General features: G+C 38.6%; 3 protein-coding genes across 5 annotated transcripts; 2 read left to right on the top strand and 1 right to left on the bottom strand.

Moving 5' to 3' along the window:
- Positions 1-9,669: 9,669 nt before the first annotated feature.
- On the bottom strand, positions 9,670-36,095 carry DEPDC4 (DEP domain containing 4). Its single transcript, XM_057487855.1, is given in 14 exon segments — positions 9,670-9,923; positions 9,925-9,958; positions 9,960-10,114; positions 10,181-10,323; positions 10,856-11,079; positions 13,242-13,422; positions 16,921-17,040; positions 17,043-17,065; positions 17,506-17,528; positions 17,678-18,039; positions 20,838-20,957; positions 20,960-21,004; positions 21,055-21,669; positions 35,963-36,095. Coding segments are annotated over 14 exon segments (2,217 nt in total). The 3' UTR covers positions 9,670-9,884.
- SCYL2 (SCY1 like pseudokinase 2) lies at positions 21,059-108,425 on the top strand. 3 transcript variants are annotated; one of them, XM_036891202.2, is made up of 18 exons: positions 21,059-21,312; positions 47,919-48,123; positions 62,202-62,359; positions 66,397-66,541; positions 83,723-83,872; positions 85,015-85,236; positions 85,669-85,785; positions 86,386-86,511; positions 87,446-87,622; positions 89,261-89,383; positions 90,974-91,087; positions 93,720-93,852; positions 97,216-97,334; positions 101,191-101,291; positions 102,698-102,764; positions 102,899-102,991; positions 104,021-104,140; positions 105,149-108,425. In XM_036891202.2, exons 2-18 carry the CDS (start codon positions 47,947-47,949, stop codon positions 105,791-105,793), a joined length of 2,787 nt encoding a protein of 928 aa, XP_036747097.1. In that variant the 5' UTR covers positions 21,059-21,312; positions 47,919-47,946; the 3' UTR covers positions 105,794-108,425. The 3 variants fall into 3 exon arrangements, with proteins under 3 accessions (XP_036747097.1, XP_036747096.1, XP_057342462.1); XM_036891201.2 differs by having other exon boundaries at positions 102,896-102,991; XM_057486479.1 differs by lacking the exon at positions 21,059-21,312 and adding an exon at positions 21,492-21,703 and having other exon boundaries at positions 102,896-102,991.
- Positions 108,426-116,559: 8,134 nt separating this feature from the next.
- Positions 116,560-178,250, top strand: SLC17A8 (solute carrier family 17 member 8). The gene is made up of 12 exons (XM_036891504.2): positions 116,560-116,995; positions 148,917-149,169; positions 154,376-154,494; positions 156,330-156,444; positions 157,850-157,937; positions 161,883-161,969; positions 162,734-162,873; positions 163,006-163,155; positions 164,124-164,256; positions 170,756-170,866; positions 174,939-175,066; positions 176,434-178,250. The coding sequence occupies exons 1-12, from the start codon at positions 116,895-116,897 to the stop codon at positions 176,776-176,778; spliced, it is 1,770 nt and encodes a 589-aa protein (XP_036747399.1). The 5' UTR covers positions 116,560-116,894; the 3' UTR covers positions 176,779-178,250.
- The last annotated feature ends 36,500 nt before the right edge of the window (positions 178,251-214,750 follow it).

Here is a 214,750-nt window from a genome sequence, read left to right as displayed (position 1 = left end):
CTCCCTAACTTCAAACTCTACCTCAAAGCTACAGTAATCAAAACAATTTGGTACTGGCATAAGAACAGACTCATAATCAGTGGAGCAGAATAGAGCACCCAGATGTAAACCCACACATATATGGTCAATTAATATACAATAAAGGAGCCATGAATATACAATGGAGAAAAGACAGCTTCTTCAATAACTGGTATTGGCAAAACTGGACAGCTACATGTAAGAGAGTGTAACTGGATAACTGCCTAACTCCATACACAAAAGTAAACTTGAAATGGATCAAAGACCTGAATATAAGTCGTGAAACCATAAACCTCATAGAAGAAAATATAGGCAAAAATCTCTTGAATATAAGCATGAGCAACTTTTTCCTGAACACATCTCCATGGGCAGGGGAAACAAAAAATGAACAAGTGGAACTACATCAAACTAAAAAGCTTCTCTACAGCAAAGGGCACCAGCAGCAGAAAAGGCATCCTACAATATGGAAGAATATATTCATAAACAACTTACCTGACAAGGGGTTAACATCCAAAATATACAAAGAGCTCACATGCCTCAACACCCAAAATACAAATAACCCAATTAAAAAATGGGTGGAGGATATGAACAGACATTTTTCCAAAGAAGAAATACAGACAGCCATTAGGTACATGAAAAGATGCTCCATGTCACTAATCATCATGGAAATGCAAATTAAAAGCACAATGAGGTATCATCTCACACCAGTTAGGATGGCCAACATCCAAAAGTCAAGAAACAATAAATGACAAGGATGCAGAGGAAGGGGAACCCTCCTACACTGTTGGTGGGAATGTAAATTAGTTCAACCATTGTGGAAAGCAGTACGGAGGTTCCTCAGAAAACTAAAAACAGAAATATCATTTGATCCAGCTATTCCACTCCTAGGAATTTGCCTTAAGAAAACAAGATCCCTGATTTGAAAAGAAATGTGTACCCTTTGTTCATCGATGCACTATTTACAATAGCCAAGATATGGAAGTAACCTAAGTGTCCATCAATAGATGAATGGATAAAGAAGATGAGGTACATATACACAATGGAATATTATTCAGCCATTAAAAAAAGAAATCCTACCATTTGCAACAACATGGATAGAACTAGAGGATATTATGCTCAGTGAAATAAGCCAGGTGGAGAAAGACATATACCATATGATTTCACTTATTTGTGGAATATAAAACAAAGCAAAACAGAACAAAACAGTAGTAGACTCATAGACACTGAGAAGTGACTGGTAGTAACCATGGGGGAGGGGTTGGGGTGAGTGGTTGGGGAAGATGAAGAGGATAAAGGGGCACGAAAATCATAGAAGCTGGCCACAGGGACAGTAGTACAGCATGGAGAATATAACCAATGATTCTGCAACTGTTTATGTTGACAGATAGTAGTCACACTAGTTGGGGTAAGGATTTAATATTTTGGGTAACTGTTGAATCATTGTGTTGTATATTTGAAACAATATAAGATTGTATATTAATGATACTTCAATTAAAAAATGATTTAAAAAATCTCATACTGATTCTCCTCACCTGTTTGAGTGATTAAAATATATACAAAAATAAGAAAATAAAAGTTTAAAACAGTGTAAGAGGCTAGCGTGAAGAAGATGGGTATCTCCCTTAGGGAGGGTTTCTTTCTTTCTGAGAGGGTAACATTTTGAGCAGAGGCTTAAACAGAGTGAAGGAGTGAGCCATAAGATTTGGGAGAAAAATGTTCCAGATAGCAGACAGCCTAGACAGAGCCCTGTAACAGGAAAGAGTGTTTGAGAGCTCTATCTCAGCCTCCTGAACATCTCATCCCTTAATCTCCGGAACCCTCCTCCCCCTGCTTCCTGAATCCCACACCCCCACTTCCTTTGTCAAGTTCCTTTTCTCTGTGTTCTGTGGTCTGCTACAAAATTTGAACCGGTTTGTTTCTTTATGACACTATTACTTCTGACATGAGGGCAAAATAGAAAAAAGGGCCATATTTAGAAAAGGGGAGAATTCACTCACCTAAGGAGAAGGCAGGGTGAGGGAGAAGAAGGTAGAGAGGCTAAGCAGCAAGGAAGAGGAGGGGAGAGGAAATGTTCTTTCTGAAGTCCTAGTTTGGAATCTGGGACCCATTTTACAAGGAAACTATATATATGACTTTTGCTTTAGTGACTGTAGAATTAAACATTTATGTAACCTGGACCCTAACTTCCATTTATTATATTTTTTAATGAAAAACCTGGGTGTGAAATACATAACAGCTGACTTACAAATGAACTTTTAGAATATGTTTCATTCAAAATTCATAAATGGGGGACTGCCTGTATTGTATATACCTAAATCCACTTTATTCCCTGAAATAATGGAAAAGAAACTTCAGTTAAGGTTGACAGAACTGCTATAAAGTTTGAACACGTATGTTTCTTAGGACAGGAGACAAATTTTTTTAAGCAAAAAAATTGAAGAAGGGAACAATTCTTTATAGAGGCTTTGGAGAAATACTACCACTGAAAGTGCTGCTGTCTGGTACTAAAATATAGTAGCAAGGCTAAAAAACAATCTTTTTCTAAGACATTTCAAAATATATCAAGAATCTGACCATGTCTTATTAAATAAGTCTATTGCTACCTCTCTGTTTCAAGTCACCATATCTCTCACCCAGACTATTACAACAACTTCGTAAAAGATGTTCGCACTTCTGCCCTTGCCCCTCATCTCACATTCCTTTCTCCCCTTCACTCAGTGAGGCCCGGCCTCGCTGTTCTTCAGCACTTGGGCATGCATCTCCCCCAGGGCCTCTGCTCTAGGAACCATTCTCTGCCCGTTCTCGAGCCACTGCCCCACCCTTGCAGCCATTTGGTTGATTCTCTCCGCCTTCTGGTCTTTGCTCAAATCTCATCTCAATGTGTCCAACCTTGGCCACCGTTTTCTTTGTACAGTTTAGTTCTAGTTTTATACCTTTGTGGTCTGAAAAGTTGGTTGGTAGAATTTCAATCTTTTTGGATTTACTGAGGCTCTTTTTGTGGCCTAGTATGTGGTCTATTCTGGAGAATGTTCCATGTGCACTTGAGAAGAATGTGTATCCTGTTGCTTTTGGATGTAGAGTTCTATAGATGTCTATTAGGTCCATCTGTTCTAGTGTGTTGTTCAGTGCCTCTGTGTCCTTACTAATTTTCTGTCTGGTGGATCTATCCTTTGGAGTGAGTGGTATGTTGAAGTCTCCTAAAATGAGTGCGTTGCATTCTATTTCCTCCTTTAATTCTGTTAGTATTTGTTTCACATATGCTGGTGCTCCTGTGTTGGGTGCATATATATTTATAATGGTTATATTCTCTTGTTGGACTGAGCCCTTTATCATTATGTAATGTCCTTCTATATCTCTTGTTACTTTCTTTGTTTTGAAGTCTATTTTGTCTGATACTAGTACTGCAACACCTGCTTTTTTCTCCCTGTTGTTTGCATGAAATATCTTTTTCCATCCCTTGACTTTTAGTCTGTGCACGTCTTTGGGTTTCAGGTGAGTCACTTGTAAGCAGCATATAGATGGATCTTGTTACTTTTTTTTTTTTAATTTTTAAAAAAATTTTTATCATTAATCTACAAATACATGAAGAACATTATGTTTACTAGGCTCTCCCCTACCCCAAGTCCCCCCAACAAACCCCATTACAGTCACTGTCCATCAGCATAGTAAGATGTTGTAGAATCACTACTTGTCTTCTCTGTGTTGCAAAGCCCTCCCCTTTCCCCCACCCCCCACATTAAACATGCTAACCATAATACCCCCTTTCTTCTTCCCCGCCCTTATCCCTCCCTACCCTGCCATTCTTCCCAGTCTCTTTCCCTTTGGTAACTGTTAGTCCATTCTTGGGTTCTGTGATTCTGCTGCTGTTTTGTTTCTTCAGTATTTCTTTTGTTCTTATACTCCACAGATGAGTGAAATCATTTGGTATTTGTCTTTCTCTGCTTGGCTTATTTCACTGAGCATAATACCCTCTAGCTCCATCCATGTTACTGCAAATGGTAGGATTTGTTTTCTTCTTATGGCTGAATAATATTCCATTGTGTATATGTACCACATCTTCTTTATCCATTCATCTACCGATGGATACTTAGGTTGCTTCCATTTCTTGGCTATTGTAAATAGTGCTGTGATAAACATAGGGGTGCATCTGTCTTTTTCAAACTGGAGTGCTGCATCCTTAGGGTAAATTCCTAGAAGTGGAATTCCTGGGTCAAATGGTAAGTCTATTTTGAGCATTTTGAGGAACTTCCATATTGCTTTCCACAATGGTTGAACTAATTTACATTCCCACCAGCAGTGTAGGAGGGTTCCCCTTTCTCCACAACCTCGCCAACATTTGTTGTTGTTTGTCTTTTGGATGGTGGCGATCCTTACTGGTGTGAGGTGATATCTCATTGTGGTTTTAATTTGCATTTCTCTGATGACAAGCAATGTGGAGCATCTTTTCATGTGTCTGTTGGCCATCTGAATTTCTTCTTTAGAGAACTGTCTGTTCAGCTCCTCTGCCCATTTTTTAATTGGATTATTTGCTTTTTGTTTGTTGACATGTGTGAGCTCTTTATATATTTTGGATGTCAAGCCTTTATCAGATCTGTCATTTATGAATATATTCTCCCATACTGTAGGGTACCTTTTTGTTCCATTGATGGTGTCCTTTGCTGTACAGAAGGTTTTCAGCTTGATATAGTCCCACTTGTTCATTTTTGCTTTTGTTTTCCTTTCCTGGGGAGATATATTCATGAAGAAGTCACTCATGTTTATGTCCAAGAGATTTTTGCCTATGTTTTTTTCTAAGAGTTTTATGGTTTCATGACTTACATTCAGGTCTTTGATACATTTTGAATTTACTTTTCTGTAAGGGGTTAGACAGTGATCCAGTTTCATTCTCTTACATGTAGCTGTCCAGTTTTGCCAGCACCATCTGTTGAAGAGACTGTCATTTCCCCATTGTATGTCCATGCCTCCTTTATCAAATATTAATTGACCATATATGTTTGGGTTAATGTCTGGAGTCTCTCATCTGTTCCACTGGTCTGTGACTCTGTTCTTGTGCCAGTACCAAATTGTCTTGATTACTATGGCTTTATAGTAGAGCTTGAAGTTGGGGAGTGAGATCCCCACCACTTTATTCTTCTTTCTCAGGATTGCTTTGGCTTTTTGGGGTCTTTGGTGTTTCCATATGAATTTTTGAACTATTTGTTCCAGTTCGTTGAAGAATGTTGTTGGTAATTTGATAGGGATTGCAACAACTCTGTATATTCCTTTGAGCAGGATAGCCATTTTGACGATACTAATTCTTCCTAGCCAAGAGCATGGGATGAGTTTCCATCTGTTAGTGTCCCCTTTAATTTCTCTTAAGAGTGTCTTATAGTTTTCAGGGTATAGGTCTTTCACTTCTTTGGTTAGGTTTATTCCTAGGTATTTTATTCTTTTTGATGCAATTGTGAATGGAATTGTTTTCCTGATTTCTCTTTCTATTGGCTCATTGTTAGTGTATAGGAAAGCCACAGATTTCTATGTGTTAATTTTGTATCCTGCAACTTTACTGTATTCCGATATCAGTTCTAGTAGTTTTGGAGTCCTTAGGGTTTTTTATGTACAATATCATGTCATCTGCAAATACAGTTTAACGTCTTCTATACCAATCTGGATTCCTTGTATTTCTTTGTTTTGTCTAATTCCTGTGGCTAGGACCTCCAGTACTATGTTAAATAACAGTGGGGAGAGTGGGCATCCCTGTCTAGTTCCCGATCTCAGAAGAAAAGGTTTCAGCTTCTCGCTGTTCGGTATGATGTTTCCTGTGGGTTTATCGTATATGGCCTTTACTATGTTGAGGTACTTGCCCTCTATACCCATTTTGCTGAGAGTTTTTATCATGAATGGATGTTGAATTTTGTTGAATGCTTTTTCAGCATCTATGGAGATGATCATGTGGTTTTTGTCTTTATTTTTGTTTATGTGGTGGATGATGTTGATGGATTTTAGAATGTTGTACCATCATTGCATCCCTGGGATGAATCCCACTTGGTCGTGGTGTATGATCCTTTTGATGTATTTTTGAATTCGGTTTGCTAATTTTTTGTTGAGTATTTTTGCATCTATGTTCATCAGGGATATTGGTCTGTAATTTTCTTTTTTGGTGGGGTCTTTGCTTGGTTTTGGTATTAGGGTGATGTTGGCTTCATAGAATGAGTTTGGGAGTATTCCCTCCTCTTCTATTTTTTGGAAAACTTTAAGGAGAATGGGTATTATATCTTCTCTGTATGTCTGATAAAATTCCGAGGTAAATCTATCTGGCCCGGGTGTTTTTTTCTTGGGTAGTTTTTTTTATTACTGCTTCAATTTCTTTGCTGGTAATTGGTTTTTTTAGATTTTGTGTTTCTTCCTTGGTCAGTTTTGGAAGGTTGTATTTTTCTAGGAAGTTGTCCATTTCTTCTAGGTTTTCCAGCTTCTTAGCATATAGGTTTTCATAATAGTCTCTAATAATTCTTTGTATTTCTGTTGGGTCTGTCGTGATGTTTCCTTTCTCATTTCTGATTCTGTTGATGTGTGTTGATTCTCTTTTTCTCTTAATAAGTCTGGCTAGAGGCTTATCTATTTTGTTTGTTTTCTCAAAGAACCAGCTCTTGGGTTCATTGATTTTTTGCTATTGTTTTATTCTTCTCAATTTTGTTTATTTCTTCTCTGATCTTTATTATGTCCCTCCTTCTGCTGACTTTAGGCCTCATTTGTTCTTCTTTTTCCAATTTTGATAATTGTGACATTAGACTATTCATTTGGGTTTGTTCTTCCTTCTTTAAATATGCCTGGATTGCTATATACTTTCCTCTTAAGACTGTTTTTGCTGCGTCCCACAAAAGTTGGGGCTTTGTGTTGTTGTTGTCATTTATTTCCATATATTGCTGGATCTCCATTTTAATTTGGTCGTTGATCCATTGACTATTTAGAAGCGTGTTGTTAAGCCTCCATGTGTTTGTGAGCCTTTTTGCTTTCTTTGTACAATTTATTTCTAGTTTTATACCTTTGTGATCTGAAAAGTTGGTTGGTAGGATTTCAATCTTTTTGAATTTACTGAGGCTCTTTTTGTGGCCTAGTATGTGGTCTATTCCGGAGAATGTTCCATGTGCACTTGAGAAGAATGTGTATCCTGTTGCTTTTGGGTGTAGAGTTCTATAGATGTCTATTAGGTCCATCTGTTCTAGTGTGTTGTTCAGTGCCTCTGTGTCCTTACTTATTTTGTGTGGTGGATATGTCCTTTGGAGTGAATGGTGTGTTGAAGTCTCCAAGAATGAATGCATTGCAGTCTATTTCCTCCTTTAGTTCTGTTAGTATTTGTTTCACATATGCTGGTGCTCCTGTGTTGGGTGCATATATATTTATAATGGTTATATTCTCTTGTTTGATTGAGCCCTTTATGATTATGTAGTGTCCTTCTATATCTCTTGTTACTTTCTTTGTTTTGAAGTCTATTTTGTCTGATACTAGTACTGCAACACCTGCTTTTTTCTCACTGTTGTTTGCATGAAATATCTTTTTCTATCCCTTGACTTTTAGTCTGTGCATGTCTTTGGGTTTGAGGTGAGTCTATTGTAAGTAGCATATAGATGGGTCTTGTTTTTTTATCCATTCAGTGACTCTATGTCTTTTGATAGGTGCATTCAGTCCATTTACATTTACCGTGATTATCGATAGGTATGTACTTATTGCCATCTCAGGCTTTAGATTCGTGGTTACCAAAGATTCCAGATTACTTTCCTTACTGTCTAAGAGTCTAACTTAACTCACTTAGTATGCTGTTACAAACACAATCTAAAGGTTCTCCTCCTTTTTCTTCCTCCTTCATTCTGTATATATTAGGTATCAAATTGTGTACTTTTTGTCTATCCCTTGATTGACTTTGGGGATAGTCAATTTCATTTTGCATTTGCCTCTCAATCAGGTTCTCCACCCTCCCTACTGTGATTTTACTACCTCTGGTGACAGCTATCCAACCCTAGGAACACTTCCATCTATAGCAGTCCCTCCAAAATAGACTGCAGAGATGGTTTGTGGGAGGTAAACTCTCTCAGCTTTTGCTTATCTGGAAATTGTTTAATCCCTCCTTCAAATTTAAATGATAATCTTGCTGGATAAAGTAATCTTGGTTCCAGGCCCTTCTGCTTCATGACATTTAATACATCATGCCACTCCCTTCTGGCCTGTAAGCTTTCTGCTGAGAAGTCTGTTGTTAGTCTGATGGGCTTTCCTCTGTATGTGATCTTATTTCTGCCTCTGGCTGCTTTTAAGTCTGTCCTTATCCTTGATCTTTCCCATTTTAATTACTATGTGTCTTGCTGTTGTCTTCCTTGGGTCCCTTGTGTTGGGAGATCTGTGGATCTCCATGGCCTGAGAGACTATCTCCTTCCCCAGATTGGGGAAGTCTTCAGCAACTACCTCCTCAAAGACACTTTCTATCCCTTTCTCTCTCCTTCTTCTGGTATCCCTATAATATGAATATTGTTCCATTTGGATTGGTCACACAGTTCTCTCAATATCTTTTTATTCTTAGAGATCCTTTTTTCTCTCTGTGCCTCGGCCTCTTTGTATTCCTCTTCTCTAGTTTCTATTTCATTTATCGTCTCCTCCACCATATCCAACCTGCTTTTAATACCCTCCATCGTGCTCTTCAACAATTGGATCTCCAACCTGAATTCATTCCTGAGTTCTTGGATGTCTTTCCATACCTCCATTAGCATGTTGATGATTTTTACTTTGAAAATAAATAAGGATTTATTTATTTCAGGAAGAGTCATGAGGTCCATATCATGTAAATCTTTCTCTGGAGTTGTATTAATAATTTTACTCTGGACCAGGTTTCTTTGGCATTTCATATTTGTATATGGCGCCCTCTAGTGTCCAGAAACTCTATTCTGGAGCTGCTGAGCCCCTGAAGCAATGTCAGGGGTCACATGGGAGCGGTATTGGTGCCTGGGGGGAGGAAAGAGCTGTTCCCCCCTTCCTGGCTGCTGTGCCTGTCTCCACGGCCTGAACTAGTGGGCCGAGCACACAGATATAAGTTTTTGTCCCCGAGCAGCCAGATACGGATCCCTGCTTTCCACAAGCGGCTGGAATCCCAGTCTCCCCAGGAACTGCCTGTCCCAGCTTTCCAACCCCATAATCAGAACAGTATGATGAAAGCACCATGAGATGTAGGTTTGTGCTCCCAGCGCAGATCTCCGGAGCTAGGTATTCAGCAGTCCGAAGCCTTCCACTCCCTCCCTGCCGGTGAGCTGGGTTGGGGGAGGGGCTCAGGTCCCACGGAGCCACAGCTCTGGTACATTACCCCGTTCGGTGAGGTCTGCTCTTTTCTCCAGGTGTGTGCAGTCTGGTGCCATCTTCTTTCCTGTTGCTCTCTCAGGATTAGTTGCACCAACTATATTTTCTAATTGTATCCAGTTTTAGGAGGAAGCCTCTGTCCCTCCTCTTGTGCCGCCATCTTTAATCCTCCTGGCCACCCTGTTTTACACTGTAAGCTCCCACTTACCTCCACCATGGCACTCCTAAGTCCCCTGACCCTACTTATTTTTTTCTATTGCATTTATTACTTTCTATCTGTATAATTTGACTATACATTGTGTTTATTCTTTTATTCTCTGTCCTTCCTTCCTTGGATATAAGCTTCTCAAGAGCATGCATCTTTGTGTTTTGCTTGCTTATTCCAAGCACCTGGAACAGGGCCTGGCACATATAATACATCAGAAGTGGGTGAAGAAATTAATTACTATACTTGCAACTATCAACACTGTTTTAAGTCTGCTTCCTCCTCTTTAGTGGGTATGGGGAGGCAGCATTCCTTCAAACTTTGCATATTATAGGTACTCAGTAGATTACTTATAAAGTGAATGATTTGCCTTTTTTCTTGACACAAACAAGCTTAGTAATAAATGTACCCAGGCAAAATAACAGATACCTTGAAGAGTTCAGAATGATAATCCAGAAGAAACCAGACTAGTTGCTCTGCCTGTACTTTTAATAATGATTTGGTTGGCAAAACTGGTTTGGCAAGAGTTTTCAGGATCATGATTTTGTTATCACTGCAAAAAAAAGAGTAACATTACTTAAATGGTTTTTAAAAGAAAATAATGGCAGAAAATTGTAAAAGCGTTATTGCAATTTTTTTCACCTGTTTTTGTAACTTGCAGGCATTGGGTTCTGAGGCAATAGCCATAAAAGTAGGTAGCCATTGTAATTTTTCTCTGATGTTGGGCAACAAAAACTTCAGATATAGTTGTGTTGCTTCAAGTGCTTCTGTTCTTTTCTCATTTTCTGTTACATGGGTTGCAAAGAGGACAAAGCATGGGACAAAAAATGGAGATCAGAGTTTTTATTATGACATTGCAAACACACAGGCAATTATCCATATAATTCTATATAATATGCTAAACACCTGTGTAATTAGATCCAGCAGTATCAAACAGTATTTTACTTTTAACATGAAATTATATGGCCACTAACACAGATAAAAAAGTGAGATGATATTATGTCACTCAATTTGTATTTTGCTAAACCAAATTATTTCCAGATACCTCAGTTCTCCAATCCTCTACTATATTAAAATGTTTCTTAGAAGGTGCCTGTGATAGTAATTACCTTAGATCTAATGTCCTATATTACATTGGTTACATTTGATAGTACAATTTATGTGGTGGGCAACATTAGTGAATCAAAAAGACTCCATGAGGTACTTTGGCACCATAGAAAAAAATATTAAAATGTAACACTCATATAATATATAAAATGTCTGCAACGTGTATCTTTGAAATGTCTTATATGCAGAAAACTAAACATCCTTTCTTACCTAAGAGTTTGAGAATTCCTAAATGAATGTCAAAATACTCATCAGTTAATAGGCAACCTCTCTCTTGACTGTAATATTTTACAATGACATCAAAGAGTATCTTCTTTATATTCAATCTTGTCTCTTCATTTCTGTTTTGTTCTAACTGCTGACTAACTGTAACTATTAACTAGTCAGGGAAATATTCCAAGCATTCAGCTGCTACATTAGGCCAGTTATCAATCCTGATGGTAAAACAAAACAAAACAAAACAAATCAATAGTTAGCATTACCATTTAGCTACCTAAAGCCCTGTGTAATAAAACATAATAAAATCTAGCTTATATTGAACTAAATCTGAAGAAGAAGTTATTTTTGAGAGAAGCATTTCAATAGTTTTTGCTGGATATGACTGAGGGTATAAATGAGAAGGAATAGCTTTTTTCCTCACCAAATACTACCACACCTTCCTGTACCTTTAGTTTCAAAGAATTAAAAAAAATTTTTGGCCACATTTTCATAATTTATTTCTGAGTTTGTTTGATTGTTAAGTGGAGTTCACCTGTGCTGCTCCATTCCACTGGTGGTCCCCCCCACCCGACCCCTACTCCAGTAATTAAGTGAACATGGCTCTATTACTATTTGAAAATAACATGCCAAATAATTCCTCAATCAAGATGCATTTTTATCCCACCTCACACTTTTATATCTCTTCACCCCAATAAGATAAGAAATTTAGGATCCTTTCACTCCTCTTCCCTCCCTCCCTCCCTCCAGTGATGCCTTTGGAAGGCCTTTAATTCCCTGTTTCCATCTGCCACCTTCCCAACCGTCAGAATTCGCTGAGATAGGTTAGTACTGATTATAATATTCCTTAATACTACATCTCTTCTGTTTTGACTGCTTATTTGGCACTTAGACTTTATACACTCCCACAGTCTTTCCCTATCAACTGGGAATTAATGTGTGTGCGTGTGTTTGTACCTATGTTTGCGCACATGTGGCTAATAATTGCACAATTAGAGGAGAAAATAGTAAGAGAACAGATCAAAGGTCATTGCCTAGCAACGTTTCATTTCCTCTTCATCTGTCTCCATCTTGGGGTTCTGGTTATTTCTCTATAGTCTGATTAAAGTCTCTCCTCCAATATTTTCTTATGATGGGCCTCCTGAGTGATATACTCGGAACTCTTGATAATCCTCAAGTACCTTTCCTTTTCCATTCACTTTTCCCTTCCTCTTTCCTTCTCTTTTTGCCCCCATGACAGATGAGTGGTATATCTTGGTTAACATGTGTAACAAGTCTTCTAGATCCTAGCTGGATTGCTTTTCCCTTGCAGACAACCTAAGCTTTCTGCCTGGAAGCTTATAAAGGCCAACTGACTGCTGTTTCCTATAGAGGCATCTAAAGAAATACTCTTTTTGCTAGTGTCCCTACACTCTCCCTAACTCTAGGGCTGAGTAAGACTCAGCCATTTGGGTCTTTCTTGGCCTATTTTGAATTAAGGAATTAGGATTCTGCCATGTGCAAACCAGACCATGACTATCTAAGGGGGTCCACAGGTTTCTGGTCACCAAGCTCTTCCCAGGATTTGAAGCTTTCGGGTACTCAGTCTTGGAGTGTGATATTTTTTTCTTATTTGGGCAGGAAGTATCCTATTGGTTCTTTCTGCTGGAATCCCAACAGTACCCAAGGTCTTAGAGTTGATAGCAGCTGGTTTATTCAGGAGTGACAAATATCTTGGAGTTGAAAGTGAAAGAGAAGAGAGGCTCATTCAGGTTATAGGGTTCCCTGAGTATCTTCTCTACAAATGAGGCTGATTCCATGATAGGATTTACCTTGTTGCACTGTGAAGTTTTGTTTCATGAATGTCTCCCCTACTACACTGCAGATTCTTTTAGGGCAAGGGTAGTAAGCTGGTAGACCCTGTGATGGTTATGTTATTTTGGGGTTATAAAATGGAAATGATTTGGGGAAAATTTCCAAATTTTAGAATTTGGAAAACATTCAGGGCTAGTGCAGGGACAGGATGATTGACAAATTATGACTGAATTCATATGTATAAAACCACTCTGATTTCCAGTGAACTTCCTAAAGGGTATAAACAGTGACTTTCTATGTTAGCTCAAGTCAGTGATTAATTTATAAAACAGAGATGGTATCAGTTTATACATATGGATATGTTCTGACATCTTAAAGTTTGAAGGGCAAAATATGTGAAAGAACTTTTTAGTTATAAATTATTTGACAATAAAAATTATCACAATATCAGTTAAGATAGTGGTTATCTCTTGTAGTGTCGGTCCTATCTTTATTTAAATTTTTGATATTGTATTCATCATGGATTTTTTCATCACTTTAAAAAAAATAATGCAATAAAATATTGCAAAAAATTAAAAATGATCACTTAGGTAGACATAAGCCTGGAACAGTCTCTCTGTCTAGACAAGTGTTTGAGATGAGATCTTCCTCTTTACATAACTGAAGATTCTGTGTTTTAACTGGAGGCTCTAAAATATTTTCCAAGAATGGAAGGTGAATCACCTGCAGAATACATAACAACGTTTGTTGTTTCCAAACATTTTCCACTGCTTAGAAAGAAAAATAAAGTAACAGACTGATAAATAACATATGCACATTTAACCAATATTATAAAATTCTTCCATTTCTACAAATACAAAAGAAAAGCTACCTTAATATAATGCATTGATTTAATACTAGGATAATTTAAATTAGCTAAATAACAATTTTTCTTTTCAAGATTGACTTGTAAATAGACATCAAGGTTATAAGCCATATTGACTTTATTTTCTGGTTGTGTTAATTATAAATGATATTCTCTAACTTTTAAGGCCAATAATGGGTTAATTTCAAGTATAAAAAGCTATTGGTCATGTATATAAACTATTTTGCCCATCTGTGAGAATATGAGATTACCAATTCTAATTTTACTCAAAGCAGCACACATAGCTGTAGCTCATTGTTTTTAAAGTAAAACACAGTATTAGGTTAATCTTGGGTTTCTGGTCATTCCGGTTAAGAGTTAATTAAGCTTTTCATTAGCTCATCATCTGATCATAATTAATGTTTTGTTTTTCCTTTAAATCAAACAAAATTATAAAAGCAACAGCTATAGTAAATCTCTTGCTGAGTTCTCAAGTCAGTGGCCTATGTATTAAATTTGGACTACAGTCATGTTTTGTTTGGTTATAAATATTTTGAATAAAAATGGCATATTTCATGGAAAATTCTCGGTTTGAAGCCTCTCATTTTTCAAAAAATCTTAAGATCTCAAAACACTGGGCTTGAATTGATGCCCAACCAGTCAGCTGATCTGAGTTAGGCACTCACTTTGCATTGGTGTATTATTTCCAGTTCACACAACCCACCGCTCCTCCTTGAATTGCAAAACAGTGAAGATGAGTGTCAGCTACCATTTCCATGGTATTTCCCTTTTGGTTTTGCTAGAGTAAAAATCAATTTCCCTGTATTTATATCTCGGTGTTAAGTAGGAAAAGGAAAAATAGCCTGAGGGGGCTATACATTTCAAGCAGAATGAAAGTATGTATTTTTTCCTACCTATTTGATAATTAAGTATTTGTTGGCTCTCTGATCTACCTGACTCCTAAAAGGCGTCTGAATTTGCTACCTCTGAGTTATTGGCTAAAAATAAATCGAATTAACAATCTTTCAGTAAAAGTAAAGTAAAAACTTTGAGACCATAAATAGCCTCTAATCAATCAGACTACATTTGTCAACACCAATCTTTGGACATAGCACTGAACCAGGTGCTAGAAAAAGATACATAAAAAACAGCCAGCCTTCAGCAGCCACACCCTAAGTAAGGAGGCAAGGAAAACCACATATGAAATGGGTGAAGGCAAATTTTATCAAGTCATTAAGAAGTATAAGTAGATATTAGTAAGTCCAAAAATGGGAAAAGGAGTATTCTGCAAGAGCATCAAGACAGAATATCCATTTATTCAACAATTATTTGTTTAGACCTATTTGTCTAGGTACTCAAGCTAGGCATTTTTCTAGGTATCAGGGATATAGTGGTAACCAAAACAGGCAAAATGAGTGCCTTAATGGAGCTTATACTGTAGCAGGGGGAAGGGAGACAGGCAATAAAGAAACAAACAAACAAACAAAATGAAATCCATAGTGCATCAGTTACTGTTAAGTTCTACGGAGATAAAGTGGAAACGAGAGAGGTAGTGCTGGTGGGCGGGGATGCGGGATAGGGTAGTGTTGCAATTTTAAGTAAGATGTGTAGGGATTACCCTTGGGAAGAGGATACTTGAATACAGACCTGAAGGAGAGGGAGCAGAGAAATGTGCATATTTAGAACAGACTAACCAAATGCAGAGATGATAAACAGAATAACTCTGCAGAGGGAAATTAAACTTGAGAAGGATATTGTGGAAACACATACCACTACCACAGTCATCTTTATGGAGTACTTCATGCTCAGTGCTATCACTGTGCTGAATGATGGAGATATAAGGGAGACAGACTTTGTTTTTGAAGAGTGTACAATCTATCCAATGTTTAAGATAGCATATACATCCAAACACATACATATATGTATATGTATAGAATGCATACAAAGAAAATATTTACAAAACAAGAAGGCTATAGTTAAGCCAGTCATCCACAAAATGTTTATATACCTACCAACAGCTAGGTACTGTGCCATTCAATGACAACACAATGGTGAACAAAATAAGGACTGTCCCTGTTTAAGTACCTCACATTCTAGTGTGAAATAAGATGTATCTACTGTTAGATCATTTATGATAAATATATATGTTTAGCAGAGAAAGGCTGGAAACTGGAAATTATTTGCACTGGCATCTTTACTGACAAATTACATCCAGCTTTAGTTAGGAATTTCCAGAGGTACCCAACATTAACAGGAAGATGATGGGAAAAGTTATTTTTCCATTTGTAACAGATACAAACTGTACTTTTGTTGGCCTCTCTTCTTCTGCCTGTCCTCTGAATACTAGTCCTCCTCAGAGTTCTCCTCTAGACCCCATTCTTACTCTACACCCTTTCTTTTGGCACTCTGTATTTCCTTTATGGAACTTGCCCTAATTATTGTTGACAACCTTTGCTCCTCCAGTGTGCAAATCATGCTTGTTTTGCTTCTCTAATGGTTTCCAAATGTGGTAAAGGGTACAACCATTAATTAATTACATATACCTTCCTCCCAACTGCCCTGGGTATGGGACCCTTCTTTCTACCATTAGTGGCATTATAAAGAGAAAACTACAAGTGGATAAACTAAATAGTAAAAGGGAGTAGAGTAACACGTAGCCTAGCTAATCTGTTTAGACAGGCAAAGGCCAGTGAGATGTTTGGGAGGGTTTATACAATATACAGAGGATATGTTCACAGGAACATGATCTTGGACTATAAATAATAAGGACTGGTAATATCTGCATTTTTTTTTTCTGGTAGTATGGACTATAGCACCTCCACTTAATCTTATCAATGTCATTGTAAAAAATAAAGTAAATGTTATTTGATCTATGTTGCCTCACCAGTTTTTGTCTAATGTAATCAATCTATAGAAGGAAACTCTGAGGAAGAGGAATAGAGAGCCAATACACCAAACACACTTTTATTATCAAATCTTAAAAGTCAGTTCTGGGAGACAGTACAAAAAAAGATCAGTGGTTTCCAGGGGTTAGGGAGAAAGGGCAGGGTGAATAGGTGACACACAGATGATTTTAAGGCACTGAAACTCTTCCCTATACTATAATGGTGAGTATATATCATGACACGTTTGTCAAGACCCATCTAATATATACCACTAAAAGTGAACACTAATGTAAACTATAGGCTTTGGGTGATAATGATTTATCAATATAGGTTCATGAATTATAACAAGTGTACCACACCTGTTCAGGAGGCCCATGGGGGAAGATGTAAATGTGTGGAGGTAAGGGAGAAAGGGAACTCTGTTACTCTCTGCTCCACTTCCTGTAAACCTAAAACTGTTCTAAAAAATAAATTCTATTTAAAAAGTCAGTTCTTTCTTACAATGTTCTGAAAAAATTAATGAACACTGAAATTACCTTCTTTTGAAAGCAGGAGAACAGTTTTGTCAACTGTGATATTTGGAGGTAAAGCCAGATTCCCATTCATTATATGAACACATTCCTCAATTCTTTCCTCACCAATCTCTTGTGCTAGAGATTTGAAATCATTTTATCTTCTGGTCTGTTATGAAATAGTATGTGAATTTTTCCATTATACACAGGACCAAAACTTGAAATATACATCTAAATTTACTTATTAAAACTTGGACATTCCCTATTTCCATAAAGAATCTCTGGCAGTTTATAGTAAAAGACACAGTAATTAGTTTATTAGATAATAGACTATTACCAAAAGAGGACAAATTGGGATTGTAAATAAAAAGAAAGAATATATATGCTGATTCTAAGGTTAACATAGTTGCTATGATGGAGTAGAAAATTTTTTCCTCAAGTTTCCAGATAACCTTAACCTTTGCTTTTATAACTTTGTCATTTTTCAAAGTTAGGAAGCACACAATTCATCAGAGGAAATGAAGTTTTTCCTAGTATAAATCATGAAAAATTTATGTGATGCTTTCCACAACAGCTTTAGAGTAAAGGCAGAAATGAACTCATTTTTACATGGCTATTTCTTTTACTGACTTCTGAAGAAACATGAAAGCATAACATTTAAGTTTAGATCAATGAAGACTGTTCTGTCTGAGTCTAAACACAGTATATTACAATATTGTGGTTAACACTAACCTTAAAAATTCCTTTGCTTTCTTTTCATCAGTTAATCCATTCTCAGAACGTTTTTTCTTCTACAAAATATATATGATGATTTATTGCCTAGAAATCTGTAGAGACTATTGTTTGAATCTTCAAATTCTAATTCCTTTTGATTTTTTAATAGCTTCATTCCCACGGGTTCAAACACTTTATAGTTCATTAGATCTTGGCAAAGAAGAACTCCTTTAAGACGAGAGATGTCAGTACTACTTAGGCATGTATTTTGCATAAGATGACTTAAAACTACATCAACAGCATCAGAACCAGTAAAACAGTCTTTGTATGTTCTTAAATGATACCTCCTTCTTTTTATTTCCACTTGAGTCTGAAGGGAGTGAATAATACCATCCCATAACCTAGTAGCTTGAAAAGGACCAGAGCAACCTGAAAAAAAATTAAAAATTTTCTAATCTAAATGATACATAATATTTGAGTTTTCAGTTTTGACAATCTTATGTTTTATGATATATCTGCTGCCAAGGTTTAAAATTTTCCTCATCTTACATAAATTTACTAAGATTGCACCATGTTTGCCAATAAAACTTGCTTTACTGATATGAAGTAATAAGTTAATATGTGAATTTATATACACTTACCTAATATGATTAACAATTGGCTATACTTAATCTTGAAGAATACTATTTCAGGACACTTTTAAAAGGAAAACACAAACACAGTGGAGTCTTGACTATTATAGATCTGTGGTTTCACCAGGCTCTGCTTTTTCTTTCTTCTTTTTGCCTTTTTCACCAATGGCAAGCTCTTCATGAAAGATCTAAGGCAAGGAGCTCAATAAAACAATCAACTTATCTACCATCTCTTTATGTTGAAAAGTTTCTGAGGAATAATGAAAATCTGAAAACAATAACCATCACCTGGGGAATATTTTTTTTTTTTAAATAATTATTTTTTATTGAAGGGTAGTTGACGCACAGTATTACATTACATTAGTTTCAAGTGTACAACACAGTGGTAGAACATTTATATATATAATTCGAGGTTCCAGCTATCACCCTACCAAGCTGTTACAATATCTTGACTGTATTCCTTATGCTATACATTACATCCCGGTTACTTATTTATTTTACCATTGGAAGTGTGTACTTTTTTTTTTTTTTGAGGGCATCTCTCATATTTATTGATCAAATGGTTGTTAACGACAATAAAATTCTGTATAGGGGAGTCAATGCTCAATGCACAATCATTAATCCACCCCAAGCCTAATTTTCGTCAGTCTCCAATCTTCTGAGGCATAACAAACAAGTTCTTACATGGAGAACAAATTCTTACATAATGAATAAGTTACATAGTGAACAGTACAAGGGCAGTCATCACAGAAACTTTTGGTTTTGCTCATGCATTATGAACTCTAAACAGTCAGTTCAAATATGAATACTCATTTGGTTTTTATACTTGATTTATATGTGGATACCACATTTCTCTCTTTATTATTATTTTTTTTAATAAAATGCTGAAGTGGTAGGTAGATACAAGATAAAGGTAGAAAACATAGTTCAGTGTTGTAAGAGAGCAAATGTAGATGATCAGGTGTGTGCCTGTAGACTATGTGTTAATCCAAGCTAGACCAGGGCAATAAAACATCCACGTATGCAGAAGATTTCTCTCAGAACAGGGGGGGTGAGGTTCTAAGCCTCACCTCTGTTGATCCCCAATTTCTCACCTGATGGCCCCCCTGCGACTGTGCCTGTCTTAGGTTGTTCCTCCCTTGAGGAATCTTACCCGTCTCTGGCTAACCAGTCATCTTCCGGGGCCATACAGGGAAATGTGAAGTTGGTAAGTGAGAGGGAAGCCTTATTGTTTGAAAAGGTTAGCTTTTTACTTCTTTCTGGGGAATATTATATTACAGCATAGCCTTCCTATGGAGTATTAAGCAATCATTAGGAAGAATGAGGCTTATAGCATGGAAGGATCTCATTAGGAAAAACAAAAACAAAAAACTAGTTGAGCAGAACAATTTTTATAGTATTCTAATTATTTAAAAATGAATTCCCAACCTATACACAAATATACATAAAGATAAAGTTCTGGGAGGATAAATTTCAAACCATTAAACTTTAGGAAGTAGGATTGTAATGAACAATGTTCGTTTTTTATTGTTTTTCTGAATCTTTATAATGTACATATATACATTAAAAAAATTAATTGGAGATGTACACTTTAAAATTAATATGTAACTCACATACCATAAGCTTCATCCTTATAAAGTGTACATTCACAAAGTCGCGCAGCCATCATTATCTAACTCCAGATCACTTCATCACTTCAAGAAGAAACCCATACAATTATCAGAACTCCTCATTTCTCTCTACCTCAGTAAGTTCTTAATTAAAAATTTTCAGAATGATAAGAGATTAAGTTGAAACATTTAGAATGATGTTTCTAGGTTTTTTTTTTTTAGGCTCTAAAAACTTAAGCCCTCTCTTCCTTCGACTACAGGTAACTGGAAACACAACGTCCAACTTTACGCTATTCTGCTGTTTATGATAAACGGCAGAAATAAAAGCCCATCACCTTCACATGCTTTCTGTGATAGAAGGTGTTCTTCTGTCTATCCTTGAAATGTTAGTTAGCCCGAGAAACTGTGGACAGTGTAAAGACAGGAGTTGCAGTGTCATCAGAAGAGGTGTGGTGGGGAGCACTGACCCGTGGGGAGTGAAGGCGGAGAGGAGAGGTGGAGCGGAGATGGCTAACAGTGATGGAGACAAGGGTATTTTCTGTGGACTACTGCCTGTCTTTAGCCTTCGATAAGCAAGTAGGCTAGGTTAAAGAAATAATTCTCCAGCTCAAGTAGCCTGCCATATAGCACTTTAACCTCTTGTTCTAAGTGTAGTCTGTAACCAACAGCATTAGCGTCACTGATTAGAAGCGCGGAGTATCAGATATTACTCCTGAATTCGAACTGCATCTTAACAAAGTCCCCAGATGAGTTGTGTGCATATTACAGTTTGGTAAGCATTGCTTTGCTGGACTCCCCAAGGCGTCCTCGCGAAAGACAAAGCTGCCGTTTGCAGTCCGGCACCAGAGAGGGCAGGTGAGCCGGGAGAGGGGCGGGGCCGTGAAAGGGGCGGGGCCAAGGAGCCGGAGGGGCGAAGTTCAAACCACCTGCTCCTCTAAGCTGCCCTCCCCTTCTGTATATATTTGGATAGGATCTGCAGGGCTACCTGTCTTCCTTTTCCGGCAGAAGCCACCTCTAGAGTTCGCGAAACTCTGCCGGGTCCGCCGTGGGCCCGGAAGCTCACTCTGGCTGCCAAGGTTTCGGAACCGCGGAGTCAAAACCGTTATAACTCGCGCGCCAGCTCCTCCCCGGGCACGTGACCCCACACCGCGACTCAGGGGACAGGTCCCAGGAAGTTCAGGCCCCGCCCCGTCCAAGCCGACCGGAAGTGACGTTATGTCGCGGCTGGCCGGTGTTTCGGTCTTCTTCCCCCTCCCTTACTCTTCCCCCCCAGGCCCTCCCCTTCTCTCCCCCTTCCCTCCTCCGGCTCCAGTCTTTGAGGCCGCACGAATAGAGAAGGCTATGGAGTAAGCCGGCGGCAGTGGCCGGGAGCGGACGCTGACCAGGAGCAACCAGCAAGCTTTTGGGGGGGCGGGGGAAACGAGTCCCAGAACCGCCCTCCCGGGAGGAAAGAGGAAGAGGTGAGCGGCTGCCCACGGGCACGGTGCGACCCCCCCCCCCCACCCGCCGTGCTCCTGCCGGGACTCCGGAGGCCAGCACGGAGGGAATGGGGAAGGACTCGCGCCCGGGGTAGGCCTCCAAGGTTTCCGGGCCTGGCGACTGTTGCCTGGTGACGGGTTTGCCGGCTGCGGGCTGGGGCGCTGGGTGCTCGCGCGGAGCCGGGCTTGGGGAGCTTCTAGCTCCGGGGAGCTGGTCCGAAGGCTTCAGGTCCCTGAAGAGGCCCTGAAGCGACGAGAGCCCCGGGGACGAGTTCTGTGTCAGAGAGGGAGGCCCCCCACTCGGGCTCAGGAGCTCGGGTTTCCGTGGTGATCTTGGCGCTTTTGGGAAATTGGACGCTACTCTTGAGACTGGGTAAGACAGGTCCCTTCAGTTCTTAGGTCCGCCACTGATAACCTGGGTTACCAACCAGGGCCCTACCGTCCGGCGTCCTTTTCTGACCGTAGCTACAGTTCTGGAACGGAAGGTTATTGTTTGTGAGGTGGGTGGGGCAGGTGTTTCGTAAAGACTAAAAACCTTGGTGGCTCCTGCACCCTTGTTTTTCTAAGCGGGAGAGAAAGGATGGAGGTTTAGACCGATAAAGCTTGCAAAAACGTCTTGGGATCTGACTGAATAAATGCCTGTTATCAGTAATTAAGGAAACCAATATTGTCAAGACTGTAACAGTCTTTGTGAGACTCCAGACTCAAGCATCTTAACAGCTCTATTGCAGTAGTGACTTAAAATTCTAAGTTGCAGGCTAGCTTTTTGTAGATCAAGTTCAGGAATTATCTGTATGATGACTTCAGTTTACAGTGGGGTTTTATGAGTAATAAGTTATCTAAGTCGCATTCGCATGACTCTCCATTCTGAAAAATTAATAGAGTTTAACGAAGATGTCCTAAACCAGTCTGTCACTGTTAAACCCGATCATGTTCTGATAGTGGCTTGAAAGGCAGGTGCTTAAAGCTCCCTTTTGGCCTTTGCAGCCTTTTTTGTTTGGTTTTCTGTCTTAATTCGTTAGTATAAATAATTAAAGCTGAAAATGATTTATCAGTTGAGTGTGTAACTAGAATTCTTGAAACAGTATTAAACTGTAGTCAAATACACTTCTGTGTATTGTGTAAAAGAAAGGAACCTGATGCTAGGTAAGGACCTTCATTCTGTTCATATCTACTTTACACACATACAGAAACCTATTCTTTTGTCTTTGGGATCCATAAACACCCAATAAAATAAATATGAGCATATTATACTTCATACAGTGGAATATTTTTGTACAAATCAACCTTATTACTGGGAATAACTACTCATACTCATATGTTTGGAATTCATGATTTAACCCCTTTAGAAAAATAGGTCCTCTTATTTAACTCATGACTAGCTTTATCATCCATCCCTTTCTGTAGTACAAGTTTGACAACTTCTTCTCTCTCATGCCTCATATCACTTTCTCATGAAGTCCTGTTGATTTTGCCTCTTGAATATCTTAAGTCTGTGTACTCTTCATCTTTACCACTAGTACTCTAGTTCTAGCCACCATCATCTCTTATCTGAAGTATCACTAGTCTCCTAATTATGGTCGACTTGCATTTTCTGTGGCCCCCTCTGTAGTTTTCCACACTGTACAGAGTGACTTTTTCAAACTGCAGATATAATCACATTGTCTCCATATTTAAAACCCTTTGGTGACTTTCACCGTTTTTAAGGGAAACTAAAATCTTAACAGCCTGTTTGCCCCCTTCCCCGCTCCCACTCTATTACATTTCCAACCTTATCTCCACAGTATTTTCTGACATTCCTTTCTCTCCTAGTCACTTTGTTCTGTTTTGCTTCAGCTATGTGGCTTTTGTTTACAATGCTTCCTCTACCTGGAAATGTGCTTCCTTTACTTTTCTTTTAGCCAGTGCCTACTCATTCAGCTCACTTCAGGGAAGATTTTACTCATTAGGATAGATTCTCCTAATTACATGTTCTCATGACACCATTGCAGAGTTGCTTATTTATTAATACTGTGTAAGTGCTTAATAAATATTAGTTAAATGAATTCATTGAATGCTTACTAAATGTGCCAGGAATTGTACTAAGCATTTTATGTGCATTATCATCCTTACTCCTCACAACAATCACTTGAGGTATGGCCTTTCCCCCTTTTTAAAAATTAGAAATAGTGTTAGGCTAGTTGGTGGTCACAGCGCTAGTAAGTACTAGAACTGGCATCTTCACCTCGGTTTCCTTGCCTCTGAAAATTGTATACTTTAACACAACTGTGACATTTAATTCTTACACTGTAATCAGAATCACTGGGGAGCTGCTCAAAATAACAAATGCCCTGACTGCACATTTATAGATTCTCATTCCAGAGGTTTGAGATAGTACATGGGCATCTATATGGTTTAATAAGTTATCCAGTCATTTAGATGCTTTTAGATGTTACTAGATGTATTTAGATGTTCACCAGAGTTTGAAAACCTTTGCCTTAGAGTTTGAAATCATTGTCTTAGCACATCAGTGCTTTATTTATTTCAGTTTTCACATGTTGAACTACACTGTATTTCAGGTTTTATATGTTCTTAAATCAAGGAAGAACTGTCAACATAAGGAAATGACCTTAGTGGTCATTTAGTCTAATTTCCTATTCAGTTATTCCTCTTCCCCCTTTTCCAGCTGGAGGAGCTGAATTATGAGATGCTGCCAACTCAGTGCTGCTGCTCCTTTTTAAGAAAATTATAATAGTATCAAAAACCTGATTGTTTCCTGCAGTAAAAACTATGCCAAGTTCATGGGCTGGAAGTGCCTACAGAAAAACTGGATGTAAATTCTACTCAGTTCTTTCTTACTGTTCAGTTTACTAATTTGATATTAAACATGTTGCCTTATAATTGCTCGTGTTGCTTTTTTAATCTTATTGAACAGTAGTCTTAAATTTGTAAACAGTGAAGGGAACTGAATGTTTTGCTGCTTGTTTTTCCTGCTGCACCTAGCATGGTACTTTCCTCCTAGTAGATACCCAGTAATTTGATGAATGGATGTGTGCTTCATTGTACATTGCTAAGTCTCCTTAGTTTTTTGTTTGTTTTTAAATCAGGTTTGTCTCCTGTAAGTAATCTGTTCATGTTTAATCTATTCAGAAAACAAAAATTGTATCAGCTGAGTATAATCATTCTCTACAACTATAGGGAATATCTAACTTATCATTTGAGCCAAAACAGATTACTTACTTTGGATAAAAACAGATAAGCACTGCATATATGAGTGTAGGTACAAAATTTTCCCCCAAATTTTATAAAGCATTTTACCAAAAGTATTTATGTCATGTTAATGTAATTATTTGAAACTACAAAATTTCATTTTATGAATACCTAACTATATAAATAACTATGTAAGTGGTATTCCCTTCAGGCATTTACATAGAAATCTCAGGTCCTTGTGCCTTTTTAGGGAATAACACAAACTATTTTGAATTTATTTGTTTTTATTTGTATTATTGTTATTTGTAGTCAGTGTGTGTTTTTAGGCACATATTGAAAGTCTAGTTTCTGCTAGGTGCCCTGAGACTAACAGTTACTAAATATAATTTCATTGTCAGATATAATTACCATTTTATTTTCATTACAGTAGTTGCAACAAAAATGCAAGCTAATTCTGCTTTTTAATATTCTGGGGAAGTAAAGGGCTCTTTTTGCAGTTTCGTTACTTGAAAATTGAGACAATTTTTATCATAAATATAATTTTATCTATTATATTGTTGCTCTATCTAGAGTTTATGAGTAGGCAGAACTGAAAGAATTGCCAGTTCCTTTCATTTCCTTGCTATCAGGTGCTGTAACTCAACCCACCGTCTGACAGGTTCATGTGAAATCTAGTACTACAACACATTTACTTACTGACTCTACTTAAAGTCAAGTGATGGCTAAGCCAGATGGTAGAGAGAGATAATCTTGGAATCATAATGAAGTTGCCCCAAGTCATACTTCACTGAGATTTAGGAGGGGAAGATGGTTGAATATCAATATCAAGTACAGAGGGGAATGGCTTATGTGAATAAATATTTCTATTTATAACTTTGTCTTTGGAAAAAAATAGGCTTATTCATTAAGTGAAAATTTGAAGAGCTATCATTTTAAGAAAAGAGATTTGGATCCTAGTTTTTTGTCAAAAGGCTATTGTTAATAATACAAAATTTCATTTAAGTTGAGGTCTTACTTTAAAAGCTCATTCAGTTCATTCTGTCCTTAGCCTTCTGTTACACTCATATACTTCCTTACTCTTATTGGGTCTCCTTGGATAACCTTTTTAAGCCCATATTCTTAATCAGTGTATGGTGTATAAGCACATGGTGCCCTAGTTTTTTGTTTTTTGTTTTTTTAACCATGAAAAGTCTTTATTTAAGGCAAAATGTATACACTCAAAGAAAGGGGGAGGGAGTGCAGGCAACCTCAGAGAGGAGGTGAACATAAGGGCTTAGGATTCTGTCTTTTAAGGTTTTCAAGAACGGGGCAAAGAGCAGGAGGGTGGGGGATGGTGTTGGCTTCACATGTGGTCTCATTATGTCTCTCTCCAGTGAGAGACATTGTGTCACCATCCACAGTCAGCCCTCTAGATAATTCTCTTAAGATAAACTTAACACAAGGAACTTATTGATCCTGTTCTCCAAGACAGTGATTTCTTCAAGCACTGGGAACATGTCATACAGGACTGCTTGCTCTGCCATAAGATAGGTTGTTGGCTGATTACCAAAGAATATGTCAGGAATCTTACCTCCTAACTCCCTGATTTTCAAAATGGGATCTTTAATTAAGGTATTATTGATTTACACTCTTATGAAGGTTTCACATGAAAAACAATGTGGTTGCTACATTCACCCATAATATCAATTCTGTCCCCCCATACTGCATTGCAGTCACTGTCCATCAGTGTAGTAAGATTCCACAGTCACTATTTGCCTTCTCTGTGCTACACTGTCTTCCCCATGATCCCCCCATACCATGTGTGCCAATCATAATACCCCTCAACCCCCTTTTCCTTCCCTTCCCTCCCCATCCGCCCTCCCACTCCCCTTCCCTTTGTTAATCGCTAGTCTCTTGGAGTCTGCGAGTCTGCTGCTGTTTTGTTCCTTCAGTTTTGCTTCATGGTTATACTCTACAAATGAGGGAAATCGTTTGGTACTTGTCTTTCTCTGCTTGCTTATTTCACTGAGCATAATATCCTCCAGCTCCATCCATGTTGTTACATATGGTAGGATTTGTTTCTTTCTTATGGCTGAATAGTATTCCATTGTGTATATGTAACACATGTTCTTTATCCATTCATCTACTGATGAACACTTAGGTTGCTTCCATATCTTGGCTATTGTAAATAGAGCTGCAATAAACATATGAGTGCATATGTCTTTTTGATTCTGAGAACTTGTATTCTTTGGGTAAATTCCTAGGAGTGGGATTCCCAGGTCAAATAGTATTTCTATTTTTAGTTTTTTGAGGAACCTCCATGTTGCTTTCCATAATGGTTGAACTAGCTTACCTTCCCACCAGCAGTGTAGAAGGGTTCCCCTTTCTTCGCATCCTCACCAGCATTTGTTGTTCCTAGTCTTCGATGCTGGCCATCCTAACTGGTGTGAGGTGATATCTCATTGTGGTTTTTATTTGCATTTCCCTGATAATTAGTGATGTGGAGCATCTTTTCATGTGCCTGTTGGCCATCTGAATTTCTTCTTTGGAGAATTGTCTGTTCATATCTTCTGCCCATTTTTTAACTGGGTGATTTGCTTTTTGGGTGTTGAGGCATGTGAGTTCTTTATATATTTTGGATGTTAACCACTTGTCGGATATATCATTTACAAATATATTCTCTCATACTGTAGGATGCCTTTTTGTTCTGTTGATGGTGTCCTTTGCTGTACAGAAGCTTTTAAGTTTGATGTAGTCCCATGTGTTCATTTTTGCTTTTGTTTCCCTTGCTCGAGGAGATGCGTTCAGAAAAAAGTTGCTAATGTTTATATTCAAGAGATTTTTGCCTATGTTGTCTTCTCAGAGTTTTATGGTTTCATGACTTACATTCATGTCTTTAATCCATTTCAGGTTTACTTTTGTGTATGGGGTTAGACAATAATCCAGTTTCATTCTCTTGCCAACACCAGTTGTTGAGTTTTGCCAACACCAGTTGTTGAAGAGGCTGTCATTTCTCCTTGTATGTCCATGACTCCTTTATCATATATTAATTGACCATACATGCTTGGGTTTATATCTAGGCTCTGTATTCTGTTCCATTGGTCTATGGGTCTGTTCTTGTGCCAGTACCAAATTGTCTTGATTACTGTGGCTTTGTAGTAGAGCTTGAAGTTGGGGAGCATAATTCCCCCAGCTTTATTCTTCCTTCTCAGGATTGCTTTGGCTATCTTAGTTGTGGGTCCATATATGAATTTTAGAACTATTTGTTCCAGTTCATTGAAGAATGCTGTTGTTATTTTGATAGGGATTGAATTAAATCTGTAGATTGCTTTAGGCAGGATGGCCATTTTCACAATATTAATTCTTCCTATCCATGAGCATGGGATGTGTTTCCATTTATTGGTATCTTCTTTAATTTCTCTCATGAGTGTCTTGTAGTTTTCAGAGTATAGGTCATTTACTTGCAGTGCCCTAATTTTTTATCTTGTTTTTCTAAGTTTTTGTTCTGCATGTCTAAAAACCTACAAACCTACTAGATGTATCTCCATGTAAATGTCATTCGAGCAACTCAAATTCAACGTGCCCAAAATTGAATTCTTTCTCCCACAAAACATACAAACTCTCCTGTAAGTCCTGCCTTATTAAATGGGTAACCCTCCACCTGGACTCTAAAGTTGGAGACCTGATGGAGATTCCTTCCTCTAGTTGGTCACTAAGTTGTCTTAGTTACAATTAATACTTGTTTCTTGATTTTTTCTTTCTTCTACTTCCTTACTGCTATTTAATTCAGCAACCTCTCCCTCTTTTAAAATGTGTTAAAAAAAGATATATAATATATAAAAGTACATAACAAAAGTTTAATAGGTAATTATAAAGTAAACATACACATAATTGGCACCTTTGAAACATGCTGTCCACCTACCATGACTTCCCTACTATCTCTATTTCCAAGTGTCCTTTCCTTTGTTTTCTTGCTTTGTATTACATTCTAGATTTTATATATATATTATATCCCTGAACTACATATTGATGGTCTCTTCAGTTTTGCTTCCACCTTTCCTACTTCCAACTCTAATGTATTTTTCACTCTGCTCGATGGAGTGAGTGCTCATCTTACTCATGCCTGAAACCCTTCTGTGACTTATCATAGCTTAATTTCTTACTACTTAATGTCATGGTGATCTGGCCTTTGCTATACTTCTTTCCCTCTAACTTTTATCTGAACTGTTTTGTTTTCACTCTGTGTTTTTACTCCTACACTTGTTCCATTCTCTGTCTAGTTCACTCCCACTCACCTTTAAAGACATCTCTAGCATTATTGTTTTGGGAAAACTTTATTCTGTTCTCCTTTTTGCTCCTGTCACACTCTGTACACATATGTTCTGTAGCATTTTATCATGGTAGGTTAATGCTGTGTTGGTTTACTTCCCTGTCTCTTGCTCCTTTGATAAGATCTTTCATGTCTTCTTCTTCCTTCTTTCTTCCCCAGTTTCTTACATAGTATCAGGTACATAGTGGGTACTCAATAATTATTAAATGATTCACCAGATGAATTTCTAGGTCTTTTCCTACCTTTATACACTAATGTACTCTGGATGGTGGATAGGCATCTCAAATTTGAATATTCATCCGAAAATATTTGTTTTCACACTGAACTATTTGTAGTTTACAAATCACATCATATGCTTCCTGCCCTCTATGTCTTGGCACACTGTAATCTTTCTGGACTGTTCCTTCCCTTTTTTCCTATCTGAAAAAGGCTTTGTTTTTAAGCCCGTCTTTGTGTTCCCATAGCATAGTACTTTCATACCGCTAGTTAATTGCAAAAAATCTTTGCAGATCTGAGTCTGCCCCTGGACTGAGTCCCTAAAAAGCAGAAATGTTTCCAGTTATATCACTATTCCCAATGTATAGCAAGTGCATGGCAAATAATATGTAGCTATACAGGCAGTAAGAGAAATGGATATGTAGGTTTTAAATAGGGTGGTTGTGTACTTTCACCTTCCCATCAAAATCAACAGCAGATGTTCATAGAGAACAACTTGGCATAGCAATGCTTGTTTTCGTAATGCCAATTGCAACATTTTCTAACTGCTTACAGAAATGCAACATTCAATTAAAAAGGGAAAGTGAGTCTACTTCTATTTACAATTTAAATCTTTAATAGAAGAAAGTAGGTTATATTTACATAGATATAGTTTAATAGAGAAAACAGGATACAAACGTGCTACCTTAGTCCAATGGCCTTCCAAATATTTTTGCTTGTGTATTCACTAAATAATTTTGGAAAACGATGTACTCTTCTGCTTGTTTTTAAGTTGATGGCATTTGAAATTTTTTGTCAAGAGTTTGTAGTCACATAAGATCTAATTTCTAGATTTTGTATATCATGATTAAACTTTAGAAACTTGGAGTTTTTGCTTATTCATTGAAGTAAACTTATTCCTGTACATCCCTGTGACAACTATTTTATTTCTTGATTGTAATTCTGTGATAGATAAAGTGTGGGATGTTGCTATTAATGTCTGGCCTGGAATACGTAAAGCACAACCTCCTTCAGTATTTCTTACCAAACTTCTTTTTGTATTACTCCTAAGGGGACAATCTCTGAAGGTTAGTGCATTCTCTAATTTCATTCTTTGTACTCTTGCCCCTAAAGCTTTTTTTCTTTTATTATAGTTGCTCAACCGTCCCCATCTCCCTCCTCCCCACCCCTCCCGCTCCTCTCTCCCTTGGTAACCACTAGTCACTTCACAGTATCTGTAAGTCTGCTGCTGTTTTGTTCCTTCTGTTTTGCCTTATATTTATATCCTGCAAATAAGTGAAATCATATGGTATTTGTTTTTCTCCACCTGGTTTATTTCATGAAGTATACTTCTCTAGATCCATCCATGTTGTTGGAAATAGCAGAATTTCTTTTCTTTTTATGGCTGAATAATATTCATCCATTGATGGACACTTAAGTTGTTTCCTTATCTTGGCTATTGCAAACAGTGTGGCAACAAACATAGGGGTGCATATATCTTTTCTAATCAGGGATTTTGTTTTCTTCCTAGGAGTGGAATTACTGGGTCAGATGATTTCTATTATTAGTTTTCTGAGGAACCTCCATACTGCTTTCCACTGTAGTTTTACCAATTTGCAGTCCAACAGTGTAGAAGGGTTCCTATTTCTCTGCACCCTCGCCAGCATTTGTTCTTGTCTTTTGGATAGTGGCTGTTCTAACTGTTGTGAGATGATATTGTGGTTTTAGTTTGCATTTCCCTGATGATCAGCGATGTGGAGCATCTTTTCATGTGCCTGTTGGCCATCTGAATTTCTTCTTGGGAGAAGTGTCTGTTCAGATCCTCTGCCCATTTTTTGATCAGGTTATTTATTTATTTTTTGGGGTGTTGAAGCATATGAGTTCTTTACGTGGATTTTAACCCCTTTTCAGATGAGTCATTTACAAATACATTCTTGCATACTGTAGGATGCCCTTTTGTCCTGCTGATGGTGTCCTATGCTGTACAGAAGCTTTTTAGTTTGATGAAGCCCCATTTGTTTATTTTTGCTTTTGTTTCCCTTGCTCGAGGAGATGTGTTCAGGAAAAAGTTCATGTTTATATTCAAGAGATTTTTGCCCCTGTTTTCTTCTAAGAGTTTTATGGTTTCCTGACTTACATTCAGGTTTTTGCATTGATATTTAATAGGGCTTGCACTGAATCTAAATTTGCTTTAGGCAGAATGGCCATTTTGACAATATTAATTCTTCCTATCCATGAGCATAGGATAGATTTCCATTTTTTGGTGTCTTTAATTTCTCTCATGAGTGTCTTTCAGTTTTCAGAGTATAGGTCTTTCACCTCCTTTGTTAGATTTATTCCTAGGTATTTTATTCTTTCTGAGGCAATTGTAAATGGAGTTGTTTTCCTGATTTCTCTTTCTGATAGTTCATTGTTAGTATATAGGAATGCAACAGATTTCTGTGTATTAATTTTGTATCCTGAAATTTTGCTGAATTCAATTATTCTAGTAGATTTTTGGTGGATTCTTTAGGGTTTTCTATGTATAATATATCATCTGCTAACAGTGACAGTTTAAGTTCTTCCTTACCAATCTGGATGCCTTTTATTTATTTGTGTTAGATGTGATTGTCATGGCTAGGACCTCCAGCACTATGTTGAATGAAAGTGGTGAGAGTGAGCATCCTTGTCTTTTTGGGTGCATAGATATTTATGGTGGTTATATCCTCTTGTTGGACTGATCCCTTTTATCATTATGTAATGTCCTTCTTTGTCTCTTGTTACTTTCTTTGTTTTAAAATCAATTTTGTCTGGTATAAGTACTGCTATTTCTGCTTTTTTCTCCCTATTTGCATGTAATATCTTTTCCATCCCTTCACTTTCAGACTTTGTATGTCTTTGGGTCTGAAATGAGTCTCTTGTAGGCAGTGTATAGATGAGTTTTGTTTCCTTATCCATTCTGCCACTCTGTATCTTTTGATTGGTGCATTCAGTCCACTTATATTTAAGATGATTATTGATAGATATGTACTTACTGCCATTTTATTCATTGTTTTCTGATTTTTTAAAATCTCCTCTCTGTTCCTTTCTTCCTCTCTTACATTCTTTTGTTATTGATGGTTTTCTTTAGTATGTAATTGGACTTCCCTTTTAAAAATTTATTTTGTGTGTGTGTGTATTTATTGTAGGCTTTAGTTTTGTGATTACCAAAGGCTCAAGGATAGCTTCTTTACTATGTAATAGTCTGTCTTAAATTGCTGATTACTCTATTTCAAACACAATTTAAAGGTATTTTTTCCTTCTTCTTTCTCCTCCACATTTTTCCTATTAGATGTGATATTCTGCACTTTTTGTGTATCCCTTGACTGATTTTTTGTGTAGTTGATTTTTCTTCTTTTGTTTTAATTTCATACTTACTTGGTAATTAGTTTGTCTACTACCTTAACTGTGGGCTTATTTTCACTGGTGAAAGCTATTTAGCCTTGGGGCCATTTCCATCTGCAGCAATCTCTTTATCATATAATGCAAGACTTGGCTTATTGGTGGTGAATTCCTTCAACTTTTGTTATCTGATAATTATTCAATCCCTGCTTCAAATTTAAATGATAATCTCACCAAGTAGAGGAATCTTGGTTTGAGGTCCTTCTGTTTCAGTACATTAAATATATCATGCCACTCCCTTGTGACTTGAAGTGTTTCTGTTGAGAAGTCTGCTGCGGATAGCCTAATGGGATTTCCTTTGAAGTAATCTTTTTTCTCAGCCTGCTTTCAACACTCTCTCCTTATCTTTGATCTTTGCCGTTTTAATTATTGTATGTTTTGGTGTTGTCTTGCTAGGGTTCCTTTTGTTAGGGGATCTCAGCACTTCCATGACCTGAGTGTCTATTTCCTTTCCCAGATTGGGGAAGTTATCAGCAATTATTTCCTTGAAGAGACTTTCTATTCCTTTGTCTTTTTCTTCTCTTTTTGGTACCCATATTATGTGATTATTGTTTCATTTGGATTGGTCACATAGCTCTCCTAGCATTCTTTCATTCTTAGAAATCCTTTTTTCTCTCAGTTCCTCAGCTTGTTTTCCTGTTCTCTAATTTCTGTTTCATTTACCATCTCTTCTACTTGATCTAATCTACTTTTAAATCCCTCCATTGTATGTTTCTTTTCAGATACTGTATTCTTCAGCTCCAAGTGGCTCTTTTTCAGGTTTTCTCTTTATTGAAGTCTTCATTGAGATCTTGAATACTTCTCTGTACATCTGTGAGTGTGTATATTTCTTTATGTTGAAGTCTTTATCAAGAAGATTAGCCGTCTTTCTGGGGTTCTGTCTTGTAGTTTTGATTGGGTCAAAATCCTCTGCCTGCTCATTTTGTCAGGGATGCTGTGTCTTCCTTTGGATTAGATGTCTCTGCTATGCTTTCTTATCTAAAGAGTAATAGCTTTATAAAGAAGGTGTACTTTGGTGCCCAGAAGCTCAAGAGTCTTTACTCTCTAGTCTGGTTATATTTTGTGGGGTCCCAGTTGTTGGGGTGCCATGGGTAGGGTGCTTTCTGTCTGACTTCTGTAGTGGTCTGAGTCTGGGTTGGCAGTTTGCTTGAGCTGCTGCCTTTGTGATCAGCTCTGCAATCTCTGTTGAGCTCGCTGTGGGTGGGGCCACCCTTTTCCTGGCCTGCAGCAATGCTGTGGCTTTAGGTTCAATGGGGTAGGTTGACTGATGTGCCCCAGCCAGACTCAGCACCAGGTTTGGACACCCACAGGGAGGAAGGAGCTCTTGGGGCTGGCTCCTCCAGGTACCTCTCTGGTTGGGCAGAAGTGGAGCCAAGCAATCTGGGAGAGTCTCCCTCTACCTGCCAGGCAGCAAAGTCTAATACTGCTGCTTGGCCAGGTGGGTTGGTTCCCAGCAGCACACAGGGAGGTGCCTCAGGGCTGCATTGCCAGCAATGGGGGTGGAGCGTCTGGTACTCCCGAGAGTTCCCAATCTCTTGGGCCAAGGGAGGGCTGGGGTTTCTGTTGAGGAGAGAGTTCCATCCAACCCTCATCACCTCTCTGGTACCCCTCCCGCTGCTGACAAGTCTTTGAAACTGCCACCTCTGCTTTGGATCTCAGGGCTGGTGGAGCATGCCTGCCCTCCACACTGGCTGGAGTCTCAGCCTCCTAGAGTGTTCTGCCTGCCCCTGGTGTCCAGCCCCAGTAATCATCAGAACCCAATGTAATGTGGGCTCGTGCTCCCAGAGCAGATCTCCAGGGCCAGGTGTGCAGCTCTCCTGGGCTTCTACCCACTCCCTGCTCTGTTTCTCTTTATCCTGTCAGTAGGCTGGGGTGGGCGGAGGACTTGGGTCCCGCTCCATCTCGGCTTTGCCACCTCACCCTTTTCCATGTGGTCCTCTCTTCTCCCTCAGGTGTAGGGGGTCTGTTCTGTAGTCTTCAGGATATTTTCAGGTCTAGTTGGATTTGCTGTATTTTCCTCTCTCATGTGTTTTTGGGAGGAGGTTTCTGGCTTGCTTTCCTATTCTCTTATCTTTAATCTGAGAACTCACCCCTAAAGTGTTTTATATTTGGGGAAATGCCCTATCATAAGATGTGGTGGTCAAAACAAAACAAAAAACACTTTGGCTTTGGTCAAATGAGAGAAAATTGTGAAGAAAGAAGGAGTTGGATAAGGAAAATTTGCAGGATGCAGACTTGTTCTCAAGCAAATGAATTTTAGGAAAGATTACACATGGAAGTTGAAGATTTGAAGAGTACAAGACTTTAAACTCATTTTGGTGCAGTGGACCCTTTTGATAATCTACTGAGGCCTATGTGAGCCTTCTCAGAGTAAGGCTTTAGGATTAATTTGTCAGTTTCTACAAAAGCCTTTGGGATTCTTATTGGATAGTATTGAGTCTATAGATTGATGGGGAAAATTCATATCTTAACAATAATGAGCCTTACAATTCATGAACACATTATTTCCATTTGTCTTAAATTTTTCTCAGCAGTTTTTTTCATTGTACAAGTCTTGTATACCTTGTTAAATTTATCCATAGGTATTTCATGTCCTTGAAATGGTATTTTTTAAATTTAATTGTTCAGTTGTCTGTTTCTAGTATACAGAAATAGTCTTTATTCTTCCTTGAGTCAGTTGTGGTAGTTGTGGCTTTCAATAAATTTTTCCATTTTATCCAGGTTGTTGAATTAATTGGCATATATAATACCATATTCATTTAAAATCTATATGATTTAAATAGTATCTGTAGGATTTAAATACAATTTATATGATTTAAATAGGATCTGTAGGATTTCCTCTTTCTGATATTTGTCATTTGTGTCTTTAAAATTTTCTGTCACTAGAGGTTTATCTTTTTTAAAAAATTGTTTTTCGCTTCACTAATTCTATTTTTCATTTCTCTGTTAAGTAGAATATTAAATTACATTAAATTTAGTCCGTTTCATTGATTATTACTTTTTATTTCCTACTTTTACTTTTGATTTTAATCAAAAGTACCTTCCTGAGATGGAAGCTTAGACCATTGATTTTGGACTTTTTCTATGTTAATATAAACATTTAAAGCTGTAAGTTTCCCGCTAAGCCTGCTTTACCTATATCCTACAGCTTTTCATTTTCATTCACTTGAAAATACTTAAAAATTTTCTCTGTAATTTCTTTTTTAGCCCTTGGGTTATTTAGAAGTGTAGTTTAACTTCTAGGTGTTTGCATTTTTTCTCGTTATTTATTGCTGATTTCTAAGTCAATATCATTGTGATCAAAGGAAAAATTTTATATTACTTCAATAGTTTTAAATATGTTGAGACATGTTTTATGGCCAAGCATATAGACTGCCTTAGTGAATGTTCCACCTACATGTGAAAACAAAATGTGTTCTGCTGTTGTTGAGTGGAGTGTTTTAGGTCAGGATGTTTGATAGTATTTTTCAGGTTTTTATATCTTTACTGATTTTCTGACTACTTGGTCTGTCTGTCCACCTGTTACTGAGAGACGATCCTTGAAGTCTCCAACTTTAATTTCGGATTTGCTTATTTCTTCTTTCAGTTTTGTCAGTTTTTGCTGCACTGATTTTGAAACTCTCTTACTGAGTGTCACATTTAGGATTGTCATGTCTTCTTGATGAGTTGACAACTTTTGTCATTATGAAATGTCCCTCTTTGTCTTAAAGCCTATTTTGTTTGTTATTAATATAGGCACTCCAGCTTTGTGTATTTTCATATTCTTTTACTTTTAAATCTCCTTGTGAAGTGGGATTAAAGTAGGTTTTCTTGTAAGCAGCATATAGATAGGTCTTGCATTTTTTTCAATTTTTGACAGTATCTGCCTTTTAATTGGGATGTTAACTCATTCAAACTTAATGTATTTAATTATGTAGTGGATTTAAATCTATTATCTTACTATTTTCTCTTTATACACATTTGTTCTTCTTTCTTCCTGTTTTCTTCTTTTTGTATTCTGTTTACTTTAGGATTCCATCATATTTCCATTCTTGGCTTTTTATCTGTATTTCTCTATTATGTTAGTTATTACTCTAGGGTTTATAATAGGTCTTTCACATGCTACAATCTACCTTCAAGTGATGTTATACTACCTCATATATACTGTGAGAGTCTTTCAGAAGTGTAGACTTCCATTTCTTCTCTCTTGTCCTTGGTTTGTTTTGCCATATTTTTTACTTACACATATTTTACTAGGATAATACATTTTTGCTGCTTTTGCCTTAAATGATCAGCTGTATTTGAAAGATAACATGAGAAGTTTTTTTTTTTTTTTTTAGAGAGGGCATCTCTCATATTTATTGATCAAATGGTTGATAACAACAATAAAATTCTGTATGGGGGAGTCAATGTTCAATGCACAATCATTAATCCACCCCAAGCCTAATTCTCGTCAGTCTCCAATCTTGTGAAGCACAACGAACAAGTTCTTACATGGTGAACAAATTCTTACGTAGTGTATAAGTTCTTACATGGTGAACAGAACAAGGGCAGTCATCACAGAAACTTTTGGTTTTGATCACGCATTATGAACTATAAACAATCAGGTCAAATATGAATATTCATTTGATTTTTATACTTGATTTATATGTGGATCCCACATTTCTCCCTTTATTATTATTATTATTATTATTTTAAATAAAATGCTGAAGTGGTAGGTAGATGCAAGATAAAGGTCGAAAACAGTTTAGTGCTGTAAGAGAGCAAATGTAGATGATCAGGTGTGTGCCTGTAGACTAAGTGTTAATCCAAGCTAGACAAGGGCAATATAACATCCATGGATGCAGAAGATTTCTCTCAAAACGGGGGGAGAGGTTCTAAGCCTCACCTCTGTTGATCCCCAATTTCTCACCTGATGGCACCCTGCAACTGTGCCTGTCTTAGGTTGTTCCTCCCTTGAGGAATCTTACCCGTCTCTGGCTAACCAGTCATCTTCCGGGACCATACAGGGAAATGTAAGTTGGTAAGTGAGAGAGAAGCCATATTGTTCAAAAAGGTTAGCTTTTTACTTCTTTGCAGATTTATGCCCTGTGGCTTCTATGCCCAGCATTTGTCTTGAGTTATCTTTACCACTTGGAGGAATTATCATACTGGGTAAATTCGATATGAGGCACGAATTCTATTTAAGGGTTGTAATTAGGAAGGAAGAAGAAAAGCTATAGAAGTAGCAGGCGGAAGAAAACTTGGGAAGATTGATTATTTCTTTGACATATCTTCTTGTAGAGTAACTTCAGCATGTATAGGTTTTAAACTACTAATTAAATTGCGCACACACATTAACATAATAGGAATACAGTTACATCCAAAGCAGATCTATAATTACCAGCCATCTCCAGTGAGACCAAGAAAACCAGTTAGGCACCGTCGGCATTTGTGAAAATTTATCTGATATGATGGATATTGTCCAACTGTACTTGAACAGTCTGAGAGAAATCAGACAAGTTAAAACAACCCATTCCTGGGAACTGTTCACATGCCATATGTTCTTTTAACATTAGATAGTCTGTAGTTGTAAGATTTTGGAGTGCTACAACTTGCACTTCTCCTAATTCTTGGTTGAGTTCCAACAGTATAGTTCCAGTCAAATTTGTTGTTTTACTGTATGCACAGGCCAGCTTGGATATCTCCTTCTTCATTCCCATGGCAAGTCCAGGAACCGGTGGGATGAGTGCAGCTACAGCTGTAGCAGCGCCTGGATCTTTATTGAGGTTTTTTGATGATCATCTTCTGGTATGAGGCTTCCAGAGAGTGCTGATGTTGGAAGTTCTTCTTCATATCGTATCTTAGTTTATTTTCTGGGTAGCCAAATTAGGCTTTGATCCTCTGTATAAACACAAACTGACCCTTTGCCCACACTTTGATATGTCCTTTATACCATTGTGTAGAACTCATTGGAGGTCACCACACAGGAACTGCTTTTTTTTTAAGAGAAAGGAATATTATCAGAAAATGTACCTCCATAGCCGATCATCTGACACCCTTTAAGTGATCAAAATTAAGGATATTTAAAGCATGCATTAATCGTTGATTTGCAGTTAGATTTATCCTATCAGGGAGTAATCCCCCTTTTCTTTCTTTTTCTTTTTCTTTTTTTGTTATCATTAATCTACACTTACATGAAGAATATTATGTTTACTAGGCTCTCCCCTATACCAGGTCCCCCCTTTAAACCCCTTTACAGTCACTGTCCATCAGCATAGCAAAATGTTGTAGAATCACTACTTGTCTTCTCTGTGTTGTACAGCCCTCCCCTTTCTCCCACCCTCCCATTATGCATGCTAATCGTAATACCCCCCTTCTTCTCCCCCCCTTATCCCTCCCTACCCACAGATCCTCCCCAGTCCCTTTCCCTTTGGTACCTGTTAGTTCATTGTTGGGTTCTGTGATTCCGCTGCTGTTTTGTTCCTTCAGTTTTTCCTTTGCTCTTATACTCCATAGATGAGTGAAATCATTTGGTATTTCTCTTTCTCTGCTTGGCTTATTTCACTGAGCTTAATACCCTCTAGCTCCATCCATGTTGCTGCAAATGGTAGGATTTGCCCTCTTCTTATGGCTGAGTAGTATTCCATTGTGTATATGTACCACATCTTCTTTATCCATTCATCTACCGATGGACATTTAGGTTGCTTCCAATTCTTAGCTATTGTAAATAGTGCTGCGATAAACATAGGGGTGCATCTGTCTTTCTCAAACTTGATTGCTGCGTTCTTGGGGTAAATTCCTAGGAGTGGAATTCCTGGGTCAAATGGTAAGTCTGTTTTGACCATTTTGATGAACCTCCATACTGCTTTCCACAATGGTTGAACTAATTTACATTCCCACCAGCAGTGTAGGAGGGTTCCCCTTTCTCCACAGCCTCGCCAACATTTGTTGTTGTTTGTCTTTTGGATGGCAGCCATCCTTACTGGTGTGAGGTGATACCTTATTGTAGTGTTAATTTGCATTTCTCTGATAATTAGCGCTGTGGAGCATCTTTTCATGTGTCTGTTGGCCATCTGTATTTCTTTTTTGGAGAACTGTCTGTTCAGTTCCTCTGCCCATTTTTTAATTGGGTTATTTTTTTTTGTTTGTTGAGGCGTGTGAGCTCTTTATATATTTTGGACGTCAAGCCTTTATTGGATCTGTCATTTACAAATATATTCTCCCATACTGTAGGGTTCTTTTTTGTTCTATTGATGGTGTGTTTTGCTGTACAGAAGCTTTTCAGCTTAATATAGTCCCACTTGTTCATTTTTGCTGCTGTTTTCCTTGCCCAGGGAGATAGGTTCAAGAAGAGGTCACTCATGTTTATGTCTAAGAGGTTTTTGCCTATGTTTTCTTCCAAGAGGTTAATGGTTTCGTGACTTACATTCAGGTCTTTGATCCATTTTGAGTTTACTTTTGTATATGGGGTTAGACAATGGTCCAGTTTCATTCTCCTACATGTAGCTGTCCAGTTTTGCCAGCACCATCTGTTGAAGAGACTGTCATTTCGCCACTGTATGTCCATGTCTCCTTTATCAAATATTAATTGACCATATATGTTTGGGTTAATGTCTGGAGTCTCTAGTCTGTTCCACTGGTCTGTGGCTCTGTTCTTGTGCCAGTACCAAATTGTCTTGATTACTATGGCTTTATAGTAGAGCTTGAAGTTGGGGAGTGAGATCCCCCCTACTTTATTCTTCTTTCTCAGGATTGCTTTGGCTATTCGGGGTCTTTGGTGTTTCCATATGAATTTTTGAATTATTTGTTCCAGTTCATTGAAGAATGTTGCTGGTAGTTTGATAGGGATTGCATCAAATCTGTATATTGCTTTGGGCAGGATGGCCATTTTGACGATATTAATTCTTCCTAGCCACGAGCATGGGATGAGTTTCCATCTGTTAGTGTCCCCTTTAATTTCTCTTAAGAGTGACTTGTAGTTTTCAGAGTATAAGTCTCTCACTTCTTTGGTTAGGTTTATTCCTAGGTATTTTATTCTTTTTGATGCAATTGTGAATGGAGTTGATTTCTCTTTCTGTTGGTTCATTGTTAGTGTATAGGAAAGCCACAGATTTCTGTGTGTTGATTTTGTATACTGCAACTTTGCTGTATTCCGATATCAGTTCTAGTAGTTTAGGGGTGAAGTCTTTAGGGTTTTTTATGTACAATATCATGTAATCTGCAAATAGTGACAGTTTAACTTCTTCTTTACCAATCTGGATTCCTTGTATTTCTTTGTTTTGTCTGATTGCCGTGGCTAGAACCTCCGGTACTATGTTAAATAACAGTGGGGAGAGTGGGCATCCCTGTCTAGTTCCCGATCTCAGAGGAAAAGCTTTCAGCTTCTCGCTGTTCAGTGTAATGTTGGCTGTGGGTTTATCATAAATGGCCTTTATTATGTTGAGGTACTTGCCCTCTTTTCCCATTTTGCTGAGAGTTTTTATCATGAATGGATGTTGAATTTTGTCAAATGCTTTTTCAGCATCTATGGAGATGATCATGTGGTTTTTGTCTTTCTTTTTGTTGATATGGTGGATGATGTTGATGGATTTTCGAATGTTGTACCATCCTTGCATCCCTGGGATGAATCCCACTTGGTCATGTTGTACGATCCTTTTGATGTATTTTTGAATTCGGTTTGCTAAAATTTTGTTGAGTATTTTTGCATCTGTGTTCATCAGGGATATTGGTCTGTAGTTTTCTTTTTTGGTGGGGTCTTTGCCTGGTTTTGGTATTAGGGTGATGTTGGCTTCATAGAATGAGTTTGGGAATATTCCCTCCTCTTCTATTTTTTGGAAAACTTTAAGGAGAATGGGTATTATATCTTCTCTGTATGTCTGATAAAGTTCCAAGGTAAATCCATCTGGCCCGGGGGTTTTGTTCTTGGGTAGTTTTTTGATTACTGCTTCAATTTCATTGCTTGTAATTGATCTGTTTAGATTTTCTGTTTCTTTCTGGGTCAGTCTTGGAAGGTTGTATTTTTCTAGGAAGTTGTCCATTTCTCCTAGGTTTCCCAGCTTGTTAGCATATAGATTTTCATATTATTCTCTATTAATTCTTTGTATTTCTGTGGGGTCCGTCGTGATTTTTCCTTTCTCGTTTCTGATACTGTTGATTTGTGTTGACTCTCTTTTCCTCTTAATAAGTCTGGCTAGAGGCTTATCTATTTTGTTTATTTTCTCAAAGAACCAGCTCTTGGTTTCATTGATTTTTGCTATTGTTTTATTCTTCTCAATTTTATTTATTTCTTCTCTGATCTTTATTATGTCCCTCCTTCTGCTGACCTTAGGCCTCATTTGTTCTTCTTTTTCCAATTTCGATAATTGTGACATTTGACCATTCATTTGGGATTGTTCTTCCTTTTTTAAATATGCCTGGATTGCTATATACTTTCCTCTTAAGACTGCTTTTGCTGTATCCCACAGTAGTTGGGGCTTTGTGTTGTTGTTGTCATTTGTTTCCATATATTGCTGGATCTCCATTTTGATTTGGTCATTGATCCATTGATTATTTAGGAGTGTGTTGTTAAGCCTCCATGTGTTTGTGATCCTTTTTGCTTTCTTTGTACAGTTTATTTCTAGTTTTATGCCTTTGTGGTCTGAAAAGTTGGTTGGTAGGATTTTAATCTTTTGGAATTTACTGAGGCTCTTTTTGTGGTCTAGTATGTGGTCTGTTCTGGAGAATGTTCCATGTGCACTTGAGAAGAATGTGTATCCTGTTGCTTTTGGATGTAGAGTTCTGTAGATGTCTATTAGGTCCATCTGTTCTAGTGTGTTGTTCAGTGCCTCCGTGTCCTTACTTATTTTCTGTGTGGTGGATCTGTCCTTTGGAGTGAGTGGTGTGTTGAAGTCTCCCAGAATGAATGCATTGCATTCTTTTTCCTCCTTTATTTCTGTTAGTATTTGTTTCAGATATGTTGGTGCTCCTGTATTGGGTGCATATATATTTAGAATGGTTATATCCTCTTGTTTGACTGAGCCCTTTATCATTATGTAATGTCCTTCTTTATCTTTTGTTACTTTCTTTATTTTGATGTCTATTTTGTCTGATACTAGTATTGCAACACCTGCTTTTTTCTGTCTGTTGTTTGCATGAAATGTCTTTTTCCATCCTTTGACTTTTAGTCTGTGCATGTCTTTGGGTTTGAGGTGAGTCTGTTGTAAGCAGCATATGGATGGATCTTGCTTTTTTATCCATTCTATTACTCTGTGTCTTTTGATTGGTGCATTCAGTCCATTTACATTTAGGGTGATTATTGAAAGGTATGTACTTATTGCCATTGCAGGCTTTAAGTTTGTGGTTACCAAAGGTTCAGGGTTAGCTTCTTTACTATCTTACTGTCTAACTTAACTCGCTTGTTTAGCTATTATAAACACGGTCTGATGATTCTTTATTTTTCTCCCTTCTTCTTCCTCCTCCTCCCTTCTTCATATGTTGGGTGTTTTGTTTTGTGCTCTTTTTAGGAGTGCCTCCATCTAGAACAGTCCCTGTAAGATGCCCTGTAGAGGTGGTTTGTGGGAGGCAAATTCCCTCAACTTTTGCTCGTCTGGAAATTGTTTAATCCCTCTTTCATATTTAAATGATAATCGTGCTGGATACAGTATTCTTGGTTCGAGGCCCTTCTGTTTCATTGTATTAAGTATATCATGCCATTCTCCTCTGTCCTGTAGGGTTTCTGTTGAGAAGTCTGATGATAGCCTGATGGGTTTTCCTTTGTAGGTAACCTTTTTTTCCTCTCTGGCTGCCGTTAATACTTTGTCCTTGTCTTTGATCTTTGCCATTTTAATTATTATGTGTCTTGGTGTTGCCCTCCTTGGATCCCTTGTCATGGGAGTTCTGTGTACCTCTGTGGTCTGAGAGGCCATTTCTTCCCCTAGTTTGGGGAAGTTTTCAGCAATTATTTCTTCAAAGACACTTTCTATCCCTTTTTCTCTCTCTTCTTCTTCTGGTACCCCTATAATGCGGATATTGTTCCGTCTCAATTGGTCACTCAGCTCTCTTAGAATTCTTTCATTCCTGGAGATCCTTTTATCTCTCTCTGCATCAGCTTCTCTGCGTTCCTGTTCTCTGTTTTCTAGTCCATTAATGGTCTCTTGCATCTCGTCCATTCTGTTTTGAAGTCCTTCCAGATTTTTTTTTATTTCTGTATTCTCCCTCCTTTGTTCTTGCATATTTCTCTGCAAGTCAATCAGCATGGTTATGACTTTTGTTTTGAATTCTTTCTTAGGAAGACTGGTTAAATCTATCTCCCCAGGTTCCTTCTCAGGGGAAGATGTAGAAGATGTTGAAGCTGTCTGGGTTAGTCTTGTCTGGATCAAATTTTTTTGCCTTTTCATGTTGATAGGTGCAATGGTTAACTATTGACTCGTCTGTCAGCTGGGAGAGCCAAGACTTTCCACTTGCTCCTGGCCTTTCTTTACTGGGACAACTGCGACCCCTAGTGGCTTGTGTTGGGCAATTGCGTGTAGACTGGGTCTTTGTATCTTGCCGGGCCAGTATGGAGGAAGCTCCCTTGCTGTGAGCGTGGCCAGCCTCAGGCTGCTGCTCTGCTATGGCAGGGCCCTGGGTAGGTAATGGACGGGGGGCTGTTTGGCTGTTTACCTCTGTGAGGGGTCTCAGAGCTGTTGCCCAGGGGGTTAGTGCGCCCGCAGTTCTCTGGAATTTCCAGCTGCTGGACTGTGACCCGGGATGCTTCTGTCCAGGTGTGGGGTCCCTGTCCCTTTAAGACTTTCAAAAAGCACTCGCTTTTCTTTGTCACAGGGGCGCTGGCTTTGGGACCTGCTCAAAGTTCTTACTGTCCTGTTTCCCTAGTATCCAGTACCCCACACATACACTGTGTGCCCTCTGGTGCAGATGTCTGGGGCTGGGTGTTTAGCAGTCCTGGGCTCCCTCTCCCTCCCGCTCCGACTCCTCTCCTCCTTCCGGGAGCTGGGGTGAGGGTCCTCGGGTCCCACTGGGCTGCGGCTTGTATCTTACCCCTTTCACCAGGCACTGGGTTCTCGCAGGTGTGGATGTAGTCTGGCTGTTGTCCTGTGTCTTCTGGTCTCTCTTTTAGGATTAGTTGTATTTGTTGTATTTTCAAAAATATATATGTTTTTGGGAGGAGATTCCCACTGTCCTACTCACGCCGCCATCTTAGGTTTGTTTTCTTATCTCTTTCTACTAGTTTGTTAGTGTAAAGAAATAAAAAATTCTGTATATTGATTTTGCATCCTACAAATTTACTGGATTCATTTATTCTGATATTTTTTTGGTGGTGTCTTTAGGGTTTTCTACATGTAGTACATGTCATCTGCAAATAGTGACAGTTTTTCTTCTTCCTTATCAATCTGGATGTTTTTGATTACTTTTTTCTTATCTGATTGCTATGGCTGGGATTTCCAGTTCTATGTTGAATCAAAGTTGTGAGAGTAGGAATCCTTGTCTTGTTCCTGATCTTAGAGAAAACACTTTCAGCTCTTCAGTGTTGAGTATGTTAGTGCTGGGTTTGACATATGGTCTTTATTATGTTAAGGTATATTTTCTCTATATACACTTTGTTGAGAATTTTGGTAAGTAGAAGGTTGAATTTTGTCAAATGCTTTTTCTGCATCTGTTGAGATAATCATCTTTTTATCCTTTATTTTGTTACTGTAGTGTATTTTGTTGATTGATTTGCAGATACTACATTATGGAATAAATTCCACTTGGTCATGGAGAAGGGATCCTTTTAATGTATTGCCGAATTTGGTTTGCTAATATTTTCTTAACAATTTTTGCATCTATACTCATCAGGAATATTGGCCTGTAGTTTTTGTGTAGTTTTTGTTTTTGTGATGTCTTTGCCTCTTTTGGTATCATAGTAATGCTGGTCTCACAGAATGAATTTGGAACCATCCCTTCAGTTTCTTGGAATAGTTTGAGGATAGGTATTAACTCTTTTTTGAAGTTTGGTAGAATTCACCCATGAAGCCATCTGGTCTTGACTTTTGTTTGTTGGGAGGTTTTTTTTTAAATTACTGTTTAAATTTCATTAGTAGTAATTGGTGTGTTAAGATTTTCCATTCCTGATTCAGTCATGGTAGATTGCATGTTTCTAGGAATTATCATTTCTTCTAAGTTGTCCAATTTATTGGTGTATAACTTTTTATAGTAGTCTTTTATAACCCTTTGTATTTCTGTGCTGTTGGTTGTAAATTATTTTTCATTTCTGATTTTATTTGAGTAGTCTTTTACTTTTTGATAAGTCTGGCTGAAGGTTTATCAATCAAATTTGTTACATTTTCGAAGACTGACTCTTAGTGTTTGATCTTCTCTATTGTATTTTTAGTCTGTATTTCATTAATTTCTGCTCTGATCTTTATTATTTCCTTCCCTTTACTAATTTGGTGCTTTTTTTCCCCTAGTTTCTCCAGGTTTAAGGTTAGATTGAGAATTTTCCTGTTTCTTGAGGTAGGCCTGTATTGCTGTAAGCTGCCCTCTCAGAACTGCTTTTGCTTCATCTCAAAGATTTTTGAACATTGTGTTTCTTTTTCATTTGTCTCAGGATATCTTTTGATTATTTCTCTCTGTTGACTCATTGGTTGTTTAGTAACATGTTGTTTAGCCTCCATGTGTTTGTATTTTTCCTTGTAAGTAATTTTTAGTTTTATACTGTTGTGGTTGGAAAAGATCTTAATGATTTCAGTTTTCTTAAATTTGGTGAGACTTGTTTTGTGGCCCAACATGTGATATATCCTGGAGAATGTTCCATGTACACTTGAATGTGTATCCTGATGTTCTTGTCATGCAGTATTCTGTATATATCTTTTAAGTCCATCTGGTTTAGTGTGTTGTTTAAAGCCACTTGTTTCCTTATTGATTTTCTGTCTGGATGATTTGTCCATTGATGTAAGTGGGGTTTTTCATGTCCTTAACCATTATTGTAATACTGTCAATTTCTCTATGTGTTAATATTTGCTTTATATATTTAGGTACCTCCTATGTTGGATACATAGGTATTTACAAATGTTATATATTGTTTTTTGGGTTAATCCCTTTATCATTTTGAAATGTCCTTGTCTCCTGTTACAGTCTATTTAAAGTCTTTTGTCTGATATAACTGTTGAACCCTAGTTTTGTTTTGTTTTTTTTACATTTGTATTTGCATAGAATATCTTTTTCCATTCCGTTTGTCTGTAAGTGCCTTTAGGTCTCAAGTAAGTGTCTTGTACACAGTATGTAGGTGTGTCTTGTTTTCTAAAATCCATCAGTTACTTTGTGTCTTTTGATCAGGGCATTTAGTCCTTTTATACTTAAAGTAATTATTGATAGGTATGTATTTAACTGCCATTCTGTTGGTTTCTCATAGTTTTTGTAGTTCTTATCTGTTCCTTTCTTTTCTTGCTTTCTTGTGATTTGATGACTTTGTTTAGTTATTATTGGATTTCTTTCTCTTTACTTTCTGTATATCTATTACAGGTTTTTGGGTTTTTGTTACTATGAAGGTTCATATGTAACACCCTATGTATGTAACAGTCTATTTTAAGTTAATGGTCACATAAGTTCAAACACATTTTAAAAGCACTACATTTTTTACCCCATCCCCATGTTTTATGTATTTGATGCCATGTTTTACATCTTTATGTGTATCCTTTAACTAATTTTAGGTATAGTTGATTTTACTGTTTTTGTCTTTTAATCTTCATACTAACTTTATAAGGCGTACAAAGTTTCTGCTGAAAACCAGCCGATAGCCTAATTGAATATCCCTTGTATATTGTTCTTCCTACTTTCAAGATTTTCTCTTTATCTTTTATCTTTGCCATTTTAGTTATTATGTGTTTTGGTGTGGACCACTGAGGGTGGCTGAGCAGGAGCTACTTTGGAGAGGTGCCTGCTTGGGTGGGTTCAGTGGGGCCACTTAGCAGGGATATACAGCTAACAAGGCAGGTGAAGAGTATTAGAATTGGTGCCTGCCAGTGTTGGGTAAGCTGGGCTGAAAGAGGGCAAGAAAAATGATGCTTGCTAATGCTTCTGTTCTTGGAGAAATTTCCTGCAGATCCCTGCCCTTCTGGCACATACCCTAAAATTAATCAGTAAAGCTACTTCATGTATGGCTTTTCAAACTGCCGCCTCTGTGCTTGATCTTGTAGCAAGTGAGATTGTTTATGGGCCCTTTAAGAATAAAGTCTTTGTTCTAATAGCCACTTTAAGACTTAAAGGGTCCACGTTGTGTAGTTGAGCAACATTTATGTCAATATCAAGTGTGAATGTGTCTTTTCTATTCCTGGTCTGTGACATCTGGGGTTGAAAGGAACCATTGGTTCTTAGACTTAAATCTGTGCTCAGGTATGTTGAGCTCTCTGAAGACAAAACGGACATGTAGCTTTTATTGCTATAGGATTATTTTGGGGGTGTATTAAGCTTTTCAGACTAAATAATGATTAAACTTTATTAAGTACGTAAATAAATGGAAACAAATGATCAGTGCTTTCCTATTCCCCTGTGTTTCTAGGCAACTGTAACTACCCAGTATTGCAGCCATGGAGTCCATGCTTAATAAATTGAAGAGTACTGTTACAAAAGTAACAGCTGACGTCACTAGTGCTGTAATGGGAAATCCTGTCACTAGAGAATTCGATGTTGGCCGACACATTGCCAGTGGTGGCAATGGGTTAGTTTGGAAGATTTTTAATGGCACAAAAAAGTCAACAAAGCAGGTAAGTTTTAATTCAGAATCCAACTGGGAAAATGCATATGCTAATAAGTACCATAATGTATGTATGAGCATGTATATATTTTTATGTTAAGAAATGCCAAAAGTAGTTCTCATTCCATTTATATTAGGTCTTAGAAAAACATGCTTTGAAACATGCCCTGAATCTCTTGGTTGCAATTACATTGTTTGATACATCATCTCACCTTGTAATTTAATTTTGCTTACTTAATAAAATAAGCATATCAGTTGTGCAAATGAGTATATTAGATTTGAGTATCTAGCATATGTTTTAGAATAAAAATTGTTATGTTCCTTTTTGTATTTGTCAATAAGTTATCAGCAAAATACCCACTTAAATTTTTCCAACACTAAATGCATTCTTATTAAGTGCGTTCTTATTTTCTCTCTTATTCTATAGCCTTCTAAAAAATAGACTTTCATAATATTCCTTTGTGTTTAAACTAATAGTTTAAAGGAGTACATTTGTGAGATATAATCACTAACTTGTTCGGGAACATAGGATTTCAAAGGTCTTTAAAAACCAACTGTTCTTTTAGTGAAGAGTAGTTTGAATGAGTTGTATTTTTATTTCTTCTAATTTGACTTCTAATAAGACCAACAGATGGTTCTTAGAAATATGGAGGATTGTTACTGTTAGACTTTACTACCAACTTCTGCTGGAATTGTTAAAGCATTGAAAAATCTCCAGGTTTGAAACCTCTGTCCAAATATATTCTTTAAAAAGAACAATCGCTGTTTTCAAAAGTACTTTTACTTCCCTTTAAGTGACACATAAGGATTGTAAAGTGTATGAGCTTTATTACACATATTTTCCAATGACTATCACAATCATACAGTTGTGGGCGTGCATTATTTGTGACTTTTCCAAGGTTAGCTTATTTCCCAAACAAATACATTAAAGAATACATTGGCTTTGGTTATTCTTTCATGAATAGAACTCTTGGTCTTGTGTTAGATTTCTGGTATGTGGTTTGTACCTGATCTGTAAATCTTATTTTTATTGCCATTTGGTTGGAAGTCCAAAGTTGATCTGTATCTTAAATTCTGATTGATTTGTTACTTTTGAACATTGTTTTTTCTTTCAATTCACCAAGAGCTCATCCAAAAGTAAGTGGTTTCTTGAGTATTGACCTCTTAAAATGCTATTAATGAAGCCATGAATTTATGTAAATGACCAATCTCCAACACTAGCACAAATAGCTTTTACAGATCAATTATAAAAGGGGAAAATGAAAGAACAGTAAATTTACTAAGTTTTGCATTATTTTTATGGATGTTGCTTAACCAAGAGTTAAGCACAAACCAAGAGTTCTAGGTGTGTGTGTTTATCTGAAATCCTCTGGTAATGTTGGAGCTGCTCATAGAACATGAGAACCAGGCACAAATGATATTTAATTGATGAGATATTGTATAATATAATAAAGTAGTTCTCAACTGCTGGCTGCTGGAACTGGGTTCTCTGAGGAAACTTTACTATATTCCTTTTTTTTCCTTGAACTTATTGCTTTGAGGAAAAAGATGGTTTTGGAATATATTAGTTCTCTCTGTAGATATGGTTTTGAATTTTATTTATTTGCATCTTTCAGACTTCAGAGGTTAGAAGTGAGTATCCTGCCTGGACTACAGGCTACTGCCTTAAGGAATAGTGTGAAGTCTCTAACCACCTTGGCATTGAAGCCTTATTTTAATTTCTTTCTTAATTGAAAAGTTGTAATTTTTCAGTTGCTTCATTTTTATTAAAAGAGACTCATACAAAATAGATAATCTAGATCTGTGCTGCCCAGTATGGCAGCCACAAGCTACATATGGCTATTTCAATTAATTAAAAATTAAATTCAGTTTCTTAATTGCACTAGGCACATTTTAATTACCCCATGGCCACATGTGGCTAGTATGACCATATTGGACAATGCACATATAGAACTTTCTATCATCACAGGAAGTTTTATTGGACAATGCTAGTCTTAGAGAAATTGGGAAAACAATAATGGAAATGGATACACTTCTTAGAGTTCATATTTTTCCCTCATAAAGGGGCATTGAGACTGAGGGCCTTACTCTCTCAGCCTTTTTTGATCTAGCATATAGTATACCTGAGTGTAGTTGTATTTTACAGCAGAATATATTATCTTAAATTTGACTTTGACTTTGAGATAAACATCGGGTAGGGACATTGGGCTAAGAGATTCTCATACCTAGTTTTAATAGTTAAAAATGTGGAAGTGATTTCTATAGCTGCATGACAGTGAAATAAAAAAAGTAATATTTAAGCCATCATAGTTAAAGTTTACATCTTGTTCTCTTTCTCACCATTTTATTTTATTTTTTAATGGTCTGCAAGAAAAGTATCTGTAATATAACCTTGCTCCCAAAAACTACACCCGGAAACACAATATTTCCAAATTAAAAGAATACATGTATAAGTAGTTGTTTAGGGTTTGCACACACTTTTAAAGGTTATCTGTATATTTTTTCCGAGGGTATTTCAAATTCCTAGGGTTATTAGTACATGATGAATTAAAAATTTCAGATCATGTACAACTTTTAACTTTTTGACCGAAATGTTTGAAGTCCTCTGGGAAGAATAGTCAATAATAGCACCTACAGAAAACATGTGAAAAAAAGTACATATTTGTGAAACTTGGAATGCAGCAAGGTAAAGAAAAAGATTTGGTAAAATAAAAATTTACTTGTGTGCCTGGTAACTTCATTATACCTGATTGAACATTTCTGTTAATATTTTGGCTTTATGCTTGCAAAAGCCAATTTCTGTTGGTTTTTATTGTTTCTGGAGGACATTCACTAAAGAAACACTTGACAGTGAATCATTTGTGAAAGTGAAATTAAGAATTCCTAAGAGTCTTCAAGATAAGTGTACAGTTGATTTTTTGCAGTAAAGTAAAGTTCTTAGGCTGGTTTTGTATATAAAATAAGCCATTAAGATATTTTAAAGTTACTATTTGGATAAACTTAAGTACATGTAAACATGTTGAAATGGATAGATCTTTAATTATAGCTTATTAGCTTTTGAAGCTATTTGGGCTCTTGTACTATTTAGGTTTTTGTGATGGTTTACTTAGAAGCAGCTCTTAGTTCGTAATCATTATCTTTTGTAGAATCTCTAGAAATTTTATAAGACATTTCAAGACAACATTTAGGGAATAAAAGTTTTGTCCATTTAACTTTTTAAATATACACTTATTTTTAAGAACTTGTACAGAATAGTGTACAAATCATGGTTGTACAACTTGATGAATGTTCACAGTGAACACACTTGTGTAACTAACTTCCAGGTCAAAGAAACGCTGCTAAAATTCACGTCTCTTCTTAGTCATTACCTCCCTCCCCACCCACCCAGGAGTAACTAATATCTTGTCCTTTGAGACTTCAGAATGATTTCGCCTGTTTTTGAACTTTTTAAAGTGGAATCATGTTATGTACTCCAGTGTTTGGCTCCTTTTCCTTAAATGTATGTTGCTGAGATATATCTTTGTTGTTAAGCATAGCAGGTTTTCTTTGCAGTTAGGTATAGAGTACTACTATCAGCATTCTTTACACATGCTGTTGGCATGTGTGACACATTACCTAGATATGGAATTGCTAGGTAATAGTGTATGTGTGCTCAATGCGAGTTTTTCCAGAGTGATTGTATCAGTGTATACTTCCACCAGTAGTTACAGTTTCTTCACATCACTGCCAAACCTTTTTTATTGTTACTCTTTAATTTTAGACATTCTGAGCAGAGGGTCTTTCATTTTTTTTAATTGAAGTATACAATATTATATTGGTTTCAAGTATACAACACAGTGGTTCAGCAGTTACACACATTATTAAGTCCTTACCCCAACTAGTGCAGTTATTGTCTGTCAACACAGAATGATGTTTCAGAATTATTAGCTGTATTCTCCATTCTCCTACCATCCCTGTGAAAGCCTTTACTTTTTGAAATTCAGTGAGATATAACCCATTTCCCCCTACTCTCTGAACTTTTATAATGCCTGATAGTAATGGCTGGGTAGAGTTGATACTGCTGTGTTTCTGTTGTAGCTTTGTAACTGACTTAGTCTTTCTATATAGAGTAGCTATGTTTGGGATTAAAATGATTATCTAAACATACACACTATTTTCAAACATATTATTACTTCTTCTTTACAGAATATTTGAGAGATATTTCTGAGACAGATGTCCTTGATTGTATTTTGTTAGTTTTGTAATTTTTAAATTATACTTTGTTTAAGCAAGTCATTAATTTTTTTTGCCAAACTATATGGTGAGAAATGTTTGCTTCATGTGTATATGTCCTTTAAAAATTGAAATACCATCACTTTATCTGTTAGATAGGAATGTTGTAACTATCAAGGCTGCTAATATGTTGAATTTGTAATAAAGGAACTACATACATACGAGTTTGTTTCCCACTTGTTAACCTACTTTTTACTTCTGTTGAAGTAGAAGGCTAATGAAATTTCTTTTAACTCTCCTATGTCAAGTTAAGGGATTTATTTTGGGGAAAGATGTTTTTAAAAATTTGTGTGTTTATGTTTATATATAAACTTTGCCTCATTCTTGGGCTATTACATATTACTACTTAGCTCTCTATTTATTTCTGTTTATTTGACACAAGTTTTAATATTGTAACCACTCTCTTCAATAGATTTAACTTAACATCTATTAGTAGTATTCTAGTGTCTCACATTTATTATAATCTTATTTATCCAGTTTTGGAATAGGCCTTTTTTTGTTTTTGTAAATAGGACAGCTTCAGTATTATTTTGGCTTAAAAGTCATATTCATTGGCCTGTTTCTTGTGCCCTGACTATGTTACGAACTTAATGACACCTCTAGTTAAATGTCTGTACCTATGAGGAAAATGAACATTGATTTTTTAAATTACATAATAAATATTTAACTGTTCATGTTTTATCCATTCTACCAAATGTAGGCTTTGACACAGTCCCTTCCTTACTGCAAAATCTACATCATGTTAGTCAGATGCCAGTATGTAGGTGTGAGGCTTACTAATGTTGTTTAGACAAAGGCATATTTAAATTATTATTTTTATTTTTTAAATCTTTTTAAAGTGTCAACTTTTTTATTACAGAAAATTTCAAACATACACAGTAGAGAAAATAATTTGATGACTCCATTTAGCAGTGACCAACTCATGACCAATTTTGTTTCATCAATTACCTCCCACTCTCCTCCGCTTTTCCACTGTATTGCTTTTAAGCAAATCTCACACAATGTATTTCGTTGGTAAAAACTTAAGTATGAAAAATACTTTTTAAGAACTACAACGATTACATTGTAAAAGTCCACAACTCTTTTTTTTACTATTATTGGGTTCAACAGGCATACAAATAATTTTAATTTAATTAGAACAAACATTACATGGGGCAAACGAAGACTTAGAAAAATTATACACATTATTTGCTGAAAATCATCGCATAGACATTTAATGGAAAGAGAAGCTATCACACTCATGACTTTTTAATCTTTCCACAGCTGTACCTAAATAAAAAGTTATGCACAAAATAGCAATTCACTGTATTAAATGTCTAACTGCATACTCTCAACAAATGCCAAGTATATAAATATTTTAAGTTTTTAATGTGACAGATAATCTTGCTTCCTGCTTGTTGATTTATTTAGTCTAGGTTGGATGAGGGCACCACGACCCCCAGGGATAACATATTTAAATTATTAGAAATAAATTACAATAAAAGTTTTAAATAAAGGAAAGCAGAATGTCCTAGTCAAGTTGCTTAGATCAAAAATGATCATAGACTGTCTCTAGTAATTTTAAGGTTGCCTCAAAAATCACCTTAACACCTTTCAGTTTTCTTAAAAATCAACTTCTATTTAAATTGATCTAAAAAATTTAGATTTTTATCATTTTGAGCAGGAATATTATCCTTACATCATATGAAAAATGATGATTATGCTACTTGGCAGTCACCACTGGCCAGCTATGAAAGGCTTATAAAGTAGAGATCACGAGGAATGCCTGTGCTTCAAAAACCATGTCTCATGGCTCTGAGGGATAAGTTAGTGGATGCCATCATAGCTCTTAGGGAATCCTAGACACACTGGTATACATTAACTTAGATTTTATTACTCAAACTATCTTGTTTGAGTGAGACTTCAACTTTGTAGTAAGCAAAGTAGCTTTTAAAAATTACAAATTAGGTCTATATCAAAAAGTATAGCCTCTACCTTGACAAATAAAAGTTTTTAATGATTTTGTTGCCTTTTTGTTTTAAACATAAACCATTGAGAAAAAAATACCTTTTATTGGGGAATTTTTTTTACCAATGTATTTTAAAGAATATATAGTAAATAAACAGACAATAGAATGCCAAATACTGCTCTCTTTTAGTTTGAGTAATTTTTGTATTAAAAAAAGCCCCAAATTTTAATTAGAATTAGCAGTTGTTGAATCTTAAATTATTTGATTTGGATGATTTGTTTTGGATAATTGCACTCACTCGCTTTTCTGTATACTTGAACATTTTCCTGAAAATTTAACACATTTTAATTCGAGATGACAATGAAAAGCTTCTAGCTTATCTTTATTGACTACCAGCAGACAAATATACATCTGAGTGTCTTCTAGGTATAGATACTGTGGTGGATACAAAGACACAAGGCATGGTTTCTTCCTTTAAGAAGTTGTAATACGTGTGAAGTGACAGGATTTTTATGCAAGTGATGTGTTAACAGAGTGAGATAGTATAATGAAGTAGAAGGAAATAAATTAGAAACTAGATGATAGTCTATTCTGATGGTAAGTTTTGAAGTGCCAGATAAGAGTTTTCCCTTAGGAAGTCAGAATGAGACTGTAACAGGTTAATTAGTCACAACTTTATTGAAATGAGTTCATTTACTCATTGAAAAAAAATTTTTTTAAATTTTTTTATTAAGGTATCATTGATATAGACTCTTATGAAGAAAAACAATGTGGTTATTACATTCACTCTTATTATCGAGTCCACTCCCATACCCCATTGCAGTCACTGTCCATCAGTGTAGTAAGATGCCACAGAGTCCCTATTTGTCTTTTTTGAGTTACACTCTCTTCCCCATGACCCCACACACATCATGTGCACCAATTATGATACCCCACAATCCCCTTCTCCCTCCCTCCCCACCCACCCCTCCCACACCCATCCCTTTTGGTAACCATTAGTCCCTTCTTGGAGTCTGTGAGTCTGCTGCTGTATTGTTCCTTCAGTTTTGTTTCATTGTTATACTCCACAAATGAAGGAAATCATTTGGTATTTGTCTTTCTTTGCCTGACTTATTTCACTGAGCATAATACCCTCTAGCTCCATCCAAGTTGTTGCAAATGGTAGGATTTGTTTCTTTCTTATGACTGAATAGTATTCCATTGTGTATATGTACCACATCTTCTTTATCCATTCATCTACTGATGGACACTTAGGTTGCTTCCATATCTTGGCTATAGTAAATAGTGCTGCAATAAACATTGGAGTGCATATGTCTTTTTGAATCTGAGAAGTTGTTTTCTTTGGGTAAATTCCTAGGAGTGGAATTCCCAGGTCAAATGGTATTTCTATTATTAGTTTTTTGAGGAACCTCCATGTTGCTTTCCACAATGGTTGAACTAGCTTACCTTCCCACCAGCAGTGTAAGAGGGCTCCTCTTTCTCCCCATCCTTGCCAGCATTTGTTGTTCCGAGACTTTTCTGTTAGACAATAATCCAGTTTCATTCTCTTGCATGTAGCTGTCCAATTTTGCTAACACCGGTTGTTGAAAACGCTGTCATTTCCCTATTGTATATCCATGGCTCTTTTATCTTATCTTAATTGACCATATATCATTGGGTTTATATCTGGGCTCTCTAGTCTATTCCATTGGTCTATGGGTCTGTTCTTTTGCCAGTACCAAATTGTCCTGATTACTGTGGCTTTGTAGTAGAGCTTGAAGTCAGGGAGCGTAATCCCCCCAGTTTTATTATTCCTTCTCAGGATTGCTTTGGCTAATCAGGGTCTTTTGTGGTTCCATATGAATTTTAGAACTATTTGCTCAGTTTGTTGAAGAATGCTGTTGGTATTTTGATAGGGATTGCATTGATTCTCTAGATTGCTCTTGGCAGGATGACCATTTTCACAATATTAATTCTTCCTCTCCATGAGCACAGGATGTATTTCCATTTATTGGTATCTTCTTTAATTTCTCTCATGAATGTCTTCCAGTTTTCAGAGTATAGGTCTTTCACTTCCTTCGTTAGGTTTATTCCTAGGTGTTTTATTCTTTTTGATGCAATTTTGAATGGAATTGTTTTCCTGATTTCTCTTTTTCTGCTAGTTCATCTTTAGTGTATAGAAATGCAACAGATTTCTGTGTATTAATTTTGTATCCTGCAACTTTGCTGAATTCAGATATTAGTTCTAGTAGTTTTGGAGTGGATTCTTTAGGCTTTTTTATGTACAATATCATGTCATCTGCAAACAGGGACAGTTTAACTTCTTCCTTACCAATCTGGATGCCTTTTATTTCTTTGCGTATTCTGATTGCCGTGGCTAGGACCTCCAGAACTATATTGAAAAAAAGTGGAGAGAGTGAGCATCCTTGTCTTGTTCCTGATCTTAAAGGAAAAGCTTTCACCTTCTCGCTGTTAAGTATGATGTTGGCTATGGGTTTGTCATATAAGGCCTTTATTATGTTGAGGTTTTTGCCCTCTATACCCATTTTGTTGAGATTTTTATCATGAATGGATGTTGAATTTTGTTGGATGCTTTTTCAGCATTTATGGAGATGATCATGTGGTTTTTGTCCTTCTTTTTGATGTGGTGGATGATGTTGATGTATTTTTGAATATTGTACCATCCTTGCATCCCTGGAATAAATCCTACTTGGTCATGATGGATGATCTTTTTGGTGTATTTTTTAATTCTGTTTGCTAATATTTTGTTGAGTATTTCTATGTCTGTTCATCAGGGATATTGGTCTGTGATTTTCTTCTTTTGTGGTGTCTTTGCCTGGTTTTGGTATTAGAGTGATGCTGGCCTCATAGAATGAGTTTGGGAGTATGCCCTCCTCTTCTACTTTTTGGAAAACTTTATGGAGGATGGGTATTAGGTATTCACTAAATGTTTGATAAAATTCAGCAGTGAGACCATCTGGTACAGGAATTTTGTTCTTAGGTAGTTTTTTGATTACCAGTTTAATGTCCTTGCTGGTAATTGCTTTTCAGATACTCTGTTTCTTCCTGGGTCAGCCTTGGAAGATTGTGTTTTTCTAGAAAGTTGTCCATTTCTTCTAGGTTATTCCATTTGTCAGAATATAATTTGTCATAGTATTCTCTCATAATTCTTTGTATTTATGTGTGTCTGTAGTGATTTTTCCTTTCCATTTCTGATTCTGTTTATGTGTGTAGACTCTTTTTCTTGATAAGTCTGACTAGGGTTTTATCTATTTTGTTTATTTTCTCAAAGAACCAGATCCTGCTTTCATTGATTCTTTCTATTGTTTTATTCTCTCAATTTTATTTATTTCTGCTCTAATCTTTATTATATCCCTCCTTCTGCTGACCTTGGGCCTCCTTTGTTGTTCTTTTTCTAGTTTCTCTAATTGTGAATTTAGACTGCTCATATGGGATTTTTCTTCTTTCCTTAGGAGGGCCTGTATATACTTCTCTCTTAGCATGGCCTTTGCTGTGTCTCATGGATTTTTGTAGTATTGAATCTTTGTTGTCATTTGTCTCCGTATATTGCTTGATCTCTGTTTTTATTTAGTCATTGATCCATTGATTATTTAGGAGCATGTTAAGTCTCCATGTGTTTGTGAGCATTTTTGTTTACTTTGTGTAATTTATTTCTAGTTTCATACCTTTGTGGTCTGAGAAGCTGGTTGGTACAATTTCAATCTTTTTAAATTTACTGAGGTTCTTTTTGTGTCCTAGTATATGATTTATTCTTGAAAATGTTCCATGTGCATTTGAGAAGAATGTGTATCCTGCTGCTTTTGGGTGTAGAGTTCTGTAGATGTCTGTTAGGTCCTTCTGTTCTAGTGTGTTGTTCAGTGCTTCTGTGTCCTTACTTAAATTCTGTCTGGTTGATCTGTCCTTTGGAGTGGGTGGTGTGTTGAAGTCTCCTAAAATGAATGCGTTGCATTCTATTTCCCCCTTTAATTCTTAGTATTCATTTCACATATGTAGGTGATCCTATGTTGGGAGCATAGATATTTATAATAGTTATATCCTCTTGTTGGACTGACCCCTTTATCATTATGTAATGTCCTTCTTTATCTCTTGTGGCTTTCTTTGTTTTGAAGTCTATTTTGTCTGACACAAGTACTGCAACTCCTGCTTTTTTCTCCTTATTTGTTACATGAAATATCTGTTTCCATCCCTTTACTTTCAGTCTGTGTATGTCTTTTGAGTTTGAAGTGAGCCTCTTGTAGGCAGCATATAGATGGGTCTTTTTTTATTCTATTCAGTGACTCTATATCTTTTGATTCATGCATTCAGACCATTTACGTTTAGGGTGATTATTGATAGGTTTGTACTTATTACCATTGCAGGCTTTAGATTCATGGTTACCAAAGGTTCAAGGGTAATTCCCTTAATATCTAACAGTCTAATTTAACTCAGTTAGTGTGCTATTACAAACACAATGTAAAGGTTCTTTTTTTTCTCTCCTTTTTCTTCCTTCTTCATTCTTTATATAGTAGGTATCATATTCTGTATTCTTTGTCTATCTATCCCTTGATTGACTTTGGGGGTAGTTGATTTGATTTTATATCTGCTTAGTAATTAATTGTTCTAGTTTCTTTGCTGTGGTTTTATTTTCCCAGGTGACAGCTATTTAGCCTTAGGAATAGTTCCATCTATAGCAGTCCCTCCAAAATGCACTGTAGAGGTAGTTTGTGGGAGGTAAATTCTCTCTCGGCTTTTGCTTAACTGAAAATTGTTTAACCCCTCCTTCATATTTAAATGATAATCTTGCTGGTTAGAGTATTCTCGGTTTGAAGCCATTCTGTTCCATTGCAGTAAATATATCAGGCTACTCCCTTCTGGCCTGTAAGGTTTCTGCTGAGAATTCTGGTGATGGCCTGATGGGTTTCCCTTTGTATGTGATCTTTTTCTCTCTCTAGCTGCTTTTAACAGTCTCTCCTTATCCTTGATCTTTGCCGTTTTAATTACTATATGTGTTGGTGTTGTCTTCCTTGGGTCCCTTGTGTTGGGAGATCTGTGGATCTTTATGGTCTGAGAGATTATCTCCTTCCCTAGATTGGGGAATTTTTCAGCAATTACCTTCTCAAAGACACTTTCTATCCCTTTTTCTCTCTCTTCTTCTTCTGGTACCCCTATAATGTGAATAGTGTTCCATTTGGATTGTTTACACAGTTCTCTCAATATTCTTTAATTCCTAGAGATCCTTTCTTCTCTCTGTGCTCAGCTTCTTTGTATTCCTCTCCTCTAATTTCTGTTCCATTTACCGTGTCTTCTACTACATCTAATCTGCTTTTAAATCCCTCCATTGTATGTTTCATTTCAGATATAGAATTTCTTAATGATTGAATCTATGTCCTAAATTCTACCCTGAGTTCTTGAATATTTTTCTGTCATTCCATGAGCATGTTTATGATTTTTATTTTGAACTCTCTTTCAGATTGGTGAGTTCAGTTTCATTTGGCCCTTTTTCCAGTGTTTCTGAGATTTTGGCTTGAACCAGGTTCCTTTGATGTTTCATATTTGTATGTGGCGCCCTCTAGTGCCAGAAGCTCTAGTCTCTGTAGCTGCTCAGCCCCTGGAGTGATGTTAGGGTTCATAGGGGAGCGGCACTGGTGCCCTGCTTCGTGAGGTCTGCTCTGTTCTTCAGGTGTATGCAGTCTGGTGCAGCCTTCTTTCCTGTTGCTCTTTTAGGATTAATTGTATTAACTCTATTTTCATATTATATGTGGTTTTGGAGGAGTTCTCTGTCTCATCTCTCATGCCACCATCTTTTCAAAACAATATATTTTTTAAATGGTTGATAACTACTTAATGATGGGGGGAGTCTAGTAAGCATAATGTTCCTCATGTAATTGTAGATTAGTGATAACAACAAAAAAAATGGTTGATAACTATTCTGGCTTATGTCAGAATCTTTTTCCTTGACCTAAATAAATGATTGTCTAAAAAAGAATTTTGTGGTTTTTTTAAATTTATGAACTTCAGTATTCCTTTTTTAAAGAATGGTGAAACTGAGAGGTCAGGAGCCATTTCACATGATCTGTTTTTACAGACTTAAACCATCTTGAAGAAATGAACACATTTAAACTAGATGCATTTATAAAATGTGTTATAGCAGAACACTTACTAAAATAAGATTGTGTGCATGAATAGTGAGAAAGGAACCTCACATTTGATAAGATGAAGAGTCAAATTCAAATGCTGTCAGTCTAACTTTAGGGGTCACATTTGCAGCCACATTCCAGGTTGTTTTTAGTTCAGATTAATATTACCTAATGCTGTTATCTCCTGGTTGTCCTGTATGTCATAGTGATCAAAAGAACTAAGATTATGTGTGTCTGTGTATATATAGATATATGTGTGTTAATGTGTGTGTGTGTGTATATGTATATTGTTTCCTAAAGGCATAAGTCATGTTTTACTGGGTTCCTCCATATTTATTGGCCCTCTGTTATTTCAGGGGAGACAGGATGGTGTAGTGGCTGCAAATGTGACCCCTAAAGTTAGACTGACAGGATTTGAATTTGACTTTTCATCTTATCAAATGTGAAGTCTTCCGTAAGACATTTATCTCTCCACAATGTCCTCATCTGTGAGGTGAGGATGATAACTTGTCTCATAGGGTTGCTGTGAGGAATGGAATAATTTCTAAAAGTATATAAATATTTGGGGAGTGAGATGTTCAAATTGAGCACTAAATAGTCCCTTATATTACCACTTTTCAGAGAGACAGACCTCTAAAATCCTTGACTCATTTTTACACATATAAAGAGTCCCCAACTTAAAACTAAGTTGTGTGTCAAAAATTTATTGATTTGAAATTCTGCAGTGAATCTCTATTAGGTGATTAGGTTGCCAGGCTTATTGTAAAGCCAGTAATCATAGCAAAAATAATTAGAGAACAGGAATAAAATGGAAAGAAACTGTCTTAGATATTGATGGTTGAGTAGTGGCTTAATTAGAGGTTTTTGAAAGAGACTTTTTATAGAAATTCTGAGAATCATTGAGAATCTTTCAAAGAATTTTGGAAGGCTAGCATTTATTCTTTGCTAATTTTGCTTCCAGCTTTATGAAATTTCTTTGCGTTTATGATAGAGGTCTAGCATCACTGATGTTTTACACCATGGTTATGTATCAGCTGTCTGTATGGCTATGTTTTGACTGATTTGTTAAGATTAGTAAACTGGATGGGAACTATTTTCCTTTGGATACATACAGAGAGTGAAAGGAAGAAGATAGTTCAGGAGGATGTATGCATTTAGTAGTATAAAAGAAGCTGAGTGATCTCAAAGAGAGAGGCGGTGGGGAGCAGCTTCCTATACTGGTAACCATGCCCAGTTAATTGCCCTTAACAAGTTGGAATAGAGTGGAAGGATAGAAAGTATAGGTTATTCACATGTAAAAGATGCTTACAAATTGGATTTTAAAACAACCACTCCCTGACAACTTTTCTTTCAAAAAGCATTTCAAGGTATTGTTGTATACTGTAGGTTGTCGTTATCAATAGCATTCTGAATTTTTAAACATTTTAACTTTTATTTGAATTCTGGTTAAAAGATTACTACCTAAGGGACAACACATTACACATAGTTTATGTGTACCTCTGATACCAGAGTTCAAAGATGAAGATTTTCCTGTATTCTCCTTAGATGAAGGGTGAGTCTCATACCTTTAAAAATACTTAAATTTACTAATCATGAAGAAACCATTTTTCATATTATCAGAAAATATTACAATGGTGCTAACATTTCCTTGGCATTAGTTTTTAGTTATTTCTGTTTGTAGACTGTTGTGACACTCAAAGTTTTTATTACTTTTACATGGTCTTGATTTAAATTACACAAATCTTTTACTAGGAGGTTGCTGTTTTTGTCTTTGATAAAAAGCTGATTGACAAATATCAAAAATTTGAAAAGGATCAAATCATTGATTCTCTTAAACGAGGAGTCCAACAGTTAACTCGACTACGACACCCTCGGCTTCTTACTGTCCAGCATCCTTTAGAAGAATCCAGGTAAATTTTTATAAAATCTTACATAAGAGACTTTCTGAACAGTTAAGAATCTTTGTATTTGAATTCTGTCTACATAGTATACTGTTGGTGAAAAATTCTTGTAAATGCAGTGTTGGGTTCTTAAGAATTAGTTATTTCCCACAATTTATTTGCATATTCTGTGTATGTCTCCTTTTGAAATACTAATAAAAGCTTTCTTCACATTTTCCATGAGTCTGTATTTGCTTAGTCTATGCTCAGCACTGCATTAGGCAAATGGAAGATGCAAGAGAAGAGTAGAATACAGTCCTCCCTGAAAGTAGCTGTCTTTATTAATACACTAGAATTTCTTATCCCCTTTTCATTGATTCAGTGTTTGGGGGCTATTTTTGTGTGTGTTCCAGGTACTGTTCTACACGTTTAATTTCTGTGCCCAGCATGTCAGTCCATAGCCCTCATTTACTCTACAATCTGCTTTTCCTAAGGATAAGCTTGGGCATTGTTGCTAAGAATGACAGGAACTGAATTCTTAAGACTGTGGTGTTTTTAATATTCTTTTTAAATTCCCTAGGTATATAAACCTTTTCTGCATTACTCATAGCCCCTAATTAATTCCTTTTTCTTTTCTACTCAGCAAACTATTCCCCACTCTTAATTCAGATCATCTTAATCAAATGCTTTGCCAGTTGTGGTCTGTGGATCCTAGGATTCTAAGGCGAGGAGAGGAACAGGCAGGTTGGAGGAACCAGAGCTGGCAGGGTTCCAGGCTTTCCATCTCCCTTCAACCAGGACAGTTTTACTTTTATCTATTTTATATATTGGGTTTTTGCATAATTCTTACTTTGGAATCTTCAGTAACCCACCTCCCTGAAAGGCACAAGATCCTTTCTTTAAATCTTAAAGAGGAAACCTAATATTTGCCTGTGAAAAGTGTACTAAAATACATTTTATTTGATTAACTCATTTACTTCTCACAGTTACACAGAGGAACTATATGAAGATAAAAACATGTACTAAAGCTACATAGTATGGCACCCTGTCCTGAGCACCCCCTTCCCTTTTTCTTTTACTATGCCTACCCAGAAATAGGTGCCCTTCTTTTCATGAATAAAATCCCAGAAGACTGTAGGTGTTGTCTTCTATGTAACCCTTAATATTGTGAACCCTTTATTCCAAAGTGGACTAAGTTTTGTTTGCCACACTTGTCTTCAGCTTCCCTGACTATTTGGTTGTGCTGTTCCCTCTGGAGTGTTTTCTGTCAGTGTCTAGTGTCACCTATCAGAACCCTGCCCATCTTGTTATTTTAACTTGTATCAATATGTCTTGTATTTTGTCATTACATTTTAAGTCTCTTGAGAGAAGAAGGACCAATCTTTTATATTTTTCTCTGTCCCTGCAGCTTCTTTTATAGTGATTTAAATACTGTAGAACTTTGGATTTATTGGTGATCATGAAGAGAGACAATTGAAAGATTAGTTAAGGTATCTTCATTGTTAGGTTGTGACAATTGCAGTAACATTGACAGAAATAGGAACAATTTAGGGAAGGAAAAATAACTTAGAGTTTCTAATGAATTAATACTGTGGAGATGACCCTGGAATTATCCAAAAGAAACCTGCTTTAGAAGAGTAATGCAGATGAAAGCCCAGGGCTGCTGATGCAAACAGTGGTGAGTAACAAAGAGGCTGTAATTAAAACCGTGAAAGCAAAAAATTTTTCAAGACCATGATTTAAAAAAGTACTGGGGACAGAATTTGAAATGTAGAGGGAAAAGAACAGCCAGGAAAAGAAACTGGAGGGATCACTGTCATATGGCAGGAGAAAAATTGTCAACATGTCATGGAGGCCTGAGGAGGGAAGAAAGGACCCATTAACACTGGGGATCCCCAAATAAGAAGGAAAGAAGGTCTAAGAATAATCCATTACTTTTGACTAGTTGGAGTTGTTATGGTATTCAGTAATTTCTGTGGAATGCAGTGTGGAAGCTAGAAAATGTATTCAAAGGAACCTGGCAAAGAAGACTTCATGATGTGAATGAAGTCCCATAGGAAGTCCTCAAAGGAATTGTAGGAGAATAGTTTAATCACTAATATACTAAGGTGAAGTGAAGTTGAGGGGTAGCGGTCACCATATCATATCAGATGAACTTTTTTTTTTTTTTAGTGGTTAATAGGTGAGTAGTAGACAAAGGGAATCATGAAATGAGGAATTCAGTTAGAGAGCTATGAATGAATATTCTTAAATGTTGAAAAGTAAGAAGAACAAGGTTAAAGTATACTATGTTACTTTTTACTGTAATTTTATAAAGACTTGGGCTTTCTATTTTTTCCCTTTCCCTTATGACGTGAACAACAGAGTAAAAGAAACCTGTGATTTTTCCTACAGGGTTAAAAAGAGTTTGCTCAGTAAAGTGTAGTAAGGGCAGTAGTTTACTGTTGAGGTAGTTGGAAGAAAGAAAGGAGTCAAATATATATGGTCAGGACCAAATACTTTGTATTTGTTGAGAAGATACAGGGAAGCTAAATTTGGTGAATGTTGTAAAAGGGAGGAGATAAATGGCTAGTAAATAGTTGTGGTTGGGGGAGGTGGTCCTTGAGAGAGGATATGGCTCTTCTGGTATGTGACTATAATAATGGTGGAATTGAATGTTCGTAAAAGATAGTAAGGCCTTCAAGCTTCCAGAATAATCATATGTATGTTGATGTAATCAGGGATGTTTTGGGGATCAAGACACAGAGAGGAAAAGAATAAGAGTTGCTAAAATAAATGAGTCCTGAGAATGATAGAAAACTATAGAAAAGACTTAAAGATTTGAGCAGTTTTCTCTCAGGACAGTTCAGCAAATGAAAGCCTAGTGTCTACTGTGTTAATGAGCTTAGTGTGGGAGTAAAGAACAAGATAGCATCTGTGATGATGACTAAGCAGGCAGGACTGTGTAACTCTCTCAGCCTAAGCAGCTCTGTCTTTATCTCATATATACTGAGGTTCTGCATATGCTTTCGTTTGAAAAATGGGTTCAAGGTGAAAGAAAAGCTACATAGGTATTGCAGACAGATGAAACAGCAAAGGACATACTTGCCATTAAACAGTTACTATCCAGGCACAGATGCCTGTTTTAGCTTTGTTACTACATACCTTGTGTTCTTCATTGCCAGAGCCCAAACCCAAGGCATAAATGTTAGGACTTGAGTCTCAAACAGTTGCTAATTATAATGGCAGTAATAAACATTTACGGAGCTTACATGCTAGTCACTGTACTGTGTACTTTGCATTCATTATCTCATTTGATCTTCACAGTAACCCTTCAAGGTTATCTTTTATCATCATTTTACAAATGGGCAAAGTGAGGCTCAGAGCCTGGTGTCTAGAGTCGCCAAGTCAATGAATAGGGTTGCTGGGACTTGAAGTTGGGTATATGTCTGTCTCCAAAGCCTGAGCATTTGATCATCACCCTGTAAGCCTTATTGAATGTTTATTTGTAACATTTTATGTGTTTATAAATGTTCTTATATGTCAAAGAACAACAATTAAAAAAATGTAAACATGGTTACACCTTTCAAAATGGCATATAAAATAAAAACAAAACTGCTCTGATAGCAGTAGTTATGGGAGACCTGGAGCTATGCATTATCCCTCTTTCTTTCTCCAGAGGCATGGGTGGGAAATCTTCAGGTTCCTTTTGAGCATATTATGAACATTATAGCCTTAGAAACAAGGATAATGTTGTAGGTATAATATAGCAGTATTTTTAATTCATTGGTTTTCCGTAAAGAGTATAATTCAAAAGTATGTTGAGATAATGTTTTATTTCCTGATTTTAAATTTTAAAGATGTATCACAACTGTTACAGCAGTTTAAAAGAGTGGTTAATCTAGTATAGCATTAATACAAAGCTTCCTGACTTTGCTTTGTTGGTTTGAGTGTGTTATATTAATGCTGAAAATAAATCTACAACAGTCTACCTACTTGTTGATATTTTAATAAAACAGCTAATATCTTATGTATATTTGATTTTGATAATATGGAAAAAATGACTGTAAGTAACTCTTTCTTTTCAGGGATTGCTTGGCATTTTGTACGGAACCAGTTTTTGCTAGCTTAGCCAATGTTCTAGGTAATTTGGAAAATATACCTTCCTCTGTATCTCCAGACATTAAGGATTATAAGCTTTATGATGTAGAAACCAAGTATGGTTTGCTTCAGGTACGTATTTTTATTCATTGTATGAGTTTTTTCCTTCAAAATTGTTTATGGCTATTTCAAACCTATTAACCATATAAACTACTTTATGTAAGTCTTTCTTTCAATCATTTTGTGTAATTTAAGAATTATTTCTATGTTCCAGAATTCTTCTTTATTTTATTGTTAGGCTTAAATTATATTTTAGATATATGAAACATAATATTGGAAAAGGGTACTTACTGATTGCTGATGGAGTGGTTCTCTTTTGATTTTTTTTTTTGAGTTTTAAACCTTGTGAATGCATTTCATAAATAAAACATTAAGTTGAAATAATAAAGTACTTAATACAAAATAAAAAATTACATCTTTAACAAAATCATTTAATAGGTGTCAAGAGATATTTTAGCCTTGTCGTATATGTCCACTTTTTCTGATTTTCTTTTTCCTGCTTACCAAAGTATCTTCAGCTGTATTAATTTACACAGTAGATTCTTAGTTCCTTGGGGACTGAAATAATTTAATTTATTATTTCTTTAACAGCTTTATTAAGGTATTAATTGACATATAATAAACTTCACATATTCAAAAATAAGTTTTATAAGTTTGACATATATGTCTATGAAGCCATATTACAATCAAGATAATGCACATATCCATGATCCCCCAAAAGTTTACTCATACCCATTATAATGCTTCCCTCCTGCTACTTGCTGTTTTTCTCTCATCCCAGGAAAACACTGACTTGCTTTCTGTCATGATGAATTGGTTTATATTTTGTAGAACTTTATAAGTGGAATCATATAATATGTATTCTTTTTTTTTGGCCTGGCTTATTTCAGTCAACCCATTTGTTTTGAGATTGATTCATTGTTGTGCATATTAATACTTTTTCATCATTGAATAGTAGTCCATTGTGTGGCTATACCATAGTTTGTTTCTCCAGTCACCTATTGATGGACATTTGGGTTTCCTGTTTTTAGCTATTGTATGTAAGACTGGTATGTACTTTCATGTACAAGATTTTGTATGGACATGGGTTTTCATTATTCTTCATTAAATACCTAGGAGTAAAATGTCTACATCAAGTGTATATATATATATGTATATATATATATATACATATATATATATACACACACACACACACACATGTATTTCATTTTTTAAAGAAACTGGCAACTGTTTTCCAAAGTGGTAATACCATTTTACATAAACATTCCCATATATGACAGTTCCATTTTTTCCACATCTTTGCCAAAACTTGGTAAGAGTGGTCTTTTAATTCTAGCCATTCTAATAGATAAGCAGTGGTATCTTCTCGGAGTTTTAATTTGCATTTTTCTGATGAATAATGATGTTGAACCCATTTTGTATGCTGCTTTACCATCTGAATATATATATACACACATATATATTTTATATTAAGGTATCATATTGATATACAATCTTACGCTCAGGTTTCACCTGAGCAACATTGTAGTTACTACATTCCCCCCTATTATCAAGTCCCCACCACATACCCCATTACAGTCACTGTCCATCAGCATAGTAAGTTGCTATAGAGTCACTACTTGTCTTCTCTGTGCTATACTGCCTTCCCCATGTCTCCCCCATATTTTTGTGTGCTAATTGTAATATCCCTTAATCCCCTTGTCCATCCCTTCCCACCCACTGTCCCTAACATCTTTCTCTTTGGTAACCGCTAGTCCATTCTTGGGTTCTGTGACTGCTGCTGTTTTGTTCCTTCAGTTTTTGCTTTGCTGTTATACTCCACAGATGAGTGAAATCATTTGGTACTTGTCTTTCTCTGCCTGGCTTATTTCACTGAGCATAATACCCTCTAGCTCCATCCATGTTGTTGCAAATGGTAGGATTTGCTATGACTGAATAATATTCCATTGTGTATATGTACCACATCTTTATACATTCATCTACTGATGGACACTTAGGTTGCTTCCATGTCTTGACTAATGTAAATAGTGCAGCAGTAAACATAGGAGTGCATGTCTTTTTGAATCAGAGATCGTGTTTTCTCTGGGTAAATTCCTGGGAGTGGAATTCCAGGTCAAATGATATTTCTATTTTTTAGTTTTTTGAGGAACTTCCATATTGCTGTCCACAATGGTTGAACTAATTTACATTCCCACCAACAGTGTAGGAGGGTTCCCCTTTCTCCGCATCCTCACCAGATTTTGTTGTTCCTTGTCTTTTGGATGTTGGCCATATTAACTGGTGTGAGGTGATATCTCATTGTGGTTTTAATTTGCATTTCCCTGATAATTAGCGATGTGGAGCATCTTTTCATGTGCCTGTTGACCATCTGAATTTCTTTGGAGAATTGTCTGTTCATATCTTCCACCCATTTTTTAATTGGGTTATTTTCTTTTTAGATGTTGAGGTGTGTGAGTTCGGATGTTAACCCTTATCAGATATGTCATTTATAAATATATTCTCCCATACTGTAGGATGCCTTTTTGTTCTACTGATGGTGTCCGTTGCTATACAGAAGCTTTTTAGTTTGATGTAGTATCACTTGTTCATTTTTGCTTTTGTTTCCCTTGCTCGAGGAGATATGTTCATGAAAAAGTTGCTCATGTTTATATTCAAGATATTTGTGCCTATGTTGTCTTCTAAGAGTTTTATGGTTTCATGACTTACATTCAGGTCTTTGATCCATTTCAAGTTTACTTTTGTGTATGGGGTTAGACAGTAATCCAGTTTCATTATCTTACATATAGCTGTCCAGTTTTGCCAACACCACCTGTTGAAGAGGCTGTCATTACCCCATTGTATGTCCAAGGCTCCTTAATTGACCATATATGGTTGGGTTAATGTCTGGAGTCTCTGTTCTGTTCCATTGGTCTATGGGTCTGTTCCTGTGCCAGTACCAAATTGTCTTGGTTACAGTGGCTTTGTAGTAGAGCTTGAAGTTGGGAAGCGTAAGCCCCCCAGCTTTCTTCTTCTTTGTCAGGATTGCTTTGGCTCTTTGGGGTCTTTTGTATCTCTGTATGAATTTTAGAACAATTTGTTTTAGTTCATTGATGAATGCTGTCAGTATTTTGATAGGGATTGCATTGAATCTGTAGATTGCTTTAGGCAGGATGGCCATTTTGACAGTATTAATTCTCCCTATCCATGAGCATAAGATATATTTTCATTTATTGGTGTTTTTGAGATTTCTCTCAAGAGTGTCTTGTAGTTTTTAAGGTAATAGGTCTTTCACTTCCTTGGTTAGGTTTATTCCTAGATATTTTGTTCTTTTTGATGCAATGGTGAATGGAATTGTTTCCTGATTTCTCTTTGTGCTAATTCATTGTTAGTATATAGAAATACAACAGATTTCTTTGTATTCATTTTGTATCCTTTAATTTTGCTGAATTCAGATATTAGTTACAGTATTTTTGTAGTGGATTCTTTAGGGTTTTTTATGTACAATATCATGGCATCTGCAAACAGTGACAGTTTAATTTCTTCCCTGCCAATCTGGATGCCTGTTATTTCTTTGTGTTCTCTGATTGCCGTGGCTAATACCTCTAGTACTATGTTGAATAAAAGTGGGGAGAGTGGGCATCCTTGTCTTGTTCCCTATCTTAGAGAAAAAGCTGAAAGCTTTTCACTGTTAAGTGTGTTTGTGGCTGTGGGTTTGTCATATATGGCCTTTATTATGTTGAGGTGTACTTGCCTTCTGTACCCATTTTGTTGAGAGTTTTTATCATGAATGGATGTTGAATTTTGTCAAATGCTTTTTCAGCATCTATGGAAAGGTCATGTGATTTTAGTCTTTTTTGTTGATGTAGTGGATTATACAGATGGATTTTTGAATATTGTACCATCCGTGCATCCCTGTAATAAATCCTATTTGATCATGATGGATGATCTTTTTCATGTATTTTTGAATTTGGTTTGCTAACATTTTGTTGAGTATTTTTGCATCTATGTTCATCAGGGATATTGGTCTGTAATTTTCTTTTTTTGTGATGTCTTTGCCTCATACCATCTGAATATTTTTTCTGGTAAATTGTTCAGTTCTTTTGCCAATTTTTTGAATGGGTTGTTTGTTTTCTACTACTGAGTTTTGAAGCTTCTTTATGTATTGTGGATACAAGTCCTTTGTTAGATTCATGATTTACAAGTATTTTATCCTAGTCTCTGGCTTAACTTATTATCTTAGCATATAATATTTTAAAATTGTGGTAAAATACACATAATATTTACCTTTTTAACCATTTTATATGTATAATTCAGTGGCATTAAATGTATTTATATTGTTATGCAACCATACCACCATCCTTATCCAGAATTATTTTTATCTTGCAAAAATGAAGCTGTACCCATTAAACAATAACTTCCCAGCCCTTGGCAGCCGCCATTCTGCTTTTCTGCCTGTACAAATTTGACTAGGTACCTCATGTAAGTGGAATCATACTGTATTTTTCCTTTTGTGACTGGTTTATTTCACTTAGCATAATGTCTTCAAGGTTCATCTATGTTGTAACATGTCAGAATTGTTTTCCTTTTTAAGGCTGCATAATATTCCATCCCATGTATTTACCACATTGTTTATTCATTCATCAGTGACACTTTGGTTTCTTCCATCTCTTGTTCACCATAACATGGGTGTACAAATATGTCTTCATACCCTTTTATCAATTCAGTTCATTCATTCATATATCCAGAAGTTGAATTGCTAGATCATATGGTAATTTTATTTTTAATATTTTGAGTAACTGACATACTGTTTCCATAATGGCTACACCATTTTACATTTCTGCCAGTAGTACAAAAGGGTTCTGTTTTCTCCAAATCCTCACCAACATTTGTTACTTTCTAGAAGGTTTTTGATAGTAACCATCCTAATGAGAGTGGGATAGTATATTGTTTTTGTTTTGATTTGCATTTCCTTAATGGGTAGTGAATTTTAAGCACCTTTTCAGTAATGTCTATCAAGTACTTCACCCATTTCTTCAGGTGTTTGTTTTTTTGTTGTTGAGTTGTGTGAGTTCTTTATATATTCTGGGTATTAGTATGAATTACAAATATTTTCTCCCATTGTCTGGGTTGCCTTTTCACACTGTTGGTTTTGTCCTATGATGCATATAAGTTTTTTATTTTGACATAACCAACCTTTGTATTTTTTCTTTTGTTACCTCTGCGTTTGGTGTCATATCCAAGAACTTACTGCTAAATCCAGTGTTATGAAGCTTTTCGAAATGTGATGTTTCCTTCTTCGAGTCTCATTTTTATGTCTTTCATTTAGATGTTTAATCCATTTTTAGTTAATGTTTAATACATGGTTTAAAGTAAGGGTCCAACTTAATTGTTTTGCATAGGGGTATCAAGTTTCCCAGCACCCTTTGTTGCAACTTGTGTCCTTTTCCCATTGAATGGTTTTTGTACTTTTGTTGAAAATCATTTGGCCATATATGTTTGAATTTATTTCTGGCCTCCCTATTCTATTCCTTTGGTTTATATGTCTGTGTTTATGCCAGTACCACACAGTTTTGATTACTGTAGCTTTGTAATAAGCAGCTGAATGTTTTTCTCCCAGCAATAAAATGGTTCTAGAGATTAACTGAGGTAATTATGTAAAAGCACTTACCAAATTATTGCCTGAAATATATGATATTTATTGTATAAATAAAATAAAAGCAAGTTTTTTCTTATAAAGCTAGCAACGTCTTTATGGACTTGAAAAACTGCATATTTTATAAATCATATTTAGAGAATTAGCATTTTAAAAAATGTAAATCTTACATGGATTTCATGGGCTTAAAGATATTAAAATTGGACATTCATTTGAAAAATGTTAAGCCCCTAGTTGCTTATTGATCTATTCACTAAGGATAAATATTCAGGCAGTTAGGAATAGCAGGTTGCATATCAGGGAACTGTCAAAAATGAAACTGAAAAGATAGTAAAAGGCCTTGTTGGGGAACACTGAAGGATTGTAAGCTGAAGGGCAAATTACTTGGTCTGATGTTCATTTTAGAGCTATCATTCTAGGAGAATGGAATTTTGGCAAAGGATAGGGAAAACATTCCTACTAAGTAGGGTTATTTTCAGAATAAAATGTATAAATTTATAAGTGGTTAGCATAGTGTTTGCATGTAAGAAATAGTTAATGCTAATCTAAAAATTTTTTTTAAGTCAAAAACCTGGTAGGCCTCTAGGTGTGGAGTGAAGTCGTGCAGAGTTGAGTAGGCCCTGATGTCTGACTGTGGTGATAGAAGGTGGGAGTGGTGTGGAGTCAAAAGTGACTTCCTCCATTTATTTATTTATTTTTATTTATTTTTTTTTTCAGCCTTAAAAAGGAATGAAAATTTTTTTAATTTTTTTTTTATTTATTTTATTTTTTTTATTAAATAATTATTTTTTATTGAAGGGTAGTTGATGCACAGTATTACATTACATTAGTTTCAAGTGTACAACACAGTGGTAGAACATTTATATATATAATTCGAGGTTCCAGCTATCACCCTACCAAGCTGTTACAATATCTTGACTGTATTCCTTATGCTATACATTACATCCCGGTTACTTATTTATTTTACCATTGGAAGTCTGTACTTTTTTTTTTTTTTTTTTTTTTTTTGTGAGGGCATCTCTCATATTTATTGATCAAATGGTTGTTAACGACAATAAAATTCTGTATAGGGGAGTCAGTGCTCAATGCACAATCATTAATCCTCCCTAAGCCTAATTTTCGTCAGTCTCCAATCTTCTGAGGCATAACAAATAAGTTCTTACATGTAGAACAAATTCTTACATAATGAATAAGTTACATGGTGAACAGTACAAGGGCAGTCATCACAGAAACTTTTGGTTTTGCTCATGCATTATGAACTCTAAACAGTTCAAATATGAATACTCATTTGGTTTTTATACTTGATTTATATGTGGATACCACATTTCTCTCTTTATTATTATTATTTTTAATAAAATGCTGAAGTGGTAGGTAGATACAAGATAAAGGTAGAAAACATAGTTTAGTGTTGTAAGAGAGCAAATGTAGATGATCAGGTGTGTGCCTGTAGACTATGTGTTAATCCAAGCTAGACCAGGGCAATAAAACATCCACGTATGCAGAAGATTTCTCTCAGAACAGGGGGGGTGAGGTTCTAAGCCTCACCTCTGTTGATCCCCAATTTCTCACCTGATGGCCCCCCTGCGACTGTGCCTGTCTTAGGTTGTTCCTCCCTTGAGGAATCTTACCCGTCTCTGGCTAACCAGTCATCTTCCGGGGCCATACAGGGAAATGTAGAGTTGGTAAGTGAGAGAGAAGCCTTATTGTTTGAAAGGGTTAGCTTTTTACTTCTTTGCATATTTATGCCCTGTGGCTTCTATGCCCAGCATTTGTCTTGAGGTATCTTTACCACTTGGAGGAGTTATGATACTCGGTAAATTTGATATGAGGCACGAATTCTATTTAAGGGTTGTAATTAGGAAGGAAGAAGAAAAGCTATAGAAGTAGCAGGCGGAAGAAAACATGGGAAGATTGATTATTTCTTTGACATATCTTCTTGTAGAGTAACTTCAGCGTATATAGGTTTTAAGCTACTACTTAAATTGCGCACACACATTAACATAATAGGAGTATAGTTACATAAACAAAGCATATCTGTAATTACCAGCCATCTCCAGTGAAACCAAGAAAACCATTAAGGCACCTTAGGCATTTGTGAAAACTTATCTATGATATGGTGGATATTGTCCAACTGAACTTGAACAGTCTGAGAGAAATCAGACAAATTAAAACAACCCATTCCTGGGGACTGTTCACATGCCATATGTTCTTTTAACAGTAAATAGTCTGTAGTTGTAAGACTTTGGAGCGCTACAATTTGCACTTCTCCAAATTCTTGGTTGAGTTCCAACAGTATAGATCCAGTCAAATTTGTTGTTTTACTGTATGCACAGGCCAGCTTAGATATCTCCTTCCTCATTCCCATGGCAAGTCCAGGAACTGGTGGGATGAGTGCATCTACTGCTGTAGCAGTGCGTGGATCTTTGTTGGGGTTTTTTGATGGTCATCTTCTGGCATGAGTCTTCCAGAGAGTGCAGATGTTGGAAGTTCTTTTTCATATCGTATCTTAGTTCATTTTTGGGGTAGCCCAATTAGGCTTTGATCCTCTGTATAAACACAAACAGACCCTTTGCCTACACTTTTATATGCCCTTTATACCCTTGTGTAGAACTCGTTGGAGGTTACCACACAGGAACTGCCCTTTTTTTTTTTTTTGCTTTGTTTTTGGTATCACTAATCTACACTCACATGACGAATATTATGTTTACTAGGCTCTCCCCTATACCAGGTCTCCCCTATAAACCCCTTTACAGTCACTGTCCATCAGCATAGCAAAATGTTGTAGAATCACTACTTGCCTTCTCTGTGTTGTACAGCCCTCCCTTTTCTCCTACCCCCCCATGTATGTTAATCTTAATACCCCCCTACTTCTCCCCCACTTATCCCTCCCTACCCACCCATCCTCCCCAGTCCCTTTCCCTTTGGTACCTGTTAGTCCATTCTTGAGTTCTGTGATTCTGCTGCTGTTTTGTTCCTTCAGTTTTTCCTTTGTTCTTATATTGCACAGATAAGTGAAATCATTTGGTATTTCTCTTTCTCTGCTTGGCTTGTTTCACTGAGCATAATGCCCTCCAGCTCCATCCATGTTGCTGCAAATGATTGGATTTGCCCTTTTCTTATGGCTGAGTAGTATTCCATTGTGTATATGTACCACATCTTCTTTATCCATTCATCTATCGATGGACATTTAGGTTGCTTCCAATTCTTGGCTATTGTAAACAGTGCTGCAATAAACATAGGGGTGCATCTGTCTTTCTCAAACTTGATTGCTGCGTTCTTAGGGTAAATTCCTAGGAGTGCAATTCCTGGGTCAAATGGTAAGTCTGTTTTGAGCATTTTGATATACCTCCATACTGCTTTCCACAATGGTTGAACTAACTTACATTCCCACCAGCAGTGTAGGAGGGTTCCCCTTTCTCCACAGCCTCGCCAACATTTGTTGTGGTTTGTCTTTTGGATGGCAGCCATCCTTACTGGTGTGAGGTGATACCTCATTGTAGTTTTAATTTGCATTTCTCTGATAATTAGCGATGTGGAGCATCTTTTCATGTGTCTGTTGGCCATCTGTATTTCTTTTTTGGAGAACTGTCTGTTCAGTTCCTCTGCCCATTTTTTAATTGGGTTATTTGTTTTTTGTTTGTTGAGGCGTGTGAGCTCTTTATATATTCTGGATGTCAAGCCTTTATCGGATGTGTCATTTTCAAATATATTCTCCCATACTGTAGGGATCCTTCTTGTTCTATTGATGGTGTCTTTTGCTGTACAGAAGCTTTTCAGCTTAATATAGTCCCACTTACTCATTTTTGCTGTTGTTTTCCTTGCCCGGGGAGATATGTTCAAGAAGAGGTCACTCATGTTTATGTCTATGAGGTTTTTGCCTATGTTTTCTTCCAAGAGTTTAATGGTTTCATGGCTTACATTCAGGTCTTTGATCCATTTTGAGTTTACTTTTGTATATGGGGTTAGACAATGGTCCAGTTTCATTCTCCTACATGTAGCTGTCCAGTTTTGCCAGCACCACCTGTTGAAGAGACTGTCATTTTGCCATTGTATGTCCATGGCTCCTTTATCAAATATTAATTGACCATATATGTCTGGGTTAATGTCTGGATTCTCTAGTCTGTTCCATTGGTCTGTGGCTCTGCTCTTGTGCCAGTACCAAATTGTCTTGATTACTATGGCTTTATAGTAGAGCTTGAAGTTGGGGAGTGAGATCCCCCCTACTTTATTCTTCTTTCTCAGGATTGCTTTGGCTATTTGGAGTCTTTGGTGTTTCCATATGAATTTTTTAATTATTTGTTCCAGTTCATTGAAGAATGTTGCTGGTAGTTTCATAGGGATTGCATCAAATCTGTATATTGCTTTGGGCAGGATGGCCATTTTGACAATATTAATTCTTCCTAGCCACGAGCATGGGATGAGTTTCCATCTGTTAGTGTCCCCTTTAATTTCTCTTAAGAGTGACTTGTAGTTTTCAGAGTATAAGTCTTTCACTTCTTTGGTTAGGTTTATTCCTAGGTATTTTATTTTTTTTTGGTGCAATTGTGAATGGAGTTGTTTTCCTGATTTCTCTTTCTGTTGGTTCATTGTTAGTATATAGGAAAGCCACAGATTTCTGTGTGTTGATTTTGTATCCTGCAACTTTGCTGTATTCCGATATCAGTTCTAGTAGTTTTGGGGTGGAGTCTTTAGGGTTTTTTATGTACAGTATCATGTCATCTGCAAATAGTGACAGTTTAACTTCTTCTTTACCAATCTGGATTCCTTGTATTTCTTTATTTTGTCTGATTGCCGTGGCTAGGACCTCCAGTACTATGTTAAATAACAGTGGAGAGAGTGGGCATCCCTGTCTAGTTCCCGATCTCAGAGGAAATGCTTTCAGCTTCTCGCTGTTCAATATAATGTTGGCTGTGGGTTTATCATAGATGGCCTTTATTATGTTGAGGTACTTGCCCTCTATTCCCATTTTGCTGAGAGTTTTTAACATGAATGGATGTTGAACTTTGTCAAATGCTTTTTCAGCATCTATGGAGATGATCATGTGGTTTTTGTCTTTCTTTTTGTTGATGTGGTGGATGATGTTGATGGACTTTCGAATGTTGTACCATCCTTGCATCCCTGGGATGAATCCCACTTGTTCATGGTGTATGATCCTTTTGATGTATTTTTGAATTCGGTTTGCTAATATTTTGTTGAGTATTTTTGCATCTACGTTCATCAGGGATATTGGTCTGTAGTTTTCTTTTTTGGTGGGGTCTTTGCCTGGTTTTGGTATTAGGGTGATGTTAGCTTCATAGAATGAGTTTGGGAGTATCCCCTCCTCCTCTATTTTTTGGAAAACTTTAAGGAGAATGGGTATTATGTCTTCCCTGTATGTCTGATAAAATTCCGAGGTAAATCCATCTGGCCCGGGGGTTTTGTTCTTTGGTAGTTTTTTGATTACCGCTTCAATTTCGTTGCTGGTAATTGGTCTGTTTAGATTTTCTGTTTCTTCCTGGGTCAATCTTGGAAGGTTGTATTTTTCTAGGAAGTTGTCCATTTCTCCTTGGTTTCCCAGCTTGTTAGCATATAGGTTTTCATAGTATTCTCCAATAATTCTTTGCATTTCCGTGGGGTCCGTCGTGATTTTTCCTTTCTCGTTTCTGATACTGTTGATTTGTGTTGACTCTCTTTTCTTCTTAATAAGTCTGGCTAGAGGCTTATCTATTTTGTTTATTTTCTCGAAGAACCAGCTCTTGGTTTCATTGATTTTTGCTATTGTTTTATTCTTCTCAATTTTATTTATTTCTTCTCTGATCTTTATTATGTCCCTCCTTCTGCTGACCTTAGGCCTCATCTGTTCTTCTTTTTCCAATTTCGATAATTGTGACATTAGACCATTCATTTGGGATTGCTCTTCCTTTTTTAAATATGCTTGGATTGCTATATACTTTCCTCTTAAGACTGCTTTTGCTGTGTCCCACAGAAGTTGGGGCTTAGTGTTGTTGTTGTCATTTGTTTCCATATATTGCTGGATCTCCATTTTGATTTGGTCATTGATCCATTGATTATTTAGGAGCGTGTTGTTAAGCCTCCATGTGTTTGTGAGCCTCTTTGCTTTCTTTGTACAGTTTATTTCTAGTTTTATGCCTTTGTGGTCTGAAAAGTTGGTTGGTAGGATTTCAATCTTTTGGAATTTTCTGAGGCTCTTCTTGTGGCCTAGTATGTGGTCTATTCTGGAGAATGTTCCATGTGCACTTGAGAAGAATGTATATCCCGCTGCTTTTGGATGTAGAGTTCTATAGATGTCTATTAGGTCCATCTGCTCTACTGTGTTGTTCAGTGCTTCCGTGTCCTTACTTATTTTCTGCCCAGTGGATCTATCCTTTGGGGTGAGTGGTGTGTTGAAGTCTCCTAGAATGAATGCATTGCAGTCTATATCCCCCTTTAGTTCTGTTAGTATTTGTTTCACATATGCTGGTGCTCCTGTGTTGGGTGCATATATATTTAGAATGGTTATATCCTCTTGTTTGACTGAGCCCTTTATCATTATGTAGTGTCCTTCTTTATCTCTTGTTACTTTCTTTGTTTTGAAGTCTATTTTGTCTGATATTAGTACTGCAACCCCTGCTTTCTTCTCACTGTTGTTTGCTTGAAATATGTTTTTCCATCCCTTGACTTTTAGTCTGTACATGTCTTTGGGTTTGAGGTGAGTTTCTTGTAAGCAGCATATAGATGGGTCTTGCTTTTTTATCCATTCTGTTACTCTGTGTCTTTTGATTGGTGCACTCAACCCATTAACATTTAGGGTGACTATTTAAAGATATGTACTTATTGCCATTGCAGGCTTTAAATTCGTGGTTACCAAAGGTTCAAGGTTAGCCTCTTTAGTATCTTACTGCCTAACTTAGCTCGCTTATTGAGCTGTTAAATACACTGTCTGGAGATTCTTTTCTTCTCTCCCTTCTTGTTCCTCCTCCTCGATTCTTCATATGTTGGGTGTTTTGTGCTGTGCTCTTTCTAGGAGTGCTCCCATCTAGAGCAGTCCCTGTAAGATGTTCTGTAGAGGTGGTTTGTGGAAAGCAAATTCCCTCAGCTTTTGTTTTTCTGGGAATTGTTTAATCCCACCGTCATATTTGAATGATAGTCGTGCTGGATACAGTATCCTTGGTTCAAGGCCCTTCTGTTTCATTGTATTAAATATATCATGCCATTCTCTTCTGGCCTGTAGGGTTTCTGTTGAGAAATCTGATGTTAGCCTGATGGGTTTCCCTTTATAGGTGACCTTTTTCTCTCTAGCTGCCTTTAACACTCTTTCCTTGTCCTTGATCTTTGCCATTTTAATTATTATGTGTCTTGGTGTTGCCCTTCTTGGATCCTTTCTGTTGGGGGTTCTGTGTATTTCCGTGGTCTGTTCGATTACTTCCTCCCCCAGTGTGGGGAAGTTTTCAGCAATTATTTCTTCTAAGATACTTTCCATCTCTTTTCCTCTCTCTTCTTCTTCTGGGACCCCTATAATACGGATATTGTTCCTTTTGGATTGGTCACACAGTTCTCTTAATATTGTTTCATTCCTGGAGATCCTTTTGTCTCTCTCTATGTCAGCTTCTATGCGTTCCTGTTCTCTGATTTCAATTCCATCAATGGCCTCTTGCATTCTATCCATTCTGCTTATAAACCCTTCCAGAGTTTGTTTCATTTCTGCGATCTCCTTTCTGGCATCTGTGATCTCCTTCCGGACTTCATCCCATTTCTCTTGCGTATTTCTCTGCATCTCTGTCAGCATGTTTATGATTCTTATTTTGAATTCTTTTTCAGGGAGACTGGTTAGGTCTGTCTCCTTCTCTGGTGTTGTCTCTGTGATCTTTGTCTGCCTGTAGCTTTGCCTTTTCATGGTGATAGGAATAGTCTGCAGAACTGGGACGAGTGACGGCTGGAAGGACTTCCTTTCTTGTTGGTTTGTGGCCTTCCTCTCCAGGGAGAACAGCGGCCTCTAGTGGCTTTTGCTGCGCAGCTGCGCGCAGACAGGGTTCCTGCTTCCTGCCCGGCTGCTATGGAGTTAATCTCCGCTGTTGCTGTGGGCGTGGCCTGGCTCGGGCAGCTACTCCAAAATGGTGGAGTCGCGTTGGAGCAGGAGCTGCTGGGAGGCTATTTATCTCCGTAAGGGGCCTCCCTGCTCCCTGCAGCCCAGGGGTTAGGGTGCCCAGAGATCCCGGATTCCCTACCTCTGGATTAAGTGACCCGCCCTGCCCCTTTAAGACTTCCAAAAAGCACCCGCCAAAACAAAACAACGCCCACCAAAAAAAAAAAAAAAAAAAAAAGGTGGTCGTTCGTTTTTCTTTATTCTCCGGTGCCAGCCTCAGGCCTCTGCTCACCGGTCTTTCTGCCCTGTTTCCCTAGTATTGGGGTCCCTATCCCTTTAAAACTCCCAAAAAGCGCTCGCCAAAACAAAATAGCGAAAAAGCAAAAAAAAAAAATGGTCGCGCGCTTTTCTTATGCCCTCAGTCGCCCAGCCTCCAGTTCCTGCTCACTGTTCTTGCTGCCCTATTTTCCTAGTATCGAGTGCCCTGCACTCTGGCCCGGATGGCTGGGGCTGGGTGCTCGGCAGCCCTGTGCTCCGTCTCCCTCCCGCTCTGCCTGCTCTTCTCCCGCCGGGAGCTGGGGGGAGGGGCGCTCGGCTCCCGCGGGGCCGGGGCTTGTATCTTACCCCCTTCGCGAGGCGCTGGGTTCTCTCAGGTGCGGATGTGGTCTGGATATTGTCCTGTGTCCTCTCGTCTTTATTCTGGGAAGGGTTGTCTTTGTTATATTTTCATAGATATATGTTGTTTTGGGAGGAGATTTCCGCTTCTCTACTCACGCCGCCATCTTCTGCCCCTCCCTCCATTTATTAAGAAGTTAATAAGCCATCATTTGAAATCATTCACCACTTGGGTCCTACACAGGTTCAGTGACTTGCTCAAGGTTGCATGGCTAGTCAGTGATGAAGTAGGGACAGGAATCAGTTATCTTCTAAAATAGTACTCTTCACACTTTACTTTTGACTTGCCTGCATGTTGAAATCTGTAAGCGATTTATTTTTTACAGAATTCATCCTCATATTTTCTGACTAAGTAAATATTTAATAGTCATCTATATGCCTGGCACAGTTCTGGGTGCTGAAGGCATGGCAGTGAATAAAACAGACATAAAATATTGCCTTTTGGAACATATTCTCATGGGTGAAGAAAGACAATAAAATTAGTAAAATACAGTACATTAATTAGATTATAAGTGCTTACGGAGGAAAAAAGGGCAGGGAGAAAGAAACATGGGTCATTTGGATGGGGAGTAAAAGGGACTTGCAGTTTTGAATGGGATAGGCAGGATATCTATCACTGAAAAGGGGACATAAGGGCCTGAAAAAAGCAAAGAAGTAAGTCATACAGAAACCGGAGAAAGAATGATCTAGGCAGAGAGAACAGCAAGTGCAAAGTCCCTGAGATAGAATCATGTTCCAGGAATGATGAAATACCTCGCATGGTAGAGAGGAGTAAACACAGAGATGGTTAATAGGAAACAAGGGCTGAAAGCTTATGACTGGTTAGATGCTGTTAGGCCCTAAAACCCAGAAAAATACTTGGACTTGACTCTGAGAGAAAGGAAAAATCTCTGAAAGATAAAAGTAGGAAAGTGACATGATCTGAGGTATGTTTTGACAAAATTAGTAGAGCTGCTGTATTGAGAATTGGAGTATGTAGAAGGGTAAGAGCAGAAGGAAAGAGATGAGAGGTAAGTGGCTGCTACAGTAACACTGGTCAGAGATGATGGTCCAGGGTGGGGAAGGTGGTAAGACAGGATCAAATTCTAAATATATTTTGATGGTGAAGGTATTGGAATTTGCAGAAGTACAAGATACTTTTTTGTCCACAGTAACTGGAAAAATGAGATGGCCATTAACTGGTATGGGAAGGACTACAGGGAGGAAAGAATTGAATTTTAGGGGAAGCTCAGTTTGGGATTTTTCTAAGACTGAGCTGCTTATAAAACATTCAAGGTGAGAGAAGTCAGTCAAATAAATCAAGCCTGAGTCCCAGGCTGGAGATATTTGGGAGTATTTAAAGTTTATAGATGGTATTTAAAGCTAAGGAGTAGATGGAAAATTCAGAGGTCCAAACATTGAGTTCAGGAGGTTGGGGTGATGAGGAAGAACCAGCAAAATAAAACCAAAAAAACAGATGAGGAGGCCAGCAGAAAGCATTGGCCAGTGAAATGGTGTCCTTTAAGAAGTCAGAGAGCATTAGTTTTCCAAATTCTACTGGAAACAGCAATCTAGTCTTCATTTTTGTTAACGAATTACATGGTAATATCAGGCACAAAAATACAAATTACCAAATACTAATCCAATGTGAGAATGAGTGAACGTCAGTTAATATTTGAAAACTGAGCACAATATTACTCATAAAAACTGATTTTCAATATGAAGTATAAGTATATAAAAATATTAAGAAATAGAATCAAAATGATGAAAGTATGTCTTGATATGTACTGTCTGTGCTTCAGCACCCAAAGATTCCCTCCCTTTTCTTTTTTTTTCAGTTATCAAAGCATTTAGTGTGGTGGAAATTATATTTTCTCCCTTTTAATCTTCCAATGTAGCAAATTAATAGATGGTCTGCTTACAACCATCTTTGGATTCTTTATGTATAATCCTTTTAAAATATCATCAGATTCAATTTGCTAATAGTTTATTTAGAATTTTTCCCTGTAACATTTTAATGTGATAGATAAACCTATAGTTTCTTCCTTCCTTCTTTCCTTTCTTTTTTATTTATTATTTATTTATTTTAATAAGGTATTATTGATATACACTCTTCTGAAGGTTTCACATGAAAAAACAATGTGGTTACTACATTCACCCATGTTATCATGTCCCCCCCATACCCCATTACAGTCACTGCCCTTGTAAATACACAGAGTCACTATTTGCCTTCTCTGTGCTACACTGTCTTCCCCATGATCCCCCCCACACCATGTGTACCAATCATAATACCCCTCAATCCCCTTCTCCCTCCCTCCCCACCCACCCTCCCACACCCTTCCCCTTTGGTAACCGCTAGTCCCTTCTTGGAGTCTGTGAGTCTGTTGCTGTTTTGTTCCTTCAGTTTTGCTTCATTGTTATACTCCACAAATGAGGGAAATCATTTGGTACTTGTCCTTCTCCACCTGGCTTATTTCACTGAGCATAATATCCCTCAGCTCCATCCATGTTGTTGCAAATGGTAGGATTTGTTTCTTATGGCTGAATAGTATTCCATTGTGTATATGTACCACATTCCCTAACTTTTCAAAGTTAGGAATTCAACAAATTTGGGTAGCGAAGTGGTTTTATATTGTCTTTTCTTCTGCCTATGTGCTTATAGAAAGGAACTTAATAAATAGTTCTATGGCTTTACAACTGGGTTTTTCCTGCTAATGCTTAGGGTGTCCTGGTAACTGGGGATCTTTGTAATTTTACATCTATGATGAAATTTTAATTGTTACCTAACCTGTAAAAAATCTTCCATCAGGAGAAGTAGTAATTACGGTTTTTATGAGACATTATTTCAAGTGAAATAAGTTGTATTTAATGTAGACATGTCTGTTATTTTTTCCATTTATAGGTTTCTGAAGGATTGTCATTTTTGCATAGCAGTGTGAAAATGGTTCATGGAAATATTACACCTGAAAATATAATTTTGAATAAAAGTGGAGCCTGGAAAATAATGGGCTTTGATTTTTGTGTATCATCAACCAATCCTTCTGAACAAGAGGTAATGAAGGTTTTAGTCTTGTAATTTTTTAAAGCTATGGGAAGTTGTGATTGCATCTGGAATGGACTAGAGAATTTAAAAGTCTGGTTAATGTATAGAAATAGGCTATGTAGTACAATGATATAGTAAATGTATATAGCTTTATAGAAAATTTCTAGTGTTCAGCTCATTAATTTCACAGTAGTTAGTGTTACTTGGGAAAAGGATGCTAGAATTAAACAAATTTGAGAGCTTTTGGGTTGAGTAGGTTTTATTCCTCAGAATGTCTCATATACTAACAAACATTGAATGTGTAATAATATTGCCAACTTACTGGACCACAGAATCTTCTGCAGGGAGCATTGTAACAGCAATAGCAATGGTAATAATAGCTCACATTTATTTAGATACTTTTCTAAGCACTTTGTATGTATTAATCCTCACAGCTCAATGAGGTATAGGAATAGTAAAGATGAGTAAATAAGACACATAGAATAAAATAACCTACCAAAGCTTGGGCAGGTGGAAATTGGTAAAGCTCGGATTTGAATCCAGTCTTTCAGGTTCCAAAGCATCTATTACTTTGTGATTATGATACTTGCCTGTTATACTTAGGAAAACACTGCAATGTTCAAGTTTTTACTATATGTAGTTATTAAAGGAACCATAATTTGACTTAAGATATATTTGTAATTTAAACATTTTTTAAGGGAAACAAAGAATGAGTATTGGTTGAGTATATATTATGGGCCAGTCAGCTGTGCTAGGTCCATTTTCCATATATTCATTTAATCTTAGAACCACCTTTTGATCATATTAACTAAATCACATAGCTAGTTAATGCAAGAACAAGGTTTCAAACAGTAATCTATTTGAGCCCATAAAACTTGAAGTCTGTGTATCATAAAACATAGGCCAGAACTTTCCATATTCATATAGCATCTTAATAATGATAGTTTGTCTTCTGGAAGAGTTCTTACTCTTATCTCTCAATTTGTTGCATGCATTTTCCAGATTTCAGAATTTGGGAATTTTAAGATTGAACATGGTGACATTTTTACTTGCATGACTGTGAATTTTAAACTAGATTGCTACTGCTTGATAGTGGTTTGCTTTAATTTGAAATATTTAATCTATGTAATCCGCTTTGTGCTTTCTTATAGCCTAAGTTCCCTTGTAAAGAATGGGACCCAAATTTACCATCATTGTGTCTTCCAAATCCTGAATATTTGGCTCCTGAATACATACTTTCTGTGAGCTGTGAAACAGCCAGTGATATGTACTCTTTAGGAACTGTCATGTATGCTGTATTCAATAAAGGGAAACCTATTTTTGAAGTTAACAAGCAAGATATTTACAAGAGTTTCAGTAGGCAGTTGGATCAGGTATTTGCCTATAAAAATATTCACTTGCATTAAAATGTATTAAATGTTTTTTTTTCTAATATGTATTCAGAAAATTATCTAAAATGAGATGTCTCATATTTTAAGTTTGCATAAAATCAATACAACAAGAGTAATTTTGTAAATAATTGATTAAAGTTTATTACTACAACTTTAATTGTGGCATTTAGTAGAGTGAGTATTGAAATGTGCCTAAAATACTGGGCATTTTGTTTTAGGAATAGAAAAAATTTCAGGTATTAAAGATAAGTGTTTTAATTATCTTGCAGCAATAGAATTAGCAATTTGTTCAATCTAAAAATATATTTTTGAGCAAATTTCAAAAAAGTTTCTCAAATGGACTTTTGACAGTATAAATGCATATGTTTTTGACTATTTTATATTGATATTTAATACTGTTACTGTTTTGAATAGTTGAGTCGGTTAGGATCTAGTTCACTTACAAATATACCTGAGGAAGTCCGTGAACACGTAAAACTACTATTAAATGTAACTCCAGCTGTAAGACCAGATGCAGATCAAATGACAAAGGTGAGTACACGTGAATTCCTGCACTAGGTAAGGGGACAAAAAATGAATTGAAGTAGATTAAGTGCTTGTAAAGCAAGATTTAGTCAGATATAGTCCCCAGATAACATCTGTATTCTTGAATGTGTTAAATATTCAACTTTTAATCTTAAACAGTTAAATAACTTATATATGTAATTGCTCTGATAAAAAATGAGGATTTCAAATAAACAGAATCCTAACAGTAACAATTAGGTATGCAGAAGTTCTGGACACCCTAAGAATTCATAACCCTCTAATTTACTCATGAAGCATGGATTTTTAATAGGTAAAGATACTCTTTATGCCTTCAAGATATTTTACTTACTCATTTCAATATTTTACTACTTATATAAAGAAAATGTTACTGCCCAGCGAACTCACAAGTAATGATTCTGAAAATTTGAGCTAGAAAAGAAAAATAATTGATTATTTCCTTACTCTGTTTTTCATAATTAGAACTTTTTAAAGTGGTCTTTAGCATTTTGCTAAATTGTTTCTGAATATTTTTTCACCATACTGTAGCAGTTTCAGATGAGAAGTATTTTAATATTTATCACAATAATTTTGTTTCCCTGTTTTTAGATTCCTTTCTTTGATGATGTTGGTGCAGTAACACTGCAGTATTTTGATACCTTATTCCAAAGAGATAATCTTCAGAAATCACAGTTTTTCAAAGGACTGCCAAAGGTTCTACCAAAACTGCCCAAGGTTTGTTGATAAGTTTCTTACTATTTTCTGGATTTTAGAATTTAAAATTTGTTTTGACTTACTATAATAAATGTTCCAAAGAAATAAATGTAACTTTGCCTCAGGTACATAAATGACTTTAAAAGCCTGCAGACTGAAGCCAAAAGTTTAATGGACCTTTTTTGCATGGTCCAAAAAAACGGATTTAAAGAAAACTAGAAGAATACCTGTGCAAACATAGCATTTGGATATTAAATATCATAAGAGAAGTCCATAACCTGTCATGTGTACATCACTGCCCCACCAGCAATTAAGGGGATACTTTTATAGTGATACTAGCCTCTCCAATTCCTTTAACTCTCCCACTCTGACTGATTAAATCAGGAATATAATATAGTCTAAACAATATTGGTGAATGCTAAAGAAGGCACTGGTTAGAAAACTAAGTAATTGTTGATTGCAAAAATATCTCCAGTGTTTCATCTATAAGGTAATTTTTCATTATGTGCTGTTTGTCTAGCTCTTTACTTAGATACTAAGGAGAATAAAGAGGAAACAAAATACTGTCCTTGCTTAAAGTAAGTGTAGACATGGTTGACATGCTTGAAACAACAATTAACAATACAGGACAGTGTTTAAGTTGTCTGTTATGATCATAAATAATGAAGGAACTAGAGGAGAGAAACACATTAGTGAAGGCTAATTATGGAAGATTTCCCAAAGGAAAGATGACCATGTGTCTCCTCTTTTATCTGTGACATTCCCAACTTATGCCTTTTGTCCTGGCATAATTAGCAATAGCACCCCATTTTACTTTCAAAAGTGTCCCAATTTCAACTATAAATTATATGATCACTTTACCCAAAGGGATTGGAGATTTCAGACTGTAACTTCAATGTTAATACTAAAGACCCGAAAAAAAATTTAGTTTTATGAAAATATTTTTGCCTTTCAGCGTGTCATTGTGCAGAGAATTTTGCCTTGTTTGACTTCAGAATTTGTAAACCCTGACATGGTACCTTTTGTTTTGCCCAATGTTCTACTGATTGCTGAAGAATGCACCAAAGAAGAATATGTCAAATTAGTTCTACCTGAACTTGGCCCTGTCTTTAAACAGCAGGAGCCAATCCAGGTATGTATGTAGATATTTTTCTTTTCTATCTGCTGCTACTCAGTGACATTAGTCAGTGATGACTATCATTGAAAACAAAAGGAATGGATATGTGGCTTTTTAAAAACTAACGTATGTATTAGAGACTTTCTTTTCCATTACTGAAAAGCTACTTTGATCAGTTTGAAGTGAACTATTCCCAAAATTGTAATTAAACTTTGCACATAAATGTCTAGAGCACTCCATAAATTACTGTCTCAGAAAATAAATTGTAATGGGATTTTGCATGTGTTATACTGTTCTCATTGGCCTTATAAAAATTAAAGGTTTGGGGAAAGAGGTATTTCTCTCCTTCACTTCTAAGTATTTGTTTTTTGTTTTGTTCTTCAGGGTCTTTAATTTGTAGATGGCTTATGCCAGTGTTTCTCCTTATTTTATTGCTAATAAATAGTTTTACCAGAACAGGGAAAATGCTTTCAACACCATGGAAGTAATATGTGTGTATATTGTAAGTGAAGCATGTAATTAGTCTGATGTAGACTCTCTTACAGTATTTATTTGCCAGATTAAAGGTAGTCTTGGATTTAAAAGCAGAGAGGTCACATACCTGGGTTTGAATCTGGCCTTCTTCATCTCCTTAGACTTGGACAAATACTACTCTCCTAAAGCTTCCATTCTGCTCATTTCTAAAATGAAAGGGATTGTTGAGATAAGGTGAAATTTTCTGGCACTTAATAAATATTACTACATGTTTCTGCCACTGCATGGCAGTAGCTTATTAGTAAACTATAAACTACCTGATTTAATTGTTTTGTGACTAGCTGTTTGTGTTTCTTCCCTTGAAGGGAGGTGAAAGAAGGAAGTCCATGGTGGTAAGGCAAGACTTCCTATGGCTCAGGAAGGGGCAACTGAGGGAACTGTGGACTTTGAAGCAGAGTTCCCCAAACATGGTCCAGGTGTCAGAGGGAAAGGAATGGAGCCATGTTAATTAAGCTATGTATCAGTCAAGATAGTTTTCTAAGGAACCTGTCATCTGAATTCTTATTTGCCTCCCTTCTTTGGTATCCATTTTTCCCTTAGTATTCCAGCTGAAAATTCCTTCTGAAAAATTTTAACTGAGTCTTGGAAAACTTAAGTGTTCTGCATGAATAGAAAGGGTAATTTGTTCCTTATAATTTAGGTATGTGGTGGCAGCTAGGTGAAAAAACAAAAGATCAGGGAAAGCTGAAAATGTTTCTAGAATTTTCCCTGACACTCCTTTTCATTTCTGTACCTTTTCATCTTCTCTTGAACTTCATAGAAGACAAGTGATGGAATTCACTCCTTTGGAACATCTGCGTTTGCTGCTCTCGGGCTTTTGTTTTTTTACCCAGTAACTTTCCAGATAGTTGGTGCCTGTGATATGTTACTGAAGATAGGTGAGAGTTAGGAAATTAGTTCTTATTTAAATGGTTAAACTGAGAGCAGATGTTAAATATTGTGCTTCCAGAAATGTAAGAGATTTGATTTGTATGATTTTGTCTTCCATGCCTTCAGGCTAGCAACATGGTGAGTGTCAAAATACATAACTTGTTCTTTTGAAGATACTTTAAATTCTGGCATGTATAAAATCTTCTAAAGATTGTAGACTTTAATACATTGTTCTCTTTTTCTGTCCAGATTTTGTTAATTTTCCTACAAAAAATGGATTTGCTACTAACCAAAACTCCACCCGATGAGATAAAGAACAGTGTCCTACCAATGGTTTACAGAGCACTAGAGGCTCCATCCATTCAGATCCAGGTATAATATTTGATTTTTTTGTTGTTCATGATGATTTTGATTCTTAAAGCAGAGGAAAGATACATTTTCAGTCTAAATCAAAATCAGTGTGTTTGAGTTTTTGTTTCCATCTCGTGTTCTTAGGCTTTTCATCCTGTCTCCTCCTAGGGAAGAACTCTCCCCTCCTTTAGCTAAGTGACTGAGACATAATTTAAGATTTGCCTCTTTGTAGCCTACTGCCAGATTATACAGTATTATGTGCTCACACGATCTCTTTCTGGGTGCACCCTTGCACGTCCTGTCTTTTCAGGTAAAGGCTGATCTTCCCTGAGGAGGCTCTTTCTGGTAACATGAGCACAGTATCTCACCGACTGTCCTCACTTATCCTTTCTCCTTTCCCATCTGTCAAAAATGTCCCTTCAGTGTAGCTTGTATTTCTCATCCTTATTAATTATTCTCATTTCAAGTAGGTATAAAAATGTAACTCTCTTATATCTGTCTTTTGGAAATCTGGTAATCAGTTTAAACAAATAAAATACTTCCTAGTATTTTGATAACAGATTCTTAGTAATTAATTCATTTCCATCTACCTAAAAATGAATGTCTTTAAATTTTCCAAATATTGTCAATAAGTCCTTCCCTGATACACATTTATACTTTCATTTTCTTCATAAACCGTTCCCCTGTGCTTTGCTGTAAGGGTCATTCTGCCCTTGTAAGGTATCAGAGATGTAAATTTTTCAGGCAGTTAGTTCTCAAGCCATTTTTTTTGTTCTTTTCCTTACATCATTTAACCCCCTTGTCCGCAGTCATTCCCCCCTTATCTTCTGTTATCATCATTCAGATTTCTCAGTTCCAGCCATTTACAATATGGTGCCATTTGTTAACAAGAATGTTTTAAAATAACTTTTTTCTGTTTCTGTGAGTTATACTTAAGTTTAAGTTTCAGAGTTGGAAATACTTAAAAGGGAAATTAAAATCCTCTCTCAGAGATGCCCATAGTTAATATTTCCAGATATATCCATCCAGTCTTTTTTCCTAAGCCTGTTGACAGACACGTATACATATATATTTTAAACATTGGGATTATATCTTACTGCTTTTTCTCCTCAATATTATTAAATGATTGTTTAAAATATATTTTTAAATGTCTGTATTATATTGTATCATATGGATATATGTAACAGCTAAGAAATTCCTAAGAGGAATAAATTTACATGACTCTGTGCTTGGTTTTCCCTTATGGTGAAAGGCAGTAAAACTTAGGTGTTCCTGTTTTTAAAAATAAATGAAGAAATTTGTTATCAGGGAAAGAAATTAGGAAGAACACCAGGGAATTTTGGTACCATATAATAGTTACATAACCTAGCATGATTTTGAGTCACGTCTTCTGAGCCTGTTTCCTCATTTTCTTCATAAACCGTTCCCCTGTGCTTTGCTGATAACTATTCGTTTTTCAAATAGTTGTTGAAAGGACCAACTAATGTAACATACATAAAAATTTATTGCAAGCTGTGTGACAAATTAGCCATACAAATGCGAAGTGTTTTTAATATGAGAGAAAAGGTGAGAGTCTTTCCCTAAGACTGATCTTATTTTTTTTTTAAATAGGAACTCTGTCTAAACATCATTCCAACCTTTGCAAATCTTATAGACTACCCTTCCATGAAAAATGCTTTGATACCAAGAATTAAAAATGCATGTCTACAAACGTCTTCCCTTGCTGTAAGTTATTGCATATTTTTGTTTATCACTTCTCATTAGTTTAAATCTTTTCTTATTGTTTAATAAGCCTTTTATAGTTCATGTATTTTTGTCTTGGCTATAGGTGACCTATACATAGCACTATAAAAGGGGGCAGTAGCTATATATAGTTTTCCCTGAAATATAATTTTATAATATTGCATTCCTGTACTTTACCTTTGAGTGCTTCAACAGAAAATTTGAAAAAAAAATTTTTCTTAGTCTTTTTCTACTTTAATTCATGATTAATTTTGTTGGTAGTTTAAAAATAATCATGAGAGTTTAACTTGGTGTATAAATGTAAAAATTTTTTGAACAGCTCCCTTTTATAGACTGCCTTTATTTTCAGTCATCTCTAAATTTTTTTATCCCACCTTAAGTTGCCTACTTTCAAAAAAAGTAAAGGGCACAACAGAACAATAAATTAATAAGAAAACAAGTCGGTGGGGGTTTGGTGGGGGGGAAGATACTACTAAAAATCTAGGCCAAGTATAATTGCTTCCTTGTAATAAAAATTTTAACACTAAGTTACTTGGTAGATGAGGTAGAATAAATACACAAAGGTATTGCACTAACTCCTGTTGGGGGCATTCCCAATCTTTTCTCTAACACAAAGCCATAAGAATGTATCCCATTGATACTTCTTTATAGAAGTAACATTGAATACTCTATTCAAATAGCAGCATTAGAAAAGAGGGAGAAATGTCTTTCCTTTAGTTCTTTATATTGATGTTTGATAATGGTCATATTATTAAATATGTATTTTATAAAGATAGTCCTTTTGGAAATCTCACCCGTATTTATTTGGTGAAATGTAGATTTAAATAAAAATAAATAATTGAGCTTTAGAGAATTATAGGCAACAGCAATTTAAATGATATAATTTTACCTTTTAATTGTCTAATACATTTTAGTTCATGTTTTTTGGTAGAAAGGCTCTGAGATGGAAAAAAACTACCATTGTTTACTAAAATGAGCAAGTATGGAATGAAGTCAAGAAATCTGAGTTTTTATTCTGTCTCTGTTATTAACTGTTCCTTCCCCTTGGGCAAGTCATTGTACTTCTTGGAGTCTCTTTCCTGAACGTTAAAAGGATTTGAAATGCAGTCCTTTTCTCTGAAATTTTCTAATTTTGTGGTTCAATTTTTAAAATTGGTAATAATATATAGCTTAAAATTAAGTTTTCAAAATGTCCTTAAAAATTGCATAAGCTATAATTTCATGGCAGCATAAATTTATTTTAGCATACATTTTGTCAAAGTACATGTTGAAGTTCAGTTTCTAAGTATGTATGCAGAGTGAAATGGGAAGCGTGGATATATAAATTAAATGATCTGTATTAATGTCCAGGGTTGTTTATACCTCTTTTTAAGATCTAACTGAGCCTCTAAAGGCATGTTGTTTATAAGGAGTTACAGTGAATATATTTCAAACAGTAATTCTGGAATGATTTGCATTTTGTATACCACATTAAGTTCTCCTGCCTTTAGAGTAGCAAATATAAGTTCCTGAATTACAGTCATAGACATAGGCCTCCAAGGTTTAAAAATTCTAACTATGAAATTCCAGAAACATGAGTCATGAGTTATAATTGTATTTCAATACTCTTTCCTGAAAATGTAGAAAAATAAATTTTACAGTTAGGTGAAATGCTCTAAGACTCTATTTCTTCTTGACTTATATGACTAATATTGTACACATTGTAAAAGAAAATTAAACCAGTATTTCTGGTTTTTACACACACACACACACACACACATACAATGAATTTGGCAATTCCTTTTATGAAACTGACTTTAAGAGCAAGTTTAGATACCTTTTTGCATTTATAATATCCCTTGTGTTTGAATTTTAGAAAACAATTTCACTTTATTTTTCAGAAAAAATTTTTTTCTCTTTCTTGGAAGAAATATGGTGCCTTTTTAACCAACTATATTGTTCTCTGCTTTTCTTAGTTCACATTTTTTGAAAACCAGGGTTTTATTGCTGTTATGATCCTGACTCAAAGTATTATATCTTAAATTCCAGCTAAAAAATAGGGTTTGAAAAAGCAGAATAGTCAAATGACTATTAAGTAGAATTTTGAAAAAGAGTTTTTAAATATCAAGTTTTAGTAGCTGTATTAAAGATGTATTTAGAAATAGAAGACTTTATGTAGAACAAATATAGATATTGTTCACGTCATTAAAATGTTTATTTTAAAAATGAATTGAACCTGAGTTAGAGAAAAATAATGGGAGCCCAGTAAAATTGATCTCTTCATGGGAGAATGTTTGTCCTTTTTATAATTCAGATGTCCCCAAATACTCTTAGTAAACACACAGTACAGCTTCTCAAATCCTAATCACTTTATGTAAAAGATACAATATTGAAGTCCTTTTTACCTTTAGCTAATTAGTGTTCTAGTAAAGCAATCATAAATTCTTCCTGAAACAAGTCAGGGATTAATAAATACATGACTTTCCTATATTAATGAAGAATAAGGGCTTTTAAACCTACTTTTATTCTTGAAATTTTAACATTTATCTCCATGAAGATTGAATTTACACTTAAATATTTTGTTCTAGATTGCAAAGGCTTTAAATGACTAATGCAGTTTATCTCTTTTTAATAGGTTCGTGTAAATTCATTAGTGTGCTTAGGAAAGATTTTGGAATACTTGGATAAGTGGTTTGTACTTGATGATATCCTCCCCTTCCTACAACAGATTCCATCCAAGGAACCCGCAGTCCTCATGGGAATTTTAGGTAGCTGAAAACTTAATGTTATATGAAACTACTTTATCATTTTACAGGCATGCAAATGAATTTTCCAATCTATAAAAGTATTGTACTTGCCCTTTTTGTAATAGCATTTAATAGTTGGAGAATGTTGGGATAAATGCCACGATGTAACTTTTCTTTGTGTAAATTTTAGCAAAAGCAGAAGAACCTTGACATTTACAAAGGAGTAAGACATTTTGGAATCCTAGGTTCACAAATATCATGATAGTATATAGTTTTCCCTGTAAAATGGTACCAAATAAGAGAGGCAAATAAAGCTACTCGAAATACTGATATGAGTCTTAATAATAATACCTGATGTTTATTTAGTTCCCAGTTTGTAAAAGGCACTAGGCTGAGTATTTTCTCTGCATGATCTTATTTTGTCCGTTCCAAAACCCAAGGGGATAGGTATTCTTATTTCTGTTTTACAGTAAGGAAACCGAGGCTCAGAAAGGTCAAATAAGTTATTCAAGATTACACAACTGATAAGTGATAGAGCTGGTTTTTAATTTTAATATGTTTTACTATTAACCAGGATGTTTCATTGCTGAATGATGTGCTGATGAAGTCTTATAGTACATTCTATTCTGTCAGCATAATTACAAATTATTCTGTCAAGAAACTCTGATATTGTATATAAATAGTTAAAGCTGTGAAAGTCCTATCTGGAAATGGCTGGGGATCTGCTGACTAATAGGAACAGACATAGCTGTAGAATCACAAAAATATTGGCAAGTTCACTTCTTACTAAATTTGAAGTTCTTCATTAACTTTGAAGAAAAGCTGTTACTCAGCCATGTATTTTTGACACCTACTATATGGTGCCTGATCTATACAGTCTTCAGTAAATATTTGTAGGAAGTCAAGAACAGACCCACAGACCAGTGGAACAGAATAGAGACTCCAGATATTAACCCAAACATATATGGTCAATTAATATATGATAAAGGAGCCATGGATATACAATGGGGAAATGACAGCCTCTTCAACAACTGGTGTTGGCAAAACTGGGCAGCTACATGAAAGAGAATGAAACTGGATCATTGTTTAACCCCATAAAAGTAAATTAAAAATGGATCAAAGACCTGAATGTAAGTCATGAAACCTTAAAACTCTTAGAAAAGAACATAGGCAAAAATCTCTTGGACATAAACATGAGCAACTTCTTCATGAACATATCTCCCCAGGCAAGGGAAACAAGAGCAAAGAACAAGTGGGACTATATCAAGCTGAAAAGCTTCTGTACAGCAAAGGACACCATCAATAGAACAAAAAGACATCCTACAGTATGGGAGGGTATATTCATTAATGACATATCCGATAAAGGATTGACATCCCAAATATATAAAGAGCTCATGCACCTCAACAAACAAAAGGCAAATAATCCAATCAAAAATGGGCAGAGGATCTGAACAGACACTTTTCCAAAGAAGAAATTCAGATGGTCAACAGGCACATGAAAAGATGCTCCACATCGCTAATCATCAGAAAAATGCAAATTAAAACCACAATGAGATATCACCTCACACCAGTAAGGATCGCCACCATCTAAAAGACAACAACAAATGTTGGCGAGGATGTGGAGAAAGGGGAACCCTCCTACACTGCTGGTGGGAATGTAAATTAGTTCAGTCATTGTGGAAAGCAGTATGGAGGTTCCTCAAAAAACTCAACATTGAAATACCATTTGACCCAGGAATTCCACTCCTTGAAATTTACCCTAAGAATGCAAGATCCCAGTTTGAAAAAGACATATGCAGCCCTATGTTTATCGCAGCACTATTTACAATAGCCAAGAAATGGAAGCAACCTAAGTGTCCATCAGTAGATGAATGGATAAAGAAGAGGTGGTACATATACACAATGGAATATTATTCAGCCATAAAAAGAAAACAAATCCTACCATTTGCAACAAGGTGGATGGAGCTAGAGGGTATTATGCTCAGTCAAATAAGCCAGGCAGAAAAAGACAAGTATCAAATGATTTCACTCATATGTGGAGTATAAGAACAAAGAATAAAACTGAAGGAACAGAACAGCAGACTCACAGAACCCAAGAATGGACTAACAGCTACCAAAGGGAAAGGGACTGGGGAGGTTGTGTGGGAAGGGAGGGACAAGGGGGGGAAATGGGGCATTATGATTAGCAGACATAATCTAGTGGGGGGTGGCACAGGGAGGGCTGTACAACACAGAGAAGACAAGTAGTGATTCTACAGCATCTTACTACACTGATGGACAGTGACTGCAATGGGGTATGTGGTGGGTGGGGACTTGATGATGGGGGGAGTCTAGTAACCATAATGTCACTCATGTAATTGTAGATTATTGATACCAAAAAAAGGTATATATGTATATTTGTAGGAAGTCAACAAGTAATTTATCATGGACCTCTGTAGACATAGAACTTTTGGGATATGGTAAGAAACTTTTGAGCTCAAGGAAATTAGTCATCTTAAGAAGGAGTTTGGCATAGTGGAAAGAATTCTAGCCCAATTCTGACTGGAGTTAACTTTGTTAATTCCTGGATAAACTGAAAAGTTTCTTCAATCAAAGGAGGAAAAAAATAACATCATTATAGGAGTCTTGTGAGAATTCAGTGAGACAACCAAAGGGAAAGCAATGAGCATAGTGCCCAGCAAATAAGCATTTAGTAGGCATTCAATAACTTATTCTTTGCCTATTTAACTGAAGTGTACATAAACAGGAGAATAAGAGGAGATGGTGTGTTCCAAAGCTATGGATTATATACAAAACATAACACAAAAGCATTCAGAGGATGAGGTGCAGATGTGCTCAGTTTACCAAATGAAGGCTTTTTGAAATAGGTGTAACAAGCAGAGTCTTGAAGTTTGAGTAAATAGGTGAGACACTAGGGAAGGATTGTGTAGAGTTGAATTAAATTATTAAGGTCCAAACATGTTGAGTCTGACTGGTTAAGGAAGTGAATAAGATGTAGGACCTATATTTACAGACTTTGAAATAGATGTCTCAGGTTTGAGTTGAGAGTGAAATTTATATTCAGATGTTTTCAGATAGAGACACATTGTGTAACCTTACTGCTGCATTGTAAGAACTGTACCTAGTTCTTATAGGCTGTTAATGTCATACTATCATTAAATGTGCTCTTAAGCCAAAAGAATACAGAATAAAAGTGTCATGGTGTTTAAATCCAGACTGATGATAAAGCTGAAATTATCCTGATCCATATATAAGAACATTTTCATTCTAAGCACTGATAAGGAAAAATTTATAACTATACTGATTATCAAGAGATTTTATGTAGACCCTAATTTATTAATTTGTGGTGTTCAATATAAAATTTGTCTCATTGTTTTCTTTCAGGTATTTACAAATGTACTTTTACTCATAAGAAGTTGGGAATCACCAAAGAGCAGCTGGCTGGGAAAGTATTGCCTCATCTGATTCCCCTGAGTATTGAAAACAATCTTAATCTCAATCAGGTGGGAGTAGTTTTGTGCTTTACTTAGCTTGCTGTTTTCTTGGCATTAAATAAATATACTGTATATAAATATTGCTAAAACAAGGAAATATGCCACAGAGTTGAAAAAAGTAAGTTTGCAGATTCAAAGTAAGGAGGTAGAAGGATGGATTATTGAAACTCTTATTGGGAGATAGTAAATGAGCAGAATGTTTACAAATGTGGAGGATCTGGGACTATTTCAAATTTGGGGCTCCAAAGTGGACATGAGCAAAGAAAAAATTAGTGTGATATGTCTGGTATATGTTTTCATTATTTATGGCTGTATAACAAAGCATCACAAACTTGATGGTTTATAAACAACATTCATTCACAGTTTCTGTGTGTTAGCCATGCCAGGGAATAAATTCTCTGCTCAAGAGTTTTTCACAAAGCTGCAATCGAAGGCCAGGGTCTCATCTGAAGGCTCATCTGGGGAAGGATTTGATTCTAAGCTCACTTAGAGGGTTGTTGGCATAAGTCAGTTCCTTGTGGGCTATTGGACTGTTTGGGCCTCAGCTCCTAGCTTCATGGACCTCTCCAACATGGCAACTTGTTTCATTAAAGCCAGAAAAAGACAATCTGTTAGGAAGGTGGAAGTTACAGTCTCTCTTAATGTAATTAGGGAAAATGACCTCCATTACCTTTGTCATATTATATTGGTTACAACCAAATCACAGGTCCTACCCATTCTCATAGATAGGGGATTACACAAAGGAATGAGTAGCAGAATGAGGAGATCATTGGGGACCATTTTAGGGCCTATCTGCCACAGGGAGTGAATAATCCAGTTTGAGAGATAACCTATAATATAGTAGGGGCATAATGGGAGAAAGATAAATTGACACTAAAATAGGTAGACTTTAAATGCCTGTCTGTCTTAGGTATTTGAACTCTCAAGATATAGTTAAGTGTTTGAGCAAAGGAGTAATGTGTTTAAAGATTGTAACAGAATTATCCTTTGGCATGGCTCTATAACTAGTTACTACAGCTATGTACTTATGTCTGATTCTTCCATGATAGTTTATTCTTCATTTTGTTCTCAGCATTTAATGCAGTTTCAGAAACAAAATACTGAATTGAGAGGAAATTTGAGGTACAGAGTTATGACAAGACTTTTTTTTCTTTTTTTTTCCCCCATCAAATATGTTCAATGAAGTGTAGTGGAAAAGACTGGGAAGGGTTACTGTCTAAGAGTGCCAGAAATGGATAGGCAGGCAAGATTTGGAATTAAGGGTTTAAGTTAATTTGGAATTAAGGGTTTAAATTAAGATAAGGATAAAGGATTAGATTAGGATAAGGAATTAAGGATTGGAATTAAGAGTAGTACAGAAAGCAGAAAACTGGGAGTTAGGCAAGAGAGCTTTTATTATAGTGGGGAGTGCTGAGTGAACAGTTTCAGAGTTAGATTAATTTGTAAAATTAATCAGATCCAAAATTTCATTTGAAGTGGTAAGATAAGCTCCTGAAAGTTTGCGTCGCTAGATTTCAAGTTTTGGCTTCATAGTTTCTTCAAATATTAGATGGTAGGATTGAAGTTATGATTGGCAAAAAGGGACATGGGGAATATTAGGGAAGAATGGGATGATAATATGCCTAAGCTTCAATTTTTGGTCATTTCTGTTCTCAGTTCTCATATTTATGATTTAGGGTGTTTTTAAATGTTCCCAAATGCTAATTTTGGGATATGTAATTCCATTTGAAATGTGGTCTTAATTTTCATCAGCTGTATGGTTGATTTTTTAGGGGTCTGTTCTCATCAACAAATACTTTGATTCATATCTTACGGTATTTTACAGTAGTTAGCATGGGTATTGTCTGCTTTGCTGTTCATTTCATGGATAGGGTTCCTAATTCAAGACTACCCTCTTCTGTCAGTTCTGATTTAAAATAATGTACCTGTATCTGCATTATGTGAAAAAGATAAAGTAACTCAGGAAAATACATTTTTAGCATTTGATTAAAAAACAGCAAAAACCACATAGCAATCAAAACAGTCGCAACTTGTGTTGGGGGAGTGTTCCTAAGACTACCCGCAGATTCACTGATTCACTAGGAGGGCTGACAGGCCTCAGAATATCATTGTATCCATGGATATGATTTATTATGGTGAAAGGATATAAAATGAAATCCACAGAGAGAGAAGGCTCATAGAGGAAACCAGGCTCAAGCTTCCAGAGTCATCTTCTAGTGGAATCATACAAAATGTGCTTAATTTCCTGTGCAGTGAATTGTGAAAATATATGTGTGAAATGTTGCCAACCTGGGAAACTCATTAGAGATTCAATACTTGGACTTTATATTGGGCACTGGTTAAGTAGGACCCTCTGCCGAGCATGTACTCAAATACCAGAATCCCAAAAGGAAAGCAGCTGTTAAGCATAAAACATTCTTTGTACAGTTTAGGCACAGTGAGTTACTGTCATGGGTAAATGGTGGGAACCCGCCTAAAATCTGAGTTCCTGGAACCAGCCAAGGTCCAACCTTGCAAGCAGGCCTTTCTAGGGATAGCACTACAGGCTTACTGTGGTAACTCTTCTGCACCAACTACATGCTACAGTACGAGTGAATCTCACAAACGTAATTTTGAGCAATAAAGCAAGGCAAAGAAGAGGATTTGCTGAATGGTTCCATTTATAGGATGTATAAATACATTCAAAAGTACACTGCTAGAAGTCAAAATAGTGTTTTACTCACAGGATGAGGCAGGGTAATGATTGGAAGGGGATACAAGGAAACTTCTGAGCCACTGCATCTGTCTACTGGCTAAATTCTGTCTACTGGTTGTGAATTTTTTGAGATAATGCATTTATATATGTATTTTTCTGTTAGTATGTTGTGGTTTATTAGAAATTAAAAACAGAGTCATGGTAAATTGCTAAGGAAATATGCCTTTTAGTATTCTCATGGTAAGACAAAGGATAGATAAACAGTTGATAGAGAATGGTGAGAGTCAGTGTAATGTAGAAAAGAGCACAAGCTTTGGAAATAGACTTACTATGAATTCTAATTCAGCCATATAAATTATAAGTATCTCTGAGTAACTTGCTTTCTGAGTCTGAGTTTCCTTATTTCTAAAATAGAAATATTAAAAAACCTACTTTGAAGAGTTATAAGGATTAATAAAATAGTGTATCATATGTTTAAGCAACAAGCACAAAAATATAGTTACAAGATTAGTGGAAGGGAAGAAAGGAGTTTTTAGGTGCTTCCTATAATATATGGTGTTACTCAAATACATGGTTTATGATGATACTGAAGTACCATAAGAATTATTTAACCAAAGTTGAACTGAAGTTTCAACTACATTGTGACATGGTGTTAGATACGCTTTGTGAACTTTTCTATTATTTGAAAGTTAGATTATGTACATTTAATATTTCTACTATTAGAAAAACATCAAACATTTTAGAAAACAAGATTTATCCATTTTTATGAAATCTGAATAAACAGTAATTTTATGCATTATCAAGTGGATTATTACCAGAAATACAGAAATTCAGATGGTCAATTTTGGTATTCTAGGAAAGTCAGTATGTATTAATTGCTGGAGATGAATTTATATAAGACCCCTGAATAATAGCTTAAGACAACTCAGGATATAGAGCTCATTAAGACATGTTTTCTGGAACTTCAAAGCCTCATCAACTATGTCACCACCATACAAAGATACTGTAAAAGTCTACTGTGACATACTGAGTTTAAAATACTATTCTTGTGATGTCAGTCCTATGAATGGGTCATATTTCAATAAAAATAGAGTGTACTATGTATCTTATTAGATTAATTTTGTTGCTAACTTGAAACATTATAACCATATCAATTTCTTCTTATACCAGTTCAATTCTTTCATTTCTGTCATAAAAGAGATGCTTAATAGATTGGAGTCTGAACATAAGACTAAACTGGAGCAACTTCATATAATGCAAGAACAGCAGAAGTAAGTATGTTGCATGTGAACTGCATGTGGACCAGGCGTGAGATTAGAGTGATCTTATGACTGATTTTCTGAAATACAGACTACAAAAATTGATTATTTCAATCTGACCATATGTAAAACATAAAAAATTTTTTCCAACATATCAAGTGGAACTGAGTTAAAATAGAATGTTGTTGAAATTCTAATGTCATTTCTGAGTACCAAAATGTAATATCATATAATGTTAGCATTTTCTCTACATAAAGAAAATTCGGTTTTTGAGACTATCTCTTGTCAGCATTAGCCACTAGCATTGTATATTCAGGGGGCTGATCCCCCAGCACATTACTTACAATATTTTTCAAATCTGTGATATCTTAGTGTTTGATTTCTCCCTTTCTCTTTTCTCTAACCCAAGAAGTATTTATAGATAGTCACTTAATACATAGTAGCACAACATCCATCTCTTTTCTTTTATTTTAAGGGATAATTTTTTAAATTGTTTGCAAAACGTTAGTATTCAAAGGACGAAGGGAAAGTTTAAAATTATTCACTAGAGAATGCCAGTTTATTAAAATCACATCTCCACTGTATTCTTTGCCCCGGAGAAAAACAAATGATTTTGAGGTGCCTGTCAAAGTTTAATCCTGAGCCAACAGACATCTGAAAATCAGTCAGTGAATTGGTATCAATCATGAGCGTAGTCCCCAAATAGGAACTTTTTAACTTCTGCCCCAGAGTAAGATGAAGGCTTGTGGGAGTAAATATGCAAAGTATAGAATAATGTGAAATAGTCCTTTGTACGTTCTAAGTATTCTGTGATACATATATTTATGATGTTCTGTGATACATATATTTATGAGTATTCTGTGATACATATATTTATGAGGGTTGTAGTCTGTATTTCAACCCTGAAAAATAATTTTTAAAAATTTGTGACAAATTTTTAATATCTAGTATTTGTACTTGAGATGTAAATGAACCTTCTCATTTTCTTTTCCCTATCTAAGTCATATCTATTTTTAAAGGCATAGATTAGGCCCACATCCCAGTGATTATATTGTTAGAATCACAGATTCTGAACTTAATCAGATTAAATTCCCCATATCATACCTTGTCTCTCAGTGAACTATAAGCTCTCTGATGGTAAGAACCTTGCTTGCCTGGTTTTATGACACCCTGAGTAAATTCTCCAGTAAATCTCAGGTATTGAGTTTTTAAAAAAGCCTTGTGTACTGATACTAATTTTGGGGGCAAGCAGACATTAGTTGTAGTTAATAATGAAAAAGATTATGACTCCTTAAAGAATGAAGTTACAGTTTGTCTAGGTTCTAGTGAATTCCATGTGGATGAACTATTTTTAGTATAAGTTTTAAAAATAAGCATTTCTTTTTATTGCTTTGCTATAATTCAACTGTCTCCTGCAGATCTTTGGATATAGGAAATCAAATGAGTGCCTCTGAGGACACAAAAGTTACAAATGTTGGTTCTCAGGTAAGACGATACTTAGATTACTTTAATTTTTGTAAAAGGTGCTTGATAATGTGCTTCATTTGATGGGCTTTTGATCTTCAGTAAAATAAATTTTTTTATATCATTCACGCAGTTGACTTTTTGTGTTTCAGCAGATTGACAAAGTCTTTAACAACATCAGAGCAGACCTTCTGACTGGTGGTGAATCAGAAAATAAAGAGGATGGTTTACAAAATAAACAGAAAAGAGTAAGATTCTTTACTGTTTTTTTAGTACTCATATTGTGGGACTTCCTGTAAACCACAGATTTTTGATAGGAAATACTATTTAGCTTCTTAACAAGAAACATTGTTTGATTATCTTCATGAAATTTAGAAGTTATCCCTGGAACATGACCCAACCCATGTTGAGAATAGATACGCTTAAGAATTTTAGCTTCTTTCCTTATTACTCAGCCTCCTACATGTTAATATTTCTGGGTTGTCTGACTCCTTTGTCCTTTCTGCTGCATTTTTGCCAGTTATACCGCTGACAGATTCCACTGTGTTTCTTCTCTGCTTCTGATTTTGAATAATAAACTATAAAGTGGTATTTTCCAATTAAACTGTTGGTTGGCATCCAATATAAAAAATAGATTTGAATTTCTTCTGAGGGCAGTTTTCTTCTTTTTGGTCAACAAATATGTGTACCTGTATGTGTAAAGCCAATGAGCTACTGGATACTGTCATTTACAAATTTGTAAGAAAACATACTCTAAGCTTGTAGTTTAGCAAGGTAGTAAGAAAAAAAGAAAAATGCTGAATTTGATATATATATATATATATATATATATATATATAAACAGTGAACAAGACTGTTTACTTCTTCCTTGGTGAGTTCCTAAAATATTTTGGAGCTTTTTGGTGAGTTCCTAAAATATTTTTGGAGCAAGGTAGATTATAGAGTTGAATGAAAATCTCCTATTTTATAAAATGAAATCACCTATTCATACTCTCATTTTCTGGAAAAAGGTGATTCTAATGAATGGTTTAAAAACAATAATTTTTCATACTAGAAATATTGTAGCACAGATCCTGTGAGCTTCTGTCTAAAGTTAAATTTTACAATAATTAGAAATAAAACTTAACTGTGGCAATCACCAATACAGGAGTAGTTTGCAAACTATTTGGTATTGTCAAATAGACCAAAACATACTTCACACACAAAAAAGAACTCTTCTGTTTTCCAAGTGGAATGATGAAGTTGCCAGTTGATTTTTCATTTTATTTTGTTTTAAGGCATCACTTACACTTGAAGAAAAACAAAAATTAGCAAAAGAACAGGAGCAGGCACAGAAGTTGAAAAGCCAGCAGCCTCTTAAACCCCAAGTGCATACACCCATTGCTCCAGTCAAACAGGTCAGAGTTCATTTCTGTTACATAATGTCAAGCATATTATACTTTAGTAAATATAGAACTTAGTCTACCTACTGTGTTTGCATGAAAATGCATTTCAAAGAATACCTTAGTATATAGTTACTAACAAGTGTGGGCATTAAGAATTTTTCAACAACTCCTTAATAGCCTCCTCATATATATGTACTGTTTCATGATAGTGCCTTCTTACCAATACAGAGGAAGCTAGATGAACAGGGAGGGTTTCTTAAAAAATATTAGATCTTAAAGGTACTAAATCAACTCTGTTCACTTTGAAAAGATCAGGAATATTATATTCATACGTTTATGTATTTTCAAGCAAAATGTAACTTTCATTTATAGTCAGGCTTGTAAATTGATATAGGCATACTTACCTTTATGTCCGACCAGTATTTATTTCCTACTATGTACCAGGCACTCTTCTAGTTCCTGGTGCTATGGCATTGATTAAGGTCCCTGCTTGTAGAGAGTTCATACTCTTACTGGTTTCAGAAATAACTTTATATTTAAATTATTTTTTGTTACCTCTTAATCACTAAAATTTTTGTGGGACAAGAAAAAAAGAAAAACCTTTGTGGGCCAGGAGGCAAATTAAGAATATTTTGTATATAAAAATAGAGAAAACAAATTTCCACAAAACTTTGATGAAATTCAAAATATAAAAATTATAGAGTATCCTTTTTGTAATACAGATCTAATGAGAAGAGTGCATTTCTATTTTGGGAGACTGGGGGAGACAACATTTCATTTTTCATTTAATTGGAGTTCAGAGTTAATGTTCCCTCTCATCAAATTGATTGCAAATGTTCGTCAGTAAAAACAATACAAAAATATGTGGTAGGCCGAATTTGCCCTGTGGGCCGTGTTTTCTGACTTGGTATAGAGTGTTGAGCTTAATTTTACTTTGTCCTTTATAATCTATCAAATGTTTAGTAATTATAAAGTAATTTAAAATTCTTGGAGATAAAGTAATTCCATCATATTTTTCAGACTAAGGACTTGACAGACACATTGATGGATAATATGTCATCTTTGACCAGCCTTTCTGTTACTACCCCTAAAATTTCTGCTTCAAGTACCTTCACCTCTGTTCCTTCCATGGGCCTTGGCATGATGTTTTCTACACCAAATGATAATACAAAGAGAAATTTGACAAATGGCCTAAATGCTAACATGGGCTTTCAGACTACAGGATTCAGCATGCCGGTTAATACTAACCAGAACTTATTCAGTAGTCCAAGCACACCTGGAGTGACCAAGATGACACCGGGAACACCTTCCACTTTGCCAAACTTCAGTGCTGTGAGTGTTCCTCCTGCTGGCGCAAAGCAGACTCAACAAAGACCCACAGATATGTCCGCTCTTAATAATCTCTTTGGCCCTCAGAAACCCAAAGTTAGCATGAACCAGTTATCTCAACAGAAACCAAATCAATGGCTTAATCAGTTTGTACCTCCTCAAGGGTCTCCAGGTATGGGCAGTTCGGTAATGGGAACACAGATGAACATGATAGGACAGTCTTCCTTTGGTATGCAGGCTAACCCTTTCTTTAACCCACAGAACTTTGCACAGCCGCCAACTACTATGACCAGTAGCAGTTCAGCTAGCAATGACTTAAAAGATCTTTTTGGGTGAGGTGTCTCGCTCGTATTTTTGAAGGATTACTTCTTTTCAATCATGGGTGAGCTGATTTACATCTTTATATAGTTGGCTTGGAGGAACTACTTCTGTGGGAAAGTGAATGGTTCTCTGACAGAAAACACCTGTTTCCATGCCAGCATAGTAGTTGTAAGGACTCCTTAACTACAGTTGTTTTTTAAAGCATTGAGGATTTTTTTCCTCTTACCATCTTCTCTTCAGGTTTTTAAAAGACCCAACCCTTACCAATCTTAATGAGAAAAAAGACACCTGAATATCTTGAATAGCAGAATTTTTTAATCAAGTGTTTATTTTGGCTTGTAAATCTTGGTGTTATTTAAAAAATCGAGTTGGTGGTAATTGCAAGTGTCATCTATTAAATACTACATGGTACACAGTTGCTCTTCAAAAGTCATCATTCTTCATTTTAATATGTGGAAGATCATGATGCTGTATTGATCTGTTTGCGTTTAGTATGACAGAGAGAAAATGATAAGCATAACAAAAAGAATCAGGTCACTTGCTTTTTCCAATCTTATTTACTTCTTAGATAAACTAATGTTTAGTACAAAAGACCAAGCAAACACTGCAAAATTTAACTTAATGTTGATTTCATTGCTTGAAATTTAAGGCATTATTAACCGTTTTAAATGCAAACCAATCATTGTAAATTATATTTAAGCATGGTCTGCCTCGAATAGTAATGTATTTTTCTGCATTCACTTGGGGACATTTACACTTTTTTCCTACCATATCACAGATAGAAGAGGTATGTACTGATACTTGACAAAGCCCTCTGGTGTGATTCTCTGACTGTTGCCTTCATATTTCATTTTGATTTCAAACTTCTGAGGTTGCAGCATATATTAATTGCATTTCGAGAGGAGATTTGTAAGAATTAAACTATATTTAATGAGTAAACTTTTGAGATTTCTTCTGTATTATTTCAGATGTAATAAACTTTACTTCTCTAAAAATGAGCAGTTTTATCTTCTGGCTACCAACAGATTTTCAGTTTGCCATGATAAAGTCTGATCTCATCAATTACTGCAATTGAAGTTTAATTTTTTTCTAGGAAGTTCAGGAATCATTTATTTGAACATTTTCATGTCTATAATAAGCCATTTTTAGGAAGGAGAAAATGAATTCTTCTGCCAGGAAACACTTTATTTTTCAAAGTCTTTCTCTGATTTTTTAAAAATTTACTGATTATTCAACTCAGAGCTTTATGCTATAAATGTCAGTTGTATTTTGTTAAATTATATTCCACCATTATATAGCTTTAAAGTGATCTTTCACAGAACTATTACATGTATTAGTTGCTGCCATTGAGTTTGTGGTTTTTAATTATCTGAAACTGGCAATCATTTAAAATATATGTTGTAGTGTGCTGATACTAAGTTGATTCATTGAAATATATATATATATATATATATACACACACACACAAACACACACACACACATATACACACTAAATATATACATTGAATATATGGTACTTGGTTATAAAATGTAATTTGATGATAATATTGCTGGCAGCATTCAGTAAGAGAAAGAGTACTTTAAAAAATAAAGTCAGCTTTACATCTGGTTTCTTTATGAGCTAAACGTTGTTACATGGTTTTAGAAAAAGGACTCAGAAATGCTGAAGAAACTTAATCCAAGAAATGAAAGGCACTGGGATGATCAGATGCTTTTGTCAAATACATTAACACCTTGGCCAGATTATCTGTCTTGTTTGTAACACAGTACTTCTCTTGAGAAAAGTTTTCATATGGAATAAAATTGCTTAATGTTGAAGAATTTTTCTTTGTAACAGTTCAGTAGTCACTATTTGTGAGGAAATTGTTTTTTTATTTTGTAAAATGCCGTGATGTTGGTGGTGAACTCCTAATTAGAAGGAAAGCATAATATAACATATGATTTGAACTTCTAAATATAAAAATAGATTGTTTGAGAAAGTATAATATGTAATTCCTAGGTCATTTTCACACCTTGTAATATGCTCATTCATTGAGATAGTGGTGCTACATTTTTAGAAAATTCTTCCTACACTTTTTTTTTCTAATTTCTTGAAGGTATTTTATTTAAATAATTTCCATCAATTGAACTGTTACCATTGCCTTTTTCTGTTGAGAAGTGCTTATGAAAAATAGTGCTGCTTTTAGGCTTGTATTTCTATGTGAACAACATTTTCAGAGTTGTAGGTCACCTTAAAATTATTTCAGATATTGACAGCATTAAGTCCGTTATGCTTAGAGTAGAAAATTGGTAGATTAAAAAAATAAAAAGCACATGTAGACAAAAATTACAAGAAAGATTCCCTTTTATTTGAATTGGTTCTTTTTTCTGATACTAAAATGTGTGACCTATGTAGAGGATGTATAAAAGGAAATGGAAATAGACTATGTGCTTGGCAGGGTTTTGTTTGTTTTTGTTTTTATTTTGGAATTCTTATAACCATTTTCACCTTAATAAGTTAAGGAAGTAGGTTTTATGTGTTTGTTTAACCTGTAAAATACCTCACGTGGTGGCTTTTCCATATTAAAAGAAAAGGTATGTATGGAAGTACCTGACAGCAAGCACAGAGTATACACCAAATAAATTGCAGCTTTGATAACACTTTCCATATTAAGTTGTGATTTCATGCTTTGTGATTTACTGGTCTTGAAATAATTTTAGAACAAAATGAATCTATAAGAATTCAAATTCTCTAGAATTTTCAGAGATTACCTATGTCAGTGGCTTTCAAACTGTAACTGTGACACTCAGTAAGAAAAATTGTATCTTACATTTCAATCCAGTATATAAAATATACACCTGAAACCAAAGTTTCAGAAAATATCTTTAATACATGTAGTGTATTCTGATCTTTTTTATTGTAGTCTATTAAAAAAAAAACTGGTTATAATCTCTGTAGGGATTTCATCAGTTTGAATGCAACTGAAATAATTCAGCCCTGTCTTCTCCAACCAGATGTAGAAACAGAGGGCCAGAGACTTAATGGCCTAACTCAAGAAGGTCAGAGCCAGGATCAGAAGCTAGATTTTTTTCTAGTCTGCAGTCTAATCCTACCATGTTACATCCCATATATCCTTTATTGCATGAATTCTGGAGTTGCTTTTGTTGAGACTGTTTTATGTCGCAAGTATATGTTCAGTCTTATTGGGTACCATAAATATATTGCAAAAATCAGCATTGAAGAAGGGAGGGAGGTGACAGAACAGAAATGTGTATAGTCAAAATCAGCCTCTGGGCTGCTTCCCTGAACTGTGTGTGAGTGAGGAGGGCTGGGGGAGCCAGGTTAGCAGTGCTTGCAGGACCCAGACATGTACCAGAATTAAAGCATATAACCTTGGGTGGTGGGGTTGCAGTGGGAAAAGCCATTTCACCAAAATGGTTATTAGAAATGTTTTTGTCCAAAGCAGCCAAGGTGTTCCAGCCACTCGGGGACCATTTAACTACGTGGGGTGCAAGCCACATAGATAATTTAAAATTTTTTAGTAACCACATCAAAAAGTAAAAATAGGTGAAATTAATTTTAAGAGTGTATTTCATTCAACTGAATAGAGCCAAAATATTATTTCAACATGGTATTGATACAAAGTTAGATAGCATAGGTGTATATGGAAGCTAAGTGGCCAAAAGAGTGAATTCTGGCAATTATCAACCTACTGATTCCCAGCTCCAAATTCATCCTTCTCTGCCCTGCTTGGTGATGATACTAGAACTGAACCCTGTAAACTTTTCTCCTTGGCCAGCTTGGCTGGATGTGAGGCCTCATCGACAGAGGGCCCTAAAGTGGTTCTGCAAAGTGGTAACACCAGAAGACGCGCTACTTGTGGGTTGTGGTTCTCCAGCCCAGCGGCCCCCGAGGAGGACCTCCAGCTGTGCTCAGGTCACACTCTCCCACCCTGGCTGTCGCTTTGGAGCAGTTCCAGTGGGCTGCTTCCATGGCAACTCACCCATCCCTCAGGCACCTGTCCCCCACCCTGTGGCCTTCCTCTGACCACTGGCAGGTTGAGGGTGCCCGTGGAAACCACACCCTCCCCAAAGAAGGCTGGTGCTCAGCTTGGGGGATTGAGGTGGAGAAGAGAGCCTCTTCTAGCTTTAGTTTCTTAATTTTCTTCACTTTCTCTCAGAAGTGGTAGTAGCTTTTTTTTTTTTTTGGCAACTGCTACTTGTGTATTCCTTAGAGTCTTTCTTTTTACCCGTTTAAATAGTTGACCTACCTTCCACTAGTTAACAATTATTTTATTAAAATTTCTTTGTTGAAATATCTGGTGTGGTTTCAGTCCCCTGACCTCCCCCTCGCTAATGGACTCCTTGAGCCATTTGAAGCAGTATTATATGATACGTATTGATGCTGCTAGCCAAAACCATATGGGATTACATGTACCTATTCTATGTTAAAACTTCCTGCAAGTTCTTTGAAAATGTGCCTGTAATAGAGATAGTGGCTTGACTAGTCTACAAACATTGATGCAGTTTCAATTTTTATCTTTTTATTTTTTCTACCTTTTGGATGTGTTCCTTTGTGGTGGCCTAGGTTGCTTAGGAAAGCCACCGTTTGACTTTCATATTAAATGAAATGAAATGGAGACTAATATCTAGAGTTTGAATGTAGAAATCAACATTCATGCAGTTCTCCTTCAAGTCTATGTCCTTAAGCCTGCCAGTCTTTCTAAATGCATTGATCAAATGAAAGTCCAATATGGGGCATTTCCACAGGTACAATAGAAGCATATGGAGTGCATGGACTTTGGAGTCACATAAAGTTGGGACTATTTTTTGTATGTTATTCAAAAACGATAGCATTTATATATATTCATGTTAAATATATATATATTAGCATGCTAAAATTAATAGCATTTATGGTCTATGGAGGTGGGGTGAGGTGCTTTATACATTTGTTCATGTGTTGAAACAAAACCGAAATTGTTTTTAAGATCTTGTCTCTTACAGTGGGTACTCTTCAGATCACTTCTGTGAAGAGAGAGAAAGGCCCGTCACTGAGACAGTCGTCTGTATCCCCAGCTCCAGTGATTATATGGACTTGCCCTTAATCAGCAATAGTATGTTACCCTGGGTACTAGTCAGAGGACAGCCTTTAACTCTTGATTGCCCAACATTCAAAAATCTAACTTGAGAAATGGCTATGGAGGAGGCCAAAAATTGAGTAATCCATGCATTTGTCTAGAAATTCTTAATGTAATTAAGCCCACAATGGAGATCTTTGTGCCCTTTTTTGGACACACATCAAGTTCCTTTACCACACTTAACTTTGGACTATATTGTGAAACTGATATTCATGCCAGGGATGACACAGGTTCACTCCACCATGCAATTGCTTCTTTGAGGACCCCCAGGAGAAATTCAGGTTTCAGTTCAGGAGTGAATGTGCTTCTAAGCACTGGTTTGCTCTTACCTCTTGAAGTCTCTGAATAATGAATGTAACAAATCACATATTAGCAGCTGGGAGGCCCAGCCAAATTTTCAGTCTACCTGTGGCAATTGTGTAGGTTATTAATAGTATGCGTATCTTAGTACTTTTGGCTTCATCTGATTTTTAATTTCTATTTCTCCTTTGATTTCCTCTCTTTTCTTTTTAAAAAGTTTCGCATCACGTTCTTAGAAATCCTCATTTCGGAATAAGGAACAGTATAAATAAATACGTGGAGTGAATGAGTTTAAAAATCTAGTCTCTTATATTAGCTGACCAGAATAAGTTTCCCCAGGTATTAAGAGAAGGTTCACGCCTTACAAACTTATTAGAACTAAATGAAGTAAAAGTGTGTAAAGGCTCCTGACACATGGTAGGTGCTCAGTAGATACCCTCATCTTCCTTATGGTGGACTTAAGTCTCTAAAATAATCTCTGCTTGAATGAAGAACAGGTAGTTCACCCAGCATGACTTACATACACTTTTCAAAAAACAAACCAAAAATGGGTTATAGGCTTGGCACTGTGAGATTCTTAGGACACAAACAGTACTGAGATATAGACCTTGCCCTCAAGGAATTTACACTGCAGTTCATAAATGTAGCTGAGTAAGCCAGATAATTATAGGACTTTGAGGTACATGCTGTGATCAATCTACAGGTGAGGCTAGGGGAGCATGGGGAATACTTCAGAGGAGACGGCATGAGCTTGGCCTCATGTGGAAACTTTTAAAATTGTCTTTGATGCTATGAAACAATTATTTAGGAATCGCATTTTCCTAAATTAAGCTAGACACAGTGGGGAGGGGAATAGATAAGTAACTCCCAGGGTCCTTTTAAGTTTGCCGAGTATAGGAAAACTCAAATTAAGGAGTCTGGTTAAATGACTTTGATTACCAGAAAATGTGAAATAAGCCTTGGCTGCTTAAAACCTTTCCTATGAGGCAAAGTCAGGGATGACAGCAAGGTGAGGAGCAAGTAAGTCAGCTACAGGCTTGTTTTTTAGCTAATTTATGCTTCATTGAGAATTTCAGAAATTTAAGATACCACACAGGCTCAATAAAAGTAAACTGAATAGATCTCTTGAAAACTGTGGTGACTGGTTTCTGGGGAAAAAAATGCCTGGCATAAGTGGATATAGTCTATAGAGTACCAGAAGATGTCACTGTTTCTCAAGTAATGACCCGTTACACTGGCCGTTTCGCAGGTCTATGTTTGAACAAGCTGTGACAGATTGGTAAGAATATTTGGCTTCTACTACTGAATTTATGAGAAGGACAAGACCTCACAAGAAATACTTGTCCAAGGTGTGTAGGACATTTTGATTCTTGATGCCCCAAATATAAACCCTGTTCCCTGCTCCATCTGTACTTTTGAGAAAAGTGAAGGTGATGAAAAATTGCATTATTATGATGAACTGCATTTACTAAATTACTAGATTTTGTAGGTTATTTTGGCCTTGAACACAACCTAAGATACCCTTGAATCTTTTTTTCAAGTCACTATTCGTGGTGTGTCAAGCAAAACCAGAGTGTTTCCCCACTGTAATAATGCTGGGTGAAATGAACAAGTATTCCCCCAGTTACTTACAAATAGGGACTTTGGACTAAATCTGAACCAATGTACACTCAATGTATCTAGGCAGTAATAACGCATGTTAAAAATAAATTTTCTTGTCTTTACACCGAAAAAAACAGATTGAAAATAGATAATCGAGTGTCTTATGTTGGGGGTTGTGGGAAGTGAGATTTTCCAAGATGAAATGATAATTTCTTAAAGGAAGCCAGTGTGACAGCCAAGCAAATGAATACATGGGTATGGTTTCTTGTCCAGCTCTGCCTATTGCTTCAAAAGAACTAAATATATCACTGGTCTTCTTGATGCCTTTGGCTTCAACAATAGAGTGGAGTAGTGTGCCCAGTCTGGTTTTCTAGGTAGGTACGTAGAAGACTCCAAGGAGCAGTTAAGAATGAAGTTGAAAGTGTTTCATAAATATAAGGAATTCATGTGCTAGGTAAATACTTATATGAAAAATTCAAAATACTTAGAAATTATTCTATGCTGTGTAAAGGCATCCTGCATTTCTTTATTTTGATTATTTGACTTTCTTTTAAATTTTTATTAATTGGGAAAAATTTATGACACCTAATATTTAGGCAGTTACAGCGATGGCCTGAAAGTAAAACTTGATTTGTTTCTAGGGTGTCCATGTATGCAATCTTACATTTACAAAGTATTACACATATTTTTATTTACTAATGCTACAATATTATGTTCCTAGAATTTAGGAACATAGAGCCAAGTTAATTGAATTCCAGTGTCCAATTAACAGTGAGCTGAAATAAATGGGACTGTCAATGCTTTATTGTGGACCTGAAGTGGTGTGATATTATCAAGTGAGTATTTCTAATCAGATGGGTTTAAATCCTGGCTGCACCAAAAACTATGTAACTTTGGACAATTCTTGAATTTGAACCTCAAACTTTAAGTTTCCTGATTTGGAAAAGTGGAGATACCTATTTGGTCCTTCTAGTTTGTCATACCTACTTTTTCATTCTACTTTGTGAGAATGAAATGAGATTGGGAAATTCAGTTGAAAGACAGATAAGGAAGCAATTGCTATAGAACGGCATTAGCCATTAGCCTTCCCCTTAGAAGGGGTGTCTCATCAGACCTGGGTGGCTGGTGGCAGTCTTAGTCCAGGGGCTCATACATCAGTATTCATGTTTATTTCTTGTCATTTTACTATTGGTTTGCCCTACTTTCTGGTGGAAGTCTTTAGTGAAAACAGATTACCATATAATCTTAAAAACCAGGACCCTATTTTTTTTATTTCTAAAATTTCCACAGTAGCAAGCACAAGCTTACCTATAGTATATGCAGGGCTTATCAATGTCTTTCTCCACAAAAGGGGAAGGTGGTGGAGATGGCAGTTCCTGAGAATGAGGGATTACTATGATCTGGGCAAGCACCCCTAAGATGTTCTTCCAGCAGCAGACTGGAAGAAAATATTTACAAAATGCATCTCTGATAAAGGATTTGTATCAAGAATATATACTTATGTACCTCAATAATAAGATAAAACCTATTTAACAAAATGGTTAAAATATTTGAATATAAATTTCACCAATAAGATGATTCATATGCACGTGAAAAGATGGCCAATGTCATTTGTCATCCGAGAAATGCAAGTTAAAACCACAATGAGATACTATGTGATACCCACTAGAATGGTTGTACTGAAAAAGACATGACGAATACCGGTGAAGAAGTACAGAAATGGGAGCCCTAATACACATGGCGGGAAGGTAAAATAGTGTGGCCACTTTGGAAAATAATTTGGTTGTTTCTTAAACATATGCTTACCGTTTATCCAGCAATTCCACTTCTAGGTATTTATCCAAGAGAAATGAAAAGATATGTCCACACAAAGACTTGCACACGAATGTTGACAGTTTTATGCATAGTAGCCCCAAACTGTAAACAGCCTGAATGTCCAACAGGCCAATGGATAAACACAATGTGATGTAGCCATACAATGAAATATTTCACAAAAAAGGAAAAAAAGGGGGAACAAACTACTGATAAAAGCTGTGATGTGGACAAACCTCAAAATAATTTTGCTCAGTGAGAGAACTCGGACACAAGAGACAATATATTGTATGATTCCATTTATGTGAAATGACCAGGAAAGGCAAATCTGTGGGGACAGAAAGCCGAATATTGGTTGACTGGGGCAGGGTGGGGGTAGGAGATAGGGGTTAACAGTGAATGTGGGATTTTTTTGGGGTGATAGACATGTTCTGTCTGCTTTGTGTTTTATGGTTATGGTTGCATAACTTTGTAAGTTTTCTAAACATCATTGTCCACTTTAAATGGGTGAACTATACAATATGCAAAGTATACCTCACTAAGTGGGAGGAGACAGTGTGGGGTGCAAGGGGAGGAGTGAGAGAATGAGAACAGGGCTGGAACCAGGCAGTTTGGGTCTGAATGAAACCTGGCAAGTTTAACCTCTTTTTGCCCCAGTTTCTTGTCAGTAAAGTTGGAGAAAATAATGTTTCTAAACACAAAGCAGTGTTGGGAAGATTATGGTAATAGATAAAGGGTGCTTAACACAAACTTTGGACCATAGATAGAGCTCAATAAATATTAGGCATAATAATAATAATAATAATAATAATAATAATAGCTATTATTAGTAGGTGTTTAACTTACCAAGAATCCAGCTCTAATTTGGGTAACTCAAATCTTGGAGAAGGAATTGGACTGCAGCTGGCAGAGGGCAGTGACTGATCTTGTGGAAGTGACTCCTGGGGAATCTGAGAGCCTGAAGCACAGATTTGTTCCTCACATGCAGGTGAAGGCTTTCTTCACAGCAGCATCACATCAGGAGGTAGCATCCTGTTGCCTATAAATGTGGGAGCAACTTCTTGCAATATTCCAACTCCAGTCCACCAACTATTTGGGTTCCCACCATGTGCCAGGTTCCACTGGATCAGAGGACAGGTGATTTGGAAGCATGGAGAATGGACACACCTAACTAGTCTATGAAGGTTTCTAGAAGTGATGTTTCGGTGAGGCTTCAAAATCCCTTGACATTTCCCAGATGAAGGGTGAGGAGAGTTACCCAGGCAGAGTAAACCCCAGAGGCGACAGGGAGCTTGCTGAGTTCAGTAAGGTGCTGATAGAGGAGCGGAGTGATGAGAAACAAGGCTGGGGGCCCAGGGAGTGCCTGTGGACCTTGACAAAAAACTTGGATTTATTTTGAGGACAGTGACGTCCGGTGAAGAGTTCTAAGCAGTTTCTAGGACCAACTCATATCTTCAATTAGATGGTCCCAGTGGCACCTATGCACTATACCTGGAGAGATCCTGCTGCATTGATCAGGAGCAAAGAAATGCCTTCCTAGATATTTGTGGCCTGGGTTTTGCATTTTAGCCTCCTCAGGTGCCAGTGTTCCTCCATGGGCCACATCTATGCTAGTATCTGACTGAAAATTGTTTCATGGCTCCCACAGGGGCATAAGAGGCATAATGTAGTAGCTGAGAACCCATCTGCAGAGCCATGTATAAATGCTTCATACACTTCGCCCTGGGTGCCTGCTCTGGCTGAGGGCCCATTAATAAGCCCCAGCAGCTGAGGGGCCATTACTGTGCCTGTTACTATAGCGTCACCTTGGAAAGGCTTCCTTAGTGAGAGCCTCCGCCGAGCTGAGCGAGGCAGTGGGGGGCCGGAGACAGGCCTGGCAGATGCTGTCGCTGGTCTCAGGACACCTTGTGGGCTGCAGCCCACTTCAGCTTCTTCCGCTGCAGCCCAGGGTGGGAGCGAGGCTGCGGCTGCGCTCAGCCTGAGAGTGCCCGCCTGAGGAAGCGCTACAGGCTGCTGCTGAGCGTGTAGCTTTTCCAGGGGCTCAGTTCCCAGCCAGACACCCCTTGGCCTCCCTTTTTTGTGGAGAGGGGAAGTTTTTGTCTTATCTTGAAAGACCTGGGCTGGGTTTCCTCTCCTTTTTGATTTTTTAAGTAGTTACCCCCCTGAGAACTGACTTCAAAGAAAGCAGAGTGGTCCGCATGCTAGACCGAAGACAGGATGACAGTTTCTGAGACTGACTAATAACGCCTCAGGTAACCCCCCGCCGCCACCACCCCATGCAAAATGCCTTTTAAAGCATTTGATACCTTCAGAGAAAAATTTCTGAAACCTGGAAAAGAAGGACTGAAGAATGCCGTGGGAGATTCGTTGGGAATTTTACAAAGGTAAAGTTTGAATGCAAACTTGAATTTTATTTCTCAGCAGCTTCACATTGCTAATGTTTGAGAGAATTTGCTTCAAGTTTTAAAAACCACATTTTGAAAAGGAGTGGGTGTGTCAGATTACAGGTCTTCTGAAGCCCCTTCCAGCTCCAGCAGACAATGCCTGGAGAGAAAAGGAAAATGCAGCGCAAGTATAGGGTTTAATTAGGGAAGCTTTCTGCTTATGCGGCAGTATGTGTTTGTCATTGAATTAGAAAAGATTTAGGGAGATAATAGTTTGTGTTAATTCAGTAGTGATGACAAAATGAGGAACCACTTTATATGGTGATACTTGGAGTTGAAATAATTTTTTAGAATTTTTCACTGCATTTTTCAATAGAAATGAAAATTAGATGTTTGCAAATTTGTTTAGTTTGTTGTATAAACTATATAAAGAGTTTCCTGGTTGCATAGTTTTCAAAGAGAACAATAGTTACACATTAGTTTGAGGAGGGTAACTTAAAAAATTAATATTCTTTACAGCAGAAAATCCTCCATGGTTACAGTGAGGAAAATGTTAAGTACTATCATTGATTTGAATGTTTTCATCCAAACCAGAAATAAATCTTTTTTAAAAGTAAAATATGCTATTTTTGGAAGGAGAGGTTGCTGTAAATGCATGAATTGATGTGACATTTTAATTTGTAATTTTTCTATAGACAGTAAGTGTCTTCCTAGGTTTTATAGATGAATTAATAAGTGGTCCTTATGTATAAGATAAAACAACTCCTTTAGTCTCTCTGATATAGATAAATGTGAATAATACCCTCGATGACATATTTATGTGTTTGAATGATTATTTCTAATCCTCCTGAATAAAAAATGACACCTGGCATCTCCTTTTAACTTTTCTGTTATCTTTTCACTTTAAAAACTTTAACATGAAAGGACTATGGCACAAGGAGATTCATTCCTTCTGTTTTACAGCACAGGTGCTCCCATCAGGATTTAATCTTACATTGTACACCTCTTGATGAGTTTCCTGGTAAGAGAACTGGGTTGGGCACCTTATTAATTTAGTAATTAAGAACAAAGAGGTTTCAATCGGACCTACACTGAATCATCATGTATAGATGAAAACTGGGCCCAGTGACAACAGTATAAACCAGCCAAATATAGGAAATGATTATAATAACCTTTGCTTTCTTTCAAGTGTTTTATCCTTCTGTTGAGCACTCCCTAGGTAACGGTCTTACTGGGGTGGTGTTTGTTTAATTAAAAATGCAAAAGGAAAGCACAATGGCTCAGTGGCATATTCATTCAGGTGATCACAAAGGAATCATAACAAAGTCAGAAATAAAAACCATATTTTGGAGTCTAGTCACCATTATAAATCACCAACGCTGTGTTCGTGTATAAAATACTTGACAAAAAATATTTAGGAATTTTCCAACTTGATTTTTTAAAAATTTAATTGCTTTTTCAGTAAGTGGTTTTCCTATGTTTGTGTGGATGGTCCTCTTGAAGATCCTTTTGTTTACTGTAGTGGTTTGCTTGTAACAAAACTTGAAGATCCTTTTGTTTACTGCAGTGGTTTGCTTGTAACAAAACTTGAAGATCCTTTTGTTTGCTTGTAACAAAATTAGTCTTTTGCAAGTTGTGCGACCTCAGCTTAAAATGGAGCTACATGTTTAGGACTCTGAACAGTTTCCTCAGAATTCACAGAACAGTAGTAAAATGACTAACAGTGTTTGAGATAGAGAATGCACTAAATGCAAGCTAGATGTTACCATTGTTGCTGTAATTGGAGAAAGACTTTTGGAAAAGTAGACCCAAACTCAGACCCCTTCTTTCAGTGATCCCTAAAGAGAAATTATTGGAAGATGAAGGAAAAAAAAGGCATGAATTGACCAATGATCCAAGTTCATCTTAAGCTCTAGTTATTGAGCATAGCTCCAAAATTGGGGCTCCTCCAGCAAGACCATCTTTGTCATACACTTGGTGTTAACCTTATCTATAAGATAATTATATGTAAAGTTCCTTGCCCACAGCCTGGCATGTAATGGACATTCCCTCCCTTCACTGACTTTTCACATAAACAAATTAACAGAATTCCATGTTTAAAAAAAAATTGCAAAGAACTGTTTTGTAAGAGACAAGAACATTTGAAAGTTAGACACCCTTTCTACCTTAGCAAGCACCGTAAATCATAGATGTCTTCTAATAATGTTTGAGACTGAAATCATCATCTGATTGGAACTCTTGAGGTGTTTTTAATTATGGAGCATTTCTCACAGCCAGGGGAGTGGCATATGCACAGGGAGGCATTTGAAGTTCTCACATGGGGCTGATTACAGTTAGCATATTAGCCTTCCTGGAGAACAGTCATTGTTGAAAAGCAGCTGAACTATTTAATCAGCTAAAGGTTCAATGATATTTTGGGAAGTGGAAGAAAGACAGTATATTCACTTCTAGTCCAGTGTTGAACAGATGACATAGAAGGCATAAAATTTGGAAATTAATATCGAGAAATTGACATGCAGATTTATTCACCTTAAATGACAATAGGGGTATCCTCGAATTGCTTATCTGTAATAAAATAAGAAAGGCAAACATATGTTCTAGGCAATATAAACTCATTTAAATTTAATTCTATTAGCAACCCTATGAAATGGGGACTATTATAATTACAGTTTTACATATGAAGCTGAGGCACGGACAGGTGAAGTAAGTTGCCTAAGGTCACATAGCTTCTAGTGGTAGAGCCGGGTTTCAGACCAGATGCTCTCCACCCACCATTCATTACACCGTGCTACCTCTCCAAGTGTCTTTGCTCTTCCCACTTACTGCCTTGAAATTTAATGGCTCATTTAGGTTCAGGGAGTTAATGGGCTGCAGTGTAGCCAGCAACCTCTGGATCTTATAGCAAGTGTGGGCTTTTCTCCTAATCAGTTATAGTAGTGAAGACTTTCCCCAAAGGAGACTGAGGAGGAGTCTGATTCCCTATAAATATTCGTATCTTCCCTTTGAAGAGATGGAACCAAGCCCTGTGTTGTGTTTGTCCTCAGCATTCAGCGGTTGTGTATTGAAGGTATGTACCAGATGCGCACTGTCTGCTCTGTCCGCAAAGGCAGGTGTGTGGGAGCAGCTCTGAGATCAGGTGAACCTGGGTACCAGCTGTCCTGACGTACTTGGCCTTCTGCCTGCGTGACCTCAGGCAACTTGGCTCCCACCCTTGCAGCCAGGGTGATTCTAATAAAACAGTCAGATCATGTTTCTCTCCTGCTCAAAGCCTCTCGGGGGTTTCCCACCTCAATCAGAGTTAAAGCCAGTGTCCTTCCACTGGCCTTCAAGGCCCTACATGACCCATAGGATGTTGAGAAATCTCTCTGACTTCATCTCTGACCTTCTTTTTCCTGCCCCACCCCACTCCAGGCACACTCGTTGCTCTTTTTGGAACTCCTGGGCCCACTCCTGTGCTAGCTTTTGCACCGTATGTTTTGTATCCTGAAAGCTTTTCTCCCAAATAGCCTAACTGCTCATTTCCTCACTTTCTTCAGTCTCTTCCCAAAGGCCACCTTCCCAGGGAGGACCTTCCTAACTCTCCAGTTTAAAGACAAAGCTCACCTCTCCTCCCACCCACTCCCTGTCCTCTTCCCTGCTTTAACTACTCCACCTCTATCTTAGGTGGGGTTCCCTAAAAGCCGAGCCTGCGACAGGGTTTTGGACAAGCCTAGGGTGTGATTTACTGGGTGGGGGTTTGGGGTGGGCGGAGGGCTGGGGTGGGGTGTGGAGCTCATCCTGAAAAAATTGGGAGGGAGGGAGGAACGCAGGGTAGGAAAGGAGAAAACCAAGCAAGGATGTGGTCTCAGGCAATGGGCAGGCCAGATCACAGCAGGAAGCTCTGGGCATAGCCTGAACGAAGGGACCAGCTTTTTATGTCTCTAGAACAGCACTTCCTACTGTTAGTCCCGACCTGCAGAGGACGGCCACCGCTGAGCTGCTCAATGGTGCTGGTGGCCCCGGCACCGCAGCATCCTCATTACCTTGGTAAAGGGAGTATTCCTCAGGCCGCCTGAGGAATATAGTTAGCATGTGTGTTTTCTGATCTTATATAATAAATCCATTATAACACGTCAACTTCTTTGAGCCATTTGATCCCTTTCTCTATAATCTGCAGTAAGAGTTCTAGCGTCTCTCTTAAAAAACAAAACTGTTAAAGAGAAACCTGTTTACTGAAGAGTATGATCAACACTGAAAAAATGTCATGAATTTTTATATTCCAAATAACAGACATCAAAATTTTAGCTAAAGCAAAAGAAGATAGCCCCTTTAATCCTCATTAATTCATCTATAGGGCTCATTCAAATTCAGTAGTCAGGCATTTTAAGATGAAATAAGCCTCTATTTAGGTTTACTGGACAATGAAGGAAAGAAAAGGAGGTGGGCCCCGGACCTAAGGAAGAATACTCTTGTGGCCCAGGGAATTCTCTCTTCTAAAGGAATATGAGCTGCAGGAGGAATGATGTTTGACATGCTTATTAAACCATGACCTGAGTCCACCAGGTCTCCCTGTCTTAAGGTTCTTACTCAAAGGGGGAAGCCACTCATGGTCTAAATGAAAGGCAAAAGTCACTGACAGTCCACTTCAGAGGTGTGCTCTGCTCCATCACTGCACCACAAGAAACTCTCAAGTCATTCAAAAAATCATAGTGGCCATAATCTCTGATCGCAATGCAGTAATGACTAGAAATTAGTTTAAAAATAAAAAGTCATCAGGCTCCTCTCGGCATCTCTACTTTGTTTTGGTTTCTGAGACCTAGCAGCCCATCCAAACCATTTTCTTGGCCTTTGCCAGGATGTTAAATTCTAGGTCATGGGAGAATAACCCTGAGTTAGCTTCCTAAAGCTTCTGTAACAGTACCACAGACTTGAGTAGCTTAAATTCATTTATTTTCTCACGTTTCTGGAGGCCCAAAGTCAACTGAAGATCTCAGCAGGGTCATGCTCTCTCCAAAGGCTCTGAAGGAGGGTTCATCTTTGCCTCTGCCTTATGTCTGGTGGCTGCTGGTAATCCTGGGTATTCCTTGGTTTGTAGGCATATCATTCCAGTCTCTCCTGTCTTGTCACACGGCCTTTTCCCCTGAGTTTGTCAGTGTGTTCAAATTCCCTGCTTCTTATAGGGACGTGAGTCACTGGATTAGGATCACCCTAATCCAACTTGACCTCATCTTAACGTGGTTGCATCTGCAGAGACCTCATTTCCAAATAAGGTCCCATTCATGGTATGGGGGTTAGGACTTGAACTTTTTATTTTGGGGGACACAATTAACGTACTCCTCATATTGACAAAATCTCCCTTATCCAGTTTTATTACCCCCCCATCTCCCTCAGATGCAGCACATTCAGGATCCACTTCCTGCTTTCTACTGGTAAATGTTAGCACCTGCTCCTTTGGTGTATAACCCCTTCCTTTACTGGAAGGCCCAGTAAATGCCCAACCTGGAATTTGGCCCTGATTATTTTTCTGGGGGTCAGACAGGGAGGTGGGAGCAGATCCTGAAGAGTGCTAACATTGTTCTGTAATCACCTGTATTTGAGGCCTTTGTGTAATTTTCAAGTAAGGAGATCCATTGTCCAACAGGAGAGGAGTGTCTGAGGGTGGGAGGTGGGTGTTCAGAGAAACTAGGGCTTTAGATATTTAAGTGCATTTATCCCTTAATCCAAGTATCAGATGTCCTCCCATTCCAAGTTCTCAGCATTCCATTTCTTATCAGGATCTCAGCTTTGGTGCATGAAACCTACCTAGGCTCAGAATTCTACCTTCTCTGGAATTCTGCTATTTTTAAAAACTAAGCTTTTATTTTGGAATAATTTTAGACTTACAGAAAAGTTGCAAAAATAGTACAGAGACTTTCTATAAACTCCTTACTCAATTTCCTCTAGTGTTAACTCTTATATATACTGTGGTACATTTGTTAAAACTAAGACACCAACATTGGTACATTACTAATTAAACTCCACACTTCATTAACATTTCATTAGGTTCTCCACTAATGTTATTTTTCTTGTTCCAGAATCCAGTCCAGGAAACCACGTTGTACTTAATCATTGTATCTCTGTAGCCTCTTCTGATCTGGAACAGTTTCTCAGCTTTTTCTTGTTTTTCATGACTTGGGTAGTTTTGGGAATACTGGTTGGGTGTTTTGTAGATTGTCCCTCAGTTTGGGTTTGTCTGATATTTTCCTCATAATTAGACTAGGTTGTGAGTTTTTAGGAAAAGTACTATAGAGACGAAATGCTTTTCTCATCACATCACACCAGGTACATGCTGTCAGCATGACTTATTGCAAGTGATGCTAGCCTTGAGTGCTTCATTAAGGAAGTGTTGGCCAGGTTCCCCTACTTTCCGTACTTTGTTCTTTGGAATTAGATCACTAAGTCCAGCCCATGCTCAGAGGAGATTCGGCCATTTTTACAGTGAGGTCTTGTGCAGAGCTTCAGTTCTATCTGCCCTCCAAACACAGGAGATGTGGGTCTCTTTAAGGGGTGACAAGGAAGCAATTGGCTCTTGTCCTTTGTGTTAAGTTGGCAATTGCCCAAATCCTGTCATTTTTCTTTCATAGAAGGATCAAAGATATTTAATAATAGCCACTCAACTCCGTAGAGTAATTGCTGTTTCTCCAGTGCCTCCCAAATATCAGAGATATTGTATGAACCAGTGCATCCCATGCCTCCTACATCCTATCCCAGTTTACCATGGGTGGAAGTCTTAACATTTGCCCTGATACCACATGCCAGGCACTAACAACACCCCACCCAGCACTTGAGGTTCTCATTGATTTCTCGCTAGCTGGCTGACAGATTCCAAGATCTCATTCTTAGGATCTGCTTCCTAGAAATGTCTCTTAAGGACTCCCACCTTGGGGATTCTTCTCAAGAAGTGGGGCACAGAACCCCTCAGTTTTTATACCCTCTGTATTCTCTCTCCAATCTTTTCCTAGTCTGGCAGTGTATTTTCTTATCTAGGGTTTATTTCTTCTCTTTCTCCAACTTTCCCCAAATATCTTTACAATACCCAAATCCTCTATGTGCTTTTTCATTTTTGAAGTATAGTTGATACATAATCTTATATTGGTTTCAAGGATACAACACAAAGTTCAACAGTTACTTACATTATTAAATCCTCAACCCAACTAGTGCAGTTACTGTCAAAATATAAAGATGTTACAGAATGATTGGCTATATTATCCATTAGACATAATATCCTCTACTACTATCCCTGTGACCAACTTATATTATGATTGAGAATTTTTGTGACCAACTTATATTATGATTGAGAATTTTTGTGCCCCTTTATCCCCCTCACCCTCCTCACCAACCTACCCCAACCCCTCCCCCATGGTAACCACCAGTCACTTTTCAGTGCTGCTATTTTGTTAATTTTGTTTTATTTTTATATTCCACAAATAAGTGAAATCATATGATATTGTCTTTCTCCACCTGGCTTAGCATGATATCCTCTAGGTCCATCCATTTTGCAAATGCAGTATTTTTTTTTTGTCTGAATAATATTCCCTTGTGTATGTGTACCACAACTTTATCTATCCATCTACTGATGGACACTTTGGTTGCTTCCATATCTTGACTGTTGCAAATAATGGGGCAATAAACATAGGAGTGCATATATCTTTTCAAATCATGGATTTTGTTTTCTTTGGGCAAATTCCTAGAAATGAAATTACTGGGTCATGTGGTATTTCTATTTTTAGGTTTTGAGGAACCTCCATACTGCTTTCCACAGTGGCTGCACCAATTGACATTCCCTCCAACAGTGCAGGAGGGTTCCCTTTTCTCCACATCCTCACCGACACTTGTTATTTCTTGTCATTTGGATAGTGGTCATTCTAACTGGTGTGAGGTGATATCTCATTGTGGTTTTGATTTGCATTTCTCTAATGATTAGTGATGTGGAGCATCTCTCTATATTTCTTAAACCTTGGTGCAAGGGCCATAGACAATAAAATCTTCTCATATTCTATCCATTGAATGAAGCAAAACATATTGCTTTTTTTGACAGAGACATTCTTTACATATTAATACACAGAAATAGTTTCCACTTTCATAAAGAAACATGCAATATCATTAAAAGTTCTTAGGAGCAATCAACAGAGTCCACTGTAGCTAAAGTGGAATGAAATTCAGTAAAGCATGTTAGGAAGCTCTCAGACTTCCTAGGAGGACCAGATCTGGATGGTCTACTGTCCCGTCCAGCGGGACCTAGTTATTTGTGGGGACGAGGGGGATCCGACCTGAAAGAAAATGGGGGCGAGAGAAGAGCGAAGGCAAGACAGTATTCTGATCAAGCCCTCAAATTTTATTGTAAGACGGGGGTAGATATACACCAGTGTTCAGGGGCAGAGTGGGCCATAGGATACTTGTAAGCAGGGGATTGGCTGCATAGCAGGGATGGCGCAGCGAGTTACATTCTGATTGGTATATGATAATGGGGAAGGAGGGGGAGAAGAGTATCTCTTGGCGCGCGCGGGCTTTCTTGTTGGCGCGCGCGGGCTCGCAGCTAATCTCCAGGAAGTGAAGCAGGAACCTCATGAACTGTGGCCGTCTTGTTGTTTCAGTGGCCATCTTGTTGCCTTTGTGTGGCTCCCAACATCTCCTCCCTTTCTATTTATTTCAGAAAGGTGGGCCTTAATCGAGTGAGGGAATAGAGGCCTGGCTCCTCCAGCAGGGTAGCATACCACAAATGCTCATCCTGATGCTCTCGGTATCTTTTAGGGAGGAGAGGCAGAGCTGAAAGCCAAATTGATCTTAATATATCAAGGCTTTATGTACATATGGATACCAACCTCTATGCAAGCCAGGCGTATTCTCAGGGAGGACCAGAGAGGTTCTAGGAAGAACCCTCCCTTGCGGTACTTTGTCTCGCACTCATCTCGATGCCCATACCCTCACAGTTAGGGGTATGCTTGGTTCTGGCCGACCAGCATATGGGCCACATTAATTACGGTGCCAGAATCGATGGTACCATGGTTGAGGCGCCTGTAAAGTTGAGAACCGGAGACCGGGAGCATTGGTTGGCTCGGTGTAAGACTCTTCATCACAGGCTGTAAGTCTGTGATAATGAACAGCAACCGCTGGCTTGACGAGCTGGTCAACCTGCTCTCGAATAAAAACTGTCAGTTTTCTTAAGGCCCAAGGGCCAAAAGACACTAAAAGGAGGAGTCCTGCTAAGGGTCCAAGGATGGTGGGGATCAGAGTTGTGAGCCATGGGGACTTAGTGAACCAGGACTCAAAGGGACCTTGGCTAGCTTCTCGCTCTCTCTCTGGTCTAGCTTTTCTCTAAGCTTTGACATTGAATCTCTTATTATTCCGGAGTGGTCTGCATAAAAACAGCATTCTTCTCTTAAAGCTGCACACAGTCCTCCATCTTTTAGGAGCAGTAGATCTAGCCCCCGTCTATTCTGCAAGACGACTTCAGAAAGGGAAGTCAGAGATTCTTCAAGTTTGGTAATAGATTGTTCTATGGTTTTTAGATCGTCGTCAATGGCGGTTCTCAGCCCTTCATAGTTTTGGTTCCCCTGGATGATGGCAGCTGTCCCTGTTCCTACTCCTGCTGCAATTCCTACTCCCACTAATGTGGCTAGGGTCAACGAGACTAATTCTCTCTTGTACCTATTTTTAGGGTCGAACTCAGTGACAAATGAGGGATCATCATGATATATAAGTCTCGGCACTAGTTGAACCATAACACAGAAATCATGGGAGAAATTGAAAACAGAGGTGGAAACACACGGTGTTAGTCCAGTGTTACAAGCCCACCATCCTTGACGGGGAGGGACTAGATATCTAGATTCACTCGAGGTAACTATGGGTATGGTGTTATTACACAGACTCTTATGGGTTGAGGGAATTGTTCCTAAACATGTAGCTTTTCCAGTTACCTCAGTCAGGGTTAACTTCTGCATGCCCCAGCTACAGGCTTCGTGGCTGGTCGTATTGTTAAAATTGCCTAACAATCCTAGTCCTTCATAGTAAGGAGGTGAAGAGGAAAAGCATAACCAACAGGATTTGGTAGTATTTGGGTTGGTGGTATTTAGAACTCGGAAAGCTCCTTCAAGGAGGTTGAGAAGGCGCTGTCCGGTGCTAGGAAGGAAGGCGGTTTGGTTAAGAGTGGAGACGAGGGAAGGGGTGGCAGCGTCTGCAGGTGGGGCTAGGGTCGGCGCAGGTGGGGCTGGGAGACGCGGCTGGTCTCGCAAGACAGCGTTGGGTCCTACTGGGGCAGCTGGAAGGGTCTCGACTTTGAGCTTGATAGTAAATACGAGGCCTTTATCATATCCAGATTGATAGTATCTGAGCCCCCACTGTCGTCCGGTGACCCAAGCCCCCCAATCATATTGGCGCCCTTTATCACTGAATGTGATATTTAAGGGGTTACATAGCCCTGTCTGCTCACAGTTGGGGGATGTGTGGTTCCGGACTACGGTAAGGAGGTCCCAACTGGACACGGGGTTCCAATAAACATTACCCGTAGTTTCACAGCCCCAAGAGCTACAGTAAAAGGATTCTAAGCCCCCACACTGCCGGGCTTGCTGATGGGTTCGTCCGTCACGGGGGCAGACATAGAAGGAAGTGGTTTTTATTCTATTGCGTGCTCGAGGATAACTACACCCGCTGTCACCATAGGAAACTTGGCTCTGGGCTGCAGAATAATCGTGGTCGGGTGGTCGAATTATGTGGGCCTGTCTCCAAGGTATATTAGGTATGTCCCAGGTCTCTAATCCAGCAACTAGGGCGCAAACATCAGGGTGCAGGGACGGCCACCAGGTCTTGGGGGGGGCAGTCTTAGAAACAGACCACACTGCCTCTCCTGTCTGAGAAAAAACTTGCCATGTCAGCACTTTGGGTTCATGGGGGTTAGGGTTCTGGAAGGTGGGACGTAACTGGGTCAGGAGAATGAGAATTGTTAGTGACATGATCAATACTATACAAGCGAACCTTTAAGAGGATTATTAGTCTGAGTTAATCGCCAGTCTGCGTCTGACGGGGGGTTTTTCCTCTAGATGTGGAGCGTATCTCTAGGAAGAGATGTCGTTTTCTTCTATATCTGTGGGAGTGGTCAGGAGGATAGTGAAAGGTCTCTTCTACTGTGGCTCAAGGTTTCTTGCCTGGTGCTTCTTCACAGAGACTAGGTCTCTTGCTTGGAACTGGTGAGACACTGAGAGGTCTTTTGGCCTTGCTTCCTGAAATTAAACAGAAAGGGAAGGCTTCTCAGGGGTTAATATGCCCTGGACTGGAATTATTATTGTTTTTGCCTCTATTTGTGTCTAGGAGTTTAATGAGCCTATCTGGGAGCCATCGGGCATTTTGTGCCTTAGCATCATATATACAAGCATGTCCTTTCCCCCATATGAGCACAGGGTCAGGCCCGTGCCATGTGTTGGTCATCGGATCTCTCCACATAGCCTGTGCATAATTATCTGCCGTGGAGGGATGCCAAAGGCGATCAGCAGCGGTTTTACCCGCGGAGTCATAAGTAAGGAAATTAAGAACAAACAGTGCATGATTTAGGAGTGTCTTTGCATTACCTGTTTTCGGATAGAGTACTTCTCCCCCCGACTGAAGTTTGAATAACATGTTTTTAAGGGTTAAGTGGGCTCTTTCAACAATGCCTTGGCCTTGGGGATTATAGGGAATTCCTGTTATGTGCTTAATACCTAACTGCGCACAGAACTGTTTAAAGCTAGAGCTGGCGTATCCAGGCCCATTGTCAGTTTTTAAGATTTTAGGTGGTGGTAGATATGCCAGGCATGAGAGAACATGGGTAATAACATTTTTAGTTGCCTCTCCCGTTTGCAAGGATGCACATAGGAAACCACTACATGTGTCAATAGACACATGGATATATTTTAATTTACCAAAGGGAGGGTAATGAGTGACATCCATTTGCCATATCTCTCCTGGAACCAACCCCCGGGGGTTGATTCCGTTATGAGGCTCTGGGAGGAGAGTTAGACATCCTTGACATTGCCGAACTATTTGGCGGGCCTGTTCTCGGGTGATTGAAAATTTGAGTCTAAGAGTATGAGCATTGAGATGATGTAGTTCATGAGCCCGTTGGGCTGCAGCCAAGGGTGAGTCTGACGTGACAGAGGCTACTAATTGAGTCGCCAGATCAACTCTGTCATTGCCTTTGGCAAGCGGCCCTGGAAGGCCAGTGTGAGCGCGTATGTGCCCGATGAAAAAAGGGGCATCGCGGTTTAGAATTAATTTTTGCAATTTTGCGAATAGGGGGGAAGCATTTGTAGAGGGACGTATGTAAGGCACTGTCTCTAATAGGGGAACAGAGGTTGCTACATAGGCACTGTCAGTGTAAAGGTTAAAGGGGGCATCTATTAAAAGCTCAAAAACTTTGATTATTGCAGTTAGTTCAACAAGTTGTGCAGAAGAGAGGTCTGTCTGTATTCGAGTAACTTGCCCATTAATACTGAAAGCGGCTATACCGGAGGAGGACCCATCAGAGAACACCATTACGGCCCCAGCAATTGGCGTGGTTTTAGTCCTCTTGGGAAAGACAACCGGGGTCTTTTGAAGGAACTGGACTAATCTGTCTGCAGGGTAATGATTGTCTATTGTCCCTTGGAAGGAGGTGCAGCTAATTGCCCAATCATCATCATGTTGAATAAGCCATTGTAATTGAGATGTATTGTATGGGAGGGTTATAACTTCAGGGTCTCTCCCAAACAACTTGAGAGCTGCCTCTCGGCCTAAACGTAAGAGGGCAGCAACTAATTGAGGATAGGTAGCTAAGACTCTAGGGGGGGAGGCTGGCAAATGAACCCAAAATAGTGGATGGTTTTGCCAAAGGACTCCTGTAGGGGAGAAGGGGGTAGGGAAAATGAGCAGCCACAAACTTAGATGTGGAGAGAAGTAGCTAATGGTCTGTTCAGAAATAGCCCGCTCTACAATGGTTAATGCCCTTTGTGCTTCTGATGAAAGCGAGCGGGGGGAGGAAGGATCAGGGTCTCCACGTAGGACATCAAACAAGGGCTTTAACTCTCCGGTGGTCAGCTTTAAATAAGGCCTGAGCCAGTTGATGTCTCCTAGCAGACGCTGAAAATCATTAAGAGTGTTTAAGGAGCTTCTCTTTAACTGAATTTTTTGAGTGAGGATTTTATTAGAAAATAATTCAAAGCCTAAAAAAAGTTGGGGGGGGTGGACCTGGGCTTTTTCTGGGGAAATTTGTAGTCCTCGATCTCGGAGGGCAGTGACTAGCTGTTGACTGGCCGCATAGAGCTGTTGCTGGTCAGGACCGGCAAGAAGAATATCATCTATATAATGGATAATATACAAAGTGGGGAAGAGCAACCTAAAGGGGTCTATAGTCTGGGCTACAAACTTTTGGCAAAGAGTAGGACTGTTGGCCATTCCTTGTGGGAGAACTCTCCACTGAAACCGGGGAGAAGGCCCTACACAATTGGTAATGGGTATACTAAAGGCAAAACGTTTGCAATCATCAGGATGCAAAGGTATGGAGAAAAAGCAGTCTTTTAGATCAATTACTAATTTGACATACCCTTTAGGGATGGCTATTGGAGAGGGAATTCCCGGTTGTAATGCGCCCATAGAGACCATAGTCTTATTAACCGCCCTGAGGTCTTGTAGGAGCCTCCACTTGCCTGATTTCTTTTGGATTACAAAGATTGGGGTGTTCCAAGGGGATGTAGAAGGTTCAATATGTCCAGCAGCCAGCTGTTCTTGCACTAACTCTATGGCTGCATTTAATTTTATAGTGGTAAGGGGCCATTGATCGATCCAGACAGGAACATCACTTTTCCAAGTAATCTTGTCTGCCTGGAGTGCAGGAGGAGCAACGGCCCTTACGAAAAATGTTTTTCAAACCCTAAACCTGAGCGGTCTATCTTAGGCGTGGCCAGTATCGGGTTGGGATCTCCCTGTTTTAGTTTGCCCAACCCCTGACCAGGGAGGTAACCCTGTGAAAGCATCTGCTGTGTTACAACTTCATTAGGGCTACACATGATGACCTTCATTTGAGAAAGGATATCTCTTCCCCAAAGATTTACCGGCAACCCAGGAACTACGAAGGGTTGAATGAATCCGGTATTTCCTTCTTCATCTTCCCAGTTTAATAACTGTGAGCTCTGTAAGGTGTTTCTTGACTGCCCAATTCCTTGTAGATGGGTCAAGGAAGCGTGTAAGGGCCAGCTGGAGGGCCATGAAGCCTGAGATATGACCGTAGAGTCGGCCCCCGAATCTAAAATTCCTTCAAATACTTTTCCTTGGATTTTAAGAGTGGGGCGTTCTTTAGTAATAGCTTGGATCCAATATAAGTCTGAAGAACCTGGGGTAGAGGAGCCTCGCTGCTTATGAATAGCAGGGTGAGATGTACTTAAAGGGAGGGGGAGCGCCTGCGCAAGGCGCTGACCTTTCATAATGCTGACAGGGCACTGGGGGGCACTAGCAAGAATTTTTATTTCTCCAGTATAGTCATTGTCAACTAAGGAAGGGTGGACAATAAGGCCGTTTATTGTGGTGGAAGCTCGCCCTAAAATTAGAAAATAAGTATCTTTGGGAGGTGGGCCATAAATTCCTGTGGAAATAATTGTAATTCCCTCTTCAGGCGTTAATATTGTTGAGGAGGAGGCACAGAGGTCAAGTCCTGCACTCCCGGGTGTGGCCCGATAGAGGGCGGGAGTGCTACAGCTAGGCTGTTCCCCGAGGCCGGCTGAAATGGAATTGGCTGGGGGGCCCGGGGCTGGCCCCTCAGCCCGTTTCCCTGAAAAGGGGGGGTGAAAGGATTTGTGGTACTGTAAAAAGGATTTGTTGGATTGTTACGGCACTCTTTGGCCCAGTGCCGCCCCTTATGGCAGCGAGGGCAAATACCGGGGACTGACCCAACTCTAGGAGGAGGAGCTGTGGTAGGGCATTGGCGAGCGAAATGGCCTGGCTGTCCACATTTAAAGCAGTTACGCATAGGCGGTGCGCCCTTGGGGAAGGAAGGAGGATAAGAAGCCGGGGGAGTTTGAACAGCGGCACCTACAGCTAAAAGGGCTTGGACTTTGGATGTAAAAGGATCGACATCTCTACACATTCTCAGCATTTCATCAAGAGTTTTGTCTCGAGTCTTACCGCGGAGGACGGCTCGACATGCCGAATTGGCGTTTTCATAGGCTAGCTGTTTTACAATCTTATCATTGGCAGCCGCGGAACCAAGGGTCCTTTCGGCGGCCTCTAACAGTCTGCTAACAAATTCGCTATAGTCTTCTTGCGAGCTTTGAGTGATCTTAGTTAGAGGAGTGTTAGCAGTCCTGGAAGCAGGGAGTGATATCCAAGCGCCCAAAGCGGCATCTTTCACTTGAGATAAAAGACCAAGGGGAAGGCGCTGCTGCCTGGTTTCAGAGATATATCTGCCCTGTCCCGTAAGCTTATCAAAAGTCTAGGACGCTGTTGGGGAATGAGGGTCTTTTACATTGGCAGCAGCGATGGTCTGACAGCGGTCAGCAAAATCTGCCTTCCAAGTTAAAAACTGACCACGGGTAAGCACAGCCTGGACTATACGCAGCCATTCACCTGGGAGTAAATGTCCTCTTCGAGACAGCGAATCAAGAACAGAAAGGGTAAAAGGGGCATTGGGGCCATAAGCTTTAACGGCCGCGTTCAGCTCTTTTAAGCTTTTGAAATGGATTTTGTGAAATTCTCTAGGGCCATCAGCAGGCTCGGCCGGCTCTGGCTCAGCCTGCTCCTCTCCCTCACTTTCTATTTCCTGAGCAGCAGGGGCGTCTTCGCCGTCGCTTTCAAGATCGCCCTCCTCCGGGCTATGTGTTGTGGAGGTGGGGCCAGAGCGGGCGGAGGCCCGGGTAAGAACAGGAAAGAGCAGTTTTTTAGGTTGTTTTTTAGGTTTTGTGGCTGTAAGCGGTTTCTTAGAGAGGCCCCTTTGCGAATATAATGCGGGACGAACTGGTTGGGAGACAACTAATTTTTGGAGATGGCAAGTTATTCTTTGTTCTACTATCTGTGCTATTAGGTCTTCAGTGCTGGTAGGGGGGCTAACAGGACCGGGAGCCGGAGGGGGTAGCGGAGGGGCCGACGGGGGCAAAAAGGCCGGGGCGCAAACATTGGGAGGCTGAATAGAGGGAGTGTAAGAGGCTCTTTTCAAAACTGGGGGTGTGTAAGAAGGGGGGTTAAGCGACGGGGCGGCAAGAGGCCAATCTGGGTTGTGATACTTGGCCGCTTCGTCTTCTAGTTCAGCCGCGTCTCCCGGATCTAAAGGCTCGCCATTTTGGCTCTTAGTCACGACTGGAAAAACCTTTTGTGTATCGACAAAGTCCGAATCTCGAGGGAGAGGCGGATAAATGCAACATTTGGGAGGGGTATCATGGAGGGCACCGAGCAAAGATGGTGTCGGGCTAGGGGAGGGGGATTTAGCTGATTTTGGGGCAGGGGGATCACTCGAAAGAGACGATTTTGAGGCCGCCCGAGATAGGGGGCGGAGGCAATATTCTGCCACTGACAAGAGTTGACGTTTATCAGGGTCAGTATTTTCAACAATATCTCTGATAAGACCCCAATAGGAAAATACTGAAACAGGAACAGAGTCAGGGCCGTTTTTGATAAGATAATCATTTAAATCTCTACCTACTTTCTGCCATTTTTTAGGATGAATTTCGGGGCCATTAATGATAAACCACGGACAGACTTCATCAACAAAAATAAAAAACTTTACCAAGTCTTTCTTTTTAACTCGAACTCCTCTCTCCCTAAGTGAACTTTTTAGGTCTCTTATGAAGACCGCTTCTTTACTTAATTTAGTTCCCATTTTCTTGTAAGGCGGCCGGTACTCACCAGGGACGACGACCTCCGTGAGCGGCGAAAGGCGTCTCCTATTGTTTCATCAAGAAGGGGTCTGGCCAGACGATATCTTACTCGGGGGTCCGCCTGCGAAGGATCCGCGCCTCGAGCCCCACGTTGGGCGCCACTTGTCCCGTCCAGCGGGACCTAGTTATTTGTGGGGACGAGGGGGATCCGACCTGAAAGAAAATGGGGGCGAGAGAAGAGCGAAGGCAAGACAGTATTCTGATCAAGCCCTCAAATTTTATTGTAAGACGGGGGTAGATATACACCAGTGTTCAGGGGCAGAGTGGGCCATAGGATACTTGTAAGCAGGGGATTGGCTGCATAGCAGGGATGGCGCAGCGAGTTACATTCTGATTGGTATATGATAATGGGGAAGGAGGGGGAGAAGAGTATCTCTTGGCGCGCGCGGGCTTTCTTGTTGGCGCGCGCGGGCTCGCAGCTAATCTCCAGGAAGTGAAGCAGGAACCTCATGAACTGTGGCCGTCTTGTTGTTTCAGTGGCCATCTTGTTGCCTTTGTGTGGCTCCCAACAGTCTACCTGCAGGGAAAGGCTGGAGATAACGTGTTATATCATACCACTTCACTGTTCTAGATGTAACATAGCCACCACCAGTGCTTGCCTGTAAGTACTAATTATGATTTGGTCCAACAGTTCTGCCACAGTAGTCACAGAGGAACCACTTCCTCCGCCATTGCATTTGCCACCATTTGCATGGCCATCTCCCCTGCAACCTGCATCTTTCTCTTGTTGCCTCCTTTGGCATCTAAATCTCACTCAAGTGCTTCTGATTTGGCAGAGTCCACATCACTTACCAACACTGTGCCTGCAAGAGAGCATAGGAAAAGCAAGTTTCTCTGCTAGTGAGGCAGAACTCAAAGCATCGAGAGACAATGAAGATACTGGGCATCCATAAATGGTGGTTGTCTACTACATATGTTTGCTTCTAGTCTAATTTTAATTTTTCTACCTCTCATAGAAATATGGGTACAAAACATATTTTCCTTTCCTCTTAATTTTAACTACAAGAAAAGCAATAGTGCAAGAGTATGTTAAATGGCAACTGCACATCATGTTGGGGTCACAATAGGGAGTAATGGGGACTTGCAGTAAACAGAGTCAATTGTAGCCATGAGAGAACATGGGCCTAATAATTACAGATTTTCAGGTTTTTTTCAATGTAAGCAGGAAATCTGATTGTTTTTGTCTGGGAGTACTCTTCTGATTTTTAAACTCTGACAATCCAAATTCTAAGAAAACCATACAAAGAAAACATGTCTGTGCACCAGATATGGCTGTTGGGCTGTCAGTTTGCCACCTCCAGCTTAGGCTTTTGGAATAAAAAGAGCCACAGAGACCAAATTTTTCTTTTCTCTCTCTCATCCATCTTATTATTCCCTGATTACGTAGGGAACACTGACTGACTGCTTGAATGAAGGACAGGAAACAGTGAAATTACCAGGAGAGGTAAAAACAGCATAGGTTAACACTTTGAAATCTGTAAACTGCTGGGTGCTAGGGATCCTTGGTTCCTGACTTTATGAGCTTAGAGTCTACTGGAGGAGAGAAATATTAATTTAAAAATTACACAAATACAGGTACTGTGGGAGTATTGGCTGGATGGGAGTTGACTAGGTGCATTCTGTTGAGATCCTTTTGAATCTGGTGCACGGAGAGCCACACTGGTAAGATCCTATTCCAAAGCCCAGACTAGCTCGGGGGTCAGATTTTAAGTCCCCGCTCCCTTCTTTAAAAGTTACCATTTATTGGTTATTTCTCACGTAAGGGGTTTAGAAACTTTATCTCGTTTAATGCTCATGTTAGTCCTACCACCTTTCAGAGCACTGAGGCTCAGAGAGGTTAAGCAACTTTCTCAGTCACACAGCTAATAAATGCCAGACTCTGCATTGGACCCAGGACTGACTGATTCCACAGCATGTTTTCTTAATCTCTCTTCAATATTGCTTTCCCAGAACCTTTTCAAAATGTCTGTTTACATGAAGCATTTTATATTTGTAAGATGCTTTCTGATTAGTTCCTTGGTGTGCTGATAAGAGCAGGTTTGACATCAAATCTGGTTTTTGTTCTCACTTCACCCACAGCAGCTGTGTGAATCTTGGGCAAGTCTCAGTCTCCTGAACTGTAAAATGGGGGATAAATCGTACTTTTCAAGATTGTCTTGAGGATTCAGAGAGATTATATCGGTGTACATATATATATATATAGAGTATATAAATACATAATCTCACACAGTGCCTGCTGTGTAGGCGATAGTCAATATCGGTCAATTTCTTCCTTCCTCTAGTATAATAGTAACTCAATGATTATGTAAAAAACAATCTGAGGCATATTTGATCCTTTCGGAAGGCAAGTTATATCACTGTATCAGTCTGCTTGGGCTGCCATTTGCCAGAGACTGGGTAGCTTAGCAACCGAAATTTATTTCTCACAATTCTGGAGGTTCCAAGTCCAAGGTCAAGAAGTTTAACAGTTTGATTTCTCCTGAGGCCTCTCTCGGCCTGCCTACCTACTCACTGTGTCTTCACGTGGTCTTCCTCTGCGCTCCTGGTGTCTGTGTGCCCAAATTTCCTCTTGTAAGGACACTGGTCTAATTGGTTTAAGGCTCCCCCATGGGGCCTCATCACCCTAATCATCTCTTCAAAGGCCCTTTCCCCAAATACAGTTATATCCTGAGGTCCTGAGGATTAGGGCTTCAAGACAGGAATTTGGGGTCTGACAGTGGGGAACAATACAGCTAATAATAAATGCTTACCAGAAGTGAGCAAGGGAACGAATTTTAAAAAGTTAGGAAGTGATCTGCAAGCTCTGCTCACTTTGTGCTTCAAATGTTGACCTTACTACCTACCAAACCAAACCAAACCAGCTCTATGACTGGGAACATTCTAATTGTGGGTAAATAGTTTTGTCAGTGCTTAAAGGCTAGTTAGCATGTTGTAAGCAGTTAGACTCCTGGGGCTGGGATGTTTACTAAGACAACTGTGTTTGTGAACAGGGCCTGCGCTTTCCTAGTGTATAAAGGACCAGCAGCCCACAAGACTGCAACTCTCTGTATTTGGGGAAAAAACAAAACAGATGTTAGCCTGGAAAGAATGAAGATTCTCTGATCTTAAAGGCCAACTCCAGGGGAACACTGAAAGAAAGAAAACTGATTGTAATAAACAACTGTTAAGGATAATCAAAGTCTTCCGCTTCCTAAGAAAGGAGTTCCTTTTTCTCTCTCGTTCTTATAATCCCATCCCTCTTAAACAAAAAAAAGAAGAAGAAGACTTGTTTCTGGGCAGGAATGAGTAGTTCCTTACCTCTTCTGTCAGTGCTTCAGGCCAGGAGTGACTGAATTGATCTGAAAAAGATCCACCCATTCTTTTAAATTGAATAGGGATTCATATGCCCAGATACTATGCTGAGCCTGGGGAAAGAAGGTGAATGAGAAATGGCTCCTGCCCTCAACGTGTTTACAATCTACTGAGGAGACCTTCAGCCATTCATGTTCTCAAATCAACATATATTTACTCAATACCTGCTATGCTGACAAAAACATCTTTAACTCAGTTGTGGTAAGTGAACAGAGGAATGTACAAAATACTTAGGAAACATCAGGGATGGTGCAGGCCCCAACATTGAACCAATGCCTAATTCATTTGTTGGTTGTAATATTTTACTCATTGTAGTGTAGGCTCATTTAATCTTAACAGCTCTGTGAGATAAATATTATGATCATTTTACAGATAAAGAAATGTGAGATTCAGAAAGGCCTAATTGCCCTAAATTACTTGCCCTAAATCACACAGCTAGTAAATAAGTGGTGGAGGTGGTGATCAAACCAGGTTAGCTGACTGCCGCGAAGCCTGGTTTTGTTCCATCATACAGGGTGAGGTGGTTCAGAATGTTCCTCTGAGCTTGGCTATACAAGAAATGCCCTACTATTTTACTGTTTCTAAAACAAATCAAATTGAACTTGGAGGCCCTATCCTGGTAGAAATGAAGTTTCAGTTGATGTTGGTGTATGCATCCAGGTTGTGCAACTCCACCCAGATTGCACAAGGGACTCACAAACACCCCAGGAGGTCCCTCCAGTGGTTGAGCCAAGTTCGTTCCAGGTCCCAAGGTTGATTGAAGTCTGGTGACTCGGCTGCCACTTCAGAGAAGGGAAACTGGGACCTAGGGGCCAGGCCCCCACTCTGTAGCTCCACATGTCCTGTCTCCAACTGGGAGGCACTGTAAGGTGGCTTTAGGTCAGGTAGCTATAGGTCCTGCTCCTTGGGGAGCCCACACTTCCTTCCCTGAGGGGTATCTTCCCCTCTATCACTACTCTCTTCATTCTCTCCATCCTGTGTGTTCCCATGTTGTGCATCCTCCTCCTGGAGACCCTCAGGACACCCCAAAGGGTGGCTGTGTTGGCTCAGGTTCTCTAAGAAGCAGACACCAAGACAGGGATAGATGCCAAAGAGATAAGTTGAGGGAAAATGGAGAAGGAACTGGAGACTGGGAGAGCTTTTGGTTGTGATGCTCTCTGCCTGGGAGAGAGGGATGGAGTAAATTTTTGGTAGGAAGAGTCTCAGACTACACCACAGTATTAGGAGGTTTTGGCAAGGCCAATGGAGAGTTCTAGAGCCAGTCACCTGTCAGAGGAGTCCTGCCTCTTGCAGGAAAGGGCCTGCCTTATATCCTTGCTGTTTCAGTGCCCAGCAACAGTTTGAGAAGCAGAGCCCTTGAGTTGAAGCCCCATTGCATTTAGAGCACAGCAGCTGGGGATGTCTTCAGTTAAGCTCCTCACGGCCCCATGATGCTTGAAAATGTTGGCCGATACTTCTCTTCATCCAAAGCATCTGCATGCATATATGGAGATGTCATGTTACACTTACATCTGGTAACAATTTCATTAATAGCAATACTAACAATACTTACCATTTATTAATAGAAAACTCTTTCATGTGCCAAGCACTGCAGTAAATAATTTGCATGCATCATATCATTTAATGATTAAAACAACCCTGTAAGATAGCTGTGGTCATTATCTTATTTTAGAGATGGGATTGTTATGGCCTGAGTTATGTTCCCCCAAATTCTTATGTTAAAGTCCTAACTCATAGGGCCTAAGAATATGACTGCATTTGGAGATAGGGCCTTGAAAGATGTAAGTTAAAATGGTCAGAGTGGGCCCTAATTCAAATTATTTCTGGTGTTCTTATATGAAGAATTTGGATACAGAGACACACAGAGGAATAATGTGTAGAGATACAGAGAGAGGATGGCATCTACAAGCCAAGGAGAGAGGCCTCTGCAGGAACTAACTCTGCAGACACCTTGATTTTGGACTTCTGTCCTCCAGAATTGAGACAGTGAAGTTCTTTTGTTTCAGCCACTCAGTCTGTGGTGCTTTGTTATGGCAGCTCTAGCAAACAAATCCCAGAATATGTTGGCTTAAGGTGGTCACACTTAGCCAAAGTCACAGAGCTAGCACATGGGAGAAGAGCATTCGGCTTCCTGGAGCCCAGTCGCCAAAATACCCAAATCATCTAAAGACCAGTAGTGGCTAGATAAGGGCTACAGTGTAACAGAATGCAAAATGACCAAGTGACTCAGGAAGATCATTGAGACAGAACACAGCCTGGCCAGCCAGGAAACACACATGAAAGGGAACCAGGAGACCTGACAGCCAGGAGAACACCTCTACATCCTGCCTCTGTCCTTTACTGGCTGTGTGGTCTTGGCCAATCTGCTCTTGCTTTCTGAACTATGGTTATATTCTGTGTCAAATGGAAGTATTCCCTGTGTTTCACTGAGCTGTTCTAACCTTCAAATAAGATCATGAAAGTGTGGGGAGGGGGAAGGGCAGAGGAAAAGGACTGGATCTGCATCATAGAAATATTAGTGTAGTTCTTACGTATTATCCCTGTTTTAGCAGATACTAATAAAGCTAGTATAAGAATGTATCTGTATTACAGCATCAATTTTCCATGATATTAAAATCATGTATGTTCTGATGGCAGACATTCATGGACACCATTGGGCTGCACATTATAAACAGTCCTTTGATCCAAATGACCCTCAGACAATGTGAATGGCATCGATGCTCAGTCTAGTAGGGTGGACTCATAATATCACTCTGAGGATTGATGTAATATAGCTGGCATATATTGAGTTTTTACATGTGTCAAGTTCTGTCCTAAATGATCTAAATATAAAAATTCACTTATGACAATCCTAAGAACAACCCCATAAAGAAGAAACTATTGTTATAATTCCTAGATTGCAGATGAAGAAATTGAAGCCCAGAGAAGTTAACCAGGCCAAAGTTACACAGTGAAGTAAGTGGAGTAAACTCGAACTGAGTCACACTGGCTCCTAGACTGAAAATAGATTGGAGAAGAAATCAGGCATCCAGGATGTTTTCAAGATTTTTGCCTGAAAAACCAAGGAACAAAATTGTCATTACTTAGAATGGGAGAGACTTTTGGCATTAATTCTTTTTAGGGGAACTCAGTTTGGATATGTTAAGTTTGAGATGCTGATTATGTTGGCAAGGAGATGTTGAATAAATCTAGATTTGAAAATTGGGGTATGTCAGCATCTGTATGGCAGCTAAAGCCCAGAAATGGGATGAGTATAAATAGAAAACATATACTATACTCCCTATGCTAAGGAGTATCGATAGGAAAAAAAAGAGACTTGTGAACCGAGTCCTGGGAACCCCAGTGTTTACAGGTTGAAGAGATAAGGAATCAGTTCAGGAGACAAAACAGAAGGAGTGGTCAGAGAATTAGGAGAAAGACCAAGTGAGTGTGGTTTCCTGGAAGGAAATAAAGTAGTCAAGGAAGAAAGAGTGACCAGTTGTGTCAAGCGCTGCTGTCTGATTGGATGAGGTCTGAAATGACCTTTGGATTGAGTCACTACTGACCGTAAGAAGAGCAATTTTGGTGGACTGGTGGAAATACCTGGATGGAGTAGGTCCAAGAGAATGGGAGGAGGGGAATTGAATACAGTGACTTCTGAGTTTTACAAAAAAGGAAAATGAAAAATAGGGGGTGGTAGCTGAAGGGAAAGTGTTAAATGTTACTATGGGAGAAGTAAGAGCATATTTTTAGGCAAAAGGAATGATCTAGTAGGAGAAAATAAGAAAATCTGCAAATGGGTAATTTTCTACTGGATCTCTTTTTTAGCAAGCTTCTAGTAAATGTAAAATTAAATGTACTGGTTACCTGGGTCATGCAATGTGGAAGAAGTCTATCAACACTGTTTCAGTAGAAAATTCAGTGAAACATGTTGTTGACACAGACTTTGGACTTGGGCTTTGCATCCTCCCTCAAATGACTTAGTTTTCTCATCTATAAAATAGCAAGATAACACTATCTACCTCACTGGGTTGTGTCTCACCTGAAGGGTATTTCCCCTGGGCAAGTTCACCCTGGATGTGTTGAGACTGAATAACAACAATGGAATGTTAGGGGGTAAAGAGTTTATACAAACTTTATTCTCATGGTGGCAGGTTGAGTGCTGGAATCATGTCTGCCTCTGGGGCATTTGCAGTCAGTCTCCATCTCTGCCTCCAGGCCTCTCAGCCACCACAGCCCCAGAGCACCAGGCGGAGATCTTTATATACAGTCAATAATAGCTCACTGCCAACACGTGTACCAGCATATGCCTGTGAGCACTGCATGTGTGCAGTGGGCATGCATGCATATTAGGGTCAGGTGAGGATCCTGGTCATGGAACTTCCATTTTCCCTATACTCCACTCCTCTAGGATTCTCACCTCCCAATCTACATGCCCTCAATCTTCTGCAATGGTTCCTGTGCAAGAAAGCTGGAACGTTGTAACCAAACTCCACAACAACAGAGGCTACTACAATATATAAATAAAAACAAATTATGATGATGATATACAAATTGCAAACTATGGTAATAATAGTCATTCTCAAGCCTGAGGAGAATGATTGCCACCAAGTGGTCATTCCAGCTGTATTCAAACCAGTTCTACTCAGATGAGTCCATGACTTACCCTTTCTGTGCACACCCAGCAAGAAGCCTTTTTTGCTAGGGTGTGTGCCCAATCTACCCAGACATTGGAGGAGATTAACCTTAAGGGCAATAGGATGCATGTTTTAATGACACCAACATATGCAAATCTTGCCCATCAGGTAGGATGTATGCAAGAGAGTAGTCCTGTGATAGGACTGTGACAGGAAGGGTGGCCCATCTGGGTTTAGTATACCATACCTATAATCCTCTCCCTGAAGGGGTTACAGAGGGGTCTATGTATAGTGCTACTGGAGGTGCAGGTGCTGGCTGTAAAGATAAAACAAATCTCTCTGGTAAGATGCTCTTACCTTCTGGCTGTTTAGGGGACATGATCTATGGAGACCACTCTCACTCTGACATTACTCCAGGAATATATAGGAGGTCAGCCTCTAGGCCTTGTTCCCAGCATGCCAGGGGGAAAAACCATCCCTGGTCCATGTGTCAAAACATCCAAAGCCATGTGCACTGAACAGAGTCTCCAGGTTGCTGTGGAACTAGGTGTAAGTGCCTTTTAGAGCACACAATGCATGACTGCCAGGCTCTGCTGACATCCTCAAAGGTTAAACACCGGCCCCCACCTTCAGACTACAGCCCACATAGTCTTCTGCCCTGGGCTAATTTGTTTGCCTCATCATTTCCTGGCTCTGCCAGGGGCAAATGGTCTGCGCTCCTTCCCAGAATTGTACCAGAATTCAATAGGTTGGCAAATTTGTTTAAGCCACTGCCAGAGATACCAGCCATAACAATCTTTGGTCACATAGTCATCCAGCTTGATGGATCTATCTCACCCAAAGCCTGCACAGCCTTGATGGCCTGCTTCACAGTGGCAAAGGCAAATGCATGTTTCATTCCAGCCCCACCTGATACCCTTTCCTACCAAATAGTGCAAGGGCTTCAGAATTTGTGTCAAGTATGGGATAAACAGTCTCCAGTAGCCTAAAAGACTCCAAAAACTCCTGTAATAATGCTACAGTTGTAGGGGTAGAGAAGGCCTGGATTTTATCTCTGCTTCTGGTCTCACTTTAGTCTTACCCAACTAGATGACTCCCAAGAATCTGACTGACAAACCAGGTTCCTGAAACTTCTTGCTGTTCACAGCCCATCCTTTCTCCTGTAGATGTTGCAGCAGTCCAGGTGCTACACCTTCTAGATCTGTAGGAGAATCAGAAGTAAGCATGATACCATCAATATAATGGTACAGCCATACTGTTGGCAGTTTCTTGCATGCTGCCAAGTCCTGGGCTACAAGTCCATGACAGATGGTGGGGCTGTGGAGGTATCCCTGTGAGAGGACACGAAAGCCCATTACCATCCTTCCCACATGAAGGCAAACTGTTCCCGACTTTCTTGTTCTATGTCAATGGAAAAGAAGGTATTAGCAAGATTTACAACATAACGATATGTCCCTAGTTCAGGACTGAGGGTATCCATCAGGTCTGCAATAGAGGGGATGGCAGTATGCATGGGGGGTATGACTTTATTCAGTTCTCTGTAATCCACAGTTATATTTCAGGAGCCATTCAGCTTTTTTACTGGCCACACCAAGAAATTAAAAGGACTATGTGTGGGCTTTATAATACCCACCTTCTCAAGTTCCTGGAGGGTTTCCCCAATTTCTTTATGCCCTTCAGGTAATTTGCATTGCCTTGGTATTAGTCACCAGCCGAGGTACAGGCAAAGCTATAGGTGGGTGCTTAGCAAGTCCCCTCAGAATTGCCTTCACCACACATATGCTTAGTCTGAACTCACCTTCAGTGGTCTTCAACCATAGGCTCTTCAGGATATCTGTCACCAAAATATATTCAGGGCCTGGAGAGCTATACACACTATACTACTTTGGGGGTAGATGCCCTATTCCCAATGGGATTTGGGCTTCTTTCACTCTGATAGCCTTGCACCCATATCTATCTATAACAGTGGGGGTCCCAGGAAACCACTCAGAGTTGCCATAAATCAGTGAGCATTCCACTCCTGTGTCTTCCAGAGTCAGGACATATTGTACATTCACTGGGGACCAGTGAATTGACATTTCAATGTGTGGCCTTCAGTCCCTACCCGGTCCCCCAAGGCAGTTCCTTGAACCTCCCCTCAGTCAAATGACACTGTTTAATCACCTTCCTGCATGGGCTCAGGTGAGGTCGGCTCACTCTCCAGCAGGAAGTCTTGCAGGTGCGCAGGCTGGGCTTGTGGCTCTGTCTCCAGCCTCCACTTCTTGGTCCTCAGTGGCTGAAACCGCTGCTCCAGCTTCAATTGTTGCCACAGTTCCAGTGAGATTCTGTTTGACTTCCCATCCAATTCCTCTCTGTCTGCTCCTACTTCTACTAAATCTGAGTCCTTGTGACCTTCACAAGGTCCTTCAGACCCTTCCTCTCACTAGCAGGCTGTACTTTCTTCCATGCCCACATCACTTCTGCTTCTCCCAAATCTGCCACAGTATGAGTAACTGCATTTGTGGGCTGGCCTAAGTAAGGGGCTAGAATGGCCACTAAGGGCCTATAGAAGGATGAGGGAGCTGTTTGCAGCACTGTATCCCTCATCGCTGGCTAAACAGCTCCTTGTCTGGGCCATAATTTACTGGGTTATAAATGGCATTTTTCATGCCTAACTCCTGTGACACACCTTGGTACACATCTACCATCTAGTGGGGGAAGATGGTAAATCACCCCAATTGGCCATACAGTGCAAGGTGCGCTTGGTCATTACTCACTCAAGAAATGAATGATTCCTTGGAGTCCGGTGTGCATTCTGTAGTTGCTGCTGCAAGGCGGGGTGAGTTGTCAGGGAAGCCAGCTGTCCCATCTCTGTTACAGACAGAATGATCCCATCAACCCCTCCTCCCAAAGGCACAGCATATGGATTCCGAGGGTTTCTGCTGAAACTAACAGCCCAAATCCACCAGCTCCACCTGTGCATAGTGGCAGAGCATAGAGTGTTCTCCCACCTGGGGAGGGGGCTGCACCTCTCCTGAAGGAACCCACTGTTGCTGTGCCTTTATTAACTACAACTGGGCAGGATTTCAATAGAGGAGAGGTTGGTACCTCTAGGAGAGGTTGGTGTCTCTAGCATCACCTCTTCCTCCTCATTCTCCCCCAGCTGCTTCACCATTTCTGGGGCTGACAGCAGCTCTCTTGCCACTCCACAGAGCACCTTCTCTGCTACATCCTTTACTATTTCCACAGTGCCTCGCAGCAACTCTATGTCAGTCTTCAACAACTCTCTTACCTTCACTTCAATACCTTGTAGCTGGAGTTCTCGTGCTGTCTCTTCCTGTGCTTCTTGCAGGTGTATGTCCTTCTCCTTCATGGCCTTTGCTTCTCCCACAGTGCCTTGCAGAGCCACTGTCGCACTCAGCAACGAATCTTTTACCTCCTCCACGGCACCTCACAGCTCGTGTTCTCACACTGTCTCTCTCTTCTTGTGCTTCTTTCAGGCAAATGTCCTTCTCCTTCATAGCCTTTACCTCTCCCACAGTGCCTCACAGCAACACCATCTCATTCTTCAATTAATTTTTTTCTTCTTTCGTGGTATTTACCTCTTCTTGTGCTCCTCACAGGAGCACGTTCTTCTCCTTTATGGCCTTTCTTAACACGTGAGGAATAGCCAACACTCTGTTTCTTTAAGGGATTCCCTGTTTTGCAAAGGGCATCCTCTACTGCCTCAGGCATCACCCCCACCTCCCCCCTGTCCTGGGGAGGGGCCCACTATGCCAGGAGGCAGGCCACATCAGATCACATGTACACTGGGGATACCTGAGTGCCTCCCCATTCATAGCAGTGAGCTGCTGACATACTCCTTCCATGAGAGCAGCTTATTCCGTTTGTGTTTTGGTCTGCTGCAAATCCTGACTATGCTAAATGTCTTGCCTGAGATGGATTGTCCCCAGGCAAGTTCACCCTGGATTTGGTGAGAGTGAATAAAAACAATGGAATGTTAAGAGTAAAAGGGTTTATACCAAGCTTTGTTTGCATGGTGGTAGGTTGAGTGCTGGAATCACGTCTGCCTCTGCCTCCAGGCCACTCTGCCCCCGCAGCCCCAGAGCACTAGGCAGGGCTTTTTATAGAGTCAATAATAGCTCACTGCCAACACGTGTGCAAGCATATGCTTGCGAGCATTGCGTGTGTGCTGTGGGCAAATATATTAGGGTCAGGTTAGGATCCTTGCCATGGAACTTCCATTTTCCGTACATGTTGTTATGAGATTTTAATGACTTAATGGCTATAAAAGTACAGTACAATATCCAGAATATCAGTAATTTTAGACATTATGATTTGTTTAACAATAACTTTAAAAATAAACACCAATTATTCAAATTATGTTAAGAACAGAACTTGACACATGTAAAGATATATGCCAGCTGTTATTAATTATTTAAATTATTTAACCTGAACAATTATTATTGTATTATAAAATAATATAATGTCTTTAATAAATTAATAATATCTTTATAAAATGCAGGCTGCATCCTTCTGTGGGATTCTCTTTTCCTTTCTTTTTTGCTGGGTGTGTACACTTCCTTTTTTCACTCTTCCTGGCTTTTCTTCTGACCATTCTTTTTTTCACTGAAGTATAGTTGATATACAATCTTATTTGGTTTCAAGTATACAACACAGTGGTTTACCAGTTACCCACATTATTAAATCCTCACTCCAACTAGTGTAGTTACTATCTGTCAATATAGGAAGATGTTATAGAATCATTGGCTATATTCTCCATGCTATACTACCACCCCCATGACCAACTTATATTATGATTGAGAATTTTTACACTTTTTCCCCCTCACCCTCCCCACCAACCTACCCCAACCACTTCCCCATGGTAACCACCAGCACTTCTCAGTGTCTATGAGTCTACTGCTATTTTGTTCATTTTGTTTTGTTGTTATATTCCACAGATAAATGAAATCATATGGTATTTGTATTTCTCCACATGGCTTGTTTCATTTAGCATAGTACCCTCTAGGTCCATCTATGTTGTCACAAATGGGAGGATTTTTCTTTCTTTATGGTGAATAACATTCCACTGTGTATATGTACCACATTTTCTTTATCCATTCATCTATTGATGGACACTTAGGTTGCTTTCATATCTTGGCTATTGTAAATTCTGTGGCAGTAAACATATGGGTGCATGTATCTTTTTGGATCAGGGATTTTCTTTTCTTCAGGTAAATTCCTAGAAGTTGAGTTACTGGGTCATATGGTATTTCTATTTTTAGTTTTTTGAGGAACCTCCATAATGCTTTCCATAGCAGTTGTACCAATTGACATTCCCTTGAACAGTGGAGGAGGGTTCCCTTTTCCCCATATCCTTGTCAACACTTGTTCTTGTCTTTTGGATAATGGTCATTCTGACTGGTGTGAGGCAGTATCTCACTGTGGTTTTAATTTACATTTCCCTGATGATTAGCAATGTGGAGCATCTTTTCATGTGCCTGTTGGCCATCTGTATTTTTTCTTTGTAGAAATACCTGTTCAGGTCCTCTACCAATTTGTTAATCAGGTTATTTGTGTTTTTGCTGTTGAGGCATATGAGTTCTTTATATATTTTAGATGTTAACCCCTTATCAGATAAATCATTTACAAATGTATCCTCCCATACTGTAGGTTGCCTTTTTATTCTGTTGATGGTGTCCTTTGCTGTGCAGAAGCTTTTTAGTTTGATGTAGTCCCACTTGTTCATTTTTTATTTTGTTTCCCTTGCCTGAGGAAATGTGTCCAGAAAAAAATTGCTCATGCTTATGTTCAAGAAAATTTTCGCCTATGTTTTCTTCTAAGAGTTTTATGGTTTCAAGTCTCACATTCAGGTTTTGATCCATTTTGAGTTTACTTTTGTGTATGGAGTTAAATAGCAATCCAGTTTCATGCTCTTGCCTGTAGTTGTCCAGTGGTCCCAACACCAGTTATTGTAGCGACTGTCTTTTTCTCATTGTATATTCATGGCTTCTTTATCATATATTGATTGACCATAGATGTGTGGATTTATATGTGGGCTCTTTGTTCTGTTCCATTGATCTGTGGGTCTGTTCTTGCATCAGTACCATATTGTTTTGATTACTGTAGCTTTTTAATATAGCTTTAAGTCAGGGAGTATAGTACCCCCAGTTGTGTTCTTTTTTCTCATGATCACTTTGGCTATTTGGGGTTTTTTGTGGTTCCAAATGAATTTTAGAATTATTTGCTCTAGTTTATTGAAAAATACCATTGGTATTTTTATAGGGATTGTGCTGAATCTGTAAATTGTTTTGGGCAGGATAGACATTTTGACAATGTTAACTCTTCCTATCCATGAGAATGAAATAGATTTCCATTTATTTGTGTCACCTTTTAATTTTTCTCATGCGTATCTTATGGTTTTCAGAGTACAGGTCTTTAACCTTCTTGTTTAGGTTTACTCCTCGTTATTTTATTCTTTTTGATGCAATTGTAAATGGAATTGTTTTCCTGATTTCTCTTTCTGCTAATTTGTTGTTAGTATATAGGAATGCAACAGATTTCTGTGTATTAATTTTATATCCTGCAAGTTTGCTGCATCTAGTTATTAGTTCTAACAGTTTTTGGTGTCATCTTTAGTATATATAGATATACTATCATGTCATCTGCAAATAGTGACAGTTTAACTTCTTCCTAACCAATTTAGATGCCTTATCTCTTTATTTTGTCTGATTGCCGTGGCTAGGACCTCCAGTATGATATTGAATAAAAGAGGTGAGAGCAGATATCCTTGTCTTGATCCTGATCTTAGAGGAAATTATTTCAACTTTCCTTGAGTATGATGTTAGCTGTTGGTTTTCATATATGGCCTTTATTATGTGAGGTACATTGCTTCTATACCCTTTTTTTGATCTGGGCCTCAGCAGACAAGTTTTAATTAGCTGATCTTGCTCACAAAAGGCTAGGAGAACACATGGGAGACACATCTGAAGCCCTGCTAATATACATCATATATACATAAAACTCTCATTGTTGAGAGTTTTTATCATGAACAGATGTTGAAATTTGACCATTGTTTTTCCACTGTAGAAAAATCGATGGGACCAATGAGGAAGAAGATAACATCGAGCTGAATGAAGAAGGAAGGCCAGTGCAGACATCCAGGCAGAGGCCCCCACTCTGCAACTGCCAGTGCTGCGGTATACCCAAGCGCTACATCATCGCCATCATGAGCGGGCTGGGATTCTGCATTTCCTTTGGGATTCGGTGTAATCTTGGAGTTGCCATCGTGGAAATGGTCAACAACAGCACTGTATTTGTTGATGGAAAACCAGAAATTCAGGTTGGTGTCAGTCTGTGGTGGGGAGCTCTTCTGGCCACAACTGTGCAGATACTTTATTATATGAAAGAAAGCACTGCAGTGCACCAATGACATGATGAAAATGTTGAGGAGCTGTCATGTGCTGGGCCCTATGCAAGGTGGTGAAAATACAATAGTGAGCAATGCAGGCTGGGCCCTTGTTCTCATGGAGAGGTACAAGAAGTGATTACAGCTTGGGGTTGTAGGTGCTAGGTTGGGGTGTTCAGGTTTGTCAGTTATGTACAAAGGCACCTAGGCCAGACTGATATGGTGAAAAAAATTCCTAGAGAAAGTGATGGCTGGACCTGTAGGATGAGGAGGAATTTGATAGACAAAGAGGGTTTTGATGGGGCAGAAAGAAGAGTGTGTGAAGTAAAAGGAGCATCATGTGTGAAAGACTATAGAAGAAAGAGAAAGGAGGGAGACAGGGAGAAAGAGAGCATGGAGTTATTTAAGAACGGAGGCTGGAGTTCATCTTTTCTGTGCCATGGACCCCTTTGGAAGTCTGGTGAAGACTTAAAAATGCTTTGTTAAAAAAACTTAAAATTCTAAAAATACATGGGATTATAAAGGAAGCCAATTCTATTAAAATAAAAATATCAAAATATTTAAAAATTGAATTTGTGACAGAAGCATACAGGCATCTTTATGAAAACATCAGATGACAAAATCTAGCAATGGGTCTGAAAATTACTGTAATCTTGAAGTTGGAAGTATAAGCCCTAGTTTGAGATAGTAGCAACTGTCACATGATATGAACCTATTTATAATTCCCAGTTGTGTCGTCACAGGTACTGATACTACTACTGTGGTTTGTTGCCTACACTCCTCATCACAGAAAATGCTGAATTTCAGTTAGCAGTTAGTGGAAATAAAGATGCCAATTTTTTTCCCATCCATAGACTGTAGGATGAGAAGCCCCCCATAAGAGAGTGGAGCTTGGGGGTGATTATTAAGAGATGAGTAAATAGAGGTTAGGTCATGTAAAGCCTGGTAAGCCATGTGTGGAGTCATGATGGGCTTTAAGCACAGAAACAGGTCTTATCAAATCTGTGTTCCAGATTGATCACTGGCCAGCCATGATCTCCCAGTGAATTGGGGTTGAAGTGAGGGGAGGGAAGCAGGAGACCCAGTTCAAAGGCTGTTGTAGGCATAAGCAAGCATACTCTGATGTGGCTTAAATAGTACTGTTTTTATGACTCATTGGAAAGATAAAATCTAGTTTGTTTCTTAGGGGAAAAAATGTAAATATATGCCCAGTGGGTGCTCAATAAATACGTTTCACTGTAGTGAACACACACACAATGGAATGATTCATGTGGAAATACGTCCATTTTCAGAGACGCATCTATTAGGTCTCTAGTCCCTGCACGCATTTGGAGAAATGTTTAGATCAGAGTATCCCAAATGGGTGTCTGGAAAATCGCTGTAAATAAGGCATTGTATGAAATGGGAGTCTTTAGTGTGCTGTGTCCTGTGAGAATCTCCAAGAGGGATGTGTGCTACCCATTATTTCCTGGACTTGATTGCAGAACACTTTCTTCTTCTTTTTTTGGGGGGGGACACTTTCTTGTATGCCACGTCTATTAGTATTACCTGGAGTAGTTCCTGCCAAGCATTGGTTTGGGAAAATTTGGTTTTGATCCCTTAAAAAGAAGTCTTTAGTTGGCTTGAAGGATTAAAAAAAAAATTTCCCATCCACAGGCTCTAGGATGAGAAGCCCCCATAAGATAGTGTAGCATGGGAGTGATTATTAAGAGATGAGTAATTAGAGGTTAGGTCATATAAAGCCTGGTAAAAAAAAAATTTTTTTCTTTTTTTTTAGCTAAGGGATTATTCTGCCAGATGAAAAGAGCACAATGGAGATTCTTCTAACTGGACTCTTTATGATGCCATAGCTGAATTTGTTCTAAAAGGATATCCTGGTTGTTTTTTTTTTTCTTTTTAGGGGGAGGGAGGGCAATGCCATGAGGTGTGGCGGGCATGCCATGCATATTTAAAATAAAGAATCATGTATATTAGCAAGGTTTCAGATGTGCATCACATGCATTCTCCTAGCTTTTTGTGATCAAGGCCAGCTAATTAAAACTTGTCTGCTGAGGCCCAGATCAAAATGAAATGCTAGTTTGCATGTGTTTGTTGCCTGAAAAGATCTGCCTAGGTCAATGGAAAAGATGCTTCGATAAACCTAAGGAATAATGCTGGTGTGTGTTTTCTAGTTACTATGGTTTTGTCCTCTGGAGTCTTAGAGAAACTGATTAAGATCTAACAAATGCTTTACATCATTTTCTCTGGCCTCAAAAGTAGGATATTAATAGCATTTCAGAAGCTCCAGCACAACTCTGATCTATGGCCAGACATTTCTCTCTTATCCAAATAGAACAAAGCTTAGATATCAGCTGAGAATGTTCAACCTGATGACAAAGATTTCACTAATTGTATTGGGAGATCCTGAATGTCCAGGTTTATTTGTTTGGTTGGTTTTTCATTTTGTGGAGGGAAAACCAGATATTTTGCATTGAGATATTTTAAAAATCCTCAATTTCAAAAGAGGGAAAAAAAACAGTATGAATAGGTATGTCTTGCAAATATGTAGCTTATATTCTACTAGTGGTAGGAAGGGTAGTTTTAGCTGATGTGTGAATAGTTGTTTTTAATTTAATATTTGTGAGTTTTCAATCATGTGAATACTTAGAACACTGTCTTGCATATGGTAAGCAATCAATGACTGAATTTTGAGAAACTTTGTATTTCTTTTTATGCTCAGGAAAAGTCCAGATGCTTTCCATGAATCATGAGCGTTTGTAGGGTTAAAAGGGTAGGCTTTGGACTTGCTCAGATTTCAAACTTGACTTCTGTCATTCGTTAGCTCTGGGACTGTGAGCAGTTTACCTTTATGTCCTGGTCAGGAATCATGGATTGCAAAGAATAGAAGTGTGGTTAAACCAGCTCCAGTTGAAAAGGGCATTATGGTAGGGCTGTAGGGGGTCTCATGAGTGAGGGGCAGAAAGCAGGTCCTCTGGGTATGTCTGTGCAGACCGTGCCCTGGACAGGGGGCCCTGAGGTGGGACTGAAATCCAGCCTGTACTCCACCCTGGGGAGGAAAAGGAGTCGTCATGTAATTCAAAGTTGTGAACAGAAGCCCTACCTGGAAGGGCAGATTGGAGCTGGGCCTCATGGGAACTAGGAAATCCTTAGCTAAGGTCTCTAGCTTGCTTACTCCGCCTGGTCTCTCATCTGCTTCTCTCCGAGTCTGCTCCATTCTCCTGGTCTCTCCATGGACTGTTTTCATTCCTTCTCCAAGGCTTTTCTCTGCCCTCCAAAGCCGAAGTTCCTCAAGCCTTTGCTTTGCCAGGGAACTGACCCAATATTCCCTGACTTCAATGGGACTTGTTTCAGTTCAAGTGTTCAGTACTGTCTAACTAGGATCTCTGGGCTCACTGGAGAGAGAGAGAGAGAGAGAGAGAGAGAAAGAGAGAGAGAATGGCCGATTGGCTGAGTCCAGCCCACACCTCAGCTCTCTCTACCCAAGTGTCCAGTCACACTGAGTGGAGGGGGGCAGTCTTCTTGGAAATGTGATCAGGGAGGCAGGAAACAGCATTTCTAGCAATTCTTTGCTAACCCTCATTGCCCTCATTATGAAGTGGGAATGAAAGGCCTGCTTTGTAGATCAAATGAGGCACTAATATATTAAGTACCTATATTCATTTCCTAAGGCTGCCATAACAAATTACCACAAATACGGTTAATTAAAACAGCAGGAAATTATTCTCTCACAGCTGCGGAGGCCAGGGGTGGGCAGCCGCGGCCCAGCAGGGCTGCGCTCCCTCTCAGGGCTCCAGGGGAGAGTCCTTCCTTGCCTCTGGCTCCTGGGGTCCCAGGAGCTCCTCGGCTTGTGGCAGCCCAACTCCAATCTCTGCTCCGTCTTCACCTGGCCTTCTTCTCTCTGTGTCTTCTCTTCCATCTCAAATGTCCCTTTGCCTTTCTCCTAGAAGGACACTTGTTATTGGGTTTAGGGCCTAGCTGGATAATCCAGGATAACTCATTTCAGCGTCCTTGACTTCATCACATCAACAAAACCCTTTCCCAAATAAGGCAGCGTTCATAGGTTCTAGGGATTTTGTGTGTGTATCTTTTTAGGGGCTATTTTTCAACCTTAACACAGTACCTGACACAGGGCTTGACTTTCTTAATAACCCATATGTGGGTCTTTATGATTCTGATAAGGCTCAAGTGATGATGAAAGTCAGTTCTCAGCAGACCCAAGTGCTTTTCTTCATATATCCTTTCCTTCAGAGAACAGAGGCACCATCCACACAGGGAGAAAGACATGAGCAAGGGACAGTGTAACTGACTGGTAGCTGCTGGATGAAGTGGCTCCCTCTGCCCTGGATTCTTGGTTCCATGGGTCACTCTGTGACTCAAGGCAAAGAAGTCTAGTGTCTACTTCTCAGTGAGAAGCTCAAGTCTCTACAAGCAGTGGAAAGAAGTAGCTTTTTGGGTTAGGCAAGTAAGAGGTCCTGATCTCAGCTCTCCTTGTAACTAGCTGTATGACCTTATGCAAGCAGGTAACTCCCTAGCCTCAATTTTCTCATCTACAAAAAAAGAGCTAATGATAATTAACTCTTGGTGTTGTAAGGATTAATGTGTTAAATGCAAAATCTCTAAGCAGGGGAATAACCTCCTAAAATATTCATCCTGATTATCCCCACATAGCCAGTGGGTAGGTAGAATAGGTTTAATTTTCCTCATTAAGAAGTGAGAGACTTAAGACTCATTTTCTCTTTGTCTTCTCACTAAACTGGGATCTGGAAAACAGTACACAATCTTGTAAACCCAGAACTTACTTTTTGTTTTCTTTACAAGTTGACTCATTTTTGTTTTAAGCACTTCTCATTATTTGGTATACATATATTTGTACATATATAAATTTGTGTATATGTATATGTACACTTAAAGATATGTATATAATCTCTCCTTTCTCTCACTAGAAGGCAAGTTCAATGAGAGCAGGGTCTCTGTTGTGTTCATTGCTATATCCTAAGCATACAAGAGGCCCTCCAGAAATATTTGTTGAATAAAGGAAGGCAAGAAGGACCTCTTGGGTTACTATTATAGGATCATCAATTAAAATTGTCGTCAACTGTTTTCTGACAAACGCCAAGTGTGTTTGATTTCTCATTTTCAGGCAGCACAGTTTAAGTGGGATCCAGAGACGGTGGGCCTTATCCATGGATCTTTTTTCTGGGGTTACATTGTGACACAAATTCCAGGTGGTTTCATTTCAAACAAGTTTGCTGCTAACAGGTAAGATAAACTGATATAACTGCACAGATCACTCAAATGTGACTTTGTACTTTTCCAGAATCTGCAAGATCGGCTCTCAGTTTGGGGATGCAAAATGAAAGACAGGAGCCATTGCAGTAGATGTGATTCACAGATACTGATCTCATATAATCCTTTTCTTTAGAGTCCCATTTTATTTACTTTTTTGTCTGATCTAATTTATCTATTTTATTTACTTTTTTGTCTGATCTAATTTATCTTGCAATTCTTTAAGTGACTACGTAGTAAAAAGAGCAACTGACTCTGAGTCAGGAGAAAGAGTTCCTGGTCCCTAAGTAACTCACTGGGTGACCTCTACTGAGCCACTCTCTTTCCTTCTCTGTGCCTCAGTTTCCTCATCTGTGAAGTGAAGGTGGATTAAGTTGTCTTTGAGTTCCCTTTGACCAGTGACATTTGGTGATCCTAGGAACTACTTTAATATCATCCAGTACCATACAGGCTTTGTCCTGTGAGTAGCAGGGACTTGCCTTTGGTTTGCAACATATCTTTATGCTCTTGCATAAAGATTCTATGGGAGGTGTCTGAACAATTAAAAGTGTCCAAGGCCAAATGAGCTGCCTCATGAAGCTGTGAGTTCTCTGTCACTAGAGGAAGTCAAGCAGAATCAGTGGCCACTTGAAGAGAGGTTGGCAGTATTTGTACCAGAAAAGGAGTGTATTAAATATCTCCAGGTCCCTTCCAATTGTATTTCCTGTGTGATTTCACATATATGGATTTCATGAAGTGTGCATTTTATAAAGCTGTGTTTTTCAAACTCTAAAACACAACTCATTAGATGGTAATGAGATCAATATAGTGATTTATCAATGAGCTTTTTCTAAATAAGAGAAACAGAAGATAATCAAATAGTATTAAATAGAGTAGAAAATAGCTTAGTTTATTGTACATTTACATACTGTTTTTCAAACTTGATTACATTTGTGTGTATGGCTAGGTACTGGGTTGCCATATAAAATATATTTTTGTTTTATGGGTCAAGGTAAAAAAAGTTTAAAAGTCACTATCAAAAGATCTAAATATGATAAGTATGACTATATTTACTTGTCCTTGTCTAATTCGTGCCCTTTATTTTTTTGTCACTTACTTATTGCATTCTTTTTAAAAAGTGATAAAACCTTGGCTCCCCTCTGGCCTCTTGGGTTACTGCTTGCATTTTTGCTCTAAAAAGAAATTACACATAATTTGGTTTACCAGTATGTAAAAATGAGTTAATGCGTCATCAACATGTGTGAGAAAGTAAGAACATGCTGGGTACTCTCTTTTCCTGGGACACTCCCATCAGGCAGGGAGGAGAAGGCAAGCGGCCCTGGGCAGAGAGCTGGGAGCTAAGACAAGTACAGAGCCCGTCCTCTGCTTGGCTCTCCTGGGACACTGCATGCATCTCTGATTCTGAGTATGCCCCTCTGGTAAAATGAGAGCAGAACAGGGAAGCAGGAGACATAAACCCAATGTGCAGAAGTCAAGAGGTAGCAGAATGGATCAGGTGGGTAGAAGCAAGCAGCATGGTGGGTCTCCAGCAAGCTCACCTCATCCTGGTCTGCCTCCAACTTCCGGACCTCATTTAAGCAGGACACATCTGTACTGCAGAAAACCTGCCCAGAGCTGGTCTAGGGGCTGGAGCTCAGAAATCAAAGCAGCCCAACAGTCTAGCTTGGGACGCACCAGACCCGAGCACATCTATTTCTTCCTATGAATTTCCATGGTGATCTTCCATGAACTGTTAGGTTTGTTCCTGTTTAACTAATGCGCCACATCGGTCAGCGGGCTTGCTCAGTAACAGCGTTTTGGCTCTTCAGGGTCTTCGGAGCCGCCATCTTCTTAACATCAGCCTTGAACATGCTCATTCCTTCTGCGGCCAGAGTGCATTACGGCTGTGTCATGTGTGTCAGAACCCTGCAAGGCCTCGTGGAGGTAGGAGATTCTCTCCCACCGTGCTGTCACTGGAGATGGCACGGCCCTTTAGAAAATTACGCCTCTGAAGAAAAGCACCTCTCCTCAGTGTTCCTATCTTCCACCTTGTTCTGCTATTTCAACTCTCTGGTTATGAACTTCATACATAAAATATGAACACTTTAATTAAAATGCCTTATTTTAATGGGTCCACGGTTATACACAATAAAGAACTATTTTATAGAGTGCTGAATTTCAGATGAGCCAGGAATGATCTCAGCGATAATCTAATCCAACCCTTTCATTTTCTTAATGACAAAACTGAAGCCTCAAACCTGCAGTTCACATTGGAAAGGCAAAAACAGTTTAAATGGATTCATCAATAAACCCATACATTTCCAAGTGTGGAGGCTCATGCAGAGATTTAACGTGATGAAGGAGGGAGCCGGATGGAGCCGGGAGCTAAACGGTGTGGACTTTGCTGGTCTCATGGCCTCTGTTGCAACCACTCAACTCTGCCATTATAGTGCCAAAGCAGCCACAGCCAATATGTAAACACACGGGCACGGTTATATTCCAAGAAAACTTTTTGGACACTGAGATTCGAATTTCACATGATGTTTATGTGCCATGAAATATTATTTTTCTATTTTTTTGCCCCTTAAGAATGCAAAAACCGTTCTTGCTCAAGGGCTGCACAAAAACAGAGAGTGGGCCAGATCAGTTCACCCGACCCTGAGGGAGAGCACCGCTTCCCAAGCTCAGTCTTCCACCTCTAACCTTCGTCTCTTTTGTCACATCGCATACAGTTTATTTATTATTTATCTGTAATTTTTCCTAAGTCGATGCACTTAAAAAAACTCTAGCCCCCTGAAATCCAAAAGAATCTCACATAGGCAGCAATATCTTTGAAACCATGGGTTTGGTGTGCTAGTTATATATATATATATATTTAAAGCATATCAGAATAACACTTATAATTTAAAAAGTAGGTTGCTACAGCACCTTAAATAGAACTCTAGGCCCACGAGAGGGACATGTAACACACCTTGGAAAATGCTGATGTGGTTGAAAGAATGTGCTATTAACAGCCATGAAGGTTACAGTCTTGTCACTTAACAGCTTTGAGACTCAGGTTCTCTATCTTGAAATGAGAGGAGGGACCAGCAGATTGTGGAAGTCCCTTTCTACATGTTATTCTCTAATAATATGACATATATAGAACTCTTTCCCAGTCCCCACCATGCTTACATTTGGACTGGTTTTATTTGAATTTTAGCATCTGTGCTGTAAGTCAAAATAGCTGACCCATGCTATTTACTATGAACTGAACGTTTATATCACAGCCTTTGTTAAAGAAGAAGGAACCCCATTTTAAACACAAACTTCAGTCAAATCAAATCATCTATTTTAACCATTTTGCCAGGGTGTGACCTACCCAGCCTGCCATGGGATGTGGAGCAAGTGGGCACCACCTTTGGAGAGAAGCCGACTGGCCACAACCTCTTTCTGTGGTACGTGTATTAGAATCATTACGAGTTTCATTTAGGTATGCTTTTGGCCTTAAGTGAAGACCCTATTAAACAGAGTCTGTTTTTATTCACATATCAAAAGTCCAAAGGGGAATGGTGCTAGTGCTGTTGCTGTTGTTCAGGGATCCACTCAGGGCCTATGCCTGTCTGACTTTCTACTCCACTGACCTCAGAGTGTTAGTTTTTTATTCTCATGCTTGTTTCTCATGTTCACAGGATGACTTTTGTAGCTCCAGGCACAAGACCACATTCAAGGCAGGAAGAAGTGGGGATGGGTGTCCTCATTACACCTGTTCCTTTCATCAGAAAAGCAAAAACTTCCCCCAAACTCCCTAGAAGGTTTCTACTTATAGTTCCCTGGCCCTGGTTGTGTCATATGCTTTACTAACTGCAGAGGAAGCTAAGAAAACAAGTGCTAGGTTCTCTAGAATCCTTAATAGAGAAAGGTGAGAATGAGAGGGCTGGAAGTGGTTGTTGGATTAGCCAATGAATTGTATTTGCCAAGGTCAAATGCAGTAGAGAGCATCATCAAACCCCCTACTCTTCTTTTTACAGATGGAAAAACTAAAACTAAAGTTTAAAGTTTAGTTTCACTGAACTAAAACTCAAGTTGTGGAGCTGGAGCTAGATCACCTGATTCTTGATTCAGAACTTTGCTTACTATACTCTATCGTGTACACACTGTCATAGAGACCTTCTAATTAATTTTTACCATTGTATTCCAAATAAAAACAAGGCCATTCATCTTCCCTGAATGTAAAGTAATGGCCCTTAAGTAGTGATTGACTTCAATTCCTGGGTCTCCAAAATTCCCTTTGCTAAGACAGCCTTACTGCAAGCCATGCCTCTGGGACTGGCCTCTTTTGTGTCTCTGGGGTAGTCGGTGTTCTGAACGGTCTGCCTAGGTACCACTTAAGGACTGAACAAGGACAGCATATGCTGCTGCCATCAACACAGTCGTAAATATATTCTCAAATATTTTTTATGGGGGAAGGGGCCCAGGAAGACAGAAACATCTTAGGCCACCAAAGTCACAACGGGATCAGAATGTAGGCCTGTCTAGTGTTTCAAGCTAGCATACCTTTCCTGAAATAAGTTCCTATGTATGCTTCCTTTCTTTCCTTTCTTCCTTATTCATTCATTCCTTCCTTCCATCCTTTAATATTTCTTTCCTTCTTTCTTATCTTTTTTTTTCTTTTCTTGATTTAACTTGTACTTCTTAGCTAAAGGGAGAAATAAAACTTCGTCTGGACTTCTGTGAATATTTTTATTTCTCCCTTGCTCTCTGTTTACTTCCTTTAGTAATAATAATAATAAAGAATTATAAAGGAAAATTATATTTTATAATTATAAAATTATATAGATATAAATATTTCTAAAATAATAAAGAATAATAAAGAATCCCTGGAAATTTGGTATGAAATACTTATCAATGTGCCTATTTTGTACCTAGTTTGGAATTGCATGCAGAGCTGAGATGTCTTAATATCTTTAGCCTCTCTTGTCCTTAGAAACCATTCCTGACCTCTTGTTTGTAGTTCAAGATCATCTCCACACCCACTACTGACTTTATACCTACTTGAGAATAATATAAGACTCTTCCTCAGTTGACCTTGTGAATTGTCAGATCCTTGATCTTATTTTCTGTGGATGATTTATAAGGCCCTCCATATTGATTTGGCAGCAAAAGAAGAATGACTAGCAGCCACTCCCCATTCTTAGTGTGTTTATAGCCCTAAAAGGGTTGATTTAAGGAATGGTTTGACTTTAAGGAAAGTTACCTGATCAAGGTCACAAGCTTTATTGCATTTCTCATTTAAGGTGTGGTCTTGGTTTCAAAGAACAGCCCAGGGGAAATATCATCTGAAGGATACTAAGGCTTGGGGCTAATCAGCTCTTATGCTTAAAAAATATTGGACCTAGAAGGGATTTTAGAAAACATCTAGTCACACCTGTAGTTTTTTAATGGGGGAAACTGAGGCTTGGGGAGGAAAAACAACATAAGATCTCACGTCTAGTGAGGACAGAGTGGGGACTGTCCAGTACCAGTTAGCTACTCCCTCCGCAGTGCCTTTCCTCCAGCAAGCACGGAAGGCCTCCTCTGCCGTCCCAGGGGATCAAGGGTGGGCAAAGAGGGATCGAGGCACAGTCCGCTCCCGGGCTCAGTGTGGGTCGGAGGGCCCTGTTTGGGTCTGCTCAGGGAGGCCAGTGGGGTGAATTCATCCAGCCAGGTCTGGAAGAAGAGGGAATGTTTGTCTAATAGATAGGGAAGAAGGAGGACTGTTTCGAGTTCTAAAATTTCCTCAGTGAAGGAATGCTTCTTCCTACAAGGAATTGTTGAGAAGAGGAGGTAGGACTGAAATATTAAACAGCTAAGGATAAAAGCTTTGGATTTCTACAGACTTCGGTTCCTGTCACTCACACCTGGGTGACCTCAGCTCCTTTACCTCCCCTCCCCCAGTTTCCTCCTTGTATAATGGTGATGATATTGATATCAAGGGCATCAGATTGAGAAAAAGGTTAAATAAAATTACAGATGCGGAATACTCAGTGCAGTAGAGGGCACACAGGAAGCCCCCAATGCCTCTCAGTTGGCGGTGGTTTTCCCCTGGGCACCCCCATCCCAGACATTCCTTCCCATTACCTAAATCAGAGCCTCCTACTCCGCACTCCCAGGGGATTTCACCTGCAGAAGAAGACCACCGTCTCCACACCCACAGTGGAGCCAGGCCTGCAGCTTTTTCTAAATGATATGCCCTGGAATGCTTGCCTTATTGGTTTGGGAAGTCTGAGGTTAAAAACAATATACATATGTGCTGTTATTCTGTACCTGACAGTAGCAGTAATAGTTGGCATTTGTGCTGCACTCATTATAGCTTACAAAACATCTTCATATATATAGTTTATATGATCCTGAAAAGAAGCATGTGCAATAGAGATTTCATTCCCATCTTCTGAGGAAAGTGATTCCAACAGATTGAGAGACTTCCTCTGATGTCATGACATTCAGATCCAGAGCTGGGCCTTTCCTAGCCAGTTAGGCCCTCCTGGGTGGGATGTGATTTAACCTTTCTCTGGAAGATACCAAGCTCCCATTTCCTGAAGATCTTCCTTAGCGCTGGATTCCCGGATCCAGAATTTCCTTTCACTGCTCACCTTTTCTGAAGCATGGCCAGCAGGAATTTCAGATAGTAATTTTTTGGATTCAGTTCATATTTATTGGGAGTTCGCAGGGCGTGTGTTTCTCCAGCAGATAACATGGAGTCAGATCACTGCTCTTAGCCCTCATTATCATGTCTAGACAAGACAAACATCCACACACAGGTAAGTATTTACAAGGTTAAGTATTTGCGAAGTAAGAAATACATTTTAAAATGTACCCATTCAGGAGATGGATGGAGACAACAGCCATCCAGGTCATTTTGCCATCCTGGAATTTAATTGTTTCCTGATTTACTGGAAAAAAAAAAAATCAGGGCTCTAGCAATCATGATCCTTCAATAGTTTCAAGTCCTTCATTTATAGACTTTGGTGATAATCCTTCTGAACCTGAGCTCTGAAAGGCAGGTCATTTGTTCCTTTGTTTTCTATCTGCACACAATATTGTGTCTGGTTGAATTTTTCAAATTTCTCTTAGATTTTTCTCATCTTTTTATTCTTTTCTCACATGCAAATCCAAATCTCTGGGCCTGAGCAATCATTGTCTAATCCCTCCATGGTACCTAGATGCAGTTAAAGGGCATCCTGGTGACCTTTCTCTCCTGGAAGCCCTGTTTTAAGGCACATCGGCAGTTTGCCTGTCCCCCTTCAGACCTTCTAACTTCTGCTCAGTTTGATTCATCCTCAACTCAACCACATACACTCTGAATGGATTGAAGGGGCTCACATGCTGATTGGTAAATTTCTCTCAATCTTTCCTTGTCCTAGGATCCTATGCGGGGGCAGTGATTGCCATGCCCCTGGCTGGGGTGTTGGTACAGTACATTGGATGGGCCTCTGTCTTTTATATTTATGGTGAGTGACTTGACTTCATGAGTTCTGAGAGTGACTCATAGAGATGGTATTTTACAGCATAATGGGTTTGGCTAATAGTTTACTATACAAACATAGAGATTACTAAGACAAGTTTATCATCTAAACCAAATAGTTAGCTACCTATGATTTGTTTAAATTTATATAAAAGTTGAGATTTTTAATGAGCAGAATGTTATCTTTCTTTAAATACCAGTTAATAACAACAACAAGAAAATCAACAAAATTCTTCCTCCTAGCTGAATATAGCACTGTTAGGGGATATTTTGAAAACTGAAACATTTAGAAATAGAAGAAGGAGACCATATCATCAAGCCTTTTCTTTCTTTTTTTTCTTATTTTGCTATTTTGCCATTACAGTCACTGTCCATCAGCGTAGTAAGATGCTATAGAGTCACTACTTGCCTTCTCTGTGTTATCAGCCTTCCCCGTGTCCTGCCCCCTACATTATGTGTGCTAATCACATTGCCCCTTTCCCCCCTTATCCCTCCCTTCCCACCCATCCTCCCCAGTCCCTTTCCCTTTGGTAACTGTTAGTCCATTCTTGGGTTCTGTGATTCTGCTGCTGTTTTGTTCCTTCAGGCTTTTTTTTGTTTTTATACTCCACAGATGAGTGAAGTCATTTGGTACTTGTCTTTCTCCGCCTGGTTTATTTCACTGAGCATAATACCCTCTAGCTCCATCTATGTTGTTGCAAATGGTAGGATTTGTTTTCTTCTTATAAGCCTTTTCTTTCTTAACTGCAGGCATGTTTGGGATTATTTGGTACACATTTTGGCTGTTGCAGGCCTATGAGTGCCCAGCAGCTCACCCAACAATATCTGAAGAGGAGAGGACCTACATAGAGACAAGTATAGGAGAAGGAGCCAACTTGGTTAGTCTAAGTGTAAGTAGAGCTGGGTAGGTAAAGACTTGCCTCTTTTGTTTGAGTATTTCTCTTAGTGGTTGTATTGTCCTCTTACAAAAAATACCATGTCAATATATGCACTAAAAGCCTCACTGTATTCTTATTCTCTAGAAATTTAATACACCATGGAAAAGATTTTTCACATCATTGCCAGTTTATGCAATTATTGTGGCAAATTTTTGCAGAAGCTGGACCTTTTATTTGCTGTTAATAAGTCAGCCTGCTTATTTTGAAGAGGTCTTTGGATTTGCAATAAGTAAGGTAAATACATAGATACTTAAAATGTCCTTGAACTTTAAATCTCTTGCTTTTGCCAAGAAAATCTTTGCATGATAAAATAATTAAATTGCTGATCATGATTCGTAACAGTTCTATGGCACCTAATACCCTGGAGGTCAGACAAGTTATACATTCGCTGCACAGTACACCTAGCTATTTAATTCTTCTTGGTAAGAATCAGAGTCATATTAAGCTGCTTTTAAAGATTTATGTTCTACCCAGTCTCAAAGTGTTTTTAAAGTCAACTCAAGGACTGCACATTAGTGAAAGATAAAGAGTTGAGGGTAAGAATTTTTTTCCCTCCATTAAATTACCCAGTAAGTAGCAGTAAGAACCTTAAGCCTTATTTTGCAGATTTGTCCTCTCTCCATAATAGTGGTTATAGCAATAACCACCATTGCCTTGTATGGTTTAGAAAAGACCTCTTTCAATGTCCCCAGCCATCGTCTTTAGGTTATTTGTTTCAGGGAGGAAATGTATGGAAGGTAAAATATAAACCATCATCGTAAAAGAATTAAGTCTCTTTCCTACAAGGGAAAGAACAGCAGCCCAGTAGAGGTGGGTGTCTGCCCAGCTCCAGGTCCTGTGAAAAAGCCAGCAGAGTCAAGTAACAGAGGCTGCCGTCAGCAAACACACCCTCTGTGCCAAGAGTTTAAAGACCCTGTGCCAGACCCTATGCTGGGCGTTGGGGCCTCTGTGATGAATAAAAGCCATCTCTGTTCTCAAGGAGCTTCCAAGCTGGTGGGGGAGGTGCTTGGGTCTATACTTAAACACATTCACTCATTCATTGTTTATTTATTACACAATTCAGGCTTACCAGGGTCCCATATGATTAGATAATTAAAGTTGGTTGTGGTGGGGGTGGCATTGGAGGTGATGGGGTGAGAGAATTAGGGAAATACCTCTCTCTGCAGTAGCTACGAATGGCTCATGGTTTCTTTTCATTCCAGGTGGGCCTCTTGTCAGCAGTCCCACACATGGTTATGACCATTATTGTGCCCATAGGAGGACAATTGGCTGATTACTTAAGAAGCAGAAAAATTTTGACCACAACTGCTGTCAGAAAAATCATGAACTGTGGAGGTACTGTGGATTTCACAGATGGCTTAAGCAGCTTTTATAGAATGAGATGAAACTGAACTGCAAAGCATATTTTGGAAAGGATCTTAATTATTGAAAAGGATCTTAAAGGCCCTCAGATCCATTCCCCAGCATGTCCATCACTGCCAAGTGGTCATCTAACCTGAGATATGACCACTTAGTTGATCAAAGCACACTTGCAACTATGGAAACGCATCGATGTACATCTACACTTAAACCAAAGCAACCCGATTTCTTTTACCTATTTGTTTATTGTTTATCCTTCCTATAAATCCTTTCACATACATAATCCTTTGCTTATGTTGCTTATCTCCTTCTTCCCTTTTCTACATATACATGTTTTGGTAAGAAGCATAAAAAAATATTTTCTCTGAGTAACCTTCTTTCCTCCTAACATCCGCTTGTGCATACGGTGTACACACTCACACACATACCACCCTCTCCCCCACTTTATTTAGTTCCTGCCTTGTGTTCTGATTTTGCAAAGACAAAATGGAAGCTGGGTGATTTTCTAAAAGTGGTAGGTAAAAGACATTGTGAACCCATACAGTGGTTATAACTGCTTACCTTATCTATTTTTAATTTTTTTATTGCAATATAGTTGATATACAACACCGTATTGGGTTCAGATTTTAACATAGTGATTCAACAACTATATATACTACTAAATGCTCACCACTATAAGTTTAGTTACCGTCTATCAAAGATATGACAATATTATGAGATATATTCCCTATGCTATACTTCCATTCTAATAACTAACATGTTATAATTTGAAGTCTATACCTCTTTATCCCTTTCACCTATTTCACACACCCCTGCTTCCCCCGATGGTAACCAATAGTCCATTCTCTGTGTTTATGAATCTATTTCTATTTCTACTTTGTTTGTTTGTTTGTTTGTCTTGCTTTTTAGATTTCACATATAAGTGAAATCATATGGTATTTGTCTTTCTTCACCTGACTTTCTTCACTTAACATAATACCCTCTAGGTCCATTGTGTTGTTGTAAATGGTGCAATTTTCTTCTTTTTTATTGCTGAACAATATTCCCTCACATATATGTACCACATCATCTTTATCCATTAATCTGTAGATGGACACTTAGGTTGCTTCTGTATCTTGGCTATTGATAATAATGCTGCAATAAACATGGAGGTACACATATCTTTTTGAATTAATGATTTTGTTTTCTTTGTGTAAATTCACAGAAGTAGAATTACTAGGTCATATGATATTTCTGTTTTCAGCTTTTTGAGACACCTTCATACTGCTTTCCATAGTGGCTGCATCAGTGTACATCCCCACCAGCAGTTTAGGAGGCTTCCCTTTTCTCCACATTCTTGCCAACATTTATTGTTTCTTGCTTTTGCTCACCTCTTTTAAACCTTCCACTTTTTCTTATTTCTTTTTGTTTTGATTTTTAAATTCGTATTTATTGAATGCTTTCTGTGCCAGACACTAAGCTAAATCCTTTACACACATTATCTTATTTAATCCTCATAACTACCCTGTGGAGCAAGTGCTATTATTAAGCCCAATTTGCAGTGAGGAGATGGGACAAATAAAGTGACTTGCTCAAGTAGCAGAGCCTGAGGTGTCTGAGGCAGGCAGAATAATGCCCCCCAAAGATGTCCACATTCTAATTCCCAGAACTTGTACTTATGTTTCCTTACATGGCAAAAGGGACTTTGCAGATGTGATTAAATTAAGGATCTTGAGATGGGGAGATTATTTTGGATGATCTGGGCAGGCCCAAGGAGGCAGAAGGGTCAGAGTTGGAAAGGAGATGTGGCGGCAGAGGTAAGGGTCATAGTGTTGCAGCCACACGCCAACAAATGCAGGCTGACGTCAGAGGCTGGGAAAGGCCAGGACAAGGTTTCCCTAAGAGCATCCAGAAGGAATGCAGCTCTGCTGATACCCTGACTTTAACTCTGTAGGACCCATTTCAGACTTCTGACCTCCAGTACTGTACGATAATAAATCTGTGTTGTTTTAAGCCACTAACTTGTGGTAATTTGTTACAGCAGCAATCAGAAACTAATACAGTAGCCAAACTGATGATCACATTCTGTTGCAGCTGAATAGCTGTCCACACCAGGCCCTGACTATGTCTTTCTACCTCTGACTTTGCTCACTCCCTTGCTCTTTACTGTTCTGCTCACTTCACCCCTCACCTGGGTCCTCTTCACACATCCTTCCACAGCGGCTTGTCTTTCCTCTTGTGAAGACTTCAGTCTCCAGTGATTCCTTCTTCTTGTCCATACACTTGGTCGGCAACTCTTCATCTACTTCCTTATTACAGCCCTTACAGGAAAGTGCTTCAGGCAGAGGAAATAGCATGTGCAATGGCCCTGAGGCATTCATGAATGTGGCGTGTTACAGGGCAGAAGGAAGGAGGGTCAGAATGATTGGAACTTAGTGAATGGGGTCAGGAATGACAGGAGATGGGATCAGAAAGCTTGGCTGGGATCAGAATATGGGAGGCCCTGTAGACATACAAAGAGCTTGGATTTATTTGAAGTGCATCGGGAAGCAAATAGAGGGTTTAAAGCAGAGAAAGGGACATGATCTGATTTGTGGTTTCAAATCTGAGGAATAAAGCATAGAACACAAAATAAAAGAAAGGGGACCAGCAAAGAGGCTATTTCAGCCATTCTCTTAAGGGAAGATGGTGGCTGGAACTAAAGTGGCATGCTAGTGAAGGTGAAGAGAGGTGGATGGATTTCTAAGTTCTCTGAGCTTAACTTTCTTCTTTAAATTCTGAGTAATAACATTTACCTCAGATGACTGTCATGAAGGTTAAATGAGACAATGTATAAATGCACTTAGCATGGGTGCACCCTATAGAAGGTTCTCAACATCTGTTAGTACCTTTTTTCCCTTCTGCATTTAAGACGCTTTCCAAAGGAAGCATTCAATAAATATTTGTTATTCAATCATATTTCTCATGGTCAAAAATTTGCAACTTCTAAGCATGGAACTTGAAAGAAAATATTGGATTTAAATTCCACTTGTACAACCTCTTTTAAAGATAGATAGATGCCTTGAAGACTGAACATATTTTATAGGAATGTGTTGTTTATATTTAATTTTGCCCCAGTGACCTCTGCTATTGTTTCTCCATAATTGGTAGTGTTTGTGTAGGTTGGTGGTGGTGAGAACTGGTGAGAATTCTCAAAGATTTTTAAGTGCTAGCAAAGTGTCTTTTGAGATTAAATCTTTTTTTTTTCTGCAGAAACTAGAATGCATACATACTGTCCCCAGTCTTGCTTCCATCTTAAAAAAAATTCCTTCACATGCCTTCCATGTCATTTTATTTGGCATAGCAGGACCAGTATATAGAAAGTTAAAAAGAAAAAAACATGATTGTTCTATTTTGTTTATATAAAAACATATTAGCGTAGAGATAAACACATAAAGATAGTTTTGTGCCACTGCTTGAATAAGGCAGATTGATTTGGATGTAATGAAACATTTGCACAATCTGGAGAATTTTAGCTGGTTTCATGTTTCCTAAGAAGAAATACAGAGGACATTTCTCATTTGAGATCACACATTTCTTAGAGTCTGTCACCTCCTTCTTTTCTTTCCATACTTGCTGCTAGAACCATTTAAGGCAAATTTAAGGAAACCATTTAAGCAATTAAGACATGGATCTGTGCTCTAGTTCATTCTCTATAAGGTCACATTGCCAAAACCTTCAAAGACAGATGTCAAAGCCTTGTACCTCCCTCTGTAGTGCATGTAAAGTATAACTGACTTCAAACATTTTAGTCTGGCTGTTTCTTGTGTGAACTTCAGATTGTTTTAATATGAAATGAAATTTTTTCTCAGGCCTTTAAGTTCTAGTTCTGTTTCTCTTGTTAACTCTGAACAGGTTCACTTTCAAGGACTTCTTAATTACCCTTGAAGTTCAAGTTTTGTCCTTATGCTCCTAAAACACAGAGTCCTATCTCTAGCATTTTCCACTGAGGCGAGGAACCACTTAGATGCAGAAATGCTTTTTTTTCCTTTGGCCATCTACTACCTGTTTGACAAAGATCTTTTTTTTTTCTTACACATGAACCCATGTATCGTTTGTAACTTATTTTTCACACAATGTCTTCATTCTAATTCTTTGGGGGGAATTCACTTTTTGGTACAACCTTTGTTGAGGACCTTAAGGTAACAGTTTTAGCCAGATGCCTTGTTATTTAAGACAGGCCACTTCTGAGATACATATAGTGAGCAAATAAAACACTATCAATTTTACCCTATATATAATTTAAAATGTTGAAACAAAATTAAATAACAATGGTACAAAGCCCATAGTTTAAAAAGCATCACTGTTCCTGTAATTTCATCTGATCCTCTTTAGATGAGCACTAAACAATTACTGGTTCTTGCCCTGTCCCTGTGACAGCTTTTTGAGCAAATAAACTCAGAAAGGTAAGCAATTTATGAAGCAATCTACAAAAAAGTGTTATAGCTTGTGTTTCAACTATCTTGATTCTGGGTTCCATTTTCTTTCCTTTGCATTAGTCTAGTAAACATTATTTATTGGATGCCTAATACATGCTAGCCAGGCCCTGTGCTAAACACATGGTACCTTCCTGGATAACATCACAGTCTGTGGGGGAGGCAGAAACACTCATGAGGAATTACAAGGCAATGTTGAAAAGTTCTGTAAAATGAGTAAGATGATGAAAGAGATGACAGCTTCACTGTGGGGGAGAGGAAGGGTTGTTCGGGAAGCTTCCTATAGGTAGTAGTATTTGAACTGGACTCTAAAGGATAGTTAGATTTCTACAGAAAAAGAGAAATAAGTGGAGGAAGAAGAATATCCCAGATGAAGGAACAGCCTGTGAAAATATGTTATGGGCATGAAACAGTATTGCGATTAGGAAATGGCTAACAGATCTGTGTGACTACAACACAGGGCTCTGTGTGGGTTAGGGCAGTGAGCAGAGGGGTGAAGGCTGGCAGTTGACCCTGGAACGCAGTGTGGGGACTTGTTATATAATACTACACAATAATGTGGAAGCCTTGGCCAAAGTTTCAAGCAAAGGGGCAACATTTCATATGTGTAGTTTAGAAAGATAGTGATCTGGACAGTTGATCAGAGGAAGAAGAGATGAGAAGGTCAACAAAGGAGCTATTGACATTGCCTGGTAGGAGGTAAGGGGGCCCAGGACTAAGACAGTGGCAGAGGAGGAGAAAGCACAGGTCAGATTTGACAGATACTTTGGAGGCCAGCCTCACAAGATGCTGAGGAAGAGCAGAAGTGTCCGAGGTGATCCTGAGGTTCCTATGCTGGACTTTGGGTTGCCATTTGCTTAGCTGTGGCCATGAGCCACATGGCCATGTGGGACTGTGCTTGATACCTTATACACCCCACTGCCTTTCATCTTCCAGTGTCCCATAGAGTTGTATTATTAGCCCTATTTTGGGGGATGAGGAATCTAAGAGGTGAAGTGACTTGTCCAGGGTCACACAATTAGTGATTTTTGAGGTGGAATCTGAACCAAGGCCTATCTGACTCTTAAGTCTGGTTTCTAAACACGGGTGGATGGACTGATTTAGAGGGGAAGGGAGAGCATGGGGGTTTGGTGGTTAGCTTTGATTGTTTAGAAATAAAAAAAAAATAAAGAACAGAGATTTGATTTGGGCATGTTGTCTTTGAAGTAACTATAGGACAATTGGGTGGAGATGTCTGGAATCAGCAGATGGTCGTCCAGTCTACCAGGGCACTTCATATACTGGGAAATGGCACTTAAAGCATCCTGTCTGCTGCTGGCTGAACTTTGTGTGTGTGTATGTGTGTGGAAGAGGAACAACTTCATATAATTTACTCATCCTTTTTTATTGTACTGGGCTCACTCATTCTGAACAAAAGGAGCAGAAAGTACTTCCGTCCTGCTGTATTTCTTTGCAAATATCTCATGGCTTTTATAAAGATGCCTGAGAGCTTGGGGAAGTTCTGAAAGGGAAGAATGTTGCCTTATGCTTGTAAGTGGTGAGGTGTTGCTTTCTGTTTCAGATGTTCCCTGCAGCTTTCTGGTCACACTACTGGCAACAAAGATTAGAGTTGTTCTTTTATTTTTCTGTGCAAGGCCATAATTTATATAAGCAAAGGGGAATCATTAATAATATATAAAAAAGTTTTAATATATAGCAATACCAGGGGCAACTATTCATAAAGGAACTGGTAATAAACATCCCTCATCCCAGGGGCATCATGGAACCTACTGGGATTGTTCAGGATTCAAGGTACACCAGGATCATGTTAGAAGGCCCACAGAAGCTCTAGGTAAGGTTAGCATGGTCAGGTAGTCATGAAACACCCAGGTAGCATTGTAGTTACATGGGGTAAGCCATGTGCCAGAATGTGTGTACTGAAAGTTTAGGTGCATGGAAATATTAATTGATTATTTGATAAGTGATCAGTTCGGGCTGACTGACACATAAGTGACATTGTTTTCCTGCTGTTCCATTTGCAGGTTTTGGCATGGAGGCAACTTTACTTCTGGTGGTTGGCTTTTCCCATACCAAAGGGGTGGCCATCTCCTTTCTGGTGCTTGCTGTCGGATTTAGTGGCTTTGCTATTTCAGGTAGTGTCCTTTGGCATTCCAGGTCTTTTCTACAGATCCAGCCAGTCTTGGGAGGAAGGAGAAAAAAATGGATATTGTATCACCTTCCTTTAGTAGCTACGCCATTCCTAAGGAGAAGGGCCGTTGGCTAGAGGATTTCATCATGAGGGCATGACTTCATAAGACCACTGAGGACTGGGCTTAGGAGCCCAGGCAAGCTAGAACTGTCCCTACTTTCTCCATCTTAGAAAAAGACACGAAGCCACCAGCCACCCCCGTGAGGCACAGGCAGAAACCCAACTTGTGGCCTGGGGGAGTGGCACTTTCATACTTCAGGACCAGGTCCCCCTACCAGCCAGAGGGCTCTTGTGACCTCACCTGCTGCTGGAGGACTGCTGATATTAGCTCAAAAGTCAAATGATGTAGTTATTTTGACGTACAGTCATAGAATCTGAAGGTCTTAGACTGGAAAGCTTCTGTAGATTTTTGTCTACTCCATGGTTTTCATTTCCAGAGGAGGAAATGCAGGTCCAGAGAGGGCAAGTGACTTTCTGAACAGGTTAGAGCTGGTAATAAGAATAACAATGAAAATGGTGAGAGCTGATGTTGATCAAGCACAGACTCTGCCGGGACTGGGACCGTTCAAAGACCTTTATGCATATGAACCCCTGTGATTCTCAGGGCTACCCTAGGTGGCATCAGCCTCCCCATGCTACAGGAGCCCAAACCAGTCTATCGTGAGTAAGAGATTAGAGTGCTATCACCTTGGGTCTTACAGACCCTCAGAACCTCTCTATGCAAAGCTGGTAAAATGTAGTTGTTTTCCTACCTTTAAAACATAGTGTAATACTGAAGATTACCACTTACAGAACACTTTACTTATATTCTTCTATCTCACAACACTGTGAAGCATGTAGTAATACCACTATTTTACTCATGAGGAAACTTCAACTCAGAAAAATTGAGTATGCTGCTGTTGTCACACAGCTGGTGGCAAACAAAGGGAGAAGTGAAGTTCATTTCCTCCTGGCTCCAAGCCTGTGCCCTTCCCTCTCGTCCAGGCTGCCTAAAAGATCAAACACAGTTGGTAATGTCCCAGAACAGACAAATACGGAACCTCTGGTAGTTCTCTAAACCACCCTACAGGCTTCTTCTTATCACTATAAACAGAGCTGTTGAATCATTACTTTAGGAAAAAAATGTCTGCTTTGAAAGTAGCTTGCAGCGAAGACCTTGGGTTTGGAGGTGCACAGACCTGGTTTTGAGGCCTCTCTTTACCACTTACTGTTTATAAAAGAAGAAAATTGTAACCACATAGGATTCTTGGGAGATGGCAATAAACTAAGATCATTCATGCAGCCACTCACACTTCACATGAGCCAGGTGCTGTTTTCGGGATGCGGATGTTGTAGTGAAAAATAAAATCAAAGATTCTGTCTTCATAAATTTTACGTTCTGCTGGCACTGAAGTACTTGAAAACCCTCAGCCCACTGCCAGATGCACAACAAAATCAGTAAGTATTCACTATTGTTGTTCTATTACCATTCACTCTAGCCATGGGCTTCTTAAACTTAAATGTGCATACAAATCACCCTAGGATCTTGCAAAATGTAGATTCTGATTCTACAGAGATTCTGCATTTCTGTTGAACTCACCATGAGTGCTGATGCTGTTCCTCCCTGGCTCACCCTTAGAGTAGCAATAGAGCAATCATGACTTGTTTCCAGTAGGATGTTAAGGAACATCTTGAGACCTCTGTGATGCAAAAGAGATTCCTATCCAGTCCCCAGAGATACTGAAATGTTCAGGTTCATATTGTCCCTTGATTGCCAATGAAGCCATGATCAGGAGAGACACTGACTATACCAAATCACAGCACCTGCCTCTTTTTTAGCACTTGACTCCTTTCCAGCTACTCTTTGACTTGATCTCATTTAATCCCATAGCAACCCTATGAGAAAAAAAATTGCTATGTCCATTTTACCAGTGAGGACACTGAGGCTTAGAGAGGTGACTTAACTTGCCCAAGTAAATTAAGTGGCTGACATTGGAATAACGGTTTGTCTGACCCAACAGTGGCATGATGGGAGCGACTGTGGCCATGGGGTGATGATTCTTCAGGATCTGCTATCTGTCAACTTTATAAGTAGTTGATGGGGATGCCAGGGAAGACTGGCACAATTTAGGAACTGATTATATACAAGAGAGCCAAGGCAGGTGAGATTAGAAAGACACAAGGAATGGGTGATGCCTGCTTTGAGAAATGTCCTAGGTACAGAAGACAGATTCTTCCAGCTGTGTGCATTTTTTTTTTGTATCTGCTCCAAAAAAATCTATCAATATCTCAGTTTCTCAATGATGTTTCCTCCTAAATACCAGAATTGTACAGCTAGAAACCTAAATGGCTTTTCTCATGTTATCTTTAGCTCAGCACAGATGTCTAGGCTTCTGTATCAAAATATAATACTCAACCATCATAGTAATTGCTTCTTATCCCTGTTTTTTTTCTAATAAAGTGTTTATCCCATTCAAATCAAATTTAAGATTAATTAGTCCTATAGTTGTTTTATATTCTGAGTGTCTGCCACTTTGATCTGAAAGAGAAGTATGTTTATTATAAAAAAGATTTTCTCAAAGTTCTCCCTGAATGGAGGTAGGGAAAAAAACAACCAGTCAACATACCAGATTAGAAATTAAAAATTAAATCCTATTTTCATGTTCTTTGTACAAAATAGAGAATTACAGAGCAAGGCAAAGGAAAACAAAAACCGAACAAAACCTACAACCCCCGGCGGTAATCTCAGTAGTTCAAATTGGTAATTGATTGAACAGTTATTTGCCAAGTGCCTACTAGGTGCCAGCCAGACACTTTGCCAGTTCAGGGAAGATAGTGGTAAACAAAACAGATGGTGAACCACCTGCAAGGAACATAAGAGAGTCTCCACCTCTATGTAACATGTAATCAGCATACATTATTTAACTTAGTTCTTGAAACAATTTTATAAGAATGATTGTCCCAGTTTACAGATGAACAGATGAGGCTCAGAAAGTTGAAATCCTCTATCCAGATTGGCATCTCAGATAGGCAGCGAGAGGTGCACCTGTCTCTCTGTAAAATGCCCTGGGCAGTGTCGGTGGGCTTGGTTCCCAGTGCCTGAAGCCTCCTTTTTCATAGCCTTGCTCTTCCTCTGCCTTCCCTCCCTCCTCGCTCTCCAATCCATTCACTCTTTCCTGATAAGTGGATTAATAGTGAGGTGCTTAGGACTGATTATTTACCACTCCAGCAGTGTTATATTTTGGTGGAAGACCTCAAAGAGAGGGAGGTGATGCTCAGCTGCAGTGGCAGCGGGCGTAGTCCTGGGGGTGGAGGAGGTGGTACTCAGTAGAGCTTAGCTATTTCCAAGGGCTCTTGCATATGCCTTTCCCCAGAGTCCCATCTCACAGCATCTTTATGAGTTAGTAGTAACATTATCCCCATGTGAGAGATGAGGAAACAGAGGCCAAAAAATTACTTGTTTAAGTGGTGAAATAAGATTGGTAACAAGACTTACAGACTGCAAATCAACTATGTAAGTGAAAGTGTTTGTAAATTACAAAGGGCTCTGTCAATGTTTGTACAAATATTTATTATCAAAAAATACCCTTTGCATCATGCCACTAAGGTGGGCTTCACCAGTGGTGGGCTTTTGGGAGTGAGTTGAAGGCTAGGAGGAAGGATATTATGAATCAGGGTTTGGTTCTAATCATACTGGATGTGATTGTGATTCTTAACTCTGAATAAATGTGGTCCAGGCTTTCCAGTATTGCCCCAAACAGCATTATTTTGGAATTCTGAATCCACAAGGTACAGGTGCCAAACTTCTCCTCATGGAGAACCATAGTAGTCACTGCTAACGAATCACAGCACGTTTTTCTGCTCTGTGCAGACACAGCCTGACAGTCCCCAATCTTCTCCTCACAGTAAAGGTCCCATAGTCATATGGCAGAGGAAACCAAATAGGTGGATGAGAGCTGGGAGTAGCCAAGTATTTTCCTAAATGTATTTGAAATGCTGTTCTTGACTCTGATTTTGAGGTTTTGGCTTCACTGTAGGTTTTAATGTCAACCACCTGGACATTGCCCCCCGCTATGCCAGCATTCTCATGGGGATCTCAAATGGAGTGGGAACCCTCTCGGGGATGGTCTGTCCCCTCATTGTTGGCGCAATGACCAAGCACAAGGTACTGGTCTCCTCGGGGCTGTGGGTTACAGTATCAGCAGACTGACGAACTGCAAAACCCTGAGATCTCAAGGCCCTACCCCAGAATGTAAATGTGTATGTCCTTGGCCTTGGCTGAGTTATTTGATTTCTTTTTTCTTTTCTTTCTTCTGTTTTTAAATTGTCTATTGCTGGCAATAGGGCAGACTGATGTTGGTGCCACGTTCCCTCAACCGAGAAATAAAATGAATTAGTCAATCCAACAAAGTATATTGTGTAGGGGGCGGGGGTGAACACCATAAAGATGGTTTAAAGACACAAAGAAGAAACTGAGTCATTCAACTCAGGATAAATTACCCAAGACTGTTTTATAATTCTAAGTAATTATGCTTTATAGCCCATTTCTATCTATTGCTAAGCATGTTCCAGTGTAAAAATATTAGTGCTGCTATAGTTCCTAATTATGAAGAAATAACGCGACATTGATGACCCTTCCTGAGGACCTAGAAGGGTGTGGAACTTGGTCATGACCGAGCCTTTCTGTAGGTGGACTAGGGTGGGTGGTAGAGGAGGACCCCATATGCACCCAGAGCTCAACCGCAGGCAGCTTCTTAACCCTGTCATTGAAAAGGTCTCAGGATGCTGTTTCCTGCAAATAAGAATTTTTTTTATTCTATAGGGTTTTTACCCAGCTATTTTTTTTTTTTACTTGCCTATTACAAATTTGATTTCAGAATCCCAGCTCTTTCGGGAAGAAAGTGTGGGGTGACTTTTCTTACTTTTTCTAGAAAAGGAAGGTGGATTCATGTTTTCCCCTTCTGTTAATGAGCTGTTAGGATTGGTAACATGACTATAATCCCAGACACTTACTTTCCCTAACTTTAAATACAGAACTCCTTTTAAAAAAAAATTACTGTATTTTACACAGAAAACCTGGTTAGAAATACACAATTGATGGTAAAGAGTGAGCATTTTTATGGCTCAAATGTGGGTGTGTATGCAACAACAATCAAGAAGGAGACCTATGATATTTAAAATGATGGGTTCCTAAAACAATTTAATTTGACCTACTGTGTGAGTGGAAGCCCTATTTGTATATTTAGAAGAGCTGTGAATGGGTGCTGCATGTATTTTTACATGTTTATTTTTCTAAATTAAAAAACACATTCCTTATAGTCTCTAATTTTTATATTCATCATAGTATTAACTTCATTTTTTAAACACTCAAATTCTGTTTGGATCCTGGGCGTGCTTCTGACATGTCTTCTCAAGAAGTGCAGCATTACCTTTGGGCGGGCAGGTGCTTTTGTCCTGGTGGAAGCCCCCAGAACATCCTGTTAATCCTGTATTTGGTTAAAACATTCATTGATACTGTGTTTCTTTGTTTAGACCCGTGAGGAATGGCAAAATGTGTTCCTCATAGCTGCCCTGGTGCACTACAGTGGCGTGATCTTCTATGGGGTCTTTGCTTCAGGGGAGAAACAGGAGTGGGCTGACCCTGAGAATCTCTCTGCGGAGAAGTGTGGAATCATCGACCAGGATGAATTAGCTGAGGAGGCAGAACTCAGCCATGAGAGTTTTGCAAGTCCCAAAAAGAAGACGTCATATGGCGCCACCACCCAGAATTGTGAAGTCCTCAAGAAGGAATGGAGAGGAGAGAGAAGAGTGGCCCTCGAGGAGGAAGAGCTGACGTCCTACCAGCATGAAGTGGGACCCTTCGCAGACACATCCTAGTGGTTGAGGCGCACTTCCATACCCTCCTCATCTTAGAACCGGAAAGTATCCTTACCTGCTGCCTTCCCATAGCCCAGCTCGCCAGAGGGTCGAAGATGTGAATGCTAGAGGTAGGAGGGGGAGGAGAGGAGATTTAATTAGCAATAGAAAAGAGGAAAATATTATCTTTTAATGAAATGGTTGTGGAGCTTGCTCTCAGTTGGCACCAGGGGCATACAAAGAATACATGTTTTGATTAGCAGTTGACTTCTCTCAAAGAACTGAACTTACACAGATAGGAATGACTAGAAGGATAAGGGAGACAATACCACACTGTTCAAAGAAAAATAAAAGGAAATGGGGATATTTGGCTTGGAGGAGAGAAAACAATAGCTGTCTCCACATTGTCTGAGGGTAGCCAGGCAGAAGAGGGTTTCCTGTTACAAAGGCTGCTGCTCACGGAGGCACTGTATTGTGCCAGGTGCTTTATGAACATTCTTGTTTGATTTCCACATCCCTATGACATACATGATCTCCATTTTACAACTAAGGAAGCTAAGGCAACAAGATACTGATTTGCCCAATGTCATCCTGCCAGGGCCAGTGCTAAAGTTAGTGGAGTTCAAAATAGGAGGCTATTTTGGGGAAGAAGTGTTCACCTCAGGGCAGAGAAGACATTTTAAATAATGAAAATTGAAAATGCGCTGGGTGGTCTTGTGGCTAATCCCCTATTTTGGCTGTCATGGGAGTTGGGAAACACCTGGGCTGATATGGCAGAAAGCATTAAAACATTGTATATATAAGGGGCTGGATTCAAAGACCCTTAGGGTCCTATTTTTATGCTTGAAAAGTCAAATGAGTCTGTGAATTCATAGTTTTTTTTTTAAGTAATAAGGGTTGCAGACTATGTGAGAGATTCAAACAGGTTAAAAGAAAAAAAAAAAGAAGAAAAAGCTAAACAAGATACCCAGATTTCCAGGAATCTGATGATAAAGGTGGCTTAGCTGTTAAAATTCAGAAGAAGTAAAGAAAGGCTTAGCTATTAAAATTCAACCCTTCATAATATCAAGAATATGATTAAATAATATCTCAAACTATGTGCAAATCTTTAAAACATTTAGTAATTTAAGCCACCAGTTCGTGTGTTTAATTAGGTAAAATTCTCTTGAAAGAGTCTTCTGTTTATAAAAGTACATGTCTTCAGCCATTTGTGCTGCTGATATTGGGAAGTTTTATTAAGTTATATGAAATCATGATTGAAGTATTCCTAGACTGTATTTGGAATGATATTCAGGGAAACCACAATAATATAGCAGTAGTTATATAGAGAAGTTACTAGAATGAAAACATCTGTGACAACTAGACCCATAGTGTTGAAAAATTCATCTTTGCATAGGGCAATAACATGGCTACTCTCTAGATATATTTTAAAATGTAATGATATTTTAAAATTTAATGTTGGCATGTAAAGGGTTGTTTGAAAATAAAATTATTTTCCTGTTCATTGTTTGTGGAATTTTTATTTCTACTGTTAGAAGAAAAATGTAATATTGCAGAAAGAATATAGATTTACTTGTAGTTTATTATCATAAAGTCTTCTTTTCTGATTTCTTCCATGTATATTTCTGGTCCCTAATTGTACCAGCAGAGCTATGGTATATTTTATAAAAAGAATAATTTTGAGGAAAAACCCAACTGCCTGATGCTCCACTAAATAATATTCTTCTTGTCATTGGCATATAATTTATGTTATCATATATCTTTAAATCTCTTTAATGAGTAAATCTACATAAGTCTCTTACAACAGTTCCTGGCATGTGGAAAGTGCTCAAACATTAGCTATCATTATCATTATCTTTAAAGCTTTTGGAAGCTTTTCAGTTGAAAGAAAAGCATGCTATGTCACTTTCATCCATTAGCCATAGAATTTATTATAAAAGTCATGCTGTTTTCTAAGTTTAAAAAAAAATGAGATATTTATGGTAGCTGTTTTATTTTTTCTTCTGTTAATACAATCAATTAACTATTTAAAAAAATAAAACCTCACTATAATCCCTAAAATAATGTATATTGTAACGAAAAGTTGTATCTTCCATCATTTAAAGCCAATGCCATATGTAGGTGTTTCACATTTTCACAAATTTTTTTGGATGCCTGTAACTTGCCTTTATAGTATTAGGAGAAAAGATGGAGCCCTGGATCATGGGTGTTTAAAACTAGGAAACACATTATTTTGTTGTGATGGTTTTTGTGAAGATTACATTGAACAAATCGCATTTAAACAACAGGCAGAGGCACTTTGTAAGTCATCATACATTTTGTTGCAAGTATCCATTTGCAGATCAACCCCTGGAAACGAATCATGATTTCTAGCAGGAAGGGGAGGAGGCTTAAGAGTGCTAGATTCTTGAGACGAGAAAGGTTTGGCTGGTCCTTTTTAAAGAATGAAAGTTTTGGAGACTCCTGAATATGACGAGAAAAATAACAATTACTCACAAAATTATGGCACATTTGTTATCCCTGCCTGATGTTAAATTCAACAAGTAAAAATTGGAACCTACTATTTCTACTTGACGCAGCCTCATCCTGACCCCAGCAAACCTGCTCCTTCTGTTTCTAATCTCAGCTAATCCATCGTCCTTTTCCTGGAGCTAGAAATCTTGGAGTCATCTTTGACTTTTAAAAAAAGGAGCCTTTCTTTCTGCCCAGCCAAGTCCATTTAATTTTATTTTCAATCTGTGGCTCAATATCCTACATCAGTTTTAGTAAATTTTCAGCCATGACCTCTTATGATACTGCTTCTGCTCCATGTCTCTGTGCTCTTTCCAGGAGCCTAGTTAAATGGTTGCTGGACTGTATACAGGACTCTGACCATCTCTTTTGTGTTTTCCAGCCTTTGCCTCTTTCTGTGTCATTCTGGATAGATTCTTCTGACTTATTTTTAAATTCTTTATTCCTCTCTTCAGCAAGGTCAAATCTGGTAAAAATCCACCCATTGTATTCTCAATTTCAGTTATCGTATTTTCAGTTTTAGAACTTCTATTGGTTCTTTTTCAATTCTGCTGTCTTTTGAAATATATTTGCAGTTCTCTGCTGAAATTTTCAATCTTGTATTTCATTTCCTAAAACAGTGAACTAATTATTTTAAAGTCTGATCAGTGCCAATATCTGGAGACCATGTGATTCTGTTTTTGTTTTCTGTTGGTTTTGCTGATTCTTGATCATATTATCTTATTCTTGGTCCATGCCTGGTTTTCCTTGATTATATCCAAAAACTATTATAAAAATTGTTTGTAGAAATGATTTTAGGTTTAAAACAATGCACTTTTCCCTCCCTCTCCCAATAGGATTTTATTTGCTTCTTCTAGGAGCCCCAAGGCATTAGCAGTCTGGAGTCTCTTTAATCCAGTTGCTAGGCCTGAGATATTCTGGGTCACCCAGATGACCTGAATCTGGGCCACAGGCAGTGTGAAGGCTCTTTTACCTTCAATCCATCCTATTCCTCGAGTATAGCACTTTATGGTTCCAAACCACACTACTGTGTTTTCACCAGCATCCAACTTTTGTCTCTATACCAGGCCATCAAACTTCTCAGCTGACAAACACTGGCTGTGTTATGATTAACAAATGCTCCCAGAAGAAAAGTGGCCTCAGATGCTCAGCTCACTTCTCTGGATTTTCATTTTCTCCCAGGAAGCCAGATGGCAGCCAGGTCATTTTTCACTGCTATCCTGGCTCTTCAGTGCTTTTGAGCAGACATTCAGAAGATTATCTATTTTGTTTGGCCTTTCTAGTGTGAAGGTTGGTCTGAATTACCTGGTCTGCCATTAATGGATGCTGAAATCCCTTTTAATTTTATCTTCACAGGGTCTCTCAAGTTACTTTATTTCCCTAAAGATAGTGTGATAATCAATTAAACCTCATATCTTAGTAGCTTAATACAGCAAATGTTTATTTCTCTTTTGTTACTAATTGAGTACAGGTTGCGTTGGGTGGACTGGAGGCTTGTTCAAGACAGTTGCTCGGATTCATCTGTTCTCCACTCAACATCTTGTAGTTCACCATTTGGAAAATATAACTTTTGGCATCTCCTTAAAGCGGGAGAGAGAGAAGGAAGCACACAGTCATTTCTGCTCCTAGTCCACTGACCTACACTAGCCAATAACCTCCACATAATTCCAGATGGGACTGGGGAACTAAGGGGAGCACATGGGTTACTTAGTGGGCACTAATTATATCTGCTTCTCAGCTCTTGAGTAGATTCGGCATCTCAGGAACCCTCAGCAGCGTGTTGAATCAGGCTCCGAATCCCAAGTGCCACAAATAATGTGGCTCTGCTACGTGGCCTTCTAAGAGGTCAGAATTAAGTTTAAGGAGTAAATGGGAGGGAGCTTTGAGCCCCTCCGGGAGACACCACAAAAATATCAATTCATTAGAGTAAAATAGATTCTGGCCTGATTTAATCTTGAGTAATAACCACATGGACTAATTTGATGGGCCATGGAAGATGAACCTCTTTTTAGACTTCATATATTACTATGTCCCAGGCCTTATACTAAACCCTTTCCATATATGATCTCATTTAATCCTCATGGCAACCCAATGAGGAAGGCTCACCTATTTATTCCTAAGTAGTTATTAATATATATATGGTGTCTCAGAATGAGAATGAGAGCAGAACTTAAAACTAAAGACTCTAACAGGTATATTTTAATCGTAATTAAATCTTTATCTTAATTGTAAATTTTTAAACTGTTCTCCTCTGCTTCTCCTGGCTGCAGTAATTCCAGACAATGATGAATCTCAAAGTCAGGAGAGTGCCCCCAGTTATTTCAGTGAGCTGTGATCCAACCAATGGAAAGAGGCCGGCAGTTTAGTCCAGGTGCAAGTAGAGGGACAGGTGAAAAAGCAGATGAACAGGTGAGATCCCTCTTCTGGCCAATTGCTAGACTAGAGTTTGGTGGAAGAACAGGGCTTCTATATTTTCCCTATGCAGATAGTAACATAGAAATGCTGAACCCAGTGCCTGTGTTGGAGTTGGGGGAATCAGGAGAGTGAATTTCTCCCAGGCACCCCAGGTACGGAAACACAAACGCAAAGACAGGAGGAGATAATCACATTTAGGACACTGAATGGGGATAGTCAGTGTTAACTGACCTCAGCAGAACTGAGTGAAAAGAGAAGGCAGTTGTTTTGTGTTCCTGCCCCCCAGGGAAGCTGCAGAATTGAAGGCACCAGAGTGAGGGGGTGGGGCAAGCTTAGAGGAAAGGGCTGAAGCACAAGGATTGGTTGAAAGTTAGAATTGCTAGATTAGCAACCCCACTCAAAGGGCGTGTAAGGAGGGGTTACCAGCCCAGAAGCTCTCCACCACCAGCCCAACCACAAAACTGCACCTCTCCATACCTAGTGGAAAGCAGGAGGTTCATTTTCTGGACAGGGGATCTCTGTACTCAAGAACGCCTGCTATAGCTGAACATAAGCTTCAAAAGGTAGGGTTTTTAGTCCACTTTGGTCACTAATGTATCCCAAGTCCCTAGAACAGTGCCTGACATTTAAGTCACTTGGTTAATATGTGTAGAATGAATGAATGAATGAATGAATGAACCTTACTAAACATGGGGAAATCAATTAAAAGTTTGCATACTGAACACTGAAAATTTACCCCTGCCTTCATAGGCTGAACTTCCAAAATGCTGGCAGGCTTATATCTCCTGAGCAGGAGATTGGAGGATTGAAGAGAGGGGTGCGAACTCACTAAGGAAAGGCTTACAGCCATTGATATTTGGGGGTTTCACCATCAAAATAACTAGATCTGTGCCCATCAGTCTCTGTGGAGGTCACCCAGCACGTCCTGCCCATGGGAACAGAAACTCAATCAAACATTCATTCACTCTACAATTATTTAGCACCAGTATTGAGCACCTCAGCCATTGAGCTCCTATAATGGGTCCAGGCAACTAGAAATAGAAAATGAGCCAACAAGATCAGTCTCTATTCTTATGGAGCTTCCACTCTGGAGGACAGACACAAAAAATAGGCAAGTTGCTGAGTAAATCCAGTACATAGCATCTTAGGGGGTGCAAAGTGCTAAAAACTTAGGGGTAAGAGGATAGGGAGTGTGGGGTTTGGGGGTATTATGTTGAGTGTTCAGGGATAAAGCAAACGTTGAGCAGAGAATTGAAGGCAGTGAGGGAGAAAGTCAGGAGGATATTTGAGCAAAGAGTCCCAGGAATAGGAAAAAACAACTACAAAAGCCCCAAGTGGGAACACACTCGGCATCTGAGAAGAACACCAAGTTCCCTATAGTGGTCAGGTTCTTGAAGGAAGATGGAACATTTATTGAGAGGCAGAAGCCTGGGGAGGATCAGGATTGGGAGGGGAGAGGTAGCAGGAGAGGAATTGGGAATCTTGGGCATGTTTGATTTTGGGGTTTTACTTTATTGATATCAAACTGGCAATATCCAGTGGGCAGTGGAAATAGTCTGGGATTGAGGGCAGAGGTCAGAGCAGGAGCTGAACCTTTGTGAATCATCACCGTATCACACAGATGATACTTCAAGCTATGAGACTAGATGAGATCATCAAAATTTGACCATGACTGAGCCCTGGGGAACTCCAACATAGAGAGATCAGGCAGATGAGAATGAACCAGCAGAAGAGACAGGAAGATGAGGTGGCAGGGAGGGGAGTGGGGAAAGGAGAGTTGGGAAGGTGGGTGCCCAGAGATAAGTCCTGTGGCCAGGTGAAGAAAGCATGGCTTGGAGAAGGGGTTAGGGTCAGGTTATGATCAGTTGTATCAAAGCTGCTCCTACATCTAGTAAGATGACTGAGAAGGGACCATTGGATTTAGCAACATGGAGGTCATTGCTGACCTTGAAAAAAGCAGTTTCAATGCAGTGGTAACAACAAAACTCTGAATGGAGTGTGTTCAATAAAGGGAGGGCTTTTTATTGTCTTCTTACATATGAAGACATAGCCAAGGATTGCTGAGAGTTCAGGAAAGTTCAACACAAAAGACAGAGATTGACACAAACCATTAAAAAGGTATTTGGAGGAAACCAGACAACCAGGGAGTAGAATAAATCTTAACTTAAAAGGGAAGAAAAGATACTGCATGCATGACCCAAAAATAGAATTCTATTTTCGAAAAAGGGAGAAATATCCAGGGAAGCAGATTGGGATAGATAGAATCTTGAGTCTGGGAGGTGAGTCTATTATAATAATTTAGAAATAAGGGCTGAGACCAGGATTAGAGCAGTGGAAATGGGGAAGAGAGGGTAGTTATAGAAAAAACATTTTTTTCTAGAAAATGAAATATATTCTCCTTGTAGGAAAGTTTCAAAATAGAGAAAAATGTATTGAAGGGAATACAAATGACTCTAATATGAGAGCAGATATAATTACTCTTGCCATTCAGACACATGTACCTCTAGTCTTTTCTTCATACATATGTATTTTTGAATAATTTGGGATCACACTGCAACATACAGTTTTACAGCCTGCTTTTTGCACTTAACCTTATATAATAAATCCCATGTCTTTAGATATTCTTTGAAAACATAATTTAAAAATAATCACTGAGATATAATTTACATACATACAGTAAAATGCACAAATCTTAGCTTTATAGATTAATTGATTTTTACTGATGTATACGTACACCTGTGTACCACTCTCTAGAGGTAATCACTATTTTGATTTTTAACTGTGGATAATTTTGCCTATATTTGAGCTTCATATAAATGGAATCATGCCAAATCAACTCTTTTGAATCCTACATCTTTCCCTCAGTATATTTTAAAAATTGATCTGTTACTTGTTTATCAGTAGTTCTTTTTTAATTGGTACATGATATTATAAGGTATTGCTGTACCAAAATTTGTTTATTCATTCTGCTATTGATGGCCAATGGGATTGATGCCAATTCTGAGGAATGGGGGCTATAATAAATAAAGCTGTTAAGAAAACTTTCTTGTCTTTTTGATGACACATGCTTTTATTCCTCAAGAACTAGTCTAGTGGGACTGCTGGGTCATAGGGTAGGTATATATGTAACTTCTTAAAGAAGCTGCCAAACATTTTTCCCATGTGATTATGCCATTTTACTTCCCACTATCTACAAATATGAGTTTCTATTGCTCCACATCCTTGCTGATGAGAACATGATTTTTTAAATGACCAAATGGTGTTATTTCATATTATATGTCTAGACCAGTTGTGAGAAGTTTTAGACAGTTTTTAAATTTTCACTATTAAAATAATAGTTGTCAATGATAAATCCTTGACTTCATCTGGAAGAGATATTTTCAAGGGAAAATTAATTGACATTCCATGGCTATATTATTAATCATTCAATAACTAATTGATTAAATTTATTTGTAACAATAACAGCAGATAATGCAAAAACGCATCTCTCTGAAAATCAATTTCACCATGGTTTTAAAATGCATGTCTTTAGTGGTTACATTTGAGGTGGACTGATGACTAAAATTCCAGGGCTTGAAAGCACTTTGAACACAGAAATATCACAAAGTGATAGAATCTCTCACTTTGCTCCCCTCTCTCTTCCTCTCCTGTCCCGTTCTCTTCTCTCTCTCTCTCTCTCTCTCCCCTGTCATATGACAAAACTGAAACAATTTCGTAAGGACTGTGATGCCTTTATTCAAGGGAAAAGAATCCAAGGATCAGGCGAGCACAGTGCCTTGCAAACAGTGGGTCACTGTCCTCAGAGATTTAGGGCAGGAGCAAGTTTTATAGAGCACTGGAAGAGGCCACGTGGAATACACATGACTGGCTAGAAGGTTGGGGATTTCCTAATCAGGCGAGCGCATCCTATTTTATAGGGTAAGGTCAGCTACCTAAAGCTGACCTGGAGGATTATGACTGGTGTATGGTAGGTGTCCTTGACAGGTATCTCCTCTAAGCGCAGGCTGACTCAGGTTTAGATTTGTGACATGGGCCAAGCCACTGAGGCAGACTCCGTTTTATGGGTCCTGACGCAGAAATAACTTTATCACTTCACATACGCATATCCACTCATAATGTCTGGATTCCGAAATAGTTTAAGTCAAATAACTAAGACATACCAGACTAACTTGAGACCTTCAGCCCTGTCAGCCGTTCATCTGTATGGTAGCACCTGTAGAATTTGCAGACTGGTTTGAGAGTGGCTGCCAGATCCACTCCGTGACTTCCTCCTTTGAGGGTGGACAGTACCACCTGCAGCCAGAGCTTGTGGCAGAGCAGAACTAACCTCCCTTCCCAATACTTGGCTTTTCTGGCAAAGCTCTCACACTGCCATAAATTTCATATGGCGAGAATATCACAGGGGAGGAGGACCAATTATAGTCAGATCCTGAAGCCAGGGAATGCCACTGTTGTTCTGGTGTGGGAGGAACTATGCCATTGCCTTGAGGTGAGACCTTCCAACCTCACAATTTGGGATCCGTAGAACACCCCTGGGAAATGGGATCTAATTGGTCAGCATGGAGGTTCACTTTCACCTGGAAAGAGGATCTATTTATATTCTTCCTGAGCTGTCCTCATATTCTCAAAAGTTGTTCATGCTCCAAAAGGGGCTATGATTTTCCCAGAATGAGCTGCAGGTGCTCAGTTGGAGCCCTGACGATGGCGCCCTTCATGGAAGCCAGTCCTCCGGCTCAAGCCTCTGGCCTTCTCATCTCCCCTTCCCCTTTCCTCCTCCAACTTCCTTTGTTGATTCTCTATCCCATTTGCCCTGTCTCCTCCCTTCATTTGGATGCTCCTCTCTTTTTTCTTATCCCTTCCTATACCCCCTCATCTTTCTTCGCTGTAAGAGACTGGCCACTGGAGGTTGGCTTGGAGCGGTTGGGGGGTCATGTAGGCAAGACCTTCTTCCCCAGTTTATTTCTCTGCCATCTTTTCCTGCTGTTCCTAGTAGTGATCCTAAGGTATTGGAATTAAATACATAAACTCACTTTGAAAGTACTTGCATGATTTCCTTTCAAGCCCCATTATACGTGACCGTAATATGTCACAGAGCACGGTGATGAACACCCCAGGAAGATATCATCACATCCTTGAAAAATTAATGGTAAAATATGAGGTACTGTGAATAAACAGCCACAAAGGCTGGTTAAATAGTACCACTTAAAGAACCATTGAAAAAAATGATGCTATTTATATAACCCAAGTGAAACCCATTTCTCTGCAGATCAAATAATTAGGCACAGCAAGAGCAAGCTTCTTGGCTTTTACTAATTACAGAACTTTTTCACAAAAAAGCTTTTTATATTTTAAGAGTGCCCATTGTTTTAAAGTTTTTTTCCCCAAGATTGCATGTTCAGAGATCACCTTGCAAGCTTTCAAATTTTTTAGAATGATCTCATGCTTCCTTGAATATTTCAGTAAAACGGGGACTCGAAACCCTGCAGTTGAGAGTTTGCAGATACTTCCTTTTTAATCTTCTTTAGGATGCACTTTATAATGACTTTTGGTTCAAAATGTGATCCCGGTTTTCATTAGAATTTTTCTCATTCTGTTCTTAGCTGAAATAGGGGAAAGTGTCAGATGACTTTTGGCTCCTTTTTTGTCCAGTGTTGGCAGAATCCCAGTTTTAATATGCTTTCGGATGAGATTTCATTTCGAAGAGGAAGGGTTTAAGGCCCCTGCGGTCCAGCCTAGCCTTGCGAGCTGCACGCTCTCTTAAATGAAGGCCATAATGTTTTTATCCTTTTTAGAATGACTGAAGGTCATGGTTTTTTATGGATGGATTCATCAGTGTATTTGGGATGATTCTGGTCTTTAAGACATGAAAATGTTATTTCACTCCTTTTTTAAAGCTCCAAAGATTTCTGTACTACACGTCTATCGGTGTGGAACAAACTACCACTAAGCGTATATGTTTTTGAAACACAAAACTGCTTGTCAGCTCACAGTTCTAGGAGCCGGCAATGTGGGTTGGCCTCAGCCGGATGCTTCTTCTCCGGGTCTCCCCTGGGGTCACGAGCTTGCACCTGACTGCGCTTGGATGGTCTCCGTGGCCGCGCCGCCGTCTGGTGCGAGCTGCGAGCTGCTGCGGTGCTGCGGTGCCCTGGCACTCCTCCGCGTGACCCTCGTCGTTCTGTCGGCTGGACTGGGCTTCTTTACGTGGTCGTCTCAGGGCAGCCTTAGGAGGAGGAGAGAATGGAGGCTGCAGGTCATTCGAGGCCAAGTCTCAGATGTCCCACAACAACACTTCCTCCACGTTCTCTTTGTTGCAGGGCCAGCCTCCGCTCAAGGAGAGGGAAAATAGTCTTCAGCTCTTGACGGGAGGAGCCTCAGCACATCACACTGCAAAGGGACGTCCACGAGGGGATGCAAGGTTAAGGCGGTCATCTTTGCAAACAAGCTGCCCTGGCTCCTCAGCCCCATTAGAATAGAAACCCAGTTTTTACCCCGGCCGACAAGTTCCTTCATCACCTGCCTCTCTTCTCAGTCCTGTGCTGTTCCACGCTTCCCTTTGTCTGTCGCCCTCCTGGGTGTCCCTTAAACTTCCCCATCTCGTTCTCTCTGTCGGAAATATTCCCGCCTCATATCTCGGCTCCTTTCAGTCTGTTAAATATCACTGAAATGTTTTTTTTTTAAACTACTTGATTGAGGTAAGATCGACATGTAAAAAGCTGTACATATTTAATGTACACAACTCTATGAATCTGGGCACAAGTATACACCCACGAAACCATCACCACCAGCAAGGCCATGGACATGTCCATTGCCTCCCAAAGTTCCCTTCCACCCCTATTATTATTATTATTAGTAGTAGTAGTAGTGGGTGGTAAGAACACTTAACATAAGATCTACACTCAGTGAACTTTAAGTATACAATATGGTATTGTTAGCTATAGGCACTATGCTGGGTAGTAATCTCCAGAGCTTACTTATCTTGCATAACTGAAACTTTGTACCCTTTGATCATCACCTGCTCACTTCCGCCTTCCCCACCCCAGCCCCTGGTAACAACCACCATTCTACTCTCTGCTTCTATGAGTTTGGCTAGTTTCGATTCTGTATGTGTAAGTGAGAACCCTCACCGTGTTTCAAGTTGTTCTGTCTAAAGTGGCCTCTTCTACTTCTTAGCTACTCTTTATACTTATATGCTTTCATCCATTTTTAAATGACTTTCTGAAATTACCTTATTTTAAAAATATGCTTGTAGTTTATTTTCCAACTGGAATAGGAGTTCTTTGGGAGCTAAGGCTTTGTCTGTCTTGTTTATTCCTATATGTGCGGAGATGAAAATATGCCCACGGTGATTTCCCAACCTTGGCCACACGTCAGAACCACCTGGAGGGTGTGGGGTCACACCCAGGCTGTACTGCAGATGAGTGGTAATGGAGTGAAGGACCACTGGCCCAGCCTGAAGACTTCATAGAAGAGTAGGAACCAGGGCTGGATCTTAAAACGAAGGCAAGATCTAGAGCAGTAGAGGATCGATGAAGGGCCCTGTCAGGGGGCACTGGAGGAGCGAGGGGAAAGGAAATGGGTATTGTAGACTGAGTAATGCCAGGAATAGGCTTGTAAACCTGATTTAATAGGCAGTTAGCATATTCATCCTTCTTCCTGAATTTTCTAAGCTGGCTCTGATTTGAAATACTGCATTCTACATAAACCAACAAAGCATTATCTTTTAACATCTCAGCATGCAAACTCCATTTCTAAGGCAGAAGATGGATTGTTTTTTTCTTCAGAAAATACATTCTCTGACATGAGAAATGCTTCGAGGAAGTAACTTTAGATTCTTAAGGGGGCACAAGAATGATGAAAGTGGGGTCTTAGGATTGTTCTGTTAGAACAGATTGAAGATTAGAGACACGAAAAGGGAAGATGTAGGTACCCCACCAGGCTGGTGCATTATTTATCCATGTGAAGTGGATAAAGGTCATGGTGATGGGGAACTAAAGTCAATGGTAGATGTGAGGGGCATTTGGAAGGGAAAAGAAAGTCACAGCCCTTGGTGATGGGTCAGTAGTGGCACAGCTAGAAGGGTGGCCTTACTCTCTTATTCTGGGTGAGCATTTGTATTGATCCATTTCACAGAATTAACTTCAGGTTAGTCCTGTGTGTTATTTGAGGGGAGAAGAGTGACAGGGCAAAAGGCAGACAGAAAATCTCACCAGTTCCCCAAGGCCTAAATCCTTTATTTTTTAAATTGAGATGTAATTCACATACCATAACACTCACTTCTTTAAAGTGTACAGCTCAGTGGCTTTTATTATAGCCGTAAGGTTGTGCAATGCTCACTATCCAATCCAGGGCATTTTTATCACCCCAGAAGAATCCTGTACCCGTTAGCAGTCACTCTTCATTCCCCCTCTTCCCACTTCTCAGTAACTACTTTAAGCTACTTTCTGTTGCTATGAATTTGCTTACTGTGAACATTTTGTAGAAATGGGATCATATAATAGACAGCTTTTTGTGACTGGCTTCTTTCATTTAGCTTGATGTCTTCAAAGTCCATCCATGTTGTAGTGTATGCCAGTACTTCACTCCCTTTTATGGCTGAATAATATTCTGTTGTATGAATATACCACAGTTTACTTATCTGTTTATTGGTGGATAGGTATTTGGGTTCTTTCCACTTTTTGGCTATTATGAATAATACTTAAGCCCTGCGTGTTTGAGATAATCTTTACTACTTTCCTGAGCTCTTTCCAACATTTCAAAGATACTACTGAAAAATCCCATTGGCTCACATGCTGTTAGAATGATGTGATCAAAATGGAAAATCAAGCCATTCCTTTTCTCAAAACCCTCCAGTGGTTCCATTCTCACTTACAGTACAGCCACTCCTTAGCTCACAACCCAAGGCTTTCTTCATCTATTCTCCTAACTGTCTTTCCTGACTCCATCCTTTGTCTCAGCTGCCCTGGCCTTCTAGCTGCTCCTCAAGACCCTGTGCATGCTTCCTTCCCAGGGCCGGTTCCTCTTGTTTGCCCACTTTTCTCCCAGAGATCTCCAGAGATCCGTCTGTCACCTCCACCTTGAGATCTTTGCTCATATGTCACCTTCTCATTCAGAACTTTTCTGACCTCACTATTGAAAAGAACACTCCTGTACCCCCTCTGTGCGTTGCATGTCCCATCTCCTTTCCTGCTTTGTTTCCTTTAGAACTCTGCATGTGTATTTTATTTCTTTATCTTGCTTGTTGTCTATCTGCATTAAACACAAACTCCATGGTGGTAAGAATTTTTGTGTGTTTTGTTCACTGCTGTATCCCCAGCACTTAGAATTGTGAATGGGCAGATACTAGGTGTTCATTAAATGTATGTTGAACGAATGAATATACTTCAAATCAGGCTGTTTAGAACGTCAGGTTTCTCTGTTTTGGGCTGGAAGGCTAGGCATACAGTGTGAGAGTATGTCTAACTCAGGTTGATTGGACATTCTAATGAACATAAGTCTGTGACTATACTCATTAATTCAACTAGTGTAAAAATTACAGGAATGGTCAGTTGATGCATCTGTTAATTTGGTAGAAAGAATTTTAGAAACCTGGGTTTATGTGCAGGGAACAGGGGGTGCCTAGTGGTAAGAAGTTTGGAAACAACTATTCTAAAGGACTGTCTACAAGGCTCTTGGTTGGTGTAATTGGTGAATTACTAGGAAATTCCAGAAAAAAAAAAGCTGCCTTCTAAATAAACGTTTATCAGCACATACCACTTGACTGGTCTTCTGTCCAAAGGTTCCTGTTGCAACTCATCTTGGCATCACTTGTGTAAAACTGAGGCAGCAGTAAGTGACAAAGGTTTTATTTATCTCCTGTTATCTGTTGACTTTTAAAGGGCTTGTTAATGAACAAAGGCAGATTAGCTAACCCCTCGCAGGAGTGAAGCAATGTCTTGTGAGGCCCTGGGCTCCCACACAGACCTCTCGAAACTCTCCCAGTTGGTTGGGGTCACGGGCTCCGACAGAGAGAGAACTCTTGCTATCTAATGCACCTTTTCATTATAAAGCTCTGTGAACTGAGGCTCTAAAAGGGAAGTAATGTGTTCAAAGCCATACAGTTAAATAAGAAGTAAAACAAAACTAATGATTTGAGAGAGTTAATATTAATTGTACACTGATTGTACCAGACACCTTCTATGTATTACGTCACTTCATCAGTACTGCAGCCTTCTGAGATAGGTATTATTTTTCCCATTTTTATATTCAAGAGACTTAAGACTCATGGGGGCTGAGAAAGTTGCGCAATGTCCTAAGGAAATAGCAGAGCTAGATTTCAAACCTGATTATTTTTGACTATGAAAATTTTGTATCTTTCTCTGAAAGCTGGTGTCTCCAAGTGGGAAAATCTTTCTCTAAAGGTCTCATAGTTCCTGCCCTTGATGCTGACAAATAATGATGATGATGATTACACATATTTACTGGGTGCCTACCATATACCAGGCATTATTCTAGCTTTTGGGAGTACGTAAGTAAATAAGAGGAAGAGAAATTGCTGCCTTGTGGGGCAAGAGTGACGAGGAACATGCGGCAGATTCAGAGACAGCGGCTGGGGCAGCCTTCCCTGAGGAGGGGGTACTGGAGCGAAGACTCGAAGGAGCTGCAGATACAACTCTCGGAGTGAAAAGCTTGAGGCAGGGAGAGGAGCTAGTGCAAAGGCCCTGGGGTGGAAGTGTGCCCTATAGATTTGAGAAATGGTGAGAAGGTCAGTGTGCCAAGATGGAGAGAGTGAGAGTGGAGAACAGAGGAGATGAGGTCCTGGGGAAGGGGGGCTGGAGCGGGCAGGGGCTGGGGCATCACTGCGAGGACGTCGGCTGGCTTGTACTCTCAGGGGAATGGGGGAGTCTTTGCGGGGTTCGGGGCAGAGGAGTGATGAGATGCAGCTTACTCACAGGATCCCTCCGGCTGTTGGCTAGAGGAAGGGGGAGGGGAAGGAGTCTGTTTCCACAATCCAGACGAGAGAATGGCGGCTTAGACCAGAGCAGTAGCGACGGAGGTGGAGGGAAGTGACTGAGGTCTGAATCAGATTTTCTGAGGGATTTGAGAAAGAGAGAGGGGTCCAGGATGCTTGCCACTTTTCTACCAGAGACCTCCCCACTGAGTCCTCTCAGCAACAGTGTCGCAAAGGAATGGAGAGTTCCAGAACTTCCACAGTGTGTGTGTGATACATGGCAAAATATTCTACAGTCTGAGGAGAAAGCAAAATAAACGACTTCATAAAAACAATAATGTAAACAAGTTAGTGTTTTAAATTCTAAGTAGCAAGGATCGGAATCTAGTGCCGTTACCTCTCTGATCGAAATCAGTCACTTAAGCTCTCTGAGTCTTAACCTCTTTCCCTGTTAAGTGGGGATTCCTGCTCTGCTGTGGCAGCGGTGTGGTAATGCGCCCCACGGAGCAGTGACTCTGTTTGGATCACTGCTGTGCCCAGGTACTTAGAATGGTGTCTGCCACATAGTGGGTGCTGAGTAAGTAGTTCTTCAATGACTAGATGAAAGAATGTATTCAAAGACCTTTGGGAAAAATATATGAATCTATGTTAGGTTCATTATTAGTAAATTAAGACAACTGCTGAGACAAGCAGCCTTTGGGGAGGCCTAAATTAGCAGAATAATCACTTTACTTTGACTTAGCCTGTCATTCGTAGTTGTTCATGTAATGGAGTAATGAGGACATGCCCTCAGCATTTCTAGCCTCTGGTGCTCATACACATTTTCATAAACCAACAGCACCTGGACAACTTATATAAAAAGAACTCTGATGAGCATCTTCTTTTTAATTAAGGGCATCTGCTATTTTTATCAGTCTCATTAGAGAGTTCCTTTGCACCATGAATCTGATTGCTGGTGACACTGATAATAAAAATATACAAGGTACATAAAGCCAAAAGGCCAAAATGGGTTAATACATGAAAGCGCTTAGAATGGTGACTGGCATAGTAAATGTCCCGGAAGCTCTAGCCACTCTTATTATTATCTGTAAATTCATTCATTCATTTTCCCTCCTTCCCTCCTCTTTTCTTCCCACCCTTCCTTCCTACTTCACTAATCCATCCATTTTATGACAGCTTTTTGACACCTGTTTTGTGGGAGGTCCTGTGGTGTGTATCGGGCCTATTAAAATAATGACACACTGCCCCTGCTCATGAGATATTCACATGAAGCCAATTAGAAAACAATGTGGAAATGGCATCTGTCCAACCCATCTTTTTCCTGAAATTATATTAATGTAACACAAAGGCCTGAGCAGACGTCCTTAAATTCACCAGATTTTTGAGGTCTCCTTTTCTCTTCATATGGGAAGAAAAATGGTTCCTGCCTCCATCACATGTGTTGTGAGAAATCCAGTGTCTTACTCTAAGTTTCCTGAGGATTCCTCTGGGTCCCTTCTTACTCCAGTTTCTTTCCTGCTCTTCATTTGTCATCTTGTCTCTTACTTTCTCTGTGCTAGATCTGAATGGATTTACCACAAGAAACCGAGAGCATCCCTAGCTCCAGGTTATGTGGACAAGAGATTTTCACTGTGTGTTTTGTGTGGTTAATGGGAGGTGGGGTATGTAATTAAAGCACAGAGTGGGAACGTAACTTCATATGCAATGTCAGACTTTTAGTGTTCCTTGAAACCTATCAGCCTTTCCTGTAAATCCATTCGAAATGTTCTTCTTTAGACTTCGTCTTGTGGCTCTCTAAATGGGACTCTGTCTTGCTTTCTGTAGCTTTCTCATGTAACTCCTTATTCTGGCCCTTCTAGAGGTCAGGAATGGAGGGTAAGTATGGAAAAATTAAGAACAGAAAGCAAACTGGTAGAAATCCAAGCAACTGATGATGGTGATATAGGTCATTATAGGGAAAGTAGTAAGTGAGAGAAGAGGTTCAGAACGTTTCTGAAGGTTAAGTTGAAAGGTTTGCTGATAGATTGGACACAGGATTTAAAGAAAAAAAGGTCAAGATAATTTCAAGATTATTGGTTTGAGCCACAGGAAAAATAGGATTAGTAAAAGTTCCTCAAGTTTAATGCAGAGTACCTGGAAAATATCTTTAAAAAGTAAGAAAACAATAATTACCCAAGTGATTATAAGTCCTATTACCTAAAAATAAGTTTAAAAAAATCCTATTACCTAAAGATAATCATCATTGTTAATAGTTTGGTGTGTTTTCATTTTTTTTTTCCTTCCTTGTTAATTGTTCTAGTTTTTTTCTCTGTGCTCATACACATATATAAATATGTACTGCTTTAGCTAGACAATATATTCTTCCTGCTTAAAAACAATGTGATGAAAATACCTCTGACCTATACATACCCAACATTTTTCTGTTAGTAGGCAGCATAATGCTGGCAAAATTTCCTGTATCATTATTATTTAATATTCTGAGTGTTTTCCCTTGGTTTTAGAAAACATTTTAAGTAGATGGATAATGTGCCACAATTTAGCTATAGCATTTAGCCATTTCTCTATTGTTGGACATCTAGGTAACTTCCATTTTTGTGTTATGAAAACTAATGCAGCAATCTTTGTATATAAATATTTGTGTGCATCACTAATGATTTCCTCATGAGACATTGCTAACTATGAAACCAGCAGGTCAATATTCTTAAAGATTAGGAAAAAAAAAGACTTGTTGCCTATTGATCATTTCTCAGCATTATACCTTATGCATCATGATAAGCAGAGGATTTAAGGACCCCAAGAGTGAGTCATCTAAACACTTTTTCAGTTTCTCACCAGGCTTTTAAAACCTATGCCTACTTCTCTTCCAACTTTGATGAAACTGAAAAAGCTAACTATAATTAATCTCTGTTAATGAGCAGGAAGAACATTTTAAAGTCATGTAGAAATAGATGATTATGAAATCTTTCCATCCAACTTAGTGCCCTTTATTTCATAAGAGAATGTCCTTTTCCACCAATCCCATGCCAATCTCTCATTCTCTGCCTCCTGTTTGGCAAAGCATGGTCCTGGTCTCAACAGTAGATGTTTCTAAATCTAAGAGCCAAATCTAAAAATGACTGTTTTCCTACACTTATGGCTTCTCCAAATACTAACTAAGGAGATAACTTAGGATGACGACAAATAACTGAAATGCAGTAAAACAACTGGGGGGCTCCAGATATGCAGGCATGGAAACGCAGGAGAAGGTAGGTCTCCAGCTAGGAGGCAGCCTTAAGCTTGTACAGTGAGTCCTTGCTGGCCTCTGATTTGGCTCAGCAGGGGTGCAGCGAGTGCAGATATATTATTTACGTGTAACACAGGTTTGCTTGGTACTTTTGTACCCCATTTTGGGTCCCTCCTCCTCCCTGACCCATGCATATAATCATCTTAGGTGATGTTAATTATTTCTTTTTGGTATAGGATGTATTAGCATGATACTAAGAGTCAAGGACACCCAAAAGGTATATTCAGAGAAGCGTCACTACCCATTTCATCCCTACAACCCCATGCCCCTTCCTCTATTCTTTCCATCTCATTCTCACCCACTCCTCCCAGGTAACAATTTCATTAGTTTCTGGTTTACTTTCCTGCATTTCTTTTGCACAAATGAGCAGAAACATGCATATATTCTTGTATACCCTTCTTTTTTGCAGTAAGGATAGCATGATATATACACTCCTGGGCACTTTACTTTTTTTCTGTTGGCAATATATCCTGGAGATTACTCTCTATCAGCTCTTAGGAAATCTTCTTCATTCTTTTTTTATAGCAGCATAATACTCCATTGTGTGGATATATCATAGTTTATCCAACCAGTCTTCTATAAATGGGCATTAGGTTGTTCAGTATTTTGCAATTGTTAACAATGGTGCAATGAGTGGAGATACATAGATATTATATCATATATATATATTTGAAGATATATACACACACTTTCTCTCTCTCTGTGTGTATATATATATATATATATATATGTATATATGTTGTAAGTGTATCTTCAAGGCAGATTTCTAGAAGTAACATTTTTGGTTCACAATGTAGGTGCGTATGTAGTTGTGTAATATATTGCCAAATTTCTTTCCTGAAATTTTACCAGTTTACATTCCCACCAGCATGAATGAACATTCTTCACATCTTGTCAACAGAAAGTGTGATCATAATTTTTAATTTTTATCAGTTTGGTAGCTGAGCAATACCCTTCCCCAAACTTTGACTTTCTCCTCAACTCAGAAAGATTTCCAAGTGAGTTCTGTTGGGTGACATCCTCTGTTTGGTGCACTGTGGCCTGGAAATTGCCTCCTGACTATAAGCTGGGCCAGTCATAAGGCTCACCTAATTTGTTTCACTTTTCTTAGGGATGACAGTTCTAAATTCAATTATACAATGTCTAAAAAACATCATTTCATATACTTTATCCAGTTTTCTAGTTGTTTAAGCAAGAGCACAAATTCAGTCCACATTACTCTATTATGGAGAAGCCATAAATTTAGGAGAGAGTAGAATCTGGCCCAACATTAATCTGACAAGACTTCCAGACAGAAAACAGTCTATTGGAATGATAGGAAAAAAAAACCCCTCTAGAACTGAATAGACATATTTTTACAGAGAATTACAAGCGCAGAAGATTTTTTTTTTTTTGTAACAAAATCTACCTGATGAAAATTCTTAAGAGAATATAGGAATAAAAAAGAAAACTTCTTTGGGGGAAAAAAAGAAAAGAGGAAGGGAAGATTTCTCTACAAAAGAAAGAAAAACTGAGCAGTAACAGACTTCTTATTGGCAGAATGTGAACAGAGAACTAAATTTTCAAAGGCCTGAAAAAAATTGATTTTGAACCTAACATTCTATAACCAGGCAAATTAGAAATGAATGATAATAAAGTTTTAAAAAAATACCATGAACAGCTCAACAGGAAAAAAACTTTGAAAATAAAGCTGAAATTATGATTTCCTTGGAAAATATAGACTGCCAAAATTGACTCAGGAAGATATAGAAAAATTGAATAGACTTGTGTTCATAGAAGAAATTAAAAATTAATTTCATTATATACCTATTAAAAGGCATCAGGCCCAGAAGAACCTATAGGAGTTTTATTGAACTTCAAAGGACGGATGAAAAATAAGAAAAGCTTTCTAAGTCTCAAACAAGCCACCATATCCTGTTACCAAAGCCAGACAGGGTAGTGGACCAGCAAAGGTCAGCTAGGAGATAGAAACCTTGTCAGTTGTTGAAAAAAGAATTGATAACCAAATGTAAAGTTGTTACCCATGTAACTGAAAGGATAGAAAGAGAACTCTAAGGTATCAGAACTGTAGCAACTGCAGAAAGCACATTCCATACCACAGGGTGAAGGAATAATGTGGAGAAATGGAATTTACTGAAATACTGAAGTTTGGAGGATGGTCCCCATGACACTGACACTCCGATTTCTGAAGAGCCTATCGCCCCACCTGTGCTGGTGCCTTGGGGGCTGGTGAAGGGGTGAGAGGTGTGGAGCATACTCAGGCTGGTTCTGCAAGTATTAACAAATCCGCAAATTGGATTCTGCTGTTGCTATGGGAAGGAACTGCAGTCCTGGGTGAAGGAGGTTGCCAGGATACCGCACACAGGAACAGGAAGCAGACAGAAAGGTCATAGCAAGCTGTCAGGAAGGAGCAAATCCCTTCTTCCTCTTCTAGACTTGCAGTCTCCTTTTTAAGTCAGGGCTGGTAAAAAGCCGGCAAAGCAGAAATGTAGTTTGCAGAGTCCCAGCATCAAAAAAAAAAAAAAAAAAGGATAGAAGGGCAGACTTGGAGCTGAGAGATTATAACAACTGGCACAGAAAGCATGCACACAAAGGAGAATTTATGGCCACTCTTTTTATACATGCATGGAAAAAAATCCTAAATAGAACATCAGCCTATTAAACCCAGAGTTATGGGAAAAAAACAAAATATCACAACAAAGTAGGGTTTATCCCAGGAATACAAGGAAGCTTCAACATTCAGAAGGCTATTTTTTAACAGATGGAAGTAGGTAGATAGTGAAAAAGCATTTGATTAAATTCAATTCCTGTTTCTGAAAAAATCTCTTAGCAAAAGTAGAATTAGAAAAAAATCATTATACTTAATGGTGAAACATCAAAAAAAATGCCTACAACTGTTGGAAATAAGACAAGGAGGCCTATTATCACTGCTTCTATTCAACATTATCTGGAGGGTAAAAAAATACAATATAAATAACAATGTAATGAGAAAAAGAATGAAGTATAAATATTTGAGTGAAAGAGATGAAGTTATCTTTTTTTGTAAAAACCTGACATTCAATTTTTAAAAGTCAAAAAAAACCAGTGGAAAAGCTAGCCAAGACTACTATGAAAATTCGGAAGATCACTATATGATCATACAAGAATCCAGAAGCCATAGCTTTCCCATATATCACAGATGACCAATTAGAAAAAACAAAATAAAGTCATTTATCTTAGCAAAAAAACCACAAAATGTATATCAAAAAACCTAACAAGCAATAAAAACTATAAAATATGTATACAAATTAATCTAACAAGCAAGAAATGTGCAGACAGTTCTTTCAAAGGACACAAAAGAAATTTTGAATAAATAGATCTGGATGGAAAACTGAATTTCATAAAAATATTAAAATCCAACAATGATTCCAGCTAATTTTTTTTTTGTAAGGAAACCTAATAAACTGATTCTAAAGTTCATCTGATCAGGAAAATTGGGCCCAAATAAAAATATTTTAAGAAAGAAGAATAGTGAAGATCTTGCCTTACCAAATATCAAAACATACGATAAGGCAATTTAAAACAAATGTGATTCTTACGTGGAGGTAGATACGTTGGTCAATGAAACAGAAGACAAAGGAGGCATACATTTATAGAATTTTATCTATGCTATAGTTGTCATTCCAATACAGTGTTGGAAAAGAGAGATTATTGGATATTGATTTGGAAAAAAATGAAGTTAAATCATAATTTAACATGAAGTCTCAAATTAGCTGCCTATATTTAAGAAAGTATTAGGAAAAGAAATAAAGGGCAACATGTTTAAATCTTGAAATGAGAATGAATTTCCTAAGCAAGTTACAAGCACAGAAGCCATAAAGAGAAAAAAATGGACAGACCTGACTGCATAGAAGTACCCAAAGCAAGGCACTGTATACAAAGTTAAGAAAGTTATGGCTTCATGGGAGAATTCTTTCACAATATAGTTAACAAATTTTAGCCTCAATAATCTTTTCCAGTATTAAAAATAACAAATGTTTTGATTTAGGATTTTGAGTTATAAATCAAAATATACTATGAGCCAGGCACTGTACTAGCTCTTTGAAGACATGATTTAGTCCTCAGAACAACCCTGTAGAGTTGATATTATTATCTCCATCTGGCAGATGGAAAACTAGGTTCAGAAAGTATAAGCAACTTGTTTAATTTCTCATGGCTTCTAAGAGGTGGGGCCGAAATTCAATACCAATGTCTGACTTTAGAGCTCTTTCCCATGCCCTTTCCTCTTCCTAGTGCTAAATTAGTTTACCTTAAACATTTCTGAAATTGCACTATTATCTCACATAGAAGTATTCCCTGACCTCATCTTTTTTTTTTTTTTTTTTGATGCTGTGGTCCAGCAGAGTATTATTTCCTTACACCACCAATAGCACCATGATAGAATAAATACATTACATGGATAGTGTAATGTTAGTGAATCTATAAACATTTGTTCTAAGTGAAGCAAGAGGAATAACCTTATCATGTCCATTCACAATTAAAAACTTGGCAAAAATAGTAGCTGCAGAGACATTTGAAGTTGGCCAGTTCACTAATTTGGTGTGTCATGGTGTCAAAATTATTCATCAGCCTGGCTTCATGCTGACAAGCAACTATTTCTCCAGGGCCAGATGAATTTCACAACCCAAAGCATAATAAACTTTTAAGCATGGAATTTGAAGATGTTCACTTTATCTGTCAACAAATGACTCCCTACTAATTCTTGATTGGGAAAATGGGGTAGAAAAACGAATGAAGTTCCCAGAATTTTTAAAAACCTTTTAGATAAAAACATGGCTCCTGTTTTCCACTTTATCTTTGGGCAAATATTTGAGCAGATTTGCAATTAAAGAGCTAAATTGAGTTTTCAGTTACATTGCCTTGGACCTATTTCCTCTCCATGCTGCTATATTATGACTACTGTTACCTATGTTAAGTGGGCTTATTAACATTTTCTGGGCTAGTCCTTCTCACACCCCTTGGCAGATTCCTCTCACGTCTGTCTGTCCTTCTAACATTGGCATTTTTCAGAGTCCTACCCAGGCATTATTATCCATTGTTATGGCTCCAGGTACCAGGGGTGTGCAGAGATGGTATCCATGCTATTTAGGGAGATGTTGGCTGAAAACACTGGCCCAAGATTGACAATATTTAAGTATCTCACAGAACAAGAAGTCTGGAGAGAGTTTACTCCAGGGTTAGTTCAGGGACACAGAGATGTTATCAGGTGCCAAGGCTCGCTGCCCCTCTTAGCTCTGCCATTCTCAGAACCCTCTCACAGATTCAAGACAGCAGCTGAAGCTCCAAACCTTAAGTCTCACATAACACATGTAAAGTTAGAAGAATTGGGATTTTGAAGGCAGAAAAGAGCTTTCTTCTCATGCTGCTCTCTATTTTATTAGGGAGGAATATCTTTCCTTGAAGTTCTCCATTAGACTTTCCTTGCCTTAGGAATGAGTCATATACACAGCCTCAACCAATCAGTGACTAAGAGAAATGGGGTTACCATGGTTGATTTTATCGAATTTGCATTCATCCTTGAACTGGGTTCACACTGCTGGAACAGATTTGGAGTTCTGTTAGTAAGGAAGATGGGAGGAATGGCTGTGGGATGGTTAATGCATAGTGTCAGTCGTAGCACTCACAAACCAATCTCTTTAATCCAGATCTGCTTAATGAAGTTTAGACCACTTATGCAAATGTCTGCAAAATATCTCATACCCCTCAGATTCTATGAACTCATCATCTTCCCTGAGAGTCCTCTGTCTAAATTCCAGGGTTCTGCCCTACCACACACACAAAATCCTTCCTTCTGCTTTAGTGACATGAACGGCACTGCCATTCATTCAGTTCCAAACAGAAACACAGGTTTGTGAAACCTTAACCCTCACATATCAACAACAAATTCCTACCCAGTGCATCTTCTAAACATGACTCAGATCTTTGTACTTCTCTTCATCTTCCATTCTACGGTGACAAGCCAAACCGACAAATAATTGCTCTGCCAATAAACCAACTAATTATATAATTTTTGCAAAATTTACTAATCACTGTTTTAACATCTTGAACAGAACTGTTTACTGGCTTTAAAAAAATTATGAATTTTACTTACTGATAAATAACAAGTTTTTAAATTTTAAGCCAAGTCTCTTAGCATAGGATCTCTTGAAAAGGGAGTATGAGACAAAACAGAAACATAGGTGTAAACCTTAACATAGTCTGTCCCTTAACCCTCCCATATCAACATCAAATGCACCTATCCAGTGCATTTTCTAAATATGACTCAGATCTTTGTGCTTCTCTTCATCTTTCATTCCATGGAGACAGTAATGCCAATGCTTATTGGACAAGAGGTTGCAACCCTGAGGACACAAGAGGGAGGGAAGGCAATACAAGTCAGTGTGCTGCCAAGCTTAGGCACGCCTTTCCAAGGAAACATTGCTAGCTGATGTGGGACATCTCCTGGGGGCTCACATGGATTCACTGCATCTTAGAACAGTCCTCTGTGGAATAATACGGCCATGATATTTATCTGCAAGCTTGCTTCCGTCTTTGCCTCACTGGGGAAAGCCTGCCCACAGGGCATGGAGTCTCCCTTGCTTGCCTGTTGTATCGTCCAGCCCTTTGGGGCATCCACTGGCTGGGAAACCCAGTCAGGGGGGCCTGCGCTCTGGACCTGCTGCAGTTTCCAAGCAGCTGGCACAGAGGTGTCCATGCCTCCATCCAGTCCTCATCCCTGGGGAGGCTGAGAAAACCGGAGATGTTAGGATGTGAGGCAGTGGTGGCGGCAGCCGGGATGTGAGCCATCTCTGGGACTGCTGCAGCCTAGGAAGAAGGGCAAGTGGCCAATGCTGGAGATTGTGGAGGGTGAGCTGAGCTGCCGTGGTGCAGACACTGAGCTCAGTACATAAACTAAGGATCATATGTTGCATCAAAAATGGCTGCAAGGATCCTAAGAATACTCAAAATATGACTAAAAGAGAAAAAGATACTTATGACAGAATTCTTTCAGCCACTTCTGGTATTTTTCTAGAGACTTTTGGATGCCATTTCTATTTTCTCAAAATGTGAGCACATTTTTTTTTCTTTCACCAGTCCCTCAAATGTCATAAATGCTATAATTTGGTATTCCCAGAATTAAAACTCTTAAATTTAAATTTGTTTGTACTTCTCTATGGATTAAAGACCTATATTTGAAAAGCAAAAACTTTAAGATTATTGAAATAAAATATTGAAGGATATTTTTATGATTTCAGGTAGGAAAGTGTTTTTTAATCAGAAGACAAAGCCCAATCCACAGAGAAAAGATATAGATAGACATTAAAATGTTTAAATTCTGTGCATCAAAGTTAAAAAACAGTCCATCCAATGGTAGAACATACTTGTAATGCACATAACTAGAAAAGTGTAAGATCCCAGTATATAGAGAATAGCTACAAATCAATGAAAAATCTGAACAACCCCATACTTAAATAGGCAAAGAATATAAAGAAGCAAGTCACAGAATAGGAAAACTGAATGGCACATAATCAGCAATCAAAGAAATGCAAGTTAAAAATGAGTATCATTGTAGACCCATGACATTGGCAAAAAGTATAAAACCTGGCAATATCATATGTTAGTGAAGATATAGAAAAATTAGAGCATTACTGGTAGAGCAAGTTTGGACAACAAGTCAGTGAAATCTATTAAAGTTGAAATCCTGCATTCATTGTAACACCACAGTTTCATTTCTAGGCACATATTCTAGAAAACACTTCAACCTGTGCCCCGGGAGTTAAATGGGAGAATGCTCATTGCAGCATTGATTGAAATAGTGAAAAAAAAAAGCAACCTTAATGTTCATCAATGGGAGAGTAGGTACATTACAGAATAATTATAAAATACACTGAAAGCAAATGAACTAGATCCTAATCTTGAATGAAAAAGCAAGTTGCAGAATGATATGCATAAAGTTTAAATGAACAAAACATGACAAAACAAGACTTCTTGAATATGATGGGTTAATGATTTCTTGGGGTTTTTGAAAAGTTACTGTATTTTTCTACATGGTTGAAGACTTCATACTAAGAGCACTAATAAAAAGAAAACAAATCTGAAAGAAACCAAAATTGTAAGCTACTGATTTAAATAGAAAATTTTAATTTAACTTAGAGGAAACTAAAGTTAAGTTCTGAAGCATGTAGTGTTAATTGGAAATAGTTGAAAAAAGTTCAATTGCATACAGAATCCTAAAATTTTTATTTATAACCCCAAACAATAGAGACCTGCCAACTTGATAAGAGCCTGCAAAATGATTCTACATGAAAAAAGAAAAACAAAAAAGCAATAGAAATGAAATGAGCAGGGTTTACTCTAATGGATCATCTGATTAGAATGCCTGTCACAGTATTTATTGATGCTGCTGACATTGGCCAATATCTGTGTAAAGAGGTATGGGAAGCAGGATATAGTATTAATGGCCATTACAAAGAACCAAGATAAAAGTAGCTCAAGCCAGGGAAAACGTCTCTCTCTCTCACTTAATGGTCTGAATGTGAGTATTTCAGGACTGAAACAGTAGCTTCATAGTAGCAGGGACGCAGACTCCTTCTCTCGTTGCTCAACACACAACCTCCTCTTCAGGTCTAAGAAGACTGCCCCAGATTTCACCGCTAAATCCACATTTCATCCAATAGGAAACAGGTACAAAGAAAGTGGAAGACATTCTCCTTCCTTGTAAGGATATACTGTAAGTTGCTTGCATCAATTCCACTCATATTCCATGGCTATACCTGGCAGCCAGGGAGCGCTAAGATGGTCTTTCTTCTGGGTGAATCTGTACCCAGCTAACACTCACTGGAGAGCTCTAAGTGCATACAGGGAGAATGGATATTGGGGAAAAGTTAGGAATCTCTTCTCAAGTGACAAAAGTCATTCTTTAACAGCTGGTTCTGAGATTCTTAGGGAGGGAAGTGCCTTGTGTAGGGGAATACTTTTATGAGTCATTTGGGTATGGAAATATAAGCCGCAGGGCGAAGACTAGCCCAAGAAGGTAGAACAAAAGGGGTTTAGATGTTTCTCTGCTTAGGTTAGTGAAGACATTTGGTTTTGTTGGGTGTTTTTCCTACAAAAAGGGAAAGGGAGGAGTACCAAGGTACTTAACAGAAGTCTGGACTCCCCAAACTTTGATCAAGTCTGCTACTCAAAGAAAGGTGCAGTCAGGTTGTGTTTATGTAGGAGTGCATGTGGAAATCCAGGAAGGGGCTGATTTCCTGAGTGAGCCAATATTGTGCAAGACAGGAAGACCACTTGAGAAAGTGCACAGTTCACAAATGAGAGTACTCACAATCACCTCTCATCTTTCCACTGGCTTGTTGACCTTGATCCCAATTTTGGAAGAATTATTTTCAAAGTCTCCTGGGTCTTCACAGTGAATGAATTCCTGGCAGGCCTCTTTCACAATTTCCAGATGTGAATCAGACCTGAGTTGTGGGAAGGACACAACCCAGGCTCCAGCTGAGGCCCTGCTGAGTTCAGTCTGATCTGGCTGAGCGTCCATGCACCTTTTTGCCCAAGCCTCCCCTGTCACTGAGAGAGAAAGTGCAACATCAAGGCCCCACACCAGGACATTGTGGAGCACTCAATAAGACTTGTTTGAGGATTCTGGTGAAAATAGTCACAAAGAAATCCAAACTTTTAAATGCTGGGTATGGCTTTGAAAGATCTTCAGAAATTGACTCTTGGATTTTAAAATATTATTATTTTGTGGCTTAAGCTAAAAAACTATGTTTAAGTTGTCATTACTTAAACAGTTCTTTGTATCTCAATTGCACTCAGCTAAATGATCATTCATTCACTATGACGGGTGCCATGGGAAGATAATACAACACATTAGATATGGTCCTTGCCCTCACGTAGCTTTTCATTTATTGTTTGGTTCATTCATTCATTCAGGATATATTAATTGAGCATCTACTCTATGCCTACCACTGGGCTAGGAAGAGGGGATGGAGAATGAGATATACCAACAGCCCTCCAGAAGTTTACTTTGGGTGAGGCAGACATGGAAATAAACAACTAGAAGACAGTGTGATGCTTGTTCTCAGGGAGAAACTTAAGGTGCTCTACTTCTTGGCAGGAAAGATACAACTTTTAAAGCCAGAATCATTTGCGGGGTCTTTAACAGGAAAAAACTGTAGACTGGGAGAGCCATTCCAGTTTTCAAAGCATCTGTGATTTCTCTGGTATTGTTTACAGAACAGAGCCTGAGAAAATCTTTCCTGCTAACAAGCCAGAATTTAGTTTATAATTAGACAAGAGGGCTCAAAAACCAGGGGCGATGGAACGGTGCCGAGAATCTTGGAGAAGGGGAAACAGCTTAAGATTAATTTAAATTTTGAGGTTTTAAAAATGTTCATTTATTTTCAGCCAAGCTTAGCCCACCTCAGAGACTGGGTATATATATGGATGGAATAGTTGTATATTTACCTGGTTTAATCACAAGTGGTGACTAGTAAACACAGTGTGCCAGATGCTTTATATATATTGTCATATTTAATCCTTGTAAACATCTTGTGTAGGAATTCTTAGTCTCATTTTATAAATGAGGAAACTGAAGCTCAGAAGACGTAATTCATCTCAGTTTATACCAGGAGTGTGGCAGAACTGAGACTTGCACCCAGAGTACGAGATTCCAAGCCTTGTGCTCTTAGTCACTAAGCTAAGGTGCAGATTTTATCATTTTTACAATGATACCATTTCAGCTATCACTTATATTTTGTACTCTCCTGAATTCTTCCAAAAAGCAAGTGTAATAAAATAAATCATAATAAACATATAATGGAAAAGCAGTTACAATAAAGATAAAAAGGAAATCAAAGCTCTTTGAGGCAAGGACAAGATAATCACACTAAAGTAATTATTTTCCATAAATGTTTGTTGAATGAACAAATGAGCCCATTAAATTAAAATCAGAGATTTTAAGCTTGGAAGCTCCTAGAAGCTGGAGTAAAAAGAGAAACACGATGAGCTATGTGTCTAACACAAGTAGGCATATCGACTTGATGAAACAAGTCACTGTGCGGACTTCAATAACAGGGATAACATACATGATACCTTCAACTGCAGTATTTCTGAAGAAAGAGAAGTGATCTATGTATTTTCTAAAGCTTTTAGAGAAGTGATGCTGAATGCTTATGAAGCATTTCTATGGGAGCTAAGCCAGTATGCACTGGATAGGTCTTGTTTGTTATGCTAATATGATGATTCCAGTCCTTAGTCAGAGGAAAATCTTCCTGCCCAGAGAGGACATCCCTGTACAGGAAGAGTGTGGCATTGGAAGACTGATGGGCCTTGCTGGCTCAAACCCCGCTACTTGGACTTTCTAGCCTTTGGCTTTAGGAAGTCCCCTCACCCGGCTTCAGCTTGTTCAGCTGTAGAGAACAGAGTGGGATCTTCATTGGAAAGTTTTTTTTAAGAGCATAATTATATGCAAAATGGCAGGTTAGGACATGACAAATAAGACGATCACTATCCAATTTTCTTTGTTTCTTTTATTTGCAGCCACAGAGATCTGACTTCTTCAGTTGCTTTTTGCTTTTATCCACTTTTTTCATGTTGCTTTTTTATATGAAGTAGGTTTGGAGTTTACTGGATAATATGTCTCATGAAGAAAGGAGATGCCTCAGTCTTGTGCGCTATTGTATGTCTAGGAAGTGAGCCAGAGCAGGGGCTCAATGAATATGTACTGAATTAAATGAATGAATGAATGAATGAATGAATTAGAGTGAGTGGCAAGAGCTTGTGCCCATAACCACACTCATCCTCATCACACCTCATCACACGCATCAAGGTTTCTTTGGGAAATACGGTCCTTCTAATATATCACATTGCACCCAGGGAGGAGGTCTTCTATTTCTGAAGAGACTGAGGGATCTGAACCCTCCCCACTCTTCACTCTTCTGATATTCATATTCTCATTTTTCTGCTATTGCTGAAGATCTACTTGATTTTCATAATCTTCTCCACCTTACTTTCTTTTACATTTTAGGAGGGAGAAGATGAATTCCAGTTCTGAGTATAACTTAGACTTCATATGTGGTTGCTTCACATTTGATTCATTTTATCAAGTAGAGGATAGCTTTGCTTTTTCAATATAGTGCACTCAGCCCTTAAGCCCAGGGAGCCCCACATTTGTGGATAGATGGTTTAATATTATGCCATAAGAGCAATACTTTAACAAACTATCCATATTGATAAAGCCCATGAGTAGTTGTATTGATCGTTGGCTATGGATTCAGAGAAGATATTACCGAAGTGATTCATAGAGACTGCTGTTGAGAACTGAGTTTCAAAAATCAATGAAGAAAAAGTGTTAATAAACTACTTATTTAATACTCATAGATAGGCAATAATAAAAACAGAAAGGATACGAGAAACTTCAGAGGAAGAAAATGAAAGGAGATGTTATCAACAAAATTAAACCTAGTAATTAAAACCCAGTGAGTAATGATCCAGTTTTCTTTATAAAATTATGCTGGGCTTTGTTCTGATGACAATCTGATTCTCTTTAATAAGTACAGTAGCAGGGAGGGACAACACTTTGAAAATGGGCTTTGTTAAAGTAACAAAGCATTCAGTCTTTCCAGCTTCATCCATGATATCTGATCTCCAAGTCTGATGCAGACACACTTCCTTCCTCCGCCTGGAGACAGGAAAGAGGGGGCTGGGCCGACAGCATCTTAGGTCTGAAATAATTCATCACTTTGCTGTGAGGTATATCCCCCAGAAAGTGTCACCTTGTCTTATATCTTCCCAATATAATGGATGATGATGTATCATTTTCACAGCAATATGAATTTATTTCTGAAATCTAAAACCCGAGAGATCAGTATAGATATTCAGCTCATTGTTTTGCCTATTGCTCCAGCCCAGCTTGTAAGACACCAACCTGACAGCTTACACCCCAGGGGCAGAGTCTGACTGGCTGGGCTAGACCAAGGGAGAAAATAACCAGTCATGGTAGACGCCACACCCGAAGGCTATGGCTGCCTGGTCCAGGAAGGAGAATTTCAGCCCCCAGCCACAGAGACTGAGGTGTTAGGTCCAGGAGTGAGCAGGGTTAAGTCTCAGGCCAGAAATTTAAGTGTATGAAATATAATTCTATGTCCCATTCTGCCAAGCTGACAGGAAAGTCAGTTTTGGTCCTTACTGGGACTCTGTCCCTGTGTTGTGTCCAGCTCTCACACAGAGTTCGAAACTTCACCCACCGTGGGACCCCACCCAGAGTGTTCACCCCTGGGCTGCCCTCTGCCACCCCCTGCAGGGGCCCTTCTGCCACTCACTGGGTTCTGGGCCACACGTAAGGTACCTCTATCTTTGACAAGGCTTGGAACCCCTGGGCCTAGAGCCCAGACTTTGTAGAAACCTCTTGGAGCCATTCCCTCAGGAACCCTCCCCAGGACCCAAGGCAGAGCAGCACATACCTCTAGTGGGGTTCTTGATAACCTTCTTTTACCTTCTAGTCTTGAGAATGCCTTCCCTCTGAAGCCTTCAGTGCTACATAAATAGTTAAATAGGCAGGATAAACAGTTAGTTAGGGTACTAGTGATATGCACACACAGAAACTTTTTAGAAGAACTGATATTACAAAAAATCATTTTATTTATCAATAGGAAAAATCTAAATTTAATTGTATTTCTCTTTGATGACCTTATGGATTAGTATTGTTTCTGTTTTGATTTATGACCTTCTCTCAGGCAGGGTCCCTAAAATTCTTCATCTCACCCAGCAGGCACTTATTTCTCTACTCTCAGGTTATCAGCAAAATCTCTTTGAAGAGAAGTTTCTGCTTTCTTCTTAGGGGTGTGTGTGCGTCTATGTGTGTCAGAGGAAAGGAATTACACAAAATCTGTCTACCTGCATAGAGCAGTAGCTCTTTTGGAAGGAGTCTGGAGAGTCGAGGGACAACAAACCCAGATGTGCTTCACTGGTCATTGTAAGAAGTTATAAACATGACACACAGAAGCAAAACTTGAAACTTATGGTTGGTTCTTTCAGGACTGAGGCAAGGAATTATAACTGCCAAGTGAGAGGGGCCTGTGGGGTGCATGTTTGTGAGTGAAATACCCATCTATTTTTCCTGCCGATTTATTCAAACAACAGATACTATCTTTTTCATGTGTCTTAGTTGGAGAAAGAGCTCTTCCACAGTTTTTCAACACTCATGATATATTCCCTTAAGGAACAAAATAGTTATTTTTTGTATTTTTGCTGCTTTGAACAGATTTTTTTTACCCTGAAATATATTCTGTTCTACCTTGCCTTTTAAATGGAGGAGCTAACTTACCTCCCTGTAGCTCGTGAATATGCTTCTCATAGGGGCTTTAACATCAGGTACAGTCTTGTGTTTGGGGGGTGCTGTTTGGCATGTCTCTCACATCATTCTTAGGTTCTTTTCTGGTGGCTGATCAGCATTTGCTAGTAGTGGGGAAACTGCGCACCCCAACTGGGGTAGATATCTACCAAATAACAGCAAATGTGGCTCTGGGCTGGGTCCTATGCTCAGCTTTCATGCAGGGGCTTTGTGGCAGCCAATTTAATGGCAATATCAACTTTCATTGAGGAGGATCTAACGTTAAGGACAGTATACTTGGTGTCCTAAATTAAACTTCCTAAGACACTAAGATGTGGGTCATTTAATCCCCTTTTTATAGATGTGCAAGTAGACGCCAGAGCAGTTAAGAGGCTTGTCCTGGGTTGCCCAGTGTAGTTGCCCAGAAGCCACAGTTCTTAGACTTCATACAAGTTTTTCATGGGCTGCAATCCACTGGTGGGTCATAAAATCAATTTAATGGGTCAAGACCAGTATTTCCAACAAGTAGTAGAATAAAATAAAATAGAAAATACCAGAAGAGATGACAAATAGAAAGCCTAAACATTTTTTTGCAAACTTTCATTTCCATTTTACATATATGAATGTGTGTGTGTGTGTGTGTGTGTGTTTACTGTGTTGTGATAGGAAATTTATTTATTACTCTGGTCGCAGTTCAAATTATTTAAAGAAGTCTGCTCTGTACAGTTCTCCTCTAGAGGATAAGGTTGTTAGAACTGTGACTTCTGGGAACATAACTGACACCAGGATTCCTTATAACCAAAGCAGATGAGATGAATAGTCTAATATCTATTCCTGAAAAAGTTAGAATTTCATTATAAACTTGGATACCAAACTATTGATGGGGCACTTGGGATATTTTCTTGAATCAAAGAAACCTTCAGGGACCATCCCCAGTAGCCATATAAATTACTGAAGAACTTCATGGTTAATAGACACTGTCTATTTTACTGTAAAGGACAATAACTGCTGTTTATCCAAAATTTATTTATGTTAGGTCTTGTTCTAAAGGCTTTACACACAGGATCTCTGTTAACCTTTATAACAAGTTTATGAGGACACTGGAATATAGGAAAGATGAATGATTTGAACTTAGACTGATTTCTGCATCCTTGGGTCTAATTTAGGAGGGATAGCAATACCCTATCTTCCCTCAGAATCTGTTGCCTCAGCTTTTAACAACTTAATTTTTTCTGACGGAAAGATTTTCTCCAAATCTAATCTGAATTGTTCGTGTTGCAGTTGAAGCTCTTTCCCTCTTTGTCTCCTTTGTGGCAGCAGAGAACAGCTGGTCACCATTCCACTGAATATCATGTGCCATCAAGTAGGGGACAGTAATTGTTCTCCTTCAAAACCAACAATCTCAGCTCCTTGAGCCATTTTTCTTTGGCCCTATTTCTCTCGCAACCCCTCAATTACTTCTTTGTTTCTTGTCCAGTCCTTTGAGAGTGGTTCCACAGCTTAACTCCTTCCCAGCACTGCACGTGAGACGAGACGAGGTTCAAGTGCTTCAAATTTAGGTTCCTCTGAGTTTCCCTAAGACAGGTGCCACCAGGCTGACTTCATTCTGCATTCAGCCTCAGGGGCCCCTTACAGCCCTCCCAGATCTCTCCATACCCAGGTCTTGGCTTCCTATGCATCCATGCACACCTATAGAGCCCTCCAGTGACCTTCTCCTCATTTTATATTAATGTTTGTTACAGTCTCTTTCCTCTGCAGCTTCCTTGTAATGCCCTTCCACTGCTCTTGAAATATCCTCACAAAGTGCTCATCTTTAGAGGCTGTGCTCAAAGGCTCTGCTCTCCCTGATGACCAGGAGGATGGAATCTCACCCACCTCTGACCAGCTGCATACGTTTTCTATTTCTCTCTAAGCTCTTTTGACTTCCTGCTTCTGATTCTTTGTGTACCTATATAATTCATTTAAAAAATGAATTTGCAACTTAATTTTTAAAATAGTCAGTACTTGTATGTAGTATACAGTACAAAAGGTACAAAAGCTACACACAGCAAACATTTTTCCCAACACCTTGTCCCCTAGGAGCAGTCAAGTTTCTTATATATCATTACCAGTGTTACCAGTTTTTTATATATCATTCCAGAAATATCCTATGAACCCAATTCATGGTTTTATGAATATGTGAGTGGGTGTAATACTCACATTTGAATATATATATATATATATACACACACAGACATGTGTGTATGTGTATGTATCCACAAATCAGATAATACTACATACATTTTTCTGTCCTTTTTTTGCAATTAGTAGTTTAGCTTGGATACTATTCCATTATAAGATCATAAAGAGCTTCTGCATCATCTTTATGACTGTATAATATTCCTTTCCATGGATATGCACTAACTGATCTCACCAATCCCTACTGAAGGACATTAGCTTTAAGAGCGGAGGCCTTGAGATCAGACTACCTTGATAAAATTCTGGCTCATCACTTAGTAGTTACATGACCTTGGGCAACTTACTTAACTTCTCTATGCCTCAGTTTTCTCACCTGTACAGCGAGTATTACAATAGTACCTTCTTCCTAGGGCTGTAGTGATGACTAAACATGTTAATCAATGTAAAGTACTTAGAACAATGTATGGCACATAGTAAGCCCTCAGTAAATGTTAGCTTTTGATTAGGTTGTTTCTCCAGTTTTGCTATTGCATTCTATGCTCCAGTGAATAATCTTGAACATAGTGATAGATAACAGTATTTAATGATGCATACCACACAAGTACCAACCAGTTAGAATGAGGCTGGCCGTAGTCCTGAAGCATGGACTTAGGTTTCTGTATGAGGTGTTAACTTTTGAATTGCCAGGCTGCAACAAGGTCTGGGGATTTGGGGGCAGGGACAGGGTAACAGGGAAACAGTAGGGTACTGGGTAGGCTCAGGGCAGCAGTATTTACCAATAAATAAGAAATTCAATATTTGAACAATCAGTACAGCAGTTAAGGTGCATACCAGGTAAATTTAGCTCCAGGTTCAAACATCATTTCACACATCTGTGCATATATCATTTAGGATAAATTCCTGGAGTGGAATTGTGAGGTAAAAGGTTATGCACATTTGTAATTTGTCCTCTCTAGAGGTTGTACCAATTTACATCCTAAATGGCAATATATGAAACTGCTTGTTTCTTCACCCAGGCTGGTACAGTATGTTAGTGAACTTCTTTTTCTCTTTGCCCATCTGGTGGGTGAAAAATGATATCTCAGCGTAGTTTTAATTTGTGTTTCTCTTTTAATTGAGTTGGAATGTCTTTTTAAGTGTTAAACAGTCATTTGTACTTCCTCTTCAGTATACCATCTTTTCATATGCTTTACCCATTTTTCTCTTGTGTTCATCTTATTGACTTACAGAAGCTCTTTATATACCATATGTCATTCATTCTTTTACTTAATTGTAGAGACTTACTGAGCACCTACAGCAGGCTAGGATTTGGGATACAGAGATTTAAAAAAACACCACCATAGTACTTGCCTTGAAGGAGCATACAGATAGTGGAGGAAACAGTTGAGGAAATAAACAATTGCAATAAAGAATAAAAAGTGCTTTGAGAGGAGGGAGTCTGGGGTGCTTTGAAGGCACAGAAGAATCATAACATCCATGTGGACGATGTCTGGTGAGGGAATTCTGCAAAGGGCCTACAAAGCCTTTGAGTAGGAATGCATAATAAATGCTTGGTCCATGTGTAAAGACTGATGTTTAAGTGTCTGGCTGGCTCCTATGTTTCAGACTCGTTTCTAAGGAGATCAGGATCATGATTTCCATCATACCTGATTCTGCTCCATGGTTATAGCCTGTATCAAGCCCCAAAACACAAAAGAAAGAGTGTAACTCCATCATCACCACTGTAAAGCTCCAAGCCTTTGCCTTCCCTATGGAGGCAGCTTTGTTTCCTGTGAAGACAGGTACGTACCGTTGAGCATTCAGCTACATGCCCCAAACAGATGATGGCCCTTCCAAAGATAGAATGGGCCATGTCCCCAAATGTGGCCCTTTGTTCTACCTATTAATAACCTTTCTAGCAACTTGTGGGTTTTAAATGCAGGTTGGATGTAGTATAGTACTCAGACAACACTGACCTCCATCATTCTATTGTGTCATTTATTGAGAACCTGCTGTGGACAGCTCACATCCAATTAACCCATATAGCAGCACATGGCATTAAATTGGTCGTCCTATTTTAAGACTGATTTTTACAAGAGTTGAATGCAGTTTGGACAATTCACTCCAGCTGGGGCTGGAACAATTGAACACAAGCTTCGGGCAGAACAAAAGTCCTAAGCAGCTTTCCCTGTGTGGCATTCTAGTTCACAGCAGACTGTTGAAGTGGTGTAGGACATAAACTCTCTAAGCAGCTTGTCTTTATTCACTGAGTTTGATGCTTCAGCTCTCAGCAGAGCAAGAGAAAAGAATTCCACTTTCCTGTAGGAAGGTTTCTTGTTGTCTGAGT

This window comes from Manis pentadactyla, chromosome 10 (genome assembly GCF_030020395.1).
Source record: "Manis pentadactyla isolate mManPen7 chromosome 10, mManPen7.hap1, whole genome shotgun sequence".
NCBI lineage: Eukaryota > Metazoa > Chordata > Mammalia > Pholidota > Manidae > Manis > Manis pentadactyla.
This window is presented reverse-complemented; position numbering and strand designations above follow the sequence as displayed.

Bases quoted from the DNA above. Each gene is read 5' to 3' on its own strand.
- SCYL2 (XM_036891201.2), top strand. From the start codon at position 47,947: ATGGAGTCCATGCTTAATAAATTGAAGAGTACTGTTACAAAAGTAACA. The intron at 87,623-89,260 runs GTATGTATGTAG...TTTTCTGTCCAG, and splicing joins AACAGCAGGAGCCAATCCAG to ATTTTGTTAATTTTCCTACA. The intron at 97,335-101,190 runs GTGGGAGTAGTT...TTCTTATACCAG, and splicing joins ACAATCTTAATCTCAATCAG to TTCAATTCTTTCATTTCTGT.
- SLC17A8 (XM_036891504.2), top strand. From the start codon at position 116,895: ATGCCTTTTAAAGCATTTGATACCTTCAGAGAAAAATTTCTGAAACCT. The intron at 149,170-154,375 runs GTTGGTGTCAGT...TCTCATTTTCAG, and splicing joins ATGGAAAACCAGAAATTCAG to GCAGCACAGTTTAAGTGGGA. The intron at 170,867-174,938 runs GTAGTGTCCTTT...GCTTCACTGTAG, and splicing joins TAGTGGCTTTGCTATTTCAG to GTTTTAATGTCAACCACCTG.